This window comes from Pan paniscus, chromosome 4 (genome assembly GCF_029289425.2).
Source record: "Pan paniscus chromosome 4, NHGRI_mPanPan1-v2.0_pri, whole genome shotgun sequence".
NCBI classification, from domain to species: domain Eukaryota; kingdom Metazoa; phylum Chordata; class Mammalia; order Primates; family Hominidae; genus Pan; species Pan paniscus.
This window is the reverse complement of record NC_073253.2, coordinates 40,055,399-40,309,483: the sequence shown is the minus strand read 5'-3', so window position 1 is coordinate 40,309,483 and position 254,085 is coordinate 40,055,399. Positions and strand designations below refer to the sequence as shown.

General features: G+C 38.7%; 2 protein-coding genes across 8 annotated transcripts; both read right to left on the bottom strand.

The window, feature by feature from the left end:
• Positions 1–30,706: 30,706 nt before the first annotated feature.
• GCNT4 (glucosaminyl (N-acetyl) transferase 4) lies at positions 30,707–61,813 on the bottom strand. Of its 4 annotated transcripts, none has more exons than XM_034959939.3 (3): positions 56,899–61,813; positions 55,812–55,939; positions 30,707–33,357 (listed from the first exon to the last, which is right to left on the bottom strand). In XM_034959939.3, exons 1-3 carry the CDS (start codon positions 57,229–57,231, stop codon positions 31,995–31,997), a joined length of 1,824 nt encoding a protein of 607 aa, XP_034815830.2. In that variant the 5' UTR covers positions 57,232–61,813; the 3' UTR covers positions 30,707–31,994. The 4 variants fall into 4 exon arrangements, with proteins under 4 accessions (XP_034815830.2, XP_034815831.2, XP_003810510.3 ...); XM_034959940.2 differs by lacking the exon at positions 55,812–55,939 and adding an exon at positions 51,278–51,418 and having other exon boundaries at positions 56,899–57,034; XM_003810462.6 differs by lacking the exon at positions 55,812–55,939 and having other exon boundaries at positions 57,333–61,813.
• Positions 61,814–68,553: 6,740 nt separating this feature from the next.
• Positions 68,554–247,776, bottom strand: ANKRD31 (ankyrin repeat domain 31). Of its 4 annotated transcripts, none has more exons than XM_034959938.2 (26): positions 247,379–247,776; positions 241,392–241,465; positions 233,035–233,144; positions 219,027–219,064; positions 214,623–214,699; positions 207,921–207,964; positions 203,577–204,146; positions 201,256–201,536; positions 200,612–200,721; positions 196,439–196,594; positions 176,912–177,054; positions 162,151–162,295; positions 156,529–156,581; positions 153,936–155,454; positions 151,951–152,121; positions 146,800–146,937; positions 145,813–145,955; positions 121,670–121,832; positions 120,101–120,216; positions 116,049–116,136; positions 111,062–111,158; positions 107,771–108,761; positions 94,794–94,934; positions 87,668–87,770; positions 83,980–84,051; positions 68,554–72,074 (listed from the first exon to the last, which is right to left on the bottom strand). In XM_034959938.2, exons 1-26 carry the CDS (start codon positions 247,480–247,482, stop codon positions 71,929–71,931), a joined length of 5,793 nt encoding a protein of 1,930 aa, XP_034815829.2. In that variant the 5' UTR covers positions 247,483–247,776; the 3' UTR covers positions 68,554–71,928. The 4 variants fall into 4 exon arrangements, with proteins under 4 accessions (XP_034815829.2, XP_054968290.1, XP_054968288.1 ...); XM_055112315.1 differs by having other exon boundaries at positions 203,868–204,146; positions 247,379–247,773; XM_055112313.1 differs by having other exon boundaries at positions 219,027–219,067; positions 247,379–247,772.
• Between the last annotated feature and the right edge of the window lie 6,309 nt (positions 247,777–254,085).

The window sequence follows — 254,085 nt, the reverse complement described above, 5'->3', positions numbered from 1 at the left end:
CTGGAGGCGATTACCCTAAGTGAATTAACACAGGGACAGAAAACCAAATATTGCATGTTCTCACTTATAACTGGGAGCTTAACATTGAGTACACATGGACATAAAAATGGAAACAATAGATGCTGGGGACTACTAGAGCGGGGAGGGAGGGGGATGTGGACTGAAAAACTACCTGTTGGGTACTATGGCTACTATCTGGGTTATTTTGAAGGTATCACTTCAGTGTCTTATGAATTGTATCGTTTCTACTGAGGTCTACTTAGTTTTGTTTGTTTGTTTTCCTGAGACAGAGTCTTACTTTGTCACCCAGGCTGGAGTGCAGTGGCGTGATCTTGGCTCACTGCAACCTCTGCCTCCCAGTTTCAAGCAATTGTCCGGCCTCAGCCTCCTTAGTAGCTGGGATTACAGGCGTGTGCCACCACAACCGGCCAATTTTTTTTTTTTTTTGTATTTTTAGTAGAGACAGGGTTTCACCATGTTGACCAGGCTGGTCTTGAACTGGCTGCTCTTGAACTCCTGACCTCGTGATCTGCCCACCTTGGCCTCCCAAAGTACTGGGATTACAGGTGTGAGTCACCGTGCCCAACCGAGGTCTACTTTAATTTTTGTCTTCAGTTTCTAAATGTAAATTTCCCCCATCTGGCTGCTTTTGTGATTTTCTCTTTATTATTGATTTTTGGCCATTTGTGATTTTCTTAATGTTTCTTCTACTTGCAATTGAGATTTTTGGATCTGTGTATTCATAGTTTGAATCAAATTGGGGACTTTAAAAAAAGCCATTCTTTTCTCAAATATTTTTCTGTACTCCACACACCCCGCCCCTGCCATTACATGTATGTTAGAAAGCTTGCTATTTTCACACAGTTTACTGGGGCTCTATTCAATGTTTTCTGTCTTTTTGTCTCTCTGTGTTTCATTTTAGGTAGTTTCTATTGCTATATCATCAAGTTTACAGATCTTTTCTTCTGCAGTATCTAATCAGTGAATCTTATCCAGTACACTTTTCATTTCAGATATGGAACAAAATATATATGACTTGATTTTCTTAGAGCAGTTTTAGGTTTACAGCAATATTAAAAGGAAGGTACAGAGACTTTTCATATACTCCTGACCCCACACTTGCACAGCCTCTCCTATTATCAACATTCCCCACACAATGGTACATTTGTTGCAACTGATGAACCAATATTGGCATATCATAATCATCCAAAGTTCATAGTTTATCTTGGGTTCACTCTTGGAGTTGCATATTCTGTGGATTTGGACAAATGTATGATGTGTTCCACCATTATAGTATCATACAGTGTACAGTCATCTCTTGGTATACGTGGGGGATTGATTCCAGGACTGCCTGCATATAACCAAATCCACACTTACTCCCATCCCACAGTTAGCCCTGCAGAACCCACATATATGAAAAGTTGGCAGTCCATATACTCAGGCTTTGCTTCCCTCAAATACTGTATTTTCAATCTATGCATATTGTTGAAAAGAATATCCACGTATGTCAATCCCTCATTGTTAAAGGGCCAACTATAGTTTCACTTCCCTAAAAATCCTCTGTGCTCCACCTATTTGTCCCTTCCTCCCCACTAGCCCCTGGAAACCACTGATGTTTTTCATGTCTCCATAGTTTTGCCTTTTCCAAAATGTCATTTAGTTGGGAACACACAGTACGTAGCCTTTTCAGGTTGGCTTCTTTCACTTAGTAATATACATCTAAGATTCTTCCATGTCTTTTCATGGCTTGATAGCTCATTTCTTTTTAGCACTGAATAATACTCCATTGTCTGGATATACCACAGTTGATTCATTCACACACTGCAGGACATCTTGGTTGCTTCCAGGTTTCAGCATTTGTGAATAAAGCTGCTATAAACATCCATGTGAAATTTTCACATGGATATACATTTTCAGCTTCTTTGGGTAGATACCAAGGAATACAATGCTGGATCATATGGTAAGAGTATTTTTAATTTTGTAGGAAACTGCCAAACTGTCTTCTACCGTGGCTGTACCATGTTGCACTCCCACCAGCATTGTAGCAACGAGTAAGAGTTCCTGTTGCTCCACATCCTTGCCAGTGTATGGTGTTATCAGTGTTCTGGATTTTGGCCATTCTAATAGATATTTAGTGGTATCTCATTGTTTTAATTTGCATTTCCCCTTTGACAGATGATGTGGAGCATCTTTTTATATGCTTATTTTCCATCTACATATCTTTTTTGATGAGGTGTATGTTAAGGTCGTTGGCCCATTTTTAAAATTGGGTTGTTTGTTTTCATATTATTGAGTTCTTTGTGTATTTTGGATGAGTACATTATCAGAGGTGTCTTTTGGAAAATTTTGTCCCAGTCTGTGCTTCGTTTTCTCCTTCTCTTGACATTTTCTTTCATAGAGCAGAAGTTATTAATTTTAATGAAATCCAGCTTATCAATTATTTCTTTCATGGATCATGCCATTGATGTTGCATCTAAGAAGTCACTGCCATACCCAAGGTTATCTCGATTTTCTCCTGTAAGTTTATATAGTTTTGTGTTTTATATTTAGATCTAGGATCATTTTTAGTTAATTTTGTAAAGAATGTAAGGTTGATGTCTAGATTAATGTTTTTGCACGTGGATGTCCAGCTGTTTCCGCACCATTTGTTGAAGAGACTGTCTTTGCTCTATTCTGTTGCCTTTTCTCATTTGCCAGAGATCAGTACACTATATTTATGTGAGTCTATTTCTGAACTCTGTACTCTGTTCCATTTGATCTACTTGTCTATCCTTCTGCCAACACCATACTAACTTTATTATAACTTCGTAGTAAGGTTCGAAGTCAGGTAGTGTCAGTCCTTCACCTTTGTTCATCTCTTTCAATATTGTGTTGGCTATTCTGGGTCTTTTGCATCTCTGTATAAACCTTAAAATGAGTTTGTTGATATCTGCAAAATAACTTGCTAGAATTTTGATTGGGATTGCATTGAACATACAGATTAAGTTGGGAAGAACTGACATCTTGACAATATTGGGTCTTCCAGTACATTAATATGGGATATCTTTTATTTAGTTCATCTGTAAGGAATTATTATAATTTCTTCCTTAAATATTTGGTAGACATCATCAGTGAATCCATCTGAGCATAGTACTTTCCATTTTAGAAGGTTATTAATTATTGATTCAATTTCTTTAATAGATATAGGCCTATTTATATTATCTATTTCTTCTTGTGTAAGATTTGGCAGATTGTGTCTTTCAAGGAATTATTTCATTTCATCTAGGTTATCAAGTTTGTGGGCTTAGAGTTGTTCATTGTATTCCTTCATTATCCGTTTGTTTGTTCGAGACAGAGTCTCACTCTGTTGCCCAGGCTGGAGTGCAATGGCATGATCTCAGCTCACTGCAACCTCCACCTCCCAGGTTCAAGCGATCCTTATGCCTCAGCCTCCTGAGTAGCTGGGATTACAGGCATGTGCTACCACGCCAGGCTAATTTTTGTATTTTTAGTAGAAACAAGGTTTCACCATGTTGGCCAGGCTGGTCTCAATCTCCTGACCTCAGGTGATCCACCCACCTTGGCCTCCCAAAGTGTTGGGATTACAGGCATGAGACACTGTGCCCAGCCTAACAAATTTAAAATAACAGAATTTACACTAATGCCTGATTTCAGATCACAATGGAATTAAACTCAAAATCAGTAACAGAAAATTAACTGGAAAATCCCAAAATACATGGAAATTAAACAACACACTTCTAAATAACACGTGTCAAAGAAAGCTCAAGAAAAATATTAAAATTTGTGAACTAAATGAAAATGAAGACACAACTTATCAGAATTTATGTGCTACAGAAAAAACAGTGCTTTGAGGGAAATGTATAGCATTGAATGCATATATTAGAAAAGAAGAAAGATCTAAAATCAGCAATTTAAGTTTCTACCTTAGGAAACTAGAAAAATTAGAGTAAATTAAATCCAAAGAAATAATAAGAATTAGAACAGAAATCAATGAAATTGAAAATAGAAAATCAATAGAGTAGATCAATTACAATAAAAGCTGGTTCTTTGTAAAGATCAATAAATTTGATAAGCCTCTAGCCAAGCTGACTAAGAAAAAGAGAGGACATGTATTACTAACATCAGAAATGAAAGAGGGAAGGGACATCACTATAGATCCCATGGACATTAAAAGGATAACGAAGGGCTGGGTGCAGTGGCTCACGCCTGTAATCCCAGCACTCCCATATATCTGTATATCTATATAACTATATGTCCTATTAATTCTGTCCCTCTAAGAGAACCCTGACTAATACAGTGACAGAGTGAGACTCCATCTCAAAAAAAAATTATGAGAGTATGTTTTATGGAACAGAACATAGCCTGTCTTGGTGAATGTTCTATGTAAGCTTGAGAAGAAAGTATATCCTGCTATTGTTGGATGAAATAGTCAATTACATCTAATTGATTGACGGCATTATAGATATCTAACAGAGTTCAACTATATCTCCACTGATGTTTTTTTCCTTCTGGATCTGTCCATTGCTGATAGAAGGGTGCTGAAGTCTCCAACTATGATAGTAGGTCCATCAGTTTCTCCTTGCAGTTCTCAGTTTTTGCCTCATGTAGCTTGATGCTCTGTGTTAGGTTACGTGTCAAGGATTGTTATGTCTTCTTGGGGAACTAACCCCTTTATTATTTTGCCCTTCTTTATCCCCAGTAATTTTTCTTACTTTGAAGTCTGTTTTGTCTGAAATTAATATAGCTACTCTTCCTTTCTTTTGATTATTGTTAACATCATATACTATTTTCCATCCACTTAAATTTAGTGTGTATGTGTCCTTATAGTTAAAGCAGGTTTCTTATAGATATCACAGAGTTGGGTCTTGTTTTTTTGACCAACTTTGACAATCTCTGTCTTTTAATTGGTGTATTTAGACCACTGGTTTTCAAAGTAATTGTTGAAATATTTGAATTAATATCTACCATATTTGTTACTATTTTCTATTTGTTGCCCTTGTTCTTTTTTTTCTGTTTTTGCCTTCTACTCTTTTTCTGCCTTTTGTGATTCTATTGTATTTTATTTATTTTCTTTATTGCTTCTTGCAGAGCAGGGCTAACTGATAGGCATGACCCATAGTGCCCACAGTCAGTTCTTTTGTGATTTTATTTTATTATTTATTTATTTTTGAGACAGCCTCTTACTCTGTTGCCCAGGCTGGAGTGCAGTGGTGTGATCTCAGCTCACTGCAGTCTCTGCCTCCTGGGTTCAAGTGATTCTCCTGTCTCAGCCTCCTGAGTAGCTGGGATTACGGGTGCATGCCAACATTTCTGGCTGTTGTTTGTATTTTTAGCAGAGGTGAGGTTTTGCCATGTTGACCAGGCTGGACTTGAACTCCTGACCTCAAGTGATCTACCCGCCTTGGCCTCCCAAAGCGCTGGGATTATAGGCGTGAGGCACTGTGCCTGGTCCTTTATGTGATTTTAACTGGACATTTATATTATTCTATTTTCTCTCCCTTTTTTTGGCATTTAGTTACACTTCTTTATTTGCTTTTTCTAGTAGTTACCCTGGAGTTTGCAAAATGCTTTTACAATGAATCCAAGTCTGCTTTCAAATAACAGCACACAGGTAGCACGAGTACCTTTTAATAACAAAATATAGAATGAGCATCCCAAATCCAAAAATCCGAAACCGGAAATGCCCCAAAATCTAAAACTTTTTGAACATTGACATGGCACTCAAAGGAAATGCTCACTGGGGCACTTTGGACTTTGGATTTTCATATGCTGAACCAGTGAGTATAAGGCAAACATTTCAAAATCTGAAAAAAATCTGAAATCCAGAACACTTCTGTTCTCAAGCATTTTGGATAATGGATACTCAAACTGTAATCCTATTTCTTCCCTCCTGTCCCTTGTATCTTTGCTGTCATTCATTTTACTTACATATAAGCAAGTATACACATAAGATACATACATAAGAATCACAATGGAATACATTGTTGCTATTATATTTTGAACAAACTGTTACCTGTTAGAAAGATGTAATTTAGTTTTTCTCAGTTCCTCTCCCCAATTAGATGGAACAGGATGGCTACAGTGGGCCAGAATGGAGTCTTTCCCTTCTCCAAGGTCAGTTAGGCTCTGAAAAAACCCAAGCATATAAGGATCTGGATAAATAGTTTCTCCTGAGGGCAGGCATTGTTAAGAAGAAAATGCTTTGGCATATTTCAACATAGTTCCTTTTCCTCTCCCCTTGCCAGAATCATTAGGGATTTTTTCTCCAGTATGTACTGCCGGAACATGGTCAAGCTCCTGGAGGTAAAACCCACAAAAGTGTGGCTACTTCCCTATGACTGGGTCCTTTTGGAGTTTTTAACGTTCAGACTTGTCCATGCTGAGCCTCTGGAAATTCATCAATTATAGTTCAGGTTTTCCCTCCTAAAACTGGTTCCCACAGCAGTTTCTGCTCCTGAGTCTCTGCCCAATAAGCTGTGACTCCTTCTAGAGGCCTCTGTGTCTTTCCAGACTTGACGACAGTGGTTTGCCCTGTGTCCTCCCCTCTCCTACAGATCCAAGAAGAGCTGGTTTTTTAGCCTGTTCAGCTTTGTACTTGTTAGGACAGAGTGGCAACTTCCAAGCTCTGTACATGTGGAATAGAAACTGGAAGTCTCCATTTCAGATACTTTTAATCTCTGAAAATCTCCATTTGATTTCTGGTACCTTCCATTTCACTTCTTATCATGTCCATGTCCTTGGGCATAGAAAACACATTTATAACAGCTACTTTCATGTTCTTACATCATCATTATCAGTTCTTTTCTGTTTTTAATTATGGATTTTTCATCTAGTCATAGGCCTCATGGTCCTGCTTCTTCACATGGCTCATGACTTTTGACTGAATGCCAAACATGGTGAATTTCATATTGTCAAGTGCTGAGCTTTGAATGCCTTTAAAGAGTATTGAATTTTTCCTGGCAGGCAGTTTAAGTTACTTCTAGATTAGTTTTATCCTTTTGAGGCTTTTTATCTCTTTTAAGGTAGTTCTAGAGTCTATTACCCTAAAGCAATTTAGCTCTACTTTTAAGTCATAGCCCTCCTGGGGTCTTTGGTATTCAATAAAACCTCTCTACTCCAACTGGTGGGAACCTGAATGGTTTTCAGCCCTATGTGATATCTGAGATTTATTTGTCTCAAAGCTCCTTGCAACTGTTTTCTCCTTGGAGGTTGTTCTTGTCCAGCCTAGTGGAACTTCACCATATGCACAAACAGATTGGTCTTCAACCTAAATCTCAAGAGAGTCCCCATGTAGATTTCTAGAGCTCAGTGAAGTTCCTGTCTTTTAGGTATTCTGCCCTGAAAATTTTAGCCACTTTGACCTCTCCAAACTACAGTCTCTGTTTAGATTTCCCCTCTGTATAGTCTCTTTTGTATTGCTATAAAAGAATACCTGAGAGAGTAATTTATAAAGAAAGAGATGTATTTGGCTTAGAGTTCTGCAGACTGTGTAAGAAGCATGGCGCCAACATCTACTCAGCTTCTGGTGAGTCCTCAGGAAGCTTTTATTCTTGGCAGAAGACAAAGTGGGGGCAAATGTGCCACATGGTGAGAGAGAGAGCAAGAATGAGGGGAGAAGTTTCCAGGTTCCTTTAACCCACTAGCTCTCAATGTGAACTAATAGACTGAGAACTCACTCATCACCAAAGGGATGGTACCAAGTCATTCATGAAGGATCCTCCACCAATGACCCAAACAACTCCTGCTAGGCCCCACCTCCAACACTGGGGATCACATTTAAACATGGGATTTGGAGGGCACAAGTATCCAAACCACATTACCCTCTGTGAACCTCAGTATAGGCATTATCTCCAGGCAGAGGCCTACGTAATGGAAAGCTCACCTCATTTGCTCCCCTTTTCTCCATGATCACAGCCCTATGCTTCCCACTGGCCTATATCCAAAAAGAGTTTCTTCTCTTTTTTCTTTCAGTTTTCTAATTGTTTATGGTGAGACGGTACTTCTGTGTCATCTTACTTTCTCATCACTGGGGGAACAAGTACCTGTCTCATTCTTTCCAGCAACGGATTACCAGATTGTGGGAGCCTCCAAAAGGAAACACAGAGACTAAAACAATGGTAGAAAAGGAACCAAACAAAACAGATAATATGGGGAATAGAAGAAAACATTTTAAAATTTATAATTAAAATCCTCAGAGACCTAGGAGAAAACACTGCATACCTGAAAGAAGAACAGGATGTCATAATTTTCTTTTTATCTGCAGAGGATAAGAATGTTTTTAAAATTTAAAATGTTAGCAGAATTTAAATCTCAATGGAAGGTATCAAATGTACAATTAAAGAAAATTTTCAGACAGTTGAACAAAAAGACAAACAGAGAAAATATAAAAGAGACAAAACTATTACAGGATTCGTTAACAGCCCAAATTTTCAATTAAAAGGGTCTCTAGGAAAAGAGAATAGAAAAAAAATGAAGGGCAGTAACTGTGTAAAAAGGAAAAAAATTCTCAAACTGAGGCTCAGGGGCATCTAGATTTAAAAGGACCACTGACTGCTCAGCTCAATGAATTTTAAAAAGATCTACACCAAGGTATACCATGATAAAAGTCCAGGACATCTGAGAGAAAAAGACTTCAGGCCAGGCATGGTGGCTCACGCCTGTAATCCCAGCACTTTGGGAGTCCAAGGCGGGCGGATCATGAGGTCAGGAGTTCGAGACCATGGTGAAACCCTGTCTCTACTTAAAATACAAAAAAATTAGTCGGGCGCAGTGGCAGGCACCTATAGTACCAGCTACTCGGGAGACTGAGGCCGGAGAATGGCATGAACCCGGGAGGCGGAGCTTGCAGTGAGCCAAGATTGTGCCACTGCACTCCAGCCTGGGTGGCAGAGAAAGACTTTGTCTCAAAAAAAAAAGAGGACTTCAAAAGCATACAAGGGATTGGAAATCAGAATGGCATAGCAACACAGGACACTAGAGGCCCAATGCCCACAACCTCTAAGAGGACAATTTTCATCTGTAATTTTATACCCAGACGAACTATCAACCAAATATGAGGATATAATGAAGACAATTTCAAACACGCAGAGTAACAAAAATTTTACCTTCTCTTCCTTCTTTCTCATGAAGCAACAGGAGAATGTGCTCCATCAATCAGGCTGAAACACCCAGAGGAAGACACAGGATCCAGAAAATCAGAAACCTCTAGCAGGAGATTGTGGGAAGACCCAAAATAATACAGAAGGGAAGCTCTGGGGTTACAGCTGTGCAGCAAGCCCAGGAACAATCAGTGTAGAATGAGTCCAAGGGGATGATTTCAAAAATAAAATAAATAAACTGTATTTTATTGTGTTGTAAGGAGTTTTGTTTAGCATGTTATTTAGAATTATGAAGGCAGATATAAAAAACAGTGAAAAGGGCTGAAAATAGTTCCTTCTGGGTAGTGAGAACTGGAGATCAGGAAGGCCGTGGGGAGGTGAGCATATTTTTTGCTTCAGCTGTGTGCTTTTTGAGTTTTAAACCTTTATTAATGTATTATTTTGGTCATTTTTTTTCTTTTTTAAGACAAGGTCTGGCTCTACCACCCAGGCTGAAATGCAGTGGCGTGATCTTGGCTCACTGCAACCTCCACCTCCTGGGCTCAAGCCATCCTCCCACCTCAGCCTCCCAAGTAGCTGGGACTACAAGCATACACCACCATGCCTGGCTAAGTTTTGTATTTTTGCAGAGATGGAGTGTCACTATGTTGTTCAGGCTGGTCTTGAACTCATGAGCTCAAGCGATCTGCCCTCCTTGGCCTCCCAAAGTGCTGGGATTACAGGTGTGAACTACCATGCCTGGGCAATAAATTGTTTTAAATTAAAAGGTAAGAGCTAGAAATCTTTATTTTAAATAAATGTTTATTTTTTGTGTTCCTTAAAAACAAAACAAAAATCACAAGTTTAATACTAATCCTTTGAAACACTGTACACTAAACAAAGCCACCTTACTCATGCAGCAAGTTGGTCTAAGTTCTCTTCTGTTTGCCAGATGATTCTCAATAACTTCTGCAAACAGATTCCTCTTCAACAGTTTATATGCAAGAGGTAAAAGCTGGCCAGCAACTTTACGAAAATAATGTGAGCCATAGCAAAAGAGGTCCATTTTCTCAACTCAAGCCCCATGCCATAGTCAGATTCATTAGCAAATGGCACAAAAGTCATCATTTCCTGAATAGGAGCAAAAGCTTTTAGTCTCTCCTCTTCACTTACAGCCTCAATTATTGTCTTGCAAATTCTCTTGAGGTCAGCGGTAAAAGGCCTAGAAATCCAAGTTTGCATATACCAAAGACATTCCTTGCACAAATTCTTTCCTGATCTCCCAAAGGATGCAAGTATAACTGTTATGTGAGGTCAGACCTCATGGGGCTTTGACTCCATGGGCACAGGTTTAGGGCCTGGTCTTTTAGCCCTGCAGATCTGCCCCATTGACAGCCTAATGTCAAGAGATGCTGGACTGCTGAAAACTGCAGTACCCTATGCGAATTTATGAGACTGTACTGGAAAGCCAATTTAGTCATTTACAGTGAGAAATATAACTGTCAAGAATGATTGGAAATTCTTGTAAGTCTGCACATTCTTTCCTTAATAGGGAAGCATAGTTGAGAAAATCTAATTACATTCAGGAGTTTGCTTAATAAAAAAGGAATGAAATGGAAGAAGAGCATCATAGAGTCCTCAGAAATATTTTAAGCAGATCATGGTAGCCTGATTAGTCAACTTCTTCCTTTAATAGCTATCAAAGATCAGCAACCTTTTTCTGTAAAGTATTGGATATTCTATATTTTCAGATTTTGCAAGCCGTCTCTGTCGAAACTACTTAACTCTGCAGTTGCAGAGAGGCATGGGTGATATGTAAACGAGTCGACGTGGCTGCATTCTTACAGCACTCTCCCTGGATATCATGCAGACTACAGCTCCGTGGGGGTGACCAGATCTCTCCCCTGCACAGTCTGAAGATGACACATTCTTACTCTCAGACTCACTTTCTTCATTTCAGTAACCTTTTATAATGCCTTTAAGCTCTGAGACAAGAGAAAAATTGATCTGATTTTAGTTCTGAGTATCTGGGTTAGATAAAGGAAAATATCTTAAAGTCCATAGTTAACTGGCTTCCAAATCATACTGTATGGAAAGTTATTTGGGAGATTTTTTTTTTTTTTAAGACAGAGTCTCATTCTGTCACCCAGGCTGGAGTGCAGTGGTGCGATCTCGGCTCACTGCAACCTCTGCTTCCCGGGTTCAAGTGATTCTTCTGCCTCAGCCTCCCGAGTAGCTGGGACTACAGATGCACGCTGCCATGCCCAACTAATTTTCTGTATTTTAGTAGAGATGGGGTTTCAACATGTTGCCCAGGAGGTCGCGGACTCCTGAGCTCAGGCAATCCGCCCAGCTCAGTCTCCCAAAGTGCTGGGATTACAGGCGTGAGCCATCGCGCCTGCCTGGGAGACTTTTTTCTTAGAGGCAATGGGCATGCAAATGATGAATATAAGTTCTTGTGTCTTGTTAGAGAGTAGATATTCTTCCTTCCTTCATCCTTCTTCCCTCCTTCATTTCATTTCTTTCTTCCCTAATGGTCTCCTTCTTAAGCCTCCGAATTTCCGGTCATCATTGTTAAAGTCTTATTTGTCTTTACTCTAAATGTTTTACAGACTTTTTGAGATACATTATTACAAGCATCTGGTATACCCAGCTTTCCTTTGAAAAGTGGTTACAGCGTTTGTGATCACTGGGAGAGAAAGGCTGCCAGTGTCAACTACACACTTGTGTTGGGCTGGGAGGTACAACTGGGGAGCTGCCTAGCAGAGATAAATAATATAGGCTCCATCTGTAGGGAATGCATCCTGTCCACCCTGAAGATTTCTGTGCCAACAGTTACCAAAATGCTTCCCAGACCCTGCTTCAACCCCATTAGAGGGCAAGATGCTGTTTCTATATGATAAAGTGAAATATTTTCCTTTCCCCCTAGTGTCACAGAGCCCAAAATCCAAGACAAAGCAGATTTTTAGAGGAATGCCATATGGTCAGATAATTCAGGAATGGCAATTGCTCCTTTTTCTAATCCCCAGGAGTCCCCAGTATTGATTCCATAAACCTGCTTGCTTGGGATTTTATCCTGGGATTTCCCAGGATATATTTTTAAACTGCTTACTCCCTTTTACAAATTCGTGTCATATTGATCCAGAGGACTGGCTTCTTACAGATACCCAGCCCCAGTGAGAGTCACAAATCTGAAGGGGATTGAGACCACTCATGTGTTCATTGATGGACCAGGTGCTCTGAACAAATGAAGTGTATTCATTGAAAAATACATATTTTGGCCGGGCACGGTGGCTCACACCTGTAATCCCAGCACTTTGGGAGGCCGAGGTGAGTGGATCATGAGGTCAGAAGATGAAGACCATCCTGGCCAACATGGTGAAACCCCATCTCTACTAAAAATACAAAAATTAGTTGGCTGTGGTGGCACGAGCCTGTAGTCCCAGCTACTTGGGAGGCTGAGGCAGGAGAATCGCATGAACCCTGGAGGCGGAGTTTGCAGTGAGCCGAGATCACGCCACTGCAATCCAGCCTGGTGGCAGAGCGAGACTCCATCTCAAAAAAAAAAAAAAATATATATATATATATATATATATTTTATACCTGCTACATGCCAGGCATTGTTCTAAGTGGTAGGAACCCTGCTGTTAATGAAACAGCATGTTTTGCTTTAATGAAGCTTATGTTATGTGAGGTGGGAAATGAGGATGACACAAAACAAATAAATATATAATGAGTCAAGTAGTGATACAAGCTATGAAGAAAAATACAGCAGGACAAAGCAGGTAGAGACCATTAGAAGTAGGAGGGGTTTCTAGTTAGTTAGCAGGGTGCTTGGGGAAGGCTTCTCAAATATGGTGATACTTGAGCAGAGACTTCAACGTAGTGAGAGAGGAAGCCATGTGGGTACAGTGTGGATACAGAGGGAAGAGAGGCCTGGGCAGAGGAAACGGCGACCACAAAGCCCCTAAGGGCTGATCTGTCTCAATTGTACCCGCAGGATTTTAATTTATGGTGGCTGAGTGACAACCTGGAGAGGTTAATGTCATTGAAAGAAGAATTTATTACTTATAGTTTTGGAGAGGACGGGGCAGGCCAGGCCACACTGGGCCACCTGGGGAAGCAATAGGTGTGGTCAGGAGGTAGGAGCAAGGGGAAAGCATGGTTTAGAGCCTTTATTGGCTTTTTTGCAAGTAAGGCAAGGCAAGGCAGGGGAGACTGCTTAGGAATGTCTAGTTTAAGTAATGTCACTGAGCTTTGGGCTATAGGGGTTGTCTTTAGTTGTCTGGTACCTGGCTCTGGGTGATTTAAAGCAGGGGAAATCCTGGTGTGGTTTGTACAAGTTAGATAAGAAGGTGGTTCAGAGTATGAGATCTGGATCACAGGGAAAATGGAAATAACTTTGGCTATTAGTCTGATACTGTTAGACAAATACGGAATCTAAGAAAGCACAGTTAGAATGTGATCATGTAGGGCCTTCCAGATCTTGTTAAAATTCCTACTGTGTGCAAGCTGGATATGCCTGGGAGGGCAGGAATACTTTGTTCACCACCAACCACAGTGAGAAGAGTAACAGCCATGCAGGGGAGTGCCAACTGCTGGTGCTCAGCTTTTGTTAAAATTCCTACCTGCTTCCTGCTTCTGTTATGCTCTATCCCTGTGGTAATTTGTACAAGTAATTATAAGTTTTATTTGACTAATTTTGGCCTCCTTTAACATGCTTTGCCTTTTAATTTATATCCTATATATGTTGTTGTTCCAACAAAAATAATAGTGGGACTTGTACCAGTGAACTTTCTAGAAAAAGATGTCTGTTGATCAAGATATCAGGAAGAACTTATTCATTTTGTTTTGTCATTAATCTTTCATTTCATGGAAGAATGTTTCATGAGATTGTTGCTTACTCATGCACAAGGACAATTTGATGTTCTTTCTGTATACTTACAGATGCTTTCCTAAAAATTGAAGAGGCTATCTCATAGCCTAGCTATCTTTGTATTCACTTCTTTTCACTACAGTTGAAAACTACAGCAATTACTTAATACAGGGAACTGGAACAGCAAGAACTAGTGTTTGAATCATAGAAAATGAAAATGTTGGTTCCCACTTGTTGCATTCTAGCTTATTTAGTCTGAAAGCTAAAATGGCAAAATAAACAATGTTTTCCAGGAGCTGTCTCAGTTCAGATGACAAGGAAATGTCAGTTGTAGATTCAGTCACAGAAAGACCAGAATTTCATTCATTCAGCAAATATTTATTGAGCATTTGCTGTGTACCTGGCACACATAGGACATTGTGCTGAATAAAACAAACTTTGTCCTTGCCCTCATGAAACGGAAGTCTAGTGAGGGTGACTGACATTTTAAAAAACAAAACAAAACACCTAAGTGCATATATAATTACAAATTGTGATTAGTGTCATAAAAGAAAAGCAAAGAGAGGGAAATATACTTTAGACCATAGAGGAGATAGCTAAGGAGATATCTTTGAAGACACGTTTTTTGAACTGAGCTTAAAAGATGAATAGGAATTTCCAGTTACCTATTGTTGCAGAATAAACTGTCCCAAACTTAGTGGCATAAAACAATACCATTTTATTATGCTAAAACATTCTTTAGGTCAAAAATTCAATGAGGCATGGTGGAAATAGCATATCTCTGCTCTATAATGTTTAGAGTCTTAGCCAGGAAGACTTGAATGTCTAGGGGTAATGCAAACAGCTGGGGGCTGGAATCAACTCCAGGCTTCCTCACTCATATTTCAGGTGCTATAGTGGGCTAAATAGTGACTCCAAAATAATATTTTCAACTCCTTTTTTTTTGAGATGGAGTTACGCTCTTGTTGCCCAGGCCAGAGTGCAATGGGGCGATCTTGGCTCACTGCAACCTCCGCCTCCCGGGTTCAAGCAATTCTCCTGCCTCAGCCTCCCGAGTAGCTGGGACTACAGGCATGTGCCAACACACCCAGCTAATTTTGTATTTTTAGTAGAGACAGGGTTTCTCCATGTTGATCAGGCTGGTCTTGAACTCCCGACCTCAGGTGATCTGCCCGCCTCAGCCTCCCAAAGTGCTGGGATTACAGGCATGAGCCACTGTGCCCTGCTGTTCAACTCCTAATCTCTGGTACCTGTCAATGTGAAATACTTATTTGGAAAAAGGGTCTCTGTAGATGTAATCAAATTAAGATTCTCAAGATCATCTTGTATTGATGGTAGGCCCTAAATCCAATAACTGGTGTCCTTAAGAGAAAATAGAGGGATATTTGAGTAGAGGAGAAACGTGGAGGAGAAGGCAATATGGAGACAGAGGTGGAGGTGGAGATTGAAGTAATATGTCTATAAGCTAAGTGTGGGGGAGGAAACACCTCTTCTACTCTCTTAGGTTCAGTAGCTGAGGCCTGCAAATCAAACTTGGAGAAGACAAGTTAACATGAGAAAAAAAACACAGAGTTTACTTATGTGCACAACATGCATGCATGAAGAAGAACTGAGTGATAAATAACTCAAAAGGGGTGGATAGAATTTCAGGCTTATATACCATTACCATCTAAACGAACAGCAATGGGTTTATTGAGAAGTGACAAGACAGGAAAAGGGATTTGGGCTTCTAGGGTCAGTAATTTGTGGTAAGATAAATATATGGAGGAAACTTATGGAAGATAAAGTTTGTTTGTGCAGACAGAAATCTGTCTGATGTTCTGTCTCCGGTGATAATGGTTGTTCTCCTCCTGATATGGCCACGGTGCGGGACCAGGAGGGGTGGGGTGGGGGGCGGGACAGTGGGTTGTAACACCTTCAGAAAGGGAAATTTGTACCCTGCCTTTAGGAAGAAACAGGGAGAATAGAGAGCTCCTTTTGCATCTGTTGTGTCTCAATTGACTTCAGCTCAAAATTATCCTCATGCCTAAGTGGCATGTTTTGGGTGGCATATTCTGATTCCCTGCATAAGGAAGGTTAAAGATTGCCAGCTACCACCAGAAGCTAGGAGGGCATGGCACCTGCTATCCCCTCCCAACACTTTGAATACACACTTCTGGCCTCCAGAACTGCAAGAGAATATTTTAAACCACCAGGTTTGTGGTAGTTTCTATGGTAGGCCTAGGCTGGGATGCAGCAACTACATGTGATCTCCTGTGTGGCTTCAGCTGCACGCAGTGGGGTGGCTGGGTTCTGAGATGCAGCTTCCTGGGGGCAAGTGCCCCAAGAGTATGACCTTCAAGAGCCCAAGGCAGAAGCTGCAAGGCTTTGTCTTACCTAGCCTTGGAAGTCACATAATGTCACTACCACCATTCAGTCACAAGCCCACCCAGATTCAAGGAGAAGGGATAGAGACCCCATCTCTCAACTGGAGGCATGTCAAAGAATTTATGTTCATGGTCCATAGCCACCTCAAGGAGTTAGCCATTTGGGGAAAGCAGTAGAGTAGAGCCACATTAATTAATCTAAATTAATTAAAATAAAATAAAAAATCAATGCCTCAGTCACACTAGCCACATTTCAAGTACTCAGTAGTTACATGTCTGTGCTGCCATATTGGACAGCACAGATGTAGAACACTTCCATCGTGGCAGGCAGTTCTACTGAATAGTGCTGCCCTAGACAGAGAGAACAGCATGGACAAAGGCTCTGAGTTAGAAAATAACTTGGCTCGTAAGAGAAACAGAAAAAATTGGCTTTAGCATCATCCTGGTACCAAAACCTGGCAGAGATACAACAACAAAAAACTTTAGGCCAATATTCTTGATAAACATTGATGCAAAATCCTCAACAAAATACTGGCAAACCAAATCCAGCAGCACATCAAAAATCTTATCCACCATGATCAAGTAGGCTTCAACCCCAGGATGCAAGGCTGGTTCAACATATGCAAATCAATAAATGTGGTTCATCACATAAACAGAACTAAAGATAAAAACTGCATGATTATCTCAATAGATGCAGAAAAGGCCTTTGTTAAATTCAACATCCCTTCATGTTAAAAACTTTCAATGGCCGGGTGCGGTGGCTCATGCCTGTAATCCCAGAACTTTGGGAGGCCGAGGCAGGCGGATCACCTGAGGTCAGGAGTTTGAGACCAGCCTGGCCAACATGGTGAAACCCTGTCTTTACTAAAAATACAAAAATTAGCCAGGTATGGTGGCAGGCACCTGTAATCCCAGCTACTCGGGAGGCTGAGGCAGGAGAATTGCTTGAACCCGGGAGGTGGAGGTTGCAGTGAGCCGAGATCATGCCATTGCACTCCAGCCTGGGCGAAAAGAGCAAGACTTCGTCTCAAAAAAAATTTGTTTTTTCAATAAACTACGTATTGAAGGAACATGCCTCAGAATAATAGGTGCCATATATAACAAACCCACAGCCAATATCATACTGAATGGGCAAAAGCTAGAAGCATTCCCCTTGAAAACCAGCACAAGACAAGGTTGCCCTCTCTCATCACTCCTATTCAACATAATATTGGAAATTCTGGCCAGGGCACTCAGGCAAACAGAAATAAATAAAGCATATTCAAATAGGAAGAGAGGAAGTCAAACTATCTTTGTTTGCAGACGACATGATCCTATATCTAGAAAACCCCATTATGTCAGCCCAAAAGCTTCTTAAGCTGATAAGCAACGTCAGCAAAGTCTCAGTTTAGAAAATCAATGTGCAAAAATCGCTAGCATTCCTACACACCAACAACAGGCAAACCAAGAGCCAAATCACAAATGAACTCCCATTCACAACTGCCACAAAAAGAATAAAATATCTAGGAATATAGCTAACAAAGGAAGTGAAGGACCTCTTTGAGGAGAACCACAAACCACTGCTCAAAGAAATCAGACACGACACAAACAGATGGAAAAACATTCCACAGTCATGGATAGGAAGAATCAATATCATTAAAATGGCCATACTGCCCAAAGCAATTTAGAGATTCAATGCTATTCCCATTAAACTACCATTGCCATTCTTCAAAGAATTAGGAAAAACTATTTTAAAATTCAAATGGAACCAAAAAAGAGCCCAAATAGCCAAGGCAATCCTCAGCAAAAAGAACAAAGCTGGAGGCATCATTCTACCTGACTTCAAACTATACTACAAGGCTGCAGTAACCAAAACAGCATGGTACTGGTACAAAAACAGACATATAGACCAATGGAAAACAATAGAGAACCCAGAAATAAGACTGCACACCTACAAGCATCTGATCTTTGACAAACTTGACAAACACAAGCAATGGAGAAAGGATTCCCTATTTAATAAATGATGCTGGGAGAACTGGCTGGCCATATGCAGAAAATTGAAACTGGACCCCTTCCTTACGCCATATAAAAAAATCAACTCAAGATGGATTAAAGACTTAAATGTAAAACCCTAAACCATAAAAACCCTAGAAGGAAACCTAGGCAATACTATTCAGGACATAGGCACAGTCAAAAATTTCATGACGGAGACATCAAAAGCCATTGCAACAAAAGCAAAAATTGACAGATGGGATCTAATTAAACTAAAGAGCTTCTGCACAGCAAAAGAAACTATCAACAGTGTAAACACACAGCCTACAGAATGGGAGAAAATTTTTGCAATCTATTCATCTGACAAAGGTCTAATATCCAATATCTGTAAGGAACTTAAACAAATTTGCAAGAAAAAAAAACCCCATTAAAAAGTGGACAAAGGACAGGAACAGACACTTCTCAAAAGAAGACAAATATGCAGCCAACAAACATATGAAAAAGAGCTCAACATCACTGATCATTAGAGAAATGCAAATCAAAACCACAATGAGATACCATCTCCCACCAGTCAGAATGGTGATTATTAAAAAGCCAAAAAACAACAGCTGCTGGTAAGGTTGTGGAGTAAAAGGAATGCTTTTCACTGTTGGTGGGAGTGTAAATTAGTTCAACCATTGTGGAAGCCAGTGTGGGGGTTCCTCAAAGATCACAGAGGCAGAAATACCATTCAATCCAGTATTCCCATTACTGGGTATATATCCAAAGAAATATAAATCATTCTATTATAAAGACACATGCATGTGTATGTTCATTGCAGCACTATTCACAATAGCAAAGACATGGAATCAACCTAAATGCCCATCAGTGATAGACTGGATAGAGAAAATGTGGTACATATATCATGGACTACTATGCAGTCATAAAAAGGAATGAGATTATGTCCTTTGCAGGGACATGGATGGAGCTAGAGGTCATTACCCTTAGCAAACTAATGCAGGAACAGAAAACCAAATACCGCATGTTCTCACTTATAAGTGGGAACTAAATGATGAGAACACACGGAGGTGGGGAGGGAACAATACACACTGGGGCCTATTGGAGGGTGGGGGGTGGGTGGGTGGGAAGAGGGAGAGGGATCAGGAAGAAAAGCTAATGGATGCTGGGCTTAATACCTGCGTGATGGGAAGATCTGTGCAGTAAACCACCATAGCATACATTTACTCATGTAACAAACCTGCACATCCTGCATATTATGTACCCCTGAACTTAAAATAAAAGTTGGAAATTAAAAAATAAATAAAATTTCAATGTGGAATCTGAAATTATATCAAAATAAAATTTTTGTATTTTGTTAAATTACAAAAAATAAAAAAGCTGGCTTTAAGGGCATGTTCTGTGGCTGTATTTTGCTGCTGTATGCCCAGTGCCTAGCATATAAGGTCCTCACAAGATACTTGTGGAATGAAAGAATGCATGCAAATGGCTCAAGTATACCAAGTGTATCAAGCTGTGTCTCTTTAGAGTTACATATATACAGGCTGGTATAGTGACTTTATAATAATCAGAAACCCAGGGTTTTGGTTGAGGTTTCCACCTCATTATCCAAGATATTTGCTTTCCAGCCAGCAGAAAGAAAAAGGAGGAGAGCTGCCACCCTTTGTATCCAGGATGATCTCTTCTTGAAATCCTTGATTTAATTATATCTGCATGACCCTTTCCCCAACTAAGGTTATATCCACAGTTACCGGGGGTTAGCACTGGGACATCCCTTATTTTAAGAACATGTCTCAGAAAGTTGCACAAAAAACTTCTACTACATCCCATTGGCCAATACTTCTTACATGATGACACCTGCCTTGCAAGAGAGGCTGGGATATGTACTCTTTATGCTGAGACGCACACGCTCAGCTTAAAAGGAGGGTTCTATTATTATGAAAGAAGGAGAGATGAGACATGAGGAGCAGTAACAATTAATCTCTGACATAGTTGTTTGCACATATGCATTTCCCACTAGACTAGAGTTCCTGGAGGAGAGGGAGCCAGTCTTACTCATCCTCAATCCTCAGCACCTAACGTGGTGCCTAGCATCTAATAACTCATCATCACTGATTGTGTGCTGAACTGCATGCTTGCTCAGATTTACAGTTGTTTTTGAATCCCAACATCTTTTTCAGATTTATTTCCTGGAAGCCACAGCTTTTTTCCCCTGCCTCTACTGGAAGCATGAAGAAATTTTTCTCCAGTCTTCACCCTGAGAATTTGGTGGGGCCCCTCAAGATAAAACAAAAGCTGGGGTGTGTCCCTAGAACTGGGGCATCTGGAATTTTTAACTCAACACTGCCCACAGTGAGCATTCAGAAATTTTCAATTTCAGTTTCAGTGCTCCTACCTGTGTGCTCCAGATGTGGGCTTCTACTCTTGGTAAGTTGGGATCCTCTTTATTTGCCTGTGTCTCCAATTTTCAGAGTGAGGTTTGTCCTGTGACTTCAATTTTCTGATGGATCTAAGAAAAGTATTGGTTTTCAGTTGGTTCAGCTTTTTTTCTTGTTGAGAAGATGCTTTAGGAAGGGGGTGGATTTGTAGGGACAATAGAGAAAAGGGAGAGCAAAGGTGAAGGACAGCGAAGGGAGGCAGGGCATGCAGAGGAACAAAGACCCTCCGGAGCCAGGACCTCCACTTTCCCGTGACCATGCCGCACCTTCCGCCCGCCAGGAATCTCTCCGCTGGCCACCCAATTCCTGCTGCCACTACAGCCTCCAATGTGGTGGTTTTCACTGATTATTCATTAGAATCCCCCGGGAGCTCCTATGAATCCCTGCACCTAAGCTTATCCTAACAAAAAGCATCCTAGAGGGTTTTAATGTGTAGCAGGTGCTGAGAACCAGTGATCTAGATTCTTGCATTTTAAAGAGGGGTGGGTCTATGGACCAGCAGCATTGACACCACCAGGGAGCTTGTTAGAAATGCAGCAACTCAGGCCCAATCCCAGAAATACCAAACCAGAACTTTCATTTTAAAAGACCCACAGGTAAGATTTCTATGCCCGTTAAAGTTTGTGAAGTGCTGCCAAGATGATCCTCCTATCTCTCCAATTATTGTTGTTCTCTTGAAGCAGACATCTCCCTGGGAACTGCTACGTGAGCCAGGTGATGACCACATGATGAAAGCAGAGAAACTTACAACTCAGCATAGATGTTGTGCCTGCTGTGAGTCACCGGGGGTAACATGTTTATTTTTTATTTTTATTTATTTATTTTTTTGAGATGGAGTCTCACTCTGTTGCCCAGGCTGGAGTGCAGTGGCACGATCTCGGCTCACTGCAACTTCTGCCTCGTGGGTTCAAGCGATTCTCCTGCCTCAGCCTCCTGAGTAGTTGTGCTTACAGGCTTGTGCCACCACGCCCAGCTAATTTTTGTATTTTTAGTAGAGACGGGGTTTCACCATTTTGGTCAGGCTGGTCTCAAACTCCTGACCTCGTGACCTGCCGCCTTGGCTGGTCTTGAACTTCTGACCTCGTGATCCCCCCCAAAGTGCTGGGATTACAGGTGTGAGCCACCAGTAACGTGTTTTAAGTGGAGTGACTTAGATCTTCTGACAGGGGAAGGGGATTGAACTCTTCAGTCTGAAATACCAGTACTGGTTTAATTAGTCTGGATTGACCAGAGCAAAAAATGCTATAAATGAACATCCACCAGAGTTGAGGTTAGTTTGCAGGCTAGGGTTCAGTTTAAAAAACTTGAGTGGAAAAGCAGATAAAGCAAGAGGCAAAAGGGAATGAACATTAGGAGTAAGGAAGTGAGGGGAGGAAGACCAGAGGCCAAGCCAGGTCAGGGGAAGAGGAGCACCACAGGGAGGGCTGGGGATGCAGAGGGACGATGACGAGAGAGAGGAAGTGCAGAGGGTGGTCCTACATACTGACTCCCCTGAGTCACAGGGATGCAATTCCTCAATCCTGGCTTACTTTTATAAGCTCCTTTCCTACAAGATCTCAGTACTTTGTTGCTATAGACTGAATGTTTGCGTCTTCCCTCCCCCAAATTCGTATGTTGAAATCCTAACCCCCAATGTGCTCATAAGAGGAGATAGGGCCTTTGAGAGGCAATTAGGTCATAAGGGTAGAGCTCCCATAAATGGGATTAGTGCCCTATAAGAAGAGACACAGAAGCTTGCTCTCAATCTCTGCTCTCAGACATACGAGGATATAATGAGAAGACAGCCACCTGCAAACCAGGAAGAGAGCCCTAACCACACACCAGATCTGCCAGCACCTTGTTCTTAGACTTCCCAGCTTCCACAAGTGTGAGAAATAAATGTTTAAGTCATCTAGCCTGTGGTGCATTTGTTACAGCACCTTGAGCTGACCGAGACATTTGTGGAATAAAATATTAATAGGCATTTGTCTGGCATATTAATGCTCACCAGGACCAGCGCAAAAAGCACAGGTTGGGTATAGTAATGAAGAGCTTGGACTTGGGAGCCACACAACTTAAAATCCCAATCTCAGCTCTGACAGTTATTAGCTGGTGACCTCAGCCATATCTGTTGGCCTCCCTGGGGCCCTTTCTCATTTCCTGGCATGATACTGGCAATTACTTCATAAAAGCAAATGCAGAAAACCTGTGAAGCAAAAAGCACAATGCCTGGAATCTGTAAGATTTTATATATATAACATATTAATGCAATATATGTATATTTAGTAATATACACAAGGAGCTGAGACAATTCTTCTAAATGTTGTTGATTGAAGATTGTCCACCATTCCATATTAGTTGCCTAGGTTCCTTTTAAGTGACAGTGCTAAATGAGAGTAAGATCACTTACAAAGTTATTTTCATTAAATTAATGTGTAGACCTTGTTTGGATCCTGATTTAAACACATGGTGAATACAAAGACACATATGATACAGTTGGAAAATTTTGAAAATGGTTTCACTGTTAGACATTAAGGAATTATTCTTAATTTTGTTAGGTGTGATAATGGCTTAGTGGTTATGTCAGGAAAAAAGAGTTTTTGGCAGTTAGGAGACTCATAAGGTACATGGATGTGCTTTGGTCAAGGAATAGGCCGAGGTGGACATCCAGGCCAGAGTGACTCAGCGAGTTTAGGGCACAGGTGCATACTCCACTTGTTATATAACCTGTTTGTGTAAGTTCATACTTGGCTCTGAGCCCCTATTGTCTGTAGAAGGTATAACTGCCCTGCTGATGCTGTGCACGGGGCTCAGTTTGGCATGGCACGGCACGGCATGGCACGGCACAGCTTGCGTGCTGCTGCCCAGAGAGAGAGTAATGCTGGGGACCCCTGTAAGGGAGAGCCAGTTGCTTTGAAGGCAGACAGAGGGGGAGCCAGGAACTGGCTTGTGCCCAGAGGGACAGAGTTAGGCTGCTGACCCTGTGGCTGGCCTTGCAGGCCAGGGAGTGCAGCTGCAAGCATGGGAGTGGCAGGAGCCACAGAGCCAGAGCAGACAGGTGGACAGTGTAAGAGAGCTGCTGATGAGAGAGCTGCTGAATAAAATTACATTTCACCTACTTACAGCCCCCCGAGTGTTCTTTCAGCTATTCACCCATCCACCCACTTGCCTCAGACCTCAGCTGAGGCTGGAATCTAACCCCAAGCAGGACATTTGGCATAGTCATGGCCGTGGACCTGACACTGTTGAAATATTAGGTCAGAACACAGAATATTGCCAATAGTTGACCACTTCTGACCTACAAAAACAGCAGTTTCATATGGTTCAATCTATTATTAACAAGTAAAATAATTTGATATCTAGAATTATTTTAAAATATTTCTGTGGGAAAATGGGGTGAAGGGGTGGATAGATGAAATAGGATTGTCAAAATATTGACAACAGTGGGTCTGAGTGATGAGGATGTTGGGATTCATCATGCTCTTCTCTCTCTCTCTGTTTGTGTTTGCTTGAAACTTTCCATAAGTTTTGTTTGGTATTCAACTGTGTATTATGACTACAAGGTAGTTTTTATGACCATAAGTGAACTTTAATTTAATTTTGTGTAAACACACAAAAAGGAGAGATTGAATTGGGCTGTGTAAATGAACCTAAGGGCAGGTGGAGCTGGTGTCACCAATGATTGATTGACTGCCTTGAACATCTCGAGGACCCCCTCTGTCATTGTCTTTCTCTTCCCTGTTCCTTTTGGTACATTAATTCGCTGATACAAACTTGTCCAAGTGGTGGGGTGTGGACACAGAGAGAGCTGTGCTGGGCTAGCAAGCCCACATCCTTATGTTTTGTGATTAAAAAAGAAAAAGGAACAAGAGGTTCTTATTCTCTGGCAGGAATTTAACAAGTCCCAAGAGCCCTGATTAGCCCCGTTTAGATCAGGCGCCCACTCCTTAGACCAATTAGTGTGGCCTTGGCTGTGAGAGGCTGTAATTGGCCCAGCTTGGGTCACCTGACCACCTCAGTAGCCAGGAGGGCTCTTTGTGCTCTGAAGATTCTGGGATGGAAGAAGGGCTGAGTAGACAGAAACACTAGCCACCCTTATAAGGTTTCTGGTTCTTTGCACTAGCTATTAGATTATAAGCAGTCTGATCACAGATCATGTCTTTTTCCTTACCAGTTAATTATTTGTTTCCCCAGTTTTTATTTCAAAGTTTAAAGACCTGGTTGCAAGGCTTGTTGCGAAACAGAATCAGCATTCCCCCTTTCCTTTCCTTGGAGGTGACTAGTAACTCTCTGAAGTGGTTCTTTTGGTTTTGCTTCCACAAATTGGAGTGACATCTTTCTATTCCTCTATTTGGTTTTTCAGTTACAGGCATTGTCTACCTAGTCCGATCATTGAGATGATTTTGATGTCTTTCACACCCACCCACACTCCTACCCAACATATTCGTCCTTTCTATCCCCTCATGTTGCCTGTAAATTATATCAGTAGCATTGATTAGGTCAATATTTAACATTTACACGATCCTGACTATGTAAACTGTATCTCTAGCCAAGCTACACCTGCACCACTTTGTATTCTCCTTAGAGTTCATAATTTTTTTCCCATGGAAATTTTTTCTTAGCTGGGTAGAGGCCGTCTCACTAGCATACATCTTTGTTTTATAGAATTACACATACGTCTGAACTTGAGATTTCACCCCCATGATTTCAGGTTACTCACACCCTCCAAAATTCATTTGTTTTTCATTGTATTTTATAAAATAGTTACAAGTATGGCAGCCATGCGGTTGAAAACAATTTTAGGAGGACCTATAGTTACAGAAATGCATCAAATTTGGTCATTATTTTAAAAATATAGATAGCTACCTCTTCAACAATGTAGAGAAAGCATATAAAACAGCATATAAAATATTTCTGAACTTTTAACTATAGTGTCTTAGGATCAAGAGGTATGTATGCTTATTGCAAAATTTGGTGGTTTCTAAATATTAAAATCAGCCTAATGCTTGCAATGTTGAAATAATGTTCAGGAAAGATATCCTAACAGTGGTTCTCAAAGCATAGTTTAGAACAGCATCAATCTCACTTAGGAACTTGTTAGAAATGCAAATCTCCCTCCCCTTTAATGAGAAAGAGGGAAAGGCGGGGAGCAATCTGTGTTTTAGAAGGCCTCCAGATGATTCTGATGCAGACTGGAGTTTGAAAACCAGTGTCCTAGACAAACATTGTGTAAGTTAGGGATCATGTACAGCTGTTAGTAATAGAGACTTGAGATGACAGTGGCTTAAAGCACATACCAAGTTTTTCCTTACATAAAAGGAGACTGCAGGTAGGTAGTCTTGGATGATTCAGATGTCATATTTTCACTCTGTCCCTGCCATATAACTCCCATCCTCATGGTTTTAAAATGGTTGCTGAAATTTCAGCTATAACAAACATTCTAGGCACAGGAAAAAGCAAGAGAGCTGGGGAGAAGGCAAGCTAGGTAAATTACCTTCCAAGCGCACTCTCAGATGTCCCACCCAGTGACTTAGGCTTTAAACTCATTTGCCCACCACCCCATAGTTGAAAGGGAAGCTGGGAATTAACAGCTGGTCACACTGTTGCTCAGAATATAACCAGGGATGCCAGAAAGAATGGATATTAGAAGGAACTAGCAACTTCTAGATCCTTCCTGGAATGGAGTCAGTCATCAAAGTTAAGCCTTTAAGAACATTATTCTGAAATAGCTCTTTACTACCCATGCATTAAAACACCATCTTTTATCTGCTAGAGGAAAAACTACATCCTTGTTTTAGGCAAAAGTCTTGGCTTACTTTGAGAATCTGAAGAGCCATTTATCAGAATAAATGAATACAATTTCACATAAGTAGAGGCTGTAGTTGTATACATCAACCAAGCATCCTGCACAGTTTCTGAGAAGTTGATTTATAACAAACATACATGAAAAACAATCAATTAAAAACTCCGTTCTCTTCAGGATTATAATTTCTCTCATGGAAATGCATCATAAGGAAGTAATTCAAGGAAAGGTGAAGCTGTACAAACAACACTGTTCATAGCACTGTTATTTATGACAGCAAAAAAAAAAAAAAGTAGTTTACAACTCAAATGTCCTACAATAAAGTAGAGGCTGAGTGAATTGTGGTATGACCATTACATAGCCATAAAGACCATGTAGCAACATGGCAGAGTGATTGTAAAAATATTGGCAGTGCGGGCAAATGTCAAAACACGTGTATGTAGATAAGAGCATTCAGAGAACTATAATGCTTTTGTCAGGATGTTAGAATTATGAATATACGTGGTTTCTGTTTAATTTCCTTTATTGTTCTATGAGAAACAACAAAGAACAAAACAAGAAACAAGAATAACAAAAAAATAAATTTAACCAGGTTCCTGGCCATGATTTTCCCTGAGATTCTTTTCTGGCTGTTTGTCTTATGCATGATTCAACCGAGGGTGCTCCAGGAGGGCGTGCTTTGCTGCTCTGTGGGAAGGTTGTATGTAAGGCCCGATGAAGAGTCTTCCTGTGGCTTTGGTGTGTCCACGTGGGTTGACACCCTGATCATCTGTCTCTGAAGCCGTTTGTTTTGCATCACCAGATTTTTTTTCCAGTACTGAGAACAAATTTGCAATCATCTATTCATTCTCTCTTGCCACAGTTTCCTCATAATCAGTTTCATGTAACTAGAAGCCAATTGTCCCAATTTAGGTGTAGATTTGTAGGTGCCAATGGGAACAAAAAAATATGAAACTTATGTAGGAATCAAATCAGTCTTTAATATGATGCTGTGTATAGACCTGCCTCACCACCACTGGCACCAAAAAATAGTCCCCTGTTCCTGAAATTACTGTGAATTTGCACAGTTGTCCAGCTTGGTAAGAGCTAGAATTAACCTTAGGTTGAGTACAGTGTTTATTTTTTTAGGTCGAAGATTCCCCAAATGCCCCAAATTCCTTGAGATGGATTGAGATTTGTGAGTGAAATATGCAAACCCCTGGCATATCTACATACTGGGTAGGCTGGTGACTGTTATGGATTTAGAAATGGTGAAAGAAAAATGGCCAGGGAGCTTCTCAGCGGGTGGGGGTTGATGATAACAAATACTCAGCTCAGTAGAGCTGGGAGAACAGAGCAGAAGCTCATCAGGAATCCTCCACCAGCAAGGCCTGGGGACACTGGGGGTGTCTGTGTGCTCACAACCAAGGCAGGAGTCCTTCAAAGAAAGGGAAGAATCTTGGCTGGGTGCCTTGGCTTATGCCTGTAATCCCAGCACTTTGGGAGGATCACGAGGTCAGGAGTTTGAGACCAGCCTGGCCAACATAGTGAAACCCTGTCTCTACTAAAAATACAAAAAATTAGTTGGGCGTGGTGGCAGGCACCTGTAATCCCAGTTACTTGGGAGGCTGAGGCAGAAGAATTGCTTGAACCCGGGAGGCGGAGGTTGCAGTGAGCCGAGATCGCACCACTGCACTCTAGTCTGGGTGACAGTGCGAGACTCCATCTCAAAAAAAAAAAAAAAAAAAAAGTAGAAAGGGAAGAATATTGATTTTCCAGGAAGTGAGGGACCTGAGATAAAAAGTTCAACCTACCCTATTGAAAACTACTTCCATAAAGTAATCAAGCAAACAAGAGTATTTATCTTATTAATCTTACAGGAGAAACCAACCTGAAGTAGGAGGAAGACAGGTAAATCCTGGAAGACTCTTTGAGACTTTACCAAATTAAATGGCTTAAGTTCATGTGCCTATATTGTGTATAATACACATGCTGAATTTCTTTTACACTGAAGTGAAATAAACTCTGCTCTTTAAATAAGGGGCAAGTGCCATAAACTGAAAGAATCTTTGTGGGGAATCAGCAAAACCAGAGAAAGGAAAGCTCATAAAGTCCAAGGGTTTGGGTTTTTGGAGCACATTTTATTTTACAATACCAGAGAATCAACATCTAGTAGTAGCATAATACAAAATGAAACACCAATCTATTTAAAACTCATGTAATGGGAACTGTATTTCAAAAATGATAAGAAAACAAAATAGGAGATTTAGAGACCAGTCGATATAAATGTATAAAAAGCCCCCAAAACTCTCATTTCATCATCAGTGCAAACAAAAATCATTTATAATAACATACATAAGAATACATTCACTTACATTCACAAAGTGGATTATCATTTTTATTTTCCATGAAATATGTCAAAATATATGCAAGTATATCTTCACATTCTGATGGGCAAGATAAATCTTCAAATTAAAATATGTACATTTCACTTAAATTAACCAAAATATTAAAAATAGCAGCAACACTGGTCTTTAAACACGTCTAATATCCCAAGAGATTGTTCACACAATATAGACTATTTTGGTAGCTCTTTCATTATTAATATTATTTAATATCCACATACAGTTTAGAAACTCTAAGGTTCTGGTCTGATCTCTGAATAACTTAAAGTCTAGATTCAATAAATACAAAGAATAATTATAAAACACAGACTGCAGGACATTCTCAAGACCAGGGAGGAAATCATACCCAAAGGTTTTAGGGAAGAATCAGATATGAAGGCGTACAGGAAATCTGTAGGATTTCCAAGGCAAAAAGGTGTGATCTGACAAGCTCCCTGATATGTTAACAGACTGAGTCCAGAGAAATGTGTGAATGTCTCGAAGGCACTTTCTCCGCTTCATCCTTCCATGTTCCCTTTGAATATGGCATTTAAGTGATGAACAACTTTGGAAATTTCCCAATAAACAGGGGATAGAATCATTTCTCACCAGGAGGCAAGACAGTGGATCAGGAGGTTATTTGTTTTTCAGCATTTACGTTTATTCTGATGACCAAAGGCATAAAAACCAAGATTTCAACAGGATTTCGTGTATTTCATCCGAGATGGTGGGAAAAGTATTTGTAGCCCCATTCTCAATGTGTCACTGTACCAACCTGTAACCCTATTGGCTTAGAAAGAAACCCCAAATGGGGTTACAGGAGTTTCCTCAGATCTGGATTTGGTTACAGAAGTTGCCCCTGTGACTGGGGACTCTCTTTATATTTCAATAGTTTTTCAGAAAAGGTCAATGTTTAAGCCTTTCGATGGGGTTGGACCTTTGCCTTATACTACTACAGGTATCACTCTCTGACATTGAAATGTCAATAGTTTGTACCTATTTTCAAACCACTTCATACACTATTTCAATTGATTCTCACAAAAAAAAAAAAAAAAAAAAAAAAAACACTTGTGTGGAAGCAAGGATAGGCATCCAAGTGCTCATTTCAAAGATCTGGAAAACTGAGGTTCATAGAGACCAAAGTGACTTACCTGTCCACAGTCGCACACGAGTGAACTGGTATGGATCTTTTGCAGAACTTGGCTCTATACAATGTTTACTTATTTTGAAGAATGGGGCTTGGTAATAGTTATTTCCAAAGAATGAAGTAATTTGAAGGGGGTAAATAAAAAGGGAGAAAAATGAGTTCAAGAGAAGAAAGGGAGCGAGAAGTGGTGTCAGTTGGCAGTTAGTATTATGAACTTTAAAATGAGCAAAGTGCATTTCACATTTAGAACACAGACATTTAAAAAATATGTAATACTTAAATCTTCCAAATTGTCCTATTTTGGGCTAGATTTACTACATCTTTAAATATAATATCTGAGGCTACATCTTTATTTACTGAGGCTGCCATTGAGACATATCATGACCAAGAAATTTTTACATGAGTTCTACAATTTCCCAAGAGACTGGTGAAAATGTTATTGCCTATTCTCAGAACCCCATTCCTACCCCATTTTACTTCTAGAACAATTCCATTACATATATAATATATATAATTATATATATTATATAATATATAATATATATAATATAATATAATATATATTATATTATATATATTTAATAATATATTATATATGTATATATAATATATATTCATATATGTATATATAATATATATTTATATATGTATATATAATATATATTTATATATTATATATGTAATGGAATTGTTCTATATATAATATATAACATAAATATATATTACATATATATAAAATATATATTTTATATATATATTTTTGACTCATTGGGTGGTTTTCTCAAGTGTGGGTTTTAGAAAATATCCTTAATGAATATTCTTGCTGTGTCCTTAGGAAAATTAGCTTTTTTCTCTCTGGAACTAAGCTGAGAAAAAGACTGCAAGAAACTTAGAGCTTTTATCACTTTAAATCTGGATTCCAGTTGGACAGTTGCCAGAGAAGAAAAAATTTTAAATGACTATAAAAATTAATTTAGAAAGCTGTCATATTTCACACAACCTTTTCAAGAAAGTTTAGTGACTCTTAGCTTGATAGTTCCATACAACAGAATTATAATGATTCCATAGAAAGTATTCCATTGTAAAGAAACTTATCTAGAACGATAACTTACGAATTGAGGACTTAGGCTTAATGTTCTGGTGTGTGACACTTGGAGCTATTGGTCAGTTCTTATTTTTAATCAGTAAATGCATTTTAAAGAAACAGTTGAACTAAAAAGGAGGCCATTCATGATACTGTTTTGTAACATGATAAAAATGTTGTATAAATCCCTTCGCTCCTCTTTAGGTACTACCTGTCCCAACCCACATCCTCACCCCCTTCCTTAACTTTCATACATTATAAATGCCCCCCAACAGTCTCCTCAACCCTGAATTGACCAAGTAATGCACCAAAAGGCAGATTATGCTTTGGCAAGCAGGAAATTGGACTATTCTTTGAGATTTTTCTGAGGTAGTGAGTCTTTCCTCCTCTGCTCTAATGGTTAAGAAATGTCTTGGAAGCTGAGTTAAGAGACAAGTGGAGTGTTGGTCACAGTACTTAAACACTACTCTGAAATGGGTGGTTTATATGATCAGACGATTACCACAAACTTCAAAAGCTTCTTCGGTAGAATCCTGACTGTTATGTGGAGAACTTAAAGATACCGAGGTTGCTATGATGAGGATAAGCCGCAGTCTCTAAAAAAGTGCCTGTCATATAGTTAGGTGCTCAATAATGTTTGATGACTGACTGAATGTTTAAGATCTCTGATTTGGCTCAGTGAGATTACAAGCAAAAACAAATATTAAAAAAACCTAGCCAACTGCAGGCTAATAACATCAAAGGCTAGATCACTTTCCCTTGTGTATGGAATTTTGGACACCTTTTAAAATATGGGAGGACTGAGTTTAAACAGTATTGGGCATAGTATAGTATTCAATTCCACACTGACTCCATTTATCAGGCACCCTCTTATTTCCATCCTGATTTTACTATCATGATGTGGTAGTGAGATTTCTATCCATAAATAACTTTTCTGAGGACAAAGTGATCCAGTCTCTCTGCTGTTCTTCAAGCTTTTCTGCCAAGCATTTAATCAAGATAGGGTCCACCTTAGAATCAAATTTATTAGCAAACCAATGTCCATCTTTGATAAGCCACCTTAATTCTGCAGCTCCATAAATACACACGCTTCGAAGGTGAGATCCAGTACAACCGGGATAGAAAAAGCCTTCATAGTAATTCCACTTGACAAGGCGAGTCTTACTCTGCAGATCAGACACATCCTGGGCTGATCTGGAAATCTCCCCAGGTATTCCTGGAACCCGAATCAAGGTAGCCCAAAAGTGCTCATCAGGAGAGTATGTGTCTTTAGACCAGGCAAAAAAGTCTTGAACGATGGAGTTGTTGAAAATATATTTAACAAATGCTTGACTTAAAACAAAATAAGCACTGCCAACAAATATCTGAATGTTATGGGGGGGTGCTTCCTTGGAGATGTTTGTCCTTATTGGTAGCTTCACATATTCATAAGGCACCCGTCTAAGTTCATGATGGTAAGTGAATCTTTCCAATTTACTGTTTGGGGGTTTCACCGTCTCCAACATATTTGCTCCATTGAGTTTTTTCAACTCTGACACCAATTCAAAATTTGACTTCAGGGGAAAATCTTGCCCACACAAGTTGATAACATATTTCCACTGGATTGAAGACTTCAGAAGGTCCGACAAGCAATTTAAATCAGCCTGGAGTCTGGAAATGTGGGCATATTCCACAGCCTCTAATTTGGAAGCAATGAAAATATTGGAGAAGCACTTAGCTAAATTGTTCATGGCAACTTTGAAGGTATCAGGTGCCTTACGATCATAATGGATGCAGTAAATATTGTGCTGGTTGTATATAGCATGGATAAGTCTTTCAACCATAACTGCATCTTTGTGGACAACCAAAGAATAGGCTATTGGGAAGCTTTTCTCCTCCTTTGAGACAAGCTTTTGAGCATAACCTCTTAGAGTCTGATAAATGTCACAATCACTGGTCATTGCCACAACATCATCATCCTCCAAGTCAATGATGTCCCTTCTTCTTATTTCCAGACTCTTTCCAATTTCCAAAGGCTCCTGTTCATAGATACCCGAACAGTTAACTTCATACCTGACTTCATCCTTAACATGAGTGTATCTGTTTCTTACAAAAGGCGAGGTACTTAGGGAGTACTCAACCAAGTAAATGTCTTTTTGCGGAAAGAGTCGTCTCACATTTAGAAGCTTTAACAAAGAGAGCAGCCATAGGGTTAAAAACAGGATGAAAACTTTCTGCTGTAGGGTATGTTTAAAATAACATTTGAATATCTTCATTCTGTAAGAGGAGAAAGAAATAATCCAGTTGGAATATTAACAGAAAATCAGGTCAGTTTATCCAAAATCTACTGGGCGCCTACCACATACTAGGCAGAATGCTGCCCCAAAGATGAATGAAACAAGGTTTTACCCTTGAAAGAATCCAGAAATAAGGAAATGGAATTATGAAGAATGGTGGTATTTTGGGGTATTCTGTGTTAACTATACCTACTTTTGAGAGATGTTGGTTTCCAAACAGAAGGGAAGGTAACGTAAACTCCTAAAATATAAATATAGTGTGTCTTATATTGTCTGCATTTCTGCTTAGCATATTTGAGGAGGGATTGCTCTGGTTTGGGCAGAGGTCTAGAGAACTGGATGTCATCAACAGGGCCTCAGAGATGCAAAGGACTCACCTAAGGCCAAAGGGAACATTCGTCTTGATTCTACCTCCAGATCCCTATTAGATCCAGGTCTGAAGTCAAACAAGGAAAGCCCAGGGAAACCCACGTTCAGAAAGAGGGTGGTGGGCAGACACCCAAAGGAGCTATGCTAAGTATTAGAGACTGTAAAATGTATAGATAACAAAATTGGGTAAGCCTGCATATTTTCCTTATTTTTTATTTTGTTAACACCCATTTTCACACAGGGATTAGCAATTTAGCCCTTAAAATAAAAAGGGCCTGATTTTTCACTGAGAGTAGTAGGTGGGGTGTAAAAACTACGTTGGGGGGCAATTTGGCAATACTTGTCAGTTTTAAATGTACCCACCCTGAAGATCCCCTGTGTGTGCAAAGTCAAGCACAACGAGGTTCCCTACAGTGTTTTGTATTCAGGCAAGACAGAAAATCTCTCAAACATCCTTGAACAGTGCATTGATTAAATTACATCCATGCTATAATATGTGAAAAGGCCTGAGACCACTCTGCATGTACATACCAATGGGGAACAATCTCTAAGATATACTGTGAAATAAAAATAAGCAAAATGCAGAAGCATGTCTAGTATGCTTACATGTCTATACATACAAAGAACATACATTAGCAAACCTTTTCTCTCTTTTCTTTTTTTTGAGACAAGGTCTTGCTCTGTTACCCAGGCCAGAGTGCAGTGGTACAATCATGGCTCAATGCAGCCTTGAACTCCTGGGCTCAAGCGATCTTCCTGCCTCAGACTCCTGAGTAGCTAGAACCACAGGTGTGTGCCACCATGCCCGGCTAATTTTTTCTTTAGTAGGGACGGAGTCTCACTGTGCTGCCCAGGCTGGTCTTGAACACCTGGTCTCAAGTGATCCTCCTACTTCAGCCTCCCAAAGTGCTGGGATTACAGGCATGAGCCACCACCCTCAGCCTAAACTTTTTCTTAAAGGACCAGATAGTAAATATTTTTGGCTCTGTGGGCCATATTGTCTCAGTCACAACTACTCAACTCCGCCCGTTATGGTAGGAAAGCAGCCAGAGATTATATTTCAATGAGTGGGTGTGGCTGAGTTCCAATAATACTTTATTTACAAAAACAGGCAGCTGGCTGGATTCAGCCCACAGCTGTAGTGTTTCCAAAAGGATATTGTATACACACAACACTGGTAACAGGAACTGCTTTGCAGGGTAGAGTGGGAAAGGACTGAGGAATGGGGCCTAGGTAGGAGGAGGATTTACTTATCACTGAATATCTTTTAGTATCATTTGCATTTAAAAATGATTATATTACTTTTTCAGATGAAAACAGGCTGACTAGGAGGAGGGTACAGATGTACTTATAGGGAGCAGCAAGAAGGGCGGCCCAGGAAGTACTAGCCCAAGGCTCCAGGACAGGAAAGCTGGCAGAGCTCCTAGGGCTGCTTCAGGAGGCTCAGATACTGAGACCTGGTGGGGTCTGAGCACCCCTGTGCAATTTCCTAACATATCTCAATAAACCTTAAATGGAAGACAATCATTGTATCCAATTTCATTCAAGAGAATTGCCAAGAACTTGGAACCCAGTTTAATTTTGTAGATTTCATCTATACAGACCCATTGACAAAACTCTCCCCTGGGAATGAGATCCCACCTTCCTCATTCACCTCTGCTTAAATCCCTCTGTTTAAAGAACCACACCTTCACCACCATCAACTGTACTGCAGAATCCCGCCTCTCCAGCCACATCTCGTCTCTCCTCTGTGGACTGCCCCAGGCTCCTATCCTCTGCTCACTTCTCTTCTCCTGCATACTTGCCCCCATCTCTAGATTCCACCTTCCACACTGATGCCTTTCCATATTCCAACACCTTTCCCTCCAGCCTTCACCTCTTGCCCAAGCCTCAGAGGTGGACCTGCAGTTGCTGGATGGACATTGCTTCCTGATATCCCACAGGCACTCAGCCTCCACGAGTCCAAAACTGAACTCGACATCATCACCTCGCCTGCGTCTTCTGTCTCAACTTATGGCAAGACCATCCACTCATGGCCCATGTTTGAAACTAGAGTTACCCAACTTGTCCATTTCACTCATACCCATGTCAACCTATCACCTCATAAATGTGCCTCAAATCCATCCTTTCTTCTCCATCCCCGCTGCCAAGTCCAGACAGCATCTTTGCTGCATCAGCACCCAGGTTAAGAGACTCCTGGTCAGGCTCATAGCCCAGGGTCTGTTGACTGGTCTCAGCTTTTTGCTCCACCAAAGCACACTGAACAGGGTCCCATCACTCAGGCTCAAGGCCAGGGTTCTTGCCAGTTGTTCTAAAGCTGTGGAAAACTGTCCCCACTCCCTTGCCTGACACACAAGGCAACTCACTGCAACTCCAGAAGCCTGGGCACATGTGTAGAATTGGGTGTTGTGGTACAGTAGAAGACTAATCAATCCCAAATAGGGGTGTGTGTGTGTGTGTGTGTGTGTGTGTGTGTGTGTGTCATTGTCTTAATTCATGGTTATTAGGTATAAATAGTATGTAGCATACAGAAATGGCTAGAATTGGAAGGGGTCTAACTCAAAGTAAATTTTGGCTATTTCTTTTCTCACTGTATTAGTCCATGGAGTCTCTAATTAATGTTAGCACTTCCCCCTGACACCACAGTGGTAAAAAGAAAAGACCTCACATTCTAAAGAGATTTATCAAGTTTCCCAGAGTTGTCATGTCATTTAACTATCATCTTCACACTTAAATAAAAAAGACAAAGGCCAGCTCCCTGCCTTGTCACTCATTTCCAGGGCCTCTTCTGCATCCAGGCATCCTTGCCCTTCCTGAGAAGGCCTGGGGCACACACATACTGACTCTAGCCTGGGTTGGGAGAGTCTGAGCTGGGCAGGAGGTCATGGTTGCCTGCCCAGACATAGAAGCTCACAGGACATCCAGGGAAGGAAGAGGTGGGAGGCACCCAGTGAGGAGTCCTTTAGAAACTGGCTCAGGGGCCCACATCTGAGAGCCAGGAATGAGAGTGAATTTCAAAGAAAGAAGGGTAGGAAAATGGGACAGCCCAGGCACCTCGCTTTCTGATATACCTTCGCCCAAGGCATCTTTAAGGGAGAGAGTTTGTTTGTCTTGGGGTCAGCTTTTGATATCCTTTGAAAGGAGCAGCCCTCTCCAATATTACCCTGTCCCAAATCAAAATAAAACCCCTTCACCTGCTTACCACGGCCAGAAATCCCTTTATTTATTTATTTATTTATTTATTTATTTATTTATTTTTACTTTAAGTTCTGGGATACATGTGCAGAACAAGCAGGTTTCTTACATAGGTATACACGTGCCATGGTGGTTTGCTGCACCTATCAACCCGTCATCTAGGTTTTAAGCCCCGAATGCATTAGGTATTTGTCCTAATGCTCTCCCTCCCCTTGCTCCTCACCCCCCGATAGGCCCCGGTGTGTGATGTTCCCCTCCCTGTGTCCATGTGTTCTCACTGTTCAACTCCCACTTATGAGTGAGAACATGAGGTATTTGGCTTTCTGTTCCTGTGTTAGTTTGCTGAGAATGATGGCTTCCCGCTTCATCCATGTTCCTGCAAAGGACATGAACTCATTCTTTTTTATGGCCGCACAGAAATACCTTTAACTGAAAAGCATTCCTTTCCCCAAAGAGGTGCGTAGGTGCAAAGCCACTTGGTATGGAGTTTCTGTCAAATCCTAAAAGGGGATGTTGGCCTCTTCCCAGCTGCGGTGGGCACTAATAGTGAGGGGAATGCTGGCAGGAGGTTGGAGAGGACCACCGGTCCCCAACCTTGGTTCAGCTGGCTTTGGCTTCCTCTGAAAAGAACATCTGCATAACACCCTTGGGACCCTCCCATTGGGCTCTGCAGGGGGTACACCCCCAGAGCAGCACAGCTCCAGGGGACACAAGTTGCAGGGGGTGGAGGTGGGCTGGTAGAGGCTCCGGGCCTGGAGGAATGGGAACCAGCTCCTTAGGTCTGACCAGAGTCAGCTGGGCTAAGGCTGGCTGTCATGTTGACCACATGGTTCCTAAGAGACCAGGCTAGCAATGTCACCTTCTGCAAACACTGCACCCAGCACTTTCCCTCTTAAAGGCTTATGGGCAGGAAGCAGGCAAGTGTTTTGCTGCCAGGAAGTGGTCTTACAATTACATTACAAATAATGCCCCACCCACGGGAGAAGCGGTATTTCCCCTTCTACCTGCCCGGGTAGACAAGGAGGTCTGACCTGTTGTGGAGTTTATTGCCACATAGGCACAAGTTCCTAGTGATGACAGAACTGAAAAAGCTGTTGCAAGGTTTGGTGGCTATAACTCAGGTGAAATATGGTCTATAATAATTCAGTAAAAACCTACTCCTCACTAAAGTCCCAATAGGGATGTTGAATGAAGCATTTCCCTCAAACCATGTTCTTCTCCCAACCCATCCAGGCATTGTTGGAGCCTTCAAGGAAGCAGCAAGAACACAGAGGTGCACCCCAGCTAAGCGGACACGACCGCATTCAGGGACACCCCAGCTAAGCGGACACGACCGCATTCAGGGACACCCCAGCTAAGCGGACACGACCGCATTCAGGGACACCCCAGCTAAGCGGACACGACCGCATTCAGGGACACCCCAGCTAAGCGGACACGACCGCATTCAGGGACACCCCAGCTAAGCGGACATGACCGCATTCAGGGACACCCCAGCTAAGCGGACACGACCGCATTCAGGGACACCCCAGCTAAGCGGACACGACCGCATTCAGGGACACCCCAGCTAAGCGGACACGACTGCATTCAGGGACACCCCAGCTAAGTGGACACGACCGCATTCAGGGACACCCCAGCTAGGTAGGCACGACTGCATTCAGGGCTAAATGGCTACAACCATTAGCAGCTCTTCAACTAACTCTTCTTACCTTGGCAATTTAAAAACCCAGGACTTTCAAAGAAGTACAGATGCTTCCTTTCCCAGGGAAGAAAGGGGAATGGTAAGTCAAGAATGGGAGGAAGACTGAGGAAAAAAGGACAGAGTAAGGCTCAGTTTAGGGACCAAGAATGCCTGAGCTTTTTTCAGGAACAGGTTGTGGGGCACTGGGGAGAGAAGAAGAAAGGAGCTGCGCTTCAGGATGCCACAGACCTTGGGCCTGAGTCCCTGGACGAACTCTTAGTAGCTCTAAGACTTTGATCAAACTATCTAAGCTCTCTGAAGGCCAGTTTTCTTGTTAAAAATGGGGCTGGACTACTCCAGGAAAATGTGGCCAGATTGCTTTTTAAAGCGGCTCCATGATCCTGTTTCTCCTCACCGGGTGTGACCTCCCAACCGGGGTCTCCAGCTACCCCCACGCTGGCGCTTTCTGACTGACAGAGGTTTCAAACCTCCCTGGGATGCAGCTCCCAGAGGGATGGGCAGGCCGCCATCTTTGCTGTTTTGCAACTTGACTGTTGATACCTGCAGGTACTGGAAAATCTGAGATGATTAGGGACTTCATGGCTTCTTTAAAGATCCTGCCCAGACCTGTGGCTTATTGTCCTGTTTTTCAATCTACCTCCTATTTCTCCACAAAGTCTTAACAAATTCAGTATTTTAGAATTAGTGCACGAAGGCCTCCATGTAATGCTCTTTATTAATTTTATGTATATTCATCCCTCAGTATATGCAGAGGATTCATTCCAGGGCCCCCGTCCATACCAAAATCTATGCACACTCAAGTCCCACAGTCAGTCCTGAGGAACCAGGTATGGGAAAAGTTGGCCCTCCATACATGTGGGATTTGCATTCTGCAAATATTACATTTTCAATTTGTATTTACTTGAAAAAAAAAAAACCTGTGTATAATTGGACCCCCTGAAGTTCAAACCTGTGTCGTTCAAGGGCCATACTGTAGTTATTAATAATGCAGAATCACTCAATCAAGAGTTGTCACTAGGTGCGCTGTTCTAAGTACTCTAGATGTAATTCAATCCCCTCAAGAGATCGATGAGGTAGGTACTACTGTTATCCCTCTATTATAAGAAAGGAAACTGAGGCACTGTAAGACAACTAAATAAATGCCCAAGGTTACAGTTCTAGAAAGTGCTTTAAATGGAACCTGAACTCAGAGAGTCTTGCTCCAGACTTGCACTTTTAACCCTTTATGCAATAGTGTCTCTCAGAATATAAAGAAAAAATTCTCCATATTTCCCGCAACAGTTTTAGCACTTGACTAAATTTTCTCATTACTATGTCTTCTCTAAATGTCCTAGAACAGGAACAGGAATGGATCCCAAACGTGGTCGAGGAGATCTTCCACCCTGTTTAAGAGATGATTTCCATGGAGAATGAGCCTGGAGGAATGCTGGGTGAGGAATCACATTCTGTCTCTGCAGTCAGAGGCTGAGACTGATCAATGAGCTAATGAAGAGGTTAGTCAGTCTTCCAGCCCGTAGAATCAATTCAAGGAAGAGAGAGCAAGCTCATCCTGAGGGACTCTGCCATTGGTTACTCCTGTCCCGTATCCTGTCACCAATGACTATCGATTCATTTGTTCCTATAGTTATCTGTGACACCATTTAAGCACAGAGAATTGCTAATTGTTTTAGAAAACTTTCTGGCTTAAATTTCTCTTCATGTGGAGAATATTCCCTCTTCAGGCCACCTTAAAGTTCTTAAACTTTGTATTATTACATATCAGTTTGAGAAATAGGATATGAAGAGCTTATTGATTTAGAAATGTCAGGGCTTTTGCTTCTGTCTAAAGCCTTACTAAGAAGAATCACCAGTTAAGAAGATCAATATAAAGACGAACTCACTAAAAAGCATCCTGATCTAGTTGAATAAGCTAACATCCTGCTACTGCAGCTCCTTGATTTCAATGAAGTCACTGATTCTCCCTTGGTGACTCGCTCATTGCCAAGCCCAGGGGATGTTCTGGAGTGAGACCATTAGGTGGGAGGATGACTCAGTCAGATGCAGTTCCTCCACACTCCCACAGCACTCCAGGAGTCATGCAGAGGAGTGGAAAGACAAGTTTCTTGCCTAGATGACCTTACATTCTTATTGTTCTGGAGGAAAGATTGCAAAAGCAAATAATAATCAGATTGTGAGCAGGTAAACATAGCAACTATGCAAAACACAAGGAGACGTAGGACTCGGTCAGAAATCCAATACAAATTAAGGACAAGCATTTCTCAAATAATAATAAGATATGGTCTCTAAAAGGAAAAGATTTTCTATTCTCTTTTTATAAAGTAAACACTTTCAGGCCGGGCACAGTGGCTCACATCTGTAATCCCAACACTTTGGGAGGCTGAGGCAGACTGGCCTGAGTGCAGATCACCTGAGATCAGGAGTTTGAGACCAGCCTGGTCAACATGGTGAAACTCCGTCTCTACTGAAAATACAGAAAATTAGCCGGGCATGGTGGCACACACCTGTAATCCCAGCTACTTGGGAGGCCGAGGCAGGAGAATTGCTTGAACTTGGGAGATGGAGGTTGCAGTGAGCTGAGATCATGCCAGTGCACTCCAGCCTGGGCAAGGCAAGATTCAGTCTCAAAAAAACAAAAACAAAACAAAAAACAAAAAAAAACAAAAAACAGAAAAACAAAAAAACCCAAACCACTTTCATTTAAAAAAAAAAAAAATCAGAAAAGTCCAAAAACGAAAATAAAGCTCACCAGGGGCCCATCACCTGGCAATAACATCTTGTAGACAGTATATCCTTCCAGACTGGTTTTAAGAAACACATTTTTTTTTTTTTTTGGCTTTGCTTTATAACAGTCTCACTATATAGGCACTGTCTTACCTGTTTCTTTCATTTCACAGTATATTATGAACAAGTCCTAACCTAAACTGGGTCTGTAAATTATTACAGTGTAAACAAATCCTAACAGAGGTAAACATGCTTTTCTACAGGAAAAAAAACCATTCAAATAATAGAATTCATGTATCTAGGTCTTCTCCACCAATCCTTAATTAATAAACCCACAGTTCCTGAAGAAGCCCAGAAGTGCAATATTAAAACGGAAAATAACTTTACAGGTGGTTGAGCCCATATTTCTTCTCTAAATGTGTCTAGCCATCATTTAACCCCATCTCATTCCTGGGGTACTGGGAACACCTTTCCCCCTTTACATATGTGTCTTGGTTCATTCCTGCTGCTATAATGAAATATCTTAGACTGAATAATTTAGAAACGATAGGCTTTTATGTCTTGCAGTTCTAGAAGCTGGGAAGTCCAAGATCAAGGCACAGATTTGGTGTCGGTGAGGGCTGCCCTCTGCTTCCAAGATGGTGCCTTGCTGCTATGTTCTCACATGGCAGAGGGCAGAAGGGCAAAGGGGGGGAGAGGTGAATGAGCTCCCCCAAAACATCTTTTATAAGGGCACTAGTCCTATGCCTTAGGGCTCTACCCTCATGATTTAATCACTGTCTAAAGGCCCCACTTCTTAATACTCTCACACTGGTGATTAAATTTCAACACATGAATTTTGGGGAACACATTCAGACCATAGCAGTATGTGTCCATCCAACTGCTCCCTATCAAGGGATTGGACAGAGGAGGGATGCCCAACTGCCCCTATTCAGGTCCCTTACGGTGGCATTTGGTCCAGACTGGCTCTACTCCCCACTCCATGGAGCCTGCTCTGGCTAAAGTCAACAAAAGCCTTCATGTTGCCAGAGTCAGCGACACATACCTGTCCCTTCCTAATGATCGATGCTAAGAGATAGCACTGTTTCCAAGATCTTATTCACTGTTTTTTGTTTTTTGTTTTTCCAGACAGGGTCTCACTCTGTCACCCACGCTGGAGTGCAATGGCACAATCTCGGCTCACTGCAACCTCTGTCTCCCAGGTTCAAGCGATTCTCCTCTCCTGCCTCAGCCTCCCTAGTAGCTGGGATTACAGGCACCCACCACCACGCCTGGCTAATTTTTTTGGTATTTTTAGTAGAGACGGGGGTTTCATTATGTTGGCCAGGTTGGTCTCGAACTCTTGACCTCAGGTGATCCACTTGCCTCGGCCTCCCAAAGTGTTGGGATTACAGGCGTGAGCCACTGCACCCGGCCTCTTATTGTTCTTACCTTATACTCCATTCAATTATTCTATACTCCATTCAGTAAATCTATGAGATAGGTACGATTATCATTATCCTCATCTTTCAGATTAAGAAATCAAGTCAGAAGATAAATAACTTACCTTAGTTCATATAGCTAGTATATTGGAGGAGCAAGGATTTTCAACCATGGTCCAATTTTCAACTATGGTCCAATTTCAGAGCCTATACTACTAACCACAATTCGAGACTGCCTTTCCAATCTCCTGGCAGTAGTAGAGCTGTTCTACAACCAAAATGTATTTCAAATCCACCCACCTCTTTCCACTCCATGGGAACCTCTCTAATCCAAGCTAGCATCAACTCTTGCCTAGATACAAAATAACCTTACCTGGCTTCCCTTGCTTTCCACTAATCCATTCTCTGTACTGTAGCCAAAATGATTTTTTAAACATACAAATTAGATCACTTCCCCTCCCTAATCCCACTCCCTACATCTAAAACCCTTCATTGGGATTTCATGTCATGTAGAATACAATAAGAAATCCTTCTCATGTCCATAAAGGCCCAGGCAGTTCCCATGGCTGCCTTACTCTACGAGTTCATCTTATTCTACTCTGTCTTTCTCATAAAACTCTAAGCAACACCAGCCTTCTAAAAGTTCCTAGAACATCCTAGTCTCTTCCTTGCCTCAGGATCTTTGCAACTCCTGTTTCCATGTCTAGACTACTTTTCCTGGATCCTAGCATGACCAGCTGCTCCAGGAAAAGAAATAGCTTTTCCTCAGGTCCTCTCTGATAACTTTTTTTTTTTTTTTTTGAGAGTCTCGCACTGTCGCTTAGGCTGGAGTGCAGTGGCGCGAACTCAGCTCACTGCAACCTCCGCCTCCCAGATTAACCCTTCTTAAATCTCTCTCCTATCACACTCCTTGTTTTCTTCTGAGCACTTGCTACAAGGAGTAGTTACTTTATTTGTTTATTACCTGTCCTGAGACAGAAACATAAGGTCTTTGAAGACCTCACTCACTACTTTACCCCCAGTACTAAAGACATCCATACCTGGTACGGGGTAGTTGCTCAATGGGACAGAGTCAGAAGACCTAAGTTCTAGTCTGGGCTCTGCCACAAAAAATTCTTCAAGTGACTCTAGCATATCACTTAATCTTGGCAAATCTTTCTTTCCCATGTGTTAAATGGGATAATGTTTTTTCTATCCCACAGTGCAACTGTGAAAGTCTTATGATGTAATGTATGTGAAAGCCATGGGGAAAAAGACAACTTTGGTATGCAAATGTCAGGTATGAGGACCTCCACAAGAGGAATGGTTTCTTGGGAAAACTGAGAAAGAGTCAATGTGTTATAAGTTGGTTTTATTTTTCTAAAACAGTACATTCATTATTCCCTTCATTCTGACATTCTAATCATTATTGGTTTTTCACTACTTGACAGCATTCTTTTTTGTTAATATCTGGAATATAAATTGTCCCTAAAGTTCCAGAATTATGTAGACAAACACCTGTCTTGGATTTTGAGAGACAGGAAGAAATGTAGTTAATCTTTAGAGTTGTTTTTTTCCCCAGTATGCTCGATATTTTTCAAAAGATTAATAACCAAAAAAGTTATTTAAAAGACAGCCAAGAGCACGTGCAACCAGTTTCATGCAGTTATGATCGGCTAAACGCGGTCTGTAAGTATGTGCTGCAAAAGCTATAAGCTTTTCCTGTAAGTTCATTATCTTTTACGGGCAATTCTCCAGGTATTGCAAAAATGCAATGACTTGTTCTTGCATCCCTGTTTGGTGAAGCCATCCCTAAGGACCACGGAACCCACAAAGCAGTACTGAAGATTCTGCAGCAATGTGAATACACAAACACACCCTCACCCAGGGCCTTTGCCAGTCCTCTGTCACTCAGATCACACATCAGTGAGACTGGCTCAGCTCAGTGAATTGAGATGCCCTCATCTAAAGGAGCTCTGTTTGATGTTCCTGTGGAATGTATGACAATTGACAGCTTTCTCTCTAGGCCTGCAATTATGAACGTCATCATCTTCCTTGAATAAAGGACTACTTTACCTGCAAGATTTGGAGAATAGAGACCTAAAGGAAAACACTGAGCATGCAAATAATTCTATCAACCACCTCTATAGATTATAATTCTTCTAGCTAGAAACTTTACTGGAGCCTCTCACATTTGGGCAGAAATAAAGGACCTGTAAGATTACATGGGAAATGAGTAACCCACATCAGGATGTACATACCCACGCATAGACCTCTCAAGGTCATTGGAAATCTGGGCTGTAGCAATGTAACAACAACAACAACAAAAAGAAGCGCAGAATTCAGCCCATGGTCACACCAATTGGGAAACAGTAGACTTGATTTTGGGCTTTATTTCATCTGGTCCACAGGGCAAATATCAAAAGCTGACTGTGTGTGTATCTAGCTGGGCAAAGATACATGGCTAAAGTCTTTAGCAGGAAGTGTAAAGGGCCACATACAATGAAACTGAATGAAAAGTTTTTGTTTTGTAATAGATTGTGACCCTCAACAGGGAGTAAAACATTAACAGTTTTTCTCTAAAGAAAATTCTAAAAAATATCAGAAGATGGTGAATTTCAAAAATACTTATGCCTTCAAATTTCAGTTTGATGAAAAAGCTCACAGGAAACGTTTGCTTCTTTTTAGATATAAAGGATTATGAAAAAGGGGTGAATGAATGCATTACATCTTTGCCTCTCAAGCTTTATCAAAGAGGTTTCATTCCTTCTTGGGATCCCCGTCTTCTCTGCCCTTCTCACTTAGCTTGACACAACATAAAGCCAAACCACATTTTATGTTTCATGTTCTAAGTTAAAAATATGGGTTGAGAATATTTTGGCTTCTTTTTCTATAAAGTAGAAAAACTGAATTGAAAAACATGTCTATTTTTGAAAATGTGTATCTATTGCACTAGAAAGAAAATAACTTTCTCCACCTAATATCTACATGGTATGCTTTTTTCCCCCCTCAGAAATTTTTGGAAGCATTAATTTTGGTATTATATGGCTAACTCCATATTTTTCAGCTGGCCAAAATTAATTCCTCAAAGATTCCATGGCTAGCTGAAGAGGTATGGGTAACTGATTTCTAAATGTGCATTTAAAGTAGAATCTCCAATGTCCATTGCAGAGGCAGCACAGGGATAAACAGACATGAATCAAGGGTATTGATGTCAGAAATGGCTTGAGGCCAGACCACACTCTTCATGAATGGATTAGACACCCTGAGTTTAAAATCATCACCCTGAAAACCCTGAGTTTTAAGTCATGAGAAGAGCTTGCTTGTTTGTTTTCTGGGTTCTTCCAATATGGTGGGGAGCTCAGCTGGAGACTTCAACATGCTTCTGCACTTCCACTGAAAAACAGGATTGGCAGCTCTTGGCATGACTTCATCATTTAGCTAAGATCTGTGTGTTTCTTGGCTTAAAATGTACATATTGCTCTCAGATCTTGTGTGCATATTAGACACAATAAAATTAAGACTCAGGAATTCAAAAATTAAGTTAAAAGGATGGAAGAAATAAAAATCTGCAGTGCTTGGGAAAATTCCGCCACAATAGGAATTTCAAAAGCAGAGATTTCAACCTACCAAAAGTCAAATCTAGAAATGATTCCAGAAAGCTCTCCAACAGCCATCTCCTACAAGGATCCCTTCTAGCCGTAGTTTTAATTAAGTTAACAGGTCTTTCTCAATACGTAGGTTTTATTTCAGGTTAATAAAAAGTAAAAAGATTGTTTAGTTTACTAAGTGTCTAAGCCAACTTATATGTCAACTGTATACAAAGCAAAAGTAAAAACCAGACTCTTCAGATTTTCCAACAGATGATGATGTTAAAACAGTATGGTCTGGTGCCAGCATAAAGAGAGATCTGAGGGATAAAATCCAGAAACAGATCCATAGGTAAGGGTTTTATATATGGCCCTGGTAGAGAGCCAGTTGCCTTCCAACATCCATCCTCTCTTCTTTACCAAGAGAACCCTATATTGTTGGTGGTAGAAACACGTCTCTTGAAAAGACTTTCCTCTAACTTCTATTGTAGAGGAATAAAATATAATGTGGGATTTTGGGAAAGTTTTCCTATAGGGGCCTGATTCAGGTAGGAGGTACGCCATTTTGTTCTTTCTTTTCTTCTTCTTCCACTTTTCTGCCTGGAACTCCAATATGATGGCTAGAATTGTTGCACCCACCTTGAGACCATGAGGAACAGACCAAGAGAATATCAGAGACCTCAGCCCCCGTATCCTCAAGCCACTGAACCACCACCAGCAAACACCCACTTTGAATTCCTGTTACATGAGAAAAGTAAGCCCTTATATGTTTAAGCAACGTGCACTTTGAAAGATGACCGTAGGAAAAGGAAATGCTTAACCAACATATACATACGCATGTCCAGGAGCCAAATTAAATTTAAACCAGATTAAAGTGACTACTTATACAACAGTACATTCCTATACATAGCCAAGTGCAAAATAATGTGTCTTAAATGACGCTGAACTTCTCATCCATCTATATTTAGAGGCAGATGGAGGCTTTAGGTAAATATCTGAAGGAAAGCAGATGCCAAGATTTACCAAATTAACTCTGATGTTGGCAAGAACTGTGCAGTCTGCTCGCCATGCCTCAGTTAAGCACTCTTCAGCTGATGGCAAACTTCCTCTGTGTATGGTTTCTAGTCACAGGCAGGGTACAGGTCACATAATCCCTGAAGGTCACCTTGCAGGTGGGCTGTCTTCTTGAGAGCTTGTTATGTAACAGGGGACTTTGGAACCAGCTTTTCAACAAATAGCTATCAGTACCATGTAGATATCAACTTAACAAGTACCATGTTGAATAGTTCTGAGCCACCGCCTGAATGTGCCCCTTTTCCCTCCCCTTGCTGCCTGACCCCATTCCTCTTCTTTCTGCCCCACACTGGACCCCCTCCATGTTACCTTCCTGCTTTACTTCTGTGTACATCATACAGGTTTAGAATTTAAAGCCAATGGTTCTGAACTGAAGTCCTGAGTCTGCTGCTAATAATGTCATTAATCTAGTAGCCTTCCGCCTCCTCATCTGTGAAAGAGGAACAAGGGCACTGACTCACACGGTTACTGCAATGACTACATGAGCTAATGCACTGGGCACATTTTGGCAGGAAAACCAGCCTGGCACAGGGCTGGATGACGGTAAGGGATCAAAAGCATTTGAAGCAGCCCAGTGTCATTGACCAGTGGCCATTCTGTAAACAAGGACTGGGCTTCAGTTTCAGCGTGCTGCATGCACTCCCGCACCCAGACACCATCTCCAAAGGCAACAGCCACGGATTTCCGCGGGGTAGACTGGTACAGAAACCACATCAAAGGCCTCCACGCTTCTCATGGTCAAGGAAGAATCAGACAAGGGCCCACTTGTACTATTTTTACAATTTTTCTTCAGGTTTGACATTTTTTCAAAATAAAAAATTGATTTTTTTAAAAAAGAATCATAGGGATAATGGGGAGAGGGCAGAATGAAAGTGCTCTAAGTCTCTGCCTCATATCAGGATTCAGGCAACACAGTTTTAGTAGCAGTTTTGAATATTTTTTAGGTCTAGTGTCATTGCTGTCTTCTTGCTATAACCTATACTTTCCAAGTATTATCTGGTTCACTTCTTTGTTATAAAAATAACTTTTCTTGTTTCTTATTTATGAATTAGTTGATGAACATATTCTTTTTTTCTATTATGGTGGTGAAATATACATAACATTTACCACTTTAATCAATTTTAAGTGTACAGTTCAGTGGCATTAATTACATTCATATTGTAGTGCAACCATCACCACAATCCATCCACAGAACACGTTCATTTTCCCCAACTGAAACTCTATACAAATTAAACACTAACCCCACAATATCCTGCTTCTGGGCCCTGCCAACCACCATTCTACTTTCTGTCTCTACAAATTTGTTTACTCTAGGCATCTATATCATAGGAATCATACAATATTTGTCCAATATTTGACTGGCCTATTTTACTTAACATGTCTTCGAGGTTCATCCATGTTGTAGTGTGTGTCAAAATTTCTTTCCTTTTTCAGACTAAATAATATTCCATTGTATGTATACATTACATTTTGGTCATCCATTCATCTGTCAGTGGATATTTGCTTTGCTTCCACCCTTTCAGCTATTGCGAATAATTCTGCTATGAACAAGGGTGTACAAATACCTGTTTGAATTCCTGCCTTCACTCGTTCAAGAATATCCCCTATATAAACCTTATATTCTTAGATATCCAATTTCTATCCTGGTTGCCCATCCATCCCACAAACATTTACTGTGTGCCTACCATGTGCTAGGGAGGCACTGTGTTAGATTCTGGAGAGATACAGCTAGAAACTCTACTGCCTGGAGGAATGCAGAGAGAAATAAACAGTGAGGTCCTAAGTGACTGATAACAGAATTCAAGAAATCCCAGTTATTTTGTCACATTTGAATTTCTTTTCTATAGAAATTTTCCAGAAAAGACAAGTCACTAGCTAGCATTTGGAAATGTTTTTTTACATTCAGGGATTTTCTTGCCATGATGTTGAATGGATGTTCAATTCAATGAATGATGTTCAATTCAATGTTCAACATCAGTTGAAATGATGTTCTTCCTTTCTGAGGATCTCTTCTCCAGTTCTGCATCCCATCTTTCAGCTCTACAATCATTCCATTAATGTTTTTTCCACATTGTAACTCTGCAACCTAATTAGTGTCTACCTTGTGTATCATTCCATTTCTTTCTCCTGACACATCTGCCATTATGTCTCTCTGAATTTGCCAACCTCAGAGGAGGGCAGGAGGGTTGCTGGAAAGGCTAAAGGAAGAAGGAACCTGGTAGAAGGTGATGGCTGGGCAGAGTGAGCTCCTCCTTGTTCCACTGAGGTAGAATGTGGGGGTGTAGAGAAAGGACACAGCACAAATATTGCAAATATGCTGCAGTGACACAGACAGCAGGAGAAGGAAGAAAAAAAGGAGACTTGACAACCACAGGAACTCTGCTAGGTGTTGTTCCTTCTGGTTCTGGGCCGAACTGTCCCCCGTCTGCTGCAATCTGAAGGAGCTGCTCTCTCGTGGACTGTCCAGATCTTGTAGATGACCATGAGAAATGTCAGGGCTTGCAGACTCTTTGGAAACAGGTCTAACCTACCCAAGAGCAGACAGGCTGACTGGACAAGCCCGGGCACAGCCAAGAAGCAATTCTCCAAAGGGTCATCCTTGCCAGTTTTCCCCTTAACTAGATTAGAAACCAGAAAACCCAGAAAACCAACAAGAGAAGACGGGGTTGCACAGGGGAGGGAAATGAAAAGCAATAAAAGAGCTAGAAGCACAGAGGATTCCTGGGGAAGGAGTTAAGAATAGGCCACTCCAAAATATGCCACTCTGATATTGACTTTTGAGTTAAGAGCACTTGCAAAATAGCAGGTACAAGACCATTCTGCCCTTCGTGCTGTTTCTTAGATGCAGGAGATGAAATCCTTAAGTGAAATGAGAAAGTTGACAGACAGTCTACTTAACAGTCTTATCAAGGACAGAAAGCTGTGGCTGAGAAAAATTTGTACAAACTTTGTTACACAACCCTTATCTTCCTAGCTGCTTCTCCCAGTTAACTACCCTAGCCCAGGCCTCTTTTTGCCTTGCTACATTTTTATAATTTCCTACTTTCTCCAATCCACTATATAAATGTTCAATTCTCACTGCATCTCTGGGGCTTCATTTCCTTATGAGGGCTCCCCTGTCACATAAAACTTATATTAAATAAATTTGTGTGCTTGTCTCCTGTTGATGTTTCTTAAGTCAATTTAATTCTCAGGCCCAGTTGAAAAACTGTAGGAGTGCAGAGGTAAATTTTTGCCTTCCCTACAACAGAGATTTACTTGAGACTACAAAGAACTTTATTATCACCAGGTGTTTTTTCAATTTTATTTATTTATTATTGATTTTCTTACTATGGCAAGGGAGCACATGGCATCAAAAGAGGTTTGGAAGCATTTTGGAGCATCTTGGAGGAGGAGAGTGGCTGCATTTTATTGAGATGTTGAGGTTTGGTTTAAGGCTGGAATTTCACTGTGGGTGGGGTTTTGGGGGAGGCTTGACTTGGATTAGATAAGGATAATGATACAACAGTTTAGGACTCCAGGTACTTTTTCATGCTCTAGAAACCACAGCTAAAAGCATTCCTACCACAAAGTTGTTCTGCCTTTTGCCTTTAAAAACAATTTTCTGCAATTATATTACCTAATTGTACTCCTCTAAGAATCATGTATGAGCAACATTTTAGGGTTTTTTTTTTTAATTAAATAACCTGAATCTCTTGGTTAAATCTAGACTTTAGCACAAAACTCTTAGGTTTTAGAGCTTGGGGGAGGTAGGTAAAGCAGGGAGAAATTACAAGGCACAATTTTTTGCTTCCTATTATTCTGAAGCTTCTGAATTCATCTTAATCTGACTATAAATAAACTGAAACTTACCTTTGTGTCACCTTCAAAGAAAACCCCAGGCTGATGGTATAAACAGCATAGGGAAAGGAACATCACCGTCAGTTACTGAGGAGGTGCTACAGATGGCTGTACTGGGACAGTGACCGAGGATGTAGTTCTAGAACATGGGCCCTATAAAGAGAAACCATGTGCAGGAGGACTTTAGAATAACAGTAATTTAAATGCAAACAATGATTGCACTGATGACAACTATTCCTCTGATGTTAACCCAGAAGGATTGCAAAAGATGCCAAGTTTTTGAGCCTCATTAACTGTGAGGAAGGCCTCTAACAAAGATGCTCACGTTGTTATTAACCGCTCAACCAGGATATCAGCACCCAAATTGGCAAAGGACACAAAGGTGAGACTCAGCTTATATGGAAAATAACAGAAATAGGAACCAAGCAGATTACTTGGATCTAGTAAGATAAATTTTAACAGAGAGAAGTACAAAACTAACACGTGCAAAAAATTAACTGTATTCGTTAATTGAGAAACCTGGTTCATAGAGAATTGTGGTTCGTGGAGAAACATGGTTTGACAAGAGCATCTCTAGAGGACAGTTCAGTGTTTTGGCTGACCATACATTTGGCATGAGTCACAGTTTAGTTCGAGACTGTCAAAAGAAAGCAAAATGCAGCAAAACAAAAACAAAACCAAAACCATCGTGCTCCTGGACAGCATGCGAACCACAAAGCTGCAGAATGCGAAAGCTGAATGCAGGCTGCGAATCCCTGTTTCTATGAATAGTACCACCCAAAGAGGAAAGCATTTCCACAGTTTAGACCTTGGGACTAAAGAAGGGACCAACCCACTCTGCTCTGTACTGAGCAGACACCCTGAGAAATGAGTTCGTGTCTGGCTACATCCCTCTGCTGGATAGTAACTGACAGAAGTTAAGCAGCCCAGTGAGAAGCTAGTGACCACACGACGGACCTGGAAAGGTTAAGGCTGAAGAAGTAATGACTCAACAGAGGAGTGAAAGCTGGCTCTAAATATTTAAAGAACTTATTAAAACACAAATTGCTGAGCTTCACGGGTTCCCAGGCGATGCTGATATAACTGGTCCTGAGGCCACACTTTGAGAACCGCTGCTCTAAGTAACAAAATTGTAGTTTGTTTTTGTAATACTCTGTAGTTCTAAGATTCCACTAAGACCCGATGGCCTGTTTCTCAGTAAATCCACACTGGGAAGAATTTACTGGTTTTGAAGCCTCACACATTTGTGATTAAGATTATGTTCTTTTTAACATTTCATATCGCTTAGCAGAAATTCAATCTTTCCTTTCTGCCCCTTAGTGTTTCTTATTAGTTCAGCTTCATAAAGCAGACTTCTGTTTCTGCTTCATTTTCTGGCATCTTATATGGTAGACATTTTTCCTCTGGTCTTCTTCCACTTTGCCTGTATTTTTCTGTTACGTTCAGCAGATCAAACTTCATAACATATTAAGTTGTGAGCTACCTTTATCAAATGATATCTGGCTCCCCACATCTAAAATAGTAAATACTGATCCAATCCTGTCTCCAAATGCCCACACTGAGCCCACCATCCCCAGAGATCTATTAGGATGGAAACGGCTGCATTCAATTCCTGATTAATTTTCTTTTCTCTTATATACTTGAAGCTTCAGTCTTTAGATCCCACTAGGAAAATTACAAGCATATGGGAATGCCTATAAATGACATGCAAAGTAATGCAAATTAATACAAAACATACATCTCTAAATTGCTTGAGAAAAGTCTGTAAGCCTCAATGTTGATGTTATTTGCTTTGCTTCACTACACTCTGGCAAGCAGTGACTGGATCCCTTTATTACAGTTAATTTTATACAGCATCGAGCACCTGACACTTGTTGACACATTAAGTAGAAGGTGCCTTGCCTTGTGAGTCAGGCAAATCGGATCCTGGCCTTAACTTTGCCATTCCTTGGCTGTATGGGCTTGGACAGGTTCTCAACATTCTCTAGGTTTCAGATTCTACAACCAGAAATGATAGAAATGGCATCATGATAATAAAACCACCAGCACTAAGGTTTACTGAGCACTTTATGTGCTTGCATAATGCACACAGGCAATCCTTACAACAGCCCACAAGGAGGTGCTGTAGAGCACGTACCCCTTAGGTGTGGTGCCATTTCAGAGACCAGGAAACTGAGACAGGAATGTCAGGAAGCTTGGGCCTGGTCCTAAGCTAGGCAGTGACAGAGTCAGACCCAGGAGCTCAGCAGTCTCACTGCGAGGCCTTGCTCTTAGCCACGCTGCATCTCTGTTGCGTGATTATCATCCATGTTTCTCCTAAACATTACATTTGTATGATCTGTGAAGTAAATCACTCGCAGTCACACGTGCTTTAAAACACTGTTTCTGTAAGATGTTGACAGTTTACATTACATGAGCTTGATATCAAAATACCATCGCAATCCAAGGGGGAGGGGATCCAGACATCCTGTGTGTTCAGCTTCTCCTTCCAACTCGCTCCATCGCATTCACATATGTCTAAGGCTCCCTCATCTTAAAGTACCTAGCCCTCCGTCCCACCTCTCACTCTGGGAGCAGCTTCCAGTCCTCAGACACCACCGCCTCGCCCCACCCCATCCACCCCAGGATTCAGACCACACCCCTCGTACAGAGGACCACCACCTGTGGAGAGCCAGCCAGCGAGTGCACTATGTGGCCACTAGGGAAGCCATTCCACTTAGGAGCCTCGAAAGCTGCCCAGACCCAATAAAACCAAACTTGTCTTTCCTCCTCCAATGTTCCCTGTTTCCGTAAATACCAGCACCCAAGCTTAGAGGGAGTCACGCTGCACTCTCACACCCTACACAAAACTCATCTGCTCTCACACCCTACACAAAACTCAGCCCCAGGTCTCTCCAGAGCCGGCCTTGAATCCGCCCAACGTGTCATCCCTACTGGCACTACCTCAGTCTCAACTGCCAGGCCTCCTGCACCCTCTGACCCAGCCCTGTCTACTTAGGGGCTCCTCAAGTCCATTCTCCACGGGGCAGCTGGAGTTTTGTTTTGCTTTTAATCCATATCTCATCTGCGTACTATCAGGTGTGAAACTGTCCTGAGGATCCACTCGCCACAATGCCCCTTGGCATCACCTGGCAGTGGTATCTGCTGGCCTCCCCGGTGCCATTCTCCATCCTCCCCTCAGGTCATACTGAACCTGTCTTTTCTTCCACCTGTCAGGCTCTCGTCTCCTCTGGTCTCAGCACACACCATTCCCGGGGATGGGAATACTCCCCTTTCTCACCTCTCCCCTCCCCCATGGCTGCTTAGTTTACACAGCTCCCACTCATCCTTGAGCCCACCTTCAGTCTCCCCAGCAAGGCCTCCTGCCTCAGCACAGATGCAGTGAGCTGCAGCACATCTGCGCCTCACAGCAGCCAATGCGCTGTTCACATTGGGACAGTTCACAGCCTGGTTCACAGCCAGTGCTCAACACAGGTGGCCTGAAGAACTCACTTTTCAGCCTTGCTTTGCTCATTTTTACTGTCTCACTGCTTTCTTCCCGCCTTGTAGCCTAAGAAGGAAATCCCCTGAAGCTGACTCCGTTTTACCTCTCCTATGTGGTGCTGTGATAAGGCCCAGGTCACCAGGTCATGCTCCCAGCACCCGTGGGTCAAGGATGAGGCAGAAACAGCACCGTCAGGTACAGGGCCCTCTACCTGCTCTCTCTCCCCCTCCCTTCCTAGAAAACAACCATAGGTCATTCAAAGTCAGTTTGGGAAGCACCTGTATTTATGGCCTGCTTATCTTGAAGGCACTTGGCCAGGTGCCATAAAGTGCTAACTCTGACTGCCCGACTATGCCATTCACCCCACCTACCTCTGTGCAGGAGATGTGACATTTAGCAAATCAGTATAAACTTTTTCCCCCAAAGAAAAGAGTATAAACCTTCTCATCCCACCACCACCCCGCAAGCAGGAAACTCCTTTCAGTCTCCCCATAGAAAATTCAGTGGCCACACAGTTACTTGGCTATTGTTTCTCTCCTGATACCAGAAAGAGAGAAATCAACAACACATCTTAATTGGTCATTTCTCACACAAAATTGGATCCTTAGAAAGTGCAACATAGGATATGCTCTCTATAATGATTCACTTTTTCACTTTTAAAGATTTTACTTCCTTAAGAGACTATCAACAAAACCTGTCAGAATGAACTGTTAGTTTCTAGAATGTTTTAGGCTTATTGATGCTTTAATAGGGACATGTTTTATGAATGCAAGATCAAAAAGGGCGACTTCTGTCTACTCACATGAGACAATTAAACGCATTATATTAGCCCCAACTCTGTTAATCTTCTGGTTTGTTGTTCTTCCATTTTTAAAGACAAAAAAAAAAAGAAAAAGGAAAAGAAAAAAATGAATTTAAAAAGTGCCCCAAGGCCAATATCGCCTCTCTGCCTGCCCAACAAGGGGACAGTACACTGTTTCCCAGACTACGTGACTCGGAAAACTTCCCCGTCAGGGAAAGCTGAGTCTTTAAATTTACAAAACACCCACTCGCCCCGTTTACCTAGCACCGTTTCCTACGTGAAGACTGCAAATGGACTCGAGCGTCCCGTTTCTCGGCTCGGATCCCAGAAGCTCCCGACCCGCTGTGGTAGGCACCGCCACCTCGCAGGGAGACGATCCCGGCCCGCTCTGCGGCACAAAAAACTTGACCTTAAAAAGCCCAGAAACTGGTCTCTGGGAAGGGCGCGGCCTGGGAGGCGCGGCCCGCAGCTTCCGCCCCCAAAGAACAACTCGGAGGCCCCCTCCAGCCCCGGTTGCCTTGGCGCAGAAGCCGCGGTAGCAGTCCTTTCAGGCGCCCCGCGTCCCTGTCCCGAAGCCCAGGGGCGGGGGCTCGGGCAGCATCGCTTGTCCCCTCTGGTCCAGGGCTGCGGAGAAGCGGCAAGCGGCTCCGAAAGGCAAGCGTCACGAAGCCGGGCTCAGTAGCTCCCCCGGGCCCCCTGCGCCCCGCAGCGGCGCGGGCCAGGCTGGGCGGCGCTAGGCTCTGAAGGGCCAGGACGGCGGGATGCCCCTGCTCCCGGCAAGGGCGCGCCCACGAGCCGCTTCTTGGCACTTGGGGAGAGTCCCGGGAAAGCCCGGCGCCGGCGCGCTCGCGACTCCAGCCTGGCGGCTCCACTCCGCCCGCGAGCCCAGGAAGCCGGCGCCGCGGCCCGCGCCCGTTATCCAGGACACGCTCCGCGCCCGCCGCCCGCCGCCCTTTCCCCCCGCTGGCCTCGGGGAACTTCCCCGCGTCTGGCCGCAGGCGGCGGCTGCCGCGGGGAGCCCCGAAGTTGCGGCGTCTGCTAGGCGCGCGCCGGGGTCGCCCACCCAGCCCGTGACGCTGTGTCCGCCCGCCGCGCGCTCTGGTGGCCCCGGGGCTCCTGCAGGCGCGGAGAGAGGCCGGGGTTCAGCCCGATTCCCCGCGCAGCTCCGAGAGGGCGCCCCCGCCTGCCGCCTGGAGATGGACGCGGCGCCGAAGTTTTCCCCGGCGGGAAAACGAAAGTCGTGAGGAGCAGAGGGTCGGGGCGTCCCGGCGGAGACGAGGCTGAGACCGGGTTAACATCTCCAGCCCCGGGCGACCCTCGCTCCCCCGCGTGGCCAAGTCGACTTACGAGAGGGAGCGGGCCAGCCCCGAACGCGGGGTCCGTGCGGCTGCGGAGGCCGCCCCGGCGGGGGCCGAGGGTTGCGCTCTGGGTTCCCAGGCTCTCCGCGGCGGCTCGCTCTCGCCGCGCTCCTCCGTCGCCCTGCTGGGGAGCCGCTCTCGCCCGGCCCGGGGTGGGAGAGCGCTGAGCGGCCCCCGTGACGTGCGGCGAAAGTAGGAGCGCCTCCGTGCTCCCGCAGAGGGAACTCCCTGCCCTGCGCTCCCAGTCCCCGGGCCGCGCTTCGGACAAAGTTCTCAGGCGCGCGCGGTGATCTCGGCTCTCCGCCGCTGCCCAGAGCGTCATCCACGTTCGGTTCCCTCCCACATTAGACAAGAAATCTGAGGTGAGGAGAGCTAAGTAACTTGCCCAAAGTCGCTCACAAGGCAGTGACAAAGCAAACTCACATCCGCGGCTCCTTTTTTCTCCTTGAACGCCGGGCTCTGCGGAGGCTCAGGCCCTGCAGGAATCGCCCAACCAGACAGAAGGCAGCTCGCTCTCATGGGTGAGACGAGGAGTGTCCCACGCAGCCGCGAGAAATATTATCAGCAGCGTGGGAAGGTGGAGCTTTTTGCCGAATAACTAGAGTGCAAAGTTGTTTTTCAAACAGTGCCTACATGCCAAATCGGCTTGCTTTTTATCCTCAAGCGGGAGTGAGGGTGGCGGCTGTGCGGACGCCAATCGGGATCACCAAATAAGTGCACTGGAAAGAAAGCACACAGCTACTTAACCAATTGGCCGACATCAAGGACTTGGCCTTCCGAGCGGGTTCTTGTGAATATGCTAACTTGTAAAGCGGGCGCACCACGCTGTGCTTGCTATTCACGCACTTCCAGGAGTCTCCCGCGAGGCTCCACGTCCTTTCGGGGCCGGGGGCTCCCAGGGCTTGCCTTTCAGGGCAGGGAGTGGCACCAGACAAGTCAATCCCAGTCGGTTTGTTCCTTTATCCCTTGCGTCAATCAGTGTTGACTGAGGGCCTGCAATGTGCATGGCTGTTGGGTGGGGAGCTGGGTAGGACCTAGGACCTAGGACCCAGTGAATCTCAAAGAGGGAGGGTCACATGGGTCCCCATATGCTTCACTCCCAGAATCTGGAATCTGCCCAAAGCAGTAGAGAGACTTTAAGTCTACCCCAGCCCCCACGCCTTTTTAAAAACTCCCTGTGTTCAGAGAGCAAGTGTTTTAATATTCGTTTTACAGACGTACTTTCAAGCAAATGGCCAGCTTTGCCTTCATTTTCTCCCCATGGGACCGCCTCTTTCTGGAATAATAATTTACACTTCCTGGGTCTCCCTCATTTGCACATGATGATGGCGATAGTCATGATGGTAAAAACAATTAAGGCTTCTATTATCCACCCTGGGCACTGTTCTAAGCAATTTATGCGGATTAACTCTTTCAATCCTCACAACTTTATGAGGGAGGTGCTATTTTAATTCTGATTTTACAGATGCTGAGAGGGAGGCAGGTGAGGTGAAATAACTTGCCAGTAAGTGGGTGGTCCGAATGGTGTCCATGCTCTTAACCACGGAGGTCTCCAAGACTGGAATTTAAAGGGACCACTAGCCATCATTAACCACAGCTTACACATCTCAAACAAGCCATGCTAGGAAATACATGCACTTCCTCCTAAAGAGGTCAATTTTATTATTTTGCGTATATCATGTCATAAAGTGGATATCCATTCACTCACTTGCTCCTCTATTTCCAACTTCCAAATCAACTATTTTGTCCTAAAGCAAACTATTTCTTAAAAACCTATTCATCATAAAGTTTCCAATTTTTGTTTTGGATTGTTTTATTCTCAGACCATACCCATCTGTTTCCCTCTCCTTTCTACTCACTGCCTTAAGTTACGCTCTTTTTTTTTTTTTTTTTTTTTTTTTTTTTTTTTTTTTTGTGAGACGGAGTCTTGCTCTGTCTCCCAGGCTGGAGTAAGGTGGTGCACTCTCGGCTCACTGCAACCTCCGCTCCTGGGTTCAAGCGATTCTCCTGCCTGAACCTCCTGAGTAGTTGGGACTACAGGCGCACACCAGCACGCCCAGCTCATTTTTGTACTTTTGGTGGAGACGGGTTTCACCATATTGGCCAGCCTGGTCTCAAACTCCTGACCTGGTGATCTGCCTGCCTCGCTTCCCAAAGAGCTGGGATTACAGATGTGAGCCACTGCGCTTGGCCGGGTTACTCTCTTTCATCCCTTAAAAACTTGTTGTAACCGGCCCTGCAGGTCTTCTGAAAGTGGGTTGCCCAAAGATGGTAGTGGCCCCAGAATGGTCTCTGCCACATTGTAAGCTTGCTCATTGTGCTCAGCATTCCTGTGTTATTCTCCCTAGGACTGCCTAACAAATACCACTGACTGCACAACTTAAAACAACAGAAATGTATTTCCTCATAGCTCTGGAGGCTGGAAGCCTGAAATCAATGTGTTAGCAAGGCTGGGATCCCGCTGTGCCCCCTCCTAGCTTCTGGTGATTGCTGATAATTCCTGGCATTCCTTGGCTTGCAGCTGTATCACTCCAGTCTCTGGCCTTTTCCTGTGTGTCCTCTGCAAACACATTTCCCTCTTCTTTAAGGATACTGGTCATTGGACATAGGGCCCACCCTAATCTAGTATGACCTCATTTTAACTTGATTACTTGGCAAAAACCCTATTTCCAAATAAGGTCACTTTCACAGGTTCCACGTGGACATGAATTTTCAGAGAATGCTGTTTAACCTGGTGCAGTCTCCAAAAGTCATTGTTAATAAAAACATATTGCCTGAGCTAAGGATGCAAAGAGGTGTAAGTCACAGCCCCTGCCCTCCAAGAAACTCTAGTTACAGAGGTAGTCCTTGCACTGAGAACATAAAGACAGGCGTCACTAAGAGCCAACTAACTGGAGCCAAATGAAAATCTAGGGACCAAATGGCAGCTGTACACAAGGAATTCAGCCAAAGGGGCACAGTCACTGAGGATACGGCTACAAGACTTCACTCAAAGGTGAGGGTGATTCAAACACATCTGTGAGGGAAAAATTGAAAAAGCAAAGAGAAATAAGGAGAGCTTCTCAGAAACACAGCTCCAAGGGGAAGAGCATGCCTGGCAGAATTTTGCTTCTTGAGTTTCATGCAGAAATGAAAGACTGAAGGGATGCAAATACCTACCATCCTGAGTATAAGAACATGGTGAATTACTCTTACTGTACTAATAGCATGCTGTAATGCTATAACAATTAGCATGCTTTAAAGTGCTCTCTTCACTGGGCACAGTGGCTCATGCCTGTAATCCCAGCACTTTGGGAGGCTGAGGCGGGAGGATCCCTTGAGGTCAGGAGTTTGAGACCAGGCTGGCCAACATGGCAAAACCCAGTCTCCAGTAAAAATACAATAATTAGCCGGCATGGGGGCAGGCACCTGTAATCCCAGCTACTTGGGAAGCTGAGGCAGGAGAATCGCTTGAACCTGGGAGACGGATGTTGCAGTGAGCTGAGATCACTTCACTGCACTCCAGCCTGGGTGACAGAGTGAGACTCCTTCTAAAAAAAAAGAAAAAAAAAAAGAAAGGAAAAAAAGTGCTCTCTTCTTTCAGTAATTTTATTTGATCTTTATGACAATCCTGGGTGTCATCAGAGAAAGGGACATCATATTTTATAACCAAGGATCCCAAGGCTCAAACAGTCAAGTAACTCGCAAAGGTCAAACAGCAAATCATTTATAGAGTTGATATGAAGCATATTTGCATGGATATTCCTCAGTTAGGAGTGTCCCCATGATGTTGGCTCGTGGGCCAGCCTTCCAGTATTTATTGCATTGTTTTTGGTCCAAAGAAAGCATTTAAAGAAAAAGAGAATCCTGCAAGAAATGGAAAGTTTTTCTAAAAGCTACATGAATCTCAAACTGGAATTGTGAAAAACCTTCCCCAGACATCTGAACTGGTTTCACTAAACCTTCAGAGGATTTGCAAGTGTATTGAAGTCTCCTTTAGGCCTTCAGAGACTTAATAGGATCTAGTGGGCTTCTGCAGAACTTCGCTGATTATCTTAAAGAAATAGGGGTTGAATGAAACTTTGAGGGCACTCAGAACACTGAGAAGTTGAGGGGAAGCTGAGTAAAAAACAAGAAATTACATTACAGGATGGTATGCCAGCAGAAATTGACAATTAAAACTCAGTATCTGATCTCACCAATGTGTAAAGTTATACACAGACGACCAGATCATGGCATGTTTTGAAAATTTTCTGATAAGAATCTGCAACTATGACTAGCAACGGAAAGCAAGCAGGAAGTCTAGTGTTGGGCTGAGTATCTGATGATTTAATGTGTTTCCCTGGATTTTCCTTTGCTTAGCAAGCAGGTAACTTGCTGAATCTTCTGCTGGCTGTCTTTAAAAGTATATTTAAGCTTGAAATGCTTTTGATTCTAGTGTGATTCACTGAGTCTTGGTTGTGCATAGTGCTACACTGGTTGCTATGGGAGAGTACAAAAATATAAAAGACAGCTCCTGACCAAAAGAAAATCCCATCTAATTCAGGACACATGAGACATATAGAATAAAAATTATATAAGTGTGGTTGCAATGGAATTTGTAAGCAGTTATTACTCAGTTCACTGTTCAGATGTGACTTCTTGAAAACAGGCCCTCCTTGGCTACTCTTTTTAGAACAATGGCCTGTCCCACCTCCACATCACCTGTTGGCCTTTTTCCTGCTCTGTGGTCTTTATGACACTTATTACTACCTGAAATTAAATTGTTGCTTGTTTACTCTTCTCCTAGACATACTATCTCTGAAGGCATGAGCTTTATCTTATTCTCTGCTGTATTCCTAGCACCTAAAGAAATGTTGGGAACATATTAGGTGCTCATTAAATGGTTGTTAAATAAATGAATAAAATACATATTAACCAACTGAGAATGGACTAAGATAGCTTGGATTAATGCTCCTCACATTTGCCTGATAAGATTCATCTAGGCATTTGGAAAAAAATTTGCTGCAGGTTCTGATTCAGTAAGCCTAGAGTGGGGCTCAGGAATCTATAGTTTTAAGACATATCCCAGGTGATTCTTTTAATAGGACTGTCTGGGAAACGTGCATTACTACAGTAATAGAGGGTTGGTGGGAAAGAAAAGTGAATTGATAACAGCAGGTTGCAGAGGTCAGTGGCTGTTTATTGCAGTTATCTGGAGGAGATTTTTAAAATACTGATACCCACTCCAGACCAATGAAATTAGAATCTCTTAGGTGGGGGCAAACTTGGGCAGGGTATTAAAGCCCAAGGCAGAGCCCTCATGATGTAATCACCTCTTAAGGGTTCCGCCTCTCAACACTGTTGCATTGAGGATTAAGTTTCCAATACATGAACTTTGGAGAACACATTGAAACCCTAGTCCCTGGGACTACTGATGCTCAGACTCATTCTCAAAGATTCTGCTGTATTCGATATAAGGGAGTTGTTTTTCTTTGTGTGTGTGTGTGTGTTTGTGGGTGGCAGAGAGGAGAGAGAGAGAGAGAGGCAGCAGTGTTGCTAATTAGAGGTTTAGAAAGAAAGAGGAGAGCCTGGCCCATATAATCTTCATAATAACAACAGCTATCATTTATTGAGCAGTCACTATGTATCAGCCACTGTGATGCCTGCTTTGCACAGAGCACCTCATTTAATCCCCCACAAAAACTGTAGGAGGGAGGCACATTGGCAGCCCCATTTACAGACACAGGATGAGACTGGGGAGGATTACAAGGTTCTATGACTAGGGATTGGTAGAGCTGGGATGTCAGCCTAGAACTTATACTCATATCCTCTGCCAAAAACAGGTCTGAAGAGAATGTCAACAAGGAGAAATTCTCTGTGGTAGAGGTCACGTCCAGTCATTTTAAGCTATTTGCTGTGCTGTGTTGTGCTATAATTCTTTCCTCTTTGCCAGCAAGCCTTAAGCAAAGCTTGTTCCACATCAGCTGGCATGGATGGTGCTGTGGGGAAAAAGGAACCAGGTGGGGTGAGGTTAGCATAAGGCAGAAGGATGGAGGAGGTGGCGACAGCACTAGAGACTGACAGCAATGCCCAGGGACCAACCTGACCGGCAGGCTGATGGAGAGTTTCATAGAAAAGCAGCCATAGTGGGAGAACGTAACTTCTTGGGGAAAATGTAGAGAAATGGGGTAGAGGTACTAAAAGTGGGGTGTTAGTGGACTGCGAGGCTCAAGTCATCCCACAGTGCTTCTAAAGGAAAAGACGGTCCACAATGCCAGAGGGCTAGGGCCTCTCTGGGCTTGCATTACTACATATAAAGTCATTTGTGGCACAGAGCTGGGCTCTTCTAAATTTTACTGTCTATTTTTTTTTATTTATCCTGGATTTTGGGTGGGGGCTAAGACACATTTTCTTAAACCTTTTCATTTCCATCATCAGCATTTCTTTTGGGGCCATTTTTACACAAAGAAAAATAGTTTTGACTTTGCTGTATTTAATCATTTCATGACAGTTACTGTGTAGGCAATAAGGAACAGAGAACAAAAAAGCTATGCTGAGATAAAGATGTAAGGTGACTGGTGAGGCTCACCCACCAGCTAGGCAACTTGCCTTACCACTTCCTTGCCTCCAGCTTTGAAGGATAACATAGAACCTCATATCTCAGCCAAACTGCCATACGTCACGGAACTTTAAGATGTCTTGAGAACAGCCAAAAACATAAATGTTAACTGCTTTTAACTTTTAGAATACCAGTATTGACATTACAGCTTCAAATGTTTGCATCTACCATTTCTACTTTAAAGCTTAAAAAGCATCGTAGCCCAAAAGAAAAAAATAGGAACTTAAAAATATGTCCAGGAATTGAGAAGTTAACCACAAATCCTGACCTAGGGGCTAAAGTCTGAGGCAAGTTGATTTGACATGGCCTCAAATTCTGTTCCTCTTATTTAGATGGCTAAAAAAAATTAGGGACATAAGAACATTAAAATGAAGTTTAAGGAGAAATGAATCACATTTCTTGGCTTTTACATGTTAAGAAAGATGTGTCCCTCGTTTCCTTAAAATAGGCTTCAACAAAATGAGATGAGAAAAAAATTGGAGAGGGACTCCAAAGAAACACATGCAGAGCTGATGTGCTCGTGGCCTTCAATAGCACAGAAAATCCAAAGGGACTTAAAATCCAGGCCCACTGGGCACATACATTCACTTAAAAGCAACAAGCTAGTTCCCAGTGCACATTGAATTTGAGAAATATCTCAAATGGAATAAGATTTGAATAAAGCTTTTTTTTTTTCTTTTTTTCCTGGAATGCGCTAGATTGGAAAAGAGAGAGACTCAAGAGCAGGTACTAATGTGTTTATATTAGAACTTATCAGTGAGGCTTCTGCATTCCATTTTCTCTCAGTGAGTTTATGTTTATCTTTTTAGAGACAGGGTCTCACTCTCTCACCCATGCTGGAGCACAGTGGTGCAATCATAGTTCACTGTAACCTCAAATTCCTGGGCTCAAGTGATCCTTCTGCTTTAGCCTCCCAAAGGGTTGAAATTACAGACGTGAGCCACCCAGGCTTGGCCCTCAATGAGTATTTCTGTCTGCCCTGTCTGCCTTTCATTCATTCGAAGGCAGCAAAAGTTGACTTCCCCAGCATGTATAAGTGGAAGGAATCAATAGGGCCACCATTACTCAGAATGATGCTGACACTGTTTTAATAATTTAACATATATTTTCAGGTAAATACTTTTGGTTGAGCAAGAGACATACACAGTGCCTAACAGCATGAGCTCTGATGCCAGATTACCAGGTTCGAATCCCTGCTCCACCATTTGGTAGCTGCTATGTGGTCACATTACTTCATCCTGCACCTGCTACCTCATGTGCAAAATGGGGATAATAATAATCTCCCACCTTTTAAGTTGTGGTGAGGATTAAATGAGTTAATACATCAAAGGTGCTTATAACAATGACTGGTATATATAAGTGCTCAATAAATATTAGCTCTTACCCCAATCTCCTCCATCCTCCCTCCCCCATTTTGTTTCTGCTTGCTTATTTGTTTTTTAGCTGGCAGAGTCTGGAATTTGTGCAGCGGAATGCTCACCTGCACATGTGCATGTACTTCTCTCAACCAATTAAGGTAACACCACTTCCCTGGCTAGAGAGGAATGGTAGGTGGTACAATTCTGGCCAATGAGACACAAGTTTCCTGGGGTTAGGGTGTGTTCAGGGAAGGTTTCTTTCCAAAATAAATGTCTTGGAAAAAATGTCTAATTCCTTATCCTGATGATGCTATTTCTACATGTATAACAACCTGTAACAGCACAGCCATCTTGGCACTGTGAAGAGACCAAGAAGAATGGTGAAAACAATAATGACATTGTTGAGTTGAAGACTTAATCAACCCTGAAGTTCCTGCCTCTGGATCTGTTAAATGAAATGATAAATTTTCCTTATTGCTTAAGCCATTTTGAGTAGGGTTTTCTGTTGTTGTATCTGAAAACACTAACTGGTTGATATTTCTCGATCACCTACTATGTTCAAGATATTTTATAGGGAATACAAAGTGTAAAACCCTGAACCTTTTCTCAATAAGTTTTTCAGATACATGAGGTAGATAAACCATAAATAGAAAACTAGTAATGTCAGTGATATGGTTTGGATCTGTGTCCCCACCCAAATCTCATGTTCAATTGTAATCCCCAGTGTTGGAGGTGGGGTCTGGTGGTAGGTGACTGAATCATAGGGGTGGTTTCTAATGGTTTAGTACCATCCCCCTAATGCTGTTCTCATGATAGAGTTCTCATGAGATCTGGTTGTTTAAAAGTGTGTGGCACTTCCCCCCACTTCCTCCTGCTCCCACCACGTAAGACATGCCTGCTTACCCTTTGCCTTCTGCCATGATTATAAGTTTCCCAAGGCCTCCCCAGAAGCCAAGCAGATGGCCAGAATCATGCTTCCTGTACAGCCTGCGGAAACGTGAGCCAATTAAACCTCTCTTCTTTATAAATTACCAAGTCTCGGTTATTTATTTATTGCAATGTCAGAAAAGTCTAATATAGCCATGTAGTAAATGTTAAGTGCTTGGATTGGGATGGTCTGAGAGAGCAACACAGGTGGTCATATCTGAGGAGAGGCCTCAAAGAATAAGAAAAACACAGATGGGCAAAGAGAGGAGGGAACATTCTAAGTAGGGGAAATAGTGTAAACAAATGTAGGGGAGAGTTAGGGATTAGTTTGCTAGGGTTGCCATAACAAAATACCACAAAATGGGTAGCTTAAAACAAGTTTATTTCTCAGAGTTCTGGAGGTGGAAATCCAAGGTCAAAATGTCCACATGGTTGATTTCATTCTGAGGCCTCTCTCCCTGGTTTGTAGATGGCTGCCTTTTTGTTGTGTCCTTACATGATCTTTTATCTGTGTGCATGTATCCTGGTGTTCCTTTGTGTGTCCCAATTTTTTCTTCTTATACGGATATCAGTCAGATTGGATTAGAGCCCACCCCAATGACCTTATTGTAATTTATCTTATCTTTAAAATACAGTCATAGTCTGAGGTACTAGGGGTTAGGACTTCAAAATATGAATTTTTGGGGTACACAATTCAGCCCATAACAGAAATGAAAAGGGAGTTTAAGGTCAAAGGTTAGAGAGCATTGGGAGGTAAAGTTGAAAGGTTATGTTAGGGCCAGATAGTTAGGTAATCTTGAATACTGGGCTTAGATTTTACTTTTGCAGCAGCAGGGAAGCAACATAGATCTTTAAGAATAATAATTTGGCAGCAGTGTGTCACAGGTGTATAATAAGGGAAAGAGTGGGAGTATGAAAAATGGGTTAGGATTGCTGCTGCATATAGTCCAGACAGGCACTGATAAGAACTGAACTCAGGAGAGGAAGTTGAAGGGATTGAATGAAAGAGAAACTGAGAAGGAAAAGACAAGATGTATGTTTTAGTCTATTTTCTGTTGCTATAACTGAATACCTGAGACTGGGCTATTTATAAAGAAAATAAATAAATTTGGTTTTTTTGTTCTGGAGGCTGGGAAATCCGTGGTCTCAGGGCCACATCTGATGAGAGCCTTCTTGCTGGTGGGGACTCTCTGGAGCCCCGAGGCAGTGCAGGGCATCATCACAAGGCGGGGGAGTTGACCAGAGAGAGCCAACCTGGCTTTTTATACAGGCCCACTTTTGTGATAACTAACCCACTCCCATTATAACCCATTAATCCATTAACTCATGAAAAAATTAATTAACTTATTGTTTATGAGGCCCGGCCCTCATGACCCAGTCACTTTTTTTTTTTTTTTTCGGAGAGGGAGCTTCGCTCTGTCGTCCAGGCTGGAGTGCAGTGGCACGATCTCTGCTCACTGTAAGCCCCGCCTCCCAGGTTCACACCATTCTCTTGCTTCAGCCTCCTTAGTAGCTGGGACTACAGGCACCCACCACCACGCCTGGCTAATTTTTTGCATTTTTAGTAGAGACGAGGTTTCACTTTGTTAGCCAGGATGGTCTCAATCTCCCGACCTCGTGATCGGCCCGCCTCAGCGACCCAGTCATTTCTTAAAGGCTCCATCTCCCACCACTGCTACATTGGGGATTAAGTTTCAGCATGAGTTTCAGAGGGAACCACGAAGCCATAGCAATGTATGTTTAGAATCTTCCAACAGCCAAGCCAGTGGAAGCTGTGCCATAATAATTCAGCTTGTAAAAAAAAGAAGTATTATCATGTAGAGTTGTGAGGCCTGGAACATAGGGGTTCCAGCTTTCTAACACTGAGGACTACCTGTTTGAAAAGGAATAGGCTTCCTTTTTGGGTATGGAGTATTCCAGAGATGTTCAAAAAATCAGTTTTATAAAAAGGATAAAAATACCACGTATGAGATTGATTAGATATTTTTCATCTATGGTTTAGGGTCAGAAGCCTAAGCTTTCATTTAGAATCCAGAGTAGGTAAAACATGTAGCTAACATCCTAAATTGCCCAGTCTTCTCACAGAGATAATCTAGGGTAAGGTAGTTCTCTCCAACTCTGGTTGGAGTAGACCCTTTTGTTGTTTAGTTTGGGCAATGCTCAGCATGCCTGAAGGGCAATGGATGTTATTTCAGTCACCAGTTGGTATATAAAATAGAGTAAAAGGGCTTGGGAAATTAAGAATTTAATCACCAAAATGAAAACTTAGAATTGCAAGATCTTTTGTATTAAAAACTTAGCATATATGACTTTCATAGATTGTAATCACTAGACAAAATGCCTGTTTTAAAAATTATTATCTTAAATTTTTTTAATTACAAAAGACATGTGTGCCTAATTTCTTCTTAAAGTCGAAAGTAAACTATAAAAGTACACTTTCATCCTCCTCAGTCTAGCTTCCTTAGGGATAGGCACTATAAACATTTGTATCTGTAGCATTCTAGAACTTTTACTGAACATACCCCCACCTCCACCCCACACGCATAGAAACACACATTTTTGGAGCTATTTATTAAAAGGTATATATTATATATTTATATATAGTATGCATATATAATATACTTTATCTACATATATACCAGTATATGTGTATATATTATGCATGCAAAGGTATATAATTTTTCTTTAATAAGCCAGTACTTGCATTAAACATTGTCCAACAATTTACATTTTATTTATATATATAATTTAATTAGTACATATATTCTCAAATGGCTCATATTTTAATTATCTTCTAAATAATAAAGCAAAATACAGAATAAAGTCTCATACAGATTATTTAAGAATGAGAAAAACAGGCACTCCAAGGAAATTATAGTGAAACAATATAATTTTCTGTTGGTTCTCAAATATAACAATATGTAGGGTTATTCTATCCTGAACATTTGCATTGGACTCTTGAAGGAAGAAAAATAAAATGATTTAATATGTCCTTACACTTTTATTAATAGACAAATATTTCCAGGTACATGTAGTCAAAAGTAGGTCTTTTTCCTCGGTTCTCCAGCCCCGTAATTTATTTCTCCAGAGGCCACTGTTAAGCAGTTTCTTATATATTCTAAAGATGTATCTTAATGTTCTATACGTTTAAAATAAGAAAATATTCAAAAAGCAACACCATATCACCACCCACCAAAATCACTGGACTTGCATGAGAGCAGGCACACCTCATTTTATTGCACTTTGCAGATATTATCTTTTTTTTTTTTTTTTTTTTTTTTTACAAATTGAAGGTTTGTGGCAACCCTGCATTGAGCAAGTCTATCAGCACCAGTTTTTCCAACAGCATGTGCTCACTTCGTGTCTGTGTCACATGTGGGTAATTCTCAAAATATTTCAAACTTTTTTGTTATTATTATATCTGATATGGTAATCTGTGAGCAATGATCTTCGATGTTATTATTATAGTTGTTTTGTTCTGACAATATTGAAGTTAGGCCAGTTAGTAACCCTATAATGGCCTAAGTGTTCAAGTGAAAGAAAGAGTTGCACACCTCTCACTTTAAATCAAAAGCTAGAAATGATTAAGCTTAGTGAAGAAGGCATATTGAAAGCCGGGATATGCCTAAAGCTAGGTCTCTTGCATCAAACTGTTAGGTAAGCTGTGAATGCAAAGGAAGAGTTCTTGAAGGAAATTAAAAGTGTTACTCCAGTGAACACACAAATGATAAGAAAGCAAAGCAGCCTTATTGCTGAGATAAAGTTTCAGTTGTCTGGATAGAAGATCAAACTGGCCACAACATTCTTTTAAGCCAAAACCTAATCCAGAGCAAGGCCCTAACTCCAATTCATGAAGGCTGAGAGAGGTGAGGAAGCTGCAGAAGAAAAGTTTGAAGCTGGCAGAGGCTGGTTCATGAAATTTAAAGAAAGAAGCTGTCTCTACAATACAAATGCAAGGTGAAGCAGCACGTGCTGATGTAGATGTTGCAGTAAATCATCGAGAAGACCTGGCTAGATTATTGATGAAGGTGGCTGTGCTAAACAGATTTTCATTATAGATTAATCAGCCTTCTGTTGGAAGAAGATGCCATGTAGCACTGTTAGAGCTAAAGAGAAGAAGTCAATGCCTGGTTTCAAAGCTTCAAAAGACAGGTTGACTCTTCTTAGGGACTAATGCAACTGGTGACTTTATGTTGAAACCAATTATCATGTACCATTCTGAAAATCTAGAGCCCTGTGCAAAATCTACTCTGCCTGTACCCTAGAATTGGAACAATAAAGCTTAGATGACAGCACATTTGTTTGTTTACAGCATGATTTACTGAATATTTAAAGCCCACTGTTGAGATGTACAGCTCAGAATAAAAGATTTCTTTCAAAATATTACTGGAGTACTTTTGACTTTCAAGTCTTATTATTTAAGAAATATATTTTGTAAGGCTACAGCTGCCATAGATAGTGATTCCTTTGATCTGGGCAAAATAAATTGAAAACCTTCTGGAAAGAATTCACCATTCTAGATGCCATTAAGAACATCTGTGATTCATGGGAGATCAAAATATCAACCTTAACAGGAGTTTGGAAGAAGTTGATTCCAATCCTCATGGATGACTTTGAGGGGTTTAAGACTTTAGTACAGGAAGCAACTGCAAATGTGGTGGAAATAGCAAGACAACTAGAATTAGAAGTGGAGCCTGAAAATGTGACTGAATTGTTGAAATCTCATGATCAAACTTGAATGGAAAAGGAGTTGCTTCTTACGAATGAGCAAAGAAAGTGGTTTCTTGAGACAAAATCTACTCCTGGTGTGGTGATGTGAACACTGCTAAAATGACAACAAAGGATTTAGAATATTCTATAAACTTAGATGATAAAGCAGCAGCAGGGTGTAAGAGGATTGACTCCGATTTTCAAAGAAGTTTTACTGTGGGTAAAATGCTATTGAAAAGCAATGCATGCTACAGATAAATCTTTCATGAGAGAAAGAGTCTATTGATGTGGCAAATTTCATTGTTGTCTTATTTTAAGAAATTGCCACAGCTACCTCAACCTTCAGCAACCACCACCATGATTGGGCAGCAGCCATCAACATCAAGGCAAGACCCTCTACCACCAAAAAGATTACAACCTGCGGAAGGCTCAGATGCTCATATTTTTTAGTAATATTCTTAAATTAAGGTACATACATTGACTAAGATATGCCTTTACACACTTAATAGACTACAGTATAGTGTAAACATAACTTTTATAGAAACTGGGGGAAAAAAAATCACGTGACTCCCTTTAGTTGACATTCGCTTTACTGCAGTAGTCTGGAAGTAAACCTGCCGTATCTCTGAGGTATGCCTGTTATGTTTATTGCAATTTTGACTTCTATACTCAAAAGAAAGAGAAGGGATAAATAAGGCCATGGAGCCAAAAGCTTATTTGGGAACCTGGGGTAATGAAGGACAAGGAAAGAGTAACTTGGCTATCAAAGGATTAAGAGAGACCCTTGAGAAAACTGAAAAATCTCTTAAATATATCTCTTTTTTTAAAAAAAAGTCTTCGTGATAATGTAGCAAAAGTCAAAGGTGAAGGATGTTCTATTTTAAATGATCAGACTCCAAATCAACACTTGATTCATTCTTTGCTCCAAGACTTACCACAGCTACAATCCTATCTACACTAAATTTTATGAAACTTAAACCTCCTTCATAAGTTTACATTTTGATTTTGAGAAAAACTTCAAAGGAAATGTGAAAGGTATTAGGACTTTAAGTTCTTAAGGGATTTGTTTAACCTGGGCCTTTTTAGGACTAATTATCCATGGATTACACTTACTTGTATCCTCATTTCCTTAGGGATCAATTGTTTTTTATACAAAGGTAGAGCTGTTGATTGAAAAGTTAGTTTTAAGTTTATATTAGTAAAAAGAAAGCCAGAGAGCCAATCAATATGGTCTAGTTCAAATGTGCCTTTACTTCAATGGCAAAAAAGCATTAATCTTATATAATTGTTGAACAGTTACATACATCTTAAGAACAGTAAACATACATCCTAAATAGCAACTCATAAAGTGTATGTTAAAATAGGCCCATCAGATTATACAAGATGAAATATAAATGTTGATAATTTGAACAAATATCCAATAAAATATTAAGAAACCAAGGTTTTAGGGTGTCAGTTCCTCACATTCCACACAAAACTTCCAATGCTGATCCATTATGTGGCATGGGAGAAATTCTTGATCACTGATTAATAGTATTTCATTTATTTGTAGATAACGTGGGATGCTTTGCATTGACTCTCTGGAAGTTCCTGTTTAAAGAAGTATCAACAAATTAAAAACTGCCCTCTGAAATTTAAGATGTAAATTTTGCTATTACAAATCCTAGAATCCAATCAAGTCTATGTGAGAGCACACATAACAGGTTTTCTGATCAGGACCTTTTCCCTCAACCTATTTTCTGTACTCAAGACAAAGCTATGAACCAGCATTGGTTGATCTTGGGAAAGAGTGGCCTGTTTGAAGTCTAAAACATCAGCAGAAAAAGGATGGTGGAAGCTTCTGAAGGTAGTTGTACAAGCTCCTCTCTGCCTCAATTTCCAATAAACGGAGAATAAAACAGTTGTATTAAGTGAGATTTTGCATGTGAAATTCTTAGCATACCGCCGGGCATATAGCAAACAATAAATACTAGACGCTATTATTATTTAGTACTAAAAAGAGTATTAGGCTGCATGATTTCTAGTCCTGCCTCTGCCACAAACTTGGTGTGTGATCTCAAGCAAGTCATATGGCTTTTCCAGACTTCCATCTCTGAGATGTGAGAGGAGTGATGATAAAGAGGGTTCCTTTTGGCTCTGCCAGTCTATGGGGCCAATGGTCCTAAAACTGGTTTCTTCAAGCTCCCTGACAGTCTGAGAGATTTTTTTTTTTTCTCTGAGATTGGCTATATGAGCTGTACATCATTCAGCAAGTTGAATCTTATTCCACAGATAGCAACAATATAAGTGTCACCTCTGTATGGCCAACCCTTTCTTCATGCTTGGCCCACATGCTTCTGGTAGAGTTGTTTTCAACCTCCTGATTTGCTTAGATCTACACCAATGAGTGAACAGGTATATAGATTCAGGGGTCAGAACATATCCCATTCAGAGAGAAGTGACATGTAATGAGTTTTTTGTTTTTGTTTTTGTTTTTTGTTTTTTTTTTTTGAGATGGAGTCTCACTCTGTTACACAGGCTGGAGTGCAATGGCACGACCTTGGCTCAGTGCAACCTCTGCCTCCGAGGTTCAAGTGATTCTCCTGCCTCAGCCTCCCAAGTAGCTGGGATTACAGGTGCCTACCACCACACCCAGCTAATTTTTGTATCTTTAGTAGAGATGGGGTTTCGCCATGTTGGTCAGGCTGGTCTCGAACTCCTGACCTCAGGTGATCCACCCGCCTCAGCCTCCCAAAGTGCAATAAGATTTTTATTGGGTATTTTGGCAAAGAGTCACATACAGAGTCTTCTTTTTTAGACTTGAACCTGGAAGCGTGTAGCCCTGGGATGATGAGAAGAAAGGCTATTAGGATGGTGCCAAAATGAGGAAATGGAGCTGAGAAATGGAAAGCAAGAGAAACTGGTGCTCTGTCATGCTCTTTGAACCCTGAATGAAACCTGAAGATCTGTTCCTGGTCTTTCATGTAAATGAGTCAATAAAATTCCTTTTTGAGGGGTTGAGGCCGGTCTGATGTGGGTTTTAAATCATCACTTATAATCCAAAGAATTTAAACTTTTTTACACATGGTCCATATGTAAACATAGTAATTCCTTTATTAGGAGCTTTGTTTTATAGACTTCCGGAAACAAGGTATCTCATAAAAGTTAAGGAATATTTTTTTCTTAGGAAAAACCCATAGAAATAAATCTTTACATATTAATTTAAATTCTTTTCATCAAAATTAGCCTAGTTTCATCATTTAAACACTATTATTTAACACTGGTCTTTTCCTCTATAAGATACTGTCCCCCACTTTAGTTATGATTTGAAAAACTTAATGCATCTACCATAATTTGTTTATAATTCATAATTTATTCCTCACTTTTCACTATTCAGGCATGTGCCAATACTTCTATAGGACTGATACTCAGAAGCAGAATTACTGAGTTGAGGGGTCTGTAAACATTTTACATTTTAAGAGGTTCTGCCAGAGTGCCCTCCCAAGTGCATCCTTTTATACTACCACCAACAGTATTATGAGACTATGTGTGACAGTACCTGTTCTTTTCTTCCACATCTTTGCCAATACTGAATATTATCAGTCTTTTTAAGTTTTGCCATTCTGATGGTAGAAAAATTTGTCTACTATTTTCATGGGCATCTTCCTGATTAGTATTTAGCATAAGCATCTTTCATATACTTAGCATCCATTAAAGTTCCTAGGACTAGGAAAGTGTCTATTAAAAATTTTGTCTGGGGCTGGGCGTGGTGGATCATGCCTGTAATCCCAGTACTTTGGGAGGCCAAGATGGGTGGGTCACCTGAGGTCAGGAGTTCAAGGCCAACCTGGGCAACATAGTGAGATCTTGTCCCTATAAAACAAAATTTGTCTGCATTGATTTGGTCAAATATTAATCAGAGCATGGAGCTAATTAGGTCAGGAATTTAATATCTGTATGTATCAAAATTCTGTTCCAAAACTGTATTCCTTAGTTCACTGGGCACCTTCAGTGGAGCGTAAATGTTTCCTTAAATCTAGTGTTCCAAGTAAAACACAGTTAAAAGCTCATGTTTTGGTAACAGCTCTGAAGTATCTATACACTTAAATATTTAATTCAGCCACTGCTTTAGAGAACCACTGCTTATAGTTCTTATTCTATGAAGACTAAAATGAAGTTTTGAGGTAACTCATTTTTGTAACTTTTCAAAATATTAAATATTTTAATAATATTTAATATTTAATAATATTTAATATTTAAAAACATACATCATTATTTAGCAACACATTGAAATGACTGCTGGAAGTAGCTGCAATACTTCTTATTACCACTTTCCACAATGTTATATGAAACTGCCAGCAAAATCAACAAGATCATAATGCCTAATTCAAGCACAGTTTAACTGACATCTGAGAAAAGCTGTTTTTTTTTTTTTTTTTTTTTTGAGGTGGAGTCTCAGTCTTGTCACCCAGCCTGGAGTACAATAGTGCAATCTCAACTCACTGCGACCTCTGCCTCCCAGGTTCAAGCAATGCTCTTGCCTCAGCCTTCTAAGTAGCTGGGATTACAGGCACCCACCACCAGGCCCGGCTAATTTTTTTGTAGTTTTAGTGGAGATGGGGTTTCACCATGTTGGCCAGGCTGGTCTCGAACTCCTGACCTCAGGTGATCTGCCCACCTCGGCCTCCCAAAGTGCTCGGATTACAGGTATGAGCCACCGTGCCCGGCCGAAAAACTGTTCTTAATAAAGCATAGCAGAAATGATTAGGGATAGGGCAGGAATCTTTTGACACCATGGCACTGGCAGTTCCTAGACATGGTGCCAAAGGTGCAGAGCAGGGAGGCCTCTAGCTAAGAGGGTACACACAAAGCCCCATCACTTTACACTTGTGCTCTCTTATAGTCTTTTCTCCTTCATAGCCAGCATGACTCCAACCACATTATCCCGTTGTGAATCTACTGTGTGAATTTCCAATGTAAAGTTTCCTACAATGTGCCAGAGTAATTACCCAATACAATTTACTTTGTCTAAATTGACATTAACTATTATTTTATAGCTTCCTAAAAAGGACTTTTGGCAGAGGCTATTAGTTACCTCTATTTTTGCCTTTTTGTTTTTCTCCTCATTAACAATCATAGGCAATGTGTCACACAGAAAAACTATATTTTTCAGACTTCTTTGCAGCTAGGTGTGGCATATGACTAAACTCTGGCTAAAGAGATATAAATCAAAGTGTTGTGTTTGACTTCAGGGGAGGCTCCTTAAGGGGACAGACAGCTAGGAAGCCCTTTTTTTTTGCCTCCCTACTTTCCTTATTTCTAATGCCTAGAATGCAGATGTGATGGCTAGAGATTCATAGCTATTTTGGACCATGAGTTTACTTCAAGATGTAAACCAGTACAAAGGAAGATGGAGTAGAAAGACTTGGTGACTCTGTGTTGCTGCTGTGCCTCATCTGGAATGCTACGGATCCAGACTTCTAATGAACGACTAAATCTTTGTGTGTTGAAACCACTGCTATTTGGGGTTTTCTGTTGCATGCAGCCAAACCTAATCTTACATAATACAGAACTTTTGAACTCTAAGAAGTAGATGGAATATTTCTGCAAAGACCACTAGGTCTACCTTGGGGCTTTCTCTTTGGAGGCACAGAGAGATCACGAATATTTAAGCACGTAGAGGATCATGATATGAAAAAATACAAGCTCCACAAAATATGCCAATTTTGGTATCATTTTTACTACAATAACTATATCACAAAACTTCCAATACATGAGGGCAGATGAATAGATGGCTGAAAAGATGAATACACACAGAAATATCCATACGTTAAGGTATTGGTATTAGGATGTCGGAGTGTAAGACCTGATATATAAATGCAGCCATCTTTATAACTACGATAATTCCTATTGTTCCACAGTGATTGTTTTAGGAACTTTTCATCTCATTTGATCCTCTTGAGATGATGCAGCCACATGGTAACTTGGGAAAAGTTGGGAAAAATCAGAGCAAGGTGGACTTGTGGGCATAAAACCCTAGCATTTCTCTCCAAAAGGGAAGTCTTGCTACAAAAGTTACAGGCCTAGCCAAGTGCAGTGGCTCAAGCCTATAATCCAAGCAACTTGGGAGGCTGAGGTGGGAGGATCACTTGAGCCCAGGAGTTTGAGGCTGCAGTGAGCTATGATCCTGCCACTGCACTCCAGCTTGGGTGAGAAAGTAAGACTCCGTCTCTTAAAAAAAAAAAAAAGTCACAGGCCTAAATAAAAGTGCTTGTTTTAAAGGGAGGACCAGACACACTTCAAATAAGGTGAGCTTCATCTTATTTTAAATAATAAATCATCACTATGTTGTTTACACAGAGAAGATCACCATCCAAAGTACAGAATAGTAGGCAGTGGCTCCAGAGGCAGCAACATGCCCATCTTCTCAATTAATACACTGAAAATAAAGTGGCTTGAGCTTGGGAGGCTTGAGATGATATAACAAAATTGTTTGGAAAACAGTGCTTTCTTATGGACATTTGTTAGCTTAGTAATTTCTGGAAGTGGAGTTTTCAATTTAAAAATGCTAATGTTAAACCTTTTTTTCCTTTTGCCTTACCATTCCCATCACTGATCTTTGTCAAATGAGAAAATACCACATAATGTGAAAGCTTTCTGTAAAACTGTAAAGTGTTAGTCAATAATACTTTGTATTCTAAACTAGCTTTGCTTGGAGATAAACCTGGTCTCTCTCTCCCTTAAAAACTGCAATGAATTAACAGAATGGGGCCATTTTAGGCCCACCTCCTCTTTTTTAAATTTTTTTTTTAAAGCAGGGCTGACTTTATTACTAAAGTCAATAGGGTATCATGGTTTTGATTTATATCTTTCTCAACAGGTTAGCCATGAATGGCTAGTACAGCCATAAGACTTACATAGTTTATATTTCAGCTTGTTTTAGTATTCTACAGGCATGGCAGTCAAAGTCCCATCCCCAACTCCACTCAAGTTCACTGTCAGCATACATATACTTCTCAATTTCCTATAATCATAGGACTTTAGGAAATTACAAGTGGCTGGCTCCTCAGTAGCAGAAGGTGGCACTTCCAGGGTAAACCCATGGAAATGAAGCTCTGAGAACATGCATGTCAGATCACAAAGCGTAGTGTTAAGGCCACCAATAGTTTCTTACAGAACAGTTTCCTTTCCATAGTGATAAGAATGGAAGAAAAAGAAAGATCATCCTTACAACACACTTGTTCTCATCATCTTAATCTTTTCTGCTCCTTCTCCTCTACTGCACTAGGTCTCCCTAAACTCCTTCCACCATAGCATTCCCTACCCATTTCATTCCAGCCAGTGCTGTCCCATACTATGTACTTTAGCAGGAACCTGCACTTTTGGCTAACCACTACTGCCAACTTCAAATTTTCTTTGTTGAGATCCACAAGAAAATACCCTATATATGTGAGTGGAAAACCAACAAAACAAAAAACACACACATAGAGAAATCTGAGCCGACTAGGATAATCCCCAACTGAGCCAAATAGGCTAATTCCCATTTAAGTAAATGTAAGAATACAGCACCTGGTTGACAAAATAATCTATACACCAAACATCTGGGTTATTAGTTTACATATATAACAAACCTGCACACGTACCCCTGAACCTAAAATAAAAGATTTTTTTTTAAAGTAAAGGTAAAGATACAGCAAACTGATTTCAAATTTTTGTTCTGTTTGAATTTTTAATAACATTTCTAGGTTATTTTATTATATAAGAGCATCAAAATTATTTGAATCATTTCAGGAAAATAACATTCAGCAAAGTTAGAGCTAAAGAACCTCCCTAGCTTCTTCCTTTTAAAAACTTGAACAAACCTTTGCTCCATGTCTATATATTTCTACACAAAAGCACAAATACCAGTATGTAATAATATTTTTAAAAATTGTTTGCTTTTTCTTTTCTTAAAAATCACAACATATATGTAGTTTATTACACCTACCTTAAATAAGTAAAGTGTATTATGAGTTCTATTATCAGTCTTCTGAGAAATAAATAATAACCTGTAACTACTGCAGCCAAAGACACAGTTCTAGAATGGAGATGTTCTTCTGTAAGCCCCAGTCTGTGCTCACTCCTCAGTTTATCCTGGGATGTTTCCTTCTGGTTTCAAGGATTCTATTACTGAGATTTTAGGGTTTCACTTTTGTACATGCTCCAGGTATGGCCTATAGGTATGGTTTTCCCCACCTTCTCCTTGTTCCACCTCTCCTTCCTGCCCAGGTAACCAATGATAACAATCCAGAGTTTATCTTATCCTTCTAAAATTTATTTATCTGCTTTTATAATATTGCACAATTGCCTAGCACTTTTTGATAGTTTAATACAAAGCATGCGAGACAAGAAAGGGAAATAACCTAAGAAGTTAGGAAACTGAGACTTAAATTTTATCTTCTTGATTTAATAATTCAATTATAATACTCAATATACTCACTGTTACTTATTAGGAACTTAATAGGTTGTATAAAATACAGGAAGTTTAAATATAAAAGAAAAGTGAGAAAAATTTCACCACCAATCCAACCGTACCCTTACTTTAGCCCTTAAAACTACTCCCACCAAGCTTTGGGCCAGTGAAGAGAGATGGGAACAGATAAAGACACCTAAAAAGACTGAAAGCTTTCCAACACTAGAGTTTTGCTTCCACTTTAGCTCTGACAGTAATGGTGAGGGGAGGAGGGTGACAGAGGAAATGAAGTATCAAGATTTAGATGTTGCATGTAAAATGTTCAATATCATTTATAGGATGTTTTACTCTGGATCCATTAGTAATTATTACTGTCCCATGGAAAGATATTTCACCAAACAGGCCCAAGAGTAGTTGATACACGAGGTTCACTTTTAAGTCTAAAATTTTTGAACTCAGTCTTCCCAGACTTGTTCTTACATATTAAGCACTCTATATCTCATTAGGGTTATGGAATGAAACATTGCTTACTCTGAATATATATATATTTATTCTAATGAGATATTTTTACTCATGACACTTTGACACCAAATGTGTGGATTTTTTTCCTCACACTAACCGCTGGTCCAACCAATCAACTGTCCTACAATTCAATTTAATTCTGACACTAATTAACTGTAGTTAACCTCAGATTCCACAGGTTTAAGGGTTCAGTCTCACACAACTGCCCTCACTTCAGACACCAGTTGCAGATATCAGTTACTGGGTTGCTCATAATTCTATCTAACTTGTCTACAAATTAGAGGGTTTCCATAGTGCCTCTACCCCACCCCAAGTTTCAATAATTGGATAGAATGACTCACAGAACTCAGGAAAGCACTTTACTTCCGGTTACTGGTTTATTATAAAAGATACAACTCAGGAACAGCCAAATGGAAGAGATGCATAGGACAAGGAGCATCCATGTGATCTCTGGGCATGCCACTCTCCCAGCACCCTGATGTGTTCACCAACCCAGAAGTTCTCTGAGCCCCGTCATTTAGTGGTTTTTAATGGAGGTTTCATTAAGTAGGCATGATTGATTAAATCATTGGTAACTGGTGATTAACTAAATCTTTAGCCCCTCTCTCCTCCTGAGAGGTTGAAGTGTGGAGCTGAAAGTTCCAAGCTTCTAATCAAGGCTTGGTCTTTCTGATGACCAGCCCTCATCCTGATGCTATCTAGGGGACAGCCAAGAGTCGTCTCATTAGAACAAAAGATGCCTATATCACTCTTATCACTTGGAAAATTCCAAGAGTTTTAGAAGCACTGTGGCAGGAATTAGCGACAAAGACCACATATCTTTCTATCATATCACAATTCTGGATCAGAAATATAATTCTAATCAAAAACAAAATGATTAACAATTATCTCAATAGGTAGTAAAAATACATATGCTCTAGTTATATTGGGAAAATATTCTATTATTGTTATTTTAATATAAAGTTCAATGCCTTTTTTGAAAATAAAAGGATCCTAAAAGCTAAATATGGTGATGGAGTATTACATAATTTGCTATTTAAAACTAAATTAATAATTTTTTGTTGTTTTTACCCAGGCTGAAATGCAATGGCGTGACCATAGCTCACTGTAACCTCAAACTCCTGGGCTCAAGCGATTCTCCTGCCTCAGCCTCCCAAGTAGCTAGGACCACAGACATGCCCCACCATGCCCAGCCAATTTTTCCATTTTTAAAATAGAGACCGGGTCTCACTTTGTTGTCCAGGCTGGTCTCAAACTCCTGGCCCCAAGCAGTCCTCCTGCCTTGGCCTCCCAAAGTGCTCGGAACACGGGCATGAGTCACTGCACCTGGCCTAAATTAATAATGTGATATAGATTTACATTGATAAGATTAAAAGCCACCTGAAAAACTACTAAAATCAAGAAATAAACCTGAAGTATAATTATTTAGAAGTTTAAAACTATTTAAGCCCTCACTCTTTGGGGGGGGAATTAAAATCTAATAGGTGGTTTATTAACCTGAATTGGGTCTGAGGTACTTGATTTTATATGTAAAGTGTTCAGGTTTTTTTGTGTATTTGGTTGTACAAAAACGAACCCTGAAATTCTACTAAAAAGAAGTTCTTGGCCGGGCGCGGTGGCTCATGCCTGTAATCCCAGCACTTTGGGAGGCCGAGGCGGGCAGATCACGAGGTCAGGAGAACGAGACCATCCTGGCTAACACAGTGAAACCCCGTCTCTACTAAAAATACGAAAAATTAGCTGGGCGTGGTGGCAGGTGCCTGTAGTCCCAGCTACTCGGGAGGCTGAGGCAGGAGAGTGGCATGAACCCGGGAGGCGGGAGGCGGAGGTTGCAGTGAGCCGAGATAGCGCCACTGCACTCTGGCCTGGGCGAAAGAGCGAGACTCCGTCTCAAAAAAAAAAAAAAAAACACAGAAGTTCTTAAGTGGTGTAATGTATACAAAATAACATAGCAGAGGGCCTGCCACATGGCAGACAATCAACAAATATTTAATTTTCTTCTCTTTCCTTTCCTGTAGGTAGATATATTATCTACCTTATGAGTTAGGTTAAAAGAGTGTTAATCATGATACCAGAGTGAAAAAAATTAAGATTAAAAAAATGAAAAAGAATCGAGAGTGGTAAATAAGAGCTGAAATAAACACCCTATGCACTGTTATCAGGTACCCATCTTTGGGTGTTAGAGGTTTAAAAAGCGCTTAACCACATAAAACAGAAGCACCTGTGGATGTTTGTGTTCTATTATGTATACTTCTACAGAGAAATGACAAAGCATGATAATAGAACTGAAATGAAGAAAACTCCATCATTAAAGTCATTTATTTACAACAGATTATCAGTAGGACCGTTTTATCTAACGGACCATTTTATTAGGAACAAAAAAATAGCCTATTTTTTTCTGGAAAAGCATGTACTATTTTCAAATGAACAAATGATGTTAGGTCCCCATGAAAGAAAATATATTTAGTAAATTATTATAATGATGGCTTGGGAAATAAAAGACTTCAGGTGATACTTTTATTTTTTTGCTTAGATGAATACACTTAGCTTAATGTGTTTTGAGTATCTTGGTACTATGGTGACAGGAAACATAAATATATAAAATTGGTTTTCCTGGTAAATAATGAAATGTGATCTATCTTAACAGAATTAAAAAAGAAATAACTTTGTGAAAAATATGTCAATACGTCCATACCTAGTGATAACAAATAATGTAGAAATTTGGAAATGCTTATTTTTTTCCCTTCCAGTTTATACTGAAATATCAGTGAGGATTCCCTCAATAACACAGAAGAGGAACAATAGCCAAATAGGCAAAAAGGCGAGAGGCTTGGGAGGAAGTTTTGAAATTTCAAGGGAAAATGCCCCATAGACTCACTCCATTTTAAAACTTAAAAGGACTTGTAGAGATCATGGATGGTTCACAGTTTTCATCAATATTTCATCAACAGAATTTCATTTTTAAAGGTTTGTGTTTTTATGTTTCAAGTCTTTAATTAGAAAGAACACATACCTTCAAATGTGTTAATATACCACATTTTAACACTCTGGAGTCCATCAATGCATTGACTTGAGTTACCAATTTAATTAGTTTTTGTATACAATTCAGAATAAAGCTTTTCCATCATCTCTGATTCACTGAAGAAAGTTGTAAGATGGCAAGATTAAAAATTTTTATCATTTGTCTTCATGATTCAGGATTTTCTTGATACCATGTATCCGAAATGATATGTAAACAGATTGGATATTGAGGCTTCTGCTATTTGTTCTATTGAATGTGAACAGATATCCTCTAATTCAATAAGTTTAGGAAATACTGATTAACAAATTTAAATAGAATTCTTTATGATTTCTCATAAAGAGGGAGAGGGAGAATTCGCTTTTAAATTTCTGGCTGAGAAAATGTGAAAGCCACCACTCTTTTTTTTTTTTTTTTTTTTTTTTTGAGACAGAGTTTTGCTCTTTGCTCTTGTTGACCAGGCTGGAGTGCAGTGCAGTGGCATGATCTCGGCTTACTGCAACCTCCGCCTCTCGGATTCAAGCAATTCTCCTGCCTCAACCTGCCGGGTAGCTGGGATTACAGGCATCTGCCACCATGCCTGGCTAATTTTTTGTATTTTTAGTAGAGTGGGGTTTCATCATGTTGGCCAGGCTGGTCTTCAGCTCCTGACCACAGGTGATCCACCCACCTTGGCCTCCCAAAGTGCTGGGATTACAAGCATGAGCCACCGCGCCCGGCCAAGGCCATCCCTCTTATATCCCACAATTAGAAACAGTAAATTCAGGTCTGGGCATGGTGGTGCATGCCTGTAATCCCAGCACTTTGTGAGGCTGAGGTGGGCAGATCACTTGAACTCAGGAGTTTGAGACCAGCCTGGGCAACATGGTGAAACTCCCTCTCTACAAAAAGAAATTAGCTGGGCGTGGTGGCATATGCCTGCACTCCCAGCTACTTAGGAGGCTGAGGCAGGAGGATCACTTGAGCCTGGGAGATTGAGGCTGCAATGAGCCGAGATCGTGCCACCACACTCCAGCCTGTGTGACAGAGCGAGATTCTGTCTAAAAAAAAAAAAAAAAGAAAAGAAACAGTAAGTTCAGATAAAGGAGATAGTATTAACTAACCAAAATCCCATTTACCATTTGTTAAATTCTTCACCACAAATTCCATTATAGCCTATAAGATCTAGGTATGTCCACCTCTTAAGACAATCAAAGTAAATCCAGTTTTAAAACAGCAATCTTTTAAATCACGTTCATGCTTTCATTTACTTATTCATTCATTTATTTATTCAATGAGCATTTATTGGAAAGCTATGGTGTGCCAGGCATTGATGAATATAAGAAGTAAGAGTTCATAAAAGTTCTCTGAAATCAAAGATCTTCTTAGTCTATCAGGAAATAAAGATGATGTAACCAGCAATTATTTATAATATGGAGTGATATGCATAATATTTGACCATCTATTTGATCTATTTGCACAATATGTAGAATCTAAACACTTGTAAAAGTAAATGGAATTGAATATTTTCTTTTTTTTTTTACCTTGTCCAAATTTTGTTTTCTCAAACATTGATTTGTTTGGTTCCTGTACTGGGTCATCTAAACAAGCAACTTCTGAAAGTGAAACAAAACGTTAGTAATAATTTTGCTGAATTAGGGGACTGCTCTGGTCAAATCAGGATGATGGTCACCCTACCGATGGGAAATACAAATAGCTCTTTCTTGACATTTTAGGAGAGATGATTTAAAAAATAAAATAATAAACTAAAAATGGCTCTTCCTAGTTCCCCTTATTTCCCCAAAAACAGTATTCTAAAAAGTATGGTCATCAAAAAGCATAAGAGAACAGATTACGTTTGTGACCTGAGGTAGGCTGATGAAAGCCACACAAAATTATTATTTTTTTTTTAGACTTTCTGGTCTCTACAGTGTCAGAGCCATGATTTCCATGATGATATTTTGATATGCAGAAGAGGGAGAAAGATTCTCTCCTGAGAGTTTTTCTTGTAATAGGGTTAGAGAGTTTTGCATTGTCCTAACTTGCCAGGTCTCTGGGTTTCTGTCAGGTACCACAAAACCAGCTACAGAAGAATTCTAATTAAGGAGATTCAAACAAAATTCCAACAGCAGCCTACAGAATGCCAGCAGGGCCCTGCCTATAGATTCTTAGGTCCAGACCAAGGTAGCAAGAAGCTGGTTGGCACACTGCTACCTCCATGGTTCTTAAATTAACATTAAAATTTCCTTTTCTTTTTTTTTTTAAGACAGAGCTTCGCTCTTGTCACCCAGGCTGGAGTCCAATGGCGCAGTAACATAAAAATTTTCTGAAATATCTAATGGAAAGAAAAATCAGGATTTGTGAAAATAAATAAATAACAGGAAACTGTTTATATTACAGGCAACAGAAATAGCAGTTCAGAACCCATTTCTGACTTCATGCTCACTTAAAAGGGAGATTGTGTGCCCTCTGAGGAAGGAGATACCTATCTAGGGTTGGAAATGCCTGCCTAGAACTAGAAAATCTGAGGACCAGATGACCTTCATGATAGAAGGAAATACTTACTGCTCTGCTTCAACTCTTAGGTTAGAAACCAGAAGAAGAAAGCATTTGTTTGGTTTTCCTTCAAGTGTGTGTTTGGGTTGGGTGGTGGGGAGGAGGCAGAGAGAGAGAGAGACAGAGAGAGAGAGAGAGAGAGAAAGGGATGGAGCAATGGGGGCGGAGAGAGAGAGAGAGGATAGAGTACTTTAGCAATTCCAATTCCACCCTCAGGAATCAAAGTAAAGGGGTGAATATCAAGGACTGTCAAATTATTATCTGCACAAGAAATCAAATACTATTAGTCATCCAAAGTCTATTGTCAGGCTGGCTGTGTAAGAGTCACTTTAAAAAATTCAGGTTACTGGGCCTTACCCCATGATTTGATTAGGTAGATTAGATAGGTAGTCAGCTTAGGAACCAAAGGCCATGAACTACTACAAGAACTCTTTTCAATTTCTTAAGCCCTTTAACTTCCCCACAGTTATTAATGTTACCTGTTTTAATGTTACCAGTTATTAATATTACCAGTTATTAATGTTATCTGTTTCCCAAAAATGATGAAAAACACTTTTGAGGCTATCTTCAGAAAACTGTGGAGAATGCACCCTATTAATGGAGCCAGTTTTTATGACAGAGGAGGATCCTGAGAAATTAGGGTGCAAAAGTTAGGAAAGGAATGTAGTTTGAATTATTGGGGCTTGTTATAGGAAAGGAACAGTCCCAGGGAGGCCCTGGGTAGGGACTTGGTGATAGAAACCCTGTTTAATTCTTGACCCTGGTTATCACAGTATCATCATTTTTTGTTTTGTACCTCCTCTTTTCTGTATTGTCCCCAAATGGTCAAAGACAGGGACACTAGGAAAAAAAAGAGGGGATGCTATAGCATAGGAGGGTAATATAACTGTAGTTATGGCTGTTATTCAGAAATGTGTGCTGCCTTTTTCCAGATCATTTCAAAATCTGCTGCTCACTGGTGAAGACTACATTCTCTTTAGTTTTCTCAGGCTAAAGGCTATTCCATCTGATAAAGGGTATTAGTTTACTCTAATAAGCAAAGATTTATTTTAGTGCTTATTTTTAGAAAATAAACAAAACCAAATCATGTCTTCAGAAAGAAAAACAACACTCATTTTTTCCTTTTATATGATACTTAAAAATCTATCCAGAGTAAGTACAGCATAGATTCAGAGAAAGGAATTGTGAGGGATGGGGTAATTTCTTAAATTCTGCTAGAATTAACTAAGGTTAAAAATTGAGTGCTATAAAACAAACAGAAAATAACAAGTATTGCAGAGATGCAGAAAAACTGGAACCCTTGTACATTGCTGCTGGGAATGTAAAATGATTCAGTTGCTATGGAAAACAGATTCGCTGTGCTTCCTACATAGAATTACTATGTAATAAATATTGAGTATCCCTAGTCCAAAATGCTTGGGACCAGAAGTATTTTGGATTTTAGATTTTTTCAAATTTTGGAATATTTGCATATACATGAGATATCTTGGGGATTGGCCCAAGTCTAAACATGAAATTCATTTATGTTTCATATACACCTAAACGCAAATCCTGAAGGTAATTTGATCCAATCTTTTTAATAATTTTGTACATGAAACAAAGTTTTGACTGTGACTTGTCACGTGAGGTCAGGTGTGGAATTTTCCACTTGTACTAGCATGTCAGCACTGAAAAAATTTCAGATTCTGAGATTTCAGATTTTGGATTTTTGAATTAAGGATGTTCAACCTGTATAATAATTCCACTCCTAGGCACACACCTAAAAGAATTGAAACCAGGTGCTCAAACAAATATACATATGTCTATTCATAGCAGCACTATCTCTAATAGCTAAAAAGGGGAAAGCAGGCCAGGCCAGGCGCGGTGGCTCACACCTGTAATCCCAGCACTTTGGGAGGCTGAGGCGGGCAGATCACCTGAGGTCAGGAATTTGAGACCAGCCTGGCTAACATGGTGAAACCCCGTCTCCACTAAAACTACAAAAAATTAGCTGGGCCTGGTAGTGCGCACCTGTAATCCCAGCTACTCGGGAGGCTGAGGCAGAAGAATCACTTGAACCCAGGAGGCAGAGGTTGCAGTGAGCTGAGATCGTGCCATTGCACTCCAGCTTGGGCAACAAGGGCAAAACTCTCGTCTCAAAAAAAATAAAAGTGGGGGGGAAGCACCCTAATGCCCATCAAAGGATGAGTGGACAAATTATGGTATATCCATATAATGGAATATTATTCAGTCACAAAAAGGAATGAAGTATGGATACATGCTATGATGTAGATGATCCTCAAAAACATTATACTAAGTGAAAGAAGTCAGACAAAAAGGGTCACATATATTGATTTCATTTATATGATATATTCAGAATAAGTAAATCCATACAGACAGATAGCAGACTGGTGGTTTCCAGAAATCGGGAGGAGCAGAGAATGGGAAACAACAGCTGAGTGGGTACAGGGTTTCTTTTTGGGGTGATGAAAGTGTTTTAGAATTATATAGAGGTGGGTGGTTGCATGACATTGTGAATTTACTAAATGCCACTGAATTGTTCACCTTGAAATAGTTAATTATAATGATTGTTAATTTCACATCAATGAGAAAAAAGACAAAATAAAATGAGTGCTTTTCCAGTAGGTTTTGGTGTTTTATCCCACAACGAAGAAATGAGTGTTGTTCTGTACATACCTGGAAGACAAGGTTGATATTGCTGAGGTACTGAGTTTGGTTCTGGACGTATGGGTGCATCCTCAGAAACATACTTTAAAAGCTCCTTCCCAAGATACGTTACCTGCACATAATTAAGCACAAAATTTATAAATCATACATTCTGTAAGAAGGAAATACACCTATGTCCTGAACATTGTAATTTTTATAAGGTTTTGATTGTTGTATGTTGTGGATTAGCAAGCTTCAGTCCATGGCCAAATCCCACCTGCAACCTTCTTTTCTGTAAATAATGTTTTATTGGAAAACAGTGATGCTCATTCATTTACTTAACATCTATGGCTGCTTTCATGCTATAACATAATTGACACAGACCACACGTCCATGAAGCCCAAAATATTTACTATGTGACCTTTTACAGAAAAAAATGTGTTGACCCTTGTTGTGTGATATTAATTCACTCACCTATTCACTTATTCAACAACTATTAATCCAGCATCTGCTACTTTATAACTTTAAAAATTTAATGTTACATTAATAAAATTAAGCTATAAAAGTAATGGTACTTTTCAAGAAATCACATATTTAACTGATTAAATTAATAACATTTCAGGTCTAGACATCCATTTTTTTTGGTTGTTTGTGAACTTAGCTATATCATTATCAGTGCAAATGGTCAGAGCTTAGAAATATCTACACACAAAAAGGCAGGGATGAGGCAGAACTGGTAAATTCTGCCAGAAATGTTCTGGGCCCAAGGGTCTTTGGGTTCTTTACTCTTAGCTTGAGGACAATCTATTAACATACCTCCAGAGGTTAGTTCACTGTGGGCAAAGCATCAAGATTCAACTTGAACATCCCTTCCTCCAGGATGCCTCCCTATAACCTCTAGTTTCAAGTAATGATCCTCCTCTAGGTTCCCAAAGCTTCTTTACTCATATTTCTGTCATGGTACTTACCTCATATAAATGAAATTATGTTTTAATACATCTGTTTCTATTAAACCATAAGCTCCTTGAGGACAGGTCTATATCACAGTCATTCAAATACCCTCAGCAGTTCACAGACTGCCTGACGATACTGGATAAAAGACTCTGAAGTCCCGGCTCCTTTTCTTTTCTTTTAATTTTTTTTTTGAGAGAGTCTTACTCTGTCACCCAGGCTGGAGCACACTGGCACGATCTTGGCTCACTGCAACCTCCACCTCCTGAGTTCAAGCAATTCTCATGCCTCAGCCTCCCATGCCTCAGCCTCCCATGCCTTAGCCTCCCTAGTAGCTGGAATTACAAGTGTGCGCCACCACGCCTGGCTAATTTTTGTATTTTTAGTAGATACAGGGTTTTGCCATGTTGGCCAGGGTGGTCTCGAACTCCTGACCTCAAATGATCCACCTGCCTTGGCCTCCCAAAGTGCTGGGATTACAGGTGTGAGCCACCGTGCCCGGCTGTGAAGTCCCAACTCTTAAGCAAGATTCTCAAATTCCCTAAGCCTCAATTTGTGTTTGTAAAAAAAGTGCTTCCAGCTTATTAAATTGTTATGAGGATTAAAAGAGATAATGCATGAAAAGCATCTGGCATACTGTCTAGCACATTCCGAGTACTCAATAAATGTTAAATTGAACAGAGTGAGAAAGGTCTAGGGGATCTTAAAGGTACAGATACCCTTTGGACTCAATCCTATGACCAAACAAAGCCTGGCAATGAAAATGGAACAGACCTGGCCTACTCAATGTGTCAATCCCTTCTCACTTGCCATAGAAAGTAGAGGAGAGGCCCCTGAATGCCATTTGTCAGTTCTCCAAACAACCAGTTATTGGAAACAATAGATTTTGTATGTGTCATGCCCTGACAATGTCCAACACATCTCATAAATCCATCAAAGTGCAGGCTCAGTATGTTCTCACCTATATCTCAGACTTTAAAAATATTTTTATTAGTTAGTGCTGGGCAATATAAGGTGACTTACATATTCCACTGCAGGTAATTCAGACAAAGAACAGAGTTTTAAGAATATCCACTGAGTTAAAAATCTATTTTCCATTAGGTAGGAGTGATTTATTGATCAGGTTAATGAATAGACCTCAGAATGAACAGACACTAGATCACTTCTAGAAAATGTGCATTTCATATTAATGCCATGAAAAACCTCCAGTTGGCTAAAGCATAAGGGCAGTCATTACATTTGTGTGTGACTCAAACTCTGAATCCTGAACTAAATTTCTCTGGATTCAAATCTAGCTCATATGCCTACTCTGACAGAGGCATGGTAGGAAGAGCTGGAGGCTAAGTTCTTAGGCTTTTGGACAACATAGCCTCCAGTGATCTCAGCAACTTCACTGTCCAAAACCCATTTTGATGAAGGGCAGCTGATAGGATGCCAGATGAGAACATGTAAGAGAGATGGAGCTTAGTGTAAGGCATGTTTGGTGAGGATATCTGTAGGTTGTTGTGTTCTTGCTTTGCTAAAAGGTAGAACTGGAGGGGTGTTTTGTCCTAAGGCCACTGATGCTTTCCCTGAAGCTCTTACAACACTCCATTATTCCTTAGAAATTAGTCTATGCTGATTCTCCAATATCATACTAGGGAAAAAGTAGGGAGTGTAGAATGTGTGTGTGTGTGCGCGCGCATCTGCGCGCATGTGCATACACACACATGCATGTTTGAGGAAAATAGATGACTCAGCCAGCCAGTATTCTGGAAATGTAGTTAATGAGCCAAGTGAAATTATTAATTAACTTTATTTTGGTAAGGTCTTTGGAAGAAATAAAGTGCAGTATTGTCATTATTAATTGCCATAATAAATATTTCTGTACATCTTATGTAATAATATGCATCAAAAAAGAATGAAACATAACCCACCTTTGCATATACTTCCCTTCTGGGACTCCATTTTATTTGAAAGTATCATCCCATTTTTCATATATCTTCAGAAAAACCATTTGTTGGTATTGAAATAGAAATCTGTTCGTGGATGGCCAGGCATGGTGACTCATACCTGTAACCCCAGCACTTTGGGAGGCCGATGTGGGGGGATCCCCTGAGGTCAGGAGTTTGAGCCTGGTCAACATGGTGAAACCCCGTCTCTACTAAAAATACAAAAATTAGCCAGGCATGGTGGTGCACGCCTGTAGTCCCAGCTACTTGTGAGGCTGAGGCAGGAGAATCACTTGAACCTATGAGGCAGACGCTGCAGCGAGCTGAGATCAGGCCACTGCACTCCGGCCTGGGCAAGACAGTGAGACTCTGGCTCAAAAAGAAAAAAAAAAAAGAAAGAAAAGAAATCTGTTCATGGATGATCAAATAACTACTTTTATTCCATTGCAAGTTTTAAGAAGTCAATCTTACAAAGTTTCACTGCTCCAAGAGGAGTAGAAGGAAGAAAGAATAATTGCTTTTTATCTCAGGGTGGAAAAAGTAAAGAAACCAATAAAAAACTGTAGGTTTTCTTTTAAATTCATTGTAACACAAAATACATTGTGGCTAAGAAAATAAAAATATTTCTCAAATAAAATATTTCTTTAGGAATTCATAATATAAGACAGAAAGTAGTTTCAAAGTGCAAAAACTGCCTTGGAAGAGCTGTTTCTATGGAAATGATGATGCAGGTAAAGCTCACCTTCATGGTACCAACCTCCCCATTCCAGACTCTTTTTTCATACTCCCAACACTCTATGTAGCTAGAGGCAAGAGAAAGCCCTTCACATTATTTCTATTTTCAGGATCCAAAACTCCTGGATATTTGTATTTTAAAAGAGATCACATATCTAACCATCTCCTTCTTCTTCTTTCTGTTCTAAAATGTAGCTGAGTAGAAGCTAGGTTCATAGGAGGTTTAGGACACATTGACAGTGTGAGTAATTGACAGAATAAGGCTGTCTGTCGAGATGAACAATTTCCATCAGTTTCTATGCTCCCACCCCAACCTTTCCGTATCTTGATATTCCTAATCATGATGGTGAGAGGAGTTGTTCTTGAAAAGTATGTGTTGGGGGGTGAGGGGAACCACAGAAAAAAGTGATCACTAAATCCAAAGGAGTGGAAAGGGTGGAAATAAGGATGGAAATTCAGGGAGGCATCCGGATGGGAAGTATGTTTGCAGAAGAGATCTGTCTAGTGTTCCTTGAAGCACTGCCTAAAATAGCAGCCTACTTTTCATCTGCAGTAATTCACTGTTGAGTATTTACAAAAATAAACCATCATTTCCATTCTTATGATTCTTATGATTTTCATCCTGCAACTGTATCACAGAAAGGCATTTTTTCCTGTGGAAGTGGGCAATAGTTGCTGCACATGACTAAGGCTTTGCATACATTCATAAAGGTGGCTAGATTGTACTGTGTGCTCTTTTGAGTTCAGAGCAACCTGTTTCTAATGAAAGGAATGTGTGCCTCTCTTGTGCCTTCATAAATACAGAAAAGAATGTACAGGGAATCAGAAGATCAGGTTCTAGTCCTGGTTCTGGCTGGCCTTGAGGCTAAATCAGGTCACTTAACTTTCCAAACCTTTGTTTTCATATCCATGAACAGAAATAATAGTTGATCTTCCTGCCTGATAAAGTTGTTGCGTAAAACTGCTTTATAAATCAAACAGTGCTATTCAAGCTCCACAATCGCTACGTTGGAAGGGTCTTTAGATATCACCTAGCACTACTTATTTTATACATAAGAAAGCTGAAGTTCAGAAAGGTGAAATGGCTTGACCTACATTAATCATTCTTACTGAGGCTGCACATTAGAATTGCCTGGAATGCTTTTTCAAATACTGCCACTTGATCCCCACCTAGATATTAGATCAGAAGTTATGGGCTTGGAGTCTACTAGGCACTAGTGGTTTCTAAAGGCCCTCAAGTGATTCCAATGTGATTGAAAACCATTGCCCAGATAATATAACTTATAAAGAGTGGAACCAGGAACTAGCTTGGTCTGCTGCCTCCCACCCACAAATCACTCGGCCACACCAGAATGCTGTCCAACAGCTGGGAGGCTGCAGGAGAGAAGTCAGTGATGCCCCCTCTGAGTAAGCATCAGGATTTCCTTGGCAAAGCTGTTCAGCAACTGCTTGGGTTGGGAGTTTGAGTCATCTCTGCACCTACTGGCTCTGTCACTCTGTCAGATACAGGGCAATACCTTGTTTTCTGGCATTCCTTGCCTGACCACCAACCACTACTGGTCCCATACCACCCCCGGTCCCATACCACCCCCACCACTCTCAGAACTAGTCAGTAGAAATGTTCACATTTACCCATGTAGCAAAAAGCTCCTTTCCTCAAGAAGTGACTGAATTCAGGAGTTACTCCAAGACAAGAAGAGGCAGAGGTTTCTGTGGTAAACTTTAAAAGACTTTAAAAGAGCCTTTTAAATATTGTAAAGAAAATCACTAAGGTAATGTTTCTCAGCTTGGGGTATTTACTAGAAGTACATCAGTGCCCATAGTAATTTTTAAAACTCCGTTTTCATTTTTTTGATAATCTAAAGAAAATAAGCCTGTTTAGATAATCTGTAGGAATATTTTATATCTGATAATTGCCCTACTTTTAGTGCCCACATTTGCATGTGGCTTCACCATCACATAGGTGCTAAACAGTGTAACTCTAATTGACATGGCTATGAGAAAATGCTAGAGTCAATGAGATATGTAAATGAGGCATTAGTACAGAGTAAGGGCCAAATGATGTTACAGCCAGCTATTCAAAGGCAGGAAATAACAGTAGTTCTAATGGAGAAACAGAGTGGGCAAATGGAGTCATCGCCAGGCACACTGCAGCACAGGCATGTTGAGCTCAAAAGAACCTAAGCTACAGCATTCAGTATGCTATCTGTCCTGTGAGCTAAGATTCAGTTTCAGCAAAACAGTATAATCTATCATAAGTTTAAGAAACCTTGTAACAAAAAGGGATTTTCATGGGCAAGATGCTAATTACTAACATTTAGATATGAATTAAGAATCCATGGAAAGGATAGGGTAAAGGGGCTAAGACGAACTGAAAGCAGATGGCCTGGTGACTCCAGGAGTGGGAAACAAAAACAAACTTTGGGAAAAAGTCAGACAGACCATATAGCAGATAGAATCCAGAATGTGCTGATGTAAGTGAAGGAACTGAAACAGTGCTAGATACACTTGCCAATGAGGTCTAGGAGACCAGAATGCAGGGTTGGGGCACAGAATCTGGGACACAGAATATAGACTTTAGGGGCACAAAGGGGACTGGGAGGGAGAGTGGGCAGACCTGGGTTAAACAAAAAAGAGGAGAGAAAGCTGTGCTTCCTATTACTGGTACACTGAGGTTTACTGTAATAGTAGAGGTTGAGTGTATCTTCTAGTCTTCGAAACAGTCATGGCAGATGTCTGAAGATTCAGACTTTCCTGAAGAATAATTTTAAGACTGTCCCTGAAGTCTGCAGGTGGATGAACACTAGACCTCAAGAACATCAGTCATTACTGGGCTTATAACTCAGAAGCCAGAACTGACAGGGAGGCTACTAAGTCTAGGAGGTCTAAATGGAAGTAATTCATTTTGAAGGGCTAGCAATTCATGGATAAGGACATGTTCAAACATAAAAATACATGATAATATCTGAGGGCCTTAGGCCTCTTGCCCATTTCTTTTGTATTTAGGAGATTTTGCTTTACTTCATTAGAATAATAACATATTAACTAAGTTACCAATACACCAGTGGTTCCAAATTTTCCATACAAAGACCTGAAATCCCTTGGGAGATCAAATGGGAAGATTAAAGGCATTAAAAGTTCTGAGACTAGATAAGGAGTAAGAAACGGAAGGTGCAGTCAGCTATGCAACCACGCCCATGGGGAATTCTGGCAAATAGGACTTGTGGGAGAAAGTGATGTGTTCATTCTGTGACATGCGTGTAGCATGATATGCATACAGCATATACAGAATGAACACATGAATACAAAACTAGACATGCATGTAGCATGATATGCATACAGCATATACAGAATGAACACATGAATACAAAACTAGACATGCATGTAGCATGATATGCATACAGCATATACAGAATGAACACATGAATACAAAACTAGCTTGGAGATCTTTCAGATTTCCTTAAAAAATACTTTCATCATAAAAATATGTACTTTTCCATTTGAATATGAAGTTAAAGATAAACTTAAGAATGACCCACCTTACTCCAAGCATAATTCCAGGTCACATAACTGTTGCCTCCCAGAAGATCCTTGAGCCAGGTGACTGGGTTTTTATAAATCTGACCACTTTCTACCTTAAGTTTACCATTCAATAAAATACTGGCTTTGTGGGTAGTCTCCTGAAGTGAAAAATAAAACAGAAATTAAGGTCAAAAATAGCTGAAATATGTGAATTTTTGCTTCTGGCCATGACAAAGTAACAGGGACCAGATATACCCTAACACCTGATGTATTTTTGTATATAAATTTAATGTATCTAGAAATGGTCATAAGGGCATGCAGCAAATGATGAACCATCTAGTCAACAAAATCTACAAAAATCAGATTAAAAAGGTGAGAGTCTATGGTATTTGAACCAAGACTGCATCCTCCCTCCCCACTCACAGCTCTGTGAAGTGGAGACTCCACTCTAGATTGCTGTAGTCAAGACTACAGGGCTCCCTGTTACAGGGCTGTCTTCCTGGGAGGGGCATAACTTCAGCATTTCTCATCCTGCCCCCAGCTACTGTTGCTAAGGCTAAGTTGCCAGCAGCTATAACCAAAGGGTGGAGGCTCCCTTCTCCTGCCCAGCTCTGAGTGGTGAGACAGAGGCTCCACCTTTGGCACGGCACCACGGAGAATGCTGGGATCCCAATCACCCTTGCCTTGACTTGTAAGGTGGTGGTTTCACATTGGGAGAGGCAAACGGAAAAGACATGAAGCTACTGCCTCCGCTCCACCGAATGCTCAGCTCCTAAAGCAAGAGTATCACTTGAAAAATCACCTTTGGCCCCACCCTCAGCTCCAGGGCCATGGCTCAGGGATTCTGCCTGAGAAGAGAAGCAAGCCTTAGAACAGATAGCTCCTAATCTCCTCCCAAAGGAACTAACTTCATTTGCAACAGAGCATGAAGAAGTTCAAGCTCAAGGGCACTATCAGAAATAGTAGAAGTTGTGGTAAAAGGCAATTGTGAGTAGACTGGTAGATTCATTTGAGATGTAGGCTAAGCTGTAGGCAGGCGAGTTTGTAAGAGACAACTGGGAAAAGAGCTGGCAGGAGCCTTCCTAGGTTCATAATAAACTTCAAACCCTGACCTTGGGAACTATCCCTTCAAAGGAGCCCACCTTTGCTTGGATTAGTCTGTAGAGCAATTTGTCCCCCTAGGACATTGTTGAAAACAATAAAACAGTCAATGGGCAGTAAGTGGAGCTTAAGAGCCATGGGTGGTCAGGGAGGTCAGGGAAACAGGTGGCCAAGGCTTTAGTCCCTGAGGCTCAACATTGGAAGTTTAGCACTGAAGTGGGGACTTCACTAAAACAGACTTCACTAAAACAATCTAGCCAGTAATTAAACAAACAAGCAAATAGCAATAAGAAGTCCAAGAGAAGGTGGGGTAGAGTTGCTACAATGCATTGTCTAAAATGTCCAGTTCCAACAAAAAGTTATGAGACATACAAAGAAACAGCAAAGTATGACACACACACTGGGAAAAAAAACAGACTAGAGAAACTGCCTGTGAGAGTGACCAGACACTGGATTTAACAAAGACTTCAAAATAACCATTATAAATAGGTTCAAGGAACTAAAGAAAACCATAATTAAAGACATTAAGTAAGGAATGATGACAAGGTCACATCAAATACAGAATATCAATAAAAAAGAAAAATTTATTTAAAAAGAACCAAATAGAAGTTATGGAGTTGGAAAATAAAATAACTGAAATAAAACATTTACCAAAGAGGCTCAACAGATTTAAACTGGCAAGAGAAAGAATTAGTAAACTTGAAGATATTGATACAGACTATGCAAGACAAAGAAAAGAGAATAAAAATGAAAATGTCTCAGAGAAATATGGAACACCATTAAGCATACCAATATATGCATAATGAAGGAGAGGAAAAAGAAGCAGAAAAAATATTTGAAGAAATATATGCCTAAAAACTTCCCAAACTGGCCGGGCACGGTGGCTCACACCTGTAATTCCAGCACTTAGGGAGGCTGAGACAGGCAGGTCACCTGAGGTCGGGAGTTTGAGACCAGCCTGGCCAACGTGGTGAAACCCCTGTCTCTACTAAAAATACAAAAATTAGCTGAGCATGGTGGCAAGCTCCTGTAATTCCAGCTACTTGGGAGGCTGAGAGGCAGGAGAATCGCTTGAACCTGGGAGGTGGAGGTTTCAGTGAACTGAGATTGCACCACTGCACTCCAGCCTGGGCAACAAGACCAAAACTGCGTCACAACAACAACAAGAAAAAAAAAAACTTACCAAACTTACTGAAAAGCATTAATCTACACATTCAGGAGGCTCAATGACTCAAGTAGGATAAATGCAGAGATCCACAGACACATAGTAAAAATATCAAAAGTCATAAGACAAGGAGAAAATATTAAAAGCAGCAGGAGAAAAATAACTCATCATTTACAAGGGAAACTCAAGAAGATTAACAGCTGTGTTATTATCAAACAATGGAGGCCAGAGGCAGTGGAATGACATATTCAAAGTGTACAAAGAAAGAACTATTAACTAAGAATCCTATATCTAGGAAAACGATCTTTTAAAAATGAAGGCAAAATAAAGACATTCCCAGATAAACAAAAACTGAGAGACTGAGAAAATTGGTTGCTAAGAGATCTGCCTTACAAGAAATAATAAAGGAATTCTTCAGGTTGAAAGCCAATGACCCTATAGGCTAATATGAATCCACATGAAAAAACATACAGTACCAGTAAAGGTAATTATGTATTATAAAAGACAGTATAAGTGCATATTTCTTCTCTTTTTGTCTCAACAGATTTTGAAAAGCAATTATAAAAAACAATAGATACAGAAGTTAGTGCTGGGCCTATAACTTATAGAAATGTAATATATTTGCCAACAGTAGCACAAAAGAGGTAGGTGGGAGCAAAGCTTTATTGGGCTAAGGAAATGACTCCACATGGTAACTCAAATCTACAAAAATAAATGTAACAATCCAGAAAGGATAAATAAGAAGGTAGGTATAACAAAAGCTATAAATATGTATTGCTTTCCTTTCTTCCATCAGCTTCTTTAAAAGTCACAAAATTTTACAAAGCAATAATTATATCAACGTATTGTTGGGTTTATAAATTTATAAACATAATATGTATAACAATAATATCATAAAAAGGAAAAGGAATAATGCTCTACAGAAGTAACATTTCTATATTTTACTGGAATTAAGTTAGTATGAATCTGAAGCTGATTCTGATAAGTGAAAATGTATGTTGAGTCCTAGAGCAGCTACTGCAAGCACAACTCAAAAAATATGATGAAAAGTCATTAAAGAAATTAGAATTCTACATTGGAAAATATTCACCGATTGCAAAAGAAAGCAATAAAGGAAGTATAGAGGAACAAAAAGATATGAGGTATATTGAAACAAAAAATAAAATAGAAGACATAAATCCAACAATATTAATAACAATATGAAATGTCAATGGGTTAGACAACCTAGTCAAAAGGCAGAGATTATCAGACTGGACTAAAAAAAATAAGACCCAACTATATAATGCATATAGGAGACAGATTTTAGATTCAAAGAGACAAGTAAATTGAAAGTAAGAGGACAGAAAAAGTATATCATATAAACCGCAACCACAAGAAAGCTGGAATGGCTATACAATATCAAACAAACTAGATCTTAAAAGAGAAATTGTTACAAGAGATGATGGGGGACATTTTATAATGCTAAGAGGCTCGATGCATCAGGAAGATATAACAATTATAAACATATATGCACTTAAAACACAAAACAGCATGAAAATACATGAAATAAAAATTAACAGAAATGAAGGGAGAAATAGTTCAACAGTAAAATACTTCAATATCCCACTTTCAATAACGTATGGTAGTCCCCTGTAATTTCATTTTCCATGGTCAACAGTGGTTGGAAAATATTAAATAAAAAATTCTTGGCTGGGCATGGTGGCTCATGCCTGTAATCCCAGCACTTTGGGAGGCTGAGGCAGGTGGATCACAAGGTCAAGAGATCAAGACCATCCTGGCTAACACAGTGAAACCCTGTCTCTACTAAAAATACAAAAAAAAAAAAATTATCCAGGTGTGGTGGCGGGTGCCTGTAGTCCCAGCTACTCGGGAGGCTGAGGCAGGAGAATGGCGTGAACCCGGCAGGCAGAGCTTGCAGTGAGCGGAGATCACACTACTGCACTCCAGTCTGGGCCACAGAGCGAGACTTCGTCTCAAAAAAAAAAAATCCTGAAATAAACAATTCACAAGTTTTAAATTGCACAATGTTCTGAGGAGTGTGATGAAATCTCACACTGTCCCACTCTATCCTGCCCAGGATGTGAATCATCCTTTTGTCAAGAGTAATCACACTGCATATGCTACCTGCCCATCAGTCACTTGGTAGAAATCTAGGTTATCAGATTGCAAGGCTTGGGTTTGAGTAATCTTTATTTAATAACATCCCAAAGCAAAAGAGTAGTGATGCTGGCATACTGTTATAATCATTTCTTTTATTATTATTGTTAATCTGTGCCTAATTTATAAATTAAACTTTATCATGGGTATGTATATATAGAAAAAAAAACAGTATATACAGGGTTCGGGACTATCTGTGGTTTCAGGCTTCCCCTAGGGTTCTTGGAACATAGCTCCTGCATATAAGGGGGCACTACTATATAGATCAAACAGGCAGAAGATCAGTGAGGAAAAAGAAGACTTTAACAAGGCACTATAAACCAATTAGACTTAACAGGCATCTATAGAAAACTTCACCTAACAACAGGAAAATACATATTCTTCTCAATTGCACAGGGAACATTCTTCAGGATATGAGCTAAGCCATACAATAAGCCTAAAAATTTTTAAAGAACTGAAATAATTTACATTCCCACCAACAGTGTAAAAGCATTCCTATTTCTCTGCAACCTCGCCAGCATCTGTTATTTCTTGACTTTAATAATCGTCATTCTGACTGAAATGAGATGGTATCTCATTGTGGTTTTGACTTGCATTTCTCTAATGATCAGTGATGTTGAGCTTTTTTTGGTGTGTTTGTTGGCCACATGAATGTCTTCTTTTGAGAAGTGTCCATGTCCTTTGCTCACTTTTTAATGGGATCATTTTTTTTTTCTTGAGGATTTGTTTAAGTTCCTTGTAGATTCTGGATTAGACCTTTGTCAGGTGGATAGATTGCAAAATTTTTCTCCCGTTCTGTAGGTTGCCTGTTCGCTCTAATGATAGTTTCTTTTGCTGTGCAGAAGCTCTTTAGTTTAATTAGATCCCATTTGTCAATTTTTGCTTTTGTTGCAATTGCTTGTGGCGATTTCATCATGAAATCTTTACCTGCGCCTATGCCTCAAGTGGTATTGCCTAGATTTTCTTCTAGGGTTTTTACATTTAAGTCTTTAATCCACCTTTAAAAAAAATTTTTTTTATTATACTTTAAGTTCTAGGGTACATGTGCACAACGTGCAGTTTGGTTACATATGTATACATGTGCCATGTTGGTGTGCTGCACCCATTAACTCGTCATTTACATTAGGTATATCTCCTAATGCTATCCCTCCCCCCTACCCCCACCCCATGACAGGCCCCAGTGTGTGATTTTCCCCACCCTGTGTTCAAGTGTTCTCACTGTTCAATTCCCACCTATGAGTGAGAACATGCAGCGTTCGGTTTTCTGTCCTTGCGATAATTTGCTGAGAATGATGGTATCCAGCTTCATCCATGTCCCTACAAAGGACATGAACTCATCCTTTTTTATGGCTGCATAGTATTCCATGGTATATATGTGCCATATTTTCTTAATCCAGTCTATCATTGATGGACATTTGGGTTAGTTCCAAGTCTTTGCTATTGTGAATAGTGCCACAATAAACATACATGTGCATGTGTCTTTATAGCAGCATGATTTATAATCCTTTGGGCATATACCCAGTAATGGGATGGCTGGGTCAAATGGTATTTCTAGTTCTAGATCCTTGAGGAATCACCACACTGTCTTCCACGATGGTTGAACTAGTTTACAGTGCCACCAACAGTGTAAAGGTGTTCCTGTTTCTCCACATCCTCTCCAGCACCTGTTGTTTCCTGACTTTTTAATGATTGCCATTCTAACTGGTGTGAGATGGTATCTCATTGTAGTTTTGATTTTCATTTCTCTGATGGCCAGTGATGATGAGCATTTTTTCATGTGTTTTTTTGGCTGCATAAATGTCTTCCTTTGAGAAGTGTCTGTTCATATCCTTCACCCACTTTTTCATGGGGTTGATTTTTTCTTGTAAATTTGTTTAAGTTCTTTGTAGAGTCTGGGTATTAGCCCTTTGTCAGATGGGTAGATTGTAAAAATGTTCTCCCATTCTGTAGGTTGCCTCTTCACTCTGATGGTAGTTTCTTTTCCTGTGCAGAAGCTCTTTAGTTTAATTAGATCCCATTTGTCAGTTTTGGCTTCTGTTGCCATTGCTTTTGGTGTTTTAGTCATGAAGACCTTGCCCATGCCTATGTCCTGAATGGTATTGCCTAGGTTTTCTTCTAGGGTTTTTATGGTTTTAGGTCTAACATTTAAGTCTTTAATCCATCTTGAATTAATTTTTGTATAAGGTGTAAGGAAGGGATCCAGTTTCAGCTTTCTACATATGGCTAGCCAGTTTTCCCAGCACCATTTATTAAATAGGGAATCGTTTCCCCATTTCTTGTTTTTGTCAGGTTTGTCAAAGATCAGATCATTGTAGATGTGTGGTGTTATTTCTGAGGGCTCTGTTGTGTTCCATTGGTCGTCTATATCTGTTTTTTTTTTTTTCTTTTGAGACGCAGTCTCACTGTGTCGCCCAGGCTGGAGTGCAGTGGCGCAATCTCGGCTCACTGCAAGCACTGCCTCCCGAGTAGCTGAGACTACAGGCGCCCACCACCATGCCCGGCTAATTTTTTTGTATTTTTAGTAGAGATGGGGTTTCACTGTGTTAGCCAGGATGGTCTCGATCTCTTGACCTCCACCCATCTCGGCCTCCCAAAGTGCTGGGATTACAGGCGTGAGCCACCGTGCCCGGCCTATATCTCTGTTTTGGTACCAGTACCATGCTGTTTTGGTTACTGTAGCCTTGTAGTATACTTTGAACTCAGGTAGCGTGATGCCTCCAGCTTTGTTCTTTTGGCTTAGGATTGTCTTGGTGATGCAGGCTCTTTTTTTGGTTCCATATGAACTTTCAAGTAGTTTTTTCCAATTCTGTGAAGAAAGTCATTGGTAGCTTGATGGGGATGGCATTGAATCTACAAATTACCTTGGGCAGTATGGCCATTTTCACGATATTGATTCTTCCTATCCATGAGCATGGAATGTTCTTCCATTTGTTTGTGTCCTCTTTTATTTCGTTGAGCAGTGGTCTGTAGTTCTCCTTGAAGATGTCCATCACATCCCTTGTAAGTTGGATTCCTAGGTATTTTATTCTCTTGGAAGCCATTGTGAATGGGAGTTCACTCATGATTTGGCTCTCTGTTTGTCTGTTGTTGGTGTATAGAAATGCTTGTGATTTTTGCCCATTGATTTTGTATCCTGAGACTTTGCTGAAGTTGCTTATCAGCTTAAGGAGATTTTGGGCTGAGACGATGGGTTTTCTAAATATACAATCATGTCATCTGCAAACAGGGACAATTTGACTTCCTCTTTTCCTAATTCAATACCCTTTATTTCTTTCTCCTGCCTGATTGACCTGGCCAGAACTTCCAAACTATGTTGAATAGGAGTGGTGAGAGAGGGCATCCCTGTCTTGTGCCAGTTTTCAAAGGGAATGCTTCCAGTTTTTGCCCATTCAGTATGATATTGGCTGTGGGTTTGTCATAAATAGCTCTTATTATTTTGAGATACATCCCATCGATACCTAGTTTATTGGGAGTTTTTAGCATGAAGTGTTGTTGACTTTTGTCGCAGGCCTTTTCTGCATCTATTGAGATAATCATGGGGTTTTTGTCTTTGGTTCTGTTTATATGATGGATTACATTTATTGGTTTGTGTATGTTGAACCAGCCTTGCATCCCAGGGATGAAGCCCACTTGATCATGGTGGATAAGCTTTTTGATGTGCTGCTGGATTCAGTTTGCCAGTATTTTATTGAGGATTTTTGCATCGATGTTCATCAGGGATATTGGTCTAAAATTCTCTTTTTTTGTTGTTTCTCTGCCAGGCTTTGGTATCAGGATGATCCTGGCCTCATCAAATGAGTTAGGGAGGATTCTCTCTTTTTCTATTGATTGGAATAGTTTCAGAAGGAATGATACCAGCTCCTCTTTGTACCTCTGATAGAACTCAGCTGTGAATCCATCTGGTCCTGGACTTTTTTTGGTTGGTAGGCTATTAATTATTGCTTCATTTTCAGAGCCTGTTATTGGTCTATTCAGGGATTCAACTTCTTCCTGGTTTAGTCTTGGGAAGGTGTATGTGTCCAGGAATTTATCCATTTCTTCTAGATTTTCTTGTTTATTTGCATATAGGTGTTTATAGTATTCTCTGATGGTAGTTTGTATATCTGTGGGATTGGTGGTGATATAACCTTGATCATTTTTTATTGCCTCTATTTGACTCTTCTTTTTTATCAGTCTTGCTAGCGGTCTATCAATTTTGTTGATCTTTTCAAAAAACCAGCTCCTGAATTCATTGATTTTTTGAATGGTTTTTTGTGTCTCTATTTCCTTCAGTTCTGCTCTTATCTTAGTTATTTCTTGACTTCTGCTAGCTTTTGAATTTGTTTGCTCTTGCTTCTTTAGTTCATTTAATTGTGATGTTAGGGTGTCAATTTTAGATCTTTCCTGCTTTCTCTTGTGGGCATTTAGTGCTATAAATTTCCCTCTACACACTGCTTTAAATGTCTCCCAGAGATTCTGGTATGTAGTGTCTCTGTTCTCATTGGTTTCCAAGAACTTCTTTATTTCTGCCTTCATTTTGTTATGTACCCAGTAGTCATTCAGGAGCAGGTTGTTCAGTTTCCATGTAGTTGAGTGGTTTTGAGTGAGTTTCTTAATCCTGAGTTCTAGTTTGATTGCACTGTGGTCTGAGAGACAGTTTGTTATAAATTCCATTCTTTTACATTTGCTGAGGAGTGCTTTACTTCCAACTATGTGGTCAATTTTGGAATAAGTGCAACGTGGTGCTGAGAAGAATGTATATTCTGCTGATTTGGGGTGGAGAGTTCTGTAGATGCCTATTAGGTCTGCTTGGTGCAGAGCTGAGTTCAATTCCTGCATATCCTTGTTAACTTTCTGTCTCGTTGATCTGTCTAATGTTGACAGTGGGGTGTTAAAGTCTCCCATTATTATTGTGTGGGGGTCTAAGTCTCTTTGTAGGTCTCTAAGGACTTGCTTTATGAATCTGAGTGCTCCTGTATTGGGTGCATATATATTTAGGATAGTTAGCTCTTCTTGTTGAATTGATCCCTTTACCATTATGTAATGGCCTTCTTTGTCTCTTTTGATCTTTGTTGGTTTAAAGTCTGTTTTATCAGAGATTAGGACTGCAACCTCTGCTTTTTTCTGTTTTCCATTTACTTGGTAGATCTTCCTCCATCCCTTTATTTTGAGCCTATGTGTGTCTCTGCACATCAGATGGGTCTCCTGAATACAGCACTCTGATGGGTCTTGACTCTTTATCCAATTTGCCACTCTGTGTCTTTTAATTGGAGCATTTAGCCCATTTACATTTAAGGTTAATATTGTTATGTATGAATTTGATCCTGTCATTATGATGTTAGCTGGTTATTTTGCTTGTTAGTTGATGCAGTTTCTTCCTAGCATCGACGGTCTTTACAGTTTGGCATGTTTTTGCAGTGGCTGGTACCGGCTGTTCCTTTCCATGTTTAGTGCTTCCTTCAGGAGCTCTTGTAAGGCAGGCCTGGTGGTGACAAAATCTCTCAGCATTTGCTTGTCTGTGAAGGATTTTATTTCTCCTTCACTTATGAAGCTTAGTTTGGCTGGATATGAAATTCTGGGTTGAAAATTCTTTTCTTTAAGAATGTTGAATATTGGCCCCTATTCTCTTCTGGCTTGTAGAGTTTCTGCCAAGAGATCTGCTGTTAGTCTGATGGGCTTCCCTTTGTGGGTAACTCGACCTTTCTCTCTGGCTGCCCTTAACATTTTTTCCTTCATTTCAACTTTGGTGAATCTGACAATGATGTGTCTTGGAGTTGCTCTTCTTGAGGAGTATCTTTATGGTGTTCTCTGTATTTCCTAAATTTGAACGTTGGTCTGCCTTGGTAGGTTGGGGAAGTTCTCCTGGATAATATCCTGAAGAGTGTTTTCCAACTTGGTTCCATTCTCCCTCCCGTCACTTTCAGGTACACCAATTAGATGCAGATTTGGTCTTTTCATATAGTCCCATAGTTCTTGGAAGCTTTGTCGTTTCTTTTTACTCTTTTTTATCTAAACTTCTCCTCTCGCTTCATTTCATTCATTTGATCTTCAATCACTGATATCCTTTTTCCAGTTGATCAAATGGGCTACTGAAGCTTGTGCATGTGTCACGTAGTTCTCGTGCCATGGTTTTCAGCTCCATCAGGTTATTTAAGGTCTTCTCCACACTGTTTATTCTAGTTAGCCATTTGTCTAATCTTCTTTCAAGGTTTATAGCTTCTTTGCAATGGGTTTGAACATCCTCCTTTAGCTCGGAGAAGTCTGTTATTACCGATTGTCTGAAGCCTTCTCTCAACTTGTCAAAGTCATTTTCCATCCAGCTTTGTTCCGTTGCTGTTGAGGAGCTGCATTCCTTTGGAGGAGAACAGGTGCTCTGACTTTTAGAATTTTCAGCTTTTCTGCTCTGGTTTCTCCCCATCTTTGTGGTTTTATCTACCTTTGGTCTTTGATGATGGTGACATACAGATGGGGTTTTGGTGTGGATGTCCTTTCTGTTTGTTAGTTTTCCTTCTAACAGTCAGGACCCTCAGCTGCAGGTCTGTTGGGAGTTTGCTGCAGGTCCACTCCAGATCCTGTTTGCCTGAGTATCACCAGCAGAGGCTGCAGAACAGCCAATACTGCAGAACGGCAAATGTTCCTGCCTGATCCTTCCTCTGGAAGCTTCGTCTCAGAGGGGCACCCGGCAGTATGAGGTGTCAGTTGGCCCTAATGGGAGATGCCTCCCAGTTAGGCTACTCAGGGGTCAGGGACCCACTTGAGGAGGCAGTCTGTCCGTTCTCAGATCTCAAGCTCCATGCTGGAAGAACCACTACTCTCTTCAAAGCTGTCAGACAGGGACGTTTAAGTCTGCAGAAGTTTCTGCTGCTGTTTGTTCAGCTATGCCCTGCCCCCAGAGGTGGAGTCTACAGAGGCATGAAGGCCTCCTTGAGCTGCGGTGGCCTCCACCCAGTTCGAGCTTCCCGTCCACTTTGTTTACCTTCTCAAGCCTCAGCAATGGCGGACGCCACTCCCTCAGCCTTACTGCTGCCTTGCAGTTCAATCTCAGACTGCTGTGTTAGCAGTGAGTGAGGCTCCGTGGGCATGGGACCCTCCAAGCCAGGTGCAGGATATAATCTCCTGGTGTGCCGTTTGCTAAGACCACTGGAAAAGCACAGCATTAGGGTGGGAGTGTCCCGATTTTCCAGGTACCGTCTGCCATGGCTTCCCTTGGCTAGGAAAGGGAATTCCCGGACCCCTTGCACTTTCCTGGTGAGGTGATGCCCCACCCTGTTTCGGCTCACACTCCGTGGGCTGCACACACTGTCCGATAAGCCCCAGTGAGATGAACCCTGTACCTCAGTTGGAAATGCAGAAATCACCCATCTTCTGAGTCGCTCACTCTGGGAGCTGTAGACTGGAGGTGTTCCTATTCGGCCATCTTGGAACCTCCAATCCTTTAATCCATCTTGAGTTAATTTTTGTATAAGGTGTAAGGAAGGGGTCCAGTTTCAATTTTCTGCATATGGCTAGCCAGTTCTCTCAGCACCATTTATTAAATAGGGAATCATTTCCCCATTGCTTGTTTTTGTCAGGTTTAAAGAAGGCATTCATATGGCCAACAAAGATATGAAAAAAAGCTCAACATCACTGATCATTAGACAAATGCAAATCAAACCACAATGAGATACCCTTTCACACCACTCAGAACAGCGATTATTAAAAAGTCAAGAAACAACTGATGCTGGCGAGGTTGCAGATAAATAGGAATGCTTTTACACTGTTGGTGGGAATGTAAATTAGTTCAACCATTGTGAAAGACGGTGTAGCGATTCCTCAAAGATCTAGAACCAGAAATACCATTTGCCCCAGCAATCCAATTACTGGGCATATACCCAAAGGAATATAAATTATTCTGTTACAAAGATACATGCACATGTATGTTCACTGCAGCACTATTCACAATAGCAAAGACATGGAATCAACCCAAATGCCCATTGATGATAGACCAGATAAAGAAAATGTGGTGCATATACACCATGGAATACTATGCAGCCATAAAAAGGAACGAGATCATGTCCTCTGCAGAGACATGAATGGAGCTGGAAGCCATTATCTTCAGCAAACTAACGCAAGAACATAAGACCAAATGCTGCATGTTCTCACTTATAAGTGGGAGCTGAACAATGAGAACACGTGAACACAGGGAGGGGAACAGCACATACTGGGGCCTGTTGGGGAGTGCAGTTGGGGGAGGGAGAGCATTAGGAAAAATAGCTAATGCATGCTGGGCTTAATACCTACGTTATGGGTTGACAGGTGCAGCAAACCACCATGCCACTCATTTACCTATGTAACAAACTTGCACATCCTGCACATGTATCCTGGAACTTAAAAATTAAAATTAAAAAAAGTAAAATAAAAATAAATGTATCAGGGCAATTCCAGAAATATGAATTCACTTGCTAAGAATACAATGGTTGTGTCTCTCCATTCAGGAAGCTCAGCAAAACCCCATTTCCCTAATCAGAGCTAAATGTCTATATTATGTGACAGCAACATTTACTCACTTATTTATAAAATTTGCATGATTTTAGAGAAAAAAATATAGAATACCTGTGTTTTGAATTCCAGAATGTTATTTCCTGGGTTAATTCTTCCTAGTAATATCAAATCTTTTATCTGAATACATTTCTTTTTAGGAGCTCTACTGTAGTTTAAAGCCTTTTTTATTGTATCTTGTTGCCCAGATCCAGAGGAAGAGGAGATCTGACTGTCATCTGCACATGGAACAACAGAAACTGATTTTTTAAGATATGGTTTCATCTGATGCACTGTATCACTGCCTAAGACAGCAATCCCTTGATGTGCCAGAGATTCTGATGCCCCTGTAGGTGATTGCTGGGAACTTGTTTTTCTGTTTCCTCTTTTGGGATCATAATTGGAAAGGTCCTGATCACAAATAATATTTGATGGATGGGCAGCATTTTCGGCAAGGACACTTGCAGTTTCTGAAATATTTAATTTGCCGATTACTGGGGAAAAAACATAGAATTCATGGTCTTTGTCTGTAGCTTCTGTAAGATCATTCTCTTTCTGTGAATATTCTGTTTGACCAATAAAAGCAACAGGTTGGGATGGTAATTTATTCTTCTCTGTGCCATCTGAATGTCTGGATTTTGGAAAACCATCCAAGGTACAATCACTGACATTTTGTTTAGAATTCATATCATTTCCAGAAAATTCTCCCCTTCTCACTGCCTCTGAATTTAGACAAATGTTGGTATTTTGGCTGTAGTTCCAAGTTTCCAGAGACAATTGTGTTTCCTGCATGCTTCCAGAAACAGGAGAAAGTGAACCTGATTGGGGATGCTCTAAATTTTCCAGACTGGTGAGCTCTTGGCTGTCCTTTTCACTAGAGATTTCTGATCTGGGTGGGAGCTTCCTTAAACTAAGACAAGGCAATGATGTAACATTCTTACAGTTTTGAATTTTCAGGCTTATTTTTTTCTGTTTTTTTGCCACAACTAAAAGGCTCTTCTGTCTTGCAGCCAAGTTGGCCAATTGTTCTCTCAGGGCTCCATGCTTAAATGACTCTATGGATACCCTATAGGAAGAAACAGAAAGAGAAAAAATGCAATAACAGCAGAAAACTTTTCAAAGCGGTCACTTACAGGTTAAAGATACTTTGTCTCCAAATTTTAATCACTTTAAAATACACAAAACTATGCCTGTGCAATTTATTGCCTTTGATTTTTTTAATCTGACCACCTGCAGCCTGTTGACGCAAAATATTTCCTTTGAGAGGAAACTGATTCCTTTATTTAAGTAAGTGTGCCCTTTTTTTAAGGAGGTGACAGTAAGGTTATCAAGATTTTATATTCATATAATTATTATCAATTGGGAGTCAACTCTAAAAGACAAACAAAACTTGGATCATCTATCTAAACATCTATTTAGTCGTTGGTTGGAAGGTAGCAATTGGTGGCTAAGGAGAGCCATCGTTCTTTAAATTTGGGGCTTGCTTACCTGTTTATTAGTAAGTACAATTTGAAAGTTCTATTCAGGTTCTCTTAGCTTTGGAAGAACAAGATTGTTTTGTGAATAATCATACTTCAGCTAGACCTGAGAAAAGTTAGTTCCCCAAGTAATTACTGTAGTTGTATTTTGAACCTGTATGAAGACACTTCCAAGTCCAGAGGGACTACCGAGGAAAGCATCATTCTGTGTGTCTTCCCCAAACTGAATTTCTCAAGACCTTGAGGACTAAGAAAGAGGAAATGGCTTTTCACATCTTCATACTTTTGTCTTTTGATTATGCCCACCAATCCCACCCTGACCTTCAGATTATTGGACACTTTGTTTTCAGTGGTTCTCAAACATTTTGGTCTCAGGAACTACTTGTACTCTTCAAAATTACTGAGGAACCCAAACAGCTTTTGTGTATATGAATATCTATCAGTATTTAGTGTTTTAGAAATTAAAACTGAGAAACTTTTTAAACAAAAGAATACACAACACATTCCATCAGGCTTTATCATATATCATGTGGCGTCTGAAAAATTCCACTGTACATTCACGAGAGAATGAGAGCAAGAGAGCAATAACATCTTACTATTATTATTAAAAAATAGTTTTGACTTCACAGATCCTGTGAAATGGTCTCAGGAACCCCACCATGGGTCCCTGGACCACAGTTTAAGAGCTGCTGTTTTAAGGAAAAGCAATAATATAGATATATCTTGCCTCTCCTATCAAGGTTTAGAGCTGATACTAAATTCCCAGCAGACTGGATGTTAAAAGAAGTAGTATACATAAGTGAAAAAGTCAGCAAGAAGAAGGATTCATATTAGCAAACAACTGGTAGCATAAAATGCAAAAGAAATACATAATATCAAACTTAAAACTATGTGAAACAAGGCGTTCAGACACAAAACTTAAGATTATCCACACCAAGATGTGAAGTCTTATAGCAATATTAATAAGAATTTATGTATTGAAACTCCAATTGATCAGGAACTTTTGAAAATTCCAGGTATAGTACATTGTTAACCACAGGACACTAAAGGAAATTCAAGCAAGCCTCTCCAAAGTCCCCTAAAATTACCCATATGTAGGTTATATAAGCTCACTGCTTTATATTGACAGGAAAACAAGGAGGAAACAGAAGGGAACTTGTGTTAGCTATTCACTGGAGAAGAAGGCAAAATGGGGATTAAAAATAAAAATAGAAAATTGATTTTTTAAAATAAGTTCAGAAAAAATTGAATATGTAATAGACATTAAATGATTATAGGAGAAGAATATATAAGGACATGTTTAGAAAACTGAATGTGAATAAAGAATAGGGAGTGTAAGTAGCTAAGCCTATTAAAAACTAATAAAAAATAATGCCCAAACAAGAAAAAAACATGTAACATTTTTTTCACAAAAAAATATGAGAAGAGGTATATAACCAATATAATCAGGATAAAACTCTTTAAGGACCTTGAGATTTTAGAAATACAATAAAACACAAAATTAATCAACTGATTGATCAACTGCTTAGAAGGACGTTTGTGACAGCAAAAAAGAAACTTTTTTAGTGTAGAAAATTTGAGTGTGCTAAAGAAATAAATTTGCCTGTGGGATTCACAACCAGAAAGGCTTTCATAAAATTCTCCACTGTAGACAACTTTTTAAGATACCGAAATGTTCTTTTTTGACTATCCCAAGTAATAGTGTAGAAAAATACCTTTCTGGGAAGTATAATTTTCCATGGTAGTAACAGATTAGACAACCTCATAAAGTCATTATTTGGCCCCAAGCAGTGTTTGTATTCTTAAGAAATTCTAGACAACTATTGCAGCTAAAAATGGATAAATTCTAGAAACTCAAAAGCACTCTTTTTTTTCTTTTTCTACTCACCTGTATTTTTTAGCCAGATCATCCCTTTCTGCTTTCTGCTTGGCAAGCACATTATCCATAATCTTTTTTATCTTTAACATCTTTTCAATGTATTGTTCTAGAAACATGACAATAAAAAGTTAGCTAACTGAGGGAGAGTGAATGTCAAATTTGGTCATATGAGAATTAGCCCTATTGTTAATTTTAAAAAGCGTTATTCCCTATGATCTTCCCCAATATTAATAGCCCAGATATCTCAATTAAGGCTTATTTAACAATGTCAATCTATGGAAATGCCCTGAAGTGTATAGATAAGAATGCTGTAAAACAGTAGGCCAGCCTGAGTTCTAATCCTGCTGCCCCACTAAGTTCTGTGAGCCTGGACATGTAACTTATATGGTTAGCTTTCTTACCTGTGAAATGAAGGTAGTAAAGGAAGATATTTTGTTAAAATTATTTCATTTTTTTAAAATACAAAAGGAATACATTAACATTGTAAAATTTTTTCAAGCCATATAAATATTTACAAAGATGAAAAGTAAGAGTATCCCTACTCACCCCACTGCTTCTTCTCTAATGTATTCAACAAGGGCGGTTACTGTTAATACTTTAGGGGTATGTATGTTTGTAAAATTTGTGTTATATATTTATTATTTTAAATACTTACACTATATATAATTATACATTATATGCACTTAAAAAATAGAATTTTTTAATTCTAAAAATAGAATCATGCTATCAGTTCTTGTTCTTTGCATTTATAACATTTACATTGTACTATATGATACCTAAGGTCACCTATAGATCTTACAAACCACCATTACAATAATTACTTAAATTTTCCCAACTTTCTTCCTTTGCTTTCCAAGTAAAGGCATAATGACCTTTCTCCCAACACAGATCCACATGATTACCCATAAATGTGGGTTATGTACAAATCCAGATTCCCAAGTAGGAAACTGAAAGGGTTAAATGCATATATTTTAATTCTTTTAAGCTACTTGTTGTTTCTTTCACTTTCGGCTTTCTTTCTTAAAATTTTTCCTAATTTTTTGGACCAATGCACATTTTTCTGGTTAAAGTAACTTGAGACAATCTGTGGTAGAAAATGACATGAAGTTCAGAGGTAGAATTTGTTTTAGAAATTCCCTCAGCAAATCAGACACATGATTTGGTAAGTATTGAGTCAGTGTCCTCAGAGCAGTTTCTATTGCCCTAATACTGTGGCTAAGGATTAGTTTCACGACATGATGCATATGCTAACAAAGGGGGAAAATGTGTACAATCAATAAGAATTTAGACATAATTTTGTTCAGCAGATTTGACACTGTTTATTAAAAGACATTTTAAATTATCTATGTGCCCTGTCATCCCAGCTTTTCCAACTGAATTTTAAACCATAGGTAAAAATAACATACTATAGTAACTTAAAATATTCTGTATGTTTCTCTAAGAAACAACAGAAATAAATTTTATATATAATTTGGTATCACACACTTCTTTATCAAAGATGATATTAATCAATGGTATGTTAAAGAGAATCTAGAATTGTCCTAATATGTGTAAGATTTTAATACTTCATTAGACATTACAAAACAATGAGGATGAGAGAAATTATTCAACAAATAGGGATGCGTAATAGGGTAGTAATACGGAGTAAACCTATTCTATCCTTATCTTAAATACAGAAAAAAATTTCAGATGAATTATGCATTAAAATACTTAGGGAAAAATATACAAAATGTTAACAATGGCAATTTTCTGCCTCGGTTCAGTTGAAGCAGTTCAGTTGACAACTGATAGAAAAGTGAGTGCAAGGTCTCTTTAAGAAAAATTTTCAAAGAAATGTACAAAATGGGACTCATTACTCAGATCCCTCAGCCAGATCAAAGCTATCACAAGTGTCAGATGTGGAGGAGGGTGAGTCTGAAAAACGATTTCTTTAGAGAGCAGTTGCTTACCTGAGTGGGAATCTGCATATTCAGCAGCAAGAGTAAGGGGTAAAGGGTCTTCTCTTCTTTACCTCAAGCCTAATAGGGTAAGTTCCTCAAAAGATTATTTAGAGAACCTAGCTGAACTCTAAGTTGACATGACAATGAATTGGTATCTGGCTTCCTTCTTGAACACCTAGAGACCTTGAAAAATGAGGAGCTACCACAGCAGGGCCAAAAGAAAGTTGCTGCTGAGCTGAGAAGTAATTGTCTTCCCTTCTAACAATGGGCCTGAGGTGCAAAGTTCCTGAGGACTTGTTGTGAAGCCTGCCCTGTGACCCTGCCTATGAGGGCTTCCATCTGAGAGTGAGAGTCTGTGTAGGATGGTCCATCAGAAAAAAAAAATAGAAGCTGAGAGAAGACTGAGAGGGCACAGGGAAAGGGCAATGTGTATTGCCCACATCATAGAAGTTCCAGCCTGATGGACCATAGAGAAATTTCAGAAGAGTCTTAGAAAACTGCTCTCCAGAGACTGAGTTTTAAACACCTGTCAGGGAGTGGCAGAGCCAACCACAGTCAGTAATTAGTTACCATCCAAGAGCTCCAGGGTCCCACTGCCTTACCTCTCCTTCCTTAAGGGCAGTAAGACAAAAATAAAGGCATCAAGATTATTCAATGTATTGGTTATAATATAATAAAATTAAACTACAAAAACCTGGGGGTGGTGGGGAGAAGTTTCTAATTTTAGAGGCATTCAAATAAATAGAAAAAGGCCATTGAATTTTTAGTCTACAGAATTTGTAATTGTATATATTTAAACAAAAACTAACACACATTGCAAAGAAAAAGACAAGTGGCTGAAAAAGTATTTGCAGCAGTTATGGTAGAAAAGGAGTAAATAACTGTATTATATAAATAGGCTCCACTTGATGAATAAACAAAGAACAGAAACAGTTCTCAAAATAGGGAATAAAACTAGTGAAAAAGCACCACTGGGCCAGGCGCAGTGGCTCATGCCTGTAATCCCAGCACTTTGGGAGGTCGAGGTGGGCAGATCACAAGGTCAAGAGATCGAGACCATCCTGACCAACATGGTGAAACCCTGTCTTTACTAAAAATACAAAAATTAGCTGGGCATGGTGCATGCGCCTGTATTCCCAGCTACTCGGGAGGCTGAGGCAGAAGAATGGCTTGAACCTGGGAGGCGGAGGTTCCAGTGAGCTGAGATCACACCACTGCACTCCAACCTGGTGACAGAGTGAAACTCCATCTCAAAAAAAAAAGCACCACTAATAAGCAACATGGCAAATGAAAATATCAGGCATATTTTTCTTATTAAACTCGTAAGGTTATTTAAAATGAAAATACTGATGCTACTAGCAGTGTACACAAAGACACTAACGTGTACACTGCTAGTAGCATCAGTATTTTCACTTCCAAAGTGAAAATTAGTACTATCTATAAAATAGAATTTATCAATATAAATCAATAGATTTAAAATGCTTATATAATTTGACCAATAGTTAAAACTCTGTTAATCTTTCCTAAGAAGATAATACGTGTGGAAAAAGCTACATATTGTAGAACAGCAAAAAATTGGAAATCAAATGTTCAACAAAAAGGGAAAAATTTAGGAAGCTGTGGAACATTTATTAAACACTAAGAATGAAGACTATGAAAAAAATGCAAAATTACCATATATATCATGACCAAAACTATGTTTTTAAGAGTTTTATTGAGGTCCAATTGCATTACTATGTTCTTAGACAAAAAAAAAATGTGGGGAGGGGGGCCTGGAAATAAAACAACAAAATATTGTGATGGGACGGTAGCTAATTTTAGCATTTTTCTCTTTTTCTCGAAGTATATCTGTATGACTTTCATAATGAAAAAAATTATAAACTTGGAAAAATCATCTTGGATGCAAAAGACATTACAAATAGTAAATGAAATAAATATACTAACTGTACATTTTTGTTTGGGGGTATGAATTATTTTATGTTAGTTTCCTCCAAACATAACACGTACCATGTTAGGCCAGGACGAAAAGTAGAATGTGCAAAATTTTAAAGGAGATCATTTTTTTAAAGACTATACAAACATGAGTTAGGACAAGAGATGAACAGTTATATCCTGCTATACAAAAGGTTGATGAGGTACTTTAAATTACCTTACTTTTAGCTACTACTTTTAACTAATTTTTACATTCACAGATCTGAATTTATCAGGAACTACTTTCCACCTTATAAATCATAACTCAAAAAATATGTGAGTCATCAAGGGCTTGCATATATTCACTGAAGTTTGAGAAAATAAGATTATTAGGTCAGGGATCAAAGTCTAATTTGCTATTTTGAATCTTCAGTGTTTTGAAAACAGGAAGATATCTTTGCAGTAAGACATCCACCTGTTACATATGCTCTTCTGAAAGTAGGAGGATTTGCTTACCTTGTGTCACTGCTGCACCACCTTCCACTGCACTATTTCTGATCTACTTTTAAGGGTTACCATAGCTGGGTGAAGCTGACAACCCACAGGGTAACATAATCTCATCTCTTGTCACAATCTTACATTTTCTGTCATAGGATTATCTAAACATATCACTGGTATAGCTTATCTCTGATCATAGTTCTGAATGTCTCTCAAATTACTCATGCAACACTTTGCATCTAGAAGTATTTTTTTTTCTCTGTCACCCAGGCTAGAGTGCAGTGGCGCGATCTTGGCTCACTGCAAGCTCCGCCTCCAGGGTTCATGCCATTCTCCTGCCTCAGCCTCCCGAGTAGCTGGCACTACAAGCGCCCGCCAGCATCTAGAAGTATCTTTAACAACACAAACTACTGGTTTGCATCATGATAAAATCAGCCTTTTAGCTATCATTACAAGTCTACTTGAGACTTACTTTTAAAGTAAGTCTACTTTTAATGATATTAATAATTCCTAGCACTTTAAATCCTCTCACATAAAAATAGAAGACCACTTTTTCAGCCTTTGTGAGCTTTGAAATAAATATGTACCTTAAGAAGATGACCTTGGGTATCTGAAAATATCATACTTGAGTATGAGTCTATATTTACCTGCATCTTCAGGGTTTCTTATTTCAAACTCTAATAAATATTCTTGTTTTTCTTCTATATCTTGTAGAATGGCACTGAGGGTCTGATGCTATCAGATAAAAATATTTGAAACTTCATTATAAAGGGGTAGATATGCTCCCTGATATGCCATTGACAAACACAGAGTAAATAAAATACTAAAGAAAGTGTTCCTAAAAATGCTCATTCCTCTTTATGCTCAAAATGTACTCATACGTTGTATAAGCTTAACTGTATAAATGTTGCAGATTTGAACAAAAGCAAACAAATATATTTTGAATTATGTAGTAGATCTCCTGGAAAATAGAATGTAAAAGTAGCAATCACAAGAAATCAATTTCTCACTGACTTCTGTTGAAACTATAGGTGTAGGAGAAAAATAAATCACATAACATTGAAAGTGCATACATATAACAAGTTCACTTTAAGGCCTTATGACTTTCATTGCACACTATTAAAATCTTATACATAATCTTAGAAATACAAAACACTATGCTCTCAAAAATTCACAAAGGGGACTTAATACCACTCCTACATGCCCTTGTCAGTACTAATCTTCCTGCCTGGAATGCTTTCAATTCACTCTGCCCTGATCCTTCTCTTTCCCTATGAGAGAGAGAATCGTGGAGTGGGCTCTGGAACCAGACTTTCAGGGTGTAAATCCTAGCTTCACCTCTTCCTATCTGGGTGACTCCAGCAAGTTACTTGTCCTCTCTGTGCCTGAATTCTATAACACATGAAAATGCTAAGGACAATGTCAGCACAAAGTAAGAATCCACTAAATAGTGAATATTATAATCATATAAAACCCATCTCATACAGGAAACGTCTGACTTATCCAATCCATGCTGATTTCCTTTTTCTCAGAATTAAGAAATTCGGTGCTACATAATTTAACACTAACATAATAATGTCTTGTACATTATATTTCCTCATCAGGACAATGAGATCTTGTAGGCAGAAGCATGCCTTTTATATTTGTATATGGTTTCAACATTGTGGGTTCATAGCTATTGCTCCATTAATGATGACTGATGGTTTGACTCATATTACCTATCCTTTAATATACTCTCCATACACATTCATTTCTAAAACATGTAGGTCCTCAAAGCCTTCTGAAGTATGTTGCCCTGAAATTTTACTTTGGTGCCCATAAAAGATATTTTAAAAGTACATAATAAAATAACCTAATTATTTGGTAAAGCAGTCTTACTGCTGTCATTTATTAAATGCATCAAAGTGAAATTATAAAATACAAATATAAAAAACAAGCAAAAATAAAAACAACACTAAGGTTTACCGCTTCATACAGTGAATGATTTATGGTTATAAAAGCAAACAAAAGGCCAGAATTTGTGCTCAGGCTAAGCTCTATCCACAGATTAGGATAAAGAAAACATCTTTTGGTGCCAACTTTCCTTTCTCCTTTGCTCATATTGTAGATGTACTCAGTCTTGGACACTGTGGGCCAAGACTTATCTAAAACAAGGTTTCATTGAGAATGCTACCTTGGTTAAGATTTTGTGTCTAGTTAAGCTTTGTGTTTTTGTCCAACTAAGAATTTCAATCAATACGTATATCTTATTAAGCAACTGCTATGTTCTTTTTTTTCAAAAGTTACCTTTACATGATGGGTTTCGCAGCAAAGTTTATTACTATAAACCATATGGGATCGAGGGCAGCTAAACCAGGCTGCTTAATCCTCTTCTCTGTCTGGATTTCAGAATCTTTTCTACATCCCGTATCTCCTAGACACTTATGGAGTGAGTGAAGACACATTTATGACAGTGGCAGTGTCTATGGACAAGAAGTAGCCAAAGAACTCAAACTAGGTATAAAGGATAGCAGCTACTCCATAATTCTGTATTCAAAGCAGATAATTAAGAGTTAACCACATAGCATAACTTCCAGCCCATTCTGTTCACCATCTTATCTTTTATAATAAAAAATTTCATTGATTTTGTATCCTGAGACTTTGCTGAAGTTGCTTATCAGCTTAAGGAGATTTTGGGCTGAGACAATGGGGTTTTCTAGATATACAATCAATGTACAAAAATCACAAGCATTCTTATACACCAACAACAGACAAACAGAGAGCCAAATCATGAGTGAACTCCCATTCACAATTGCTTCAAAGAGAATAAAATAGCTAGGAATCCAACTTACAAGGGATGTGAAGGACCTCTTCAAGGAGAACTACAAACCGCTGCTCAACGAAATAAAAGAGGATACAAACAAATGGAAGAACATTCCATGCTCATGGATAGGAAGAATCAATATTGTGAAAACGGCCATACTGCCCAAGGTAATTTACAGATTCAATGCCATCCCCATCAAGCTACCAATGACTTTCTTCACAGAATTGGAAAAAACTACTTGAAAGTTCATATGGAATCAAAAAAGAGCCTGCATCGCCAAGTCAATCCTGAGCCAAAAGAACAAAGCTGGAGGCATCACACTACCTGACTTCAAACTATACTATAAGGCTACAGTAACCAAAACAGCATGGTATTGGTACCAAAACAGAAATATAGATCAATGGAACAGAACAGAGCCCTCAGAAGTAACGCTGCATATCTACAACTATCTGATCTTTGACAAACCTGAGAAAAACAAGCAATGGGGAAAGGATTCCCTATTTAATAAATGGTGCTGGGAAAACTGGCTAGCCATATGTAGAAAGCTGAAACTGGATCCCTTCCTTACACCTTATACAAAAATCAATTCAAGATGGATTAAAGACTTAAATGTTAGACCTAAAACCATAAAAACTCTAGAAGAAAACCTAGGCATTACCATTCAGGACATAGGCATGGGCAAGCACTTCATGTCTAAAACACCAAAAGCAATGGCAACAAAAGCCAAAATTGACAAATGGGATCTAATTAAACTAAAGAGCTTCTGCACAGGAAAAGAAACTACCATCAGAGTGAACAGGCAACCTACAGAATGGGAGAAAATTTTTGCAACCTACTCATCTGACAAAGGGCTAATATCCAGAATCTACAATGAACTCAAACAAATTTACAAGAAAAAAATAAACAACCCCATCAAAAAGTGGGCAAAGGACATGAACAGACACTTCTCAAAAGAAGACATTTATGCAGCCAAAAAACACATGAAAAAATGCTAACCATCACTGGCCATCAGAGAAATGCAAATCAAAACCACAATGAGATACCATCTCACACCAGTTAGAATGGCAATCATTAAAAAGTCAGGAAACAACAGGTGCTGGAGAGGATGTGGAGAAATAGGAACAATTTTACACTGTTGGTGGGACTGTAAACTAGTTCAACCATTGTGGAAGTCAGTGTGGCGATTCCTCAGGGATCTAGAACTAGAAATACCATTTGACCCAGCAATCCCATTACTGGGTATATACCCAAAGGATTATAAATCATGCTGCTATAAAGACACATGCACACGTATGTTTATTGCGGCATTATTCACAATAGCAAAGACTTGGAACCAACCCAAATGTCCAACAATGATAGACTGGATAAAGAAAATGTGGCACATATACACCATGGAATACTATGCAGCCATAAAAAAGGATGAGTTCATGTCCTTTGTAGGGACATGGATGAAATTGGAAATCATCATTCTCAGTAAACTATCACAAGAACAAAAAACCAAACACCACATATTCTCACTCATAGGTGGGAATTGAACAATGAGAACACATGGACACAGGAAGGGGAACATCACACTCTGGGGACTGTTGTGGGTTGGGGGGAGTGGGGAGGGATAGCATTGGGAGATATACCTAATGCTAGATGACAAGTTAGTGGGTGCAGCGCACCAGCATAGCACATGTATACATATGTAACTAACCTGCACATTGTGCACATGTACCCTAAAACTTAAAGTATAATAATAATAATAAATAAATAAATAAATAAAATAAATAAAAAATTTCTATCTTTGTATCATTAAAATGGAAAGTACTGCCATTAGCCAATAACTAACTGGCTGGCTCAAAGAATGGCATTTTCTAAGATGAAGAACAAAGTAATTTTAACTTCACTCACCACAGAAAGGCTTTCGCTTGATCTTTCTTGGTGTGAAAGGGAAGATGAGTCAATAGTTTTGCCATCATCACAAAAACACTGTTTATGTCTTTTAGACTGGACAGCAGGAATTTTTTCTTTAAAAAGTAAAATTAGAAAATATAATAAGAATGTGCAAAAATATAGTTTCATTTTTCAGTTTTAATGTGATGGGGATGAGAAGGATAAGTCAAGTCTGCAACTATTATAATATCTTAACCAACACTCATCATCAACATTAATTGGCTACTTACGGCTAGCATTTACTGAGCACTTGTCATATGCTGGGTGCCAAAAACTTTCCATAAATCATCTTATTTAATCTTCATATGAACCTGTGAAGTAGGTAGTTTATTATATCCATTTTACAGAAGAGGAAAGTGAGGCTTAGAGGGGTTCAAGAAGTTGCCCAATGTCACACAGCTAGAACTGAAACCAGATCTTATCTGATTCCAAAGTCCATGCTCTTAACCAATATGACTGGATTAATTGCCTCTGTAAAGTTCTCTTGGACCCTACTCCCATTCTGGATTCCCTTTCTCTATATTATCATTGTACCCTATATTCTTCATCCTTTGGGGTACCTGATCAAGGAAACAAGAAACAGTAGATATGTGGGAATAGATCTATCACTTTATAATAGATCTATCAACAACTCCAAATGCAGACTTCCCTGATAAGCTGAGCTAATCTAAATCATGGGAACTTTCAGGTATAGCTGTGAAGAGGGAGAGTGAAATGGCTGGGCCTCTAAGAAAGACCCTGACCCTATGGACTTACTATATGGAAGCAGGCAATGAAAAGAGGAAATTTGTATCACTCTTGACCTTGACCTATCCATGATCTAGCCCTCTGGTGAAATATAACACAATGAATATCCTTAGCTCTGACGAATTATATCAGTAATTCTTCCTTGGAAATCAACAGTTGGTAAGGATGTTGGTAGGCTAGGGGAGAAGTGTGTGACACAATTGCTCTCCCTAGCATTCTCCCTCAGGGTGAGAATATAGATACATTCCTGAGTATCTTCTTCTATGAGTCAAGGTTTGAGCATGAGGGAAAAGGAAGAACAATTCCCTCCCCTCAATACTTAATAAAATATAAAGTATTGCTAAAATGGTTCATAAAATTTTGCCTGATTGTACATTCCCTTGAAATATTCTTTTCATTGTAATATATGTTATATTCCTCTTAGTTGCAAAAACTTCAGTATAATGTCACCCTTTTCCAGCCCTACTACAACTAAACTGATCTGCCTGGCTTCAATTACATCTCTATCTCAAACCCAATGTTAGGGACATTAATGTTTGCTTGATGAATGCTACAGGTTTCATTTCAACATGTAACTCCAATCCAGTAGGATCATATGATCTATAAATTAAACCAAATTGTAAATGCCAATTTCTAAAAATAAATAATGGCTTTTGAAGAGTTTAATAAACATAGGACACATCTATCCCAGTTATGAAACAATTTACACAACAAATCAGAAGATTTTCCTAAGCAGAGATATATCTCTATATAAAATAGCAGCAATATTGATATACATACCATTGACTATAGCATCACTCTCATCTCTATTAACAGTCTCAATAGCACCATAAGATCTTAGTAATTCTTTCATTTTTTCATCATCTGCTTCATCCAAAGCACTCTTCTGTTTTTGATCTTTTTGATTAGGGTTTGCTCCATTTTGTAGTAGAATCTCAGCTGCCTACAAAGTATTTTTTCAAAGTTATCTCTACAGACACCAAAGATGAATAATTTCTGTTTTCATCACAAACACCACTGCCAAGCATTAAAAGCTATCAAAAGAACGTTTTCAAACTCAGGTCAAGAAAATTTTTTATTAAAATTGATGTGGCAATTGCAAACTAATCCAATTTGGACTGATTAGTCCTCACAAGAGAACCAAACACAAAGACATGAAAGTACAATATGCTGCCTTCATTGCAGTAAGAAGTAGGCATAGGGAGGTTCAGTTCTAGATCGGTACTGCCCAGTAGAATTTTCTGTGATAATAAAATGTTCTATATCTGCTCTGTCCAATAAGGTAACCACTAGTCACATGTGGCTTTTGAGCATTTGAAATGTGGCTAATGTGACTGAAGAAATCAATTTTTTATTTAATTAATTTAAATTTAAATAGCAAAAGTACCTAGTAGCTACTATATTGGGCAGCACAGATCTAGATGTTGTGCAGATTAAGCCACTTGCATCTTAACGTGGAATTTCTGACGCCCAGAAGGATCTAATTTATCTCTCTAACACAGCCTCTTGTCTTTCCCCAAGCTGCTGGAGGATAGGGTAGAAAAGTGGGGTAAGAGTTGCTTCAGGGCTATATTACAAACAACATTATAAATTGTGATTAGACATAGTTGAATAACATTCTATTTAGACAATATTTTATGTACTGTACTTGTTCAGGACGTTTTATGAACTAGCTTAGAAACCTAATACCCATTTTAATATTCTCCATACAGAAATATGTGTCCTAAATAGCAAACTTTAAAAAAAAATTTCAACTTTTATCTTAGATTCAAATGATATATGTGCAGGTTTACTACATGGGTATATTGCATGATGCTGAGGTTTGGGGTATGAATTATCCCATCACCCAGGTAGTAAGCATAGTACTCAACAGAGAGTTTTTCAGCTCTTGCCGTCCTCCCTCTCTCCCCCACCTCGTAGTCTCAGTATCTACTGTTCTCATCTTTATGATCATGTGTACCCAATGTTTAGCTTGCACTTATAAGTGAGAACATGTGGAATTTGATTTTTCTGTTCCTGCATTAATTCACTCAGAATAATGGCCTCCAGCTGCATCCATGTTGCTGCAAAGGACATGATTTTTTGTTTATGGCTGCATAGTATTCCATGGTATATGTGTACCACATCTTATTTATCCAATTCACCAATGAAGGTCACCTTGGGTGATTTAATGTCTTTGCTATTGTGAATAGTGCTGCAATTAATACACAAGTGTATATGTCTTTTTGGTAGAACAATTTGTTTTCCTTTGGGTACATACCCAGTAATGGAATTGCTAGGTTGAATGGTAGTTCCAAGTTCTCTGAGAAATCTCCAAACTGTTTTCCACAGTAGCTGAACTAATTTACATTCCTACCAACAGTGTACAAGTGTTCTCTTTTCTTCACAACCTTACCAGCATCTGTTATTTTCTGACCTTTAAATAATAGCCATTCTGACTGGTGCGAGATGATATCTCATTCTGGCTTTGATTTGTACTTCTCTGATGACTAGTGGTACTGAACATTTTTTTCATATGTTTGTTGGCCACTTGTATACTAAATGACAAACTTCACAGAATATTAAAGATAGAGGGAAACTTCGAAACCCCATCATTTTAGCTAAAAGGAAACTAAGGTCAAAGAGGATGTGATATTTTGGGGAGAAAAAAATGTCTAATATAAATAAGGTTGCTCTGAGTAACTCTTAAATTGTGTGTTAAAAATAAATTTATAATTGACCAATGTAAAGAATTGTTACTAACTAGATTATGGTATAAGTCAGCCAGGAACAGTGGTTTATGCCTGTAATCCCAGCACTTTGGGAGGCTGAGGCAGGAAACTGCTTGAGCCCAGGAGTTCGAGACCAGCCTGTGCAACATAGTGAGACCTCTTCTCTATAAAAAAGTAAAAAATTAGCTGGGTGTGGTGGCACACACTTCTAGTCTCAGCTACTTGAGAGGTTGAGGCTGGAGGATTACTTGACCCTGGGAGGTCAAGGCTTCAGTGAGCTGTGTGATAGTGCCACTGTACCTTGTCTCAAAAAAAAAAGTATAGTATAAGTCAATTAGTGAAAAACAATGATCCCACTTGCAAGAGGCAAGCAAGTAACTCACCACTGAAAAACTTTCTAGTTAGGAAAAGATGGTCAGGATTTTGTTAAAATGGAGACATACTATATGCCAGTGGATAAAGTATGTTTTTAATCTTTCTGCTTGTGTCCAAGGATAAAGAGGCAGATAAATTTAGGAGCAAATGGGCCAGTAGAAATTATTAAGGATAACCTCTTAGTTTTTCTACTAGTCTAGAGGTAGCATAGCATAAAGAAAAAACCGAACCAAATCACAAAGATGCAGAAGAAAAAAAATGAAGAAACAAAGAATCTATAAAACAACTAGTGATAACAACATGACGGGAAGAAAACCTCATGTATCAATATTAACCTTGAACATAAGTGAATTAAATGCTCCACTTAAAAGATATAGATAGGCAGAATGGATTTTTAAAATGAACCAACTATGTGCTGCCTACAAGAAACTCCCTTTACTGGTAAAGACACATAGACAAAAGATAAAGGGCGTGGTGGCTCACGCCTGTAATCCCAGCACTTTGGGAGGCTGAGACAGGCAGATCATTAGGTCAGGAGTTTGAGACCAGCCTGAGCAACATGGTAAAACCCTGTCTCTACTAAAAATACAAAAATTAGCTGAGTGTGGTGGCGTGCGCCTGTAATCCCAGCTACTTAGGAGGCTGAGGCAGGAGAATCACTTGAACCCGGGAGGCAGAGGTTGCAGTGAGCTGAGATTGCGTCACTACACTCCAGCCTGCTGACAGAGTGAGACTCTATATCAAAAAAAAAGAAAAGATAGAGGGGTGGAAAATGATATTTAATGATAAAGGGTGATATCAATTCAACAAAAGGATATAATAATATTAAATACATATGTACTCAACACTGGAGCACCCAGATTCATAAAACAAATGTTACTAAACCTAAAGAAAGATACAGATAGCAATACAATAATACTGGGGCACTTGAACATCCGAGTCACAGCACTAGACAGATCACTGAGACAGAAAATCAAGAAAGAAACACAGGAGTTAAATTGAACTTTAGACCAAATGGACCCAACAGACACTTACAGAACATTCTATCCAACATCGCAGAATATACCTTCTTCTCATCAGCACATGAAACATTCTCCCAAATAGACCATATGTTAGGCCACAAAACTAGCCTCAATAAAAATGGAAAAAAATTGAAATCATATCAAGTATTTTCTCAGAACACAATGGAATAAAACTAGAAATCAATATCAAGAGGAATTCTCAAAACTATACAAATACATGAAATTAAACAACACACTCCTAGATAATTTTTGGTTCAATGACAAAATTAAGAAAGAATTAAAATAATTTTTGAAACAAATGAAAATGGAGTCAGAATATACCAAAACCTCTGGGATACAGCCAAAGCAGTGCTAAGAGGGAGGTTTATAGCATCAAATGCCTATATCAAAAGAATAGAAAGATTACAGATAAACACCCTAACATCATACCTCAAGGAACTAGAAAAACAAGAAAAAACCAAACCCAAAGCTAGCAGAAGAAAAGAAATAACAAAGATCAGAGTAGAACTAAATGATATGGAGACCAAACCAAACCAAACAAAACAAAAACAAACGATCACTGAATTGAAAAGTCAGTTCTTTGAAAAGATAAACAAGTTGATAAATTGCTATCTAGACTAACCAAGAAGAAAGAATATCTAAATAAACATAATGAGAAATGAAGAAGACATTGTAACTGATACCACAGAGATACAAAAGATCATCAGACTCTACCATACACTCACAAACTAGAAAACCTAGAGGAAATGGATAAATTCCTGGAAACATAAAACCTCGAAAGACTGAACCATGAAGAACTAGATATCCTGAACAGACCAATAAAAAAAATCCTCCCAACAAAAAAAAAGCCTAGGTCAAGATGAACTCACAGTAAATTCTATCAAACATACAAAGAAGAACTGGTACCAATTTTAATGAAACTGTTCCAAAAAAAAAAAAAAACTGAGCAGGAGAGAATCCTCCCTAGCTCATTCCATGAAGCCAGTATCACCCTGACACCAAAGTCTGACAAGAACACAAACAAACAAAAAAAACTACAGACCAATATCCCTGATGAAGATAGATGCAAAAATCCTTAACAAAATACTAGCAAACTGAATCCACCAGCACATCAAAAAGATAACACACCATGACCAAGTGGGTTGTATTCCAGGGATGCAAGGATGGCTCAACATATACAAACCAATAAATGTGATTTATTACATAAACACAATTAAAGACAAAAATTACATAATCATTTCAATAGATGTGGAAAAAGCATTTGATAAAATTGAACATCCCCTCATGATAAAAACTCTCAACAAACTAGGCATAGTAGAAAAAAACATACCTCAAAATAATAAAGGCCATATGCAACAAACTTATGGCCAATATCATATTGAATTGGGAAGGGCTGAAAACAATTCCCCTAAGAACTAGAATAAGACAAGAATGCCCACTTACACCACTCCTGTTCAACTTAGTACTGGAAGTCCTAGCCAGAGCAATCAGGCAAAAGAAAGAAAGAAAAGGCATCCAAGTTGGAAAAGAGGAAGTCAGAAATAATTTATTTCTGTTCACTGACAATATGCTCGTAAACCTAGAAAAGCCTAAAGACTCCTCAAAAAATTCTTAAGTTTGATAATTGAATTGAGTAAGCAGTAAGATTTCAGAATACAAAATCAATATTCAAAAATGAGTGTCATTTCTATACACCAATAATAATGCAGCTGAAAACCAAATCAAGAAGGCAATCCCATTTACAATAGCTACAAAAAATAAAATAAAATACCTAGGAATATAGTTAACCAAGGAGGTGAAAGAAGGAAAAATACAACACAGATGAAAGAAATTGCAGGGGACATAAACTAATGGAAAAACACTTCATGTTCATGAATCAGAATAAGTAATATAATTAAAATGAGAATACTTCCAAAACAATATACACATTCAATGCAATTCCTATCAAAATGCCAACATTGCTTTTCACAGAATGAGAAAAAAACCATCCTAAAATTCATATGGAACCAAAAAACAGTCTGAATAGCAGAAGCAATCCTAAGCAAATAGAACAAAGCTAGAGAGAGCACATTACCTGACTTCAAATTATACTGCAAGGTTATAATAATCAAAAAGCATGGTACTGGCATAAAAACAGACACATAGATCAAGGTAAAAGAATAAAAGAATAGAGAACCCAAAAATAAAGCCACATATCTATAGCTAACTGATCTTTGACAATGCTGACAAGAACATACACTGGGAAAAAGATATCTTTTTCAATAAATGGTGTCGGGAAAATTGGATTGCCATACGTAGAAGAATGTCTCTAATCATATAAAAAATCAAATATAGACAAATCAAAGACGTAAATTTGTGATCTGAAACTATAAAAATTCTATAAGAAAACTTAGGGAAAACTCTTCTTGACATTTGTCTAGGCAAAGAATTCATAAGACCTTGAAACCATAAGCAACGAAAACAAAAACAGACATATGAAACTATATTAAACTAAAAAGCTTCTGCATGGCAAAGGAAATAATAAAAAAAGTGAACAGACAACCTGCAGATAGGGGGAAAATATTTGCAAACTATGAATCCAACAGGGACTAATATCCAGAATTTACAAGTAACTCAAACAACTCAACAACAATAACAAAACAACAAATAGCCCCATTAAAAAACTGGCAAAGGACATGAATAGACATTTCTTAAAAGAAGACCCACGAATGACCAACAAGCATATGAAAAAATGCTCAACATCATTAATCATCAGAGAAATGTTAAAGCCACAATGAAATACCATCTTATGCTAATAGAATGCCTATTATTAAAAAGACAAAAAACAACAGATGTTGATGAGTATGTGGAGAAAAGGGAATGCTTATACACTGTTGGTGGGAATGCAAATTAGTACAACCTCTATGGAAAACAGTATGGAGATTTCCCAAATAACTAAAAGTAGAACTGCCTTTCAATCCAGCAATCTCACTACTGGGTATATACCCACAGGAAAAGAAATCATCATATTAAAAAGATACTTGTACTCAAACGTTCACTGTAACACTATTCACAATAGCAAAGATATGGAATCAACCTTAGTGTCCACCAGTGGATGACCGGATAAATAAAATGTGGTAAATAACACACACACACGCACACACGCGCACGCACACACACACACAAAATGGAATACTACTCAGCCATAACAAAGAATGGGATCATGTCTTCTGCAGCAACATGGATGGAACTGGAGGCCATCCATGTTGTTAAGTGAAAACAATTCAGGAACAAGTCAAATACTGGATGTTCTCACTTATAAGTAAGAGCCAAATAATGTGTATACATGGACAGAGTGTGGAATAATAGTCACTGGAGACTCAGAAGGGTAGGAGGTGGGAGGGGGTTGAGGGATGAGAAATTAATTAATGAGTGCAATGTACACTATTTGAGTGATGGTTACATTAAAAGCCCAGAATTTATCCCTGCTCAATATATCCATTTAACAAAACTGCATTTGTACCCTTTAAATTTATACAAATATATTAAAAAAGAAAAATACCCTTGTTTTAAAGCCAAGCACAAACCTCACTCCTGGTACTTATTAGCTACATCCTTGGCCAAGTTACTTATCATCTCTAACTTCATTTTTATTATCTATGAGAATTAAATAGTGAGCCCTTGTAAAATGTCTGGCACATAGTAGTCACCTAATAAAACTAGCTCCATAATACCCTGCTTTCTTTTAGAGAGTGAAAAGACAGCAGATAATGGCATGTGAAAAAGTATTCTGTAAAGAGTTTTGATAAAATCTGCATTTGTACACCTTAGTGAAGTCTGAGTAAAGGTATGAAACGATAAAATATTTTATTTTTCTATTTATTTAGATTTTATGAAGATTTTATTTATCTGTTTTTAAAAGATGGGGTCAGAAACTACCTCAATCCAGTAGTTTCTAAGCCTGATTGATCAGTAAGATCACTTGTTGAATTCTTTTAAAACACAGATTCCTGAGACCATCTCGAGATTAATTTAGCAAACTGGAGATGTAGGCCTTAATCTGCAGAAATTTATTTCAAACATTATATGGAGGAGACAGAAAGTGAATTTCAGAAAAGTAAACTTCTAGAGTCTTAAAAACATATGCTATATTAATAATGACTATTCTGCCAATGTGTTAAGATGAGGCCTTCTCTAGGCCTCGACTTTAATATACAAAAAAAGATTCACTTAATATATTAATTTGGAGAACACAGATAACTCAGCTCAGAGACACTGGGACCCTGGATAGTGTTTTTCAGTACTAGTCATCCACAGGAAAAGTCTAAACAGCAACAGGGTAACAAGGCACTAAACAGGAAAAGCTAAAGCTAAAGTTGGGAGGGAGCTCTAGGTAACATGATGGAGTGGGCCTGAGGGCCGAAGAGATTGGCAAAGATTATGTGACCAAGAAATAGGCCTTTTACCTGTTTTAAAAAAAATCAGGCTTACTGAAGTGATCACGACTACAATAATGACTTAGAGACATTCTACCATCACAAAAAATCCTTTCTGCCCCTCTGCAATCACTTACCAAGACTCTTTGGTCTCTGGGAACCAATGATCTGCCTCTATTGCTTTACATTTTGCTTTTTGTAGAATTTCATATGAATGAGCTCAGAATGCAGTTTTTGTGTCTGGTCTCTTTGACTTAGCATGATGATTTTGAGATTCACCCATATTGTTGTGTATATCAACAGTTTGTTTCTCACCTGTAATCCCAGCACTTTGGGAGGCCAAGGTGGGTGGATCACCTGAGGTCAGGAGTTCGAGACCAGCCTGGCCAACATGCTGAAACCCCGTCTCTACTAAAAATACAAAAATTAGGTGGGCATGGTGGTGCATGCCTGTAATCCCAGCTACTTGGGAGGCTGAAGCAGGAGAATTGCTTGAACCCAGGAGGCAGAGGTTGCAGTGACCAGAGAACGTGACACTGCACCCCAATATGGGTGACAGAACAAGACTCCATCTCAAAAAAAAAGTTTGTTCCTTTTAACAACTTATTCATTTACCAGCTGATAGACATTTGGGGTCCCTTCCAGTTAGAGACTATTATGAATAAAGCTGCTATCCACATTCTAGTACAAGTCTTTGTGTGGACAAAAACCTTTCATTTTTCTTAGGTAAAAATACACCAAGGGGTGGTCCAATACTTTGTAAATATGTAATATGTTTCAGGTAATAAAAATTGCCAAATTGTTTTTCCAAGTGTACCATTTTGCACGAAAGGGATAGAAAATCTATTTAATGAAATAATAGCTGAAAAGTTCCCAAGTCTGGCAAGAGATTTAGACATCCAGACACAGGAAGCTCAGCAATCCCCAAATAGAGACAAGTTTTAATTTTATATATGATGAAAATTAAGGGTTCATTTAAAAAAATGGAAATCCAAGGATTTCAATTCCATTTGCTGAAAGAGTATACTTTCTCTATTGAATTGCCTTTGCACCATTGTTAAAAATCAACTAATTGGGAGGCTGAGGTGGGCAGATCAACTGAGGTCAGCAGTTCGAGACCAGCCTGGCCAAAATGGTGAAACCCCATCTCTACTAAAACTACAAAAAAATTAGTTGGGTGTGGTGGTGTGTGCCTGTGGTCCCAGCTACTCAGGAGGCTGAGGCAGGAGAATCAACTGAACCCAGGAGGTAGAGGTTGCAGGAAGCAGAGATTGTGCCACTGCACTCCAGCCTGGGTGGCAAAGTGAGACTCCATCTCAAAAAAAAAAAAAAAAAAATCAACTGAACACATATATGAGGGTCTATTTCTCAATGCTTGTATTTTGTTCAATTGTTGTATAAGTAAAACTCAGTGCTCCTGAACTGGGGATGATTTTTGTGCCCCAGGATAAATTCAGGAATGTCTAGAGACATTTTTTGGTTGTCACAACTAGAGGATATGGGTGCTTCTGGCATCTAGGGAGTAGAGGTCAGAGAAGCTATGAGACATCCTATAAGTACAGGACAGCACTCTTTAAGAAAGAAATATCTAGCCCCAAATGTCATTTATGTCAAGGTTCAGAAATCCTAATCTAACTTATGCTAGTAACGTACTGTCTTGATTACTATAGCTATGGAATACATATCTACACACTATAGATAATATAAATCCTCCAACATTATTCTTTTTCAAATTTCTCAGCTATTTTAAGCTATTTTGAGTTCCATATCAATTTTAGAATCAGCCTAACAATTTCTTCAAAAATTCCTGTTAAGACTATTGTATTTGTACTGAATCTATAGATCAATTTGGGTGGAAATGACACATGAAAAATACTGAGTCTTCTAAGCCATGAACACAATATATCACTTCATTTATTTAGGTCTTCTTTAATTACTCTCAGCAATGTTTTGAGGTATTCAGTGTAAAGGTGTAAAGGTCTTGGACATATTTTGTAACATTTACCCCCAATTATTTAATATTTTGATATAATGATAAATGGTATTTTTAAATTTTCAACTTCCAATTGTTCATTGCTGTTATAGAGAAATACAGTTGAGTCCATGTTAGATTCACTTATTAATTCTAGTAAATTATTTTATCATGTCATATGAAATAGAAGCAGTTTTTCATTGTCATATTATATGAAACAAAGAGAGCTTTCCTTTTTACTTTCCAAATACATGTGCATCTTTTATTTATTTTTCTTCCATTACTGAACTGGCTAGAAACTTCAGCATAATACTGATCAGAAGTGGTGAGAGCACTGCATGTTCTCACTCATAAATGGGAGTTGAACAATGAAAACACATGGACACAGGGAGGGGAACATCACACACTGGGGCCTGTCAGGGGGTGGGGGACTAGGGGAGGGATAGCATTAGGAGAAATACCTAATGTAGATGGTGGGTTGATGGATGCAGCAAACCACCATGGCACATGTATACTTACGTAACAAACCTGCACGTTCTGCATATGTATCCCAAAAGTATAATAAAAATAAAAAAGAAGTGAGAGCAACATCTTTGTTAAGTTCTTGATATTAGGGGAAAAAACTCCGCCTTTTACCACTAAGTATGATGTCATCTGTAGGTTTTTTGAAGGTGCTGTCTATCAGATTGAGGAAGGATGCGTCTATTCTTGGTTTACTGAGCTTTTCTTCTTTTAATAATGAATGAGTGCTAACTTTTTTGAAGTGCCTTCTCTGCATGTGTTGAAATAAAGTAGTTTTTCATTTTTGATCTGTTAATTTGGCAAACCACATTGATTTTGAAATAATAAACTAATCTTATGTTCTGGGACAAACTCCATTTGGTCATGTAATATTTGTATGTATATATTACTGGATTTAACATGCTAATATTTTAAGGATTTTTGCATCTGTGTCCTTAAAGGATATTGGTCTGTAGTTTTGGGTTTTTGTAACGCCTTTGGCTGTTTTTGGTATAAAAATAATACAAGCCTCATAAAATCACTTGGGAAGTACATCCTTTTTACTTTTCTGGAAGAGTTTGTGTACGGCTCATTTGTTTCTTCCTCAATTATTGGTAAAATTTATCAGTGAAACTACCTGCACCTGGAATTTCCTTTTTGAAAAGGTTTTTAAACCACCAACTCATTTTCTTTCACATATATAGGGTTCTAAGGGCTATTTTTTTTTTCTTTGTGGGTAAGCTTTGATAGGTGCATTCAAGGAATTTGTCCATTTTATTTAAGTTGTTAAATTTATTGGTATAAGGTTGTAACAATAATCCCTTTTTAACCTTTTATTTTCTGTATGATCTATAGCAATGTCCCCTAATTTTTGATATTGGTAATCTGTGTCTTCTTTTGGTCTTGTTTAAAATCTGGCTAAAGGTTTATAAATTTTATTCATCTTTTCAAAGAATAACTTTTGCATTTGTTAATTTTCTCCATTGTCTGTTTTATATTTCATTGATTTCTGTTATCTCTACTTATTTTGCTCCTTTTTTGCTTTTCAAGCTTTGTAAGGTCAAACTCAAAGTCACTGAATTTATATTTTTTTCTAACATAAGCACTGAAGTTTTAAATTTCCATATAAATACTAGTTTCATTAAATCTCATAAATTTTGATATATTAATTCAGTTCAAAATACTTTCTAATTTCTTTTGATTTCTTCTGTGACCCATGAGTTATTCAGACATATACAGTTTAATTTCTAAATATGTGGGGATTTTCTAGAAATCTTTTGGTTACTGATTAGTCATTGCATTTCATTTTGGTGAAAGAACATACTTTGTATGACTTCATGTATCTTGATTTTATTAAAACTTGTTTTATGGTCCAACATTTGGTCTATATTGCTGAATGTTCTGTAAGCTTTTGAAAAGAATGGATTTTCTGCCATTGTTGTTGGCATCTTCAATAAATGTCAAGTAGGTAACACGGTTGATAATGTTGTTCAAGGCTTCTATATCCTGGGTATATACTTCACAAATCATTTATTAAAAGAATTGCAGTCTCCAATTTAATTGTGAATTTATTTTGATTTCAATTCCATTTATTCATGTATTTAAAATTTGTTTTTCTGTGCACACACTTTTAGAATTGTTATGTCTTTCTGGCGAACTGTCCCCTTTATAATTATGAAATATGTCTCTTTATCCCTGGCAATATTACTTGCTTTAAATTCTACTTTGTCTTATGTTGCTGTATTAGTCTGTTTTCACACTGCTATAAAGAACTGCCCAAAACTGGTAATTTATAAAGGACAGAGGTTTAATTCACTCACAGTTCAGCATGGCTGGGGAAGCCTCAGGAAACTTACAATTATGGCGGAAAGCAAAGGCAAAGCAAGGCACCTTATTCACAAAGCAGCAGAAGGAGAATGAGCACAGAAGGAACTACCAAACACTTATAAAACCATTGGATCTAATGAGAACCCACTCACTATCACGAGAACAGCATGGAGGAAACTGCCCCCATGATCCAATTACCTCCAACTGGTCTCTCCCTTGACATGCAGGGATTAAGGGGATTATGGGGATTATAGGGCATTATAATTTAAGATGAGATTTGGGTAGGGACACAAAGCTTAAGCATATCAGTCACCAAAGCCACTCTTTTGATTATTGTTTGCATGGCACATGTTTTTCCATAAACTTACTTAATTTACTTATAACTTATCTGTGCATATGCACACAGAGAAAGAGAGGAGAGAGAGAGAGAGAGAAGGAGAGAGGGAGAGAGGTTTGTTTTTTTTCTTTTTAGAGACAGGGTCTCACTATGTCGCCCAGGCTGGTCTTGAACTACTGGGCTCAAATGATCGTCCCATCTCAGACTTTCGAACTATTGGGATTACAGGTGTAAGACACCATGCCTGGCTAGGTGCCTTTTGTTTAAAGTGAGTTTCTTGTATGCTACATTTAATTGAGTATTGCTTCTTTATCCAATGTATCTCTGCTTTTTAATTGGAGCGTTTAGGTCATTTACACTTAAAATGATTATCATTAAGGCTGGGTTTAAATCTACCAGGTTGATTTTTGTTTTTAATAATCTCATTTGTCTTTTTGTTACACCTAGCTGGTATCTGCTACAGAATTGATTGCTTGCCTGGAGTGTAGGGAGAAACTCCCACACATGTGGTCACAGAAGTCTTCTGCATTGACTGTTGTTATTGAGAGACTAGGAAAAAACATAGTTTGAGTTCACATTTTTTCCACTCACAATCTTCCTTGACATCATGATGCAAAAATCAACTGTGAGATAAAGGATGTCCTATGTGCTGACATACAACTTTGCCAGAAAAATTAGGCCAATAAAACAAACTTTATTCAGTTTATTGCTATTCTAGAAATTAGTGTTGCGGGAAGTCAGGGACCCCAAACGGAGGGACCGGCTGAAGGCATGGCAGAAGAACGTGGATTGTGAAGATTTTATGGACATTTATTAGTTCCCCAAATTAATGCTTTTATAATTTCTTATGCCTGTCTTTACTGCAATCTCTAAACATAAGTTGTGAAGATTTCATGGACACTTATCACTTCCCCAATCAATACCTTTGTGATTTCCTATGTCTGTCTTTACTTTAATCTCTTAATCCTGTCAGCCGAGGAGAATGTATGTCACCTCAGGACCACGTGAAAATTGCATTAACTGCACAAATTGTAGAGCATGTGTGTTTAAACAATATGAAATCTGGGCACCTTGAAAAAAGAACAAGATAACAGCAATGTTTAGGAAACAAGAGAGATAACCTTAAACTCTGACCGCTGGTGAGCCGGGGGGAACAGAGCCATATTTCTCTTCTTTCAAAAGCAAATGGGAGAAATATTGCTGAATTCTTTTTCTCAGCATGGAACATCCCTGAGAAAGAGAATACACACCTAGGGGTGGGTCTCTGAACTGGCCCCCCTGGGCTTGGTCATCTCTTATGGTCGAGACTGCAGAGATGAAATAGACTCCAGTCTCCCATAGCGTTCCCAGGCTTATTAGGAAGAGGAAATTCCCACCTAATAAATTTTGGTTAGACCGGTTGATCTCAAAACCCTGTCTCCTGATAAGATGTTATCAATGACAATGGTGCCCGAAACTTCATTAGCAATTTTAATTTTGCCTTGGTCCTGTGGTCATGTGATCTCGCCCTGCCTCCACTTGCCTTGTGATATTCTATTACCCTGTTAAGTACTTGATGTCTGTCACCCACACCTATTCGCACACTCCTTCCCCTTTTGAAAATCTCTAATAAAAACTTGCTGGTTTTTGCAGCTTGTGGGGCATCACAGAACTTACCGACATGTGATGTCTGCCCCGGAGGCCCAGCTTTAAAATTTCTCTCTTTTGTACTCTGTCCCTTTATTTCTCAAGCCGGCTGATGATTAGGGAAAATAGAAACGAACCTACGTGAATATCGGGGCAGATTCCCCCATAAATTAGTACATATTTCAATTAGAACCTAAATATAACACTGTTTAGAAAAGAGTTAACATAGAAGAGTTGGCCATTAGTTGGCACCTGTGAACTTGGATTGTAAACAGTATACTACACTGATAGAAAACGTTGCCTGATAAGGGTGGCTCATTGTGCTTAAACTGTCTACACAAGCAATGTGGTTTACGCTTCTGGGACTTTGGGATTTTGGTATGTGCTAGGCAAAGGGTGCCTACAATAAAATCTTGAGCACTGAGTCTCTAATGAGCTTCCCTCGGTGGAACCATAACATATGTGTTGCTACATTTTCACTGCTGGGGGAAGATTAAGCCCTATGTGGCTCTTCACAAGGAAGAGAGCATAAGAAAACTTTCAAATTGATACCTCCAGGTTCTACCTGTGTCTTTTTCTCTTATGATCTGGATGTGTATCCTTACTACACTGCTGTAATAAATCTCAGCCATGAGTACAAACACAATAAGTTCTGTAAGTCCTTCTAACAAGTCTCCAAAGGTAGGGGTGAAGCTGGTGACCTGCAACACAAATACGAATAAGAAAATTAACTTTCTTTTTGTTTTATGTGGCATTCCTCAGGATAATGTTGAAAAACCTGATTTTCCCACTATGAAACTTTGATCATTATTTAAGTGGTTTCACTTTATTTTATTTATTTATTTTTGAGATGGAGTCTGGCTCTGTTGCCCAGGCTGGAGTGCATTGGTGCGATCTTGGCTCACTGCAAGCTCCGCCTCCCAGGTTCAGCCATTCTCCTGCCTCAGCCTCCCAAGTAGCTGAGACTACAGGCACCTGCCATCATTCCCAGCTAATTTTTTTTTTTTTTTTGGTATTTTTAGTAGAGTCGGGGTTTCACTGTGTTAGCCAGGATGATCTCGATCTCCTGACCTCATGATCTGCCTGCTTCGGCCTCCCAAAGTACTGGGATTACAGGCATGAGCCAACATGCCTGGCCAAGTGGTTTCACTTTAAGTGGTCTTTTCCCTCTATAAAAAACCAGCAGGTTCATCACTTTAATAATTCTGTTTCCTTTCTTCCATTTTGTGACCATATGATCTTGATAATTTGTCTATTCTTTTTAAATTTAAATACTGTAAAGGCCAAAGGGCTTCTAACATGGTTTGGCTTTGAGTTCCCACTCAAATCTCATGTTGAATTGTAATCCCCAGTGTTGGAGGTGGGGTCTGGTGGGAGGTGATTGGATCATGAGGGTAGTTTCTAATGGTTTAGCCCCATCCCCCTAGTGCTACCTCTTGACAGAGTCCTCACAAGATCTGGTGGTTTAAAAGTGTGTAGCATCACCCCCTTCCCTCTCTGTCTCTGCTCCACCATGTGAATAAGTGCCTACTACCCTTCACCTTCCGCCATGATTTTAAGTTTCCTGAGGTCTCCTCAGTCATGCTTCCTGTATAGCTTGCAGAACTGTGAGTCAATCAAACCTTTTTTCTTCATAAAGCACCCAGCCTCAGGTAGTTTTTTATAGCAATGCAAGAACAAACTAATACAGCTTCTTTTAGCCAAAAGAAGCCACATTGGACATTAGCTCACCCACTCTGGTATATTCTTAATCATTAATTCACATCTTTTAGCAGATCATAAATTCAGTAATAACATCCTCCACATGGCTATGTGTAGGCTGAAAACAGCAAGAATATCCTTTTACAAAATTACATTAAAAAGTTACCAGGTTCTTAAAATATCTATAGATAGATAAATAGGTATCAACGAAGGATCCAAGGAATTTTTTATATTGTTCTTGATGGTTTCCTTAACTATTTTTTCAAACCAATAATTATTACTGAAGAGGTCCCAAGATAGCTGAATAGGAAAAGCTCCAGTCTACAGCTCCCAGCATGAGCGATGCAGAAGATGGTTGATTTCTGCATTTCCAACGGAGGTACCAGGTTCATCTCACTGGGGCTTGTCAGACAGTGGGTGCAGCCCACGAAGTGTGAGCCAAAGCAGGGCAGGGCATCACTTTACCCAGGAAGTGCAAGGGGTTAGGGAATTCCCTTTCCTAGCCAAGGGAAGCCATCAGAGATGGTACCTGGAAAATCGGAACACTCCTACCCTAATACTGAGCTTTTCCAGTGGTCGTAGTGTGTTCAGAATTGGTGGGTTCTTGGTCTCTCTGACTTCAAGAATGAATCTGTGGACCCTCGTGGTGAGTGTTACAGTTCTTAAAGATGGCGTGTCCAGAGTTTGTTCCTTCTGATGTTTGGACATGTCCAGAGTTTCTTCCTACTGGTGGGTTCTTGGTCTCACTGACCTCAGGAGTGAAGCCGCAAACCTTTGCAGTGACTGTTACAGCTCTTAAAGGTGGCATGTCTGGAGTTGTTTGTTCCTCCCAGTGGGTTCGTGGTCTCGCTGGCTTCAAGAGTGAAGCTGCAGACCTTCACCATGAGTGTTACAGCTCAAAAAGGTAGTGCAGACCCAAAGAGTGAGCAGCAGCAAAATTTATTGCAAAGAGCAAAAGAACAAAGCTTCCACAGTGTGGAAAAGGACCTGAGTGGGTTGCTGCTGCTGGCTCTGGTGGCCTGCTTTTATTCCCTTATCTGGCCCCACCTACATCCTACTGATTGGTCCACTTTAAAGAGAGCTGATTGGTCCATTTTACAGAGAGCTGATTGGTCCGTTTTACAGAGAGCCGATTGGTCCGTTTTGACAGAGCGCTGATTGGTGCGTTTACAAACCTTTAGCTAGACGTAGAGCGCTGATTGGTGCATTTACAATCCTTTAGCTAGACACAAAAGTTCTCCAAATTCCCACCAGATTATCTAGACACAGAGTGCTGATTGGTGCATTTACAAACCTTTAGCTAGACAGAAAAGTTCTCCGGGTCCCCACCCAATTAGCTAGACACAGAGCACTGATTGGTGCGTTTACAATCCTTTAGCTAGACAGAAAAGTTCTCCAAGTCCCCACCCATCCCAGAAGCCCAGACAGCTTCACCTCTCACTGGCACTCGCCACGGGACTTTGCAGCACCTAGCCCGGGCACTCCGGTAGCCCAGAGGGAGCTCGTCCCACACAACCAAGAGGAAAAGAGGGGAAGTGAGAAAGAGATGGAGAACGGCCATTTTGGCCAACGGCCCCACAAAGAGGGAACGGTGGTCCACGCACGGGACCCAGCCTCCTATCCCAGCAGGTACTGGCTGGCTGCGCCAAGTGCAGGGTCCAACGAGCCCACACCCACCCAGAACCAGCACCGGCCCGTGAGCACCACACGCAGCCCCAGCTCCAACCTGCGCCTCTCCCTCCACACCTCCCCATGAGAAGAGGGAGTGGGCTCCATGCTCTGCCAACCCCAGAAAGGGGCCCCCACAGTGCAACGGCAGGCTGAAGGGCCCCTGGAGCGTGGCAAGAGTGGATGCCGAGGCTGAGGAGGCACCGAGAGCAAGCGAGGGTTGCTAGCATGTTATCACCTCTCATTAGCAAACAGCACACCAGGAGATTATATCCTGCGCATGGGTCAGAGGGTCCCACGCCCACCGAGCCTCACTCACTGCTAGCACAGCAGTCTGAGATCAAACTGCAAGGTGGCAGTGAGGCTGGGGGAGGGGCGTCCACCATTGCTGAGGCTTGAGAAGGTAAACAAAGCAGCAGGGAGGCTCAAAATTGGTGGAGCCCACCGCAGCTCAAGGAAGGCTGCCTGCCTCTGTAGACTCCACCTCTGGGGGCAAGGCATAGCTGAACAAACAATGGCAGAAACTTCGGCAGACTTAAACGTCCCTGTCTGACAGCTTTGAAGAGAGCAGTGGTTCTCCCAGCATGGAGTTTGAGATCTGAGAACGGACAGACTGCCTCCTCAAGTGGGTCTGTGACCCCCAAGTAGCATAACTAGGAGGCACCTCCCATTAGGGGCCGACTGACACCTCATACTGCCAGGTGTCCCTCTGAGACAAAGCTTCCAGAGGAAGGATCAGGCAGCAACATTTGCCATTCTGCAATATTGGCTGTTCTGCAGCCTCCGCTGGTGACACCCAGGCAAACAGGGTCTGGAGTGGACCTCCAGCAAACTCCCAACAGACCTGCAGCTGAGGGTCCTGACTGTTAGAAGGAAAACTAACAAACAGAAAGGACATCCACACCAAAACCCCATCTGCATGTCACCATCATAAAGACCAAAGGTAGATAAAACCACAAAGATGGGGAGAAACCAGAGCAGAAAAGCTGAAAATTCTAAAAATCAGAGCGCCTCTTCTCCTCCAAAGGAATGCAGCTCCTCGCCAGCAATGGAGCAAAGATGGACAGAGAATGACTTTGACGAGTTGAGGGAAGAAGGCTTCAGACGATCGGTAATAACAAACTTCGCTGACCTAAAGGAGGATGCTCAAACTCATCGCAAAGAACCTAAAAACCTTGAAAGAAGATTAGACGAATGGCTAACTAGAATAAACAGCATAGAGAAGACCTTAAATAACCTGATGGAGCTGAAAACCATGGCACAAGAATTACGTGACGCATGCACAAGCTTCAGTAGCCCATTTGATCAACTGGAAAAAGGGTATCAGTGATTGAAGATCAAATGAATGAACTGAAGTGAGAAGAGAAGTTTAGAGAAAAAAGAGTAAAAAGAAACGAACAAAGCCCCCAGGAAATATGGGACTATGTGAAAAGACCAAATATACATCTGATCGGTGTACCTGAAAGTGACGGGAGAATGGAACCAAGTTGGAAAACACTCTTCAGGATATTATCCAGGAGAACTTCCCCAATCTAGCAAGGCAGGCCAACATTCAAATTCAGGAAATACAGAGAACGCCACAAAGATACTCCTCAAGAAGAGCAACTCCAAGACACATCATTGTCAGATTCACCAAAGTTGAAATGAAGGAAAAAATGTTAAGGGCAGCCAGAGAGAAAGGTCGAGTTACCCACAAAGGGAAGCCCATCAGACTAACAGTGGATCTCTTGGCAGAAACTCTACAAGCCAGAAGAGAGTGGGGGCCAATATTCAACATTCTTAAAAGAATATTCAAGCCAGAATTTCATATCCAGCCAAACTAAGCTTCATAAGTGAAGGAGAAATAAAATCCTTCACAGACAAGCAAATGCTGAGAGATTTTGTCACCATCAGGCCTGCCTTACAAGAGCTCCTGAAGGAAGCACTAAACATGGAAACGAACAACCAGTACCAGCCACTGCAAAAACATGCCAAATTGTAAAGACCATCAATGCTAGGAAGAAACTGCATCAACTAACGAGCAAAATAACCAGCTAACACCATAATGACAGGATCAAATTCACACATAACTATATTAACCTTAAATGTAAATGAGCTAAATGCTCCAATTAAAAGACACAGATTGGCAAATTGGATAGAGTCAAGACCTATCAGTGTGCTCTATTCAAGAGACCCATCTCACGTGCAGAGACACACATAGGCTCAAAATAAAAGGATGGAGGAAGATCTACCAAGCAAATGGAAAACAACAAAAAAAACAAGGATTGCAATTCTAGTCTCTGCTAAAACAGACTTTAAACCAACAAAGACCAAAAGAGACAAAGAAGGCCATTACATAATGGTAAATGGATCAATTCAACAAGAAGAGCTAACTATCATAAATATATATATGCACCCAATACAGGAGCACCCAGATTCATAAAGCAACTCCTTAGTGTACTACAAAGAGACTTAGACCCCCACACAATAATAATGGCAGACTTTAACACCCCACTGTCAACATTAGACAGATCAACGAGACAGAAAGTTAACAAGGATATCCAGGAATTGAACTCAGCTCTGCATCAAGGGGACCTAATAGACATCTACAGAACTCTCCATCCCAAATCAACAGAATATACATTCTTTTCAGCACCACACCACACCTATTCCAAAATTGACCACACAGTTGGAAGTAAAGCACTCCTCAGCAAATATAAAAGAACGGAAATTATAACAAACTGTCTCTCAGACCACAGTGCAATCAAACTAGAACTCAGGATTAAGAAACTCACTCAAAACCGCTCAACTACATGGAAACTGAACAACCTGCTCCTGAATGACTACTGGGTACATAACGAAATGAAGGCAGAAATAAGGAAGTTCTTGGAAACCAATGAGAACAGAGACACTACATACCAGAATCTCTGGGACACATTTAAAGCAGTGTGTAGAGGGAAATTTATAGCACTAAATGCCCACAAGAGAAAGCTGGAAAGATCAAAATTGACACCCTAACATCACAATCAAAAGAACTAGAGAAGCAAGAGCAAACACATTCAAAAGCTAGCAGAAGGCAAGAAATAACTAAGATCAGAGAAGAACTGAAGGAGATAGAGATACAAAAAACCCTTCAAAATATTAATGAATCCAGGAGCTGGTTTTTTGAAAGGATCAACAAAATTGATATACCACTAGGAAAACTAATAAAGAAGAAAAGAGAGAAGAATCAAATAGACGCAATAAAAATGATAAAGGGGATATCACCACTGATTCCACAGAAATACAAACTACCATCAGAGAATACTATAAACACCTATACGCAAATAAACAAGAAAATCTAGAAGAAATGGATAAATTCCTTGACACATACACCCTCCCAAGACTAAACCAGGAAGAAGTTGAATCCCTGAATGGACCAATAACAGGCTCTGAAATTGAGGCAATAATTAATAGCCTACCAACCAAAAAAAGTCCAGGACCAGACAGATTCACAGCTAAATTCTACCAGAGGTACGAAGAGGAGCTGGTACCATTCCTTCTGAAACTATTCCAATCAATAGAAAAAGAGGGAATCCTCCCTAACTCATTTGATGAGGCCAGCATCATCCTGATACCAAAGCCTGTTGTGTCTCTACACAACAAAAAAAGAGAATTTTGGACCAATATCTCTGATGAACACCAATGCAAAATCCTCAGTAAACTACTGGCAAACCGAATCCAGTAGCACATCAAAAAGCTTATCCACCATGATCAAGTGGGCTTCATCCCTGGGATGCAAGGCTGGTTCAACATATGAAAATCAATAAACGTAACCAATCATATGAACAGAACCAAAGACAAAAACCCCATGATTATCTCAACGGTTGCAGAAAAGGCCTGCAACAAAAGTCAACAGCCTTCATGCTAAAGACTCTCAATAAACTAGGTATTGATGGGACGTATCTCAAAATAATAAGAGCTATTTGTGACAAACCCACAGCCAATATCATACTGAATGGGCAAAAACTGGAAGCATTCCCTTTGAAAACTGGCACAAGACAGGAATGCCCTCTCTCACCACTCCTATTCAACATACTTTTGGAAGTTCTGGCCAGGGCAATTAGGCAGGAGAAAGAAATAAAGGGTATTGAATTAGGAAAAGAGGAAGTCAAATTGTCCCTGTTTGCAGATGACATGATTGTATATTTAGAAAACCCATTGTCTCAGCCCAAAATCTCCTTAAGCTGATAAGCAACTTCAGCAAAGGCTCAGGATACTAAATCAATGTGCAAAAATCACAGGCATTCCTATACACCAATAACAGACAAACAGAGAGCCAAATCATGAATGAACTCCCATTCACAATTGCTTCCAAGAGAATAAAATACCTAGGAATCCAACTTACAAGGGATGTGAAGGGCCTCTTCAAGGAGAACTACAAACCACTGCTCAACGAAATAAAAGAGGACACAAACAAATGGAAGAACATTCCATGCTCATTGATAGGAAGAATCAATATCGTGAAAATGGCCATACTGCCCAAGGTAATTCATAGATTCAATGCCATCCCCATCAAGCTACCAATGACTTTCTTCACAGAATTGGAAAAAACTACTTTAAAGTTCATATGGAACCAAAAAAGAGCCCGCATAGCCAAGACAATCCTAAGCAAAAAGAACAAAGCTGGAGGCATCACGCTACCTGCCTTCAAACTATACAACAAGGCTACAGTAACCAAAACAGCATGGTACTGGTACCAAAACAGATACATAGACCAATGCAACAGAACAGAGCCCTCAGAAATAATACCACACATCTACAATGATCTGATCTTTGACAAACCTGAAAAAAACAAGAAATGGGGAAAGGATTCCCTATTTAGTAAATGGTGTTGGGAAAACTGGCTAGCCATATGCAGAAAGCTGAAACTGGATCCCTTCCTTACACCTTATACAAAAATTAATTCAAGATGGATTAAAGACTTAAATGTAGACCTAAAACCATAAAAACCCCAGAAGAAAACCTAGGCAATACCATTCAGGACATAGGCATGGGCAAGGGCTTCATGACTAAATCACCAAAAGCAATGGCAACAAAAGCCAAAGTTGACAAATGGGATCTAATTAAACTAAAGAGCTCCTGCACAGCAAAAGAAACTACCATCAGAGTGAACAGGCAACCTACAGAATGGGTGAAAACTTTTAGAATCTACCCATCTGACAAAGGGCTAATATCCAGACTCTGCAAAGAACTTAAACAAATTTACAAGAAAAAATCAAACAACCCCATGAAAAAGTGGGTGAAGGATATGAACAGACACTTCTCAAAAGAAGACATTTATGCAGCCAACAGACACATGAAAAAAAGCTCGTCATCACTGGCCATCAGAGAAATGAAAATCAAAACCACAATGAGATACCATCTCACACCAGTTAGAATGGCAATCATTAAAAAGTCAGGAAACAACAGGTGCTGGAGAGGGTGTGGAGAAATAGGAACACTTTTACACCATTGGTGGGACTGTAAACTAGTTCAACCATTGTGGAAGACAGTGTGGCGATTCCTCAAGGATCTAGAACTAGAAATACCATTTGACCTAGCCATCCCATTACTGGGTATATGCCCAAAGGATTATAAATCATGCTGCTATAAAGACACATGCACATGTATGTTTATTGTGGCACTATTCACAATAGCAAAGACTTGGAACCAACACAAATGTCCATCAGTGATAGAGTGGATTAAGAAAATGTGGCACATATATACCATGGAATACTATGCAGCCATAAAAAAGGATGAGTTCATGTCCTTTGCAGGGACATGGATGAATCTGGAAACCATCATTCTGAGCAAATTATCACAAGGACAGAAAACCAAACACCACATGTTCTCACTCTTAGGTGGGAACTGATCAATGAGAACACTTGGACACAGGGTGGGGAACATCACACACCAGGGCTGTCATGGGGTGGGGGTAGGGGGGAGGGATAGCATTAGGAGATATACCTAATGTAAATGATGAGTTGATGGGTGCAGCACACCAACATGGCACATGTATACCTATGTAAGAAACATGCACATTGTGCACATGTACCCTAGAACTTAAAGTATAATAATAAAAAAAGTATATACTTTAATTAAAAATATTTTATTATAAAACAAATAGTAACAATAGAAAAAATTATTACTGGTCTATATTGTCTATGGATAACAATAAGGGTTTTCTCCTATGCTTTGTCAAACAGAAAGATGAGTGTAAACATCTGAAGAATCTTAAGGTCGAGATTTGAAAGTCAGTGTCATTGAAATAATGACCCTCGTAATCTTTTCTTGTGATATTTTTACAACGGGTGCTTGATAAAGAAAAACAAAAGAGAAAAAGATACAACAAACACCCGGAAAACAAATGATTCATGTTTTTACCCCTAACCCACTGAGAAATTTTAAGTTAAAAAAATCTAGCTGTCACACATATCATCACTATAATTAGACTCTTCTGTGCACAACAGCAAATTATCTTAGACAATTAAAAATATAATGTATTAGACTTATGGGTTGTGTTTACTTTTACTCTCTTCTGACTTGCATGTATTTTGTGATGAAGAAATAATGGAGAAATGATTCATTAGGATACATAGATTTTCTAATCCATATATATTATTGTATCTTCATTTGTAATTTGAAGCAGGTTTTAAAAAAATCACTTGTTTTACTGAATCATTTTAGTTCTCAGTTTAAAAAATCTTCATTTTCTTCATTCATTTCCTAAGAAAAAGTAGTAAGATCTTAATGTGATGTGCACTGTACCTTTAAATGATTGTTTGCAACAGCATCATGTAAGGGCAGAATTCCATCTATATTTTCACAATTAACCTTAGCACCAGCTTTTAATAACTCTACAATTATATCAATAGATCCTTCATTAGATGCCTCATGAAGTGGTGTCCAACCTAAAAAAAGAAAAAGAAAAAAAAACCCTGCTTCATGCGAATCAATACTCATGTAATATCTGTATTACTAAGGTTTTGTTGCATTAATGCAATATCCATATTGATTCATATGTATATACTAAGTATTGAACAAGAAATAATACAAAAAACTATGGACTTATAATTTATGTTTAATTTTGGAAACAAATTGGTCTCATCACAAATATTTGTTGATATAAGTGCCAAAGCAAAAGACTCACAGAATGCAAAACACAATGAGAGTAAATACTACTCATTTTGATTTGTTTCAACTCAGATATTAAAACGTCTGACTTTCCTATGTGTATCTTTGCATTGCCACATTTCTCTTTAAAATGACACCTGGTTTAATTAACCTTTGAGTTTTTCCCTGTGGAATTCTTCAGAGAAGATTCTTTTGTGCTTAAGCAAAATGTTAGGTAAATTTTTCATAGTTTTAGAATAAAAATAAAGAGAGAAAAAGGAACAGTATAAAAGGAGGAGAAAGAGAAGAAGGGATAGGAGAATGAGAAAATTCTGCATTCTCATCAAAGTTACAGGATAAACTTGAGGCTTCCAAGGAAAAGGCCTAACTCCCTTTACTCCCCGTTCTGTCTACCCTCTCTGATGCTCCCAAATGGATGTTAAAAACTGTTTCAAAGGAAAAAGGTCTTTTAACAATGATAAATCTTAGTATTCAACTAAACACTAATATAATATAAAAAAGATTGTTCAAAGTTATCACTTACATATCAGCCAGGAACAAATTGGAGGGGGCAGGAGGTGTTGAAATGTGTATTTCAGTGAGTTCAAATTATAAAGGTAATTAAATTAAAAGGATCCAAACCTGCATTATCGTTTAGATTCACATCTGCTCCAGATTCTATCAGGGCTTTCACTAGGGACAGATTTCCTCTTCTGACGGCTAAATGAAGCTGGCTTTCCCCTCTGGCATTCCTCTTGTTGATCCCACCTGTTTTCATTCCTGTAAATTTGCCAAACAAGAGGTTTATTTTCTGCCAAATGCTGATTGTTATAAAGGATCTTAGAAAATACATAACAACTTCCTCAAAATACCACACTACACAGAAACATATATCAATTAATGTTATCATTGCTGTTATTGTTTTAATATATAATTTCTGAAGAAATAATAAGCATCTAAGCACATTACTTTGTATTCATTCTAGCAGTTGATTAATCACTCTATCAAACACTTGATTAAAACAAATTAACTTGCTTCAGTTCTATCTACACTCATCTAATTCTCAGTAGTCCTTTAATAATGAATAATATTTTTCTCAAGATAACTGAGATATTATAAAAAATCATCTTTCTACAGCCATTCTGTATCTCAATGGGTGTATTCCTGATCACATAGGTGCCAAGTAACAAACTATGGCCTATGGTTTTCCATTTTTCTTTCACAAAATGTGCTGTACAATATCATTAACCAAAGATTTTGTTTTTTAAATCTCTTCCTTGCAATACAAGTTAGACAGACTTAAGTTGGAACTAAAAGTAATGAACTGATCATGTTTTCCCCCTATTTCCTGCCAAAACCATGCTAAAATGACAGTAAAAGAAATTTTAAAGTACCATATTAAAAAAATGAAAGAGGAAACAATAAAGGACAAAGACTTCAACACATTTGGGGGGATTAGAAAGTCAATGATGGAGAACAGTGAACTGACTTGGCAGAATGGGGAATGCTCCAACACAAGTGCCTGCAAAGGGAATTGTAGAGAGAGAGCCAATCTGACCTCACGCACTCCACACTTGGGGAAATGAGGCACTATGGAAGGCAGGTGTGTGGAACAGTGGGCGTGGGCGCTGGGCAGTTGGTTAATATCTTTTATATAAGATCTTTTACATAGAAAAGTTGGGACTCCAGGTTTCCTTCCCCAACCCTCAACTGACTAGCAACCACTTCTCTTATCCCAGATCTCCAACCCAAAGCCAGGAACCTGAAGGTTTGTTTTCTATAGAAACTGCATCAGGGCCAGGCACGGTGGCTGATGTCCGTAATCCCAGCATTCTACTAAAAATACAAAACTTAGCCGGGCATGGTGGTGGATGCCTGTAATCACAGCTACTCTGGAGACTGAGGGAGGAGAATCATTAGAACCTGGAAGGTGGAGGTTGCCCTGAGCCAAGACTGCACCACTGCACTCCAGCCTGGGCAACAGAGATACACTCCGTCTCAAAAAAAAGAAAAGAAAAGAAAGAAAGAAGGAAGGAAGGAAGGAAAGAGAGAGAGAGAGAAAGAAAGGAAGGAAGGAAGGAAGGAAGGAAGGAAGGAAGGAAGGAAGGAAGGAAGGAAGAAAGGATCTGCATTAGAGAAGCTTCAGACTGAGATGCAAAGCAAAATAAACGGATAGGGTGAAGAAACAGAAAATATTCGTTAAATCAGTGGTATCGGCACCATGGAGGAAACTTGTTAGAAATGCGAATTCCCCAGTCCACTCCAAACTTACTTTGGAGGACAGACTAAAATGGCTCCTAATGATCCTCACCATCTGGTATTTATGACTTTGTGTACTCTTCTTCTCTTGAATAGCTTGCTTCTAACCAATAGAATATTTCCATATTGAAGGTATTTCATTTAACTGATTAAGTTAAAAGAGATTGTAACATTTTCTGTCCTGCTAGCAGACTTGCTGTATTGCCTTCAGCTTGTAAGTTTTGATGATGCAAGTAGCCATGTTGGAGAAGCCCACCCAGCAAGAAACTGAGGATGGCCACCAGCCAATCACCAGTGAGGAACTGAGGCCCTCAGCCAACCATCCTCAAGAAATTGAATTCTGCCAACAATCACATGAGCTTGAAAGTGTATCCTTCCCTAGTAGAGCCTTCAGATGAGACCCCAGTCCTGGCCAACACTTTGCTGCCTATGAACAATTCTGTTAGAGGTCCCAACTAAGCCACGCCTGATTCCTGACCTACAGAAAGTATGAGACAATAAGTGTGTAATAGAGACAACTAACACACCTACTGAATCAGATTATTTGAGGGTAGGGCCCAGCAATCTGTGTTTTAACAAGCTTTTCAGGTAATTCTGATGCAAACTAAGGTTTGAGAATCACTGCATTAAACTTTGGGACAATCTTCTTGCTCTACTTCCTAAATGTCATCAACCATGCATGGTTTCAGGGCAAGAGATAAAAAGATTAGAGAACCATTCTCTAAAAAATGGATTCTTGGGTTATATGAATCACAGGGAAGAATAAGTCTCATATATCTCTTCCACTGGCACCCAGACAAAAACATATTGCTCTTTAGAGATTAGCAATCCAAAATTCTTTATTGGAAGAATTAAAAACTTATGTGTGTGTGTGTGTGTGTGTGTGTATATATACATATGAGAGACAGAGAATACATTTGAAAATTATATCTAAGATTGCAGGCCTGCAGACTGCAAGTGTGAATAGAAAAATCTCTCCCAGCTGGGCACAGTGCCTCACACTTGTAATCCTTGCACTTTGGGAGGCTGAGGTAGCAGGAGTTTGAGACTAGCCTGGGCAACATAGGGAGATGACATTTCTTTAAAAAATTTAAAAATTAGCAGGGTGAGTGAGTCGAGATCGTGCCACTGCACTCCAGCCTGGGTGACAGAGCGAGACTCCGTTTCAAAAAAAGAAAAGAAAAAAAAATTAGCGGGGTGTGGTGGCATGTAGTCCCAGTTACTGAGGGATGCTGGGGTGGGAGAATCATGTGAGCCTGGGAGGTCAAGGCTGCAGTGAACTGTGATTGTGCCACTGCTCTCTAGCCTGGGTGACAGACAAGACCCTGTCTCAAACAACAACAACAACAACAAACTCTCCCAATAATCCTTACTGTGGATGGTATAAATTCTTGTTCCTGGTGTGTTTGTAGCAAAGAAGGTAGCCATGTAATATACATTTTGGAGCAAAAACTCAAAAACTTCTCAATGTTACTAACATCATAAGTTTGTACAGCATTTGACTAAAAACATAAAATAACAAAATCTGATAGAAATTCAAAAGGAAACAAATAGTACTCATCCTAAACCTCTTCAAAAACTCCACTGTAGTTTGGAATCTGATGTTACTATTAATAAGTATAATGCTATTAAATACTTAGATTTCTCTCCATTATGTGACCAGTTTTTTCTTCTCGGAAGCTTTCAGGATCTTCTCTTTATTCCTGTTCTAAAATTTCAGTGAGGTGTCTTGTTCACTGTACTAGACACTAAGTGGTACTTTCAATATGGAAATGCCTATCTCATTTCTTGTATTCTTTCTTTAATGATTTCTTCTACTGTTCACTCGCTATTCTCCCTGGATTTCCTGGAGTGATCTTTAATGTTCTTATCTTTTCTCTCCTATTTTCAGCTTTTTCTTTTTTTGTCCTTAGTAGACTTGTAAAGCTTTGCCTTGTAACCCTGCTGCACATATCTATATATTATCTATTTATTTAAATTTCTGTTTTCAACAACTAAAAGCTCTGTATTGTTCTCTTATTGTTCCCTCTTTTCTATACCTTTTTGGAAAAAATATTAGATGCTTCTTGATTCTTGTATAGTTTTTGTTTCTTCTGGGTTCCTTTGGTCTGCTTAGTTTACTTTGATATCTTTCATATTGGTGTTTTCTGCAAATACTTGTCGATTCTTGACTACCTGTTCATTCATATTTTAGTGAGGAAAACTAAAATCCTAATTGGAAATCTGTGGAGGGTGAGGGGAATGTGGCAGAACTTGGGCATAGTTGAATTCACTGTTGGGTGATCAGCAGGAGGTAAGCCTGCCATTGTTTTAGGGAATCCCAGATGTCACTATCTAAAATTCTTACCTCTGGAGCAGTTCAATTCTCTGCTCAAGTGACTTACAGTCTGGTGGAATAATAGACATGTTAAAAATTACATTTAAATATGATTAAGTGCTGCTAGAGAGGTGTGAAGTTTCCTGCGGTAGCTGTAACAAATTACCACAAACTGGGTGACTTAAAACAACAGAATGTATTCTCTCATAGTTTGGAAACCAGAAATCAATATCAAAGTGTCAACGGGGCTGTACTCCCTCTGGAAGCTCTAGGAGAGAATATTTCTGTGCCTCTTCTAGCTTCTGATGGCTGTCAGCATTCCTTGGCTTCCTTGGCTGTGGCTACATTGCTCCTTTGCCTTCATCTCATCATTTCTTCTGTGTGTTTCAAATCTCCCTGTGTTTGTCTCATAAGGACACAGTAATTAGATTTAGGGCCCACCTGGATAATCCAGGATGGTCTCCTTATCTTAGGGTTCTTAACTTGATTACATATGCAAAGAAGGTAATAGGCATGCTTTTACTATATAAGGTAATAGTCACGAACTACAGGGATTAGGACAGGGCATGTTTTGGGGGGCCAGCATTCAACCCACTATAGGAGGTATGTATAAGAAGGATTTCAGTTTACATGAGAGGGGGAAAATGAAAGAATATTCATAGAGAATGCCTAATTCAGTGTCCTTCCTACCTCTTAACAGACAGTATGTAAATCAACATTCAGTGAATAATGTTTAACCTGAAGTGGTCCAGCCTATTGTTTATGACAGAACTATCTCCAAGAACTATCAAAGGATGCTTAGCTTGTCCGTACTGTGAAACACACATAGTTCACTCATCTGACACAAAACAAACTAATGGCTATGTTTCTTTAATTTCCCTTACGTTAAAAGGGCTGAATGGAAGTATCTAAAGAATCTGATACATTTCACGCCTGCTGTCCCCACTGAATATTCTTGCTGTGTCTGCAGTTTACCTTATCTCCTCTAATATAATAAACTAGAAGTCATAGAAAGAAGTATGACATGAATATATTTAAAGATTATTGGATTATCAAGTGATGCCTTAACAACAAATATCGCTGAAATAGTCATATAAGTCAGTGAATAACTACAAAAAGAAACAATATATCTGAAAGTTTAGAAATTCCTTGAAGTAGAGTGAATTGCTGGGCTTGATTTTGTAAACTTTAACCTATAAAATTATAGGAATACAAACCTAGGTTGCAGGTAGTTTTTAAGAAACTTTGTCTTTTTCTGAAATTCTGAACTGTTTTGTGTTCTTGGCTATTAGTAGGCATGTGAATTTCTGACTCCGTTTTTTCTTTTATCTCCTCACAATTTCTTATAGTTATTTCATCTCCACTGATGTTATTAGTTAATTCCTCATCTGAAACAAACATTTTACAATATCAGTGTTGTTGTTCTCCTACCTGGTTATACAATTAGAAAATAAAATTTCTAATTTTTTAAAGTTTCTGTTCCACACTGGACTGTTTAAGAAAATGGAAGCTTTTAAAAATGTTTTTATGTAACAGACAAAAAGTTTGCTGGTTGCAGCTTGGTGGGAATATAGTAGATAGTTGAAATGAATAGACCTAACAATTTCCTGCTATCAAAATGTTGTTAGGTTTCCTGATGCTCAATAAATACTATATTAAAAAGCAACAGAAAGAGTGATAGAAATACTGTTTATTCAATCAATGGGGAAAGGATTCCCTATTTAATAAATGGTGTTGGGAAAACAGGCTAGCCATATGCAGAAAACTGAAACTGGAACCCTTCCTTACCCTCAGGGGACAAAAATTAACTCAAGATGGATTAAAGACTTAAACATAAGACCTAAAACCATAAAAACCCTAGAAGAAAACCTAGGCAATACCATTCAGGACATAGGCATGGGCAAAGACTTCATGACTAAAACACCAAAAGCAATGGCAACAAAAGCCAAAATTGATAAATGGGATCTAATTAAACTAAAGAGCTTCTGCACAGCAAAAGAAACTATCATCAGAGTGAACAGGCAACCCACTGAATGGAAGACAATTTTTGCGATCTGTCCATCTGACAAAGGGCTAATATCCAGAATTTACAATGAACAAATTTACAAGAAAAAAACAAATAACCCCATCAAAAAGTGGGCAAATGATATGAACAGACACTTCTCAAAAGAAGACATTTATGTGGCCAAAAAACATGAAAAAAAGCTCATCATCACTGGTCATTAGAGAAATGCAAATCAAAGCCACAATGAGATACCATCTCATGCCAGTTAGAATGGCGATCATTAAAAAGTCATGAAACAACAGATGCTAGAGAGGATGTGGAGAAATAGGAATGCTTTTACACTGTTGGTGGGAGTGTAAATTAGTTCAACCATTATGGAAGACAGTACAGTGATTCCTCAAGGATCTAGAACCAGAAATACCATTTGATGCAGCCATCCCATTACTGGGTATATACCCAAAGGCTTATAAATCATTCTACTATAAAGACACATGTACATGTATGTTTATTGTGGCACTGTTCACAATACCAAAGACCTGAAACCAACCCAAATGCCCATCAATGATAGACTGGATAAAAAAAAGTGGCACATATACACCATGGAATACTATGCAGCCATAAAAAGGGATGAGTTCATGTCCTTTTCAGGGACATGAATGAAGCTGGAAACCATCATTCTCAGCAAGCTAACACAGGAACAGAAAACCAGACACCACATGTTCTCACTCATAAGTGGGAATTGAACAATGAGAACACATGGTGAGGGGAACATCACACACCAGGGCCTGTCATGGGGTCGGGGGGCTACTGGTGGGATAGCATTAGAAGAAATACCTAAGGTAGATGATGGGTTGATGGGTGCAGCAAACCACCATGGCACATATATACCTATGTAACAAATCTGCACGTTCTACACATGTATCCCAGAACTTAAAGTATAATAATAATTATAAAAAAAACTACTGTTTATTACCATCAGTCAATATCAGCTTAGCAACCGTCTTTGATAACATCATTTTGACTTTCGAAGTAATCACTGTTACTTAACTACTAGGTTTAGTGGCATCTCAAAATATGGCCCACATATCCTCATTCTTCTCAGTTTGGCCATCGTTTGAATACAATTCAGTTGGAAATTTCTATAAAAATAAGTAAATCTATAGGAAATATGTACAGATTAAGCAATATTACTAATACCTGGTTTGTGAGAAATTTCCGTCTTTTCTCTTTGACTAAGTTTTGAGATGTTGGCCAATTCTTTACTCATATTATCAGTGGAATGAGAATCTATATCATGTATAGTCTCACTTTCTAGATGGTTTTGTCTCCTTTTTTCAACTTTAGTTGTTTCTATTACTTGAGAATGAGCAACTATGGATAAAGGCTCATTTGAATAAATTATTTTTTGGTCTCTGTCAATGTAATTCCTCTCAGTGTCACAATTCTTTGCCACCTTTTCCACAATATGTGTATCTGTTTGATTCATTAAAAAAGTTGGTGCTCTGGGAATATAATCCTGTGGCTTTTTGAATAGCTCCACATGATTAGTCAACTTTGAAGCCTCATGTGTCAAAAATGTTCTCATACAAGCCAGGGAATTTTGCTCAGGATTGCCATTTGAGTGATCAAAAGAAGGTCCAAATATGCATTGTTCATAATTTGCAACATGTTCAGAAATAACTGCATTATCTGAATAAGAAAAATTAACAGCTTCCTGTTCTGGAAGTGTGGTTAGGCTGACTGCTTTTAACTCATTTTCCTGTGAAAGATGATCTTCAGAAAGTAAAAACTGCTGAAAACCCATTTCTTTTTTATTTGTTAAATTCTCCTTAAAATTATAGTGTTTTTTGCCACCTGTAGAACACAACACCTTTTTAGATGTTATAGCCTTCTCAGAGGTAGAGCAATCATCACCATCATCATTATCAGAATTTTCCTTTACAAAGGATAGGAAAGAATTTTCCCATTTGTTAAATCTCTCATCTTTTGGGACCAAGTTACTGTTTTCATGAGATTTATAAAGTACATGGTGTTGTTCCTGGAGAGTGTGAGGCTGCTTATCTGTAGTAACAACTGGTAACTTGATTTCTTTATGTAATAAAAGTCCTGGGAAAGAAACAGCTTCAGTTTGGTCAACAGATTCTAATTCCAAGCATTGAACTTCTTGACTATCTGATAAATCCAGGTTCTGGATGTGTATCTCTTTGGAAACTGAACAAGCCTCAGTACTGCTATCTAATCCATTTTTCAGGCTTGACAGAGTTAAGCTGGAAGGTTCACACAATTCTTCTGGAAGGTCATTATGGGTTTCTGGAATATGCTGCTGATAGGTAACCAATCTGTTTATTCTCCTGGAAGGAGAGACAGCTAGTATCTTTCTTGGATTACAGTCTACATCATCTGCTTGGGTCCTTTTATGTTGTGTTTTTCTTCTTCCTATACCTTTTGGCACGTTTGTGTTGGGATCTTTGACGTTATGGAGATTGCCCTTTCTGAGTCCTGTAGAGTATATCTGGTTAAGAGTTGATTGTTTATGCTTGGATTTACCAAATTTTGTGTTTTGGGGATCTTTTTGGTAATATTCATATACATCTTCTTTATTTATAAATAAACTCGCTTTGCTTCCTTTATTGACTTTTACATGTTCCAGCTTCTGTCTGTTGGAATTTTCATTATAAACATGCCAAATGTGACTTTTAGAACTGAACTTTGGTTTCTATAGAAAAAAAATACATAGTTAGCTTTAATTTTCAGCGGTCGTACTATATCAATTCAATCTGGATTATTGATAAATCAACTATTATTTGATTCAAACTATTATTTTCTAATTCAATCTAACCACAGATCCTGCTGGGATACAGCCAACCTGATATTTCAGAAATGCAGACTAATAGAAGAAAGGCAAATGTAATAGATTTAGACTCAGTATGTATACTAATCTTTACTTTCTACTGTAGATTTTAATTCCTTCTTGCCAGTATTGTAGCACTACTAATCTTATTAAACATAATAAAAAAATTTTAATCTACTTAATTTTTATATGCTTTTAAATTAATCAGATCAAAGTTTCCTTTACAAGGAAACTCTGTGTTGGTGTACATCTTTTGTGTCTAGTGGATTGGTGCTACTCCTTTGAGCTGTAAACAGCAAGAGAAAATCAAAGAAAGCAGATTCCAGTAGTCAGACTCTATAAACTTTACAAGAAGCTTTACACAAATGCTTTAGAAACACTCTCCTCTCCCAATTGTTATATAGGTGGAGCTAGAATTAGGGGTTTCTTCTTCTAGTATCTGGGAGAACTATGGGATGGAAGCAGAAAAATTGACTTAAAAACAGGAAGACAGATATACTCTTCAACTGGTCTGTATGAAAAAATTATTATGGGCTGCTAAGATTAAAACAGGAACACAGCTTCCTCTCATTCACACAACTCAAGTACTAGATGAAGAGTAACTGCCCACGATGTAAAGTTTGAAGGGATGGGCTAATACCTTTGACTCTTTCCTGTACTATGCTTAGGCCACAGGAAATTAGACATAGTTGATAAACCTTAAGCTCCATAAAGAGGAGGAGGAAGGAAATGGTTACCAATATATTAGCGTGCCCAGATATGCCACAAACTAACAGCCCAGAACCCTCTGATTCTCATGCAATTATTCTAGTGTCTTAAAAGCAAATGTGAAGTCATTATTACTAAAGCTTCAGCAGTCTTTCTCTTCCCTTTGACAATCTATGAAACAACCAGAAGTTACATCCCTATAAAAATGTTTATTACTAAACATAGATATACCTTGTGTTGGTACACATCCTCTATGTCTAGTGGGTCAATGCTACTCCTTTGAGCTGTAAACAAAAAGAGAAAATCAATGAAAACAGCTTCTAGTGTTTAGACTTTAGACTTCTAAAACCCACCAGTCCTTTGCCACGAGAAAACCAAGTGGAATAAGTGAAATTATGCAAACATTTTATATTAAAATTGGCACATACAACATTCCTATAAGTTCCATATTAGAAATCAAATACTATCTTAAGAGAGCTAAAATATTTCTATAGGGAAAGCAGAGCAGATCTAACAGAATAACTAATACTAAAGATTGGCATTAAACTCAGTATTTATTTTCCCCACAGATATATCCAGATATGACCTTTTTATTCAATAGATTATGTAACTGTGTGCAAGCTACTTTTATAAGGTGAAAAATTATTTTATAATTAATTAGATTATCATCTCCTAATATGCCTGCTTAATAAAGTCCTAATTGAATGCTGCATTCTCTTTAAAGTAAAACATACACAGATGGAAAAGGCCGTCTTGTGAATGCACAGGGGGAAAAAGATTATTTTTAAAAAGCCTAAGTTGATAATAAAAGGAATGTATTTTAGTGTCTCTTCATAGCCTCCTTTATGTAATAAAAGTAGCATCAAAGTTAACTATATATGCATTTGGCTACAAAAGATAAAAACCTAGGAACAATGGCTTACACACAGGAAATATTCAAAGAATATTTGACAGAGGAAGGAATAAATGAATGAACATCTTGTATGTGATACATAACACAAATTTCCCTAAATATAAGCTAGAAATGTAAAATATTTTAATGAGGATGTAATTCAAAAACAGAGCAATTTAATTTATTTCTTGGGGATAACTTTCATGATAGCAATCAAATTATGAGCTGCATAATGAAGCATGACATTGATTCATTCACATTATACAGGTGAAAAAGTCAAACATAATGTCCTTTTACCAAGCAAAAAGGTGCTATTCCTTTGGAGCACCGTCTCTGGGGACTCAATCCAGAGTTTCAGTCTTGATTCTCATCTGCTTAGCAGCTGGCTGACCTTGAGCAAATTTCTTAATGTCTCTGCCTCCATAAAATGCCCATAAATGAAAGCTAATAATAGTTTCAACCTCATAGAATGGTGAAGATTGAATTATATAATCCATGTAAAGTGTTTACATGAATCCTAGGTATAGAGAAAGTGCTCCATTATTATTGTTATTATTATTTTCTAAGAGCAAAAGGACACTATACCTTCTCCAAACCTTTGATCTTAAATAAAAGAGTAGAAAAATCGTATTTTCCAGAAACCACCCTGCAAGGGACATGGTTCCTAAGAGAATCTGGAAGGAAGAACAGGGCTTTATTTTCTCTGAGTTTTAAGACTTTACATTCCCTAACACAACCAACTTAATACCCAGGTATAAATTCTGAGGTGGTGATATTTAGTGATATAGCTATATTATTTTCCCTCTGCCACTCTGAGTTCCCATAATGTACTGGGTACTGTGTTGAGATATTTACATATATTAACTTCAGTCCTCACATTAACAATCCCATAGGTATACAGGTAGATGCAGAGATATTATAAACTCAAGTTTACAGATAAGAAAATTAGGAATGTTAATTTACCCTATAAGCTTTATAGCCTATGAGGCTATAAAGTTAGGACTGAACCCTTGTCCTACATCAAAGTAGATATATTTTACTTTAAGCTAGAAAAGCAGCAAATATATTTTATATGAGGAAAGTTCTTTATTCATCATTCCCATACTTGAAAGCTCTTCATCTGGAACTTAAAAATGAATACTCTGTTTTTATTTATTTAAGTGAAATAATATTCTCTATTTACATACATATATTCTTTACTTAAGTAACCTAATTTTGCATTCATATTGAAAAGTAGGCTGATAATTAATCATGGAATTTGAAAGTTTAAACTTAAGAAATATTCAAACCATCTGGTGAAGCATGATAACACAACCCATCTTAGTAAATTCTCTCACAAAGGAAGAGTGGGAGCTTAGTCCTATGGAGAAATGTTTGGGATTCCTTTACATGAAAGAAATTTCACTGGGTAGGAATAGATTAAAGTGGGCACTGGTGAAGAGGGTATTCTGGATTTGGAGAAAGGACTAGAATGCTGTAGGAAGCATTCCCAGAAGAGCAAAACAATGCATGTTGTAATTATTTAAAATAGAGAAGTCAAGCAGTTAAGCAGATTATCAAAGCAATAATTTAAAAATATACTTTTGCCTCCAACTGAATTTTATTTGCAATTTTCCATATAGTTTAAAATGTTAATACGATTGTTTTAATAATTTATCTTAATGTGCTTGTATAGACCTGGCTTCAACAAGTTACTGTCTGTCTCACTTCTCATGCAATTTGGCTACTTGGAAGGAAGTTTTTTGCTCTAATGAACCATTAATTAATTACCTCCTGGTAGCCTTCAATTATCAATGAAGTTTTCTCTTTACTATAAAAGTAGAATATTTTGATCCAGGACTTAGTTCTTGTCAATAGCATTCAGACAACTGCATTTCTTGATCAAGTATATGATTTATAAAATAAAATCCATAAAATAATAAAATAGATCCACTAACCCTAAAGAAAAACTACTCTCATGACTGGTTGTTAGATTGCTCAACTGTACCTAATTTTCAATAACAGACACACCTAACAATAATTGGAAGAACTGTTTTATATTAAATAGAACCCAGCTGGGAAGGAGATTGATATGGTTTGGCTGTGTCCCCTTCCAAATCTTATCTTGAATTGTATCTCCCATAATCCCCATGTGTCATGGGAGGAACCCAGCGGGAGGTAATTGAATCATGGGGGCAGGTTTTTCTCATGCTGTTCTCCTGATAGTGAATAAGTCTCACAATATCTGATGGTTTTATAAAGGGCTGTTCCCCTGCACTTCTCCTTGCTGCTGCCATGTGAAGAAGGACGTGTTTGTTTCACTTCCACCATGATTGTAAGTTTCCTTAGGCCTCCCTAGTCCTGCAGAACTGTGAGTCAATTAAACCTCTTTCCTTTATAAGTTACCCAGTCTCAGGTATGTCTTTATTAGCAGCATGAGAACAAACTAATACAGAAATGTACTTTAAATTTCATTTAAAACCATTTAGATCGGGAAAAGATCTTTTCTAATAGACTTATCAAAGGGTTTGTGTTGACACTTAATCATTAACCAAGATAGATATGTAATATCTGTCCTGTTATCCTCCTGGACATGAAGGAGCCTGGGTTATGTGTCTTTTTTATGTACTCTCATAGGGCCTGAGCATTCTTTTATCACATTCTTCATCGTAATTGCTTGCTATCCCTGTTTCTTATTCATCTTGTATTATCAGGCTTTGGCACTATTTAGTGTTTGATACATAGCAACCCTGATACAATGAATGAATGAATGAATGACTCTTCATAGAAAATAAATTCCAGTGGAGGTGGGTTAGAGAGCATCTGTTGTTTTGCCTGCCCAGCACATAACCTCATAGGCAGCTCTCTGAAGAGAGATACCATTGGTTCCTGCTGCCTAGATCCCTGGAGCTGCTTTTATTCTTGACCTTTCCAAGGTCTGGATCTTCAGCTTTTCCTTTAATTCTTGAGTTGTTCTGTCAAGAAACTCCCTTTTCAGCCTTAAGTTGATTACTTGCCACCAAAGAACTTTGAATTTATATTTGTATCAAAGAAGTGACAACAGCCACAGCTGTATTATTTGTCCTCAGGAAGACACAGAGCTTTAGCAGAGGATAGGTTTCCACTGCCAGCCTAAGTTTTGTTCTATTAAGGGAGAACTACAGGACATGTAGGGAGGCCCACTCACTTCATGGTGAGAAGGATTTTCAGATTAAACTTTCCTGCACACAAAGGGGGAACTGCAAAGGTGGAAGCCTTTGTTGTTAAAGGTAATAATATATAAAAGCCTTTGGGAGAAAATATCTGTTGGGGATTTTTTTTCATTAAAATACAGTTTAATAAATGGGAATGAAGCACATACGGATCTCTTGAATGGAAAGAATTTGTTTTTGTTTTTGTTTCAGAGGACTGACAATATTTATTCAATAAATATTTGCTGAATGCCTACTATGTACAAGACACTTTAATATTAATCAGTAGACAAAACAAAGATCTTTTCCTTCATGGAGCTTAGATTCTGGAGGAAAAAGACAGAAAATAAAAAATAAGTCAACTGTCTAATGTGTTAGGTAATAAGTGCTATGGGGAATGTCTAAGCAGAGCAGGGTTAGAGGGAATAGAGTGAGTATAATGATTCTAAAAATATGTGCATAGATTTTTGTGAATCTATGGATATATTTTTAATATATCCATGTATATTAAGAGGTGGAGCTTAATTCTGCTACCTTTGAGTGTGGGCCAGACTCAGTGACTCACTTCTAACAAACAGAATATGGCAAAAGTGATGACATATCACTTTTAAGATTAGGTTATGAAAAGACTGGCTTTTGTCTAAGGTACATTCTCTTCCTCTTAGGTCACCTGCTCTGAGATAGCTGCCAGGTTGTCAGCAGCCTTATGGAGAAGCTAATGTGGCAAGTAGCTAAAGCCTTCAGCCAACAACCAGCAATGATCTGAGTTTTGCCAACAATCATTTGTGAATTTGAAAGTGGATCTTCCTGTCCTAGTTGCAACTTGAGATGACTACAACCTGTGACTCTCATCTAGAACCACTCAGTTAAACTGCTCCCAGAATCCTGACCCTCTGAAGCTGTGTGAGATAAAACATGTTTGTTGTTTTAAGCTGCTAAGTATTAGGATTCGTTGTTACATACTGATAGATAACTAATATAGTGAAGGTAAGAAGGGGGCAGTTGCAGTATTAAGTAGGGTGGTCTAGGCCTCGTTGAGAAGGTGACATTTGAACTAAGACTTGGGGAGGCATATCTGAGGAAAAGCAAGGAGGCCAGCATGACTGAAGTTGAGTAATGGTGGTAGAAAGTACTGGTAAAAGGGGTTAACCAGTAGGGTGGCCAGCTGATAACAGGAACTTCTAGGCTATTGTAAGGATACTGGCTTTTCTTCTAGATTAAAGGGAGAGCCATTGCAGAGTCCTGAGCAGATGAATGTAGAGTTGTTACCAAAAAATCTAACAAATGTATTAGAGAGTATAAAGAGTATGTCATGTATTTAAATTATGTTTACATAAATTTTTATTGAAAACTATAGATCAAGTTCTTTTGTTGTTCAATTTAATAGAGCAGTGGATGAGAGGGAAAAAGTATAGCCATAAGAAAATATTCTTAGGGAATGAATATAAATAATCCTGGCCATTTTCACTGAAAAGGATATAACCAAAGGGGATCATATCATGTTATTTAGTCAAAGGATTTTGGGGAAAAGAAACAAATTTATAAAAGGTTTCTTAACTCTTTGCAATGTACAACCTGCAGAAAAGTATTACCTTTCTTTTTTCTTTTAGAGTCCTATGTGCATTTGCAAACAAGTCAGTGTGATTTATTAACAGAATGAAGAAAAGACACTATTGGATGGATTTTCTCAACACTCATGAGAAAAATAAATTTAATTTCTTTAATTCTAAATTAAATTTCTGTAACTTCACTGATGTGACAAATAGCTATTACAGGGCAGTTTAATCTTACCTGATGTAAGGCATTTTTGATGTTTAGGGATATATCTCTCAAGGAGACGCTTCATACATAAATCCTTGGCCTCATCCAAAGCACATTTTCCATCATCATTTCTAAATAATGGATCAGCTCCATTCAGAAGAAGTAACTCTGCCACCTAGAAAAAGGTTGTTTATGTAAGGGAACCCAGATTGAGGGTGTATTACTGTGAATGTGTGCTAGCAGACTACTCTAAGTAACATCAAATATCTCTTTTGAAAACACAGTTTGGATTTATCTATAAATCCTTGTCCAATAAAAAAAGAATTAATGTAGTTGCTACTGAATTTTAATTTGTTGATACATGAGTTTCTTATCATTAAAAAAGACTAAAGGAAGAATGAAAGGGAGAAAGAGAAAAAGAAAGAAGGAGGGAAGAAAAGAAAGGGAGAAGGAGGTAAGGGGGATGGAAGGTGGGAAAGCAGGCAGGCAGAAAGGCAGGAGGCAAGAAAGGCTGAGGTAGAAACATCAGTGGCTCAGCTGCTAGTGAAATGAAGTTAGCAAATACACCAAGAATTAGGACTGGGTTCTGTAGTAGTAAATATAATTTTAACAGGTTCCAGGAGATAATTATGTCTTCCATCTATACCTGTGCTGCCGCTGCTCCTCCTCAGACTGTCGGTGAAAAAGTGGTCAATCTATTACTACTGTTACTACTTCTCAAACAACCTCCTCTATACAGCTTTCCCTGAGCTCCCCCAATGCCTCACCATCCACTGCTGCCCAGAGAAAAACGACTTCTCCTTCTTTTCACACACATATTACTGCCCAATATACTCCATATTATACTTATTTCTTTCATATCAGTCTCTCCTAGTGTACTCTAACTTTCTTGAGGGTGGGACTATCTTTTTCTTAAATAATTTATTATTTTTCAACAGGAAATTAATGAATATGGTTCAAAATACAGAAGGCTCAGACAAAAATACAATGCAAAATAAGTTTCCCTCCTCTACCCCTGTTCTATTATTTTTTCCTGAGTCAGCCGTGGTTAATTTATTTGGAATTTTTCCAGCAATAGTCTAGTCCAATAGGTATGTATGTATGTATATATACATAATATGTATGTATACATATTTTCTTACACAAATGGTCATATATTATATACACTCTGTATTTTGCCTTCTTTCCCCCACCCTCCTAACAAGTCCTTGGAAACTGTTCCATATCAGTGTAGACTACACTTCCTCATTCTTTTCAGCAGCTAAGCAATAGTTTACTATGTGAACGTACTATAATTTATTTCACCAGTACCCTATTAATGAATGTTTAAGTTGCTTCGAAGCTTTTACTACAGATATATGTCTTCATATTCCCAGAGACTATCTTAGTATCTTACGTGAAGTAAATACTAAAAAGTATTGTTTAGTAAAAGAATGAATGTAGGGCAGGAAGGATATGGTGAGTAGGCTTTAAGTAACATTATACTAAAAGAAGCCTAAATTTCCATGTTAATGTATGGAATGAGAGGAAGGATATAAATTTCTATCCAGTGTATGTACCTAAAAATTAAAAGCGTATATATATTTCCTTTTATAAGAAAGCATCCTAGCCTACTAAAGTAGTTTGAATCTTTCTCTCTTACCTTTGATATTATCTAGTTTGTGCCACTCACAGACACAGCAGGTACACTTTCCTCATCTTCCTATAATAAAATGATTATCACAAATTTACATTATGTCAGCCTTTTTTTTTTTTGAGACAGAGTCTTGCTCTGTTGCCCAGGCTGGAGTGCAGTGGCATGATCTTAGCTCACTGCAACCCCTGCCTCCCGGGTTCAATCAATTCTTGTGCCTCAGCCTCCCAAGTAGCTGGGAAAAGGTGTGCATCACCACGCCTGGCTAATTTTTGTATTTTTAGTAGAGATGGGGTTTCGCCTTGTTGGCCAGGCTGGTCTTGAACTTCTAACCTCAAGAGATCCATTCACCTCGGCCTCCCAAAGTGTTGAGATTACAGGTGTGAGCCACTGTGCCTGGCCACTGTGCCAGGCTTTTAAAGAAGATATATATCTCTCTTTTGAGATAATAACTAGGTGGTCTTGGGTATACCACATCTCTTTTGAAACTACTTTTTAATCACTTTGTACTCTGAGATGTGTGTGTATGTACATGTGCATGTCCTTCTGGTGTATTAATGTTAATTCATGTTTAAAATCATAAAAGCAATATTTGCACATTGCAAAAAAAGTTAAAAATTACAGAAAGGTATTAAGTGGAAAGTCAAAGTTCCTCCACACTTATCGTGGTAGGCTGAAAATGCCCCCTCATCCACCCTCACCAAAAGATATCCATGTCTTCATCTCTAGAACTTGTAAATGTCAACTTTATTTGGAAAAAAGACCTTTGCAAATATGATTAAGTTAAGGATTTTGAGATTAGTGGCTTATCTTCAATTATCTCAGTGAGCCTTAAATACCGTCACAAGCATCCTTAAGAAAGAGGCTGAGCAGGATTTCACATGCACACACAGAGGAAAAGCTGATGTAAAGTCAAGGGAGAGGTTGAAGTGATGCAGTCAAAATCAAGGAAGGCTGGCAGCCACTGGAAGCTGAAAGAGGCAAGTAACAGATTATCCTCTACAGCCTCTGGAAGGAGTCAAGCCCCACTGATATCTTGATTTTAGCCCAGTGATTCTGATTTTGGACTTCTAGTCTGTAGAGCTGTGAGAGAATAAATTTCTGTTGCTGTAAGCCACCCAGTTTGTGCTGGGTTATAGCTGTCATAGGAAACCTATACAGATTTGGGTACCAGAAAGTGGGGTGCTATTGTAACAAATACCTAAAAATGTAGACGTGGCTTTGGAACTGGAAAGCCTGGATTGTCTTGAACAGATATCTGGTAGAAATGTGGATGTTAAAGATCCTACCAGGGAGGGCTCAGGAGGAGCATATTAGAGAGAACCTGTATCATCTTAAATAATGCATATATCATCATGAACACAATGTTGGTGAAAAAATGAGCATTAAAGGCATTATTGGCAAGGGCTCAGAAGGAAATATAGAACAAGTTTTTAGAAGCTGGAGGAAAGGCGTTCCTTGCTATACAGTACCAGAAAGCCTAGATTTGTCCTGCAAGTTGTGTGAAAGCAGAACTTATAAATGCTAAACTTAGAGGTTTAGCTGAGGTGATTTCCAAGTTAAGCACTGAGAGTGCAACCTGGTTTCTTCTTGGGGATTATAGTAAAATGTGAGGAGAAAAAGATAAATTGAAGAAAGAACTGTTAGGCAAAAAGGAACCAGAACTTGATGATTTGGGAAATTCTGTCCATCAAGATTGGAAAAGATGGTAAAAGTTGGAGATTCCTGTAAGAAAAGTGTGCTTTGTAGAGAAGGCCAAGGGCGTAGCTGGAAAACTTTTGTTAATGCTGAAGAGAGTAGGAATGTGACTCATGGACCCATTCAACCATCTTAGCAGAAGCCAGAAATATAGGTGGGCCTGTGGAAATATCTGTGAAAGATCCTGTTGTCTAGTGGCATGAATCCCTGATCTATGAAAGACCCTGTTGTCTAACGGCATGAATCCCTGTGACACACATGGTAAATTCACAAGGTTTTTTGAAAATGCTCTGTCTGCAGAAACACTGCATCTTAGACTGAAAGAGAGAGAATGAAATGAAGAACTGCCAAGATTTTAGAGACAGTAAATAGGTTAATGAAACTACTCACCTGCAAATGTATGCTACCCTTCAAAAGAAAAGAAAACACCAAGAACAGAGAGTTAGCAATGAGTGAAGAGTAACAGATGGCTGTGATATAATAGAGGCAGACTAGTCAGAAGCTTAGGAGATTAGTGAATAGATAATCAAAGAGAGCCTGGCTAAAACTATAGTCCCTCTTGGTGGCCCAGAAGAATGTTGTGTATATCCAAGGCAATGTCCTTTGAGGAGATGCTAGAGAAGAAACTTCTGAGTTACTGGTCCCTGGCTAAATGTAGGCCAAACTCAAAACTCCCTGAAGAATGAACATAGTCTATAAGCCACACCAGATCCAACAGTAAAATGTAAAAATCTTTCTGATTCAGGAAGGTTAAACACAACCTCTAACCAATCAGTAATTGACCACTAAATGGTCTTGAACCAAGGGTATTCTGTTGGAAACCAGGATAAAGATAAAAATAAGAAAAAAATTTTGCAAACAGGGTCACAAGACTGCACACTGTGAGGGAAATAGACTTCACAACTTATCAAACAAAGAAGCAACCCAAGTTGGGCACGTGGGTTGGGGGACTCAGGATCCAGAGTTGCTATAATACATTATCTTAAATGTCCAGATTTGGCCAGATGTAGTGGCTCATGCCTGTCCCAGTGCTTTGGGAGGCCAAGGCAGGAAGATAACTTGAGGCCAGCAGTTCTAAACCAGCCTAGGTGACACAAGCAAGATTCCATCTCTACAAAAAATACAAGTAAAAATAATTTTTTAAAAAGCTGGGTGTGGTGGTGCATGCCTATTGTCCCAACCACTCAGGCAGCTAAGGCAGGAGGATCACCTGTTCCCAAAAATTCGAGGCTGCAGTGAGCTATGATCACATCACTGCACTCCAGCCTGGGCAACAGAGTGAGATTCTGTCTCAAAAGAGAGAGAGATAGTGAGAAGGAGAGAAAGACAGACATGAAAAGAAACACTAAAGTATGACCCATACACAGGATAAAAAGCAGCCATAGGAACTGCTTTGAGAGGGCCTATATGTGCAAAAAACACTCTAAAACAGCTATTATAAATATGTTCAAAGAGCTGATGAAAGCCATGTTTAAAGAATTAAGAAAAAATATGGTGATAATTTATAAAATAGAGAATATTAATAAACAGAAAGTTTTTAAAAAATCAAATGGAAATTCTGGAATTCAAAAGTATAATAACTGAAAAGAAAAATTCACCAGAGGCCTCAACAGGAAGTTTAAGCTGACAGAAAAAAAGAATCACTGAATTTGGAGAGACAGATTAATAAAGATTACACAATCAGAAGAACAGATTTTTAAAAGAATGAAGAAAAATGAATAGAACATCAGAGAAATATGGGGCACCATTAAGCACAACAACATACACATTACAGGAGTTCCAGAAAGACAGGAGAGAGAAAAAGCAGCAGAGAAAAATATTCAAAGAAATAATAGCTGAAAACTTGCCAAATTTGATTCAAAGCATTAATGCACATATCTAAGAAGCACAACATACTCCAAAAAAGATAAACAAAAGGGATATATATCTAGACATAGTCAAAGTCAAAATGTTAAAAGTCAAAGATAAAATCATGAAAGCAGCAAAGGAAAAAGAACTTATCATTTAGATAAGAACCCCAATAAAATTAGTATCTCACTTATTAGAAACAATGAGGTCCAGAGACAATGGGATGAGACAGTCAAAATGCTGAAAGGAAAAAAAACTGCCAAGCAAGAATCTTATATCTAGCAAAACTATAAATGAAAGCAAAATAAAGACATTCACAGATTAAAAAAAAAAAGCTGATAGAATTTATTGGTAGAAGACCTGCTTTAAAGGAAATACTAAAGGTAACTGGGCTGAAAGCAAGTGACAATAACTCAAATCCACATGAAAAAGCATATGAATAATGGTAATTATACAGATAATTATGGGAGATAATATGATTGTATATTTATTTTCCTTTATTCCCTTAACTGATTTAAAAAGCAATGGCATAAAACAATATGATATTGTATTATAAGGCCTATAACATTTATAAATGTAATATACTTGATAATAATACCACAAAAGAGGCAGATCAGAATAAAGCTGAATTGGAGTAAAACAATGATACCAGTTGGTAACTTGAATCTATAGGAAAACATGCACAGAACCAGAAATGTAAAATAGGAAGCTTAATAAAATAAACTCTATAAATAAATACTTGCTCTTCTTATCTCAGCTTCTTTAAGAGACATAAGACCATATAAAGTAATATTTGTAACAATATATTGTATTTATAAAATATACAAACATGCATAACAGTAATAGAACAAAAATAGGGAAAAATAATTTTGTTATACAGAAACAATGTTTCTATATCTCACTGGAAAAAGGTTAGCATAAGAATGAAGTCAGTTCTGATAACTTAAGAAGCCCTAGAGCATCCACTAAGAGCATAACTCAAAAATATACTAAAAAAATCATTAAAGGAATTAAATTGTTACACCAGAAAATATTCACTTAATGTAAATAAAAAAGCAGTATAGGTGGGAAAAACACAAAAAGATGAGATAGACTGAATACAAAAAGGGAAATGGCAGGTTTAAATCCAACCATATCAATAACAACATTAAATATGAATGGATTAAACAACCTAATCAAAAGGCAGAGATGGTAAGATGTGATTCTTTTTAAAAATATACTATCTGAGACATACATTGGATTCAAAGATAACAAACAAGATGAAAGTCAAAGGATGGAAAAAGACATACCATGCAAATGGCAAAAGAGACCTGGAGTGGTGGTCTGGTTTGGCTCTGTGTCCCCACTCAAATCTCATCTTGAATTGTAATACCATAATCCCCACATGTTGCGGGAGGGACGCAATGGGAGATAATTGAATCATGGGGGCGGTTTCTCTATGAACAGTGTTCTCATGGTAATGAATAAGTCTCATGATATCTGATGGCTTAATAAGGGGAAATCTATTTCTCTTGGTTCTCATTCTCTCTCTTGCTGCTGCCATGTAAGAAGTGCCTTTCCCCTTATGCCATGATTGTGAAGCCTCCCTAGCCACATGGAACTATAAGTCCATTAAACCTCTTTCTTCTGTAAATTGCCCAGTCTCGGGTATGTCTTTATCAGCAGTGTAAAAACAAACTAAAACAGTAAATTGGTACCAGTAGAGTGGGGTGCTGCTGAAAATGTGGAAGCAACTTTGGAACTGGCTAACAGGCAGAGGGTGGTACAGTTCAGAGGGCTCAGAAGAAGACAGAAAAAGGTGGGAAAGTTTGGAACTCCCTAGAGACTTGTTGAATGGCTTTGACCAAAATGCTGATAATGATGTGGACAATGAAATCCAGGCTGAAGTGGTCTCAGATGGAGATGAGGACCTTGTTGGTAACTGGAGCAAAGGTGACTCTTGTTATGTTTTAGCAAAGAGACTGGCAGCATTTTGCCCCTGCCCTAGAGATTTGTGGAACTTTGAACTTGAGAGAGATTATTTAGGGTGTCTGGTGGAAGAAATTTCTAAGCAGCAAAGCATTCAAGAGGTGACTTGTGTGCTGTTAAAGGCATTCAGTTTTATACAGGAAGCAGAGCATAAAACTTTGGAAAATTTGCAGCCTGACAAGGCAATAGAAAAGAAAATCCCATTTTCTGAGGAGAAATTCAAGTCAGCTGCAGAAACTTGCATAAGTAATAAACAGCTGAATGTTAATCCCCAAGACAATAGGGAATATGTCCCCAGGGCATGACAGAGATCTTCACAGCAGCCCCTCCCATCACAGGCCCAGAGGTCTAGGAGGAAAAAATGGTTTCATGGGCCCGGGCCAGGGCCAGGGTCCCGATGCTGTGTACAACCTAGGGACTTGGTGCCCTGTGTCCCAGCTGCTTCAGCCATGGCTGAAAGGGACCTATGTAGAGCTTGGGCTGTGGCTTCAGAGGGTTCAAGCCCCTAACCTTGGCAGCTTCCACATGGTGTTGAGCCTGCAAGCACACAGAAGTCAAGAATTGGGGTTTGGGAACCTCCGCCTAGATTTCAGAAGACGTATGGAAATACCTGGATGCTCAGGCAAAAGTTTGCTGCAAGGGCAGGGCCCTCATGGAGAACCTCTGCTAGGGCAGTGCTGAAGGGAAATGTGGGCTTGGAGCCCCCACAGAGAGTCCCTACTGGGGCACTACCTAGTGGAGCTGTGAGAAGAGGGCCACTGTCCTCCAGACCCCAGAATGGTAGATCCACTGACAGTTTGCACCATGTGCCTAGAAAAGCCAGAGATACTCAACACCAGCCCATGAAGGCAGCCAGGACAGAGACTGTACTCTGCAAAGCCACAAAGGCAGAGCTGCCCACGACCATGGAAACCCACCTCTAGTATCAGCATGACCTGGATATGAGACATGGAGTTAAAGGAGATCATTTTGGAGCCTTAAGATTTGACTGTCCCACTGGATTTCGGACTTGCATAGGGCCTGTAGCCCCTTCATTTTGGCCGATTTCTCTCATTTGGAATGGTTGTATTTACCCAATGCCTGTACCCCCATTGTATCTACAAGGTAACTAACTTGCTTTTGATTTTACAGGCTCATAGGTGGAAGGGACTTGTCTTGTCTCAGATGAGACTTCAGACTGTGGACTTCTGAGTTAATGCTGAAATGGGTTAAGACTTTGGTGGACTATTGGGAAGGCATCATTGGTCTTGAAATGTGAGGACATGAGATTTAGGAGGGGTCAGGGGTGGAATTACATGGTTTGGCTCCATGTCCCCAGCCAAATCTCCTCTTGAATTGTACTCCCATAATTCCCATGTGTTGTGGGAGGAACCTGGTGGGAGATAATTGAATCATGGGGGCAGTTTCTCCCATACTGTTCTCATGTTATGTTTTAATGAAAAATCTACTTAGATACCACAGCCCAGGTGCTAGGTATGCTCATTGCTATTGGATGTTATTGCTTTTAGGTATTTTCAGTGAAATATATCCTTTTAGAAAGGAAAAAAAAATCTTGAGTTCATACTGATATTTTCATTTCCAACTTCATTGTATAGATTTATGCTTAACTTTGGTTCTCCACCTACCCGTATGTCTTTTTTTAAGCTAAACATTTGTTTCTTGATACAGTAACTGAATTACCTATTTCTTTATCATCTAATATACTTACAATATTACTGTTAACAATGCCAGTATTACTATTAACAATGAAACTACTAACGATGTTTATTTTGGTAGTTCTTTTTGTTAGAGTATATTCCATTAGGGATGAAGAGAAAGAATACTGTCTTTTGAAGTACAAGTTTAATAGTCTTTATTTGAAATGCTTGGGACCAGCAGCATTTAGAATTTTGGATTTTGGAATATTTGCACTACCCTATGGGTATGATGCAGGCCTTTTTGACACTTTCAATAATATATTCATACCACAGAGCAGAAAATAAGCAAAAAACCCACAGTGAGTAATGCACATAGGTCTTGGCCCCATGTGGGGCAACGTGGGGAACCTGGTGTTGGTGTGTCTGGTCTGAACGTGTGCTATTTTATTACCCTTTGTGGATGTGCTTGCATGAAGGAATCTGGGCATGTCCAGAAAAGCTGAATTGCAGCTGAAGGGAGCTAAGAGGGTCTTTTTCTCTTAGGGTGACTGAATAAATTGTATGTTGTGTGCCAGTGTGTTGACTGCAATCATCATATGAAATCAGGTGTGAAATTTTTCACTCATGGCATCATGTCAACACTCAAAAAGTTTTGGATTTCTGATTTTTCGGTTAGGGATGCTCAACCTGGACTTGAAAGAATTTTATTCTCTATACTACTAACTTCTTATGTAAGAAAGTCAGCTGATTCTAGAGGGAGGAAAATACTTGAATCAATAGTATGATCAAAGGTGAAAAGCCATGGGCAAGCTTTAAGTAGAAGTGTATTTCCTTAAGGGGCCTACTGTTTAAGCTAAATAAGTGATGACTGTGATGCTAGCCACTTACTGAAATTTCTCTTCTTGTTCCAGTTAAGAACCCCTGGTGGCTTTAAAATATGTCTGTAAATTTAACTTTCCTGCCTCCAAAGGTAGAGCCTAATTTCCCTCCTCAAGAGTACAGGCTGGAGTTTTAGTGGCTTGCTTTTAACAAATAGTATATGGCAGAAATGACAGTATGTGACTTCTAAGGCTAGGTTAAAAAGTATTGTGGCTTCCTCCTTGTTCTCAATCTTGATTCATTAACCCTGGGGGATGCCAGTTGTCATACTGTGAGGACATTCAAGCAGCTCTATGGAGGGGTCCATGTGGCAATGAACATGGCTCCTGCCTGTAGCTATGTCAGTGAGCCACCTTAGAAACAGATCTTCCAGCCCCAAACTTTTTGTTGATTGTGTTCCCAGTCAACATCTTGACTACAACCTCATGAGAGACCCTTAGACAGAACCAACTCACCTATGCCACTCTGAAATTCCTGACTCACAGATACTGCAACATGATAAATGTTTATTATTATTTTAAGTTCTGTGGTAATTTGTTAGGTAGCAACAGATAACTAATACAGAACCTAAATGTAGGTTTAAAGTAGGTGGACACTCACTGAAAGTCATTTATTACTCTTTGGTGAGGAGAGAGCTTTTCAAAGGTAGAGAGTACATAAGCAGGCGTCAGAATTCCAAGTATAGGGCTACAGAGGAATTGGTAAGTGTAGATAGTTGGCGAAAGGACTGCCAAAGTATTAGTTACTGCCAAAGTAATGTATTCACTCCCTTGGGATCACCAACTGGATTTCCAGAAGAGTGAGGCTCTAGCTTCTGCCTTTTCCCTTCCTCCGTACCTTTTTCTCATGCTCCTTGATCCTGAATTTGACACAAAACCTCCAGAGATAAACACCACAGCTCTTATAGCAACCTCCTTATAAAACTATTTTTCCTGAAAGAAACCAATGCATTCTGTATTTTCTTTGCTGAACAAAATGTAAATATCCAGGCATAAATTCTTTATGTTTTGCTTGTATATGGCTTGTATATGAATTATAGATTTAATCGTATCTACCATTGCTTTCAATTTCCCTAGCTGGCCTTAAATTCCCAATGTAAAGCAGTTTGAAAGGTAGAATTTTTAGGTTGCTGTGTCTTAATAATTTTTAAGGGATTTGACTTATATTGTATTGTCCCTGTGATATGTATGGCATTTTTCTCTCCAAGACATTTTATAGCTTTTACAATTAGATTGTGTCCTTTGTTGTGATTCAATGTCTTATGCTTTCAGAGTTGTAATTTTTTGTACCCACTTCCATGGTATGGACCATGTGATCATAAAGGTTTAAAGTCCAAATATTCCAAAATCCAAAAAAAATTCAAAATCCTAAACACTGCTTGTCCCAAGCATTGCAAATAAAGAATATTCAACTTGTACTTCAAAAGACAGTATTCTGACTCTTCATCCCTAATAGCATATACTTTAAGAAAAAGAACTACCAAAATAAACATCATTAGTAGTTTCACTTTTAATAGTAATACTGGCATTGTTAGTAGTAATATTGTAAGCATATTAGATTATAAAGAAATAATTCAATTACTGTATTAAGAAACAAATGTTTAGCTTAAAAAAAGACATACGAGTAGGTAGAGAATGAAAGTTAAGCATAAATCTATGCTATGAAGTCTGAAATGAAAATATCAGCATAAACTCATGATTTTTTTTCCTTCTAAAAGGATATAGTTCACTGAAAACGCCTAAAAGCAATAACATCCAATAGCAATGAGCATACCTTGCATCCAGACTGTGGTCTCTAAGTAGATTTTCCATCAAAACATAACAATTTACAGAAAATATGTGAAGAAATAAGCTAAACAATACCACAAAGATAAAATGAGCCAAAACCAGAATTTGGGAAATTCTATAGGACAAATAAGCCACTTTTTTCAACAAATAGGAGACATAAAAATCCTAAAATATAGAAAGGACTGTTGTAGATTAAAACATATTTAAGATACATAACAAATACATATGATGTATGAAGCTTAATGTATTCTAATTCAAATTAAAACTTTCTATAAAAACACATATTTTAGATAACCTCAGAAATCTGAATATAGACTGGATGTTAAATGGTATAAAGAAACTTAACTTTTATTAGGTGAAATGATATTGCGAGTATGAAAAACTTTTTCTTATCTGTTAGAGGTTTGGGCTCAAGTATTTATGGGTAAAATAGTATTATGTCTGGGATTTCTTTAAAATACTCCAATAACAAAATCAGTTCATGTTCTAGCCAAACAGTCCAGAGTTCTACCACATAATATAATGTATAATCAATTTTCACAAGAGAGTTTACTGCAAGGCCAGGTGTGGCAGCTCCTGCCTGTAATCCCAGCACTTTGGGAGGCCTAGGCGGGCGGATCACTTGAGGCCAGGAGCTCGAGACCAGCTTGGTCAAACTGGTGAAACCCCATCTCTACTAAAAATACAAAAACTTAGCTGGGCATGGTGATACATGCCTGCAATCCCAGCTACTCAAGAGGCTGAGGTACAAGAAGCGCTTGAGCCCAGGAGGCAGAGGTGGCAGTGAACCGAGATCACGCCACTACACTCCAGCCTGGGTGATAGGGGGAAACTCTTGTCTAAAACAAAAACAAAAACAAAAAAGGGTTCACTGTAGACACACATAAAATGAATAATCACCATGTCTGAGGCCTATTGTTTCAATATATGTGAATCCCCAAATCAATGCCAACAAACCCCTTCATTTCAACATCCCATACACTCACAGATTATAGGATACTTCAAATAAAAACTTTGTTAAAGTTTTGATAGCTTATTTCAATGCCATTACCTTTACCTACTAACAAGGTAAACCTAATAAAAGAGAAATAAAGGTTAGTCTGGCATGACTTGTTCTTAGTGATGCCTATGATTCCCAAAGAGCACTACATTCTTGCCTATGTCTTCCAACCATATATTTAATAACTTTTTGCACATTTTCTAAGGAACAACATTGAGCTGATCATTTGTAATTCTCAAATTCTAACTTTTCCACTCTTTAAAAAATGTATTTATTAACAGTTTTATTAAGATGTAATTCACATGCCACACAGTCTACCGATTTAAAGAATATAATTCATTGTTTTTAGTATATTAAAAGGGTTGTATAACCCTCACCACAATCTAATTTTGGAACATTTTCATTCCCCCTAAAAGAAACCCTTTAACCATTAGTTGTCACTCACCATTCCCCACCCTCTAGACCCCCCATCTCTAATCTGTCTCTATAGATTTGACTATTACGGATATTTCAAATTAATGGAATGGTAAGATGTGGATTTTTTTTTTTTACTGTTTTTTCACTTTTAGAAAATAGGATATTATCTTTTAGTATCTCTCCCATAAAACAATTAAGACCTGTAAGATAATATATTCTAGTTCCTTCAACACTCCAGAATGCTTAAAGAAGCTCACACTCCCCAGGTAGTAGGACCAGCATTGGGTTCCCAAGGCTTCCCTGTTTGACATCTTTACTCCTGTGACACCAAAGGCGTTTCAGCAATCCAATACCCAGGGCCTAGGCCATTTCTCTGATCATCTTTGCCTGACATCACACCAACTACTGGTTTCAACTTTTAATTTTCATGACTCTTCTCTAGACTTCCACTCCTGTCTTGTCATTCTCTTCTCTCACCACTAGTCAGGATATGCCATGGTGCCAAGAGCATATGAACCACAGGCAGATTGGAGGATTGCAAGAGGGAATGCAGTAAGTGGGGAAACTGGATTCTGGGAATAGAGGCCTGTGTCTTTGGTTCCTTTAACATCATTGAAGGAACCAGAGATTATTTCATATATGCAAAGGCCAAATAGGAGACAGCCAATGCTAGACTGTGAGGCAGAAATGGATTGGAGCCAAGTTCGAAGTGGGGCAAAGGAACAAATAGGAAAGAAAAGAAGAAAAATTAAAATGCTCAGGGCTCACTTTACTCAAAGGAAGAAAAGACTCTTGATCAGTATAGGTCAGCTCTGGGAAGTGAGGGAGCAAATGGGCTATGGTGTTAGACAGAAGAAGTGCTTTGGCATGAGGTTTCTCTGCTTCTGACAGAGAAAGGATTCACACTGTCACATGTCCAAGCCTGCATTCTTCTGGCCATTAAACTGGATCCTGGGAAGAATTCTCTCCTCCTAGTCCTCTAAACTTTATGCAAAAATGACCACCCATCACCAAGATATACATTATCAAACAAGCAAACAAACAATGAAAAACAAACAACAAAAAAAACTGCCTAAACCCTTCTGAAGTACTGTTTCATACTATGAAGGAATATGCCCTGTCTATTCCCATGGCTCCCAGCAGCCTTCTCCGCCTCTGCCTGTGTTAGGCATTTCTTCTGTAAATAGGCAGAACAAATCTTCTTAATCCCAGATAGTTAATACCCTTTCCCATCCTAGAAGTTTTTAAACCCAGAGGCAAATTTCAATAACTGAAATGAATAACAAGATATCTTCAGCAAGTGCCTCAGCCTTGCAATGTTGTCCCAGGGCCAGAAAAAATGTGTAGTAAGCTAAAATAAATATGGTTTCTGAGATAAACCATGTATACTAGAATTCATAATCTTAATGTTACCATTTATTGCAGTTACTATTAACCAACTGGTATGCAATTATAGTAGTCTGATATTTTAACCTGCTGATACATCCTGGCTGATCATTAAGCTGAACTGATCAGAAACATTATCCTGCCTTAGGCCGATTATGAAAGTGACACCAGACTCCATAAAGCTGTAAACCTCCTATCAGGACTGGACATAACTGCGTAACACTCTATAAGAAGGAAACATTCTTCTAAACCCTATAAAGCACCATATTAAAGGAGTTTTAAAGGAAAACAAGTTGAAAAAAATACTATGTAACCAAAAAGCTCTATATGGTTATTAAAAGTAACATGTAAAATGACACCTATCATATTACACACAACAAACCCATCACACCGTAAAATTTCATTATAAATTCTAAGTATTCATTAGCAGAATGAAATTAAACTAAAATTTCTGTATGTTTTTCTATTGTGTGGTCCCAGAGATATTTAATATTTGCAAAATATAGTATTTGTTCTGCAAATAAAAGCATCACAGTACCTTATAATGTCCATTCATCACTGCATCATGTAGGGGAGTAATCTGGTATAATCCTTTGATATTTACATCTGCTCCACCTTTTAATAGTTCACTTGCTGTCCGATAAAATCCTCCTACACTAGCTTCATGAAGTGCTGTCCAACCTATCATACAAAAAGATACGGCATTTGTTTACATTTGGCATCTTAATAATGTTTTGTGCTTGCCCTTAAAAAACAACTTTGATTCTAAGTTGTTTCTTCAAAAATATTTTGATTATATGAGTCAAGATAGTATCACCTGAAAGCACACTGTATTATTTGGTAGGTTCAATAAACCTGAAGGACAAATCAAACTCCTACCCCTCAACTCTGCTGTGAAAAAATGTGAAAATAAACAAAATATTTGAAAGTAATCTTGACCTCTCCAAATAAATAGGCTGTGCAGGAGTCATTATCAACTCAAAGTGAATGCTGGTTGCAGGCTGCTTTTCTGCAGAGATGAGGGGAGAAAAGCTTTATTTCTAGTTCAAGGTACTTCCATTAAAGTATCCAGCTGGCTGGACTACGTATCACTCAGTTCAAAAGGATATATTCATTTTTTCTCCTTCTTTACAAAAAGCTATTTATAGTAGTTTAACAAACCACAAACTGCTCCAAGAAAACCAGTCATACAGGCAAATATTCTTTTTCTTTGTTGGCCAACGACAATGGTATAAGTTACAGATATTTATTAAATTCCAGTAAATCATATGACAGATGTAAGAAAACTTTAAAGTTGCACGTCAAAAGAGACTTTCACTAGCTCTTCTCAGAACACTCATCATAAAATAGGGATTACGAATCTCAGCTTATGTTTCTTAGTTTTTATGAGTATCACAGAATGTTTACCAGCATCCCTGGCCTCAACCCACCAGATGATAGTAGAAACGCCTATCCTAGTTCTAACAACTAAACATGTTTCCAGAAACTGCCAAAAGTACCCTGGGGAGGGGGTGGGAGCAAAAGCACTCCAGTTGAGAACCACTGCCTCAGGGAAGAAGTTTCTCCTATAGTATTATTACTGAGTTTTGAGGAAGAAATGAAGAGACCCCAAAATGGTAAATATACAGTTAACAAGGTTTTTTCCCTATAAATTTCCTTAAAATGAATATGGCTTGTTTAAAGCAAAAGTTATAAAATTTATGTCTGTAGATATATATGATAGCTATAGCACAACGGATATGGGGGAATAAATGGACTATATGTATTCAATGTCCTCATATTTCATATGAAGTATTATAATATTAATTCAAAGATAACTGTGAAACATTAGAGGTGTACACTTAATCCCTAGAGTAACTACGAAAAAATACTGCAAAGACAAAGAAAGAAACAAAATACAGATTAAGCACATAGAAAACAATTAGTAAAATGGCAGACCTAAATCTAACCATTTATGTTAAATGTAAATTGACTAATCACGCTAATTTTCAATTAAAAGGTAAGACTGTCAGAATGAATAAAAAAAGCAAAACTGTCTGCTGTTTACAAGAAACATAGTTTATTTTTGTTCCAACTTTTCTTTTAGGTTAAGGTTGTACATGTGCAGATTTTTTAAATGGGTAAATTGTGTGTCACTGAGGTTTGGTGTACAAATGATCCCATCACCCAGGTAGTGTGCATAGTACCCAATAGATAGTTTTTCAACCCATGCCCCACTCCCTTCCTCCTCCCATAAGTAGTCCCCAGTGTCTACTGTTCCCATCTTAAGAAACATGCTTTAAATATAAAGACACAGATAGGTTGAAAATAAAAGGATAGAAAAAGATACAGTAAAAGGATAGAAAAACATATAGTAAATAAGCAGGAAACATAAGAAGGCTAGATGTCTATATTAATATTATATATAGTAGAGTTCAAGATAAAGTATATTACCAAGCAATAAAGACAGACATTTCATGGTGATGAAAGAGTTAATTTATCACAAGACATGACAATCATAACTTTATGTATCTAACAACAGAGCTTCAAAATATAAGGAGCAAAAACTGCCAGAATCAAAGAAAGAAACAGACAATTCCACAATCACATTTATGAGGATTTTAACATCTCTCTAAAAAAAATGGATCAATGAGACATAAAATCAATAAAGATATAGAAGAGCTGAACAACATTATCAACACCTTTACCTAGCTGAAATTTATAAAACATTACATCCAACTAAAGAATAAACATTCAAGTGCACCTGGGATATTCAACAAAGGAGATAATATATTATGCAATAATCAATTTTCAATAAATGTAAAAAGGTCAAAATCATGTAAAATGTATCCTTTATGTTCTTTTTAGTCAAATTAGAAATCAATAACAGAAAGGTATCTAGAGAATCCCCAAACATTTTAAAATTAAACAACTTCTAATATAATCACTGGATCAAAGAAGAAAGCATATGAGAAATTAAAAATATTTCAAACTGAATTACAATGAAAATAAAACATATAAAAATCTGTGAGATGCAACAACTAAAGTAGTTCTTAGAGGTAAATTAAAGCTTTAAATGCTTATATTAGGCAAAAAGGTACAAAATCAGTGACCTCATTTTCTACCTTATTAAAGCTAAAAGAACAAAGAAAACAAAAATAAGTAGAAAGCAGAAAAAGAACAGAAATCAATAAAGTATAAAACAAATAACAAAGACAACTAAAAAAGCCATAAATCGATTCTTGAAAAAAATCAGTAAAATTGAATAATACAACTAAAAAAAACCCACAACTTACCAAAACAGACATAAGATGGAACAGAAAATCTGAATAGCCTATACCTATTAATGAATTTGTTATCAAAACTCTCCCACAAATAAAACTATAGGCCCAGATGGTTTCACTCCTAATTCTGTCAAACATTTAAGAAAGAAAAAAAAAAAACTTAAATGTTAGACAAATTCATTCAGAAAATAGAAAAGGTGAGAAGACTTCTTACCTTATGCGGCCGGCATAACCCTGATACCAAAACCAAAGGCATTATAAAAATATTATACACTGATAATTATAAATCTATAAAGATAGATTTTTTAAAATCCTTAACAAAATATTCGCAAATCTTGATCAAAAGGATCCAGAAAAAAGCATTATCCCCCTCAAAAAAATCACAGACAAAAGAATTATCTCTCTCCCAAAATTATAGGCCAATGTTACTCATGAACATAGATGCAAAAACCCTTATTATAGCAAATCGAATCCAGCCATATATAAAAAGAATGATACATCATGACCAGATACAGTTTATTCTAAGAATGTAAGGTTGGTTTAACATTTGAAAATCAATAAAGCTAATTCACCACAGTAGTGAAATAAGAGAGAAAAATTATATGGTCATATCAATAGATGTATGAGAAGTACATGAGAAAAGCTAGCATAAACTCTACTTAAAAACAAAAAAACTCTGTAAATTAAGAATAGGCTCCTTGATAGAGACACAAAAAAAACTTAAAAAAATCAATGAATCCAGGAGCTGGTTTTTTGAAAAGATCAACAAAATTGATACACCTCTAGCAAGACTGATAAAGAAGAAAAGAGAGATGAATCAAATAGATGCAATAAAAAATGATAAAGGGGATATCACCACCGATCCCACAGAAACACAAACTACCATCAGAGAATACTATAAACACCTCTACGCAAATCAACTAGAAAATCTAGAAGAAATGTATAAATTCCTCGACACATACACCCTCCCAAGACTAAACCAGGAAGAAGTTGAATCTCTGAATAGACCAATAACAGGCTCTGAAATTGAGGCAATAATTAATAGCCTACCAACCAAAAAAAGTCCAGGACCAGACAGATTCACAGCCGAATTCTACCAGAGGTACAAAGAGGAGCTGGTACCATTCCTTCTGAAACTATTCCAATCAACAGAAAAAAAGGGAATCTTCCCTAACTCATTTTATGAGGCCAGCATCATCCTGATACCAAAGCCTGGCAGAGACACAACAAAAAAAGAGTATTTTAGACCAATATCCCTGATGAACATTGATGCAAAAATCCTCAATAAAATACTGGCAAACCGAATCCAGCAGCACATCAAAAAGCTTATCCACCATGATCAAGTGTGCTTCATCCCTGGGATGCAAAGCTGGTTCAACATATGCAAATCAATAAATGTAATCCATCACATAAACAGAACCAATGACACAAACCCCATGATTATTTCAATAGATGAAGAAAAGGCCTTCAAAAAAATTCAACAGCCCTTCATGCTAAAAACTCTCAATAAACTAGGTATTGATGGGACGTATCTCAAAATAAGAGCGATTTATGACAAACCCACAGCCAATATCATACTGAATGGGCAAAAACTGGAAGCATTCCCTTTGTAAACCAGCACATGATAAGGATACCCTCTCTCAACTCCTATTCAACATAGTGTTGGAAATCCTGGCCAGGGCAATCAGGCAAGAGAAAGAAATAAAGAGGATTCAATTAGGAAAAGAGGAGGTCAAATTGTCCCTGTTGCAGATGACATCACTGTATATTTAGAAAACCCCATCGTCTCAGCCCAAAATCTCCTTAAGCTGATAAGCAACTTCAGCAAAGTCTCAGGATACAAAATCAATGTGCAAAAATCACAAGCATTCCTATACACCAATAACAGACAAACAGAGAGCCAAGTCACGAGTGAACTCCCATTCACAATTGCTACAAAGAGAATAAAATAGCTAGGAATCCAACTTACAAGGGATGTGAAGGACCTCTTCAAGGAGAACTATAAACCACTGCTCAATGAAATAAGAGGAGACAAACAAATGGAAGAACATTCCATGCTCATAGATACGATGAATCAATATGATGAAAATGGCCATACTGCCCAAGGTAATTTATAGATTGAATGCCAACCCCACCAAGCTATCAATGACTCTTAACAGAATTGGAAAAAACTACTTTAAAGTTCATATGGAACCAAAAAATAGCCTGCATAGCCAAGACAATCCTAAGCAAAAAAAACAAAGCTGGAGGCATCATGCTACCTGACTTCAAGCTATACTACAAGGTTACAGTAATCAAAACAGCATGGTACTGGTACCAAAACAGATATATAGACCCACAGAATAGAACAGAGACCTCAGAAATAACAGCACACATCTACCACCATCTGATCTTTGACAAACCTGACAAAAACAAGAAATGGGGAAACGATTCCCTATTTAGTAAATGGTGCTGGGAAAACTGGCTAGCCATATATAGAAAGCTGAAACTGGATCCCTTCCTTATACCTTATACAAAAATTAATTCAAGATGGATTAAAGACTTAAATGTTAGACCTAAAACCATAAAAACCCTAGAAGAAAACCTAGGCGATACCATTCAGGACATAGGCATTGGCAAAACTTCATGACGACAACACCAAAAGCAATGGCAACAAAAGCCAAAATAGACAAATGGATCTAATTAAACTAAAGAGCTTCTCCACAGGAAAAGAAACTACCATCAGAGTGAACAGTGAACAGGCAACCTACAGAATGGGAGAACATTTTTGCACTCTACCCATCTGACAAAGGGGTAATATCCAGAATCTACAAGGAACTTAAACAAATTTACAAGAAAAAACAACCCCAACAAAAAGTGGGTGAAGGATATGAACAGACACTTCTCAAAAGAAGATATTTATGCAGCCAACAGACACATGAAAAAATGCTCATCATCACTGATCATCAGAGAAATGCAAATCAAACCCACAAAGAGATATCATCTCATGCCAGTTAGAATGACAATCATTAAAAAGTCAGGAAACAACAGATGCTGGAGAGGATGTGGAGAAATAGGAACGCTTTTACACTGTTGGTGGGAGTGTAAATTAGTTCAACCATTTTGCAAGACAGTGTGGTGATTCCTCAAGGACCTAGAACTAGAAATACCATTTGACCCAGCCATCCCATTACTGGGTATATACCCAAAGGATTGTAAATCATGCTACTATAAAGACACATGCACATGTATGTTTATTGCGGCACTATTCACAATAGCAAAGACTTGGAACTAACCCAAATGCCCATCAGTGATAGATTGGATTAAGAAAATGTGGCACATATACACCATGGAATACTATGCAGCCATAAAAAAGGATGAGTTCATGTCCTTTGCAGGGACATGAATGAAGCTGGAAACCATCATTCTGAGCAAACTATCACAAGGACAGAAAACCAAACACCGCATGTTCTCACTCATAGGTGGGAATTGAACAATGAGAACACTTGAACACAGGGCAGGGAACATCACACACTGAGGCCTGTCAGGTCGGGCGGTTGCCTGGGGGAGGGATAGCATTAGGAGAAATACCTAATGTAAAGGACAAGTTAAAGGGTGCAGCACACCAACATGGCACATGTATACCTATGTAACAAACCTGCATGTTGTGCACATGTACCCTAGAGCTTAAAGTATATTAAAAAAAGAATAGACTCCTCAATCTGATAAAGAGCATCTATAAAAACCTATAGTTAAAATCATGTTTAATCGTGAAATATGCTGAAATATTGAAAGAGGCAAAACTAATATAGAGTGAAAAATATCAGAACAGTAGTGGCATCTTGAGAGTGAGGAATGACTGAGAGAGGCATGAGGGAACTTTCTGGGATAGTGTATCTGTCAACATTCATCAAATGGCACATTTAAGATTTGTAGTTCACTATATGAAAATGTTACCTCAGAAAACACACACACACACACACATTCACACACACCCCTGAACTCTAATAATATTCATGCTGGGGTGTTTAGTGATAAAACACACTGTTGGTTGGGGTGGAGCCAAGATGGCAAAACAGGAACAGCTCCAGTCTACAGCTCCCAGTGTGAGCGGTGCAGAAGACGGGTGATTTATGCATTTCCAACTGCGGTACCGGGTTCATCTCACTGTGGAGTGCCGGATAGTGGGTGCAGGACAGTGGGTGCAGTGCACCGTGTGTGAGCCGAAGCAGGGTGAGGCATCGCCACACCTGGGAAGCGCAAGGGGTCAGGGAATTCCGTTTCCTAGTCAAAGAAAAGGGTGACAGACGGCACCTGGAAAATTGGGTCACTCCCATCCTAATACTGCGCTTTTCCAACAGGCTTAACAAACAGCACACCAGGAGATTATATCCCACACCTGGCTCAGACGGTCCTATGCCCACGGAGCTTCACTCATTGCTAGCACAGCAATCTGAGATCAAACTGCAAGGTGGCAGCGAGGCTGGGGGAGGGGCGCCTGCCATTGCTCAGGCTTGAGTAGGTAAACAAAGCAGCCAGGAAGCTCAAACTGGGTGGAGCCCACCACAGCTCAAGGACGCCTGCCTGCCTCTGTAGGCTCTACCTCTGGGGACAGGGCACAGACAAACAAAAGACAGCCATAACCTCTGCAGACTTAAATGTCCCTGTCTGACAGCTTTGAAGAGAGTAGTGGTTCTCCCAGCACGCAGCTTGAGATCTGAGAAAGAGCAGACTGCCTCTTCAAGTGGGTCCCTGACCCCCGAGTAGCCTAACTGGGAGGCACCCCCAAGTAGGGGTGGACTGACACCTCACATGGCCGGGTACTCCTCTGAGACAAAACTTCCAGAGGAACAATCAGGCAGCAGCATTTGTGGTTCACCAATATCCGCTCTTCTGCAGCCACTGCTGCTGATACCCAGACAAACAGGGTCTGGAGTGGACCTCCAGTAAACTCCAACAGACCTGCAGCTGAGGGACCTGACTGTTAGAAGGAAAACTAACAAAAAGAAAGGACATCCACACCAAAAACCCGTCTGTACGTCACCATCATCAAAGACAAAAGGTAGATAAAACCACAAAGATGGGGAAAAAACAGAGCAGAAAAACCAGAAACTCTAAAAATCAGAGTGCCTCTCCTCCTCTAAAGGAATGCAGCTCCTCACCAGCAACGGAACAAAGCTGGATGGAGAATGACTTTGACGAGTTGAGAGAGGAAGGCTTCAGAAGATCAAACTACTCCGAGCTAAAGGAGGAAGTGCAAACCAATGGCAAAGAAGTTAAAAACTATGAAAAAAAATTAGATGAATGGATAACTAGAATAATCAATGCAGAGAAGTCCTTAAAGGACCTAATGGAGCTGGAAACCACGGCACAAGAACTACGTGAGAAATGCACAAGCCTCAGTAACCGATGCGATCAATTGGAAGAAAGGGTATCAGTGATGGAAGACGAAATGAATGAAATGAAGTGTGAAGAAAAGTTTAGAGAAAAAAGAATAAAAAGAAATGAACAAAGCCTCCAAGAAACATGGGACTATGTGAAAAGACCAAATCTACGTCTAATTGCCGTACCTGAAAGTGACGGGGAGAATGGAACCAAGTTGGAAAACACTCTGCAGGATATTATCCAGGAGAACTTCCCCAATCTAGCAAGGTGGGCCAACATTCAAATTCAGGAAATACAGAGAACGCCACAAAGATACTCCTCGAGAAGAGCAACTCCAAGACACATCATTGTCAGATTCACCAAAGTTGAAATGAATGAAAAAATGTTAAGGGCAGCCACAGAGAAAGGTCGAGTTACCAAAAAAGGGAAGCCCATCAGACTAACAGCTGATCTCTCAGCAGAAACTCTACAAGCCAGAAGAGAGTGGGGGCCAATATTCAACATTCTTAAAGAAAAGAATTTTCAAACCAGAATTTCATATCCAGCCAAACTAAGCTTCATAAGTAAAGGAGAAATAAAATACTTTACAGACAAGCAAATGCTGAGAGACTTTGTCACCACCAGGCCTGCCCTAAAAGAGCTCCTGAAGGAAGCACTAAACATGGAAAGGAACAACCGGTACCAGCCACTACAAAAACATGCCAAATTGTAAAGACCGTCGATGCTAGGAAGAAACTGCATCAACTAACGAGCAAAATAACCAGCTAACATCATAATAACAGGATCAAATTCAGACATAACAATATTAACCTTAAATGTAAATGGGCTAAATGCTCCAATTAAAAGGTGCAGACTGGCAAACTCGATAAAGAGTCAAGATCCATCCGTGTGCTGTATTCAGGAAACCCATCTCACGTGCAGAGACACACATAGGCTCAAAATAAAGGGATGGAGGAAGATCTACCAAGCAAATGGAAGACAAAAAAAGGCAGGGGTTGCAATCTGAGTCTCAGATAAAACAGACTTTAAACCAACAAAGATCAAAAGAGACAAAGAAGGCCATTACATCATGGTAAAGTGATCAATTCAACAAGAAGAACTAACTATCCTAAATATATATGCACCCAATACAGGAGCACCCAGATTCATAAAGCAATTCCTTAGTGACCTACAAAGAGACTTAGACTCCCACACATTAATAATGGGAGACTTTAACACCCCACTGTCAACATTAGACAGATCAACAAGACAGAAAGTTAACAAGGATATCCAGGAATTGAACTCAGCTCTGCACCAAGCAGACCCAATAGACATCTACAGAACTCTCCACCCCAAATCATTAGAACATACATTCTTTTCAGCACCACACCACACCTATTCCAAAATTGACCACATAGTTGGAAGTAAAGCACTCCTCAGCAAATGTAAAAGAATGGAAATTATAACAAACTGTCTCTCAGACCACAGTGTAATCAAACTAGAACTCAGGATTAAGAAACTCACTCAAAACCGCTCGACTACATGGAAACTGAACAACCTGCTCCTGAATGACTACTGGGTACATAATGAAATGAAGGCAAAAATAAAGCTGTTCTTTGAAACCAACGAGAACAAAGACACAACATACCAGAATCTCTGGGACACATTCAAAGCAGTGTGTAGAGGGAAATTTATAGCACTAAATGCCCACAAGAGAAAGCAGGAAACATCTAAAATTGACACCCTAACTTCACAATTCAAAGAACTAGAGAAGCAAGAGCAAACACATTCAAAAGCTAGCAGAAGGCAAGAAATAACTAAGATCAGAGCAGAACTGAAGGAAATAGAGACACAAAAAACGCTTAAAAAATTAATGAATCCAGGAGCTGGTTTTTTGAAAAGATCAACAAAATTGATAGACCTCTGGCAAGACTAATAAAGAAGAAAAGAGAGAAGAATCAAATAGACGCAATAAAAAATGACAAACGGGATATCACCACCGATCCCACAGAAATACAAACTACCATGAGAGAATACTATAAACACCTCTATGCAAATAAACTAGAAAATCTAGAAGAAATGGATAAATTCCTCGACACATACACCCTCCCAAGACTAAACCAGGAAGAAGTTGAATCTCTGAATAGACCAATAACAGGCTCTGAAATTGAGGCAATAATTAATAGCTTACCAACCAAAAAAAGTCCAGGACCAGACAGATTCACAGCCGAATTCTACCAGAGGTACAAGGAGGAGCTGGTACCATTCCTTCTGAAACTATTCCAATCAATAGAAAAAGAGGGAATCCTCCCTAACTCATTTTATGAGGCCAGCATCATCCTGATACCAAAGCCTGGCAGAGACACAACCAAAAAAGAGAATTTTAGACCAATATCCTTGATGAACATTGATGCAAAAATCCTCAATAAAATACTGGCAAACCGAATCCAACAGCACATCAAAAAGTTTATCCACTATGATCAAGTGGGCTTCATCCCTGGGATGCAAGGCTGGTTCAACATATGAAAATCAATAAACGTAATCCATCATATAAACAGAACCAAAGACAAAAACCACGATTATCTCAATAGATGCAGAAAAGGCCTGTGACAAAATTCAACAACTCTTCATGTTAAAAACTCTCAATAAATTAGGTATTGATGGGACATATCTCAAAATTATAAGAGCTATCTATGACAAACCCACAGCCAATATCATACTGAATGGACAAAAACTAGAAGCATTCCCCTTGAAAATGGGCACAAGACAGGGATGCCCTCTCTCACCACTCCTATTCAACATACTTTTGGAAGTTCTGGCCAGGGCAATCAGGCAGGAGAAGGAAATAAAGGGCATTCAATTAGGAAAAGAAGAAGTCAAATTGTCCCTGTTTGCAGATGACATGATTATATATCTAGAAAACCCTATCGTCTCAGCCCAAAATCTCCTTAAGCTGATAAGCAACTTCAGCAAAGTCTCAGGATACAAAAATCAATGGGCAAAAAACACAAGCATTCTTATACACCTATAACAGACAGAGAGCCAAATCATGAGTGAACTCCCATTCACAATTGCTTCAAAGAGAATAAAATACCTAGGAATCCAACTTACAAGGGATGTGAAGGACCTCTTCAAGGAGAACTACAAACCACTCCTCAATGAAATGAAAGAGGATACAAACACATGGAAGAACATTCCATGCTCATGGGTAGGAAGAATCAATATCGTGAAAATGGCCATACTGCCCAAGGTAATTTACAGATTTAATGCCATCCCCATCAAGCTACCAATGACTTTCTTCACAGAATTGGAAAAAACTACTTTAAAGTTCATATGGAACCAAAAAAGAGCCTGCATCGCCAAGTCAATCCTGAGCCAAAAGAACAAAGCTGGAGGCTCATGCTACCTGAGTTCAAAGTATACTACAAGGCTACAGTAACCAAAACAGCATGGTATTGGTACCAAAACAGAGATATAGACAAATGGAACAGAACAGAGCCCTCAGAAATAATGCCGCATATCTACAACTATCTGATCTTTGACAAACCAGACAAAAATAAGCAATGGGGAAAGGATTCCCTATTTAATAAATGGTGCTGGGAAAACTGGCTAGCCATATGTAGAAAGCTGAAACTGGATCCCTTCCTTACACCTATACAAAAATTAATTCAAGGTGGATTAAAGACTTACATGTTAGACCTAAAACCATAAAAACCCTAGAAGAAAACCTAGGCAATACCATTCAGGACATAGGCATGGGCAAGGACTTCATGTCTAAAACACCAAAAGCAATGGCAACAGAAGCCAAAACTGACAAATGGGATTTGATTAAACTAAAGAGCTATTGCACAGCAAAAGAAACCACCATCAGAGTGAACAGGCAACCTACAAAATGGGAGAAAATTTTTGCAACCTACTCATCTGACAAAGGGCTAATATCCAGAATCTACAATGAACTCAAACAAATTTACAAAAAAAAAAACAAGCAACCCCATCAAAAAGTGGGCAAAGGATATGAACAGACACTTCTCAAAAGAAGACATTTATGCAGCCAAAAAACACATGAAAAAATGCTCATCATCACTGGCCATCAGAGAAATACAAATCAAAACCACAGTGAGATGCCATCTCACCCCAGTTAGAATGGTGATCATTAAAAAGTCAGGAAACAACAGGTGCTGGAGAGGATGTGGAGAAATAGGAACACTTTTATACTGTTGGTGGGACTGTAAACTAGTTCAACCATTGTGGAAGTCGGTGTGGCGATTCCTCAGGGATCTAGAACTAGAAATACCATTTGACCCAGCCATCCCATTACTGGGTATATACCCAAAGGATTATAAATCATGCTGCTATAAAGACACATGCACACGTATGTTTATTGCGGCACTATTCACAATAGCAAAGACTTGGAACCAACCTAAATGTCCAACAACAATAGACTGGATTAAGAAAATGTGGCACATATACACCATGGAATACTATGCAGCCATAAAAATGATGAGTTCATGTCCTTTGTAGGGACACGGATGAAGCTGGAAACCATCATTCTCAGCAAACTATCGCAAGGACAAAAAACCAAACACCGCATGTTCTCACTCATAGGTGGGAATTGAACAATGAGAACACATGGACACAGGAAGGGGAACATCACACACTGGGGACTGTTGTGGGGTCGGGGGAGTGGGGAGGGATAGCTTTAGGAGATATACCTAATGTTAAATGACGAGTTAATGGGTGCAGCACACCAATGTGGCATAGGTATACATATGTAACAAACCTGCACATTGTGCACATGTACCCTAAAACTTAAAAGTATAATAGTAATGATAAAAAAAAAAAAGAAGCCACATGTTGAACATGGTAGACTCAAAAAAAAATAAAAAATAAAAAAAAATAAAACACACTGTTGTCTATAATTTCTTTGAAATGCACCAAAATAAAGATGGATTGATGGATGGACAGAGAGATTTCAAGATGGATAGGTATCTGATAAAATAAATATGTAGAATCTAGATAATAGGTATATGGATAAATAAATAGGTCATGTGAACTTTTTGAATATTTTAAAACTACCTATCTTTAAAATGTATATACAAAAACGATTTCCCCCAAATATTGTTTCTTATAGAAGGTATGAATTCATTGCTGTTTAGGTTCTGGAACCTGTGAAAATTTGCTTACCAATATGTACATTGGTTAACTTGATTATCTATCACAGGTCCCAGTTAGATGGGATGAAAAATTAAGTATCAGAAACTCAAAAGTCATTAACTTTGGAATGCAGATGATGATTTTCCTTCTAGAAAACTTCCTTTCCTTGTCTAGATTTTGCTCAAACTACAATAAAAATTAGTTTCCTAAAGAAGATGAAAATGGGCCAGGAGAGGTGGCTTATGCCTATAATCCCAGCACTTTGGGAGGCCGAGAAAGGCAGATCACCTGAAGTCAGGAATTCAAGACCAGCCTGGCCAACATGGTAAAACCCCATCTCTACTAAAAATACAAAAATAATCAGGCATGGTGGCAAGCGCCTGTAATCCCAGCTATTCGGGAGGCTGAGGCAGGAGAATCTCTTGAACCTGGGAGGGGAAGGTTTCAGTGAGCCGAGATAGCGCCATTGCACTCCAGCCTGGGTGACAAGAGTGAGAGTCCAACTCAAAAAAAAAAAAAAAAAGACTAAAATGTCTACTATAGAAATGAGAAAATAACCACAACCAAATATTACTTTTCTCCTTGAGCCCCGAATGCCTGAAAGATAAGGTAAATATAAAAGTAAACATATGGCTTCCAAGGAAAAGCCAGTATCCTATTTTAAAGTTACTGAAGAAAATTCCCAAAGAAAACAAGATACAAGTGTGAGTGATCCAAAGTCAATGATGGGGCAGGGGGAGGAGGTGCTTAAAAATGAATCCCCAATACCCCTGATGAACACAGGGGCAAAATCTTCAACAAAATACCAGCAAACTGAATTCAACAGTACATTAAAAAGATTATTCATTATGATCAATTGGGATTCATCCCAGGGATACAAGAGTGATTTAACATGCACAAACCAATAAACGTGATATATCACATTAACAGAAAGAAAGACAAAAACCATATGATCATTTCAAAAGATGCAGAAAAAGCATTTGATAGAATTCAACATCCCTTCATGATAAAAATTCTCAACACATTAGGTACAGTAGGTATGTACGTCAACACAATAAATCCCATATATGGGCTTTATTTTTACCCATAGCTAACTTCATATGAAACAGGGAAAAGTTGAAAGTTTTTCCTTTAAGATCTGGAAAAAGACAAGAATGTCCACTTTCACCACTTCTAGTTAGTATTATACTGGAAATCCTAGCGAGAGAAATTAGGCAAAAGAAAAAAATAAAAGGTGTCCAAATGGGAAAGGAGGAAGTCAAATTGTCCCTGGTTGTGGATGATATGGTCTTATATATAGAAAGCCCTAAAGACTTCACTAAAAAACTGTAAGAACTAATAAAGTCAATAAGCTTTCAGGATACAAAATCAACATACAGAAAGCAGTGTTTCTATATGCTAAATAGTGAACTATACAGAAAAAGAATTCAAGAAAACAAACCTACTTATTATAGCTACCAAAAAATAAAATACCTAGGAATAAATTTAAGATGAAGGTGAAAGATCTCTACACTGAAAACTACAAAACATTGATGAAACAGATTGAAGAGGACACATATAAATATAAGTGTATCCCATGTTCATGGATTGGAATAATTAATTCTGTCACAATAATCTACAGATTCAATATGATCTATATATTCAATGCAATCTCTATCAAAATACCAATGACATTCATCACAGGAATAAAAAAAAATCCCTAAAATTCATGTAGAACCACAAAAGACCCCCAAACAGCCAAAGCAACTTTGAGCAAAAAATTTTTAAAAAACAAAGCTAGAGGCATATTACCTTACTTAGCTCTATTAATGAGAAGATCATCATATTGACATAAAAATAGACACACAGACCAATATAACAGAATACAAAGCCCAGACATAAATCCACGCATCTACAGCCAACTGCTTTTCAACAAAGGTGCCAAAAATACACACTGGGGAAAAAACAGTCTCTTCAATAAATGGTGCTGGAAAAAATGGATATCCACATGCAGAAGAATAAAACTGGATCCTTATTTTCAACACATACAAAATTCAACTCAAAGTGGACTAAAAACTTAAATGTAAATACTGAAACTGAAACTACTAGAAGAAAACATAGGAAAAATGCTTCATGACACTAGGCAATACTTTTTTAGATAAGACCTTAAAAGCACAGGCAACAAAATTAAAAAACAGACAAATGAGATTACATCAAACTAAAAACCTTCTGCACAGCACAGAAAACAATCAACAGAGTCAAGAGACAACTTACAGAATGGGAGAAAATATTTGCAAACCATGCATCTGACAAGGGGTTAATATGCAGAATATATAAGAAACTCAAACAACTCAATAGCCAAAAAATAATAATAATAATAATTCCATTTAAAAATGAGCAAAAGACCAACAGATATACAAAAAAAGTGCTCAACATCACTGACTACCAGGGAAAAGCAAATCAAAACCACAATAATGTATCACCTCATTCCACTCAGAATGGCTATTATTAAAAAGACAAAAGATAAGTGTTGATGAGGATGTGGAGAAAAGAGAACCTTTACGCTTTTGGTGGGAATGTAAATTAGTACAGCCATTATGAAAAACAATACGGAGATTCCTCAAAAAATTAAAAATAGAACTACCATAACCAGCAATCCTACTACTTGGTATATATCCAAAGGAAATGAAATCAGTATGTCAAAGATATATCTAAATTCCCATGCTCACTGTAGCACTATTCACAATAGCCAAGATATGGACTCAACCTAAGTGTCCATCAACAGAAGAATGGATAAAGCAAATGTGGTATATGTATACAATGGAATACTATTCAGCCATAAAAAAAGAATAAAATTCTTTCATTTGCAACAACATGGAAGAACCTGGGGGACATCATGTTAAGTGAAATAAGATACGCACAGGAAGACACATACTGCATGTTCTTACTCATATGCAGAATCTAAAAAGTTGATCCTAAGAAACAGTGAATAGAATAGTGGTTACTACAGACTGAGGAGAGTAGTGGGAGGGGAAAAATTAGGAAGAGACGGTCAATGGGTACAAAGTTGCAATTAGAAATGAAGAACAGAAAGGTGCAGCAGCTCACGCCTGTAATCCCAGAACTTTGGGAGGCTGAGGCAGGTGGATCACAAGGTCAGGAGATCGAGACCATCCTGGCCAACATGGTGAAACCCTGTCTCTACTAAAAGTACAAAAATTAGTTGGGCATGGTGGCGGGCGCCTGTAATCCCAGCTACTCAGGTGGCTGAGAAAGGAGAATCGCTTGAATCTGGGATGCGGAGGTTGCAGTGAGCCAAGATCACGCCACTGCACTCTAGCCTGGCAACAAAGTGAGATTCCATCTCACACACACACACACACAAGAAATGAAGAATAAGTGATGGTGTCTTATTGAAGAGTTGGGTGACTAGAGTCAGCAAAGAGGTATTGCATGTCTCGAAATAGAAAAGGGGATTTTTAAATGTTCCTAACATAAAGAAATGATACATGTTTAAGGTGTTAGATATGCTAATTACTCTGATTTGATCATTACACAACATACACATGTATTAAAAAAATCACATTGTTCCCCATAAATATGTATAATTATGTATGTTTATAATACGCTATATATTATACATATAATTATAGTTATTTGTTATATAATAATTATGTATCCATTAAAAGTAAAAAATGGTGTCCAATTCCAGAAAAAACAATGACTGCTACCTGAAGTGAGACTTAAAAAAGGATGACTCAGTAGAGAAGAATTATCAGTTTCAGGGTTGAAAGAAGTTCCCAGTGTCAATAAAGCCAGAAGGCGCTTTATTCTGCAGAGAAAGCCACTGAAGACCACAGAAATCGCTACAGATTACAGAAAGAAATCAAATGTAACAGAGAATTTTCCTTCCCCTAAGGATTATGCCTTCAGCATTGTAAAACCACCCCTCCAAAATAAAGATGGAACACATTCTACAACAGATCTTTTATTACCTCCCAAATCTGCAGGTTGGGAGATCCCCAAAAAAACTTATTTAAAAAAAGAAATTGGAGGAAATCTCCTTAAAAAAATGAATATAGTTATAAATTTCCTTCAAAGAGAATATAACACATTTTTAAAAAAGATTTATGATTACACTAAAATTTGTTATATGCTGTAATGTAGCCATCGTTAACACTCACAGAAGTATAAAGTGCACTCCTTTCTACATTACATAGTCCTAAACAGTTTTGTCTCTCATATTTTATGTTATCTATTTCTTGCTTTGTTATTGACTTAAACTTCAGGCTATCATTAATACCCTGGTCTGGGCCAACCTTTCTTTTTCAGTTCCAGTGTGTTACAGGTATAGGAATCAGAAAGAGTTCTGCATAAAATAAAGCTCAAGGCATTGTTCTCAGAGGTTTTTGGCAAAAATTTAAAATGTGATCTATTTTGAGTATTCAGAGTTTTTTTTAGCCTACTTCATGGCTGTCACCTTTGCTTTTGGAAAAAGAATTATTGCTCTTTCTGAGCTCCCTGCAATTTGTTTTTTAATCAAAGACAAAAATATCATAAAATGTAAATGAGGACTTATAAAATTCAAAATGTTACATATAAAAGACCATTGGTCCACTATTACATTTTGTTCATTTCTCACAGGGCAGTGGGCCTTTTTTTTAATTGTACCACAAAATAAGTATACTTAAATCTTCCTACTAGAGATTATTAATCTTTTTGTTTTCACAGCATCTGGTACATAGAAGGCATACTGTAAACGCTCACTACATTGAACTAACATGATAGAGGTCATATAGCTGAGAGAGTGAGTGTGTGTGTGTATGAGACAGTGTGTGTGTGTATGAGACTGTGTGTGTGTGTGTGTGTGTGTGTGTGTGTTTTGGGAGGCAAAATGATGGTTGCATTTTAAACAAACATTGCCGGTGATTCTGTTGTGTGTGTGTGTGTGTGTGTGTGTGTGTGTGTGTGTGTGTGTGTTTTGGGAGGTGAAATGATGGTTGCATTTTAAACAAACATTGCAGGTGATTCTATTGAAAATGGAAACTCTGTGGAAACACTGTCCTCTGTAATTCTGTGGGATGTGGTAGCCAGAAATAAAGATAGAGCTAAGATGCAAAGTAAGAAGGAAAAGTAGAGAACAAGTGAGTTCAAAATGCAGGAAAATATGATAGGGATAAAGAATTCATGAAGGTCACAGAAGTACCTGAGACAATGAGGAAAAGGTATATATTAACTGTCTGAAGACAAGAAGGGAACAGCCACTGAGAATGTTAACACTGGCACATTAAAAAAAAAAAGGCTAATACAAAGAAACATGTTAAGAGAGGCTTGAGAAATCCATAAAGTCAAAATTGGCTGCATATAGGGCTACTCTTGAACTCAATGGGCAGACAAAGAATACCAACAGAAAGAACCGCATATCTCTTGAAATCAAGAGAGTAAGTGCTGTGGCTGGCAAATAAGAATACAAGGTTGAGGGTTATAACAGGACTATAACCTGGGTATGACATTTAAAATAATATCCTGTTAAAATCCTGATTATAGTGTAAACCCAGGCTTTGCTAAGGTAAAGTACTGGGGGTGCACTTGAAATCACTTGCTTGTCCCTGGATTTTACTGTGCCATCTCTGTGCACCATAAGACTCTTTGCAATGTTTCTAAACTGAGCAAGTTTAGAAACAACATGAAAAGTATGGACACCCAAAAGCACCATCCAGGCTGTCCAAGTATTGTTCAGTGTATTAAGTACTTAAGTACCTTTAAGGAATCACTCTTCTCTAGCACAACATGTCACATTCTACCCACAGGGAACATTGTACCAGTGACCCAGCCTTGCAGAAATACTGCACTTTCTGAGCTCCCTGTCCCAACCTCTGTACTTCATACTGTATTCTTTCCATTTCCCTGGCCACTGCTCCTGCTGTACATCTACCATTTCATCATGAATTTTCCCCTACAGCTCAGTGCACCATCAGCTTCTTCCAGTGTTTGACATCATTTCTCCTTCATTCAAGGCTGAGTCTCATAGTAACAATGACCATGCAAAGCCAGCCCCAGGTACCTTCTGGATGCCACTGCACATAACCCACCTGGCATAATCTTTGAAGGAGAAACATAATGCTCTTCTCCTGCCACCGAGTCTTCTCACCCTGCCCTCTTCCCTGAAAGATAATGGTGATGAGCTACTTCAACAGGAAAATGATCTGAAAGCCTTCTGTTTGGAACTTACCTTAGGCTCACTTTCTATACTTTCCTACTAAGAGTGATTCAGCTGAAACTACAAACCACTCTTAAGGTAACTGTGGGTGGTAATCCTAACTTACCAGCATAACTTGGCTGATTAACATTTCCACCTTTTTTTATACAATGATGAACAAGATCAGCATCATCGTGTAGAGCAGCCTTATATACTAAGTTCTCTCCAAAAATGTTTCTCCGGTTAATGCTACGAAGAGATATTTTGTTCACCTTCATTTTTTCTGAAATGAGGGAATGAACAAAAGAAAAAAATCATTATTTGAATATCAGAAGGAATACGGATTACAAACCACATATTTCAAACTACAAACTTCACGAACATAGGTAACAGGATTAACTCAGTCAATAGTGTAGAAGTGAAGTATATTATGAGAATATTCATCCATTAACCCAACTATAATATTATCTACATACAAAAAGGAAAAAGAGACAAATGCCACTAGTCTTAAAATATTTGAAGTAAACTATACATCATGATAAACAGTGTGTGTTGATTGAAAACCCATGAAAGGTGCATATATGAAAAGACTAACAGATAATCTTCTTAAAAGTTCTGGTGAAAAGGATTATTTAAACCTAGAATAATATATTATCAAATTTAATAAAATGTTATATTACCAAATGTCTTATAAAACCATGAGGAGAAAATCTCAGAGGCATATAAGATACAAAAACTAATCCCAGTGAGACTGGAAAAGGGAATGCAAAATTCTCCTTCTTGGCTAAAAATAAATTAATGAAATTAAGCAGAGAACCACAGCCTTGATCCTTGCAATTGTTTTTATTTACTAAGCCAGAAATGCACGATTAAAATACTTTTCCAGATAATGTATATCAAGTATCAATTCTCCACTGTGCCTCCTAAAATACTGAAGCTCCTCATTTACATGTTTCAAATCCTGTCAATTTGGAGGGCAATACTCATCTGGATTTTCTGAATTTCAGAGTAGCTTGATGATAGCTTTTCCAGTTTGTATCTAGCTATCCTGCCCCATCCTAAAACCTTACAAAAGTAACTGAGTACTGCAGCAGCTTTCTTAATGGATGACATATCAACTGCCTTGCCGTTTGACTCCCTTGATTCAGTCCCACTGTATAACAAACCAAACTGCTGAACTTTGAGTCTACATTCTTGTATACCAGACTACAAAGCATTCTTTTCCCACTAGACAAATTGCATGCTTACCATAATCAGAGCAGTCTTTACTTCCAAATCTGCCTGTGCCAGTTGTACTTGTTATATTATAATTATGTAATTTTCTGATCTTAGGGGGAAAGCATTTAGTCTTTCACAATTAAGTATAAAGCTGTATGATTTCTGTAGATGTCCATTGTCAGGTTGAATTCCTAGTTTGCTGAGAATTTTCACCAGGAACAAATGTGTTAGATGTTGTCAAATGCTTTCTATGCATTTATTGAGATGATCATATGGTTTCTCTTTTTTAGCTTGTTAATACAATGAATTACAGCGATTGGTCTTCAAGTGTAAAACCAATCTTGAATTCCTAGGATAAACACCACTTGGTCATGATGTATTATATAATGTTGGATTTGATATGCTCAAGTTTTGTTTAGAATTTTTTTTTTTTTGAGACAGGGTCTTGCTCTCCATATTCTTCTCCAGGGTATTGCCCAGGATGGAGTGCAGTGGTGCAATCACGGCTCATTGCAGCCTCAACTTCCCAGGCTCAGGTAATTCTCCCACCTCAGCCTCCTGAGTAGCTGGGACTACAGGCACATACCACCATGCCCAGCTAATTTTTTGCATTTTTCATAGAGACAGGGTTTCGCCATGTTGCTTAAGCTGATCTCAAACTTCTGGGCTCAAGCGATCCACCCACTTCAGCCTCCCAAAGTACTGCGACTCTAGGCATGAGCCACTGCACATGGCCTGTTTAGAATTTTTGCATCTATATTCATGAAGGATACTTAGTCTAATTTTCTGTTCTTATAATGTCTTTGATTTTGGTATCAGTTTAATGATGACCTCATTAAAATGAGTTGAGAAGTGTTTCCTCATCTTTAATTTTTTGGAAAAATTGTGTGGTGAACTGGTATTATTTCCCCCTTATATATTTTGTAGAATTCACCTCTGAAGGTGTTACAGACTGAATGGTGTCCTCCCAAAACTCAAACTTGAAGTCCTAGACCAATAAGACTGGATTGAGGTGCTCATATACGTGTGTGTGTGTGTGTGTGTATTTTTTTTTCTGTGAACTGCTTGTTCATGTTCCTTATCTATTCATGTTCTTTTTACTTTTTTCCCCCAGTTTAAAAATTTTTAATTAATTATTGTTATTATTATTATCTGACATGTAAAAAGGGATACTTATTTAATGTATACAATTCAATATACTTGGGGACAAGTATATACCCATGAAACCATCACCACCATTAAGGCCATGACATACACCCGTTCTTTATCCTTACTGTTTCATAAGAGTTTTTTGCATACTAATGCAATTAAACCCCTGTCAAATGATGCTAATATTTCTTAGCTATTTGATATTTGATTCTTCTTTAGGGTATATTTCCATACAATTTTTTTAAATGTATGTAGTTAATTTTATCATTCTTTAAAAGAATTTTTATCATTCTTTTAAAGGTATGTAGTTAATTTTATGATTTTAAACTCAGAAACCAAGAGGATTTAAAAAGACTTTCTCCACACCAAGGTTACAGAAAGATTCACTTACGTTTTCTTCTACAACTTTTATTTTTCATTTAAATCTTTGATCAATCTGAAATTAAAGTTAGTGTAAGGAATGTTATGGAAATCCAATTTTGTTTGTGTTTTCCACTACTTATTGCTTAGTCTTTCTTTTCACCACAATTTGAGATGCCATCTGTATTACATATCTTTCCCATATCTCACTGTAGCTGGCTTCTACATCTAAACTCTCTATTCTGTTTCACTGATTTATCTGTCTATTCCTGCTCCAGTGTCAAATAACTTTAATTTCTGTAGCTTTCTAATATGCTCTCATACTATGGAGAAAAGGTCCTGCCACTCTAACTTTTTGCTTTTATTTTTCAGAATTTTCTTGGCTAGTCTCTCATATTTACTTTTCTAGGTGATATTTAGTATTACTTTGAAATTTTCTCATAGCTACTCTCTATCCCTGTAAAACAGTACAAAATAAAACAAAAAATTAGCAAATAAATAAAAATCTGTTTTTGATGAGATCTCATGCATTTCTAGAATAATTTAGGGATAACCTTCTTACAATGCTGAATCTTTCTAGTCAAGAACAAGGTTCTTCTTTCCATTTATTCAAGTATTTTTTACATCTCACAGTAGAATTTTTAAACTTTCTTCTTATAAGTATGATATGTTTCTTATTAGTTATAAAAGTATTTTCTTTTTGGAACAATTATAAATGAGATAATCTTTTACACTTTCTAACAAGTTAATACATACATATATGTGAAAGGCATTAATTGTTGACTCCAGCTTATCGCATTTTTAAAACTTTTTCTTTTGAAATAATCTCAGACTTACAGAAAAGTTGTAAAAATAGAACAAAAGACTCACCCCTTGTTAATATTTTGCGATTGACTTTAAACCATTCTTTCTTCTAAATACGTATGCATCCAGACACATGTATACATAAAAAGTAACTTTTATACATCATGCCCTTTTACTCACTAATACTTTAATGTATATTTCTAAGGACAAAGATGTACGCTTATATCGCTGCAGTATTATTATCAAATTCAGAAAACTTACCTCTGATACAATATTATTTTTTCATCTACAACCCATATTTCAGTTTTGCCAATTTTTCTACTATCTATTATTTTTTAAACAATGTTTCTAGATTCTCTTATTGCTTCTGAGAGTTTTTTAGTTCAATCTTTTGGATGTTATAGGAACACAGAAATAAGATCTAAGAATAATAACAATTGTGCCTTGTCCTTTCCTTTATTCCTCCTGATATGCTTTTTCATAGCCATATGCTAGGTTAGTCACACATGTAAATTTAAAAAGAGGTCTGTAACTACTCTTTCCAAAGCAGAACTACAGAAAAAAGTACTAATCTATGAGTCAGAAGTTCAGGATCAATTCTCAATTATGCTACTAATGAGCTGTATGGTTCTGGGAAAAACCCTTAACCTATCTGAAATTCAGTTTCCTCATCAGCAAAATTAGAAAGTTGAGAAAGATAATCTCTGAATCCTTTCTACCAATTCTGTTTCTGTAAAAGAAATAGAAAAATACTCAAAATATGCATCACCTTTTTTTCCTGAAAGTTGTTCATTTTTCCTGATCTGTTTTCCATTCTTGAACCTTGCTGAATGCATATTCTTCTCTTTACCATCAATCATTAAAGCCGGATCCTGCATTCTTGAAAAACAACGTATTTTTTAAATGGCTATAACGGTTTTTGCAAACATTCACAGAGAATTATACCAATTTTTGAATACAATATTAAAACTCCAGGGTATTTTACTGAGCTGTTCTCAAGTGGCATGGCAGTTTTAAATACGGAGATGGCTCCTGCAGGTAATTCTGCAGCAGGCATGCCAGTCATCACAGCTTCTAGCCCTCTCTTTGCGCGACCTGTGGGTTTCTCTTCTTTAGGATTAGTCATCTACAAGTGTAAGTATTCTTAATCTCCTGCTCTTTACTCCCCAAGTTGGCATGCCACTATCCACTCTATTCACCCTCTAGAGAAAAAGATGCAGGCTCTTTGCGAGGAAAAAGCCTTGCTCTGTGGTATGGCACTGATCAAAAACTGCAAAATAAAAAAGCAATAATATAAAAAATAAAGCTCTTTCCCCTGTGTTAACTGTATACTGACCCTGATGTCCCCAAGCATATAATTATCTATAATGTCTATAGCACACCTGGAGATAAAGACATAATTTCATTGCATACCTGAAATTCTGAGCTGAAGAGTTATTATTTGTTAGGTCCTCACAGCCAAGGATTTTTGGTAAAATCTTTTCTGGCATCTTATACATGTGATCTGAGTACTTTGCATCTCTGCTTACTTTCAGTTTTTCTAGTCTTGATGATCTCCTCAACACACACGCAGTTTCCTGATCAGAGCTATTTGTCACTGAATTTGAATTTCTCTTATTACTTAGTGGCTCACAAGAAGTGATATTTTGATGAGCCAAAGTTTGCAATCCAGATGGATTTGGGTCTTGCAGAGTCTGCAAATACATAAATACATCCACAAAAAATTACAACACTGCAAAAAAATTAAAACTATAAGAAGTTAAATTTTGTCTTGACCTTTGATTAAATTAAAATGCCTATTATAGGATCCAAGTACAAGAATTCATAGACATATGTGGACATAATGAAAGATTTAATAATAATTAATGTAATAAAGGACAATGCAGATTTAAAAGCTTAAGAGCATAAGTAAAAATGATTTTGATCAATATTTATCTTGAAAATTCAAAGGCAAATCTATGGTCACTCTAGGAGTTTTAATTTTGCAAGAAATTTGGAATGTAGAATGATGAGAGATCTACAAAAACATTAGAAATGTCACACTAGGCTAGATCAATGGACTATTCAGCCTAGGGTTTTATTATCTGACAGCAGCAGCAAGTGATATTTTGTGGAACAAGATAGTACATAACCTCCATTACATTGATTTTAAAAGGTTAACAGTGTATCAGGAATTGTTCTTTCCCTTAATAATTCATTATAGATTTAACTTCCATGAACATATGTATTCTTTATACATATCATCTAAACCTTTCTTCAGCTTACTTACATATCCGTCTTGCAAAGCTTCTCAAGGTAACAAGCTCCATATTTTTATTACAGCTGAGTAAATGAGTATATTATTTGATCTGTTCTAAGTAAGTCTCCTTTCTACTTAAGAGGGTTTATTTTTTTTCCTTTCGAAGACTTGCTAAATTCATATTCACTGTATTAATACCAATCATAATTTCCTACACTTTACTCATATTCCCTCTTTTCATATTAGAACACTGCAATGTTTAATCTTCATGCCCTATCTCCATAATTAGTTTCTCTTTTTCTGGTTTTTAAAAAATCCTATGTCAGTTTTGAGATTTGTTAAACAGAACTTCATGCAGTATTGTCCCAGGTATGTATGCTGCAACACGAGCTCAGCATTTTGTTACATAAATCTTCACAAGGATGTTCACAGAAACATTTTGGTAATCGGAAGATAAAAAGAAAAGAAAGAAAACAATCCAAATGACCATCATTAGTGAATTGATCAAATAAATTACAATATATTCACACAGTGGAATACTATTCAGCAAATTAAAAGATTTAAGTAGTGCTACATTTGCTGACATTGAAAGATAAACAAAACACATTATTAAATTTAAAAAATAAGTTGGAAGGCATTATATATAATATAATCCCATTAGTATAAAATGAACTAATATAGAATATGATGGAAATAATTGGAGAGAGATACACCAAACTGTTAACAGTGATTACCTCTAAAGAGTGAAACTGTGGAGGATATTTGTTACCATATTATTATGTAATTCTGTAAGGTTTAAAATTTGTTTTATAATGAGGATGCATTATTATTATAATCAGGGAAAAAAATAAAGATTATTTTTAAAAACAAAGAAACTGTCAATATGACAAAGGGACTTTGTGAGTGATAGGCCACTACAGAGCCTCCAGGCATAATACTACAAGAATTCTAAACCCCAAGAGCTATGCCACCTGATAGTATTCTCAGACATAGAAGTCAAAATTCTGCTTAAGCTAGGCATATTTTTTCCCTCCCCTGGCATCCCAACTGCATATATTCTATGTCAAAATGTAAATTAATGTGGGGTATCCCATCAGTACTCTGCACCCAGGTAGACATAGTGATTTTCCGAGCTAACAGAGAAAATTTTAGTAAAGAATTCTTTCCTTCCTACATATAAGCAATCTAAAGATATGTCTTCTCAGCCCTGTTGAGAAGAAATCTTTCTATTTTAATTTCCTAACTCCTCAAAAACTCTATCCTAGGAACTTCTAAAAAGATCACTCTATGCTTCCAAGTCACAAAGTATCTTCTCGGTGTTGATATTTGGGTAGATTTGATTTTAACACAATGAAAACTTGTTGAAGTTTAAAAGGCAAAATCATAGACTCATATTTTCAGCTACTTGCTCCACTGAAAGATGCTTGTCCTATAGCTCAGCTAACTTGGAACCATGTTCAAATGGTGGAGTAGAACAAAGAAATTCAAAATTCACCTCTGCTATTTGTGTACAATCTTCATTGGTCTGAGACGTATTGAACTCCACTTCTAAACATTCATTTCTAGCAATGAGACTGCTACCTCCCTCTTTTCTGTGACAGATGGTTTCCACCTTGGCTTCTGACAATGTGTTCAGGGCTTCCAATAACTCAGCTGGCAATGCATCATCCTTTGCATTTTCTAGTAAATCTCTATGACATGCCGACCAGGAATTCAAAGGTATTGATATGGAACTAAGAGAGTCACTCAATGGGTTCATCAATTCTTTACAATCAAAATCACTTACTAATTCAAACAATCTTTCCTCCTGGGTGCTTTCTGGTGATGTAAGTAAACTTTCTAAGGCAGACACAAAGGTTTCAAGAGAGCTTTCTTCATCCTTAGTTTCTTCAGAAGTCATGGTCATTGTGACTTCCTTTCTAGGCTCAAAAAATGTATTTGGTGCTGCTAAAATCTTCTCTGGCTCTACTAATGATGTCTCCTTTACAGCAACTGTATCAGATACTGTAATAGCAGCGCCTGAGAGAAGGCTAACTTCAGGAGAATCTCTGCCTTCACTTAGTTCCTGTGTATTACAAATAGAAATTACATCATTACAGCATATACAATAAAGTATTTAAAATGAAAACTTTATAGTTTTATAGTTTATCTTGTTTGTAAGCTACCCTCAAAATTTATCATCAACTTTCCTTCCCTTCCATAAATAAAGGGAATACTCTTTATTGCTTTCCTATACCAAATCGCTAATTACTGAAAACATGGTTAAACATTTAATAATAGACCAAGAGCATAACTGGCTGGACCATAATTACGGATGGCAAATTATTCACCTAAGTTTAAATTATCTGTGCTAACAGAAGAAGCAGAGATGGCATGGATAGTTAAATTAACAGATGATCCCAAAGCTTCATAGCCATTAATGGTTATAAAATTCTTTCTTGCCAAAATGTCCTATTTGATTTATAAAATTATTAACTAGGAATAAAATTTCACCTTCTTTTTGTTCCCCCACCTTTGTAGGAATAAGTAAATGTGGAGTAAAGAGGCCAAAGGACAAGAGGTCAGAGGGAAAAGGTGGAGAAATGAGGGTACAGTTATGTATAAATATTACAAGCCCTAGCTGTGAATGAATGGCTCTGAGTTGTGGTTATTTTAAGCAAAAAAACCCACTAAACTTAACATTTCTAAATGACTATTATTTCTCTAAGACATCACCTTAATAGGTTATACCTGTTCTCACAATGTTTCTTTTTTTCTTTTCTTTCCTTTTTTTTCTTTTTTTTGAGATGAGGTCTCACTCTGTCACCCAGGCTGGAGTGCAGTGGTGCCATCTCAGCTCACTGCAACCTCCGCTTCCAGGGTTCAAGTGATTCTCCTGCCTCAGCCTCTTGAGTAGCTGGGATTACAGGAGCCTGCCACCATGCCCTGTTAATTTTTTGTACTTTTAGGAGAGACAGGGTTTCACCATGTTGGTCCAGCTGGTCTCAATCTCCTGACCTCAGGTGATCTGCCTGCTTCGGCCTCCCAAAGTACAGGGATTACACGCATGAGCCACCGTGCCCAGCCTCACAATGTTTCTAATACTCAAAATACTGTTAGAATCCCTCTTTTGAAATTGCTTTCAGTATGAGTTTATAAGCCATTCAAGAAAATAATGTGCTTTAAAGGCACTGAAAAATTTTCAAACACTAAATACTTTTTATTGGCCTTAAATAACAGAATGGGTTTCAATGACTTTGGTTTTTTCCAAAAATCAAATCCACCATACCTTTGACAGGATGTGCTGTAATTTGTAAGCCTTCTAATATTCTAATCTGGTATGAGTGAGAGAAGCAAAACCACTTTATTCTTCCTCCTGTCCTTTTCTACCTGCCACCTTTATGTACTTTGTATATATTAATAGCATACAGCACTTAAGAAAACATATTTATTTGTTAGCAATGCTAACTATAATTTTCTCAGAAAGATAAAAGGAATATGCAAGAAATTCAAGAACCAGATCCTACTCACTCTCTAAGTCTCAGTTCAAGGCCTCTCCACTATTTGAAGTCCCCGCACCAGGTATAATAAAGTATATACATTGGGCTCTGTCTTAAAGCAATTTATTTCTAACTTAAGATTCAAGACATAGGCCGGGCGCGGTGGCTCACGCCTGTAATCCCAGCACTTTGGGAGGCCGAGGCGGGCGGATCACGAGGTCAGGAGATCGAGACCATCCTGGCTAACACGGTGAAACCCCGTCTCTACTAAAAATACAAAAAATTAGCCGGGCGTGGTAGCGGGCGCCTGTAGTCCCAGCTACTCGGGAGGCTGAGGCAGGAGAATGGCGTGAACCCGGGAGGCGGAGCTTGCAGTGAGCCGAGATCGCGCCACTGCACTCCAGCCTGGGCGACAGAGCGAGACTCCGTCTCAAAAAAAAAAAAAAAAAAAAAAAAAAAAAAAAAAAAAAAAAAAAAAAAAAGATTCAAGACATAAATACCTAGGACATTAAACAGAATACAAATAATGTCATAGAACACTTATGAAATCAAATGAATGGCATAAACTAGTGTATATCAAGCAGTTGCATTTATAACCACAGAACCAGCCCAAACTGGCCGTACTTTGTTGGTAACAGAATGTCAAGTCATCTTGCAGGTATAACACAGCGAAAACTGCAAGTCATGTAACGCAGCCAGAACCTTGAACCAAGAAGACAGAAAAATGACTCCCCCTCCTCCTGAACCAAGAAGACTGAGAAATGACTGGAACCTGACCACTGGTACTCTTTCTGAAGAAACAGGTCTGCTAGCCAGAAAGATTTGGTGTTAAAATCTGCCTAAATATACCTTACCGTAAATGGTCAAATTCGAGGCCTTCTAATCAGACTCTGCCAAGCCAACATTCCTAAGTCCTTTCCCTTACCTTCTGCCCCCTTAAACCTGTTCCAGACCCTAAACAGAGGACACAAATTTGAGCTGCCTCTCCTGTCTCCTTGCTGGCCTGTCTCACAATAAAGCCTTTTTTTCCCTCAAAAGCCAATGCCACAGCACTGGTTTCTATGCACATCAGGCAGCAGGCCCATTTGCTTGATAACATACAAAGCCTAGTGTCTTGCAAAAATGAGTTTTCTGGGGAAGAAAAAAATGGAGGCAGTGGAGGGCTTTCATGATTCTTCGAAAAATACTTGGTTGAGCAAAGTTAAACAAGTTACTTTGTGACAGGACTTTCCAAACCATGTGCATTGGGGAACTTTAGGACACAGTGTTCTCCAAACATTTTTGTCCAAAAAAATCCTTCTCCTCAGAAGATTTATTAATATTATAGAGTACAAGTGATTTGGAAATAATGATATAGTTAGTAAATAATGAGTGCTAGAGAGGGAGCAATTACTTTGGTCAAGATCGCCAGAATTATCTGAAATAGATCCACAGAAGAACAGGTACTTGAGCCAGAAATTAAAGATTTGTGGAGTGAAAGAATGGAGGAACACACATTTACTAAGCACCAAGTAGGTGCCAGACACCATGAACCATCATTGCTCGGTCCTCACAATACCTGTAAAACAGCTATCGCTGCCCCTATCTTACAGATATAAATAGTTATCCTTGGAACCCAGACGTATCTGGTTTCCAAATTTTATGTTATTTCCCATCTTCTGGCTCCTGATTTGAGCAAAAGCATGAAGGCAGGAAAGTGTAAGGTGTGGCTGAGATAAAGTAAGCTACAGGGACAACCTGGGTGAGATGACAAGACCCAGGGTCTACAAAAAAATTAAAAGAAAAAAATCAGCTGGGTGTGGCAGTATGGGCCTACAGTCCTAGCTACTGGGGAAGCTGAGGTGAGAGGATCTCTTGAGCCCAGGAGTTCCAGGTGGCAGTGAGTTATGATCGCACAACTGTACTCCAGCCTGGGCAACAAAGTGAGACTTTATCTCACTGGGGAGGTCTTTGATTGCCTAGCATCCCTGAGGAAAGCGTGAGTTCATTGTAAGCAGAGCCAGTCCTATAGTCCTCTGATTCTCCATAGCACCAAGTAAAAAGCAAATCCAAAGCAGGAAGGAACTTTGCTACATTATCTCAGAAACAGTTTGATAACAAGTTATGTATTTCTACTCTAGATAAAAAGTAAGAGACTTAACAGTACAGGGTAAGAGACACAGATCAAGAAAACACTTTCATTAGCAATAAGGAAGAATAAACATGAAAGAGGTGATTAGACAAGAATAGATTTTTATCTACCGAAATGGTTTACTAGATGAGGGTGAGGGTCTAAATGAGCTTGATACTTTAATCGACATAATTTTTTAAAAAATCTAAACTCACAGTCTACATAGTTAATTTCTGTTATACAGACCAACCTTTTCTATGTGTGGCAAAACTTCAGGACTTTCAGCCTCTGGCCCTAGAAAAAAACAATGTGTTTTCATTCCAGTTTTATGGAAGCACTAAAAACATACCTTCTCAGTTGACATTTCATAATCATATAACTTAAACTCCCTCAGTCAAGTGACACATCATATATTTTATTAATATTACATAAATTTATTAGTATAAAAGTATTATTTTGGAAATGAAATTATAAAATTCTTGCATTTCTTAAAAAATATTTTATATAGCTCCAAAAAAATTGTAACTATTTGGAATTATTTTAGCTAAAAACCAAGAACTCTATTTTGGCTGAATTATACTAAGTACAGCATTTGTAACTACATAGGAAAAAGACTATCTACTTTCTCAGTGTCATTATCTCTTCTACTACAGGTACTTAGAGCTTAAATGAACTCATGCTGTCTGGAGTTAGGCATGAAAAGAAATGTCCCTTATAGGGGTCAAAAGGACAGAGGGTCATCCTAGACACTATGGAGGATTGCTGCATTGCCTCTGTGACTGCAAATTCACTACCTACTCTCACCCTGCCCCTCTGAGCCAAGCTGGCAAACAGCAATTCACACCCAAGTTAGGTCAAAGGAGGATCTGGAAAAAAGATAGTTCTCCTCCACTGTTCCTTTTACATTCTTTCTTTCTTTCTTTTTTTTTTTTTTCTTTTGAGATGGAGTCTCGCTCTGCAGGCCGGGCTGGAGTGCAGTGGCACAATCTTGGCTCACAGCAACCTCTGCCTCTGAGTTCAAGTGATTCTCCTGCCTCAGCCTCTTGAGTAGCTGGGATTACAGGCACGCACCACCATGCCCAGCTAATTTTTGTATTTTTAGTAGAGGCAGGGTTTCACCATGTTGGCCAGGCTGGTCTCAAACCCCTGACCTCAAGTGATCTACTTGCCTTGGCCTCCCAAAGTGCTAGGATTACAGGTGTGAGCCACCACACCCAGCCCATTTACTTTCATCATCAAGACCCAAGTATTCTGGCCAGGCACAGTGGCTCACACCTGTAATCCCAGCACTTTGGGAAGCCAAGGTGGGCAGATCACTTGAGGTCAGGAGTTTGAGACCAGTCTGGCCAACAAGGTGAAATCCTGTCTCTACTAAAAATACAAAAATTAGCCAGCATGGTGGCACACACCTGTAATCCCAGCTACTCGGGAGGCTGAGGCATGAGAATTGCTTGAACCTGGGAGGCAGAGGTTGCAGTGAGCTGCGATTACACCACTGCACTCCAGCCTGGGCAATAGAGCAAGACTTCGCCTCAAAAAAAAAAAAGAAAAGAAAAAAAGACCCAAATATTCTGACACACCTGAGTAGGAATTCAGAACTCACTGGAATTTCAAGCATATATCTGAGTCATTCTTTTGGTTTCTTTTGATTAGGTAATGTCTACATAGCTAAAGTAAAAGCAAGTAATTATCTGCTGAGCCTCAAAATGCATCCTCATAAGCAAGACAGGTTTTTCAGGGGGAAAAAGAAGCATAAATATTCTTGCTGAGCTTCACATCCTAAAAGATAATAATAATAAACCTGTTTTTTTCCCTCGCTTCATCTTTGCAATTTAATGATAAAAAGCTATGAAAATCAGTTAGGAGGGCTAAAATCATGGCATATTACTTGCTCACAGCATGATAAGCAAAAAGTCATAAGAATAAATAATTTCTTATCCTTGGTTTAGAATTATTCCTGTCAACAAGAGATGACATATTTCATTGTGTGTATCTTACTTAACATTTATATCTCTACTTGCTTAAAATTTTAATACCAATGAAAGAAACATTTTAAAATAATAGATACATCTTCAACTACCTTTGGAAGGAGAGGTTTTTTTAAATAAAATTTCACATCTTTGGGGGATTAGAATTCAAAAACAGAAAAAGAGATTTCACTTTTCTTCCTTCTCTGAATCATAAAGAAACAACTCTTATAGACATTTTCTCCCATGTTGTCTTTAACAACTTCATCTTCAAAACTATAAAGCAAAAAAATAAAATTCTAAGGCTCCCAATCATCTGAATGGACCCCTCTTGGCCATGGGCATACCAAAGTTGGTTCAGGCCTTGAAGGGAAGAAAGGGTCACACATGCCTCATTACACCCTCCTCTCTTCTGGAATTGAGGAAAAGCCATCCAGTGTTAACATCAACACAGATCTTAAGTCTGTTTAAAAAAATTTATAATCTGCTCTGTCTGAACCCTGCTATCTGTAAGCTTCATCTGCATGATAAAACTTTGGTCTCCACAACCCCTTATCATTATAACCCAGCGATTCCTTTCTATTGATTCCAGGTCTTTAGATAATAACTCTTTCAACCAATTGCCAATCAGAAAATCTTTGAATCCACCTATAAACTGGAAGCCCCCAGGCCCCACCTTGCTTCTGGTTTGTCCCACCTTTCCAGACCAAACCAATGTACTTCATCTTACACATATTGATTGATGTCTCATGTCTCCCTAAAATGTATAAAACTAGGCTGTGCCCTGACTACCTTGGGCACATGTTCTCAGAGTCTCCTGACGGCTGTGCCACAGGCCATGGTCACTCATATTTGGCTCAGAATAAATCTCTTCAAATATTTTACAGAGTTTGACTCTTCTCGTTGACAAAATGATCATTCTTTTATGCCAACAGTTACTATTTTAAAAACTTAATAAAATATTTTACAGTAATTTGATTACTATATTAAAAACAAACACATTTAGAAGGAATTATCTTTTCTAACTACAAATTTTACTTTAAAGTTTTTACAAATACATAAAGAATTCCTGAATTTTTGTCTATCCTTTAATAAATCATTAAAAGAATTTTCAAATTTTCTACTTTAGAGAGGCAAAATATAATGGTATACATGAGAAATAATTCTAAAGCATCAAATTCAAAGAAAATGGCCAGAGAAGCCTGGTTTAACTTATACACAAAATTTAACTTATACACAGGTGTTTTAAGGCCAAAGCTATTATATTTGCTTAAGGTAGTTTGCTTATCTTTATCTTTCTACAATTTGATTAGAATTTACCCTTTGAATTGGGACAGAGGTCTGTATTAGAACACAGTCAACTATAAAAGCTAACAATTTAATAATTTACTTGTACGTGATTTAACCTATAGTCTGGAATTATAATAAAACGAGCTTCTTGTTCTGAATACTCTGAAAGGAGTAAAGGCAAGAGAGAGCTGCAATGAAGTGCCAGAATGGAAGAGAACTACCAATTCTAAGGATCTCTAGTCACGCAGCTTTAGGGCAGCAAGAAACACACAAAGCAATAATCCTGGTGCATGTGGCACTACTTTTTATTTTTTATTTTTTAGAGATGGGGGTCTTGCTTTGTCACCCAGGCTGTAATGCAGTGGCACAATCATAGCCAATTGCCACTTCAAATTCCTGGGCCCAAGGGATCCCTCCAACTCAGCCTCCCTAGTAGCTGGGACTATAGGCATGCACTACCTCACCTGGCCATGTGGCACTTTTGAAGGAACAGCCTATGAGACTTGTGACTCAGAAGTTCGAGGAGAGTGGTGACAACAGTGCACAGATGCCAATGGCATAACAAGGCATTAATGGCTGGCACTCAGGAGGCCAAATGGGCAGGAGGTTGGAGTTATGGGACTATAGGACATAGTGGAACCCTGTTTTAAAATAAATACTAGAATTGGGTATGAGAAAAATAAAAATACATTTTTGTGTAAATATTGATGACACCTGTTATAGTCAAAACCCAAAGGGGAGGCCGGGCGCGGTGGCTTACACCTGTAATCCCAGCACTTTGGGAGACCCAGGTGGGTGGATCACATGAGGTCACGAGTTTAAGACTAGCCTAGCCAACATGGTGAAACCCTGTCTCTAAAAAAATACAGAAATTAGCCAGTCCTGGTGGCACGTGCCTATAATCCCAGCTACTCAGGAGGCTGAGACAGGAGAATTGGTTGAACCCGGGAGGCGGAGGTTGCAGTGAGCAGAGATTGCGCCACTGCACTCCAGCCTGGGTGAAAGAGAGAGGATCCATCTCAAAAAAAAAAAAAGAAAAGAAAAGAAAAGAAAGTACCCAAAGAAGAAAAAGGAATGCCCAGGGCATGATATTATCCATGACACCTCTGTCTCAAATTGTTCAATACATCCTCACACACACACACACACAAAGACTTCAACCTCTAAGATGACATCATTATAGCTTTATAAACATGAGTCTTTTTGTTTAATCCATAACTACATCGTGTAAAAAGTGCTAAATAGGTTTTTACTAAATTTGGAGATTACGTTTAGCATAGTCTGAATTATATTAGGCCATTTGATATTTATTAAACTTTTTTAAAATCAGAAAGTCTTTTATATTTAAAGAGGAACATTAATTACCCCTTGCACTTACATTTGTTTAATGGTCAATTTACTAAACTTCTATATCTAAGACATGAAAACTTGAAAATTACTATTTAACATTTAAACATTGATAACAAACTTAAATTTCCTTAAACAATTTAAACTAAAAATTTGAAATAATTTTTTACCATTTCAAATATATAAAAGACTACTGCTCTTAAACTAATTCTAAAATAACAGTATCATTGTTGTAATTCATTCTTCTTTATTTCTATACTTGTTCTTATACCTTTTTAAGATTAAAGTAATTCTTACTCTGATACCTTCCCAGGGTTACAGATTACCTGATTTTTTGTTGGGGTATGAGATCATTTATCTCAAGATTATTCCAACCTGACCAGCCAATTATCTGGCTTTACTTATAAATAAATACCTTAAACTTCACAAAGGTTATTTTTTGTAATCTAATGTTTTGTCCGAGAATGCTTTAAGTTTTACTTGGTTGGTGTTACAAAAGCTTTTGTCTTGTCATTTATTATGTGCTGATATGTTATGTAGTGTTATTAGAAACTTATTCCTGCCATTTAGTACCTTATCATGATAGGCAGGGCCATCTAAGGCTTTTATTTACTAAGAGATAAGGATCTAGTCTCTGCAGAAAAGTCTCCTTAATTGGATATCAGGTTAATTTGTCATCTGGGGACACAGACCCCACTTTATATGTTTTATGTGTCACTGCTGGTACTGTGTGGTGGGCCTTCCTTTCCTTGGTACAATTCTTACTTTTTCCAGGACTGCTTGACTCTTTCCCTACTTAAACAGTGATAAACAAAAATATCCTATGTTTTATAAATAGACATGTATTTAATTAAGAAAATGCACAGATATTAACAGGCCCCCAATTCTTAGTTATTAAAACTTTCTTTTTTGAGATAGGGTCTCACTCTGTCACCCGGGCTGGAAACATGGCTCATGCAGCCTGAACCTCCTGGGCTCAAGCTGTCCTCCCGCCCCAGCGCAGCTGAGACTATAGGCATGAACCACCATAGCCTGGATAATTTTGTGTGTGTGTAGCGATGGGGGTCTTGCTGTGTTTCCCAGGCTGGTGTCGAACTCTTAGGCTCAAGCAATCACCCTGGCTCAGCCTCCCAAAGTGCTGGGATTACAGGTGTGAGCCACCACATCCAGCCCATTCTTAAACATCCTGCTATAGTTGTTTTTCTTTTTGTATTGAGACAATCTTTTGTACACTCCTAACATTTTTTGAGTATCATTATGAACTCATGGTCTTTTCACAAACTTATTTGCATGAACTCTAAATTCCTGGGTTTTTATCCCTACTTAATTTATCAGTTTGGCCAGTTTATCACAGTTTGGCCACAGCACCATTGAGCTAACCATTTATCCTCCAGCACTGGCCCCAGACATCCTTGAAAGCAACCTTGCTTTTCAGTAATAATTGTATGTTCAGGCTCATCCTGATATTGTCATGCTCCAAAAGTGATCAGCTACCCTTTAAGAATCCCTGCTTTATTTAGCATTCACACCCTTAGCACCCACATACTTGGTATTTAGTAGGCTTAATAAGTATTTGTTAAAAGAATAAACAATATTAAAGACCAAACTCTAGACAGTAAAAGTATACGTAAGAGCTGGTGGTGGGCAAAAGTGGTACTGCTTTGTTGTAGCAACAGAGCAAGAGAAGACAGAGCTTTTTAAATTTATCTTTCCAAAATGTTACCATGTCCTTGTATCCTTTTCTTATAATACTAGGTATCATTAAACACTATAAATATTTACTACACTGTGACACAATATATCTGACATTCACTCTGGAGGAATCATTGGTAGACACTGCAAAGAGATAGACAGCTATCCTCTAATACAGATCAAACCAAGGCAAAACTGGCCTGTGCGACTGCCAGTCAAGAAAGACATGAAATTCTTATTAAAAATCTTATGAACATAGAAAACAAACTTTGTTTTCAAATTCCAGCCCCCAAATCACATTTTGAGTAGCAGATACTAATGGCATCTGAGCTGCTACTCCCATAGGTAATTCTATGAAGCATGACCCAAGTCAATAGCAACACTGATTTCATATTTATAAACATATAGTAAGCCAGGCTCAGTAGAGCATGCCTGTAGTCCCAACTACTCGGGAGGCTAAGGCAGGATAATTTGCCTGAGCCCAGGAGGTCAAAGCTAATCTGAGCAACATAGCAAGACCACATCTCTACCAAAAAAAAAAAATATATATATATATAGTTGACCAGCCTAGTTGTAAATAAATGTATATCTAACTAAGTCTTCTATTTTTAGGCAAAGACTAATTTCCTTTATATGACTCTACCATGAAAACATACCTTCAATATTTTGGTGGTTCAGTGAAAGTCCAGACTGGCGAAACGACCCAATGAACATTGAACAGTTTTTTCTAGTCCTAAAAAATCAATTAATAAAAATAAATTTTAAAATGGAAGAAAAAAATAGTGTTTCTCATTCAAATACAATTTAATTTTTCTTTTTCACTTAAAGGGCTTTCCAAATAGGATAATTTTTTGCTATATCATTCCAATTATTTTTACAATTATTACCAATTTGTTAACATTTTCATTTCAAGTAACTGCACAAATGAAGGAGAGAGCTGAAAAAATAATAAATGACCTGAGGAGTGTATACAAGCTAAACTACATTTAGGTCTAAAGGTGACTTTGGAGGTGACTGTTTGCCAAATAGGGGCAGGAAGGTCAGGGAGAAAATGGTCCTGAAATACGTAGTTTTTATATCTACATCATCAAACACACTGATAGTTTGTCATTAGTTTTAGATGTAAGTGAGAGTCATTAATGATAAATTTCTCCAGGCATTACTTATCATTCTTGTATTTCACAGCAGGCAAAGAAAAGGTAAGGAATACCGAAGGGAAGAAGTTAAAAGCAAAATAAGGGTCATGCCTAATCTGCAATTTTCATCATCTGCCCTGTGACAATTAAAAGCTGATTAAAGAAAGGCAATCAGCTAACTATATTTTTTCTCAGCCTAATTTACTGCATAAATGTAATCAAGATACCTTCCTTTAAAAAAAAAGCCTCTCATTTCAGCTGTTTTAAGAGCAGTTTTTAATGCAGTAGGCACAGCTACTGGAGTCCTATGCAAGAGTAATAAATTAAGCATTCTCTCCTATCCAAAAACAGAAGTGATCAGTATAAGCTGTCTTCAGATAAAAATGAAGCTATTCATGTAGAATGATAATTTTTGAAGCAAATAGAAAAGAATGCTGATTTTTTTCCTAAAGTGTGATTTTTTAAGAACAAGCTGAAAACAAAATAAAACCATAGTTTAACAGAATTTTTTCCCTTAATTGCAAGAGTATTTAAGACATAGTCTGAAAATAGAGCAAAGCTTCATCTAAATTATTACAAATATTTATGTTAGGTAAGACTACAAACAACCTAAATGTCCAGTGGTAGAGTAATAATTAAATGAATTATAGTAAAGTCAGTAATACAATAAGGTATTATAAGGTCATCAAAATTCACATTTTTAAAAACATTATGACACAAGAAAATAACTTTGATAAACTATTACTTAAAATTTTAAAACAGGATACAAAACTATCTGCAAGATGATCCCAATTTTGTAGAAAGTATGAACAAAAACAAAAATATAAATAAAGCCTAAAGTAAAATGTACCAAAATGTTAACAAATGGTTCTCTAGGCAGAGAGAATATGGATGCTATATTAGTCTTCCTTAGTCTTTTCTTTTTTCTATGTCTTTAAATGAACTTATAATGTTGGTAGCTGGGGCAAAAGGGTTATTTTACAACAATAGCAGTTTTCAAACTTTTTGATCTTCAGACTCCTTTATACTCTTAAAAACTATTGGTGTCTTACACTTATTTATATCTACATATTAGAAACTAAAATGAAGAACAAAATTAAATATGTATAAATTTTTAAATCACAGCAATAATCCAGGAACATATTAATATATTTTTATGAAAAATTATCTTTTCCAAAATGAAAAAAATTAGCGAGAGAAGTTGCAATTTTTGACATTTTTAATAATCTCTTTAATGTGTGGCTTAATGAAAGATGACTATCATCCTATATCTACTACTGCATTCAATCTGTTGCCATATATAATTTTATTTGAAGTACATAACAAAAATCTGGCTTCACACAGATATGGGGTTGGAAAAGGGAGGAGTATTTTAATAGCCTTTTTGGATAATTGTGAATATTGCTTGGGTACAGAAAATAATACCCCAAAATACGACGCTATGGCAAGCTGCGTACTCTGAATTAAAGAAAATTGAAAGGCCTGAGAAATAAGCTTCAGAACCAAGGTCTCCATCTGAGCTTTCCCCTCACCCCCCACCCCATTTCTCTGATCTTTTTTCTTGAAGCACCTGAAGGGACTCTCTCCAGAATTTCCTTATCTGACTGAGAAAGCTTCTTGAAAAAATAAAATAAAATGGTCTTAAAATCCCCTCCCTAGGAATCTCATTAAACAACCAGGAAAGATTAACCATCAGAGAAAAGACTAAAAGTCTCTAAGGCCAGGTGACAGGACACTATGTCCAGACAAATTCTTTATCTATTCTTCTGACAGCAGCTCCAAGAGACTACCCAAGACTTTATCTGCCTAAGACAACCTTTGTTCAGAGTGAAGTTCTGTCTCTCATCTTCCCATCAATTCCCCAAAACTTAGAGGAACTTGTCCCAGGCCACTGTTTTTTGGGCATATTCATTTCCCCTGAAAATCATTTACTGCTATATCCTCCATCTCCTCTTCCCCTATGAAGAATGGTATATAAACATCTGGACCTCACTGGGTTATTGGGTAACCACACTCCTGTGATTTTCCCCCATGTACATTAAATAAACTTTATATGCATTTTTATTCTATAAATCTTTCTTTTTGTCTGTTCATTTTCAGCAAACCTTCATTGAGGGTAGAGGACGCTTTCCCCCTCTACCCCTAAAATATTCTTTTTCAATATTACAGCAAAATTATTTAATCAACAATACTTTCCTAAAAGGGAACTGTAGGAAACTCAAACAAAATTAATGAAATTTTGCATTCTATTACATTAAAACCCATAGTCTATCTTGCACTTTTGAATGAGTCTTTTACCTTTACATGATTTTGTAACATCATGCATTGGTCTTTTAGAAAATACTTATGCACTGAGTTATGTATGTTTTCCTAATGTTGACATATGTTATTATAAAATATCAAAAAATCACCTCTCAAGTTAAAAAAAAAGGTGAAACCAGTTTTCTTCCAATGCTTACAACTCAAACAAGTGCACAGGTGTTTTACTCAAGATAAACATCATGGCTGCACACGGTGGCTTATGCCTGTAATCCCAGCACTTTGGGAGGCCCAGGCAGGTGGATCACTTGAGGCCAGGAGTTCAAGACCAGCATGGCCAACATGGCAAAACCCTGTCTCTACTAAAAATACAAAAATTAGCCAGACAAGGTGGCACACACCTGTAGTCCCAGCTACTTGGGAGGCTGAGGCACAAGAATTGCTTGAATCTGGCAGACAGAGGTTGCAGTGACCCGAGATCACACCACTGCGCTCCAGCCTGGGTGACAGACTGAGACTCTGGTTCAAAAAAAAAGATAAATATCACATAGCAGTATGCACAGAAATGCTTTAAGCATACTTTCTATTTCATCACACAGAATATTAAAAATATATATACTCAAAGGTGGAGACTTACTAAAATTAATAATTTTCCTGCCTTATCAAACACAAATTGTGTTAAGTGAAACTGGCTTCTTTTTATTTATGTAACTGAGAGCACACATCAGTGAAAAAACACAATGACTACTAATATTCTTTGGTGCCACTGCCTTGGTTCCTGTTAAGACTCCAGCATTTTACCCACCATTACTTTAGCACTATTGTGCAAATGTAAATACCATGAAATAGGCAACTAATGTGTTAGTATTATTATGAAAATAGTTTTGACCTCACAGACCCTCTAAAAGAATCTCATGGACTCCCAAAGTGTTCACAGACCATACTTTGAGAATCATTGTTTTAAAGGAACTGAAAGGACAGTTTCTTTCCTTCCTTCCTTCCTTCCTGCCTTCTTGCTTTCTTGCTTTCGAGACAGAGTCTTACTCTGTTGCCCAGGCTGGAGTGCAGTGGCATGATCTCAGCTCATTGCAACCTCCGCTTCCCAGGCTCAAGCAATTCTCATGCTTCAGGCTCCTGAATAGCTGAGATTACAGACGCCCACCAACACGCCCAGCTAATTTTGTATTTTTTATTAGAGATGGGGTTTCACCATATTGGCCAGGCTGGTCTGGAACTCCCGACCTCAGGTAATCTGCCTACCTTAGCCTCCCAGAGTGCTAGGATTACAGGCGTTAGCCACCACGCCTGGCCGAGTTTCTTAAGGTATAATAAGTTTATAAAGTCTAATTTCAATAAGTTTTACAAATTCTTCCTTCATGCCATGCTTTTATTTATTTGCAGCCCCTTCATACATTTGCACCTTCAAGCTATGCTTTAAATTCGCTTTTAAAATAATAGAGAACCAAGTTAATCTGATTCAATGCTTCTTATGAAATAAAACTTATCTAGAATGTATGTAAAATAACATATACTTTTGCTACAAAATGGGCAATTATTCAAAAATATACAATAATTCTAAAACTCTTAAAAATGAATATTCATCTTAGATGTGCAAAATGACAAAAATACCTACAACATAATGAAGCCAAAAATTAGTATACTTACTGTAACAGAGCTTGATTTCGTTCTGTTTCATCTTGAGACTGCTAGGAAAAAAAAAAGTTTTTTCCAACTGATAAGTGTTAATTCAGTGCAACAAGCTAAAAAAATTAACATTTAAAGTAATTTTTGTGTTATTCTTTCTTAGCTTCTTTTTATTGTGGTAAAATACACATAAAATTTACTATCTATTTACTATCTGTACATTTTTAAGTGTACAGTTCTCTGGCATTAAGTATACTCACACTGTTGTACAACCAAGACCATCATGAACTTCCAGAACTTTTTCATTTTCCCAAAGTGAAACTCCATGCTCATTAAACACTAACTCCCCACTCCCCTCTCCACAACCCATGGCAGCCACCATTCTGCTTTCTGTCTTTATTGATTTACTACTCTAGAAACATCATATAAGAGATACAAAATTTTAATCATTCTGTGACTAGTTTATTTCACTTAGTATTCAAGGTTTATCTATGTTGTGGCATGTATCTGCATTTTCTTCCATTTTAAGACTGAATAATATTCTACTGTATGTATGTACCACATTTGGTTTATTCATCTATTGATGGACACTTGCAGTGCTTCCACCTTTTTTGGCTACGGAGAATAATGCTGCCATGAACATGTGTGTACAAATATATCTATTCAAGTCCCTGCTTTCACTTCTTCGGCATATACAATCAGAAGTGAAATTGCTAAATCATTAAGGTGATTCTATGTTTAACTTTTTTAAGGAATAGCCACACCATTTTCCACAGCAGTTGCATCATTTTACATTTCCATCTGCTATGTACAAGGGTTCCAATTTCTCTACATTCTTGCCAACACTTGTTATTTTGGGTATTTTTTTTTTAAATAATAGTCATCATAATGAGTGTAAAGTGGTATTTCATTGTGATTTTGATTTGCATTTCCCTAATGATTAGTGATATTGAGCATCTGTTCATTGGCCATTTTTATATCTTCTTTGGTGAAATGTCTATTTGAGCCCTTTACTCATTTTTTAATTCAGTTGTTTTTTTTTCTGCTGTGGAGTTGTAAGAACTCTTTATATATTCTGTAAACCATACATGATTTGCAAATATTTTCTCCCATTCCATAAGATGCTTTTATACTCTGTTGGTGGTGTCCTTTGACGCTCAAAAGTTTTTAATTTTCATGTAATCTAACTTATCTATTTTTTCTTTTGTTGCCTGTGCTTTTGGTGTGATAACTAAGAAATCATTGCCAAATCCAATGTCGCGATACTCTTCTCCAACGTTTTCTTCTAAGAGTTTTATAGTTTTGGCTCTTCTGTCTTTATCATAACTCCTTTCCATACACACACAAAAAAGTAGAACTTAAGTGAAGAGAAAGAGAAGTGCTCTTTTTTTTATTCCTAGTTTTTTCCTCTTCATTAATATGTGATGATTCTGAACAGCCATTCTTGTCCAGTTCTAAGTTTTAATATTTCCCCTAAGGACCAGAAATTATATGACCTCTGTGTTACAGTGTTAAATACTAAACTGGGCAGGGCACAGTGGGTCACACCTGTAATCCTAGCACTTTGGGAGGTCAACATAGGCAGATAGCTTGAGCCCAGGAGTTGGAGACCAGCCTAGGAAACATGGCAAAACCCAGTTTCTACAAAAACAACAACAACAACAACAACAAATTAGCCAGGCATGGTTGCCCATGCCTATAGTTCCAACTACCTAGGAGGCTGAGGTGGGAGGATCACCTGAACCCAGGGAGGTCAAGGCTGCAGTGAGCTGTGATTGCACCACTGCACCCCAGCCTGGGTGACAGAGACCCCAACTCAAAACTGATTCTGCCTAATTCTTAATACATATCAGAAAATCTGAAGTTGTTGTGTCCCTTTCGAAAAAGATAAAATACACTGATAATATGCTTCCATTTTAAGAGTTCACAACCTACTGGCTTTTGTCACTTTAAAAGGAATCTTTACCTTTAATATGTTGTCAGCATCTAAGAGCTTTAGAAAAAGACTTCTCTTTAGGGGCCCTTTATGTTTGTTTCTATGATAAATTATAAAGCTCTCTGAAAATAAAGCCATTAGGCTGAACTTGCAAGCATTTTCATGATTACACTAATACAATACAGAGCTAATGCCACTGAATACAGGTGGGGGCTAGAGATGTTAATTCGTTAATTAACAACATGCAAATCATATCAAAAAACACAAATAAAGCAATGTGATAACCTCAACCTTCTCCAATTAATGCTCAGTATTATATACTGATAATGCATCCCTAAACGCCCCAAAGTTACATTAGTTTCACGCGTATATACTTCCCAAGCAGGCTTTACAGAGCTCAGAGGCCAAAGATAAGAAATGTCGAGAGACAAACCCAGAAACTCCCAAGAATTAATTAAACAGGGTATACCTACACACTTACAAGATATTTCTGTGTCTCTGCAAAGTAATTTTTCAAATATTTGTAATTTTCATTTATCTTACTAAAGGACCAGTGACTTTTCCTGTTGAGGACTAATTATTCACTTGACTGTACCTACTTAAGGTTCTACACGGAACTCCTGGGCTCAAGCTATCTGCCCATGTTGGCCTCCAAAAGTGCAAAAGGTAAATGCAAAAGGTAAGAAAGCAAGTAGGAAGGAAGGTTGCTCCTGACAGCTGATTTATTTTCTCCTCTATAGACAGAACTACCAACCAAGAGCTAATGCCATTGAATACAAGTGGGGGCTGGAGCTGTTAATTTGTTAATGAACAATATGCAAGAATACATGTCAATCAATTTTTTCATAAGAAACACAAATTGACATCTATCTTTTTAATACATGTGACTGAACCTTCCCCTGTCTTTACCCCACTGCATTTTGACAAGGCCATTAAACCGTAGAGTTTTCTTGTTGTTTTTTTTGTTTTGGAGCTAGGATGTGAGAGGTAAGAGAGGTTAATTGTGTTAATTTAGAGGATCTAGAAAAGAAGCAAATCTATTTCTATATCCTCAACCAAAAAAGCAATCTCCTGCTATCTGAGAACATTCTCTTTCACTGATTCATGGATAACTGGGAGTGGAGCGGAAGAAGTCTGGCTTGCCGGATCAGCCCAACCAATCCTGGCTCTCCATGACACACTGAATGTCTCACACAAACTACCTTCACATTTGGTAGACCAGAATAGTAGTTACTGGTATTCAATAAGCGTTTGAAGTACCTGGATGAATTGCTAACAACATTTGCTTAAGATATCTTTCTTTCAGAGTGAGGTACCCAAACTTGGTCATGTATATAGATATTTAAAAGTATTTCCAAATATCCATACAATTGCCTTTTAGAGCGTTCCCTCTGGACATATGGTACCATCTGTGTACTGCTTCAGTATTCTTAAATGTTGACATCCACTCACTAGGATCTATACACAATTTAAATACACAGTGATTTAACCACTGAATGAGAATTGTCTTTACTCCAGCTAAGTTAGATGCTAAAGCCCCATTTTCATCCTACTTCTTCCCAGAAATATTCCTAAGTCATTGCAACTTCTGAACAGAGACAGCAATTTTAGGAAGCAAGTTAGGATGAATTAAAGAGCCAGGAAAAGTATACCATTGGCAGTAGTGATCAGCTCAGTAGCGTCAGGGGTACCTAACTTTAGAAAAATCACATTGTATTTAAGTAGCCCAGCAATTTATTACTCAGTGAGGCAGCTAGTAAGAGAGAATGTTACCTGCCCACTGGGGCTTTAAAAGACCATGCAGTGCATAATCTCTCCATGAGCTCTGGCCTTGCCAGCCCTGATCCTTCTTCCATTACACACACATCAAACAAGCCTGTGGTTATTTATTTCCCCTTCAAGGTTCTCTTTAATGCTCATTTTAACTGATTCTGTCTCTGAATCTGGATAAAGATAGAAGATGGAGGCTGCAAAAGGGAAAAGGAAAGTGAGATTCAAGTTGTATTCACAACTCTCAGATAAATAGTCCTGAGGCAGAAGAAGCGGCCTACTGGTAATAATTGTACAATTCAATTAATCTTTACTCCCTGTCAACAAGTATCTTCTAGATGACCAAAAACTGACTATGAGACCACTGATGCCCACTGTATTAGTCAGGATCCTCCAGAGAAACAGAACCAATGGGATGTGTACATATGTAGAAAGAGATTTATTATAAGGAATTGGCTCCCACAATTATGGAAACTGGCAAGTGCAAATATGCAGTGTGACCTGTCGGGCTCGAGACACAGCCAGCCAATGGTATAGTTCCAGTCTAAAGGTCAACAGGCAGAGAACCAGAACAGGCAATAGTACAGATGAAGTTTAAAGGCCAGCAGGAAATCATCTGGGAGAGCTAATGGTGCTGATAAAATCTAAAGACAGTCTGCTATAGAATTCTCTCTTGCGGGGAGAGGCAGGTCTTTTTGTTCTATTCAGGTCTTCAACTGATTAGATGAGGCCTACCCACATGATGGAGGGCAGTCTGCTTTACTCAGGTCCACTGACTTTAATGTTAATTTCATTCAAAAACACTCACAGAATATCCAGAATAATGTTTGACCAACTATCTGAACATTCTGTGACCCAGCCAAGTTGACACATAAAATGAACCATCATGCCCCCCTAATTTTGACATACCCATGTCTCCATTATCTCTCCAGGCATGTCACTAAACTCTCCACACAAACCAAAATCTATTCATGTAAAGTTTTAAAACTGCTTGCCATATAGCATACATGTAAAGAACTAGAAAAGGTATTTTATAAGACCCAACAAAAATGAGGAGTATGAAATATTTTTAAAGATTGATGCCTACATTTAAAAAAATTAATATGACATACATCAAATCAAAGATCTTCTATTTCTTCATTGTTTGTTCTTATTTAAAATAGCTCATCATTTCTAAAATAGTATTCTTTAAAGTTGAAATATCAATATTGGTATCTGTGAATCTGGGAAGAATTTATTTAGAAACCTGTTTCATAATTATTTAGAATTTACTTAGAAATCTAATTCCAGTTGCAAAACAACAAATTTAAAAAAAAACTCTGAGAAAGTACCTTTTCATATCTCAATTTCTTTATCTGATAAAATCAGTTTCTCTCATATAGTTAAATTTCAAAAGGTTTATTTTCATAGGATAAAACAATGAAAGAAGCAACATTTATCAATTTAGAAAATAGTATTAATTAAAATTTGCTACAGATGTTCACATACTGGGATTACATTGCCTTTTACTGTAGACAAAAGTAGGATATAAAAGAAAGTTAAAGGAGGTATCTATTTTTCCAATGAAAGTTTTTTAAAAAGAACCAAATATCCAATACTTCACTTATCCTTCTTAATCTAATTTTATAACAAGCCCATACTCAGCAGATGGCTAGTTTACTATCTGATGATAAAGTTTTGAAGAATACATTTGTTAACTCTTCAAGTCCTCTAAGGCAATTGTTCCAAGCTGACTGAATATTAGAAATTAATTGGAAGGCTTTTGAAAACTGAACATTCCCAGGTTCCACCCAAGTATGGGTCTGAGAATCCATATATTTAAAAAGCTACCCAAATGGGTCTGAAAATCTTACTTTTTAAACCATGTTCTGAGGTACAATACAGTTCCTGGTACAATAATCACATAGCAAATGTTTCTGAAATAAATTGAAAGAAAAATAATTATTACCTCCTATTTCACAATTACTGAAGCCAGAGGAAATAAATATTACTTTTTCTGAACTCAGAAGTTACAAAATTAATTTTTAAATGAGTTATTAGAAGGCAAATATAGATCTCTCAATTTCAAGGAAAGATATTTGGTGTTAAAAGTTTTGCTTTTTATCAGAGATCATTTATTTGATACACTTTCCTAAGTATGATATTAAGTAGACCTTCACATTAACTTTTGGGAAATGCTGTCAGTTTCTGCTACTAAAATGTATGTATCTTTCCTTCCATTCCTTATCTCTGGTTAGCTAACTTACTTATGCCAAGGTGCTAACAGAATCATCCCTTACTTACTTTTCCCCATGACATTTACTTTAAAAAAAAATTGAGATCTTTCTAACTTTTTGATGTGGGTGTTCAGTGCTATAAATCTCTTTCTTAACACTCCTTAGCTGTGCCCCAGAGATTCTGGTATGTTGTGTCTTTGCTCTCATTAATTTCAAAGAATGTCTTGATTTCTGCCTTAATTTCATTATTTACCCAAAAGTCATTCAGGAGAAAGTTGTTTAATTTCTGTGTAATATTATGGTTTTTGAGCAATTTTCTTGGCCTTGACTTCTATTTTTATTGAGCTGTGGTCCAAGAGTGTGGTTGGTATGATTTCAGTTTTTTGAGCTTGATGAAAATTGTTTCACGTCCGATTGCAGGGTAAATTTTAGAGTATGTGCCATGTGGCAATGAAAAGAATGTATATTCTGTTGTCTTCGGGTGGAGAGTTCTGTAGATGTCTACTAGGTCCATTTGGTCAAGTGTTGAGTTCAGGTCCTGAATCTCTTTGTTAATTTTCTGCCTCAATCATCTGTCTAATACTGTTGGTGTGGTGTTGAAGTCTCCCAGTATTATGGTGTGGGAGTCCAAGTCTCTTCTTAGGTCTCTAAGAACTTGCTTTATGAATATGGGTGCACCTGAGTTGGGTGCATACAGATTTAGGACAGTTAAGTCTTCTTGTTGAATGGAACCCTTTACCATTAAGTAATGCCCTTCTTTTTCTGGCTATGGACTAGGGAAGGGAATGCCCCTCTTTGTCTTTTTTGATCTTTGTTGCTTAAAGGCTGTTTTGTCTGAAATTAGGATTGCATCACCTGCTTTTTTCTGTTTTCTATTTGCTTGGTAGATTTTTCTCCAATCTTTTATTTTGAGCCTATGGGTATCACTGTATGTGAGATGGGTCTCTTGAAGACAGCATACCTCTGGGTCGTACCTCTTTATCCTGCTTGCCACTCTGTGTCTTTTAATGGGGACATTAAGTTCATTCATATTCAACATTAGTATTGATATGTGTGGATTTGATCCTGTCATCATGTTGTCAGCTGGTTATTATGCAGATCTGTTTGTGTGGTTGCTTTATACTGTCATTGGTCTGTGTACTTAAGTGTGTTTTTGTAGTGGCTGGTAACAATCTTTCCTTTCCATATTTAGGGCTTCTTTTAGGAGCTCTTGTAAGGAAGTTCTGGTGGTAATGAATTCCCTGAGCATTTGCTTGTCTCAAAAGGATCTTATTTCTCAAATTAACAACTAAACATCACAACTAGAAGAACTGGAGAAGCAAGAGTAAAGCAACCTCAAAGCTGGTAGAAGACAAGAAATATCCAAAAATCAGAGCTGAACTGAAGGAGACAGAGACATGAAAACCTTACAAAAGATCAACAAATCCAGAAGTTGGTTTTTTGGAAAAAATTAATAGGACAGATAGAATTCTAGGTAGACTAATAAAGAAGAAAAGAGAGAAGATCCAAATAAACACAGTTAGAAATGGCAAAGGAGATGTTACCACTGACCCCACAAAAATGCAAACAGCCATCAGAGACAACTATCAACACCTCTATGCACATAAATCTAAAATTCCAGAAGAAATGGATAAATTCCTGGACGTATACATCCTCCCAAAACTGAATCAGGAAGAAATTGAATACTTAAACGACCAATAATGAGCTCTGAAATTAAATCAGTAATAAACAGCCTACCAACTAAAAAAAGCCCAGGACCAGAGAGATTCACAGCTGAATTATAACAGATGTACAAAGAAGAGCTGGTGCCATTCCTACTGAAGTTATTACAAAAAATTGAGGAGGAGAGACTCATCCCCAACTCATTCTAGGAGGCTAGCATAATCCTGATACTAAAACCTGTCAGAGTCACAACAAAAAAAAGAAAACTTCAGGCCGATATCCTTGATGAATATATATGCTCATCAAAATCCTCAACAAAATACTAACAAATCAAATGTGAATTAGCACAACAAAAAGCTAATTCACCAGGATCAAGCAGGCCTTATCTCTGGAATGCTTCAACATATTCAAATCAATACATGTGATTCATCAAACAGAAATAAAGGACAAAAACCACATGATTATCCCAACAGATGCAGAAAAGACTTTCAATCAAATTCAAATCCCTTCATGTTAAAAACCCTCAATAACCTAGGCATTGAAGGAACAACTCCAAAATAATAAGAGCCACCTATGACAAAGCCACAGCCACCACCAAACATCATACTGAATGGGCAAAACTTGGAAGCATTCCCCTTGAAAACCAGAACAAAATAAGGATGCCCTCTCTCACCACTCCTATTCAACATGATATTGGAAGTCCTGGCCAGAGCAGTCAGGTAAGAGAAAGAAATAAAAGGCATCCAAATAAAAAGAGAAGAAGTCAAACTATCCCTGTTTGCAAATGACATGCTTCTATATCTAGAAAACCCCATAGTCTCTGCCCAAAAGCTCCTTGAGCTGATAAGCAACTTCAGCAAAGTTTCAGAACACAAAATTGATGTACAAAAATCAGTAGCATTCCTATACACCAAAAGCAGCCAAACTGACAGCCAAAAGTAACACAGTCCCATTCACAATTGCCAAAACAACAACACCAAAAACAAACAAACAAGCAACAAACAAAAAAAGTAGGAATCCAGCTAACTAGGGAGGTGAAAGATCTCTACAATGAGAATTATAAAACACTGCTCAAAGAAATCATAGGTGACACAAATAGAAGAACATTCCATACTCATGAATAGGAAGACTCAATATCGTTAAAATGGGCATATCAACCAAAGCAATTTACAGATACAATGCTATGACATCCTTCACAGAACCAGAAAAAACTATTCTAAAATTCATATGGAACCAGAAAAGAGCCCGAATAGCCAAGGCAATCCTAAGCAAAAGAAAAAGCTGGAGGAATCACACTGCCTGTCTTCAAACTGTACAAAGCTACAGTAACCAAATCAGCATGGTACTGGTACAAAAATAGACACATAAACAAATGGAACAGAAGAGAATGCCCAGAAATACAGCTACACACCTATGACCATCTGATCTTTGGCAAAGCTGACAAAAACAAGCAATGAGGAAAGAACTCCTTATTCAATAAATGGTGCTGGGATAACTGGCTAGCTATATACAGAAGGTTGAAACTGGACCCCTTTCTTATACCATATATAAAAATCAACTCAAGATGGATTAAAGATCTAAATATAAAACGTAAAACTATACAAACCCTGAAAGATAACCTAGGAAATACCATTTTGGACATGGGAACTGGCAAAGATTTGATGAGGAAAATTCCAAAAGCAATCACAAGAAAAACAAAAACTGACAAATGGGACCTAATTAAACCAAACAGCTTCTGCACAGCAAAAGAAACTATCAACAGAGTAAACAGGCAACCTACAGAATGGTAGAAAACATTTAACAGGCAACCTATGGAATGGGAGAAAACGTTTGCAAATTATACATCTGACAAAGGTCTAATATACAGAATCTACAAGGAACTTACACAAATGTACAGGCAAAAAACAACTCCATTAAAAAGTGGGCAATGGCCGGGAAGGGTGGCTCACACCTGTAATCCCAGCACTTTGGAGGCCGAGGCGGGTGGATCACCTGAGGTCGAAAGTTCGAGACCAGCCTAACCAACATGGAGAAGCTCTGTCTCTACTAAAAATACAAAAAAATTAGCCGAGCATGATGGTGCATGCCTGTAATTCCAGCTACTCGGGAGGCTGAGGCAGGAGAATCGCTTGAACCTGGGAGGCAGACACTACAGTGAGCTGTGATCATGTCATTGCACGCCAGACTGGACAACAAGAGCAAAACTCCGTCTCAAAAAAAAAAAAGTGGGCAAAAGACATGAACAGACACTTTAGACAAGAAGACATATACGTGGCCAACAAGCATCCAAAAAAATGCTCAATGTCACTAATCATTCAGGAAATGCAAATCAATGAGATACCAGCTCACACCAGTCAAAATGGCTATTAAAAGTTAAAGAATAACAGGCCAGGTGCAGTGGCTTATGCTTGTAACCCCAGCACTTTGGGAGGTCAAAGTGGGCAGATCCCTTGCAGTCAGGAGTTTGAGACCAGCCTGGCCAACATGGCAAAACCCTGTCTCCACTAAAAATACAAAAATTACCCAGGCATGGTGGCACATGGTGGAATACTATGCAGCCATAAAAAAGAATGAGATCATGTCCTTTGCAGCAACATGGATGGAACTGGAGGCCATTATCCTTAGCAAACTAATGCAGAAACAGAAAACCAAATAACGCATGTTCTCACCTACAAGTAGGAGCTAAATCATGAGAACACATGGACAGAAGGAGGGGAAAAACAGATACTGGAGCTTACTTGAGGGAGAATGATGGGAGAAGGAAAAGGTTCAGAAAAAAAAAAACTGTGGGGTACTATGCTTAGTACCCAGGTGATAATAATCTGTACACCAAAAAAATTGATTCTCAGAAATCTACATGCAGTTTGAAATGACATAAATGTCAAAATCATATTTTAAAAGACAAAAAAAGTAAAAATTCTTTGTGTGTGTGTGTGCAGGCACATACATATACATACACTCACACACATAAGACAACGGAAGTGTCTTTTCAGTGGCCTATATCTCAAATTATACCATACAGGCTATATCTTCTTCACAAGTTTAAGAAGAATCCCTAATATAAAATGGAGATGAAAATCATAATTATTACATCCTATTTTAACCTCTGTTCCTCTCATATCTGCATCTCTACCAAAGGGTGAAAAACATAAGAGGTGTAAGAGTGGACAACAGAAAACACAGTTCACTTTTGAACAACACAGGCTTGAATTGTGTTGGTTCACTTATACATGAATTTTTTTCAACCCCTGCCGCCCCTGGGAAAGCAAAACCAACCCCTCCTCTTTCTCTCTTTTTCTTCCCCAGTCTACTCAATGTGAAGACAATAGGATGAAGATCTTTTTTTTTTTTTTTTTTATTATACTTTAAGTTTTAGGGTACATGTGCACATTGTGCAGGTTAGTTACATATGTATACATGTGCCATGCTGGTGCGCTGCACCCACTAACTCGTCATCTAGCATTAGGTATATCTCCCAATGCTATCCCTCCCCCCTCCCCCCTCCCCACCACAGTCCCCAGAGTATGCTATTCCCCTTCCTGTGTCCATGTGATCTCATTGTTCAATTCCCACCTATGAGTGAGAATATGCGGTGTTTGGTTTTTTGTTCTTGCGATAGTTTACTGAGAATGATGGTTTCCAATTTCATCCATGTCCCTACAAAGGATATGAACTCATCATTTTTTATGGCGGCATAGTATTCCATGGTGTATATGTGCCACATTTTCTTAATCCAGTCTATCATTGTTGGACATTTGGGTTGGTTCCAAGTCTTTGCTATTGTGAATAATGCCGCAATAAACATACGTGTGCATGTGTCTTTATAGCAGCATGATTTATAGTCATTTGGGTATATACCCAGTAATGGGATGGCTGGGTCAAATGGTATTTCTAGTTCTAGATCCCTGAGGAATCGCCACACTGACTTCCACAATGGTTGAACTAGTTTACAGTCCCACCAACAGTGTAAAAGTGTTCCTATTTCTCCACATCCTCTCCAGCACCTGTTGTTTCCTGACTTTTTAATGATTGCCATTCTAACTGGGGTGAGATGATATCTCATAGTGGTTTTGATTTGCATTTCTCTGATGGCCAGTGATGATGAGCATTTTTTCATGTGTTTTTTGGCTGCATAAATGTCTTCTTTTGAGAAGTGCCTGTTCATGTCCTTTGCCCACTTTTTGATGGGGTTGTTTGTTTTTTTCTTGTAAATTTGTTTGAGTTCACTGTAGATTCTGGATATTAGCCCTTTGTCAGATGAGTAGGTTGCGAAAATTTTCTCCCATGTTGTAGGTTGCCTATTCACTCTGATGGTAGTTTCTTTTGCTGTGCAGAAGCTCTTTAGTTTCATTAGATCCCATTTGTCAATTTTGGCTTTTGTTGCCATTGCTTTTGGTGTTTTGGACATGAAGTCCTTGCCCACGCCTATGTCCTGAATGGTAATGCCTAGGTTTTCTTCTAGGGTTTTTATGGTTTTAGGTCTAACGTTTAAATCTTTAATCCATCTTGAATTGATTTTTGTATAAGGTGTAAGGAAGGGATCCAGTTTCAGCTTTCTACATATGGCTAGCCAGTTTTCCCAGCACCATTTATTAAATAGGGAATCCTTTCCCCATTGCTTGTTTTTCTCAGGTTTGTCAAAGATCAGATAGTTGTAGGTAAGCGGCGTTATTTCTGAGGGCTCTGTTCTGTTCCATTGATCTATATTTCTGTTTTGGTACCAGTACCATGCTGTTTTGGTTACTGTAGCCTTGTAGTATAGTTTGAAGTCAGGTAGTGTGATGCCTCCACCTTTGTTCTTTTGGCTTAGGATTGACTTGGCGATGCGGGCTCTCTTTTGGTTCCATATGAACTTTGAAGTAGTTTTTTCCAATTCTGTGAAGAAAGTCATTGGTAGCTTGATGGGGATGGCATTGAATCTGTAAATTACCTTGGGCAGTATGGCCATTTTCACGATATTGATTCTTCCTACCCATGAGCAAGGAATGTTCTTCCATTTGTTTGTATCCTCTTTTATTTCATTGAGCAGTGGTTTGTAGTTCTCCTTGAAGAGGTGCTTCACATCCCTTGTAAGTTGGATTCCTAGGTATTTTATTCTCTTTGAAGCAATTGTGAATGGGAGTTCACTCATGATTTGGCTCTCTGTTTGTCTGTTGTTGGTGTATAAGAATGCTTGTGATTTTTGTACATTGATTTTGTATCCTGAGACTTTGCTGAAGTTGCTTATCAGCTTAAGGAGATTTTGGGCTGAGACGATGGGGTTTTCTAGATAAACAATCATGTCGTCTGCAAACAGGGACAATTTGACTTCCTCTTTTCCTAATTGAATACCCTTTATTTCCTTCTCCTGCCTGATTGCCCTGGCCAGAACTTCCAACACTATGTTGAATAGGAGCGGTGAGAGAGGGCATCCCTGTCTTGTGCCAGTTTTCAAAGGGAATGCTTCCAGTTTTTGCCCATTCAGTATGATATTGGCTGTGGGTTTGTCATAGATAGCTCTTATTATTTTGAAATATGTCCCATCAATACCTAATTTATTGAGAGTTTTTAGCATGAAGGGTTGTTGAATTTTGTCAAAGGCTTTTTCTGCATCTATTGAGATAATCATGTGGTTTTTGTCTTTGGCTCTGTTTATATGCTGGATTACATTTATTGATTTGCGTATGTTGAACCAGCCTTGCATCCCAGGGATGAAGCCCACTTGATCATGGTGGATAAGCTTTTTGATGTGCTGCTGGATTCGGTTTGCCAGTATTTTATTGAGGATTTTTGCATCAATGTTCATCAAGGATATTGGTCTAAAATTCTCTTTTTTGGTTGTGTCTCTGCCAGGCTTTGGTATCAGAATGATGCTGGCCTCATAAAATGAGTTAGGGAGGATTCCCTCTTTTTCTATTGATTGGAATAGTTTCAGAAGGAATGGTACCAGTTCCTCCTTGTACCTCTGGTAGAATTAGGATGAAGATCTTTATGATGACCCACTTGCACTTAATGAATAGTAAATATGTTTTCTCTTCTTTATGATCTTCTTAACATTTTCTTTTCTCTATCTTACTGTGTTGTAACAATACAGTATATAATACATATAAAAGAATATGTATTGACTATCAATAAGGCTTCCAGTCAACAGTAGGCTATAAGTAGTTAAGTTTTGGGAGAGTCAAAAGTCGCATGTGGATTTTTCACTGCACAGAGGGTCAGCATCCCTAACTCCCAAATTGTTCAAGGATCAACTGTATTTTAAATTCTCCCTTCTAAAACAATTGTTTTCATCAAAGTTGCAACAAAGAAATAGAATGACTAGTTAAGAAAGAGGTAAAAATTAATAAGAAAAGAGGAAAGAAGCAAAATATAGACAAAAAGAATTATCATTAGTAATTTGCCACTCTGAGTGATAGCATTTCCAATTTTTAGTGAGTATGTATTTAATCAACATGCTACACACCTGTAATATTGTATCCTCGCTAAGAACAGGCATCATCTTATTTTTATTCATTTGCTCTTGCAGATCCTCTCTAAGCTTAAATCCAAGTTGAATCTCAGGAGAAGGCATGCCTAGAGTGAAACATAATCATAAATCATTTACAACAGTTTTATTGCTCTGCTTTGATAATGGCCCAATAATTTTATACGCATGCAAAATGTTATCAAGAATCATCTAGTATATTATTTCTTTTTTCATTTCTTCTAAAAAAAAACAGGATATATGTGCAGAACGTGCAGGTTTGTTACATAGGTATACGTGTGCCATGGTGGTTTGCTGCACCTATTGATGCGTCCTCTAAGTTCTCTCCCCTCACCCCCCAACCCCCAACAGGCCCTGGTGTGTGTTGTTCCTCTCTCTGTGTCCATGTGTTCTCAACGTTCAACTCCCGTTTATGAGTGAGAACATGCAGTGTTTGGTTTTCTGTTCCTGTGTTAGTTTGCTGAGGATGATGGCTTCCAGCTTCATCCATGTCCCTGCAAAGGACATGATCTCATTCCTTTTTGTGGCTGCATAGTATTTCATGGTGTATATGTACCATACTTTCTTTATCCAGTCTATCATTGATAGGCATTTGGGCTGGTTCCATGTCTTTGCTATTGTAAATAGTGCTGCAGTAAACATACATGTGCATGTGTCTTTATAGTACAATGACTTATAATCCTTTGGGTTTATACCCAGTAATGGGATTGCTGGGTCAAATGGTATTTCTAGTTCTAGATACTTGAGGAATCCCTGTACTGTCTTCCACAATGGTTGAACTAATTTACATTCGCACCAACAGTGTAAAAGCATTCCTATTTCTTCACAGCCTTGACAGCATCTATTGTTTCCTGACTTTTTAATAATCACCATTCTGACAGGCATGAGATGGTATCTCCTTGTGGTTTTAATTTGCATTTCTCTGGTGATCAGTGATGTTGAGCTTTTTTTCATATGTTTGTAGCATATCACAATTTCTTAACTGCCACTTTTATGTGTTAATATTTTTTAATTATTAAGAGGAAACACATATACTACACTGAATGAAATAATACTTGATATTTATTTGTCTCAGGATGAATAAAGGCAATCAATATGCATAGAAAGTACATAGACTTAAACACCACTAGAATAATTTAAAAATTCCTTTTTAAATTCATTTTAGATTGTTTTTTTGAAACTCATAATACTAGTACATAGTCCAAAAAAGCCACAGTTTTTGTTTCCAAAATGGCAAACTGAGCCCATATTTTTTAACCTTCCAAGTTCATAGAAAAATATGCAAAGAAATTACTAGATTTTTGGTTTTTGAAAATCTGAAGCAACAATGGAAAGGAAAGGAATATAGAAATATACCCCCTATAGATCAAAAGATGGGAATGGATTCAAGGAAACCCAAACAGTAGTAAACAGCTTGTTATAGACTGAATGTCTGTGCACACCCGCCCCAGCCAAATTCATATGCTGATGCCCTAACCGCCAATGTGATGATATTAGAAGGTAAGATCTTTGGGAGGTAGTTGAGTTTAGATGAGGTATTGAGGGTGAAGCCCTCATAATCCCTCCTGAGATTAATATCCTTATAAAAAGAGAGAGAAAAACCAGAGCTCTCTCTCCCTGAGCACAAAGAGGAGGTCACGTGAGCACACAGCAATGTAGCAGCCATCCGCACAATCCAGGAAGAGGGTCCTCACCTAGAACCAATCTGCCAGCACCTTGATTTTGGATTTCTCATCCTCCAGAACTGTGAAAAATAAATATCTATAGATCAAACCATCCAGTCTATAGTTTTGTTACAGCAGCCCCAACTGACTAAGACACAGCTTATCACACAACACAGGAAAAGGAAGAGATCTCTCAGAAATAATTATATATACATATATATATATATATATATATATACATTTCTTCCATTAGAATTCCAGAAAACCACCCAGTTCAGAGAAAATCCCACTAACAAAAGTTGGAAGAAGGTAAATTGGAAGAACACTGTGATTAAAGTGTCATACTGCACTGAGCTTGCTGTTTGTACCAAAGAAACTTAGGATGAATGCTGTGGCCAGTTACTCTGTATAACAGGATATCTTCCCTACCATACATAGAAATATATTATACTAAAGCTAAGGATGATAAAATAATGTAGTGATGAAATAGTCACAGAAATAGTCAAATAGGTCAATGAAACAAAACAATGAGTAGAAAATGGACATACATACACACATATATATAGAAATTTAATATATGACAATGGTATTTTAAACCGGGGCAACAAGATGGATTATTCAATAAATGATATTAGGAAAATTGGTTAACCATTTCAAAAAAATAAAGTTTGAGCCCTACCTTTCCCATATGCCAAAATATTCCAAACATTAAAAATATAAAAGCTATAAATATAATCAATGGAAATAAAGATTAAAAATGTATCTTTATGGTTTTGAGGTCACTGAAGTATTTCTAAGTCTGATAGAGAAAGAAGAAACCCTAAAAGAGAAGACCAACAGCTTTTACTACACAAAAACTTAAAATTTCTTCACTGCAAAATATATCATGAATAATATTAAAAGATAACCAGAAAACTGGGTAAAACTATTCACAATATATATGACAAAGATTTGCTATCTTTAATATAGAAAATGCTCTTACAAATCAATAATAAAATGAAAATAATTTGGAGACAGATGCAGGCAATTCAGACACAAAAAATAATTATGAATTATCTATATTAAAATAGGCCTAACACTGGTATTCCTTGAAAATGCAAACTAAATCAGATACTTTTTATTTGACACAGACTGAATTATTTGCTGCATTGGTTGTAGGGAGAAGGAGACATCTTTTTTGGGGGAAATATATGTCAAGAGCTGAGCACAAAGTTTTAGATAGTTATTCTAAGGAAAAAATCAGAAAAGCAGGCAAAGGTATAAGTATTAATATTTTCATATTTTGTAATAGTATTGAAAAACATTAAGTATCATTAATTCATTAAATAGGGTACATTCATACAATGGAATAATACATAGCAATGTAAAAGGATGAGGTAGACTCCAACATGGACCTAGTATCTCTTTTGTATACCAGCAGCTGGAGAGACTCCGATGACCGCAATGGTCAACAAAATCCCCAAGGACTTTTTGTTGACCAAGGAGTCAATACTAAGAACAATGACCATATTAATTTGAAAATAGTAGGCAGGATGGTCATACAGTACAGTTTAGGATTAGGAGTCATACACCACTTAGTAAACTAATGAAAGCCTATTGTGAATGACAGGGTTTGTCAATGAGACAGATCAGATTCCAATTTGACAGGCAACCAATAACACAAACACAAATGGTGGATGAAGATACAAGTGATGTGTTCCAAGAGCAGATAGGAGGTGTCTACTTAAAAGAAAACCTAAGATTCTCACATGTGGTTTCATGTCAGACCCAGCACATTGACAGCTGTGGTGGCTATGGTGAGAAAGGTGCAGAAGGCCTTCTGCTTGAGAAAGGTAGAGGGAAAAGTAAAGGGAACTTTGTCTTACACCTTAGGTGTGAGTTCAGCCACAATGGGTAGAGCACCAGGCAGCCTTTTGGGATCACTGATTCAAGAAGGCCTTGAACAGCATTTCTGGACCTGCCCTGGGCCACAGGGTAGCCCACTGCTCTGAAGGGTCGGTTCCAGACCTGATAGCATTCACCACAAGCTGACTGAAGAGCCCTAGGGCATTAAGTGAACACTGGCAGTAGCCTGGCAGTATTCCTCTTGGGCCTATGGTAGTGATGGCCATGGGGTGAGGCTCTCCTACCTATGGAAATGGGAAGGAACAGTGGGAAGGACTGTGTCTCATGGTTTGAGTGCCAGCTCAGCCACAGTAGAATAGAATACCACATAAATTTCTAAGGTTTTTGATTCCCATCTCTGGCTCCCAGACAACATCTCTAGACCTGCCCGAGGATTTGGAGAGCTCACTGTACTGAAGTGAAGGACACAAGCCTGGCTGGTTTTGCTACCTGCTGATTGTAGAGCTGTAGTGAACATAGGTGGTAGCCAGGTAATGGCTACAGCAGGCCTTGGGCAAGACTCAGTACCGTGCTGGGTTCAGGTCTGACCCAGTGGTGGTGGCTATAGGGGTACTCCACGTCTGTCCCAGTGGTGGTAGCCACAGGAGTACTTTAGGTCTGTCCCAGTGGTGGACAGTATTACCCTGATACCACAGAATGGTAGAAAGTATTTGCAAACTATCCATGTGACAAGGAATTAATAGCCAGAATACCTAAGGAGCTCAAACAACTTTATAGGAAAAAAATATAATAATCAGATTTTAAAATGGGCAAAAGATCTGAACACACATGTCTCAAAAGAAGACATACAAATGGCAAACAGATATATGAAAAGGTACTCAACATCATGGATCATTGGAGAAATACAAATCAAAACTACAATGAAATATCATCTGACTCCAGTTACAAATGGCCTTTATGCAAACAACAGGCAATAACAAATGCTGGTGAAGATGTGGAGAAAAGTGAACCATCACACACTGTTGGTGGGAATGTAAATTAGTACAATCACTGTGGAGAATATTTTGGCAATCCCTCACAAAAAAAGAAATACAGCTACCATACAATCCAGCAATCCCACTCCTAGGTATTTGGGATTTTCCTTTCCAAAAGAAAGAAAATTGGTATATCAAAGAGATATCTGCACTCCCATGGTTTTTTTTTTTAGCACTATCCACAATAACCAAGATTTGCAAGCAACCTAAGTGTCCATCAACAGATGAATGGATAAAGGAAATGTGATATATATACACAGTGGAGTACTATTCAGCCATGAAAAAGAATGAGATTCTGTCATTTGCAACATGGATGGAACTGCAGGTCATAAGTGAAATAAGCCAGGAACAAAAATACAAACTTCACATGTTCTCATTTATTTGTGGGAGCCAAAATCACAACAATTGAACTCATGGAGATAAGGAGTAGAAGGATGGTTACCAGAGACTGGGAAAAATATTGCGGGCTGAGAAGGATGTAGGGATGGTTAATGGGCACAAAAAAAATAGAAAGAATGAATAAGACCTACTGTTTGCTAGCACAACAGAGTGAGTATAGTCAAAATTAATTAATTGTACATTGTAAAATAATAAAATATAATTGGATTGTTTGAAACATAAAGGATAAATGCTTAAAGTGATGGATATCCCATTTACCCTGATGTGATTATCATGCCTAAATATCTCAAATACCCCATAAATATATACACCTACTATGTACCCACAAATTTAAAAATTAAAAATTAAAAAAAGAAAGAAAACCTGCTACTTGACTCCGTAACTCCATTTTTACAGACCAGAAATACATTCTCAACTAGAAAACAATTTCATTCTACCATATCCTAATATAGCATAGTTTTCTTTATTCTTTCATTTTCCCTTCTCTATTCCTTTACTGCAGAGGTCCCCAATCCCTGGACCACGGACCAGTACCCATCTGTGGCCTGTTATGAACCAGGCTGCACCGCAGAAGGTAAGCAGCAGGCAAGCCAGCATTATCACCTGAGCTCCACCTCCTGTCTGATCAGCAGCAGCATCAGATTCTCATAGGAGTGCAAACCCTACTGTTAACTGCACATGTGAGGGATCAAGGTTGCACACTCCTTATAAGACTCTAATGCCTGATGACCTGAGATGGAACAGTTTCATCCTGAAACCATACCCCCAACCGCCATCCTGGGAAAAATTATCTTCCATGAAACTGGTCCCTGGTGCCAAAAAGGTTGGGGACCGCTGCTTTACTGCACATAAAGTAACTAGTGTATGTACACAAACATATTGCATTCTTTTGTTTTACTATATGGCCATTGAAAGGTTTTGATTGACATCAAATGAAGTTGGGATGGGAAAAAAACCCTGGTTCTGTGAAAATACCCACTTTCTCCATTAGTAGCATGCTCACTCAGCTCTTACCTTTATAATTCAGTAAGTTATTTTGCTCTATTTTAACACAAAAAATAACAACATAAAAATCCTTGCATGCCTTGTTTGACTGGAGAATTTTAATGTTTTTCATTTATCGTTGCAAAACCAAGGACAATTTTATAACTTTTTTTGTACGTAGTTGTTGAATGTAGAACAATCTGTCATTTAGTAGAAATAAATGAGTCTAAAAAATGATTGCTAGGTAGTTTTCCTTTTGAATCATGGATCTTGGGCTTAAATAAACTTCTTTAACATAAAGTAAATAAACAAAAGGTTGAAGTAAATAAATATAGACAAGGAAAAAAATGTAGAATATGATACCAATTATGAAAAAAGATATTTATAGTGGCATACAAAAGATTAGAAGGATATACAAATACTAAAGACTGGCAATCATTGGGAGTAGAATTATAGGGAAGAGTAAGGAACATGACCTTTCATTTTCTACATGATATAATTTTATATTTTAATATTTTTAATAACCAGCGACATAGTAAAGATTTATCCATTTGGAAAAGAAAATAAAAAAACTTGGTTGGAATATTGAAACAGACCTCTAACTCCTTTCTAGTGGTACTTTATATATCATAAGAAGGCATCCTGGAGATCAATATTACACACTGTCCCTTCCAATTACATGTGAGAAAATGCATTCCAAGATGAAACTGTAACTTCCCACTTAGGTATCAGGTGAGATGATGTACAGTGAAAAGACTGTGAACCATAAATACACAAAAGTTAGAAAACCTTCGTGGGTGTTTAGGAATTTTTTTTTCTATTTCACACTTATTTCCAGACATCCTCCAAAAAAAGATTTTTTTAAAGGCTCACAGGAAGAAATCATAAAGAGAAACAACCTACCATTTAAACAACTACTGCAGAATTGGTTCTTTCTGAACAGTGACTATCAGTGATAGATTTTTCTAGAAATGTTTAAATCAACCTAGAAGTGGCCTCAGGATGTTTGGTGAATTGGTAGAAGAAAGGCACATTTACAATGCATATTTACTAAGGATGTGTGTGCCCTAATTTTAATCTGGAAAAATAAGACTGGTTATTAAAAAGTATTATTTACTTTTACAAATAGACAGGTTCTAGGGCTAGGCTAGAGATTTGGAAGAGGAAAAAGGCTATATGGGTGGCACTTCATTACCTCCGTTGCCCTTTCTAGGAATCTTAAGCATCTTCTGGAAGCTATGATCCCCAGTGCTGTAGCTAGTCTAACAGACCCTAATAAACTAAGTCTGTGTAAAATTAAGGAACAAGACTAAGGATGAAAAGAGAAGTTAATGAAATGGTAATCAGCAGGTCCTTGAATAACTTCATGTCAACATTGATTTTAAAAAATCAACTCATACCTGTAATCCCAGCACTTTGGAGGGCCCAGGTGGGCAGATCACGAGGTCAGGAGTTCAAGACCAGCCTGGCCAATATGGTGAAACCCCGTCTCTACTAAAAATACAAAATTCAGTTGGGTGTGGTGGTGCGTGCACATAGTCCCAGCTACTCGCGAGGCTGAGGCAGAAGAATCGCTTGACCTGGGGAGGCGGAGGTTGCAGTGAGCTGAGATTGTGCCACTGCACTCCAGCCTGGGCGACAGAGTGAGACTCTGTCTCAAAAAAAAAAAAAAAAAAAAAAATACATCAATTCCCAGCAAGGGCCACTCTCTGTGGAATTTGTATGTTCTCCCCATGTTTGCATGGGTTTCCTGCAGGTACTCCAGTTTCCTCCCACATCCCAAAGATGTGCCTGTTAGGTTCACTGGCATGTCTAAATGGTCCCAATACAAGTGCGTGTGTGTATCTGTGTGTCTGTGTGTGTGTGTGCGCGCGCGTGTGTGCACGTTCTTCAATGGACTGGCCTCCAGTCCGGGGTTGGTTCCTGCCTTGAGCCCTGAGCACGGGCTCTTCAATGGACTGGCCTCCAGTCCGGGATTGGTTCCTGCCTTGAGCCCTGAGCACGGGCTCTTCAATGGAATGGCCTCTAGTCTGGGGTTGGTTCCTGCCTTGAGCCCTGAGCTGCCAGGATAGGCTTTGGTCACACTCAACCCTGAAGTGGAATAACTGGGTTAACAATTATGTTACTTGTTTGTATTAATCTTTCTTAAATGTATGTATAGCTCACATTTATTTCAATGTTTACTATCAGAAGTGTTTTGGCATTTATTTAGAAGTTCGGTGATGTTCTTGTGACCAGAAATATGCTATAAAAACTTAACTGTTATTTATACAAATTAGCTTATGGTAAAATTGGTTTCCTTATAATTCATTTTGCTTAAAGTCTCAGTTTCCAAGAACCTATCAATGACATTAAATGGGGACTAACTGGGAAACTAAAGGGACTACTTAATGAAAAGAGTCATTCTCACCTTTGCACATTCCTCTTGTATCAGGATGCAGACTGAACTCAGATTTAAGAGATGCGTCTTGATCAAACAGCAACCTTTCAAATACCAAAAGGGAAGGCACAAGTTGTTAATGTGTCTTAAACAAAGACTAACATTTTACCCATCATTTTTATTATACCAAAACTTGCTAAAATTCTTAGTTATACCACTATTAATGTTTCTATTTCAAAGTGTTATTCAGAAATGTACATTTTGATTGAAAACACATCCAAGATGAAAAATAAAGACTCATCATGTTAATTTTACAAATATTCTGTTATTATTTTTTAATATTTGGGGGTAAGGGACAAATATCGTTGTCTCTTCTAATAAACCTTAATAACTTTTTGAAAAGAGATAAAATGAGATCATTTGAGGGACCAGTGCTGGTGGGTTTTTTCCCTTCACATTTCTCTATACCAGAGAACTTGAAATTAATATCCTAGGATTATATCTGAGTATATATTTTCATAGTATGCACTGACAGAATTCCTTTATTTATTTATTTATTTTGAGACACAGTCTCTCTCTGTCACCCAAGCTGTAGTGCAGTGGCATGAACTTGGCTCACTTCAAACTCTGGGCTCAAGAGATCCTCCTGCCTCAGCCTCCCAAGTAGCTGGGACTACAGGTGTGCACCACCATGCCTGGCTATTTTTTTAATTAATTTTTTTTTTTTTAGAGCCAGGGTCTTATCACTTTGCCCAGGCTGGTCTTGAACTCCTGAGCTTAAATGATCCTGCCTTGACCTCCCAAAGTGCTGGGATTACAGGAATGAGCCACCACACCTGGCCCAGAATTCCTTTAATTTTTGGATTTACTTCTTACTATGTTCAAGGGAACATCACGTTAACAAAGAGAGAAGACACACAGTCCTTGCCCCCAAGAAGCTCCAAATCTAGTAAGGGATACAGAGCTATGAAAATAAGCATGATATGCAATGAGTATGCTATTAGGCAAACTAAAATATTTATCTTTTCTATTTAAATGGGCAGAAAATGGACAAAAGACTTGAATAGACATTTCTGCAAAAAGGAAATACAAATAGCCAACAAGTACACGAAACGAAAAGATGTTCATCATCACTAATCATAGGGGAAATGCAAATCAAAACCACGAAGATACCACTTCATACTCATTAGGATGGCTGTTTATGAAAAATGAAAAATTAAGCCAGGTACTATCACTCACGCTTGTAATCCCAGCTACTCAGGAGGCTGAAGCAAGAAGATGGCTTGAGGCCAGTTCAAGGCTGCAGTGAGCTATGATCAGGCCATTGCACTCCAGCCTAAGTGACAAAGTGAGACACTGTCTCAAAACACACACACACACACACACACACAACTAATAGTTCTCAGCATCAGAAAAGTTGGCAATGAAAAGGACTCTAATCCTTAACTTTTCTATTATAACACACCCTCTGTGAGAATGAGTACAGGCTCCTGCTATAAGAAGAAAAGCATTTTCTTGGCTCTTTTCTACTGACCATTACTAAGGATCAAAAATTCATTATTAGAATATGAATTATACCATAGCTATAGTGCATTTTTCCAAGAAGTAAACCATCTACTAATGTTCCTCCAAAAAGTAAAATTATCTATTAATGTCCCTAAAAGGGTAAGTTTATCTCTTAAAATGTTGTGAGGTTTTTTGTTTGTTTGTTTGTTTCTTTTCAGACACAGTCACTCTGTCACCCAGGCTGGAATGAAGTGGCACCATCTCAGCTCACTACAACCTCCACCGCCCAGGTTCAAGTGATCCTCCTGCCTCAGCCTCCCAAGTAGCTGAGATTACAAGTGCCTGCCATCAGGCCCAGCTAATTCTTGTATTTTTAGTAGACACAGGGTTTTACCATGTTGGCCAGGCTAGTCTCGAACTCCTGACCTTCAGGTCTCGACCTCCCTAAATGCTGGGATTACAGCTGTGAGCGACTGCACCCAACCAAATTTTGTGTGTTTTTTTTTTAATTTAAAAATAACACAAAAGGGGTATGGAAGAATTTTGGGGGATAATGACACTATTCTATATCTTGATTGTGATAGTAGTTACACAATTATGTTTGTCAAAACTCAGAACCATACTCTTAAAAAGGTGAACTTTATGTAAATTCCTCCTTGAAGGGTGACAGAATATGCCACCCCAAAATAAGCCACTGTGACATACGGATTACTCTGAGCTAAAGGCAACTTGAAAAACAGCAGATGCTTCCCTTTTCCTTCTTGAAAACAGGAGATAAAAACTCCTATGTAAAAGATGCCCTCCCTGTAGAAGGAGAAAAGAAACATTTCTCAATAGCCAAGAGAATTCTGTACAAACAGATCTTGTTAAAATAATTCTTATCTTCCTTTAGCCTCCCTACATAATTTAGTTACGTTTCCACAACTGCCTCTCTTTGTTTAACCCAATACAAAAGCACATAGGTTCTACCATTTCTTTTTTAAATTTTTTCTTTTTCTTTTTTTTCTTGAGATGGGAGTCTTGCTCTGTTGTCCAGGCTGGAGTGCAGTGATATAATCGCAGCTTACTGCAACCTCCGCCTTCCAGGTTCAAGCGATTCTCCTGCCTCAGCCTCCTGAGTAGCTGGGACTACAGGTGCATGCCACCATGCCCGGTTAATTTTTGTATTTTTAATAGAGACAGGATTTCACCTTGTTGGCCAGGCTGGTCTCGAACTCCTGACCTCAAGTGATCTGCCCACCTCAGCCTCCCAAAGCACTGGGATAACAGGCATCAGCTACCATGCCCAACCAGGTTTTGCCATTTCTTTGGGTCTTCATTTCCTTATGAGGACTCCTGTGTCCCATAAAACTTATTTTAAATTTACATAAGTTTTAATATTTAAAGTATTTAATCTATTTCATATTTAATTCTTAGGCTTAACCAGGGCCCTATGAGGAGAAAGGCAGAATTTCTGCCCCTACTAAAATCTTAATTAAAAATAAAAAACTAACATAAATATGTTAATATTCTAATATGTAAACGTAAAAATTTAACATTATGCCAATAAAAGTACCAATAAGGGCCAGGCACAGTGGCTCATGCCTGTAATCCCAGCACTTTGGGAGGCTGAAGTGGGGAGATCACTTGAAGTCAGGAGTTCGAGACCAGCCTGGCCATCATGGTGAAACCCCATCTATACTAAAAATACAAAAATTAGCTGGGCATGGTGGTATGCGCCTGTAGTCCCAGCTACTCAGCAGACCCAGGCAAGAGAATGGCTTGAACCTGGGTGGATGGAAGCTGCCGTGAGCTGAGATCATGCTACTGCACTCCAGCCTGGGTGATAGAACGAGACTCCGTCTCAAAAAAAAAAATAGTCCTGATTCTTTCCTAAGGAAATTATTTTTAAAAACCCCAACAATTTATGCTTAAGGAAATTATCTCAGAGTTATTTGCAATAACAAAAAATTAAAAACAGACTAAATGTTTTGTTTTAAAATCATATAATGCTTCAACAAATTATCCCTTTATGACAGAAAACTATCAATAATTTAGGGAAGAATTTTAATGACATTGCAAATGTTTAAAAATAATGTTAAGCGAAAACTGTAAACTTGTACAAATTGATTCAAACTTTGTAAAAGAATTACAGGTGCACACACAAAAGCCTACATAGAAAGCTGGAAGAAAATATACCAAAGTCTTAATACAGGTAGAATTAGGTCAGATTTCTATCTCATTCATGCTTCTTTTTATTGCTCATGTTTCCTATAGTGTTCCTGAATAGACAATATATTTATATGGTTCAAAATTCAAAAACCAGTATAGACTAGCCCTGATTACTCATGCTCATAGTCCTCACTACTCAGGGAGCTGAGGCAGGAAGATCACTTCAGCCTAGGAGTTAGAGGCTTCAGTGAGCTATGACTGCACTATTGCATTCCAGACTGGACAATAGTGTAAGATCCTGTCTCCAAAACAAACAATATAATAGGGTATGTAGTAAAATATCTCTCTGTCCCCTCTAATATAAGCTTTCTTTCCCACAGGCAACCAAGGTGTTTGATTGTTTTGTAATTCTTTCAGAGATATTTTCTAAGTGTATATATGTTGGAAGACAGAGGTAACACTATTTTCTAAAAATAGAAGCACTGTGTCAAAGAGTATATGTGTTTGTAATCTTGATAATTGAAATTTTTTGAGTTTTGTATTATAATTATGTCTTTCTTCCTCTACAGTTATAAAAGAATCCCTTTTTGGCTTCTTGTAATACTTTTTGGTATTTTTTTAACATTTACATCTTTGATTCATATGGAATTTTTTTGGAGTACAGTGTGAAATATGGATTCAACTAAACTATTTTCTACATACATCCTTCATCATCCCAATATCATTTTTTGAAAAATCCCATCATTTCCTCGCTGGTTTGAGATGCCACCTCTGTAATACACTAAATTCCCATATGTATGTGATTCTATTTGGGGGGTTTTTATGCTGTTTATTGATCTGTCACTTTATGTGCCAGTATCATATTTAAAATATTTTATATCAGAAAATATTTTAATATCCTATAGGTCATTACCTCCTTATTGTTCTTATTTTTCAGACTTTTCCTAATTGCTCTTATTTATTTTACGATATAAACTTTGGAATCAGTTGTCTAGTTCAACAGAAAGTCTTGCTGGTACTTTCATTTTTTTATTTTTTTTTGAGATAGAGTCTCACTCTGTCGCCCAGGCTGGAGTGCAGTGGAGTCATTTTGGCTCACAGCAACCTCTGCCTGTTTCTCATTACAACCAAAAACTCCGAATGAATATTTTTTAAAAACTACTCAAGAACCTTGAAAAGTAAACAACAGCAGGTAGATTGGGGACTGAAGTTGAAATCTTAATAACAACCCATTTATTGACGAGTTTCAGTTTGTTTTCGGTTTTTTGGTTCTTTTTTGTCTTTCAGCTTTGAACCATCCAGTGGGCACAGACAGTAAACCTATTTTTATCCAGAAGACCAAGGAAAATGACCCCTGCATGCCAGAAGGTATAGGACAAAGCCCAGGGCTTTATGTTGCTTTCTCTCTTACCTCCCAGCCCTGCCCCAAGGCTGGCCCTAGCCTCAGAGCAGACACCAACCATGGCAACTGGGGAACATAAAACTCAAGAGAAAGTGTCTACCAGAGGAACTGGGAAAAGGGATCGGTATTGCCTGAAAAGTGTGGACAGAATCCCCCTTTTCTCTCTCTTTTCTTAATTCTGTGCTAAAGGCTGTCCCCCTTGTAAGGAACTGCTGTATAGTGAAAAGGCTAACACTCAAAGAAACCTGTCTTTCTGATCATATGAACTGGCAAGTGGGTATGATGAGGAAAGGGGGCAGGAGAATCCTGGAGAAGAGAGAGAGGGAAAGGAGAATGACCCAATTCTGTGTACGATCCAACTTAAGTCCCAGACACAGCCCTGAGCACATATGAAGCAGACCTAGTGGCCTCATCCCTGCCCTCTTTTCCCTGTGTCTAGCACAGAGAATATGTTAGAGAAAGGTTTCGATAACCTGAAATACCGACTTTTTTGGATTCGTATAAAACTATTCGTTTCCAGTTTGGCAGGGACCAGTTTCCCCATCACACATTCTTTTCTTGAGAGAAACTGTTACCCATTTTCCTAGAACTGAGCTACGAGTCTCTTGAAGCAAAATGAAGTCTCTTGAAACAAAATGCAGTTAAGTTCAGACCCAAGATCTTTTTTGCTCGTGCAAAAAGACTGAAAGCCCCCAAAAGGAAAGCCTTTTGAAAAATGCTATAAAGCCACCTAGTGCAAACCTCATTTTATCCCTAGCTGGTTGGGGGTAGGTGGGAACAGACTGTGTTTGCTTATTTACAAGCTCTCGGCTCAGGCACGGCTGCCCCACAAGGCTCTGATCCTGCCCACAAGCACATGTTCTGGTCACGATCTCCACTCAAAACTCTGACCCCCTCAGAGGGCACCTGGGCCGCCCTGGCGCGAGGGTTCAGGCACTGTGGCCCTAATGATGGTCACCTTCTCCAGGGCAGCTCCTTTTCTTCCAGGTCGCTCTCCGTCACTGAACCCTCTATCACAGTTTCATCACTGTCCCAGTCTGGGGCCTGGACGCCTTCCTCCATCTTTGCCTCACATTCAAAGTCTTTTTTACCCTCCTCTAACTCCCTCTTGCCCGCAAACAAAAAAACGCTTTGAGGGCCAGGGGAAATTGTGAATTAAAAATAAAAATAATATAATCGCAGCAGGAGCCGGGACTTGTCGCAGGGCTGCTGAGGAGGACGCTGGCGGCCGCGAGCGCGGCGGGGTAGTAATCTGCGAGGCGGCCCGCGGGTCCCGCCGCTCGTCGCAGGCAGGGGGCAGCCGCTCGCCACACGACGGAGCCCTGCGCAACGCTCGGCCCCGCCCCCAGCTCCCGTGGCCGGAAGTGGGAGGCCGCGCGCGCAGGCCTGTTCTGGGCGTGGCCTGCTGCTGCGTGTCTTTTTCACGGTTTCTCATTCTCGGTCGCTAGGCTTTGAAGGTGCTGGGGTTGCTGCTGCAGAGACCAGAAAGGCAGGCGTGGCGCACCCAGAACTCAGACCGAGCCTGCTTAACACTCTTGGCCGGGAGGGTGACCTGCCATGCACCTGATGCTTGTGAGCCCCAGATACGGGAAGAGCTGTCAGCTCCTGCCCGCCCCAGCAGCCCTGGCATTCTGGAGCCAGAATGCGACCTTAGACCTAAAGAGAGTTTTTGCAGCCCACCAAGTGCTTCCTTTCCCTTTAATCCCTTGACAGCCTCTCCTCAAGTGTCCTCTGAGGTAGACAAAACAGATACGTTTATCAGAAGTTTTAGCTCATCAACTAATCTCAGTGATGTATTTTGCTTTTTTTTTTTTCTCTCAACAACGCTTTGGTTACCTGAAATACAGATTATGCAGGAAAGGCAAGATAAATGCTTTATTTTTTCCTCTTTTATCAATTTTTATAATAATAGTAATGCCTAGCAACCTCCAAAAGTAGTCAATTGCGTTTTAATGAAGTACTAGAATTTTATATATTTGATGTGTTTCAGTCTAGTTGAACATTTTTAATTCAAACTAATTCAAAACAAAGCCAAGTGAGCTTCCACTTGCCAAGTGAGAAGAAGATTCAAGAAAAGACCAAGTTGTTTTCCCATAGCAAGTGTTTAGTATTCACCTTGGAGTCTCCAGCATCTCGCACATATAAAGTCTAAGTTTTGTCATAAATGGATGGAGCTAGAGATTTCTGACTTCCCAATTCATTGCCCTTTTCACTATATGGAGTAGCTTTGCCATTATTATCATTATTATTATTTTGTGTTTTTACTATGCATATTTAAGCCACTGCTATTTAAAATACTTGATTGGTGATTATCTTCTAAACTTAACTTGAGGCTGGGGGTGGTGGCTCTACCTGTAACCTCAATGCATTGGAGGCCGAGGCAGGAGGATTGCTTGAGACCAGAAGATCAAGACCAGCCTGGGCAACATGGTGAGACCCCTATCTCTACAAAAAATTTGTTTTTAATTAGCAGGGCATGGTAGCATGGGCCTGTAGTCCCAGCTACTCAGGTTGAGGCGGGAGGATCGCTTGAGCCCAGGAGTTTGAGGTTATAATGAGCTATGATTGAGCAAACGCACTCCAGCCTGAGCAACAGAGTCATACCATGTCTCAAAAAATAAAAAATAAATAAACTTACTTGAATAAGTAACTTGCTTAAATAAAATTCCTCGCCTCAACTCCGTAAATTAGGCAGAACAATAATAAATATGCAAAGAACTAGACCTCTTTTTTATTTTTTTAACAGTAGTCCATTTATACCCTCCGTGTCTAAATCAGACCTAAATTCCTATCACCTTTCCTGCTCACCCACTGTTTAAGTAATTCATTAGTGCATTCTTCTGTGTTGCCCAAGCTGATCTCCAACTCCTGGGCTCAAGCTGTCCTCCCACCTCACCCTCCCAAATAGCCAGAACTACAGTCTCATGCCACTATGCCCACTTCACCCATTCTTTTAATTATCCAACTCTGCTTTCACAGGAATTGGGGGATGCATACCCAGTAAATGGTGGTGAGTGGCTCCATTTGCCCCAGAGGGAAAGATGACTCCACTAGTAACAGTACTTGCTCCAAACAGCTGGTAACAAGCTAAGTGCAATAAGTCCTCACTTAATGTCTGTCGGTAGGGTCTTGGAAACTGCAACCTAAAGCAACATGACTTACAAGGAAACCAATTTTACCATTGTCTAGTTGATATATATGAGAGTTAAGTTCTTACAACATATTTCTGGTCACAAAAACATTACCAAACTTGTAAATAAACACCAAAACACCTTTACTATTAAACATTGAAATAAACGTGAGCTATATATATATTTATTAAATATATATTTAAGAAATATCTTAAATATATATCTTATTTATTAAATATATATTTAATAATAAATATTTAATATATTTAATAAATATCTAAGATATATATTTAAGATATTTCTTAATATATTTAATATATATAATAAATATCTAAGATATATATTTAAGATATTTCTTAATATATTTAATATATATTTAATAAATATATATTTAATAAATATATATAAGAAATGTCATATATATTTAAGAAAGATTAATAAAAATATATATATTTAAGAAAGACTAATAAAAACAAATAAGATAATTATTTACCTAGTCATTCCAGTTCAGGGTTGAGAGTGGCTGGAGCCTATCCTGGCAGCTCAGGGCTCAAGGCAGGAGCCAACCCCGCACAGGAGGCCATTTCATTGAAGAGCGTGCTCACTCACACACACACACTCATTCTGAGACCATTTAGATAAGTCAATGAGCCTAACATACACATCTTTGGGATGTGAGAGGAAACCGGAATACCTGGAGGAAACATGCTGACATGGGGAGAACATGCAAACTCCACATACACAGTGGCCCTGGCCGGGAAGTATAATAATTTTCTTCCCTCATCAGTGTTGAAACACCATTGAAATAAATGTTATTCGAGGATCTGCTATAGATAAATTCACATTCTTCTGGGCCTGAAATTCACATTCTTTTTAAAAATGCTTTCTCTTTTGGCGGGAAAAAGTCAGTTATTTTTGCATCATCTGTTCTCCTTTTATTTAAGAGAGTTGCTAAGATTCAAAGAATGAAAAAGAAATGGCAGAGATGAGCCTCATAAATGCCAGTGTGATTTTAAATAAACCTTTTTTTGTTTGTTTTTATGAAATCCAAAGTTTCAGTGCAGGACAGAGGTGGAAAAATGAACAGAAGATCTGTTTTAGGAAATCTAGGCTGCAGTACAATTCATACTGGTTTAAGCAGGGTGAGTTGAGTCATGTGATTGAACCAAGGAGAGGTTTCCCAGGTATTTCAGGAATGGCAGGAATCAGGTACTGCAACTGTGTTTCAAAGGAAATAGAGCTCAGCTTTCTTTTGAATTAGTTTGAATTTTCAAATAGATTAAAACATCGCCGAGTATGTAAAAATCTGTAAACATTATTATTAAAAAATAATAATTGGCTACTTTTGGAGGTTGCTAGACACCATTTATTATTCTAAAATTAATAACGATAAAAAGACTTTATCCTGCCTCTCCTATACACTTGATATTCAGAATAACCATAGTTAATGCGGGGAAAAAAAATTTTTTTTTGAGACGGAGTTTCGCTCTTGTCGTCCAGGCTGGAGTGCTATGGCGCGATCTTGGCTCGCTGCAACCTCCCACCTCCCGGGTTCAAGTGATTCTCCTGCCTCAGCCTCCCAAGGAGCTGGGATTACAGATATGTGCCACCTCACCCGGCTAATTTTGTATTTTTAGTAGAGACGGGGTTTCTCCATGTTGGTCAGGCTGGCCTCGAACTCCTGACCTCAGGTGATTCACCCACCTCGGCCTCCCATAGTGCTGGGATTACAAGTTTCAGCCACCACGCCTGGCCATAATTTTTAAGAAATGTAATTAAATTTTACTTGGTCTACTCCATTTGGGCTATAATCTTACAAGAAAAATGTCCTCTTGGGGAATTATTGTTGTAAAGGTGAATTTAAAATTTTTTTTCGATGTTTAAAAAGAAAAAGAAGGCTCATTATTTTGTGATTACACAATATATTTTGCTTTTATAATTAAGATTCTTCGCTGCCTATAGCTTCATATTATTTATTTCCTATCCAGGTTACTTTGGATCCTAGAACTGTAAGAGATGAGACTTTCATGGAAGATTTGATTTATCATAACACAATATGAATCTCTAAGAGACTAAATCCAACAGCCACTTTCACCTTAATAATATTTCTCCCCAAAATAAAACTATATGAAGTATTTCACCAAGTATTCCATGATAAGTATTTTAAAATACACTTTCCCGACAGGGCACAATGGTTCATGTTTGTAATCCCAGCACTTCGGGAGGCAGAGATGGGAGGATCACTTGAGCCGAGGAGTCTGGGCAACATAGAGAGACCCCCATCTCTACAAAAATAAAAATAAATTAGCCAGAAGTGGTGGCGCACATTTGACCCAGGTACTCGGGAGGTTGAAGCAGGAGGATCCCTTGAGCTCAGGAGTTGCAGTGAGCTATGATTGCACCACTGCACTCCAGCCTGGGTGACAAAGTGAGATACTGTGTCAAAAAAAAAAAAAAAAAATACACTTTCCAAAAGAATCATTTTCTCAAAGACTTAGACTTTTTTTAAACAAAAATAAGTTACTAATCCATTAACCCAAGCAATTCACATGTTTGGCACAAATTAAAGCTGTCATGTAAACTTTTTTAATGGATGGGAATAAGTATGTAACTGAAAAATCAGGATATGTGAAATCTTTTCTCAAAAACTGCAAAATAATGGAGCACACAAAGGCAAGTTTGCACATGATTAAGTGTTGGTTTAGTACCTAAATTTGTTTATTTATTTATTTATTTATTTATTTATGAGACGGAGTTCCACTTTTGTTGCCAAGGCTGGAGCACAATGATGCGATTTCGGCTCACTGCAACCTCCGCCTCCCGGGTTGAAGTAATTCTTCTGCGTCAGCCTCCTTCATAGCTGGGATTACAGGCGTGTGTCACCATGCCTGGCTAATTTTTGTATCTTTTTAGTAGAGACGGGGCTTCGCCATGTTGGCCAGGCTGATCTCGAACTCCTGACCTCAGGTGATCTGCCCGTCTCAGCCTCCCAAAGTGCTGGGACTACAGGGGTAAGCTACCGCACCCAGCCCTAAATTTGTTTTTTAGCGATCATTATAGCTGATTCATATGTGTGGGGATATGCCACCCACAACTCCTATAGGCTGTCCCTTCTTAGTGCAGAATTTAATAAGTTCAATTTTACTTTAAAATGGCATAAAATAGATATAAAACACTTCAGAAAGTTGAAAGTACTGTAACCACCCAATGGGTTCTCCTTGCCTGCTGCCTAGACAGAGCCAATTTATCAAGACAGGGGAATTGCGATGAAGAAAGAGTAATTCACGCAGAGCCGGCTATGCAGGAGACCGAAGTTTATTACTGAAATCAGTCTTGCCGAGCATTTGGGGATCAGAGTTTTTAAAGATAATTTGGCGGGTAGGGGCTCGGGAAGTGGGGAGTGCTGAGTGGTCAGGTTGGAGATGGAATCATAGGGGGTGGAAGTTAGGTTTTCTTGCTGTCTTCTGTTCCTGGGTGGATGGCAGAACTGGTTGAGCCAGATTATCAGTCTGGGTGGTGTCAGCTGATCCATCAAGCTCAGGGTCTGCAAAATATCTTGGGCACTGATTTTAGGTTTTACAATAGTGATGTTATCCCCAGAAGCAATTTGGGGAGATTCAGACTCTTGGAGCCAGAGGCTGCATGACCCCCAAATTGTAATTTCTAATCTTGTAGCTAACTTGTTAGTCCTGAAAAGACAGACTGATCCCAGGCAAGAAGGGGGTCTTTTCGGGAAAGGGGTATTTTCCATTTTGTTTCAGTCAAACCATGAACTGAACTCCTTCCCAAAGTTAGTTTGGCCTACACCCAGGAATGAACAAGGACAGCTTAAAGGTTAGAAGCAAGACGGAGTTAATTAGGTCAGATTTCTTTCACTGTCTTAATTTCCTAAGTTATAATTTTGCAAAGGTGGTTTCAGTACTGTGAAATTTCAGATGATAGCCTAATATAATTAGTATTTCCAAGATGAAAAACCTCTGAAGAATCACTAATGGTATCTGTTATTCTGGCAATTGATTAAAAGATATATTATAATGAAGCCCATAAAATCAGCAGAGGATGATTGAAAAAACACTTGGCATTTCACAAAGGAGAATCAGAGGACTAGACACACCTAGAGGTAAATTATAATGACCCTCCCCACCCATTTCTCCAGGATGCCTGCCAGATGTTGCTATTCTATGTGGTCTCTACTATTACAGTTATTCATTGTTTAGTCTATTAGACTGTAAATAATGTTTCTTCAGAAGCAGAAAGGGGCAATAGCTATACACTGATCTTCTGTCTCAGAAGAAATACCTTACAACATTGTATAATTTATCATGATGTGAAAAAAACAACATTGGAACACAGGCATTAAACTATTATTGTATACCATCAGGGTTTTGTAAGGATTCTTAGATTACTTTCCCCTTATAAACACAATGTAATGTTGGCATCAAGAATTGGCAATCAAAGTAATAAGGCCATGACAGACTGTCAAAAAGAATTACAGACTCAAATGCAACAGCCTAGAGAACATGACATTGATTTT

Coding starts and splice junctions, on each gene's coding strand:
- GCNT4 (XM_034959939.3), bottom strand. CDS start 57,231: ATGACGCTCTGGGCAGCGGCGGAGAGCCGAGATCACCGCGCGCGCCTG. Junction 55,940..56,898: donor GGGCTGGCCCGCTCCCTCTC/GTAAGTCGACTT, acceptor TTTGTGCCGCAG/AGCGGGCCGGGATCGTCTCC. Junction 33,358..55,811: donor CACGTAGGAAACGGTGCTAG/GTAAACGGGGCG, acceptor CTCCTCTTACAG/AATGAAGATATTCAAATGTT.
- ANKRD31 (XM_055112313.1), bottom strand. CDS start 247,482: ATGGAGGAAGGCGTCCAGGCCCCAGACTGGGACAGTGATGAAACTGTG. Junction 177,055..196,438: donor TAATCAGCCAAGTTATGCTG/GTAAGTTAGGAT, acceptor TTTGTATGATAG/GTTGGACAGCACTTCATGAA. Junction 152,122..153,935: donor GGAAATTTCTCACAAACCAG/GTATTAGTAATA, acceptor TGTTTGTTTCAG/ATGAGGAATTAACTAATAAC.